Source organism: Ovis canadensis, chromosome 1 (assembly GCF_042477335.2).
Source record: "Ovis canadensis isolate MfBH-ARS-UI-01 breed Bighorn chromosome 1, ARS-UI_OviCan_v2, whole genome shotgun sequence".
Classification (NCBI taxonomy): Eukaryota; Metazoa; Chordata; class Mammalia; order Artiodactyla; family Bovidae; genus Ovis; species Ovis canadensis.
Window position 1 is genome coordinate 186,935,722 of NC_091245.1, and position 288,358 is coordinate 187,224,079.

The 288,358-nt window shown below is 40.8% G+C and overlaps 2 protein-coding genes across 7 annotated transcripts in view; one reads left to right on the forward strand and one right to left on the reverse strand.

Moving 5' to 3' along the window:
• Positions 1-81,566: 81,566 nt before the first annotated feature.
• Positions 81,567-221,236, reverse strand: IGSF11 (immunoglobulin superfamily member 11). 6 transcript variants are annotated; one of them, XM_069554259.1, is made up of 9 exons: positions 220,612-220,983; positions 117,355-117,417; positions 112,332-112,478; positions 102,228-102,391; positions 100,649-100,856; positions 97,099-97,254; positions 86,034-86,156; positions 84,850-85,000; positions 81,567-83,369 (listed from the first exon to the last, which is right to left on the reverse strand). In XM_069554259.1, exons 4-9 carry the CDS (start codon positions 102,264-102,266, stop codon positions 82,910-82,912), a joined length of 1,137 nt encoding a protein of 378 aa, XP_069410360.1. In that variant the 5' UTR covers positions 102,267-102,391; positions 112,332-112,478; positions 117,355-117,417; positions 220,612-220,983; the 3' UTR covers positions 81,567-82,909. The 6 variants fall into 6 exon arrangements, with proteins under 6 accessions (XP_069410360.1, XP_069410371.1, XP_069410383.1 ...); XM_069554270.1 differs by lacking the exon at positions 220,612-220,983 and adding an exon at positions 172,993-173,267; XM_069554282.1 differs by lacking the exon at positions 117,355-117,417 and having other exon boundaries at positions 84,850-84,916; positions 220,612-220,994.
• A 57,562-nt stretch (positions 221,237-278,798) lies between these two features.
• The window catches only part of TEX55 (testis expressed 55), an 18,940-nt gene continuing 9,380 nt past the window's right edge, over positions 278,799-288,358 (forward strand). Inside the window, exons 1-3 of the mRNA XM_069572892.1 lie at positions 278,799-279,941; positions 280,665-280,811; positions 286,816-286,878. Coding sequence (XP_069428993.1) covers positions 278,829-279,941; positions 280,665-280,811; positions 286,816-286,878 — 1,323 coding nt within the window. The 5' untranslated portion in view covers positions 278,799-278,828. The remainder of the gene's footprint in view (positions 279,942-280,664; positions 280,812-286,815; positions 286,879-288,358) is intronic.

The window sequence follows — 288,358 nt, forward strand, 5'->3', positions numbered from 1 at the left end:
GGTAAAACTGAGTAAAAGAAATGTACATACTACTGAGGGCTTACCACATGGCACAGAGGTAAAGAATCTGCCTACCAGTGCAGGAGATGTGGGTTCAATTCCTGGGTCGGGAAGATCCCCTAGAGTAGGAAATGGCAACTAACTCCAGTATTCTTGCCTGGAGAATCCCATGGACAGAGAAGCCTGGTGGGCTACAGTCCATGGGGTCGCAGAGTTCACAGAGTCGGACATGACTGAGCACACACGCACACACGTGTACCATTATTTCTGGAACTCAGCCTCACCTATGGGTCACCTAGAAATCCACAACCAAGGAAGTTGGAAATAACTGTTTTCTTAAGAAAACGAAAATTGGCAACTGGCAGAGGCAGGATATGTAAAAAGCGCAAAGTTAATTGGATGTTTTGTTTTTGTATTTTAGAAGTTCTAATCTGATACAAAGAGCCAACTCATTGGAAAATATCCTGATGCCAGGAAAGATTGAGGGCAGGAGAAGGAGGGAACAGAGGATGAGATGGTTGGGTGGCATCACCAACTCAATGGACATGAGTTTGAGCAAATTCCAGGAGATAGTGAAGGACAGGAAAGCTTGGCGTGCTGCAGTCCCTGGGGTCACAAAGAGTCAGACAAGACTTAGCAACTGAACAACAACCCAAAAAAAAGAAAAGAGATTAAATGTAAGTTACTGTTTGGGGGCCTCAGAAAACACGCAAATTGTGTTTTACCTGCAGCCAGCTCTGCTGAAGAAGATAGACTGGTTCCAGCCTAGCTTTTGCAGTGTGAAATTGGGAGACAGGTGTTAGTGGGTTCTCCACACCTCCCTCCTTCCTCTCGTTCTGCTGCTGCTGCTAAGTCACTTCAGTTGTATCCGACTCTGTGTGACCCCATAGACGGCAGCCCACCAGGCTCCCCTGTCCCTGGGATTCTCCAGGCAAGAACACTGGAGTGGGTTGCCATTTCCTTCTCCAATGCATGAAAGTGAAAAGTGAAAGGGAAGTCGCTCAGTCATGTCCAACTCTTAGCGACCCCATGAACTGCAGCCTACCAGGCTCCTCAGTCCATGGGATTTTCCAGGCAAGGGTACTGGAGTGGGGTGCCATTGCCTTCTCTGTTCCTCTCGTTCTACCCCAGCTCAAATTCAAGGCAGGGAGGTCCATGCGGAGGCCTCTGCCGGAAACCATCAACAGCAGCTTCTAATAGGAAACCTAATGACCTTTTAATGGGTCGAGGAATGCTAAGAGAGTTGTGCAGATAATATTTATAATAGAAGAAAAAGAAACTACTTATTAAGCTGAAGCAAGAGCTGGGCAGACTAGGCACTGTTCAGCCCAGTAAAGAAAAAGCTGCAGCCCTGCTAGAGAAAGGACAGTTATCACAGCTCTGCAGGTTTCCGCAACATCACAGCATCACTGTAACGGCCAAACCCTGGGAGTAATGACACGGCAGTCACAGTGCACCGTAAAGCCTCACAGGATGCCAGTGGTTCACAGCAGCAGTGGACGGACATTTTTCTTAACTTGCACTTAGGAAACAGTGTTAACCCATAGGAAATGGACTGTGGGTGGGTCTCAGAAACCTGGGCTAAATCCAACTGCAACAAAACATGCCGTCAATCAAATTCAAGCATGCCCATCACAGCAGAAAAGCATGGCTGTACAAATATTTCCCAAGCCATGTTACAGTGTTTTACTAAACTCACCCAAATTCACCTTTAGATTTTGAAGATTTCCGTCCCATCCATTCTGGTAATATTAACCCACTTGAAACTCTAGAAGGATGGTTCTCACAGTTTGTTCCCCAGACCAGTAGTATCAGTATTACTGGAGAACTGTTTTGTTAGCAATGCAAACATTCAAGCTCCACTTGACACCAAGTTACTAGGAAAATTTAGGATTAGAACTAGAATCTGTTTAACAAGCCTTCCAGGTGATTCTGATATATACTCAAGTTCGAGAACCACTGATCTTAAATTTGGCCACGCACTGAAATCTCCACCGGGGAAGCCCAGAGCTTCCTAAGAACCTTTAAAAAAGCAAAATGCTGATACCTCTTCCTCCACCTCCTCCTTGCTCCTACCTCCACTGCCGCTTTCAGTTAACTGGCATCAGGTGAAACCTAGGCATCTGGATTGTTTTAAAATTCCTCAGGTGATTCAATATACAAGAGTGATTGTAAACCTCTAGAACACATTCAGGAAACGAACATCACCAGACAACTTTTCTTACCTGAGGCAAAAAAGCATACAGGTAGTCAACAGGTATTCAGAGCTACTGATTACAAAGTGTAGTAAGTAATCTGTACTGATAGACTCAATAATGTTTTTCTTTTATCCTATTTTAACAAAAGAAAATAATGGTGAATTTTCCAACAAAAGGCTTAGGCTTGATTTATTAAAATGTATGTTTGAGATTTCCTGTTTTGTCCTTGCTGCTCAGGAGCTCAGAGACTACTTTTTGTAGTTTGGAATTTTCTGTCTCCCTTTTAAAGTACCTGACTCCTGCTCATTTATACCTATGAGAAAGTCCTTTGCCAGGCACGTGTATCACCAGGCTAGTGATTGATCTGTCAGGGTACCCAGGAAGCGAGGGATAAAGGTGACTCATGTGTCAGGAGACCCCCAGTTAATCAAAGTCAGGTCACTTAAGATATCGCAATACTAGGACTTCTCTGGTGGCTCAGAAGGTGAAGAAGCCACCTGCAATGCAGGAGACCCAGGTTCAATCCCTGAGTCAGGAAGATCCCCTGAAGGAGGGGGTGGCAACCCACTCCAGTATTCTTATCTGGAGAATCCCCTACTAGTTTATGGGGTTGCAGAGTTGGACACAACTGAGCAACAAAGCACAGCAATGTTGACAGATTACCCTCTGGTTATCTTTAAGGGCTTCCCTGGTAGCTCAGATGGTGAAGAATCTGCCTGCAATGCAGGATACCTGGGTTGCTTCCCTAGGTCGGGAAGATCCCCTGGAGGAGGGCATGGCAACCCGCTCCAGTATTGTTACTTGGAGAATCCCCTTGGACAGAGGAGCCTAGCAGGCTACAGTCCATAGGGTCACAAAGAGTCAGACGTGACTGAGTAACTTATCATGGACATCATATGCCTGATATTGACCTAGAGAGCATGCATGCTAGGACAAATATTATGAATTGGAAGGCAAAATTGGATCATTCTGGGCTCTCCCCCCATGTCTCCCAAGAACAGTGCCCAATTACTCTCCTCTGCCTTTAGGACCACTTCCAAAAAAGGCTGGAAGGCACAGACGTTGTATATACGGGCGTTATTGAAAACTGCCTGAAGTTATTTTGAAAGAAAGATATAAACAAATAAATGAAGGAACTATCCATTGAGTTCTCTTCTGTGTATTTATTCAAAACCATTATTCTATCTCTCCTCCTTCAAACACTCTTTATCCTTTGGATTCCACTGGACACTAAAGAGAAAAAATGCTTTTCCCCACTGGATATGATTGATACATGAGCTCTCATGGTGGGAGCCATGCAGAAGATCTTTGAAATGATAATAAAGCTAACCCCTTCACTTTTCTTAATGAGAAGGGAGGCTGGGACTGGCATTCCAGGTGAAGAACATCTGTCTCCAGGAAGCCTGGGACAGGAGCAAGTGAGGACTGTGTGGCAGAGAAACAAAGGAGCAGGCAGGAAGCAAAAAGGAGGTGAGTTTCCAACATTGAGATTCATGGCAGAAACTTGTAGAAACTTATAAGGCCAAAGCTTGAGAAAACAAGGTGCCCTCACCCTCTCCCGGAAGAATGAAGTGAGGAGAGGGGAGAAGGAATGACAAAAACCCAAATCAAGAATGCACCCTCCAGGAGAAACGTCAGCATTTCGTACAGAATTCCGGAGTCATATTTACACATTTATAACACCCGAAGGGCTTATTGTTCAGTCTTTTCACAGTCCTCGAGGTGAAAAATAGAACACTGCTCCTCAGAGCTTTTACCATAAAAGGGAAATAAAATTCTCCATCGAGCTGGCCCTGTCTCCCAGCCTCTCCTTCTTCTAACCAAGTTTGAGCTTGGGGAATTGGCGCTTTGGGTGTATCTCCGGTAGCTCTGGCTTCAGGCACCAGCACATGGCACCACGTTTGGGGGCTCCTCATTTCTGCTGTGCTCCATCCAGTGCAGATGGCATATTCCAGATAAACGTGGCTCCCTTTGGGTTTGTCAATATTTTAGAGAAGTAAAGTTTCTCTCTTTTTGTCAAGAAAGATTAAAATATAAATAACTAGTCTTAGTACTCAACACTCTCAGCAATAAAATAAGCATATCCCTTTCGCAGAAAGTTACAGGGGTAAGCTGCTCACTTTCCACAAAGACGGCACCTGGAGCCACAGCATTTTAGAACTCACCCACAGTCCATCCTCCGACGTAACAACGAGGGGGAGGAAAGATGGCCTCTCAGGGCCACGACCAAGGCGACCAGCGCCCCAGTCTCCCAGTGCAGCTCAATTTTCCTCCCAGTTCACCTCCCCATTCCCCTGAATGCCCCAGAGCACAGCAGGGCTGAGAACTGCTACTGTCACCAGCAAAATAATAAAGGAAACAGAATGAAATCTAGTGGGATGGGAATGAAGACTTGACACCTGATGAGGATGTACACACAGGAGGCAGCGAGCAGACTTGGAGCAGGTCTTTGACTTGTAGGGAAGCAATGGAAGTAAATAATACCACTGCCACCCATGAGGGCCGGGCAATGCAAGCAGAGAGTGCCAAAGGATACCCACAGAGCCTGGGCTAGGGCACAGACCCTCCTGTATCTCTTCTGCACTGATGCTCTGGACAGCTATAAGATATTAAGTCCGACACATGTATTCTTGCAACCAGGGAGGTACTCCAGAAAATTGATTTTAACTTCCATGTCCTCATCTGTAAAATGAGATTATCCCCACTTTAAAAAAAAAAAAGGAAGTGAGGTATGTGAACTTGTGTGTAAATTATTCAGTTCCGTTCAGTTCAGTCGCTCAGTCGTGTCCGACTCTTTGCGACCCCATGAATTGCAGCACACCAGGCCTCCCTGTCCATCACTAACTCCTGGAGTTCACTCAAACTCATGTCCATAAAGTCAGTGATGCCATCCAGCCATCTTATCCTCTGTCATCCCCTTCTCCTCCTGCCCCCAATCCCTCCCAGCATCAGGGTCTTTTTCCAATGAGTCAACTCTTCGCATGAGGTGGCCAAAGTACTGGAGTTTCAGCTTCAACATCAGTCCTTCCGATGAACACCCAGGACTGATCTCCTTTAGGATGGACTGGTTGGATCTCCTTGCAGTACAAGGGACTCTCAAGAGTCTTCTCCAACACCACAGTTCAAAAGCATCAATTCTTTGGTGCTCAGCTTTCTTCACAGTCCAACTCTCACATCCATACATGACCACTGGAAAAACCATAGCCTTGACTGGACGGACCTTAGTCGGCAAAGTAATGTCTCTGCTTTTTAATACACTATCTAGGTTGGTCATAACTTTCCTTCCAAGGAGTAAGCATCTTTTAATTTCATGGCTGCCATCACCCATCTGCAGTGATTTTGGAGTCCAAAAATAAAGTTAGCCACTGTTTCCCCATCTATTTCCCATGAAGTGTTGGGACCAGATGCCATGGTCTTATTTTTCTGAATGTTGAGCTTTAAGCCAACTTCTTCACTCTCCTCTTTCACTTTCACCAAGAGGCTTTTTAGTTCCTCTTCACTTTCTGCCATAAGGGTGGTATCATCTGCATATCTGAGGTTATTGATATTTCTCCTGGCAATCTTGATTCCAGCTTGTGCTTCTTCCAGCCTAGCGTTTCTCATGATGTACTCTGCATATAAGTTAAATAAGCAGGGTGACAATGTACAGCCTTGACATACTCCTTTTCCTATTTGGAACCAGTCTGTTGTTCCTTGTCCAGTTCTAACTGTTACTTCCTAACCTGCATATAGGTTTCTCAAGAGACAGGTCAGGTGGTCTGGTATTCCCATCTCTTTCAGAATTTTCCTTGTATGTAAATTACCTAGGGCTTCCCTGGTGTCTCAGAGAGTAAAGAATCTGCTTGCAATGTGGGAGATCAGGGTTCAATCCCTGTGTTGGGAAGATCCCCTGGAGAAGGGAATGGGAACCCACTCCAATATTCTTGCCTGGAGAATCCCAGGGACAGAAGAGCCTGGTGGGCTACAGTCCATTGGGTTGCAAAGAGTTGGACACGACTAAAGCAACTTAGCACACAACACATGTGTGAATTATTAAAGAGGGTAAGATAGCACTTTTACTTATCATCACAATCCCTACTATCTCAGGGGCAAAAATTACAAGGCCTTTAGGAATTTCTAATAGAGTCCCTAGATTTAGAGATGGAGAAAGTAAATATGTAGTGAAATGAGAACAAACTTTGGAAAACAAACAGGGCTGGGTTTACACAGCAGCTGAATTAAGCAAATTCCTTAACTTCTCCAAACTTATTTCCTAGCACATACTAGGAAATTAGTATATCATACCAGAGAAGAAGAGGAGGAGGAAGAGAAGAAGAGAAAGACAGAGAGGGAGAGATAATAATAAAAAGATGTTAATAAGCCTCTCCCTGAGGAAGAATCAATCTCAGGGCCAGCACAAAATCTTTCTTCTAAATATTCATGCAGTTACTAACTGCAAACCTAATTCCAGTTGAGCTTGTCTAGACACACCTTTGTCTGGAAAAAGTTTCCCTCTGTCCTGATAGCCCAGGGAGTTGGAAAGCCAAACGTTAGTTACGGGTGAATCTTCAACTCAGGGCTAGAAATATACCAACTAGCACAAAATAGAGGAGAAGGCAGTGGCAACCCACTCCAGTATCCTTGCCTGGAGAATCCCAGGGACAGTCTATGGGATCGCACAGAGCCAGACACAACTGACGCGACTTAGCAGCAGCAGCAGCAGCAGCAGCACAAAATAGAAAAGAAACAGAAAACATATTCTCTTTTCTCATCAGTTTTTAAATTAACTAACCAGTGCATCAAATATTCATTAAATAATTTTACAAAATTCTCAAGAAAGACTGGAAATAATTACCTATATTTGACTTTCTTATACACACAAGAAATTAGAAATCCTCCTCTAGTAAGTGAAAGAAACAAAGTCAGAAAACAGCAAAAGAGATAGTGGGTAGAAATGACAGAAACCACAGTTATCCGATCTGGATCAAAAATATTAAACAAAGAAAAAACACTCATTGTTCTGTCAGCTCCAAGACATTTTCAGCTTGCTCAAACTGGAACACGTTCCCCTGTGGTCCTGTAAAACTCACTGAATTGGAGTAAAGTGTTGTAGGCAGCAGCTTCATCTTTAAAGATGCCATGTAAAATACACATATTAACAAGCAGGGATTTCTCGTTATTCCTTCTCTCTGTTCCAAGCACCGGCCACATCTTAGGAGCATAACATTAAGAACCGTTTACATGCACTTGCACCCACCGTGGCCTTCTAACCCTGCGGCCTCAGCCCCTGCCCGGGGAGCCCTTCTGGGTTACTCCAGTAGCACCTGGACTTCTTGAGCCAGTAAAGCTGACATGAGTACTTACATCTCTCTCCTCTAAGACACTGCATGGTAAATAGCACCCAGGTTAAACTGCCTGTATTTGAAAAGGCAAATAAACCCAAAAGCCATGTTTGTGGGTGTGTGTCTCGCGCTTTGCTCTGTAAATGCCTCTTGAATAACTGATTAGACCAGGGACAAACAGAGTCTTAGACCTGAAGAAAGATGAGATATGCAAATTCAGATTTACAGTTCCAAACACATCTTCAGATCTGGGGAGATCTGATACACCTTGCCATTTCCATTTTGCAGCACACTAGTGAATTGCTGTAGATAAGATTAGGGATTCGTCTCTTCTTGACCCATTGTCATCCTTTGCAACAAACAGGTAGATAGAGCCACGGAGCAGGATGACCACGAACTAAGACACATAAAACCCTGTGATAATGCCATTGTCTTCTTCAGTTCTTTGTATCTGAGCTGCGCTTTTCCTTCCCATCTATGGTCACTGAGGCATGTCTCTCTGAAGGTACAATAGCCATCCAGGAAAGTATGACTCTGGTTTTAAAATCCTACAGAGTATAACTGAGCAACCATTTTTGGAGACTCTCCTAGAGGCCTAAAATTATGCAAAACCCTGTATCTCCAGGACCAAGCACAGGGCCTCATGCACAGCAGACACTAATTAATGTTTGTTTAATTTATTAACTAATTTGTACTTGTTCTAGATTTCAAAAAAGAAGTTGATGCTTGAATTTGTATCAACAGATTTCAAAATTTAAAGATAGATTTGGTCTTATTGCCAAAAACTAATATAGAATTCATGAGAGTAAATTACAAAAGAAAAAAAAAATTTTTAAGTCTAATGTGGCCTTCAAATCAATGCCTGATGAGAAATGAAAAGGAGACATGATGAAAGGAAGAGGAGTGGGACAACAAAGGGGTTAGAACCTGGGAAATGCACAAACCCACCAGAGTGGGACAGGAGGTCCCTCAAGCTCCTAGCATTTCACAACAGAAGTACAGACAGGTGGTTTGAGAACCATAAGTAAAAGTTTGACATGGGCCACCAGCAGGCAGACAGGGCTTAGCCCTGGGAAAGTCTAGTGGCAACTAGAGCCTGACTTGTGGAGTCTAGGGGTCACAGACAGGACTTCAGAAACTAGGTAAGTACCCTACTGTTTAGGCAGGATTAACAGAAAAACTCTTAAAGCACAGCTGCAGAAAGCAAGCCTAATGTTCCTTAAATCTCCCTTGGTCTTGGTGTTTGAGACCAGAGTGGGCATGTGCCTATAACGGTATCAACATCAAACAGCAATATGTCCACTGTACTGGGCACTATTAAACTGAGTCACTCATCTGATCTTCTTCCCAACCTTCTGAAGTAGGCAGGACTATTATCATCTCCATTTTACAAACGAGGAAAGGCCCAGAGCACTTAAATGTTTGTCTAAGGTCTTAACAGCTGATAAGTGGCACAGCAGGGATCTGAGTCCAGGCAGCCTGGCACCAGAGACCATGCTCTAAACACTAGCTGCTGCTGCTGCTAAGTCGCTTCAGTCATGTCCAACTCTGTGCGACCCCATGACGGCAGCCCACCAGACTCCCCCATCCCTGGGATTCTCCAGGCAAGAACACTGGAGTGGGTTGCCATTTCCTTCTCCAATGCATGAAAGTAAAAAGTGAAAGTGAAGTCGCTCAATCATGTCCAACTCTTAGCGATCCCATGGACTGCAGCCTATCAGACTCCTCCGTCCATGGGATTTTCCAGACAAGAGTACTGGAGTGTCTAAACACTAGACCTGCTGCTTATTAGGGCCCCTGACTGCGGGACTCCAAGGGAGATGGTCAGGGAGCTCTATGTTCTTTCTAAGCAGAACCAACAGAATCAATTACCTAAGCAGAGATCCAAACTTTGAAATGTGTAGAACTGGAAAGTGGAGCACATAACCAAAGAATTATATGCAGGATGGCACAACCCTGTAAGATTAATTCAGCAGGGCAAAAGCCCCCAAGGGCCTGAGGCTTGCTCATGCAGTGAATTAAAATTTATACACTATGACTCAGATGTGCAGAAATGGAGCTTAATTCCCCATGCACTTGAGCCCTCAAGTCCATGTGGCTGACCCTGCAAATCCTCCAGGCGACCACTGGGGCTCCAAACTGTCTCCTTGGGGTGAATGCTCAGTGCATCCAGGAGTCGCCCCTTTAAGAGAGTAGACTTACCAACTCTCTTAGCTCTGGGAAAGGGTTTCAGGATGATAGATGCTGCCCGCTTACTCCTGGGCATGGAGCTCTGTAGGATGTGGACACTTCAATTAATATTAAATAACATTAAAAGTCATTTCCCCATTCACACTGGCCATGTTTCAAGTGCTCCATGGCTACGTATGGTGAGTGGCTACCATAACTGGGTAAACACAGATAGAACACTGCCATCATCTTGGAATATTCTATTGGACAGTACTATATATACATATGTGTGTGTATTCTTGCCTATTTGTAGCTTCTGAAAGTCTGAAAGTGAAAGCTGCTCAGTTGTGTCCAACTCTTTGCAACCCCATAGACTATGCAGCCCATGGAATTCTCCCGGCCAGAATACTGGAGAGGATAGCCTTTCCCTTTTCCAGGGGATCTTCCCAACCCAGGGATCGAACCCAGATCTCCCGCATTGCAGGTGAATTCTTTACCAGCTGAGCCATGAAGGAAGCCCAACTATAGCTTACTTTCTTCTAAAAATAATACACATACAATAATATACATATGTAACAAGACATTCAAAATCTGAGTCAGAAGCTCCATGCTTTGTAGAGCACAACTCTGCCAACAGGTGCAGTGGGATAGTGAATAAATTATTTAACCTCCTGTGTGTCAGTTTTCTGGTCTTTAAGATGGATATACTAGAACCACTAGCTCTCAAGTTGTTGTAACGATCACATGAGATAAAGCACATGAAAGTACTTGCAAATTTCTAAGACAACATCCAAATTGAGTCACTGTTTTTCCTACAGAGTCAGTTCTGAGAGCATATTCATTTAGTCAAAGTTAGCCTAAGTACTTAACCAACACAATCAGTTATATAGTACTGTACTGAACTGGACATGGAACAACAGACTGGTTCCAAATCAGAAAAGGAGTACATCAAGGCCGTATGCAGAGTACATCATGAGAAATACTGGGCTGGATGAAGCACAAGCTGGAATCAAGATTGCTGGGAGAAATATCAATAACCCCAGATATGCAGATGACACCACCCTTATGGCAGAAAGTGAAGAAGAACTAAAGAGCCTCTTGACGAAAGTGAAAGTAGAGAGCGAAAAAGTTGGCTTAAAGCTCAACATTCAGAAAACTAAGACCATGGCATCTGGTCCCAACACTTCATGGGAAATAGATGGCGAAACAGTGGAAACAGTGGAAGACTTTATTTTGGGGGGCTCCAAAATCACTGCATATGGTGATTGCAGCCATGAAATTAAAAGATGCTTACTCCTTGGAAGGAAAGTTATGACTAACCTAGACAACATATTAAAAAACAGAGACATTACTTTGCCAACAAAGGTCCATCCAGTCAAGGCTATGGTTTTTCCAGTGGTCATGTATGGATGTGAGAGTTGGACTGTGAAGAAAGCTGAGCACCAAAGAATTGATGCTTTTGAACTGTGGTGTTGGAGAAGACTCTTGAGAGTCCCTTGTACTGCAAGGAGACCCAACCAGTCCATCCTAAAGATCAGTCCTGGGAGTTCATTGGAAGGACTGATGTTGAAGCTGAAACTCCAATACTTTGGTCACCTGATGTGAAGAGCTGACTCATTTGAAAAGACCCTGATGCTGGGAAAGATTGAGGGCAGGAGGAGAAGGGGATGACAGAGGATGAGAGATGGTTGGATGGCATCACCGACTCAATGGACATGAGTTTGAGTAAACTCCGGGAGTTGGTGATAGACAGGGAGGCCTGGCATGCTGCAGTTCATGGGGTTGCAAAGAGTTGGACACGACTGAGTGACTGAACTGAACTGAACTGAACTGTAATAGGTCTATAATATTTTCCACACAAATAATACATTAAAAACAAACACAAAAAACAATATTTTCAATTTTACAGCATGGTACCTTGAAAATACAGTAGTACAGTACAACAGCTGGCATACAGAGGCTGGCATCAAGTGAACAGGCAAGAAGAGTTCCTGACTGGAGTGGGAAGAGGAGGTGGGAGATGGTGGAGCTGAGGATTGTCAGCAGTAGGAGATGGAGAGCATGCTGCAACTTCACTCATGCCTGAGGATGATGGCGCAGGTTCCGGTTCCTTGCTGGATTCAATTCTATCTACCTTCTTGAAAAAACAATCCAGTGATATCTGGGTAGTAGCTCTGTTTTTCTCATCATAGATGACATGGAAGCACTGGATGGCATTCTGAACGGCTGCTGCAACCTTCATATACCTTTCTACATTCGAGTCCTGCACCTCAAAACTAACAGTGCCTTCCCAAGTAAAGAAAGTCCCCTTGCCATTTCTTGCATGGTGAATCACTTCAGTTCTTCAGTTACATCTTCCTCCTCTTATCTCTCTTCATCCTTTCTCTGAACTTCCCAATCCATCGGGTCTTCATTGGTAAGCTCTCTGTGATGCCCAGCAACAGTACTCTACAGTAAGGTACGCAAAACGTGAGCAAACGTACGTTTGCATCTTTGAAAGTTCACAACTTGAAGGTTCATGTGTAGAGGACTTACTGTACCATAAAAGAATCATGATACTGTATTTAAAATGGATAACCAACAGGGACCTACTATATAGCATAGGGAATTCTGCTCAATGTTATGGGGCAACCTGGATGGGAGGGGAGTTTAGGGGAGAATGAATACATGTATATGCATGGTTGAGTCCCTTTTCTGTCTACCTGAAAGAAACTATCACAGCACTGTTAACTGGCTAAACCCCAACACAAAATAAAAAGTTTAATTAAAAAAAGAACCATGCTACAAAATGAACACTTGTGTCACCCCAAAATTCGGATATGGCAATCCTAAACCCCTAATGTAACAGTACTAGTAGGTGGGGGATTTGGGAAGAGATTAGGTCATGAGGGTGGAGCCCTCATGAATGGGATTAGGGATCGTATACATGAGACCCCACAGAATTCCCTTGCCCCTATCACCATGTGAAGACCCATAAGAAGATTCCCATCTCTGGACCAGAAAGTAGGTTCTCACCAGACACCAAATCGGCCAGTGTCTTGAACTCGAATTCCCCAGCCTCCAGAATTGTGGGAAGTAAATTTCGGTTATTAAGCCACTCAGTCTATCATATTCTGTAATAAGAGCCCAAACTGGCAGACAGAGCACTATTTTTTAAAAGGAAAAAGAAAAAAACACATGTACCAGAATTCAGACTAATTAATCTCATGTGCTGAAGGAATTTGCACCTATATCTCAGAGTTAATCTATGTTCAGTTCAGTAGCTCAGTTGTGTCTGACTTTTTGCGACCCCATGAATCACAACACGCCAGGCCTCCCTGTCCATCACCAACTCCCGGAGTCCACCCAAACCCATGTCCATTGAGTCGGTGATGCCATCCAGCCGTCTTATCCTCTGTCATCCCCTTCTCCTCCTGCCCTCAATCTTTCCCAGCATCAGGGTCTTTTCAAATGAGTCAGCTCTTCGCATCAGGTGGCCAAAGTATAGGAGTTTTAGCTTCAACATCAGTCCTTCCAATGAACACTGAGGAATGATCTCCTTTAAGATGGACTGGTTGGATCTCCATGCAGTCCAAGGGACTCTCAAGAGTCTTGTCCAACATCACAGTTCAAAATCATCAATTCTTTGGTGCTCAGCAGTAGCAGCTTTCTTTATACTCCAACTCTCACATCCATACATGACCACTGGAAAAACCATAGCCTTCACTAGATGGACCATTGTTGGCAAAGTAATGTCTCTTTTTTAATATGCTGTCTGGGTTGGTCATAACTTTCCTTCCAAGGAGTAAGCATCTTTTAATTTCATGGCTGCAATCACCATCTGCAGTGATTTTGGAGCCCCCAAAAATAAAGTCAGCCATTGTTTCCACTGTTACCCCATCTATTTGCCATAAAGTGATGTGATCGGATGCCAGGATCTTAGTTTTCTGAATGTTGAGCTGTAAGCCAACTTTTTCACCCTCATGCTTGACTTTCATCAAGAGGCTCTTTAGTTCTTCTTCACTTTCTGCCATAAGGGTGGTATCATCTGCATATCTGAGGTTATTGATATTTCTCTTGGCAATCTTGATTCCAGTTTGTGCTCCCTCAAGCCCAGTATTTTGCATGATGTACTCTGCATATAAGTTAAATAAACAGGGTGACAATATACAGCCTTGACGTACTCCTTTCCCATTTGGAACCACTCTGTTGTTCTATGTCTAGTTAGTTCTAACTGTTGCTTCCTGACCTGCATACAGATTTCTCAAGAGGCAAGTCAGATGGTCTGGTATTGCCACCTCTTTCAGAATTTTCCACAGTTTATTGTGATCTACACAGTCACAGGGTTTGGCATAGTCAATAAAGCAGAAGTAGATGTTTTTCTGGAACTCTCTTGCTTTTTCCATGATCCCGCGGATGTTGGCAATTTGATCTCTGGTTCCTCTGCCTTTTCTAAAAGCCACTTGAACATCTGGAAGTTCACAATTCATGTATTGCTGAAGGCTGGCTTGAAGAATTTTAAGCATTACCTTGCTAGCGTGTGAGATGACTGCAATTTTGCGGTAGTTTGAGCATTCTTTGGCATTGCCTGTCTTTGGGATTGGAATGAAAACTGACCTTTTCCAGTCCTGTGGCCACTGCTGAGTTTTCCATATTTGTTGGCATATTGAGTGCAGCACTTTCACAGTGTCATCTTTCAGGATTTGAAATAGCTCAACTGGAATTCCGTCACCTCCACTAGCTTTGTTCATAGTGATGCTTCCTAAGCTCCACTTGACTTCACATTCCAGGATGTCTGGCTCTAGGTGAGTGATCACACCATCGTGATTATCTGGGTTGTGAAGATCTTTTTTGTACAGTTCTTCTGTGTATTCTTGCCACCTCTTCTTAATATCTTCTGTTTCTGTTAGGTCCATACCATTTCTGTCCTTTATTGAGCCCATCTTTGCATGAAATGTTCTCTTGGTATCTCTAATTTTCTTGAAGAGATCTCTAGTCTTTCCCATTCTGTTGTTTTCTTCTATTTCTTTGCACTGATTGCTGAGCAAGGCTTTCTTATCTCTCCTTGCTATTCTTTGGAACTCTGCATTCAAATGGGTATATCTTTCCTTTTCTCCTTTGCTTTTCACTTCTCTTCTTTTCACAGCTATTTGGAAGGCCTCCTCAGACAGCCATTTTGCTTTTTTGCATTTCGTTTCCATGGGAATGGTCTTGATCCCTGTCTCCTGTACAATGTCACAAACCTCTGTCCGTAGTTCATCAGGCACTCTGTCTAGTCCCTTAAATCTATTTCTCACTTCCACTGTATAGTCATAAGGGACTTTCTTCAATTTCAGTCTGTATTTGGCAATAAGGAGTTCATGATCTGAGCCACAGTCAGCTTCCGGTCTTGTTTTTGCTGACTGTACAGAGCTTCTCCGTTTTTGGCTGCAAAGAATATAATCAATCTGATTTCGGTGTCGACCATTTGGTGATGTCCATGTGTAGAGTCTTCTCTTGTGTTGTTGGCATGATGAAATCAAGAAGAATAAATAAGGTATCAATATTAGATGGCTGAAGACAGAATAATTCTTGAGTTTTTAAAAGCATAGGGAAAATAGTTCCTGTACCAACTATAGTCCAACACATTAGCTTGCAATTGTGAGGACATTTAGAACACACTTTAACAAGACCTTCCGAAACATTCACAACCAGACATAGTTGTTAGACTTCCTTACCAAGGAATAACTTGAGGGATGTGGCAAATACAGTAAACCTTGACTTCAGCAAAATATTTAACACTCCCCCAATATACCTCTGTGATTAGAATGGTGAAATGAAGATTAACAGGCAGTGTGATTAGGTATGATAGTGTGTGCTTGGAAAACTTCCCCCAAGTAGTGTTGATTATATGTTCAGAGTTGAGCTGGGAAGAGAGGTCTGAGAATATCATCCTTGGAGGCATTCTGTTGCACATTTTTGACAATGATGGATGCTCTCAAGGGGAGTCTTTGCATAGGGAACAACACAGAACAATTTGCCTGGGCTTCAACAGGGAAGGCTGTGAAGGGATGTTCTTTAGAAGGGTGTGGCAGGCAGGCAGCTGCAACTCGGGCAAGAACACACACACATACACAGTGAATATTTGGTGCTGCTAAATTAACTACAACCATGCAAAGATAGATACGAGTGACCCCACTGCAGAACTAAGGAAACTGAGAATCAGAGGAATTAACATAATCCCTTAGGGTCAGAAATCTGTATGCAGGTCAGGAAGCAACAGTTAGAACTGGACATGGAACAACAGACTGGTTCCAAACAGGAAAAGGAGTACTCAAGGCTGTATATTGTCACCCTGCTTATTTAAATTATATGCAGAGTACATCATGAGAAACGCTGGGCTGGAGGAAGCACAAGCTGGAATCAAGATTGCCTGGAAAATATCAATAACCTCAGATATGCAGATGAGACCACCCTTATGGCAGAAAGCGAAGAACTAAAGAGCCTCTTGATGAAAGTGAAAGAGGAGAGTGAAAAATTGGCTTAAAACTCAATTTTCAAAAAACAAAGATCATGGCATCTGGTCCCATCACTTTATGGCAAATAGATGGGGAAACAGTGGAAACAGTGGCTGACTTTTTATTTTTTATGCTCCAAAATCACTGCAGATGGTGATTGCAGCCATGAAATTAAAAGACGCTTACTTCTTGGAAGGAAAGTTATGACCAACCTAGACAGCATATTCAAAAGCAGAAACATTACTTTGCAAACAAAGGTCTGTCTAGTCAAGGCTATGGTTTTCCAGTGGTCATGTATGGATGTGAAAGTTGGACTATAATGAAAGCTGAGTGCCAAAGAATTGATGCTTTTGAACTGTGATGTTCTAGAAGACTCTTGAGAGTCCCTTGGACTGCAAGGAGATCCAACCAGTCCATCCTAAAGGAGATCAGTCCTGAGTGTTTGTTGGAAGGACTGATGTTGAAGCTGCAACTCCAATACTTTGGCCACCTGATGCGAAGAGCTGACTCATTTGAAAAGACCCTGATGCTGGGAGAAGAAGGGGATGACAGAGGATGAGATGGTTGGATGGCATCACCGACTCAATGGACACGAGTTTGGGTAAACCCCAGGAGTTGGTGATGGACGGGAAAGTCTGGTGTGCTGCAGTGCATAAGGTCACAAAGAGTCAGACATGACTGAGCAACTGAACTGAACTGAACTGCACTGAACTTAGGGTCACAGGGTCAGCCGGCAGTACCACTGGGATTCCAGCCGTGACTTTCCTAACACACGAGCTTCCAGTCCTTCCCCTTTTCCTCAACCCTACATCCGAAGTGCCCTCACTCCCAGAAATGCAGGACGCCTCTATCCTTCTGTGTCTTCCTCTCCTCTTTCTCTTTCCCACTCCCACTCCTTTTCTGTGATCCACTCTGCCTTCTTCCCTATTGATGCCGCATGCCTACTCATGTACAGGCAGCCCTTGTCCACTAGGGTTCTTAAGGAGATGCAAGGCTGATCCCTGCCCTAGAAAATAATGTTCACATTCCCCCCAAAGGCAAAATTACTAGATATCCCAAACAGAGTTGGGAGTGACCCATATTTTACTGTTTGTTCCATTTTCAACTCCAATGGGACAAATAATTGTCCTATATTTTAAACTGGAACTGGAGTGTGGGAGTGTGTACGTGTGTGTGAGAGGGGTGAGAAGAGAAAATATATAATACTCTCACTTCCTGACTTTATAATTGAAAACTGCTAGGTCAGTCACATGTTGTCCACTCAGCTTTCCAAAAGTATGACCTCTTTTAACCCCCACACACGTGCAACATCAGATACCTGATAGCCTCTGTTTGTAGCGGTGATGTCTAGAACCCCAGTATTATCATTCACATCTTACATGTTCATTTTGTCTTCACAATAATCCTGTCTAATAGGAAAAAAATGTTTACCATTCCCATTTTAAAGGATCATCAAATCAGAGAATGGCTATCATTAAATTCACAAGGAATTATACTTCCAAGCCTATAGATCTGGAGTCCCCTAGCTTCTGGTCTGCTGTCTCTAATCTCACAGGGCTCCTTGACAGCACTGCCGGAAGAAAACTAGGATTCATATCTTCTTACTTAGGTCTCTTTTACAGAAATACAAATTCATATTCCAAAGGAACTGGGGGCAGCCGGTTTAAATGGAAATAATTTATCCTCCCCTTAAGTAAAAAAGGGGTGAAAGGAATAGGAAAAGAAAAGAAAAGAGACAAAACCTCCTACCACTTCAGGCAGTTATGACCAGCTTCACGTACGGCCAGGGAAACAGTGAAGCGCAGTCACACAGAGCCAAGGAATCTAAGAGGAGGGCCCATCAGCCCGACCCCCAGCCCCTTGCACAGACTCTACGGCATCCTTGATGATCCTGACAATAATCACAAACGTTCACTGAGCACTCTGTAAGTCCCAAGCCCTGTGCTATGAGTTTCACGTGTTTTCTCTAGTTTACTTACTCTACAACCCTAAGAGATAACTATGATTATCATTTCATTTTATAGATGAGATAAAACTACATTGTAATCTATCTTTAATCTCCATAACACTCCAGAGAAATGGCTCTCACCTTTATTATCATTTTAGAGAGGATAAAATGGTCAGGTAAGGTCAGAAAGGTCAGGTAACTTGCCCACAGGTTACACAGATCCCCCAAAATGGGGTGCAAAACTCCTTCTACAGAGAGCACTATCTCAACAATACAGAAAAGGCTCTCACGTCCTCCTCCTACTGGACTACCCGTCAGAAAACACTGAAATATCACACCCTAACAGTGACACTCTGCAAATAAGCTCAAGACTGGATCTTGTAGTACCCCACTGAAGACAGGGCAGAACTAGGCCCTCTGGAAATCATGAGTCAATAATTCAAAAAGTAGACATGGATTTGTCCCAAAAGCAAACTTAACCCTCCAAAAAAAGAGTAATCATTTCATAGGAAGAGAAATTTTAAAAGAGGAACAGAGAATTGATGGCTTAGGTAAGGTAAAGTTATGGCACCGGGTTGTAAATTCTGATCATAAATTAGGGCTGAAATAGAGGATTTTTGATTCGGTGGCGGGGCAAACTGTTTTATTGGATACACGAGCACCACCTTGTGGTGGAGAAGAGGAACTTACAAGGTTCTACCTGCTCTGTATGAAATAAAACACTCCTTTGCTCCTGGGGGTAAAACGATGTTGGATATAAATAACAAGGTTCCATAATTTCATTCAATAAATGATGAAAGCTATTTTGACCAAACATCCTGCTTTGGGTAAAGCCTGTTTTGCCCCAGAGAAGGCAAAATGCAAAATGAGACTCGTTCTTGTATCTTCAGGGCATATCACGGCTTTATTGATGAATGCTGAAACGTGGAAGTAGACGATAATACCTCATATTTGCATGACACTTTCACGCACAATTTTTATTTTGATATCAAAACACAGAGCTAGGTGTACAATTCATTGGTCCCATTTTACAGTGGAGTAAATTGAGGTTCATTTGTGTTAAGTTTGGAGTCACGTGTGGAGCTTCCAGAGATGAGTCAGAGGTGAAGAAGCTTGCAGACACTGAGGGTGCTGTTAAGATGAGCAGGCTGAAAAGGCCAGAGGATGAAAAACAAGAGTCAGTTGAGTAAATGTTTCATTCACTTTGAAATGACTTCTCAAAAGCTGATTTCTCAGCAAAGATGTGCCTTTCTCAAGTTTGAAAATAAACAGAACCTAAGCAACAGATGCCCTCTGAGAGAGGCAGCCCTGTGCCATGCCCACGTGCTGCCTGTCACTGAAGTCCCCAGGACCAACATACTAACGCAGGACATTTCTGTCAACCTGGCCTCACCACACTGCTGTTGAAATGATTCAATTAAGCATCATCTTAACCAGACCACTTCACCCCATCCCCAGGTTGTCCAAAATCTGCTTGTTCTTTCTTGGCTACAGAACTTCAGAGAAATTACTTCTATCCCTCTGCTTGGACTGAGCCAAGGAACTCATTTAAAAGAGAATAGTCCTCCATGTAATCTTCCTACTATAGTCATGTTCATAGTGGGATGGCAGATGTTTGGCAATATTTTTAGATGCCAGTTTTACTGAGTCTATGTCGGGATGGGATGTTCACGTATCCCACATAGGAGTAGGACTCCCTCAATTCCAATTCTTATGTGGTGTTTTGAGACATTCATGGGTGATATGTTAGTTCACCATTCATCTTATTGATCTCAAATGTCAATTCATCAAATCTACTAATAAACATACTGTGAAAATATATATGTACATTAATCTTTGTCTGCATTTCTAATTGTTTCTAATGGGGTATTTTTTGAAGGGAGGGGTGTAGAACTTGACAAAGGTATTCTAAAACAGACAAGAATATCTGTCTGAAATACCCTAAAAGAAGAATGAGAAACTCTCCAAGATATCATTAATATATAGTCATTTTAAATAGCTTTCTTTGTTTGTTGTTTGCTTTCTAAGTTGCTGATGAGGTTATTGGACACAGATTACGCGAACTGGAGGATTCAGAAGAATTTTTGGCCAGGGTTCAGTATTATCTTCTCCCTGGTTGGTCACAAATTAATTAATCAGTTCTTTTTTAAGGCAGTGAGTGAAAGGCCAAGATAACAATCAGACACTTTTTTCAACAAAGTCCCTTTATTTTCTATTCAAGATAACATTAAGAAATCATCAGATGTCACTTCTCCTTGAACTGCTTCAAAGGCCTGAGCCAAACTAGACACACACATACACACCACAATCACTGGCTTAGATGCCACAGTCAAGTTCCCAGAACATGACCTGATTCTTCTATCTCTCCTTTCAGAAGGCACAGCCTCCTCTAGTATAATCTAAACATGACTGACAGTAACAACACCCAATCACAGCTTTTCATTTTCATTAGGGCTCCAAGAGGTGGGCATCCCATTCTCTGAAAAGATATTATAAAGTAGAAACATGAAAACATTTTGGTACATAATACAACATAAAGCTAATGAATAAAGTACTCATTCCTTTCCGTTGTTTAATTCACATATGTGTGTACATGTATGTATACATAGCCACACATACATATACATGTGAATTTAAGTGTGTACAATATAAAATCTCATGGGAACAACCTAGACCTCACTGCTCACAGATGAAAGCTGTATTTTCACTGCATAGGCTGGGATATGGCAGTAAGTTTGTCCCTATAATCCCCAAGAATGCCAAGTCAAATGACATGAAAAACATTAAGAAATGGAAGAAATCTCAAAGGACACTTTTGATAGATTTCACTATATTTTACCTATTGATAAAATTAGTAATGAAAATATTAAAGCCCTAGAAAAACAGGCAAATGATTAGACAATTCTAGGAAAAAAAATGCAAATAACTGCTGAAACCATAGAACCTATCACTGCTGCTGCTGCTGCTAAGTCGCGTAAGTCGTGTCCAACTCTGTGCGACCCCACAGACGGCAGCCCACCAGGCTCCCACATCCCTGGGATTCTCCAGGCAAGAATACTGGACTGGGTTGCCATTTCCTTCTCCAATGCCTGAAAGTGAAAAGTGAAAGTGAAGTTGCTCAGTCGTGTCTGACTCTTTGCAACCCCATGGACTGCAGCCTACCAGGCTCCTCTGTCCATGAGATTTTCCAGGCAAGAGTACTAGAGTGAGGTGCCATTTCCTTCTCCAGGAACCTATCACTAGCAACTGATTAAAATATATGTTAAATAAAAATAACAGTAAGGAAATGTAAATTACCTCAAGAACAAAATACTATTTTCTCTCTATCAAGCTGGCAATGGTTAAGAACATTGAAAAAAAAAAAAAACCTCCCTACTGTCCAGTAAGATGTATACCTTTTATATTGCTAATCTTCTTCCACTTTGAAATCACTGAGACACTATGGACCAAAAGTCTTAAAATTCTTTTAGCTTTTGACCTAGTAATTTTAATTCTAGATAACTGCCCTAAGGAAATAATCAGAAGTTCAGGCAAATTTATGTGCAAATATGTTTATTATAGCATTATTTATTATAGTAATAAATGGAATCAATAAAAATGCCCAACAAGAGAGAACTACTTAAATAAATTATAGGCCATACAAACATGCGTATTGTAGAGTGCTACACAGCCATTAAAAATTACATTTACAAGGAATGTTGAATGACATGGGGAAATGCTTATAGCACAGTCAGTGAAAGAAACAGGATATAAAGTTGGCTGTTTCCATAGCACAATATCATCCTGATTTTTTTTTAAGTGAGCTTGTTTGCAAAGATAAAGAAAAAGAAAGTACCAAAGCACAAACAACGTGTAAGATTACAAGTGATTTTTATTTTACTCTTTATAATACTTCTTTGTGTTTTCCAAATTTTCCATAATGAGCATGTGTTACTTTAACAATCAGAGAAAATATTCATTTCAAGTACATTCCATAGCATGGCATTTCAGGCCCAGGAAAGCCTCCATGCCAGCTACTCTCCCTTCTCTCAGAGACTGTCTTCTCAACACACCAGGCATTTCCACATCTTCCTGCTTCTCTTCTTAAAGTTCCTACTGTCTGGAGGTCCTTCCAAGAACTTGAAAGTCAGTTCTTCCGGGTGACAGTCTCTGAAGCCCTCAGTAAGAATTCCCTCATCTTTGTTTTAAAACAACTTGATACTTGGTTGTAGGATGCTATTCACCAAATCAATTCTAATTATTCATTTTATGTGTCTCTCTCCCCTCTTGGACTCTGAACTTTTCAAAGACCTTGGGTCTTAGAAACCTTTAAATGTCTAACATCTAGTACCATCATCCCTGGCATGCCATAAATATTAAACATATGGATGAGTGAATGATAAATGGAAGGATGGATGGATGAATGGCTAAATGAAAAACCTCTAGGTTTCCAAAGGGTGAAAGGATCTAGAAACTAAATCATCTTCAAGTCACTTCACATAGTCAGATGTGTGCACGCTGCCGACGACACACACGAGAAGCCCTGGAAGAAGCGCCACCTTGAGCACTGCTAAGACAAGTGGAGCTATAATGAGCTTATAATAGAATTGAAATTTTTCTAGTTGAAACAACAAATCTGTTATCCTGCTTTATAGCAAATGGCTTTCTACAAAGGATACCCACATGCTACTTTATTATTAAAAACCATTCCAATAAAAGATATGCTGAAAAGTTATTGCAATTTCTACTAATTAAAAACTAATTAAGTCATTTGCTGAATAATACATGTTCTCTACTTGCATTATCTACGAGCATGCTCTTCACTTACAAATATTTGTCTTCATTTCATTAAAGTAATTAAACGGCTTCAAGTACGGTTATTTTTACAAGCATTTTATAGCCAACTCTCAATTTTCCATACCAATGGAGAAGTATAATTGAAATATTTAAAACTGAATAACAGATAACACAGAACCTCCCTGCCGTTCTTCTCCTCCTCCGGTTTAACAGACAACAAAAACAAGCGACTTGAGTTTTAGCTCAGCTCCCTTTCCCACTCCCACTCTGGGAGCCAGAACAGAAAAAAATTACACATAAACAGTAGGATCTATTCATGCTCATAGCTGCCTCCTCCCCACCCCCCACCTCGCCCCTCCCCACTCTATCTCTTAATGTACAATGTACGTTAGCACAAAATGGAGAGATGAGTGAGCCTGCTTTACCATGGAAGACAGACCATCCCCAAATCAATGACAAAATTAATTGCACTCTGTCTCTCTGACCGCATCACCCAGGCTTTGTCCCAGGCAATTATGACAATTCCTTAAGTTCCTAGAGAAAAAACGCTGCACAAAGCAAAAAATTCTTTACGCTAAGAATGATAATGGAGATTCTGAGTGGAGGTGTCAGCGTGTGGATGACAGTGTGTCTGGCTGCAGCTTTGTCTGATGTTTTAAAGTAAAGGGGAATTATGTAGAAGAAACATTTTCCTTTGCGGGATGGGAGGGAGCACAATTACGAAGGGGCAGAGAGTAAATATACACTGGATGCATCTAATTACATATATGAGAAACGTGACAAGAAAGCATATATTGGAAACGAGTTGACAGTCCACTTTCCGTAACAGGCACTTTGTCAGGGATAAACAGAGCAAAGTTGTTCTGACTCCCTGGTGTCAGTTTTTGCCCTGAATAGAAGAGCTGCCTGTGGGAGGAAAGAGATGGTGCTGGGCAGGGAAAGTACCGCCCAAGGAGGTCAAGAGTCTTGTAGAGGGACAGCCGTGAGCAAGACAGTGGGCAAGACAGGGAGTCGGACGCAGGCAGTGTGCGGCCTGGGGAAAACTGGCTCCTAGAGTCCGGAAGCTGCAGTTCTGATACAAAACAGATTAGACAGATAGATGGATAGACAGGTAGGTAGGCAGATAGATAGATGACAGATAAATGTACAGGCTGCTGCTGCTGCTGCTAGGTCGCTTCAGTCATGTCTGATTCTGTGCGACCCCATAGACGGCAGCCCATCAGGCTCCCCCGTCCCTGGGATTCTCCAGGCAAGAACATGGGAGTGGGGTGCCATTTCCTTCTCCAATGCATGAAAGTGAAAAGTGAAAGTGAAGTCGCTCAGTCGTGTCCGACCCTCAGCGACCCCATGGACCGCAGCCCACCAGGCTCCTCCATCCATGGGATTTTCCAGGCAAGAGTACTGGACTGGGGTGCCATTGCCTTCTCCTAATGTGCAGGTAGACAGACACAAATAATAATGATATCTGTAGCATACAACAAGAAACTAATAAATTCCCCGACTCTGGAGGTCGTCAGACACAGTTTTTCGTTTCTCAGGTTAGACACAAAACAGGTTGTGTGGCAGGAAGCAGGAGGAGGGAGTTTTTCTATTGTCATTTTGTTTCCTTTTAAGGCCCCTGGAGGTCGGTTCCTTAAATGTGTTTGGATGCCTGAAACAGAATTTCATTCAGACCTCATGTGTTGTATGGCATCTCCTTTATTCTGGACTTTCTCTTGCTTTACATTTTATTGGATTTTAATCGGAGACCATCTGATGAAATGTTCAGCACTTAGACTGGAATGGAACATGCACTCCAGCTGAATGAGAGGGAGGACAGTGAAATCGCTTAATGGAATATAAAACAGATTTTAAAAGCAATAAAACTGCAGACAACAGAGTGGTCTCCTCAGGGGCACAGAGAAGCAGGGACATGTAGGAACACACCCTGAGGAGAAAGAGGCCCTGGGACACAGAGGGGCCCAGCCCCCAGCCACTCACCTTGGACCAGGGTATACCCAGTCCTGCCCGGGACACAGCAGAAATGAGAGGCAGATTCTGAGCTATTTGTGCAAATAACACTGAACAAAGTCATGAAACAGGAACAGCCAGAGCCCTAAAACCCGAGGCAAGCTCTTGACTTCTCCAAAGGTCATTATTAGAAACCATGGAGGTCAGTTTGGCTGCACCATCTGGAGCATGGCTTACTGACCTTGACTGTGCAACTGAACCACAGAGGTCTTATTAAAATACAGATTATGATTCACAAGGTCTGGAGGGAGACGGACTCTGCATTTCCAGCGCCTCGGAAGTGACGCTGATGCTGTGGTTCCCAGGACCGCACTGTGCAGGGCAGCATGTGAACCAGTGGTTTTTCTCCTCTACATCAGCATCGTGCAAACCAGCCACAGCTCAGATGCCTGAGTCCCACCCTGCACCCCCAGGAATGTCATCTGATAATGTGCAGGCTTATCAAGCTCCCCCATTGATGTGCCTGCCTTGTCTTCCACACACCAGACAAATCCCTGGTGATGTGTAACATGGATTTCTCTACAGAAATGATTAGGAGACAGGAAGGTGAGCAACCAGGCAACTGGTAGTATGGAGACTGACAAAAAGAGGTGGGGAGGGGCTCCCCTCGAGGATTTAGCGGTGAGTGTGCGGACAATAAGCCATGCCAGGAACCCTCTCTGGGCACCAGGTACATGCATGAGGGCAGACACTCTTACGCAATGGCTACATCTTTCTGAGCAGATTTTTAAAACACTAATCCCATCAGAGGGCCCTGTTCATTTCAGCAGCCATCTTTAACTCTGCACTCTCCCCACATCCTTCCACCCACACCCAGCTACCAAGTCCTGACGGCTCAGCCGCTAAAATCCATCCTCTCACCCATCTCCTCCTCTCCAGGTTCCCTGCTGCATCCTACTCTCAGCTACTGTCTTCTCTCCCCTGGACCACAGCAACCAATCCTGAGGCTGGTATCCCAACTACCACCCTGCTCCCTGACATTTACTCTCTACTCCACAGCTGGCCTGAAACTCCTTCAGAAGCATCCCACTGCATCCAGGATAAGATTTTCACCGAAACCTGAAATGCCCCTGATTATCCCTCCATCTCCCTTGAGCCTCACCTTTCTCTCTGTGCTCCAGCCTCACTGGCCTTCTGTGTGTTTCCTAAACACGCCAAGCTCTTTCCCACCACACAGTCTTTGGACAGGCTCATTTTTGTTGAATATTCTTTTCCCGACATAGCAAGACCCCACCCTTCCTTTAGGTCTAGGCCTGAGTATTGCCTTCTCAGAGGGAACTTCTGCCCATCTCACCTTAAGTAAGTCCCTCTCTAGACCCTGGGTGTTCCTTTATGGCAGGAGTTACAACTGGCAGTTATTTCACTTACTTACTCATGTACTTTTCTCTCCGTTTCATTACGTCATTGGTGCTCAAAGGGTGGTCCCTGGAAGAGTCACACCAGCACCACCTGGGAGACTGACGGTTGGACCCAGGCTTGGTTTAGCAAGCCCTCCTTGTGGATGGACACATGCTGACATTTGAGGACCAATGCACTGGACTGTAACCACTGCAGGGATAAACTTGTCTGTCATTATGCGCCCAGAACCAAGAACAGCGCTTATAGAAGATATTCGGAAATGTTTTTTAATGAATGGACAAATAAGTCTCACTAGGCCAATCTTCCTTCCCTGGTGGCTTATCAGTAAAGAATCTGCCTGCAATGCAGGAGACCTGGGTTCAATCCTTGGGTCGAGAAGATCCTCTGGAGAAAGAAATGGCAACCCACTCCAGTATTCTTGCCTAGAGAATTCCATAGACAGAGGAGCCTGGTGGCTATACTCCATGGGGTCACAAAGGGTCAGACATAACTATGCGACTAAATAGCAACAAAAGGCCAATTTTCACATTCCAACCACTATTCCATCCTAGAGCCATTAGCATACTTGGAAAAGGGCCACCTGAAAGAAATCTCACATAATTTTTTTTTCCAGTGAGAAAGTTTCAAGCTGGCATCACAGAGAATGGATTTTAGGGAGCAAGACATAAACTGAGACACCAGCTAGGAGCCTGGTGCAGGGCTGTAGCTCAGAGATGCTGATGGCAGGGGATGTGGACACAGGGAGGAGAACTGCATGATGGATCTTAGAGGCCCAGCCATCAGGACTTGATGACTGCTCATAGTTAGAGGGAAAGGGAAAGGTTAGTAAAGCCATGTGGTGAGGGACAGGGAAGCCTGGTGTGCTGCAGTCCATGGGGTTGCAGAGAGTCGGATAACATTGAGCAACTTAACAACAGCAAGTAAAGCCATGACGGGGTGCAGGGAGTGAAATGGGGGTTCACAACCATACTGGGTTCCAAGTAAAGGAAATAGGACAATAAAAGATAAAGAGACTGCTTTACCCAGGAATGATCACACTGGGCCCTTTCCTTGCTCCCCTTAAACTTCTTCCCCCTCTCCAGCTCCCAGAAAACATGTGAAATGCGTGCCATCCCAAGGATGGAATGGCAGATATGAAAGACATCATTAAGGGGCCCCACATCTTTATTACAAGGCTGAGAGGGCTGCAGCCCACACAGTGGAAGCGGCTTATTCAGGTCACATGGCTGCTGGTGACCAGCAGGACCAACTCCCAGGATCTACCTCCAAGTCCACTGAAATACTTGCTTCAGTGGGCATCCTGTGGGAAAAAAGAGAAAAACCCAGGGTCCAAAAGGTTTGGAAACGCTGCAAGCAACGTTCTCTGCAGGGTGTGAGTTCATACTATGTTAGGACTGTAAAAACACTTCCAGTGGAGAAACCAGTTTAGTCCAGCAAGTCTCCAGCACAGCGGACCATGGTGTCCCATCGTCCTGCGCAGCTTCATAACATCCAGGAGCACCCCAGACCATACACGCTAAGACTGAGAGATAGGAAAGAGAAATGTTAATCCCAATCTAAAGGTTACATCTGAATTTTTCATATACTCATAGAAGCCTTGGAGTCTCTGTCATGTTTATCCACACTTTGAGACCTTTAAATAGCAGCCGGCTAGGCTCACTCTGAAGGCACTAAGCTATCCCCAGGGGACGTAACATCAGACGCCCGTCTAGGCTGACCCTCGCTCTAGGTGTCCCTGTGCACTCTGGACGGGGGCTTCCCAGGCCTGACCTCTGCACCCTGAAATCCCGCATGACCCAGCTTCCCTCTCCAACTATGAGGCCACAGCATGTATGGAAGGGTACCCTCATGTTCTGGAAGGAAGAACCCTCTCATGGCCGAGAGGAGGTGGTGAACAGTGATGAACAACTGGGATGGTCAGGGCAGGGATGAGGAGGCAGGAGGAAGGGGGCCCAGTGCTCAGGGATCCCTGACCCAGAGCCTGGGTAGGCTTGAGGTTGACTCAAGAACCCGGGGAAGAAGAGCTCTCAGAAACGCGAGATTCTGAATTAGGAGGGTAAACACGGTTAATGCCCCCTCTAATGGGGATGTGCGTGGACAAGACCCTGGGAGCTTGACTGCACTAGGTCGGTCATCCCTGTGAGGTGGGGACAGCGAGGAGGAGAGCCGACACTCTGGAACTCACACAGACAAAAGTCCCAAGGGGAAAGTGTCTCAGGTTTCAGCCACGTGGCTTTGAACAAATTAGTCAATTCCCCTGAGCCTCGGTTTCTGCATATGGAAAACAGACACAGTAACTTCTGTCTTCCAGAATTACTGGGTGGTTTAAATCAGATAATGAATATGGAAATACTGACAGATAACAGAAATGCCACTAAATATAGGTGTGATTATAATAAACATTAAGGGTGTTTACTGACAATGCAGGAGCACTGGGTTAAGTTCTTCACAAACAATAAGTTGTCTGAGCCTCCGAGGAGGCCTTTGAGTCAAATAAAAATGTAGTCTCAGTTTTACAGTTGAAGAACCTGAAGCCCAGGAAAATGAATTTACTTGGCCAGAGGCACATGGAAGGCAGAGGAGTTAGCATGTGAATGCTGACAATCTGAGTACAGAAAACACTTCCAGTCTGCAAACACTGGTGTGGTAATGAGGCAGAGAGACAGACAGGTGAATTCCTAGGAGCCAGCTCAGCTCATCCGAAGGGGCTGAAAATGTGGTGACAGTCAACGGCCCCTCCCGGGGTCAGTTTAACAAGCATAATCCTTTGATATCCATGTGTACCCTCTGCCTGAGACAGAGAAAGAACTAGAAATCCTGTCAAGGGATCCATTCGGTCCTTCCTGGGGAGGGCAGGAGAGCCCAGGTGGGTGGCAGTGGCCAGGGAGGTGTGTGCCAGCACCAGGGGTGGCCGTGGTGTGCACTGCACTGATATCCGGGACACAGCCTCCCCCCTTGGCGAGCCCCATGTGCAGAGACAGAGGGTACACTGTGTGCAGAGCCAGCAGGGGAGGCCCTGGCCTCAGCCTCGTCGGGGGTGAGCAGCCTCAGGACTCTCACGGCAGCCCGCCCAGCCTGGCTGATGCAACAGCCCTTGGCCATCCAGAGGCAAAAGCTCCAAGGTGGAGATGAAATCACGGGAGAGAGATTCTCCCACTGGGAATCTGATGAACACACACAGTTACTCCTGAGAGATCTCTGAAGGAAGCCAGTGGGGGGTTTCAAGGAAGGAAAGCTTTCAAGGGACAGGGTAGAAGTGACCTTGACATCACCAGCCAGCACCTGACCAGCAGGCAGTCCTCAGAGTTTTGTTGAACAGAACTGCTCCAGTAAAGAAGGGCCTGTCCTTAATATTCCAGGATTCCCTGCCGAGGTAGAAGGAGAGGAGCCCTAGAAGGATGTCACGCGAACCCAGAAATGAATCACAGCCCTGGGCAAAGTCACAAGGGGCAGAGTGGGGGCCTTAAGTGGACTTGAGGCTGGGGTGCAGGGTGCAGGGAACACAAGGGAATATTATGCCCCCACCCCAAGTCCCATCTGGGTCATAAAATTTAGGATAGAAAAGTTTATCTCATGAGTGAAATTACACATTAGTTCAGTAACTTATGGAGCAGGTGCTTAAGCCAAGGAATGTTGACAGAGAAGGACAAAGCTCTCAGTCTTACAGCTCTTGAGTGAAGGAGGCAAGGGAGGGAGAAGGAAGAGAGGGGAGGAAAAGAAAAAAAAAAGCAGGGGAGAGAGAAGGCAGAAGACAGGAGCTCCTAAATTCAGGTCAAATGCTAGATGAAGAAATTTTATATCCAAGGCCAGCCCATTTGTGATGGGACCATTTTATCCTCAGGATTTGAATAAAATCTATTGTTTTAAAACAATACTCTCAAACTTTGGGGGAAACGGCTCTTCATACAGCTTTAACTCTTATAATAAAGGTAAAAATCGAGTTTAAAATTAAATATAAATGATAAAAACCTAAAAATTTTCAAGTCAAATTTCATTAACTGATAAAGGTCTACTCTGAGCCTCAGGCAAGGGCAGTGGAAGGGATTTGGTTAATTTGTAAGATTAAAGGCATATTGAATAATTGAGGCCACATTAGAGGGAGACTCTAGTTTGAATGACATTCCAAGGTCAGAAGACTGAAGAGCTAAGAGTCCTTATCCAAAAATTGCAAGTTAAACTTTCAGACAGGAAGAATTCAAGCCACTGTGGCCTTGAACTTCAATGACTGATAAACAAGGAGACAATATAAATTGGTAATCTACCTGTTTATACATAGATTTATCTTTCCTTTGGTTAAGGAATCTGACCAGTGGAGTCTTGAATATTTTAAGGTGTTCTGTATAAGGCAATGTGTTATCTTGACAGTTTATTAGCAACAAAGTCAAGAAGGTCAAAACTGAAGACTCCTTCTATAATTTTATTTCCGCTCTGCTTACATCTTAATAAAAGGTGTCTCTTGCAACAGTAAACAGAAACCAATCTGCATTTGCAGGTGCAGAAAAGGTGCTTTCAAATATATTACAAGCAGAAAATGACATAAGCTTATTGGCATCAGCATTACTCAACACTCTTTGGGCCTTGGCAAGATACAAAATGATCTGTTTCCTCCTTGGCAAAACAGAGAGTGAATAGCAAAGTCTATAGGATACAAACTAAGCCAATTAAGATAATAGTAGTTTTGTTACATTATTAATAATAATAATACCATATAGAGGGCTTAATAGGTATCTAATATTTTTCAGGAGTTCTCCAGTCAGAGCTGCCTTTGTTGAAGGTGTGTGTGTTGAGCACAGGTTGGGGCTGAGTGTCCTGCCTCCTCACACCCTCAGAAAGTGCTTCCTAAGGCTCTTTGGAACACAGAATTTGAATAACCACAGTCAAAGGCTGCCTGATTTTATCCTCAATGTTGTTATCATGGAAATTGTGGTTGTTGCTACCCTAACCTCCATTCCCCCCCACCCCGTCTCTTGGTAGCTGCCAAGAGGCCCATCCTAGAATTTACATCCTGCCCACTGTGGCTGCATGCGTCATGCCACGCCTGGTTCTAGACATGGAGCATGCAGGGAAAGAATTATTATCCTGACCCCAGGCTACAGTCACTGGTTCAGGCATAGGAACATGATACAATTTGGGCCAATGAGACTGCACACTAAATTTTCCAGAGATCTGTAAGGAGAGGTATCATCTCTCTTCTGAAAAACTTCCAGTTTCCTTACATCCACACTTCAAATGCGGACAAGGAAGCTCACAGCCTGGAGTAGTGACAGCAATGGGGCATATTCTCAGGAAAGGCAAAGAAGGACAGAGCTGAAATGAAACAAAATTCCTGATGACTGGTCTGCTGAATCCCACCAAACCTGAGGCCCACCTAGCCCTAGCCTTCCAATCATATACTCTAATAAAGTCTCGCTGTTACTTAAGCCAATTTAACTTAATTTTCTGTTACTTGCAGCTGACCTCACCCTAACTGATACCAGTACTATGTGATATGATGTAGTCGCATGTTCTATCTGTTTTAGAAATAAGAAGGATGAACTTTCGAGATCTCATGTGACCCTAGAGCACACCACTAGTAAGTGATGAAGCCAAGCATCGAGTCCTCTGACTCCAAAGCCAGTGCTCTTTCCATTGCCACATGTTACCTCTATGATGTGGTCCTAGAAACTCCCTTTTCAGATTTATGATTCCCACACTAAGTTTGAATTTAAATATTCTGAGATTATACAATCAAAATGAAAATGTAGAGTGTTGGTTCAAAATAGTTTTACCTTTTCAAGAGTAGCAGTGTTTGTCTGTTAATAACAAAGAGTCACCACTCTCTTATGGCAGCAAACCCATCAAACAGCTTCATTTGCATCACTACCAATAATATCAGATCTGAGGACAACCTGGCAAAAGTACGTGCAGATGACTAGTCATGCTCTTCTTATCAGACAGGCTATGCATGCACGCTCATTCGTGTCTGACTCTGCAACCCCATGGACTATAGCCCACCAGGCTCCTCTGTCCATGGGATATCACAAGCAAGAATGATGGAGCTGGCTGCCACTTCCTCCTTCAGGTGATCTTCCAGACCCAGGGATCGAACACATTTCCGGCAGCTGGTGCATTGGCAGGTGGATTCTTTACCACGGAGCCATCTGGAAAGCCCTGGACAGGCTATGAAATACTTTAAAACAAAAGCCCTGGGTCAGTTATTTAATGCAATTTAACAATGTGACAGTAATAGTAAATAGAGCTCTGCCTTTTAGGAATTTGTTGTCTAATCAGAGGGAAGACAGTGGTCCTTCCCATCTCTGCTTCTCGACTATACTTCTCTCCCACTGCCCGGATGTGATATTAACTCTCTGCACATGCAGGCTAAATAGCTATGGGAGATTCAGAAATCTTTCTATACTCAAGGGAAAGTACACAGTATAGCTTAAAGATCAATCAGTTACATGAAAGCAAGTCCAGGCTGGAGGGCCAGAAAGAACAGTTAGAAAAAACAAAAGTGATTTGTTCTCTCAAGAGCTATGTTGGGTTAACAAAGAGCAAACACAACTTGAACCAGAGGAGAAAAATTCAAACCACCTAGAGATAAAGCAGACATAAATTATGATTTTAAATTAATTTTATTTTTGTAAAACTAACTTCAGTCTGATAGAGAGGAGTAGGAACTAGGCAGGTACAGCCACAAAAGCATGATGCTCTTTCTCCCACTTGGAATACTGACTTCTCACCTATCAAAATTTCTACAGAGTGAAAAGGTAAAGAATAACACCTACAGGACTACTCTGTTGGTCCGGGGTCTAAGACTCCACAGTCCCAATGCAGGGGACTCAGGTTTGTTCCTTAGCTGAGGAACTGGATCCCACATGCCACAACTAAGAGTCTGCACACCACAACTAAAGATCCTACATGTCACAGTGAAAATGGAGGATCCCATATGCTACAACTGAGATCCAGTGCCGTCAAATAAATAAGAAAGAAAGAAATATAAAATATTTTTAAAAAAGAATTAACACTTAGGAATTCTAGGTTCAAGACAGACCTGAACCTGAAGTCCACTCCCAAACTTAATAACCACATGACTGTATGACTGAGTAAATCACTGAACCTATTTAAAGCTACTTCCATCTTTACAAAATGTGTTCTCATAAGAACTAATACACGTAATACATATAACATGTCTAAGATAAAGTGTTCCGTAAACTGAAGATATGAGTATTAGTCACATGCCAAAGAGTCTTCAAAACTTTGTCCAGATTCCTCACTGCAGATCAAGTCTCCCTTGGCTCCCCCAAATCCTGATCATGTGACCTATAGCAGCTACCAGAGCATGGTTATCGTAAGCTCTCCTACAGGCTCTGGCCACAGACTCCAGGGAGTTCTGCAACATGAACTCTACCCCTCTCAGGACCAACCCTTCTTGGCTGGCTTTGCAGACTCTCAACAGGGCTGAAGATCATGCCTCTACATAACTGCCAAGCTTCCTGGGCATCTGGGCACTCCTGTTCAGTCTTGCCAGCTCTAGAAAGATGTGACTTCTGGTTCTGGAAAGGGGTGGATCTTGACTATAGAAGCCATAATCCATGTCATCCTTTCCACACATGGCCTGGGGAACTGAAAAATGAGAATGTTCGTGCCTCTTCTGCAAAGATGATGAGTCTCAAGGGCTCCCATGGTGGCCTTGCCTAAATATCATTTCTGTGGTTCCAGGTATGAGCTCACGTGAGATCGTGTATCAATTAAGGCAGTCAGGAAAACCACAGAAGAAATGTGAATAGAGAGACTTTAGTTTAAAAAATTGTATAAAGTTACTTATCGGGCAAATGAAAGAATAAAACAACATTAGGGAAACATGGAGGCAGCAAGTACAAGAAATTGCTGCACTCCTAGGGCTGGAGGAGCAACGGAAGAGTGTGTAATTATTACAACTTAGAGAAGGCAATGGCACCCCACTCCAGTACTCTTGCCTGGAAAATCCCATGGGCAGAGGAGCCTGGTGGGCTGCAGTCCATGGGGTCACGAAGAGTCGGACACAACTGAGTGACTTCACTTTCACTTTTCACTTTTCGTGCATTGGAGAAGGAAATGGCAATCCACTCCAGTGTTCTTGCCTGGAGAATCCTAGGGACGGGGGAACCTGGTGGGCTGCCATCTATGGGGTTTCACAGAGTCAGACACGACTGAAGCGACTTAGCAGCAGCAGCAGCAGCAGCAGAGAAGGAAAACAAAACCTCCAGAGGGACAGAGTGTACTGAGGAGGGAGTACCAGCTGAGGTGGGGTCTCTGGGAGGTGCAATGAGATTGATTCTCCAGGTGCTGGAAAAAACTGCAAACCAAACTCAGCTGCTGTGACAGAAAGGAAGTTCTGCTGCCAGAGTGAAGAAGGTTTACTGGGGACACTCAAAAGTAAACAGATGACTGTGGCTTTGTAGTAGAGCCTGAAGTCAGGCAGGTTGATTCCCCATTCATCTTTCTCAAAACTGCTTTGGTTATTCGAGGTTTTTTGTATTTCCACACAAACTGTGAAATTATTTGTTCTAGCTCTGTGAAAAATACCGTTGGTAGTTTGATAGGGATTGCATTACATCTGTAGATTCCTTGGGGTAGTATACTCATTTTCACTATATTGATTCTTCTGATCCATGAACATGGTATATTTCTCCATCTATTAGTGTCCTCTTTGATTTCTTTCACCAGGGTTTTATAATTTTTTATATATAGGTCTCTAGTTTCTTTAGGTAGGTATATTCCTAAGTATTTTATTCTTTTCATTGCAATGGTGAATGGAATTATTTCCTTAATTTATCTTTCTATTTTCTCATTATTAGTGTATAGGAATGCAAGGGATTTCTGTGTGTTGATTTTATATCCTGCAATTTTACTATATTCGTTGATTAGCTTTAGTAATTTTCTGGTGGAGTCTTTAGGGTTTTCTCTGTAGAGGATCATGTCATCTGCAAACAGTGAGAGTTTTATTTCTTCTTTTCCAATCTGGATTCCTTTTATTTCTTTTTCTGCTCTGATTGCCATGGCCAAAACTTCCAAAACTTTGTTGAATAGTAGTGGTAAATGTGGGCACCCTTGTCTTATTCCTGACTTTAGGGGAAATGCTTTCAATTTTTCACCATTGAGGATAATGTTCGCTGTGGGTTTGTCATATATAGCTTTTATTATGTTGAGGTATGTTCCTTCTATTCCTGCTTTCTAGACAGTTTTTTTTTATCATAAATGGATGTTGAATTTTGTCAAAGGATTTCTCTGCATCTATTGAGATAATCATATGGCTTTTATTTTTCAATTTGTTAATGTGGTATATTACATTGACTGATTTGCGGATATTGAAGAATCCTTGCATCCCTGGGACAAAGCCCACTTGGTCATGGTGTATGATCTTTTTAATGTGCTGTTGGATTCTGATTGCTAGAATTTTGTTAAGAATTTTTGCATCTATGTTCATCAGTGGTATTGGCCTGTAGTTTTCTTTTTGTGTGGCATCTTTGTCAGGTTTTGGTATTAGGGTGATGGTGGCCTCATAGAATGAGTTTGGAAGTTTACCTTCCTCTGCAATTTTCTGGAAGAGTTTGAGTAGGGTAGGTGTTAGCTCTTCTCAAAATTTTTGGTAGAATTCAGCTGTGAAGCCGTCTGGACCTTGGCTTTTGTTTCCTGGAAGATTTCTGATTATGGTTTCAATTTCCGTGCTTGTGATGGGTCTGTTAAGATTTTCTATTTCTTCCTGGTTCACTTTTGGAAAGTTGTACTTTCCTAAGAATTTGTCCATTTCCTCCAAGTTGTCCATTTTATGGCCATATAATTGCTGATAGTAGTCTCTTATGATCCTTTGTATTTTTGTGTAGTCTGTTGTAATCTCTCCATTTTCATTTCTAATTTTATTGATTTTATTTTTCTCCCTTTGTTTCTTGATGAGTCTGGCTAATGGTTTGTCAATTTTATTTATCCTTTCAAAGAACCAGCTTTTGGCTTTGTTGATTTTTGCTATGGTCTCTTTTGTTTCTTTTGCATTTATTTCTGCCCTAATTTTTAAGATTTCTTCCCTTCTACTAACCCTGGGGTTCTTCATTTCTTCCTTTTCCAGTTGCTTTAGGTGTAAAGTTAGGTTATTTACTTGACTTTTCTTTTGTTTCTTGGGGTATGCCTGTATTGCTATGAACCTTCCCCTTAGCACTGCTTCTACAGTGTCCCACAGGTTTTGAGTTGTTGTGTTTTCATTTTCATTCATTTCTATGCATATTTTGATTTCTTTTTTGATTTCTTCTGTGATTTGTTGGTTATTCAGCAGCGTGTTGTTCAGCCTCCATATGTTGGAATTTTTAATAGTTTTTCTCCTATAATTTAGATCTAATCTTACTGCATTGTGGTCAGTAAAGATGCTTAGAATGATTCTAATTTTGTTGAATTTACCAAGGCTAGATTTATGGCCCAGGATGTGATCTATCCTGAAGAAGTTTCCGTGTGTACTTGAGAAAAAGGTGAAATTCATTGTTTTCGGGTGAAATGTCCTATAGATGTCAATTAGGTCTAACTGGTCTATTGTATCTGGAGGAATCCACCTGCCTGACTTCAGGCTCTGCTACAAAGCCACAGTCATCAAGGCAGTATGGCACTGGCACAAAGACAGAAATATAGATCAATGGAACAAACTAGAAAGCTCAGAGATAAATCTATGCACCTATGGACACCTTACCTTTGACAAAGGAGGCAAGAATATGCAATGGAGAAAAGAAAGTCTCTTTAACAAGTGGTGCTGGGAAAACTGGTCAACCACTTGTAAAAGAATGAAACTAGAACACTTTCTAACACCATACACAAAAATAAACTCAAAATGGATTAAAGATCTAAACGTAAGACCAGAAACTATAAAAACTCCTAGAGGAAAACATAGGCAAAACACTCTCCGACATAAATCACAGCAGTATCCTCTATGACCCATCTCCCAGAATATTGGAAATAAAGCAAAAATAAACAAATGGGACCTAATTAAAATTAAAAGCTTCTGCACAACAAAGGAAACTATAAGCAAGGTGAAAAGACAGCCTTCAGAATGGGAGAAAACAATAGCAAATGAAGCAATTAACAAAGAATTAATCTCAAAAATATACAAACAAACCCTGTAGCTCAGTTCCAGAAAAATAAATGACCCAATCAAAAAATGGGCCAAAGAACTAAACAGACATTTCTCCAAAGAAGACATACAGATGGCTAACAAACACATGAAAAGATGCTCAACATCACTCATTATCAGAGAAATGCAAATCAAAACCACAATGAGGTACCATTTCACGCCAGTCAGAATGGCTGCTATCCAAAAGTCTACAAACAGTAAATGCTGGAGAGGATGTGGAGAAAAGGGAACCCTCTTACACTGTTGGTGGGAATGCAAACTAGTACAGCCACTATGGAGAACAGTGTGGAGATTCCTTAAAAGCTGGAAATAGAACTGTCATATGACCCAGCAATCCCACTGCTGGGCATATACACCGAGGAAACCAGAATTGAAAGACACACATGTACCCCAATGTTCATCGCAGACATGGAAGCAACCTAGATGTCCATCAGCAGACGAATGGATAAGAAAGCTGTGGTACATATACACAATGGAGTATTACTCAGCCATTAAAAAGAATACATTTGAATCAGTTCTAATGAGGTGGATGAAACCAGAGCCTATTATACAGAGTGAAGTCAGCCAGAAAGAAAAACACCAATATAGTATACTAATGCATATATATGGAATTTAGAAAGATGGTAATGATAACCTTGTATGCAAGACAGCAAAAGAGACACAGATGTATAAAACAGTCTTTTGGACTCTGTGGGAGAGGGCGAAGGTGGGATGATTTGGAAGAATGGCATTGAAACATGTATAATATCATATATAAAATGAACTGCCAGTCCAGTTTCGATGCATGATACAGGATGCTCGGGGCTGGTGCACTGGGATGACCCAGAGGGATGGTATGGAGAGGGAGGTGGGAGGGGGGTTCAGGATGGGGAACACGTGTTGATGTATGGCAAAACCAATACAATATCGTAAAGTAATTAGCCTCCAATTAAAATAAATAAATTTATATTTTAAAAAAAGTAAACAGAAAGCAATAAACTCCATCTTCCTCCTCTAGCCTTGCAACCTCCCTTTTAGCACCCGCTCCTGGCAAATTCTAATCAGGAACCAGATAGCTAAGTATAAGTGCAGTTGACAGGTTATCACAAAGCAAAGTGAAGAAGGATGGCTTTGTAGGTGACAGACAACAGCTTAATAATTAGCACAATGCTTCTATCTGCCCCCTTGACCAGAGATGTCCCACACTGTGAAACCCACTGGAGGCTTCAGAGGCAACCAACCTGCCCTTCTCTACTTAAGAGGATCTCCCCCCTTAACTCGAGTAAACAGAGGAATATCCCTTGGGATTTCCCAAGGATATGAAAGGTTTAAAGGTCCTTTAACTGCCCACACCAGATCTAACTCGGTTCCTAGATTACAAATCATGTTTCAAAGGAGAGACTAAAAGGAATGACCAAATTCCCAATATCCACAAATACTTAAAGACTGGGACTTCTCTGACAATCCAGTGGTTAGGACTCTGTGCTTCCAATGCAGGGGGCACAGGTTTGATCCCTAGCCAGAGAACAAAAATCCCGTGTGCCACATGGCCAAAAAACCAAAACAAACAAACCAGCAAATGCTTAGAGACTGTCTATTATGGTCATTACCATTGCTCCACTGTTCACTTAACATGTTGATAATATTCAAGAATTAAAAGTACTAAACTATTTCAGCAAAATTTTTGAGGTTGGGATTGAGGAAAAAAAAGATGTCTTCCAAAAGTCTCATCTGGGTTGAGGCTGGGAGCTTATGAGATGGGGATAGTGGATGTATACAGGCTTATTTTATTGGGATAATGAAAGGGAAAATAAAGGGAAGATATAGGGTCTTCATGGGGAAAATAGGCAAGATACTTCAAAATAAATAGTAGAGAAATAAATATATGAGTTTGAATAGCAGAAAATAGAACAGGAAGAAAAGTACAGCTTCCAAATTAACAAATGAAATGAATGTCAACTTTAACAAATCAACACCAAAAAAAAAAGAAAAGATATTCACTTGGATTATTTAAATAGTTCTACTGTCCCACTGTAATCTATCTATTGGCTTTTTGGCTATATATCTTTTGCTTTGTCTTGTTTGTTGCTGGCTGGTCTGGAGATTAGAATATTAATATTTAACCATACTTTCTCAGTCTAATTGGAGCTAATTTTGTTCCACTTCATATTACAGGTAAAAGCCTTCAAACCATATAGGTCCTTCCACCAAAATTCATGTTATAATGGTCCTTCATATTGCATCTTCATATACTAAAAATCTTATAAGTTTTTGCTTTTTTCAGTCATACATACTTTAAAAACCTCAAGAGAAAAAAAAATAGTTTTTTCTATTCAGCCAGAGACTTGCCACTTCTGTTGCTTTGCCGTTAATCCTGAGGACCCTTTCAGCTGAAAAATTTCCTTGGTATTTCTTAAGAAGCAGTTCTGCTCCTGATGAATTCTCTTAGCTTTCCTTCATCTGAGAAAAAAAAAAATGTCTTTATTTTGCTTTCATTCCTGGAGGAAATTTTCACTGGACGTAGAATTTGAGGTTGACAGTTCACTTCTTAAAGTTGTTGTTTCACCCTTTCCTGCCCTCCGTGGTTTTTGATGAGAAATCCATAGTTGTTCTAACCACTGTTCCCCTCTATATAATTTCACTTTTCTCTAGCTGCCTTCAAGACTTTATTTTTATTTCATCAGATTGACTATGATGCATCTGGCTACAGCTTTTTTGACTTTGTGGTGTTCAAGTTTCACCAAGCTTCCTGAATCTGTAAACATATGGGTGTATCTTCTCCATACTTAGGAAATTTCGGCCATTATTTATTTAAATGTGCTTTCTGCCTCAGTATCTGTTTCTTCCATCCTAGGACATGTAAGTTAGACCTTTTGATATCGTTCCATGAGTCTCTGAGGTTCTGTTAACTTTTTCAATCTTTTATTCCTTTGTTTCTCAGATTACCTTCAAATTCATCGACCTGTTTCTATGTCCACTAAACTATTGAGTTCACACGGTGAGCTTTTCTATTTTATATTTTTTCACTTCTTAAATGTCCATTCGATCCTTTTTCATAGTTTTATTTCTCTGCAGAAAGCTTCTATTTTTTCCATTCATTTTCAATGTGTTTACCTTGACTTCATGGAGCATAGTTACAAAACATGATAAAAGACTTTGATTCCAACATCTGGGCCATTTCAGGGTTGGCATCTACTTATTGTCTTTTCCCTTCAATATTGGTTGCATTTCACTGGTTCTCTGTATATCAAATAACTCAACATTGAGAATATTAGGTACACTCTGGGTCCTATTATAAGCCTCTGTGTTAGTGAGGACATGAAACAATGGAACTCTCATATACTGCTGGTCAGAATGTAAAATGGTTTAACTACTTTGGAAAACTGTTTGGCAGAGTCTTATAAAGTTAAATGTGTATCTACCATATAACCCACATATTTTGCTACTACATATTTACTCGAGAGAAATGAAAGCATATGTCCGTACAAAGACTTCTACATGAATGTTCATAGCAACATTCTTCATAAAGTTCAAAAGCTGAAAACCACCCAAATATTCAGCAATAGGTCATTGGATAGGCAAATTATCATATATCCATACTATAGACTATTAAAAGCAATTGTTACACAAAGTAGGAGAATCAAAATCTTTATTTGAAAGAAGTGAGGCAAAAAAAAGTATATTCTCTATGATTTGATTCATATAAAATTCTAGAAGATTCAAACTAATTTATATTAGTAAAAAGCAGAAGTGTTTGCCTGAAACCAGAGGTGAAGAGAGGGATGGATTACAAAGAAACACAAGGAAGTTTTGCAGGTGATAGGAATGCTTGTTATCTTGATTGAAGGTATGATTTTACAAATGTATAAATATATCAAAATAACCAAATAGAACACCTAAACTATGTTCACTTATATGCTTCAATATCTCAACCAGCCATGTAAATAAAAAGAGGATGCAACTATGTAAATGAATACAAACCAAAAAAGAGAGATAGAACACCAAGCATACCAGTCCTTGTTCAGGGCATGACAGAATTCTCCCATTAAAGACAAAAGACAAAACTCAGACCTGTTTATTAAACAAAAACAAACAAACAAACAAAACCCTACGCTTACAAGAAATATTTAAAGTGATAATGAAAGGCTAAAAATAAAGCATTATACAAACAGAATCTGGGAAAATATAAATAAAAGATAAGTTGAATGAAACATTTTAAAATCAGCAAGGTTATGAAAACATCAAACACATCAAAGAGGTATTTTGCACTATTTACAAAGAAGATACCACAGTCACCAAATACACAGCAGATAAATATGTAAAGCAGAAAGTATAAGAAATGCAAACAGAACTTACTAAATAAACAACAAATATACTAGGAAGATTCAATATACTTTGAGAAAGGGGTAGACCAACTAGACCAAAAATTAGCAGAAATCTAAAGGAATGGAATCATGCATTCAATAAATTGAATAATACAAGTAATAAATGTATTAAATATATGGAGAACCACATGGCTCCAAGTAGAAAATTTTTATCTTATGGCCATACACAAAAAAAATGATCCAGTACTTAAATAAACATATATTCAAGGGAATCATTTATAGGCTATGTTTTCCAATCATAATTAGTTAGAAGATAAATTTGGTCAATGAAGTAACTGTCAGGACTTTTCCAAGACTGAAATACCATCTTAATCACATTGATCGTAAAGCAGGCTAAACTTACGGGCAGAAAATCTCTGACCAAATTCCACCTCTGGCACAGTGACACTGGGAAGTTACACAAACCCTTTGAGAATCCAACTCCATAAGATATCAGTGATCCTACCCATCTACAAATTTCATAAAAGTAGTTGCTAGTGTCAAGGCAAACTGAAATCATGAAAATTTTAAGGCAGTTTTCAAACTGTAAAGTCCTATAAAAACATAGGGTTTCTACAAGAAAATATGTCTAAGTAGTAATCAACTGGACTCACAAAAATGGGGGGAAACGGGGCTTTAGAAATATGTCCTTCTATATTTGGTCTACCTGGATGTGTATACAGAGGTATTTTAAAGAAATCGAGAAAGGTCATCAGGTTTCCCAGGTAATGCAGTGGTAAAGCATCTGCCTGCCAATGCAAGAGACACGGCTTCAGTCCCTGGGTCGGGAAGATCCCCTGGAGAGGGAAATGGCAACCCACTCCAGTATTCTTGCCTGGAGAATCCCAAGGACAGAGGAGCCTGGCAGGCTACAGACCATGGGGTCACAGAGAGTTGGACATTGGACACGACTGAGCGTGCGCACAGAGAGGCAATCACACTTGGATTAGTAACAGCTGCAGCAACTAACAATGGTAACTTGTTGCCAACTTGCGACTAATGAAGAGGAAAAGTCCCTCAGATAGGAACTACTTAAATATTTGATGACTAATAAATTAAATGTTAATTAAATACTTCAGCAATTTTCCTCCCTGACCAGCATATAATTAACATTTAATTTGTTATAAAATATTTAAAGTTATGAAATATCCTATGGCATCTAAAATGTCTCGATTGTCAGACCATCTTAGGACAATGTGTCGAGGGTACAAGAGGTGAGACTGGCATTTAAACCTCAGGAGACAGAATATAAAAAGTAACTTTTGTGCTTTTCTCACATAAGGAAATTGAGACTAAGATAAGGAGAATCTCATTTTCCAATTGAATTTAGCCAAGGAATTTATAACTAAGTGCTACCAGGGAGTAAAGGACAAACTCCAAATCTAAAACTATAATGTCATGAATGTGGCAAGCACCTCAGTAGTAACTGGAAAACACTATTACAAGTTGGTTAGCACCAAATTAGTTACGTTACAAGTTGATCAGGACTCTGAACATGAAATACATCTGTAAGAATGAGCTTAAAGAGAAGGCAGATTGGACAGAACAGCTATCCAGTAAAACAAGGATATTTGTGCCCTTCTCCTAACTTCCCCCACACGGCTGTCTGAAAGTCTCAGAAATGCATTTCCCCATTGTTTCAAATTTGACCTTGGAAAGTAGATGAGCCTGGGCTTACAGCAAGGGAAGTAGGGTCTGGAAGGGCAAAGAGGGCTGTGACAAGACATCTAGCTGATAAGGAGAGAGGGATTTGGGGAATGAACATCCACACTGTCAGGCTTTAAACTTGAACGATGCAGAATAGCCACCAGACCAAACCAAGAGAAACAATTTGCCTAACCTTAAAAATGCATTCCAATATACAATAGATGCAGACAAACACTGTTTAACTCCACTTATGAGAAGTGCCTAGAATAACCAACTTCAGAGTCGAAGAGTACACTGCTAGATGCCAGGGGCCATTAGGTAAAGGGGTGGGGGAATGGGGCATTAGTGTTTAATGGAAACAGTTTCAGTTTAGGAAGGTGAAAATTCAGGAGAGGGATGATGGTGAGAGTTGCACAGCAATGTGAATGTACTTAGTGCCCCTGGATTGTATAGTTACATATGGTTCAAATAGTATGCCTTATATTATGTGACTTTTACCACATTAAAAAAAAAAAAACATTTAAAAGAGAGAGAGAGAGAAACAACTTCTCTTGTGTATAAGCAGAGCTATGCAATGAACCAGGCTAAAGGATATCTCCTAAAAGAAGGCTCCCTGACACACGACTACAGCACCAAACAGAACAGGTCAGTTCCACTTCTAAAGACCAAGACTAGGAACACAGCCTCTCCCCTTCCATCTCTTTATTACCCTTCTTGTACGCAGGGTCTGCAAGAAGATTGAGGGCAGGAAGAGAAGGAGATGACAGAGGATAAGATGGTTGGATGGCAATACCAATTCAATGGACATGAACTTGGATAAACTCTGAGATAGTGAAGGACAGGGAAGTCTGCTGTGCCACAGTCCAGGCAGTCAAGAAGAATCAGACACGACTTGGTGACTGAACAACAAGAACTACGCAGCCATGGGAAGGAAGTAGCCATCTCATCGCCATGGGGAAGCCCATCCTGAGGGAAAGCAGCCCATGCGCACAGAGATCAGGATGGAAGAAGCCAGCCCTCTAAGTCATTAGTGAGGCTGAACTAAGCCACTCTGGGGATGCTCAACTCTGGTCTTCTCACACCTCGTTCTTTTTCTGACAGCACTTCTCCCAACATGCAGCCTTCCTCTTATCACTCTGTTCCATTTTCTCAATACCTCTGCCCTGTTTAACTCATGTTAATTATCTGCTACCCGATTCACACAGCCAGAACTTTCACTTGGACAAACTTAAGTCTGTTTACACTTTGTCCAGCTCAGTGCAGCAAACATAAAGAGTACTTATTATGTACTGGGTGCTAGGCTTTGTGCTGACAGTAAAGGTCATACGAGCTCCATATAAATGTTTCTAAAATCTAGACTGCAGTATGATTGCTGTTGTCCCTTCCAGACAGCAGTATTCCTGGGTCATCCTGTAATTCTAAATACCTGAGTGTGCAAAATTGCATGAACAACAGTGTCTACATCAGGAACTTTCTCTCTGTGGCCTTGATTCCCACTCCATCCTCCACCCAAGCAAGTTATTTCACTCATTTCCACCTGCAGAGTGAGAGGCGGCCACTCCAAGGAACAGATTCAACCTAGGCAAGAAACATCTGTCAACGTCTGGGACTGAAGATGGCATCAGTAAACAATCTGATTTTGCAGCTGTTCTCATGAATCTTAGTTTTCTGGTTTGCTTCTCTCTATCTCTTTAGCTTCTACAGAACTACAGGTCCTAACCCCTTCCCTGGAAGGTAGGCTACCTTCATGGCATTGCTTTCCAGGAAATTGTGGCTCCAGGCTCCAGCCTGTCTGCCTGTTTCCTTAGCCACCTGTTGGCCTGGTTCTCATTCCTGGCACTACCCTCCACGGCCCAGCTTAGTCAATCACCTGCCATATAAGAAGAGTCACCGTCCACACTCCAATGTGTCTATTTGGCCAGGACTCTGAGAAGTATCAGCTCCGAGGGAGGGAAATGCTTGTATATAGTATTGTAGAACACACCGCCCTGTGAATAAGCCAGGGGAAGTGACAAGTCATCTTCCACTGGGAAGGCAATGAAGCAATAAAAGAGAATTAGAAAGCAATAAGGGCATATGCATCTAAAAGGAATATGCACAGAGGTTCTTTGATAACACAAAGCTATAAAAGACTAGATTGGAGAATGGTCAACAGAACGAAAGACTGAGAACAAATGAGGTGTTTGAAAACATTATGTTGCTACTGCTGCTGCTGCTAAGTCGCTTCAGTCGTGTCCAACTCCGTGAGACCCCAGACACGGCAACCCACCAGGATCCCCTGTCCCTGGGATTCTCCAGGCAAGAACACTGGAGTGGGTTGCCATTTCCTTCTCCAATGCATGAAAGTGAAAAGTGAAAGTGAAGTCGCTCAGTCGTGTCCGACTCTTCGGGACCCCATGGACTGCAGCCTACCAGGCTCCTCCGTCCATGGGATTTTCCAGGCAAGAGTACTGGAGTGGGGTGACATTGCCTTCTCTGGAAAACATTACACAAATACACAACTTCACTGTTCATATTAACTAAGTCAGAATGGGGAGTGTCGTAGATTAGAGCTGATTTCAAAGAAGGAAGTCTTGTTTCTGTCGCATTTAACTACCTTCAGATGACTTCACAGTACACACGTATCTAGCAGTGTTCATGCTCTCATCCATCAGCAACCACCCAAACCCCACACGAAGTCAAGCAGCAGCAGCAGGTTTGGTAATGGCTGAAACTTTGCTTGCAATGTCCAAAGATGTTTCCTTGGTGGAACATCTCTCATCCAGCCCACTGAACTCTGTGATGAGCCCACCACAGTGATAACATATCCCCAGACTGGCAGGGAACATCAGCGTCACACATAATTATCATCCTCAGAGAAAAGAGTCCATTAATGACCTGGGCTGAAACCAGGTCCGAATACTAATGAAAGGGTGGACTTCGAGGACACTAATTAGGCGTGACACTTTCAGGGCAAGCTTGACTTTTCTTCCTAGGATTCCAGTGGATACCATGAGATGTGAGCAAAATGCAAATAAGAATGAGAAAGGAAAAGAAGAAACAGTGAAGACTTTTTTAAAAAGAAAAAAAGCAAGAAAAGGGACCGTGAAAAGCAAATGAGGAAGCTTTCAATCCTTGAAACCCCCAAATCCAAAAATTCTAAAAGTAATTCAGGTTCCTGTCACTCAGTTATCAGCTGCCCTCTCCTTGTCATTTGAGAGTTAACAAAACTCACCCCATCTTTATTTTTCTTGTGTTCAGTGGGCAGTCTAATACTTTCCCCTGAGATATCTGACAAGCTCGAAGGTTTATGTTCTCAAGGTTTTTCTAAGTTTAAGTCCACTTGCACTTCTTCAAAGTGTGGTTTTGAGACCAGGGGTATTGGTAACACCTGAGCTGCTGCTGCTGCTGCTGCTGCTGCTAAGTCGCTTCAGTCGTGTCCAACTCTGTGCGACCCCACAGACGGCAGCCCACCAGGCTCCCCCGTCCCTGGGATTCTCCAGGCAAGAACACTGGAGTGGGTTGCCATTTCCTTCTCCAATGCATGAAAGTGAAAAGTGAAAGTGAAGTTGCTCAGTCGTGTCCAACTCTTTGGGACCCCATGGACTGCAGCCTACCAGGCTCCTCCGTCCACGGGATTTTCCAGGCAAGAGTACTGGAGTGGGGTGCCATCACCTTCTCTGAACACCTGGACATTTGTTAGTAATTCAGAATCTTGACCAGCTGGATCACAATCTTCAAATTTAACAAGCTCCCCAGTGATCTGCATGTATATGGGTATTCAAGAAGCTCTGCTATACCCAATGCAGACACTATGGATGTAGAACTCAGTTACTCCTTGATTTTCGCAAAAAGCATAAAGAAAATAACTGACTTTATTACAGATCTGGGGCTATGCAGGGGTCAGCACAACAGACATGCCTATACCTCATACCTCAAATCTCACATCTCAGTTCCCCTCATTTTGTTATTCAGAGTAACTTGGTTCCCACTCCAATGCAGTCCTGTGCTCACATTGGCACGTGTGAAAACGTTAGTCACTCAGTCATGTCCAGCTCTTTGTGACCCCATGGACTATATTGCCCACCAGGCTCTTCTGTCCATGAGATTCTCAGGCAAGAATACTAGAGTGGGTTCTCATTCCCTTCTCCAGGGGACCTTCCTGACCCAGGGATTGAACCCAGGTCTCCTGCATTGCAGGTAGCTTCTTTACCATCTGAGCCACCAGGGAAGCCCCATGTTGGCATACGTTTAAAAAAAAAAGAAAAAACAACAACCTCCTGGATGTCCTTTGATAAAACAATGGGTTATCTCAACCTTCAGTATCCCCACCCAAAAAAAACTTGCAGCATTATGCAAATTAGCAAAAGAAAGAACAGGAAGGACTTTGAAGTTTTATGCTTTCCTCTTTCTCCGCTTCCAGCCTTTGTGACTAGAAGGAAGCCATACAGATGTATAAACAGATTTTCCTCTGATATGAAATATGTCACCCCTATCCCACTTGAAAGGCAGATACTGTTATAATCCCTTTGGATTTTGAAACACTCTTTTTTTTTCATCCTACAAAGCCCAAATCTCAATTATTCATTGTAAAGCAAGATAAGAATAGCTTAGGTCATTCAAATCCACAGTGTAAACACCATATGTGAACCACGACTTTCATATGTTTTACCAGAATCACAGGCAGAAAATGAGAATTATTCTAACTGATTTCTCTTCCTTTTATCCACCATCTCTTGTCAAGATCAGCTCTGATCTCAGACTCCAGACATGACTTTGGCCACGCCTTCCTCACCTGGGTCACTGGCTTTACTTGTGGGTTTTCTGGCCACGTTCCTCAGGGACTGTCTATAGTCTCTGATGGGTTCTTACTAAGAAATTCTTGGCTGAGGTAACTGTTGCTTCAGTTTAAAGTTCTTAATTTTGGTGATTTAGGATCAGGTAAGCAGGGACATGGGGTGTCATCAGAGTTACTGAGAATAGGGAGAGGTGAAAGGGGTTCGCCTGCTTCCATGAGGCAGAAGCAAGGCAATATTCCAGACACGGAAGACTGGAGTGGGACATGAGGAGTGGCCTGCATAATGATAATGCATTAGGTTAACCTGTTTTATTAGGTAGACCCACAGCAGCCTCTAGAAGGCACTACTAACCCAACATCAGTCAAGAGAAGCGCTGATAGCTTTGCGTTCAGTTAGCATGATCAATGTTCTGATGCAGACACCATGGATGTGGAATTCAGTTACTCTTTGATTTCCTCAAAAAGCATGAAGAAAATAACTGACTTTATTACAGATCTGGGGCTATGCAGGGGTCGGCACAACAGACATGCCTATACCTCATACCTCAAATATCACATCTCAGTTCCCCTCATTTTATTATTCAGACAACAAACATTTTTTTCAGCAGGTACTAGTACCAAGCATTGCATCAGTTCCTGGGAAAGTACAAATAATTGCAACCTCCTGCCTTCAAGGGCTATAGTCACAGGACAAATTTAACTTGAGTATTATAGTTCAGTTTAGTTCAGTTGCCCAGTCATGTCCAACTGTTTGTGACCCCATGAACTACACCATGCCAGGCCTCCCTGTCCATTACCAACAACTCCCAGAGTTTACTCAAACCTATGTCCATTGAGTCAGTGATGCCATCCAACCATCTCATTCTCTGTCATCCCCTTCTCCTCCCACCTTCAATCTTTCCCAACATCAGGATCTTTTCAAATGACTCAGTTCTTAGCATCAGGTGACCAAAGTATTGGAGTTTCAGCTGCAACATCAGTCCTACCAATGAACACTCGGGACTGATCTCCTTTTGGATGGACTGGTTGGATCTCCCTGCAGTCCAAGGGACTCTCAAGAGTCTTCTCCAACACCACAGTTCAAAAGCATCAATTCTTTGGCACTCAGTTTTCTTTATAGTGCAACTCTCACATCTGTACATGACTACTGGAAAAACCATAGCCTTGACGAGACAGACTTTGGTGGCAAAGTAATGTCTCTGCTTTTTCATATGCTGTCTAGGTTGGTCATAACGTTCAAGTATTATAGAGTAAGTCCTAAAATCAATATAAACACAGGCTATATAGAGAGTAAAAGAGTAAGCAGAGATTCCTTTGCCTGTCTTGGGCAATCAAGGAAGGCTTCAGGAGGAGGTACCATCTGAGAAGAGATGTTCCTATTCTACTGTGGTAGAGACTGTGGTCCTATTTCATCATACTTTTCACCATGAATATGCTTATGTTAGGTTTTCTAATGTAATTTTCAACATAACTCTCCTGGAAGCTTTAACAGAGTTATTAAAACAGAGGAGCCTCAATTCCAGAAAAATAAACGACCCAATCAAAAAATGGGCCAAAGAACTAAACAGACATTTCTCCAAAGAAGACATATGGATGGCTAATAAACACATTAAAAGATGCTCAACATCACTCATTATTAGAGAAATGCAAATCAAAACCACAATGAGGTACCACTTCACACCAGTCAGAATGGCTGCAATCCAAAAATCTGCAAGCAATAAATGCTGGAGAGGGTGTGGAGAAAAGGGAACCCTCTTACACTGTTGGTGGGAATGCAAACTAGTACAGCCACTATGGAGAACAGTGTGGAGATTCCTTTAAAAATTGCAAATAGAACTACCTTATGACCCAGCAATCCCACTGCTGGGCATACACACCGAAGAAACCAGAATTGAAAGAGACACATGTACCCCAATGTTCATCGCAGCACTGTTTATAATAGCCAGGACATGGAAACGACCTAGATGTCCATCAGCAGATGAGTGGATAAGAAAGCTGTGGTACATATACACAATGGAGTATTACTCAGCCGTTAAAAAGAATACATTTGAATCAGTTCTGATGAGATGGATGAAACTGGAGCCGATTATACAGAGTGAAGTAAGCCAGAAAGAAAAACACCAATACAGTATACTAAGACATATATATGGAATTTAGAAAGATGGCAATGACAACCCTGTATGCAAGACAGCAAAAAAGACACAGATGTGTATAACGGACTTTTGGACTCAGAGGGAGAGGGAGAGGGTGGGATGATCTGGGAGAATGGCATTGTAACATGTATACTATCATGTAAGAATCGAATCACCAGTCTATGTCTGACGCAGGATACAGGATGCTTGGGGCTGGTGCACGGGGATGACCCAGAGAGATGTTATGGGGAGGGAGGTGGGAGGGGGGTTCATGTTTGGGAACACATGTACACCCATGGTGGATTCATGTCAATGTATGGCAAAACCAATACAGTACTGTAAAGTAAAATAAAGTAAAAATAAAAATTTTAAAAAATAAATAAATAAAACAGAGGAGCCTATAGACACCTCCAGCCCACAAGACAGAGGTAGAGATCTATGGGAAATTGGTGTAATGGTCATATTATTATGTATTAATATGTTATGTTAATTGCTTTTATTTTCTTATTTATTTACTGTCTCTACCACCAATACATAAATTACATAAGGGCAGAAAACAAGCCTCTGTTGTTCAGCTTACTATACCCCAGGACCTAGCACCTGTCTGATACAAAATAAAAAATGAATTATATATATATATATATATGTACTGTATCATATATTTGAAAGTCACTAAAAGAGTAGATTTTAAAAGATCTCATCACAGAAAAAAAAAGTTACATGTAGTGATGTATGTTAACTGTCTTTACTGTGATCATTTCACAATACAAACATAGATCAAGTTATGTTATACATCTGAAACTAGTAATACATTACATGTCAATTATATCTCTATGAAAAATAATAATAATTTTCAGGACTATACGTTTTACCTGAGACTAACTTGGAGGAACTGATAATAGGGTTACCTTGGTGTAAGGTCACATTTCTAGTCACCTTGTATCTTAGGCTGCTATGACAAAACTACCATGGACTGGTTGATTTATAAACAACAGAAATTTATTTCTGACAGTCCAGAGTCTGGCGAGTCTAAGACTGGCATCTGGTGAAGGCCCACTTCCTGGTTCACAAACCATCTTCTCACTGTAACTTCACTGGGCAGAAGAGGCAAGGAGCTCTGTGGCATTTCTTCTTTAAAGGCCCTAATGCCATTTTTGAGGGCTCTGCCCTCATGACCCAACTGCCTCCTGAAGACCCCACCTTCAAATACCATCACCTCAGGGGGTTAGATTTCAAAATATGAATTTTATAGGAACACACACATCCAGTCTCTAATATCTGGTAAATAATAAATGCCCCAAACAACGTATCTTGCCATCACCACTGGTCTTTCTACATCACATTGAGGATGAACTGCTTGTAAAGGATTCCAATAGTGCCCAGGGAAACGCGATCAATTGTTGGCCTCGAAAACAGGCAAGTTTTTCATAGTAACAGCAGGATCACAGCTAAATGAATCATTTAAAATAGGACTGATGGGAGGAGAGGGGCCAGGAAGGCACTCCAGCCAGTTACAGGGGACAGGCCCTGGGGAAACGGACTCAGCTGCAAATGACACAGAGGTCCTGATTTCTATCATTCTCTAATCTCGGGCCATGTAAATATTCACTGATGCTGGGGAAAGAGGAAGAGGAGGAGGAACAAAGATAAAATTGGAGGCTATCTCAGTTGGCAGAGACTGAAAGAAAGGGTGAAACTTAGCAAGTTAGGGCAGGAATGCAATACCTAGATGGTCCAGAAGGTGGTAAAGCCCAGCCGCAACCTGGAGTTCATTCAGGTTCTGCCTGGAGAGACCTAACCACAAATCTAATCAGTGGTCCTCCCAATTCAAATGGTTCAGCAGGTAAAGAATCTACCTGCAAGGCAGGAGACTCAGGAGATGTGGGTTGCATTCCTGGGTTGGGAAGATCCCCTGGAGAAGGAAATGGCAACCCACTCCAGTATTCTTGCCTGGGAAATCCATCCCATGGGTAGGCTACAGTCCTTGGGGTCGCACATGACTTAGCAACTGAACACACACATACATGTATACATATATATGATCTTCTGCTAAGACAACTTAGTGTATACAATCTGTGGTCCAGAGGCACTGGAGGGATAAAATAGCATTAAATACCACGTTGATTTCATATACATTTAAAGTATATATTTATAAGAAATCCTTTCAGATAAAAGTGATAGTAGCTAACACAGAGAATAACATTTCAGTCACTGTTCGAAGGGCTTCACATTTGTCAGCTCACTGTATTTTTACAATAACCTTAAATGCTGGACACGACTATGATCGTCATTTTGCACTTGAGAACCAGGTACTGAGATCTGAGTTGTGAAGTCTTGTGAACCATTTCTGCAGTTCTGCTTCGGTAAACACAGATTTGAATAGTTCTTTAAAGGAAACACTGCCTATTTAAGAAACATATGAGGTAGAACTTGAGATTACCCTACTAGAGAGTTCAGAAAATAAAGAAAATTCCTCCAGAAATGGTGAGAATGTTAAATGTTCATTTACTGATGCTGAGCTTGGCACACTTAATTAAGACAATAATACAATGTAGTTCACCTAGAATTAATGGACGATGGAGGAGGCAAACCAGCTCCTATTTCTCCAAGAGGGATGTATCAGCTCGGTGAGGAAAGCTTCAGAGAGAACTGTCTCACGGACAACCAAGGGCAAATTCAGAGAGGGTCGCTAGGGCCTGGGACTCGAAAAAGATATCCTGCCACCCAGCAACTCAGACTGTAATTTGAGAACCTGCTTCGGAGGAATATCAGATTATTGTGAAAGCACATTCCAATAAACTAGAGCTCTTATTTGCCTCGGGATGAATGTTTTTAATTTTGAATGCTGCTCTGAATTGTTTATCATGAAAATGTTTAATAATGCAATGTGCCTGCGATATGGGAATGCACCATCGGGAGGGGCAGGGGCTGAATAATTGACCGGGAAAAGCCTCTCAGCTAAAGACCAGCAGGACCACAATGGCCAGTAAAGGAAAGACTGAAGTAGGAGAGGGGGCGGGAACGCCGGAGGAAAACCAGAAGAATCAAAGAGAGTGTCACACAGAGAAAAGGAACTGCAGCGCCTTTCTCTTTTAAGTCCCTTATAGAAGGTCATGTGAGGGATATAGTAGGCTTCTGTCTCACCAAGGATCCAAACAAGGAAAGATACACTCTCAGCAGTAGGGGTGGGGGAAAAGAGTGGGTTCAGAAGATGACGCCCCTCCCTGAGATCCAGGAAATGTGCCCTAAGACTATAGCCACACAGATGAAGGGAGGAATATCACAGTCAGCAGCACAAGATATGTTGGCTTCTATATGAAATTAATGTTTATTGCGTGTTGTTTCCAAATTAAATTTCTCACTCATTCTTTGATTTTTTTTAAAAAAAATCTCCTTAATTCATGAAGTGTTGAGAGGAAATAAAGCAACACAATCCACGGTCAATGAAATAAGCTGCCTGAGAGTATATTGGAGAAGGGCTCTGAATCAAATTATGACACATTTATGCTAAATGACATATAAGATATTCCCCAGAAAGTGTCCTAAATGGGGTCTCAATTTCCTGGCAATGGCAACCCACTCCAGTACTCTTGCTTGGAAAATCCCATGGACGGAGGCGCCTGGTGGGCAGCCGTCTATGGGGTCGCGAACAGTCGGACACAACTGAGCGACTTCACTTTCACTTTTCACTTTCATGCATTGGAAAAGGAAATGGTAACCGACTCCAGTATTCTTGCCTGGAGAACCCCAGGGACAGAGGAGCCTGTGGGCAGCCGTCTATGCGGTCGCACAGAGTCGGACACGATTGACGCAACTTAGCAGCAGCAGCAGCAGCAATTTCCTGGTACCACCACAGAAGGAGGTTTTTTCCTCTTCACAGGACTAAACAAATAGCCTATAATTGTTACTTGTTGGAAAGGTGTGGCCTTTCCGAAGAGAGATTGCATATCTGCAATGAGGGAGAGATGCATGTAACATCTGCAGATTCTTGCTAAGAGACACATCATAGAAAACCTCCCTATTCTTTCCTTTGATATATGAGTTTCTATAAATAAATGTGGAGAAGTTAAGATTCTTGTAGGCCAAAGAAGACAAAATAAAAATTGTGCCCGGATGTCATATGAGTGCAGTTGCAGCCCAGGATGAATTAATAAAGAAATCAGCATCCTTATGCCCTTTGCTAGAAGAGTTGCACGTCTTCACCAGGCTACCTGGTAGAAGGGATGAAAAGGCTGGGAGTGGGGATGCTTTGGAAAGAGCATCTCAGCATGACAGTGAGAAACCATGTTAGTTCTCTATGGGAATTAAGCAGCTGTGCTGTATGAATCGATGATTCCAGGGACATGTCAGCCTCGTTGCCATAAGGATAGAAGCTTCAGAGGCAAAATCACTACTAATCCCTATGAGGTTTGCAGCAAAGGGTGTGCTGTCAGCAACAACAAACCCCAGGAGTTCCTGGCTTGAGTTCTCAGGCCACGCTCACATGAACTGGGGTGTCTTTGTACTTACATTAGCTCTAGAGACTGGTGATGCATGCTTCTCTTATCTTATTTTATAAAGAACTGAATTCCCCCTCAGCTGAAGGGATACCCAAACACAAGGACCAGGCAAGGACACAGCTGTGGCATGAGATTTAAAGTTCCTGAGGACACAGAGGGAGTTCAGGCCAGGAAAAAGTCCCTCAAGAATTGAGGGTCAACATCCTGACAACCTCAGAGGCAAATGTGACAAACTCCAAAGAGTCAAAACTCCAAAGGCAGAAAGTGATTGCTAGATTGGTTTAGAGAGTTGCTCTAGAGATAAGGACGTATTTCTAGTCCATGGATAAAGATTTCAGGATCTGCAGGAAAATAGAAGCAGGACATTTCTTGCTTATTTAATCTACAAAGTTTCCTCCTGAACATGACATTAACAAGAACAAGGAAAAAAAGTGCAGATCATATCTCTGCTTCTGACCATGATGGAAACTGATATTAAACTAATATTCCCACAGTTATTAACCATAAAAAGGGCAGTGGAACCAGAGATCAAATTGCCAACATCCCTTATATCATTGAAAAAGCAAGAGAGTTCCAGAAAAACATATACTTCTGCTTTATTGACTAGGCCAAAGTCTTTGACTGTGTGGAACACAACAAACTGGAAAACTTTCCAACAGATGGGAGTACCAGACCACCTGACCTGCTTCTTGAGAAACCTATATGCAGGTCAGGAAGCAACAGTTAGAATTGGACATGGAAAAGCAGACTGGTTCCAAATCAGGAAAGGAGTAGATCAAGACTATATATTATCACCCTACTTATTTAACTTACATGCAGAGTACATCATGAGAAATGCTGGACTGGATGAAGCACAAGCTAGAATCAAGATTGCTGGGAGAAATATCAATAACCTCAGATATGCAGATGACACCACACTTATGGCAGAAAGTGAAGAAGAACTAAAAAGCCTCTTGATGAAAGTGAAAGAAGAGAGTGGAAAAGTTGGCTTAAACTCAACATTCAGAAAAATAAGATCATGGCATCCAGTCCCATCACTTCATGGCAAATAGATGGGGAAACAGTGGCTGACTTTATTTTTTGTTGGCTCAAAAATCACTGCAGATGGTGACTGCAGCCATGAAATTAAAAGATGCTTACTCCTTGGAAGAAAAGCTATGGCCAATCTAGACAGCATATTAAAAAGCAGAGATATTACTTTGCCAACAAAGGTCCATCTAAAGCTATGGTTTTTCCAGTAGTCATGTATGGATGCGAGAGTTCTACTATAAAGAAAGCTGAGTGCAAAAGAACTTATGCTTTTGAATTGTGGTGTTGGAGAAGACTCTTGAGAGTCCCTTGGACTGCAAGGAGATCTAACCAGTCCATTCTAAAGGAGAACAGTCCTGAATATTCATTGGAAGGACTGATGCTAAAGCTGAAACTCCAATACTTTGGTCACTTGATGTGAAGAACTGACTCATTTGAAAAAACCCTGATGCTGGGAAAGATTGAAGGCAGGAGGAGAAGGGGACAACAGAGGATGAGATGGTTGGATGGCATCACCAACTCAATAGACACGAGTTTGAGTAAATTCCAGGAGTTGGTGATGGACAGGGAGGCCTGGCATGCTACAGTCCATGGAGTCGCAGAGTTGGACCCACCTGAGCAACTGAACTGAACTGAACTGAATTATCCATAAAATTGGATGAATCTATGAAGTAAATCACTGCAGATGGTGACTGCAGCCATGAAATTAAAAGATGCTTACTCCTTGGAAGAAAAGTTATGACCAACCTAGATAGCATATTCAAAAGCAGAGACATTACTTTGCCAGTAAAGGTCCGTCTAGTCAAGGCTATGGTTTTTCCAGTGGTCATGTATGGATGTGAGAGTTGGACTGTGAAGAAAGCTGAGCGCCGAAGAATTTATGCTTTTGAACTGTGGTGTTTGAGAAGACTCCTGAGAGTCCCTCGGACTGCAAGGAGGTCCAACCAGTCTGTCCTAAAGGAGATCAGTCCTGGGTGTTCAATGGAAGGACTGATGTTAAAGCTGAAACTCCAATAATTTGGCCACCTCATGCAAAGAGCTGACTCATTGGAAAAGACCCTGATGCTGGGAGGGATTGGTGGCAGAGGAGAAGGGGATGACAGAGGATGAGATGGCTTGATGGCATCCACAGACTTGATGGACATGAGTTTGAGTAGACTCCAGGAGTTGGTGATGGACAGGGAGGCCTGGTGTGCTGCAATTCATGGGGTCGCAAAGAGTCGGACACGACTGAGTGACTGAACTGAACTGAACTGATGAAGTAGATATTTTCAGATGCTGGACCACAAGAATCATATAAAAGAATCAATGAGGTAAACTGTGTGCTCTCCTTGAATTTCTGCATGACAGCAATTTCTGGGCCATAGTTCAGGGAGGTAAGTTCATGCAGAGAAAATTGTGTTTATTACCTGGAGAAACAGAGCTTGACGATCAGGACCTCAAGGGAATGGAATTTGTGGAAGCTTGTACTAGAAAGAAAAATGCTTCACAGAGGAGAATAACAAGAACTCTGAAAACAGATCTTAGCATTTTCAGCAAAGATTATGATGCACAAGATGAGAGTAAATGAGGCGTAATAGATAACAGTTACTGGGGATGAAGCCTGGGTATTGATTGAGTGGGTGAGTAGAGGTTGCAGAGGTCACAGAAGGTACTGAGACAGGGGCATTCCAATATTCAATGCAAAGAAACCTCATCACACACTACAAAAATTCAACCAAGAGTTCAGAAAAGCCAAAAATGAATCACCTTATTCTAACCATACTGTAAAGTCTACTATAAATCTATCATAATACAGCTTACAAATATGCTCTGAAATCATCAAATGATCCTCCATTAAATTAACTGAACAGAACCCAACACTCTATAAAAGAAGACAACAAAAGTCAGGCTTTTTAAAAGGTACTTAAAATGTCTTGTACAGAATCAAAAATTACCAGACATGAAAAGTAAGAAAATGTGATTCATTAAAAAAAAAAAATAGATCCGATGCAGGATACAGGATGCTTGGGGCTGTTGCATGGGGATGACCCAGAGAGATGTTATGGGGAGGGAGGTGGGAGGGGGGTTCATGTTTGGGAATGCATGTACACCCATGGTGGATTCATGTCAGTGTATGGCAAAACCAATACAGTATTGTAAAGTAAAATAAAGTAAAAATAAAATTTTTTTTTAAATTAATAATAAAATAAAATACATTATAAAAAAATAGAAACAGATACAGAGATGACAGATATGTTACAATTAGCAAATAATTACTTTAAATAGCTAATATAAATATGTTTGGGTAAAGAATCTGCCTGCCAATGCAGGAGATGAAAGAGATAAGGGTTAGTGCCTGGGTAGAGAAGATCCCCTGGGCTAAGAAGTATCAACCTGCTCCAGTATTCTCACCTGGAAAATTCCAGGGACAGAGGAGCCCCATGGACAGGCTATATAGTCCATGGGGTTGCAAAGAGTCAGACGCAACTGAATACACACACACACACACACACATATGTTTAAGGATTTATGAGAATAGATGAGATAAGTGGACCCTACGCAAAAGAATCAAACAGAAATTACATAACTTAAAGTTGATAAACAGAAACAAAAAATGCTCTAGATGGATGTAGAAGATGGAACACTGAAGAGAAAACCGTCGGTGAATATAAAGACAGGACAATAGAAACCACCCAAACAGAAGCACAGGCATGGGGCTGGGGAGTGGGTGGGGGTGGGGTAGCAGGAAAAGGGAATGGAACCTCAGTGGCTGCTGGGTAATATCAAGGAGTCTGATGTAAATGCGACAATTCCTAGTGGGAAAGGAGAGCAATGTCATAGTAAAATAATAATGATAATAAATAAAACACAACAGCAAAAAATTTGAAGAAATAATGGTTGAAAATTTTCCAAACTTAATGAGAAATATCAACCTACAGGCTAGAGAAGTTCAATATACCACAATCCAAATAAACCAAAGAAAATGACACATAAGCTCACTATAGTCAAGTTTCTGAAAATCAATGACAAAAAGAAATGCAGTCATATAAAAAAGACTCCAAAATTCTAAGAATTCTCACTGACTTGTCATTAGAAACAGTGCAATCCAGAAACTAATGAAATGACATGTTCACAATGCTGAAAGGAAAAATATGCATGGGAAATCTAGAAATCTATATACAGTGAAAATATTCTTCACACGTGAAAGCAAAATAAAGAGTTTCAGATAAAGTCTGAGATACCTCATCACCAGCAAACCTGTTCAAGCGGTTTTTCAGGAAGTTCTCTGAACTGAAGGAATATGATAAAAATTATAAATATTCACAAAGACACTAAAGTAGATGTGAATAAATATATTTCAATAAGAAGATGCAACATCATAAAGATCTTAATTCTGAGTTAACCCACAAATGGAACTCTAGCAAAAATACGAATAGCATTGTTTCCTATAGGCAGACAAATAAATTAAAAGTTCAACTGGAAGAAGAAATAAGAATAGCCAGCCAGCAACAAGCTGATAGGAGAAAAGCCAAGGAGGAGAGGCTAGCCTATGAGATATTAGAGCATATTACGATCCTTTACAATTAAAATTGTGTAATATTGACGTACGAGTAGACAGAATAGAATGTCTAGAAACAGACGCAGGCACATATGATAATTTGATATATGAAAAAATGGCATCTCAAATCATATGAAAATGACTTTTTAATATTGAGTTAACAAGAGAGACGTTTGGAAAACAAAACTGAGTCTGCCTCACATCACCCGCCAAGATAATCTCCAAACTGACTGGAGATTTAAATGCAAACCATGAAGTCATATACGAACCAAAAGAAAAACTGGTATAAGGAAAAGCTTCCTACGTGACAAGCTTCAGAAGCAAGAAAGAGAAAGATGGGTCTATTTGACTACATAAAATATTTTTTCAAAGGAGAAAAAATGTTTACATTAAAAAAAAAAACAAGAAAAATGAAAACAACAAGTGAACACAGTGAAGGAAATGCAACTTATATTAAAAAAATAATAATAACCACCAGTCTCCATAAGTATAAAAGGGCTCTTCAAAAAAAAACTGTAGCACAAAAGATGAATAACCTAATAAAATAAAGGGCAGCAGATGGTAACAAATAAATTCACAGATAAAGAAACGTTTCATAAACATATGAAATGATCTTTACCTCACTCTTAATGGGAGAAACACAAATTAAAACAACCCCGATACACTATTTCTTACTTATTTCCCAACAAAATCCATGAGTCTAGTCATAAATCCTTTGCACGAGGCTAGAGGAGAACATTTGTTCTTATTCTTGGGTGGCAGACAGGGAAAATGGCAACCTCCAGTAAAACTATGTTTGCACTTACAGCACCCAAGTTCCCTTAACTTTATCCTGAATTCTATTTCTAGATGGAAACAGTTTGTGAAAGTGTGAAAGTTTTAGTCACTCAGTAGAGCCCAGCGTTTTGCAACCCCATGGACTGAGCCCTCCAGTCTCCTCTGTCCATGGAATTCTCCAGGCAAGAGTGCTGGAGTGGGTTGCCATCCTGACCCAGGGATCGAACCCAGATCTCCTGCATTGAAGGCAGATTCTCTACTGTCTGAGCCACCCGGAAAACACTTCAGAGACTCCTTCTTTTATCATTGGGGTACAGCTGGAGTTGGGCTTCCCAGGAGGCACAGTGGTAAAGAATCTGCCTGCCAAGCCAGAAGGCTAAAGAGGTGAGGTTCAATCCGTGGGTATGGAAGATCCTCTGGAGGAGACGGCAACACACTCCAGTATTCTAGCCTGGGAAATCCCATAGGCAGAAGGAGCCTGGTGGGCTACAGTCCATGGGGTTGCAAAAGAGCTGGACACAACTTAGTGACTAAACAACAACATTTGGAGTTGGACTGCTCCATCATCCCCGCACTTTCTAGGTGGAAGCAATAGAATCATATTGTGTGACCTGTCTATTGCTACAGGACAATAGAGGAGACACTCAGACTTCTGCTCAGTTACTCATTCCCGGATGGTTTTCAGATGCTAACTGACCAGAGGCAGATACCTGAGCTTATCAAAGGCCAAGACCCGAGAGAGAGGAGTCAAAAGAAATACCCTGGATTTTCAAGTTCCTCCCATCTTTCCTGATAACTGTGGAATATAGGTTGTTATGGTGATGGCAGGAGTTTAAGAATGGAGAGGATTATAAAGATGTTTTACATCAGGGGTCAGGGAACCATGACCTGTGGGCTAAATACAAGCAGTAGCTTGCCCCTCATTTTTGTAAAGAGAGTTTTACTGGAGCACAGCCATGCTCATTTGTTTACACTTCGTTTATGGCTGCTTTTATGGCAGAATTAAGTGGCTGTAACAGAAACCAATCCGCAAAGTCTAAGATGTTTATTACCTGGCCCTTCACAGAAAAAGTAGGCCAACCCCTCCTCTAAAGGAGGGATGTGAACTTTATGACATCCTGGAACAGTTCAGCTCTGCAAGCAGGCCCTGCTGCGCTGTTGCCTCTACTGCCATGTCAGCAAGCAGAGGTCAGGTGGGCCTGCAGGGTTTGAGAGGTCAAAGCAGAGCCACCAGCCAGCAGACTCTCGGGAGGCACCAGCCGACACTGGCTCCCGCCCTCCTAACAAGACGTGGTCCTGAGGACTGTCAACCTTGGATTCCTGAACACAGGGCCAGTTATATTACCAACCATATAACTCACTGAAATAGACCTTGCAAAGGAATATACCCTCCTCTCCAAGAGACTGGGCTTCCGAGTGTTCCCCAGAAGGAGTAAATACATCAGCAAATACACAGGACTTTGGGAATGTGAGAGCCAGGAGGCAGGTGACCCGACTCAGAAGCTTCTCCTCCGAGCTTGCTGATTGAGGCAGGAAGGTCTTATTTATTTTCCCCATGTCACACCCTGCACTCTGGCTGAACAGCTCTACACACACACACACAGAAACAAAGCCCTCTCCCGTAGACACCAGTGAGTCCCTCGACTTCCTCTCACACCCATCTCTCAACTGTTGTCTCTTCCACCTGCTGGCCAGGCTTGTCACTGGCCTTCAGTCTCCTGGACACAAAGCCCCCCAGAGGGTCTCTCCTATCTCGGTCACTGTGCTGCCACACCTGCTCTGCCTGGGTGCTAGCTCACAGATCTGCACCCAAGGGAGGCAGGAGGGAAGCCTTCAGAGCGGAGTCACTTCCCCAGGTGCTGCGCCAGGGCTCTGGGGGCTCTCGGCCCTGGGTGTGCTGCTCCCCCGGGGCTGCCCTTGGCCTCTGCTATCCTTGCCTCTGACAAGGCGGCTACCACAGCTGGCCACTGGTCTGGGGATACTGAGCTCTGCGAAACTGGCCAGGTGTGCCCCACTTTCTAACAGACTTAGGCAAGATCTTCAGGGTACCTGAACTCACATGGCACTTTCATTTCATTAGTTCCCGGCCCCTTGGGTGCCTTTTCTCCAGCAACAGCAAAAAGGCCCAGCCTTCTGAGCGTGAGCTTCCAGTCACCCCACCTTCTCCTCTTGTATGTCTTGCCTGTCCTCCCCTATCCTTGACCATCTCCTGGAGTCTGCTCAAACTCATGTTCATTGAGTCAGTGATGCCATCCAACCATCTCATCCTCTGTCGTCCCCTTCTCCTACCCTCAATCTTTCCCAGCATCCAAGTCCTTTCCAGTGAGTCAGTTCTTTGCATCAGGTGGCCAAAGTATTGGAGCTTCAGCTTCAGTCCTTCCAATGAATATTCAGGATTGATTTCGTTTAGTATTGACCGATTTGCTCTCCTTTTAGTCCAAGGGACTCTCAAGAGTCTTCTCCAACACCACAGCTCAAAAGCGTCAGTTCTTCAGAGCTCAGCCTTCTCTATTGCCCAACGCTCCCATCTGTACATGACTGCTGGTAAAACCATAGCTTTGACTACACGGACCTTGTCAGCAAAGTGAAATCTGCTTTTTGATACGCTATCTGTGGTCTTTGCAGTAAGCCAGAAGGCCGATTATAACGGCTCTCCGCTGCAGAGAGCACCTCTGGGTTCACTAGCACATGTGGAGCTCAGCAGTGTGTGGCTCAGTCTCTCTCTACTTGCCTCAGTCAACCCTCATCTGTGCATCGGCCCACACCCCTTGCTATCTCCCTTGGCACCATTACCTGTGTGTCTCCTAGCAATCACAAGACTGAGAAAGCTGCGAGCAGTTTCATATAAGGAAACCAAGCCCCTGCCAGTGGAAACATTAGAACCGAGTCCTGCTCCCTTTTCCTGACATGGTTCTTGAGTGGGTCATTACACTTGAGGGTAATTACAAGTTCACCTTCATGATCAAAGAGCAAATTCTCCTCTGGTCCTCTTGGGGCTGAAGTTACTATTTCCTTCCTGTCTCTGATACGTGGCAGGTGATGTGAGGACATGACCATCACTGACGTAGACGGCCTCATCCCCCTGGCCAAGCCTTCCGACCTCATCATCGCCACACTGCCCACCATCCCTCCACTCTGTATTACCTCCCTCGCCTCTTCCCAGGCCAACCACACTGCTGAGACGGGAGAGGACTTTCTCACTGCTGATGTTCCGACACTCTAACTTGGCCCCTCTAAAGTCCATATGTTGGAGTCCGTATTCTCAATACTTCTATATTTAAAGAAAGGACTTTCAGGAGGTGGAGGTGGTGGTGGTTTAGTTGCTAAGTCATGTCTGACTTGCAACCCCAAGGGCTGTAGCCTTCCAGGCTCTTCTGTCCATGCAATTTCCCAGGCAAGAATGCTGGAGTGGGTAGCCGTTTCCTTCTCCAGGGGAATCTTCCCAACCCAGGGATTGAACCTGGGTCTCCCGCATTGCAGATGGATTCTTTACCAACGGAGCTATCAGGGAAGGCCCATTTTAATTAAGGCTAAATGAAGTCATAGGGACAATAGAAGAGAGGTCCTAATTTGATAGGAAGAGCCAGCAGAACTCTCTCCCCCTCCCTCCACCAGGTGAGGGCACAATGAGAAGGCAGCTGCTTGCAATCCTCGAAGAAAGGTCTCACCAGAAACAGGCCCTGCTGGCACCTTGATCTTGGACTTCTAGCCTCCAGAACCATGAGAAAATTAATTTCTGTAGGTTAAGCCATCCGGGCTGTGGCATTGTGTTACGGCAGCTTGAGCTAATACAGTCCCAAACAACATGTACTTGCCTTGTCACTTGTTATGTTTGTGGCCCTCCATCCTCATTTCCCTATAGTCCTTCCTATAGGACATTTAGAGATGCCACTGGAACCAAAGCCTTTGTCTGTGCAGGTCACAATAAACTGTGGAAAATCCTGAAAGAGATGGGAATACCAGACCACCTGACCTGCTTCTTGAGAAACCTATATACAGGTCAGGAAGCAACAATTAGAACTGGACATGGAACAACAGACTGGTTCCAAATAGGAAAAGGAGTACGTCAAGGCTGTATATTGTCACCCTGCTTATTTAACTTATATGCAGAGTACATCATGAGAAATGCTGGGCTGGAAGAAGCACAAGCTGGAATCAAGATTGCTGGGAGAAATATCAATCACCTCAGATATGCAGATGACACCACCCTTATGGCAGAAAGGGAAGAGGAACTCAAAAGCCTCTTGATGAAAGTGAAAGAGGAGAGTGAAAAGTTGGCTTAAAGCTCAACATTCAGAAAACAAAGATCATGGCATCTGGTCCCATCACTTTATGGCAAATAGATGGGGAAACAGTAGAAACAGTGGCTGACTTTAATTTTGGGCTCCCAAATCACTGCAGATGGTGATTGCAGCCATGAAATTAAAAGACTCTTACTCCTTGGAAAGAAAGTTATGACCAACCTAGATAGCATATTAAAAAGCAGAGACATTACTTTGTCAACAAAGGTTCGTCTAGTCAAGGCTATGGTTTTTCCAGTAGTCATGTATGGATGTGACAGTTTGATTATAAAGAAAGCTGAGTGCATAGAATTGATGCTTTTGAACTGCGGCATTGGAGAAGACTCTTGAGAGTCCCTTGGACTGCATGGAGATCCAATCAGTCCATCCTAAAGGAGATCAGTCCTGGGTGTTCATTGGAAGGACTGATGTTGCAGCTGAAACTCCAATACTTTGGCCACCTCATGCAAAGAGCTGACTCATTTGAAAAGACCCTGATGCTGGGAAAGATTGAGGGCAGGAGGAGAAGGGGACAACAGAGGATGGCATCATCTGAGACGGTTGGATGACATCACCAACTCAATGGACATGAGTTTGGGTAAACTCCAGGAACTGGTGATGGATAGGGAGGCCTGGCGTGCTGCAGTTCATGGGGTTGCAAAGGGTCGGGCATGACTGAGTGACTGAACTGAACTGAACTGGAAGCAAAGTCGGAGGCACTAAGGGAGAAACATCAAATGTTGTATCTTTAGCTGTCCACCATACCTTACCTGCTCAGCCCTGAACAGAGTCTCACCTGGCAGCACCCTGATGCCTCTTGAAGATTTTCCTCAGAAGGCCCATTTAGTCATCATCCAGAAACGGCCCCAGTCCTTGTATGGAACTGCTAACAATCCTATGGAAGATACTATTGTACTCTAGCAAAGCCTCATTTCCACAGGGATGTCTTTTCTCATTTAAAGTTCTCTTTCCCTCTATGTCTCTGTGTTTTGCATTCTATCTTTCAGTAGAAAGATAGAATGTCTCTTTACTTTTAAAAAATATTTTCTCTATTCTCTCTCTACCTTATTCTTGAGGTCTCTTTTTCTCTTACTACTTATCATTCCCCTTTCTGCTATTTTTCTCTCTTTCATCCTTAATATTGAAGTATGCTTTTTAATTATCTTTAACTTAATGAATAAGATCTGTTCTCAAGTATTAATTTTATATGTAAATTAGTCAAATGATGTGTCTTTTCTTGAGACATATAAAAACAAGTAAATGAAAACCAAATTAACAGAACTTTTCCAATCCTTGACTATTCTTTTTCATAGGCAGCATTACTAACCAACATTTGTTGTTACCACAAGGGGGCAGTGCAATCAAGCCGATCATTTAACCCAAGCAGTTACAATGCCAAGAGTCAGAGGAGGTGACCAGGGGCTTTCTCCTAAAGAAAGGGAGGTCTAGAACGCATCAATCGCTTGCTCTCATCACTTGGGAAGAATTATGACAGGCAAAGAGCATGAAAAGATCCAACAGGCTTCCTGACTAATCAGTTTTCATATCGATGAATTGAACTATATACAGATACAAGACCTTAAAGCTCATCAGACTCAAAAGTCTGTTTTGCTGAAAATAAGAACTAGGGAATGGTGGTGCAATCAAGAATGCTTCAAGTCTTTGAACATGGTTGACCAGAAACACCTGATAATTTGGTTATAAAGATTAGAATCAATAAATGTGATATCTGCCCCATAACATGTCGGTGTTCTCTGATAAATTTTATTACAAACACATACACACACAAAAAGGGGATCTATTGGCTACTATAAGTAAAAAGTCTGCTGCTGCTAAGTCGCTTCAGTCGTGTCCGACTCTGTGCGACCCCATAGACGGCAGCCCACCAGGCTCCACTGTCCCTGGCATTCTCCAGGCAAGAACACTGGAGGGGGCTGCCATGTCCTTCTCCAATGCGTGGAAGTGAAAAGTGAAAGTGAGGTCACTCAGTCGTGTCTGACTCTTCACGACCCCATGGACTGCAGCCCACCAGGCTCCTCCGTCCATGGGAGTTTCCAGGCAAGAGGCCTGGAGTGGGGTGCCATCGTCTTCTCCGAAAAAGTCTAGAGAAGTGCTAAGCAACAGAAGTAGATTGTAAGACATACATTTTTTAAATTTTTAAAGAGACATAGTTTAAAAATTAGAAGATCCAAGTGAAATTCATTTTAATAGTATACTTTAGAATCCAATACACCTATAACTATTCTACTTTCTATGTAATCAGAAAATTAAAATTACTGAAACATTTTGTTTACTTTGTTATTACACTGAATGTTGGCTTCCTTTGTGGCCATTAACTGTCGCTCATACTTTTTTTTCACATGATGTCTTGAACATCTCCATCTTCAACATCTTGAAACATCCAGGGTGTTTAAAATTGGACTAACCATATTTCAAGTACTCACTAGCCACAGGTGCTAGAGGCTACCACGTTAGCACAGGCCTAGAGCTAGACCTTCAGGCACGGCCACACTCAGGCATTCCATAGTGTGCTCTGGGCTCTCTCTCAGTTTTGCTTTTCTCTCCATGTTGGGCTTATCCTCTCCAAAAAGAGATACCTTCCTTTGGCCGGGCAAGATGGCCCAAGAGCGTTTCAACTCTGTATGTTCGGTACTGTGTATGTAGCTCATGGCATCAGAGGAAAGGACAGTTCTGCTCTGATAGCATTGACTGGTCTTGCTGACAGCTCATAATCCGTGGACCAGTCACTGAGGCCAGCAGAACAGAACCAACTCCAACCCGCCTTCTTACTCTGCAGCTTTGGCAAACAGAGCTGCTCAAGCGTAGTCATGCACCTCTCTAGAGCTGTGCGAGGAGTGAGGGGACTGATCAGACCCACATGAACCACAGAGAATCGAGGAAGATGGGTCCCCAAACGAAGGGAGGTGGCACAAATCACATATATCCATTTAACCACCACTGTGGGCTTAAACCTTGGACCCAGTGACAAAGCAAGTGGAACCAGGGAAGTTGGTATTAATAGCTGCCTCGACTACCAGGTCCTCTCTTTCTACCTGCACCATAGTCATCGAGTCGGGAGGATAGATTCCCACTCCTGATCTGCGGGTACTTTCATGCAGCTTCTCAATACCTGCGGCTGGATCTCTCCCCTGCCGACCTGCCTGGGGTTCCTCTGAGAACCTAAACAAATGTGTTCCTCCATGCAGCTCCTGAGCCTTGGATTTAATTCTGACCGTTTGCCTGTCCTATCTCCCTGTGCACTGGTGCCCCAGTTTGGAGCTCACCTTTGCTTTGGTGCTTAGAACCAACACTTTCAGGCTCAGCTTTTTCTGGCAACTCTTGCTGCCCCTGACAGACAACCTCAGTTCTCATGGCTCTCTCCTGACACTGAGCAGTAGCAGCAGGGAAAATTATACCAAGACAGACTGTAGAGAATAGAATAAGAGCAAGGGCTCTGGAGCCAAACTGAAGCTGGGGTTCAAACCCCAGCTCTGGTGCTTAGTGAACCTATGACGTTGAGCGAGTTATGTAGCCTTTCTATGCCTCAGTTCTCTCATCTTCAAACCGTGGGTAAAATGGACCTGTTTATGGGCATGGATCTCCCCTCAGAAGGAAGCCTGGGAGAGGGTCCCAGCTGAGCTCAATTTTCCCAGGGTAACACTACCACAAAGTGTTCACTGGTGGTGTTAATCCCGCTGGTATATGCATACAATAGGTCTTTTATGTCATTACCATTTACTGCTTATATTACACTCCACTAGAGTGTAAGTCCCTAAGGAGGTCTTAGGACAACCGCATTATGCATAATTTACACAGGTTGTCACATAGGCGTTATTTAAGCCACATAACAAACCAGTTGCATAGGCAAGGGAGGTCTTATGACCCACAGAAAGGTTACTGAGCTGTAGGTCGCCTGATTCCAAGGCCAGGGCACCGCATGACGCACTACACCTTTTTCGCCACACGGTGGCAGCACAGAGCACAGTGTGGGCGCTGGACAATGTCTATTAACCCGCTTAGAATTCCGAGATGTACAACAATTAAGCAAGAATGTGGTGTGCGGCGGCACAGTGAAACTGGTTTTCATGGGAGGTTGATGGGATTCGTGTTATTACTAACCCATTACACCTCAGACCCCGCAGAAACCCAAGTGTGGAATTTTAAAGAGATGCAGTTCCTACAGTTAGCAGCAAGTGTCATCCGAGAGCTGCTGACCACCCCAGGCCACCCCTGCCTGAGACTTAAAAGTTTAAAGAGAGAGAACTGGTGTCGTGAGTGTCATTTAATACAGGACACCGGTACGTATCAACCGGACTGAGCAATACTAGAGAAGAAAGGAAAAACATTGTACCATCGCAGACGCCAGCTTTTAAGGAGGTTAGGTATAACCTATCCTATCTTAACCCCTTCCAGATTTTCAATCAGGGAGCGTCTCCCAGGTGGCGCTAGTTGTAAAGAACCTGCCTGCCAGTGCAGGTATAAGAGACACGGTTCGATCCCTGGGTCAGGAAGATCCGCTGGAGGAGGAAATGGCAACCCACTCCAGTATTCTTGCTTGGAAAATCCCATGGACAGAGTAGCCTGAGGGTTGCACAAAGTCCGACATTACTGAAGCGACTTAGCACGCATGCACATCGCTCCTCCTCGCCAACCCCAAAATCAATCAGGAAGTGTTTCTGGGACAAAGCAGTGTGCTAAGTGCTGGGGAGTGGCAGGAGTCTCTCTTAAAGCGGGATCCTCTTTTGTAACTCCGTTTTCCTGACTCTAGTTCAATTTCCCAGCATTTCTTCTCTGAATCGTTGAAATAACCCCTAACTCATTTCTAAAGCTTAGTTTCTCCACCATTTTGTCTTTCTATAATATAGGTCTTATCACTTCTTTTTCTGCTTTTGAATCTTACAGTGCTTCAATTCATAAAGAATAAAGACCCAAAACTCTGCAAGGCGTATAAACCTCTTGAACTCTGGCCCCAAGCTATCTGACCGAATTCCTGGTCTTTTTCAACCACCCATACACAGCACTACCTTCCATTTCTCAAAATTAATAAGTACTTCTAGGACCTCTGGCCCAATTCATTTGATTATTTTGCTTTTGGTGCCTGGAATATGCTTTCCTCCCTCAGTGAAGGCCAGGGATGCTCATTACTCAGGTCCCAGTCCTAAAAAGTCACTTCATTGTGCCATATATTACTGCTAATGGGGTAACTTGCTGTAAACCTTCTGGATAATAACTTGGCCAAAAAAAGAAAATCAAGAGGCTGAAAATGAATATCTTTTACCCAATTATTTGCCACATCTGTGTGTTCTGAGGGAAACAAACTCAAAAAATTATTAAGAGGGAATTATCTGGCAGTCCAGTAGTTAGGATTTCACACTCACACTGTTGAGGTTCCATGTTCGATCCCTGGTCAGGGAACTAAAATCCAATGCAGAAAGAAAAAAAAAATTATCCACAGAAAAATACATTACCATATTACTTACAACTATAAAAAATATAAGTAACCGAAATGTCCTGCTTTTGGAGAATGTTAAAGACAGTAGCTTTTAAAATTTTTTGACTATTGTATATATATTCACACACCAAACATACATTTGCATGTTTATATACAGATATATATAATCTGAAACAAAAGCTTCATGAGACAATACATGTCTTTACTACATACAATACATTCAATTTCATTTTTAAAGTATTGACTGCAACTCACCTAACCTGTTAGTGAGTTGTGAGCTACAATCTGAGAAACACTAGATTAAAAATGTGATAACACTATAATAGAATACTATTTAGCTACATAAATATTTCTTAAAAACCACTGAATAAGAATAGATTAATATAAGTGATTTAAAAACAAGTTACCAGTTATCCATACAGCCTGATTTTAATATTTTTTTAAGCATGTGTGCTTTGGGATGGTTCTCTGGGGCCATAGATAAGAGATAGAGTACTTTATTGCATCCACAACTTACCTAATATTTCTTTGCCATAGTTTCTTGCAGGAAGCAGAACAGAAGAGCCTGTGATTTACAGTCCTGGAGTCCTGTGTGGAGTCAAATTAACTGTAACTAGATTCTCTTTTTCAGTCAACATTTATTAGCCATAAACATTATGGGCTGAGTACTCAAAAGCAAAGGTGCTGCAAATCTACCATAGGGATGGCAGACGTTGGAAGAAATGAATGTGCTGGTGCTGCAGATGGACATGAGATGTACAACGGAGGTCCAAAAGAGAGGGTCCTCATTTCTGCTGAGAGGTGATTCCTGAGCTGAGGTTAAGGATGAGTTTGCCCCCACGGAGCAAGGAAGAAGAGAAGAGCATTCAAGATAGAAGAATGGAGCAGTGTGGGGCAGAACAGGGAAGGGTGACTCTGCAGGGTGAATTGTGAGGTTTGAGGCATCTTGGTATGACAGGAGCATAAGGTAAGGTAGGGGTTGCAGTGAGGAGTGAGGTTGAAGAGCTGAGCAAGGGCGAGGGCACAGAGGACCTGTGTGCCGTGCCAAGGGCCCAGACTCTCTGGGTCCCTGGATCTTAACAAGGATGCACAGTTTCATCACCTGGGTAGCTTTAAAAGCTGCAGATGTCTGACTCGTCCCCAGTAATACTGGGGTAATTCATTGGTCCTTCATGAGATCTACCATCTTCCACTTTTTGTTCAATCTCTTTCTGTAGGCAATGAGAGGCTATTTAAGGAGTGTAATAAGCAGAGGTGTTATATCACATTTCCAACCAGCAACAGTGTAGAGAGTGGATTGGAAGTGGACAGATTGAAGGCTGGAAGCCCAGCTAAAGAGAACATCATGATAGTCCAAGTGCATAAGTGGGAAAACAGAGGCTAAAGGAAAGGCAGCTGGGAGAAAGAGGAGGAGAAGGATCTTGAAATGCCAAGTTCCCAGCCTAGGCCTCTATGGAGGCCGTGGAGCTGGCAAAGGGCAGGCTGGGGCTGGGAGGAATAGCTCCCTCACAGTCTCCTGAAGCCCTCCTAAATAAACAGGTGAGTGAAACCAGGTATTTACTATGCTATCAGAATTATAGGAAAAATCTTCCACTTTCTCTTCTCCCTCTTGCCTTCTCTCCAATAGATTGCCACACCCAAGCTTCTTCCTGAAGCCACTAGTGTCTGGGGGTAGAGAAGGGAGACAGGAGGCAGAGAGAAATCAGGATGACTGTCTTTTCTAACACCTTGGGGAAAATAATACTTACCTCATGGATTCAAAGTGAGAATAAATAAGAAAATGTATGGACTGTGTCTGGCACATGGTAAACTCTTGATAAGTCATTTCCTTTTTCTGGACAGGAGTGACTAAGGCTCCAGTCCTCCTCTTGTCTGATGAAATTTCTACCTAGCTCTGTTTTCCTCTCTTAAACATATTTATAAATATTCTAGTGTAAGACTATATGACAAGTTTTCACTTTCTTTTTCAGGCAGAAACGGAGGAACTTTTTTCATCATATGGAATAATTAAAGTCAGAGCTAGGTGAATTTTTCCCCTCTTTGGGCTGTATTTCATCAACTGAGAAGAAATTCTCTTTCCTGATAATCCTCCCTGAAATGTAACATTCTTTTCACCTATATACTCAATGAAAAAAAAAAGTGCTAACAACACATCGGAAGATTCCTTGTACCCATCTAAAAGTTAATTCCTCTTCAGTGCTTTGCAAGTAACCCAACACACTGCACTTAAAAAAAAAAAAAAAGGCTGCAGAGGCCTCTATTAAAGCTGTTCTTTTTATAAAAGTGCAGTCACAAATCAATGCATTGTTAATGAAGAGTTTTCCTCCATAGGCCTCTGGAGATGTGGAGACTCAAGACTTGTTCATGACTTCTCACTGGGGCGGGGGGCGGGGGGCTGGGAGTTTACACAATGGCAGCTTTCAGTTCAACTTATTTCAGAAGAACGTAGCCCAAAATGTCAGATACCCACATCAGCCATGTCTCCTCCTTTCCAAGTGTGAAGCCCAGATTTTTTTTAAGAACTGGGGAGAGGTGTGTGCTGATCTAAATCATTCAAATTTTTCTCTTAATTTAAAAATGATCACAAAGGCACATTTCTCCTTATTCTGGAAGCATCAATATTACAAAGCACTATACATAAGAAAACCCAGCAATTAAGAGCCCAGTTGCCTACCATTTGAATCTTGGTCCCAGCGCTGCTACTAAGTACCCTGGGGCTACTTAATTCATGCAGCTACTAGAAATGGTTTGTTCTTGTGAGAGAGATCCTAAATATTGGACCACAGGCCAACTAACTCCCACAGACTTGCACAGTTAACTTGAACAAGGTTTAACTTTCTAAATACTTCACTGCCAACTTACACGGTATAGGAGATAAACAAATCAGTACTTCCTGCTTCTCCTGAAGATTCCAGAGATTTGACCACCCTGGCCCTTGGGGTCTCCTGGCAAGTCGAGGTGGGGGTTGAGTAGCTCCTAACTGTGGGCACAGAGCCAGTCTCCAGGCTGGCTGAGGTCTCCGGCCACTGTCACCCATCTGGTCCAGTTCTCTCATTGCCTTAAACTCTCTGGGCATCTGCAGTTGTCATGTCAACACTAAAGGGACTGCAGCTTGGGAAAGCACAGCCCCTACCAACATCACCGTAAAGGAACGGCTCTGTGAAGTTGGAGGGGTGGACATGGCCTCGCCACTTGATGTCTGGGAAAAGGGGAATGAAGAAGATGGAGCATGACCAGCTGGTTGTGCATGAGACTCAGATCTTCTGAAGTCTCTCCACTGGAACTTTTCTCCCCTTCTTTATAAAATTCGAATAAATGACTCACAAAGTTAAAAACACCAACAGCTCCAATTTGTTGACTACGCCATTTTACATGCATTATCTAATCAAATCCTCAAAACCATGATGATCCTCATTTTAAAGATGAATATAAGGCTAGAAAGACTAAATAATTTTACCCAAATTCAGTTAGAAAGTGATGAAACTCAAGAGTCCAGGGTAATCAATACAAAAGGTTAGCAATTTCTACCAAATTCACCCAGTGCTTTTGTTAGGTAGTTAGAATAGGGAAAAGGAGTCCATAATGCCGGTGGCTAAAGGACAAAGAAAGGAAAAAGCCCACAAAAATAGAACAAAGGAAGGTCCGAGGACCAGAGTGAGAACCTCAGGTAAAACAGCCTCCTGGCTAGCCCAGTTTACACAGGGAAGGCTCAGGGGCAGGGGAAAAACACATATAGAAAGAGGAGACAAAATTGAGCTGAGGGCTTCTCTTTTCTCCTCATCTTTTGGGTGGGCCTGCCCTCGTGCCTTGAAGATGTATTTTCCTTTGCTTGCCAAATAAAACTGAGCTGTAACACCAGTCCATCCATCACTTCGAATTTTTGCTGCAGTGAGACAGAACCAGGGAAATTACACACTCCCCCAACACCTCTAAGGACATTTTGTTCCCCCCTCAAAACTTCTCTAAGAGAATTTCCTCAAATCATCTTCCTCTCATAACAGCTCTGTGGAGAGCAAAGGTGGTGAGGGGATCAATATATGATGTAAAATGCAAGTACACTAGGAGACCAATGGAAAAAAAAAGTAAAAGGCTGTGGAACTCCCTAATGAATACGAGTTAAAAAAGAAGACTCAAAAACTTGACTCTGTAGAGAAAAATAATTTCCAGAAGGTCAGAGATGGAAATCTCCAACCATTAAAAACACTTGGACAAAGAATGATTAAAAGGAATTCAGAGTTCTGTCTATGCCATGTCAAATCTGAGGCAATGCCAAGACTTTTAACATTTATCAGCTATCTTAATGAAGGAACAGTCTATGAAACTACATGAGCAATACTGTGGGCTCTACAACTTACTGGCTTTGTGACCTTGAGCAAATTACTTAACCCAAAGCCTTGGTTTCCTCATCTGTATGATTAGAATAACAGTAAACATGTAAGTGTGTTGTGATGATTAAATAGGATGTACACAAAGTGATTAGCATGCTGCCTGACATACAGTTGGTGCTCTATAAATGCTGATGTTTCCCCACCCTCCCTTTTAATCCTTCTCAGTGATTTAAAATTGATGGTAACCAGAATATAGACCTACTATTTTCTAATAAAATGTGGGAAACTAGGAAACAAGCATTTATTTAGTCAGACTGCCGAGTCTTTTCCTTTCTCTTAAAACAAAAAGAATCTCAAAGGGCTAGTTTATATGCACCAGCACTCAAATAGCACCTCTGGCAAGAAGAGTTGGAACACTAAGTAGGCATTCCAGGTAAAAGTAGGTAAAAGACCTATCACCTGGAAACTTAAACTTCTGAACTACTACTGCTGCTGCTAAGTCACTTCAGTCGTGTCCGACTGTGTGACCCCATAGACGGCTACTACTAATAATGGCTATTATTGAGTGTTTGGGCTTCACTGGGGGCTCAAACAGTAAAGAATGTGCCTGCAATGCAGGAGACCTAAGTTTGATCCCTGGGTTGGGAAAAACGCCTGGAGAAGGGAACAGCTACCCACTCCAGTATTCCTGCCTGGAAAATCCCATGGACAGAGGAGCCTAGAGGGCTACAGTCCATGGAGTCATGAAGAATCAGACATGGCTGAAGTGATTCAGCATGCACCTTTAAGATTGTGAAGGCAGATGAAATAATGGGTGTAAAGTGAATAGCGTAGTGTCCAGCTGTAATAAATACTCAATGTGTGTGTGTGTGTTCAGTCAGCTCAGTTCAGTTCAGTCACTCAGTCGTGTCTGACTCTTTGCGACCCCATGAATTGCAGCACACCAGGCCTCCCTGTCCATCACCATCTCCCGGAGTTCACTCAGACTCACGTCCATTGAGTCAGTGATGCCATCCAGCCATCTCGTCCTCTGTCGTCCCCTTCTCCTCCTGCCCCCAATCCCTCCCAGCATCAGAGTCTTTTCCAATGAGTCAACCCTTCGCATGAGGTGGCCAAAGTACTGGAGTTTCGGCTTCAGCATCATTCCTTCCATAGAAATCCCAGGGCTGGTCTCCTTCAGAATGGACTGGTTGGATCTCCCTGCAGTCCAAGGGACTCTCAAGAGTCTTTTCCAACACCACAGTTCAAAAGCATCAATTCTTCGGCACTCAGCCTTCTTCACAGCCCAACTCTCACATCCTTACATGACCACAGGAAAAACCATAGCCTTGACTAGGCGGACCTCTGTTGGCAAAGTAATGTCTCTGCTTAGTTTGGGTTAATTAGGGATCTTCCCAACCCAAGGATAGAACCCATGTCTCTAATGTCTCCTGCATTGGCAGGTGGGTTCTTTACCACTAGCACCACCTGGAGTAGCCGCTGTTATTTCTATTTTGTAGAATAATTTGAGCCTTCAAGAATTTTTTAACTTGTCCTATTAAATGGGCAACTACAATGCATCCATGTACTTATACACAGATGTAAAATTTGTTCAAGCACAAAATATAAATCTCTAAATCTGATGAACATAGTGAGCATTGATGGATGGTATAGAAATGTAGCTTCAATGGAATTTTTTTAGTCTAAATTATCTAGTTATCCAACCTGCCAAAATTAGGTATCAACTGAACTCACAGTGTTAAATACACAGCAGGCACTCACACTTATTGCTTTAATACTTTTGTCTCTATCATTAACGTCTTTTGATTAAGTCAGAATTTTGTACCCTGCCTTTACTTAAAATAGGGATGAATACCTATTCACAAGGGAGCTGTGAAGAAAAGCTATAAATAACTATATACACATAAAATTTACAAGTCTGCATTGCATTCAGCTCTCCATATTTTACTGTAAGATTGAGTATTATTTTACTAAACATAAGTTAGATGGCTATCTGAAAGAGGGCCCCTAAAAGGCAAAACAACTAGGACCCCAGATCTCTCCTCCAGACATGGGTTCCTGACAGATTACTGATGAGTTTGGCCAAACTGCTTAACCTATCATGGCCTCAGCTTCTGGAGTTGTAAAATATAAGTGATGGTTATCTTTTACATAGGACTATGATAAGGTGAAATGAATTAATGTGTGCATGCATTTTAAAAAGTGCCAGCCATGTAGAAAACACAAAACAAGTAATAGCTATTAGTATTTTTATGTAAAGCACCTCATAGCTAATTTACGTGGGTTTCTTCCTAATCAACATATTTATTATGTTCTCTCTACAGCTTTTGCAAAGAATACTGCATCCCCAGTATAACAGCAAATACCACCAAGGAAAGTGATACAATCATTCGCCCCCTGGGGGAATGACTCTGATGCACCATTACTTAAGGAATTTACTGATACTTGACTACTACTTTTAACACCTGAGATTAAGAGACCAATCCTATATGTCTGGTTTCATCAAGTTAGCATATCCTTCAAGTACTTTCTCTGAGCAAAGCAATGTGCTAAGTGTTGTGACCACAACCAAAGTCTAGAAGAGATCCTCTTCTAGAGAAGACAGAAGAGATCCTCCTGTCTGCTTAAAATTGTGTGTGTGTGTGTGTATACACATACATATATATACTCATATAATTATGAAGCTAACTGTAACTATTTGCTTATAGGTCTGGTTCCGCCTGTAATATGAGCTCCTCAAGGACAGCTGGGGTCACTGATTTTCTCTTTTACCTCCAACACCTAGAACAGTGTTTAGTACTCAATAAGGGATCAAAACTGATTCTGGCATAACTCAAGTTGTAGTCTAGCAGAGGAGTTCAATCTTGTATGCAAATACATGAATATATGCATACAAAAACAGGAATGTAATACAGACTATGATAATTCCTTCATGGGTAATAAATGCTATGTGGACAGTGAGAAGTAGTAGTCACTTTTCACTAGACTAAAAGAGTGTTTTATGGAACGCGGAGTATTTGTACTTGTGGTTCAGGAAGATTTGGGTGGGGATAAGTGGAAGATGGGGGCTTCCCAGGTGGCACTAGTAGTAAAGAACCTGCCTGTCAATGCAGGAGACTAAGACATGGGTTCGATCCCTGGGTCAGGAAGATCCCCTGGAGGAGGGCATGGCAACCCACTCCAGTATTGTTGCCTGGAGAATCCCATGGACAGAGGAGTCTGGCAGGCAACAGTCCATGAGGTAACACAGAGTCAGACACGACTGGAGTCACAGCATGTAGGCAGGGGGATGATGTAGGAAAAAAGGGAGTAGGGAAAAAAAAAAGAGGGAAAAAAAAGAACAAGCTAATTCAAGAAAAGATAAAGAGACCTAGAGCAAAATTTGCATGTAGAAGACTAGCAGACATTGAGAGTGGAAAGATAGTGAACCACTAGCGGAATGAATGGGATGAATCACGCCAAGGAGTAAGAATTTTATTTAGTACACAATTCAGAATCCTTAAAGCTATCAAACAGTACAGTACTATAAGATGTGTTTGAAAGTGAAAGTGAAGTCGCTCAGTCATATCCGACTCTGCAATCCCGGGGACTGTAAGCCACCAGGCTCCTCCATCCATGAGATTCTCCAGGCAAGAATACTGGAGGGGGTTGGCATTTCCTTCTCCAGGGGATCTTCCTGACCCAGGGATCAAACCCAGGTCTCCCACATTGCAGGCAGACGCTTTAACCTCTGAGCCACCAGGGAAGCCCATAAGATGTGTTTAACTGCTGATTATTTTAAAAAGAAAAGTTCTAGGATTTCTGGTTCCAACCAAGATGGAGTAGCCCCATTACAAGTCCTATGGTAAGATACATTTTCCCTCTTACAATGAAAAAAGCCTGGACATACAAGCACAGCAACACTGTAAAGTGGGGAGACGACTCATAGGACCTGAGTCCGGAAGCTGAGCCTACATTCACACCTAGCACCAAGGTGAAACAAGATGATACAAAACAAGTTACTTGACACTCCAATTCCCCCTCCCTGCTCCCCTCTACCCCCTCGTTTCAGCAGGCCCAACAGGGAAGGGTAGTCTCCACCCCATCCACCATCAGTGAGCAGCAGGTCCAGCAGGGAAGGGCAGTGTCCACCCCACCCACCATCAGTGAGCAGCAGGCCCAGCAGGGCAGGGCAGTGCCCACCCCACCCACCATCAGTGAGGCAGAGTGAGGAGCACTCCTACTCCCTCCTCCACTGCTGGACACAGGGCAGAGCTGAGTTTCGTTTGCCACCCTGAGGCAACAAGTGGAGTGAGTCAGCACTCTGCCTCCTCCTTCCTGGGTGCCAGCTGGCCCAGCAGGAGCTGAGCTTACACTCCCACTTGAGGTTCGTGCCCTGCTTTCAGCAAGAGGGTGAAAGTGGGCTGAGGAGGAGCATCCTTCTACCCCACCCATCTGCAGAGAGACCCTGTCAACACTCCACTTTCACTGATGTGGGGCCCAGCAGATAACACACACACTCATCTGGCTCTGGTGCCACACCTCAACAAAGAGAACGCCTGCTAAAAAATAAAATACCAAAAAAAAGGTTCTAGAATCTCATAATATCCAGAATCGTTCAAGGAAAAAATCACACACTACCCCAAGAACCAGGAAAATCACAACTTGAATGAGAAAAGATGATCAATAAACGCCAACATCAAGATGAATCAGAGGTTGGAATTATCTGGCAAGGTTTTTTAACACATTCATAATAAAAATATTTCAATAATTCTTCAATAAGCAATTATGAAGTCTCTTGAAACTAACTAAAAAACTAGAAAATCTTGTAAAAAAAAAAGGAATGAAGTTATAATACATGCTACAATGTGGATGAACGTAAAACATATTAAGTAAATTAAGTCAGTCACATATATACACATACTGTATGATATCATTTATATGAAATCTCCAGAGTTGGCAAATCTGTTGAGACAGAAAGTAAATGAGTGGTTGCCTGGGGCTGAAGGTGGTGCAGAATAAGAAGTGACTCAGTGGCTACAGGTTCTTTTGGGAGTGATGAAAACCGTACTAAAATTAGATTTTGGTGATGTTTGTACAATTCTGCAAACATACTAAAAACTACTGAATTGTATACTTTAGATAAGTGAACTTTGTTGCATAAATTATATCTCAACATAATATAGATTGAAATTTAATAATTAAATTTTCTTTTAAAAAGGAATCAAATGTAAGTTATTAAACTAAAAAATAAAATACAGTAACTAAAACACTTGTTGGCTGGGCTCGACAGAAGTGTGGAAACAATAGAGGACAGAAATCAGTAAACCTGAAGACAGCTCAGGAGGATTTACTCTAAACAACAGAGAGAAAATAGACTGAAAAAATGAAGAGGGCCTCCGGAACCTGTGAAACGAAAGATTCATCATCAGAGTCTCAGAAAGATCTGAGAGAAACAGTGGGGCTCAAAGAGTATTTTAGGAAATAACGGCTGAATACTTTCCAGATTTTTCACAGGTAGAAAGAAAAGAACTGTCAACCATGAATTCTATACCCAATGAGGAATGAAAGGGAAATAAAGGCATTTTTTTGGAAAAAAGAAAACTAACAGAATTTGTTGCTTGCAGACCTACCCTTACAAATTGGCTGACGGGAGTTCTTTAAACAGAAAAAAGAATGATTTTTTAAAAAGGAACATTGGACCAAGAGGAAAAAAGAAAGAAAAATGAAAAAGCACATACAGGAGTATATACAATGAACTTCTCATGAGTTTTTAAAATTGTGTTTGATGACTGAAATGAAAATCATATACCATCTTATGATCAAGAAAAAGATATTTAAAAGTGGGGACAGAAAAGGGATATGTGTGGAATCAGTGTTCACACTTCACTGGAAGTGGTAAAATGCTGATATAAGTAGACTGTGATGTTATATATGCTTATTGTAATTCTTAGAATAAACACTGTAAAAATTATACAAAGTGATATACTCAAAAACACTAAAATATAGAGAAGAAATCCTAAAAATTATTCAAGTAATCCACAAGGAGTTAAGAAAAGAGAAGCAAACAATAGGAAATTGAGAAAAAAGGAGGGAAAAAATGGCAGCTTTAATCCCTAAATATATCAACAATTACCTTAAATGTAAATGGTGTAAATACCCCAATTAAAAGACAGGTATTTGCAGATACAAAAATATGATCCAACCAATGAGCTATCTGTAAGAAACTTCCTTCAAATACAATACCAGTATAAGAGTTGTTGATCAGTCACTAAGTCATGTCCGACTCTCTGTGACCCCAATGAGTGTAGCATACCAGGCTCCTCTTTCTTTCACCATCTCCCAGAGTTTTCTCAAATTCATGTCCATTAATTCAGTGTCAAACTTCTAATGATAAAGAATGGAGCTGGGCTTGCCTGGTGGCTTGGTGGTAAAGAATCTGTCTGCCAATGCAGGAGGCACGGGTTCAATCCCTGGTCCAAGAAGATCCCACATGCCCCAGAGCAACGAAGCCAGTGCATCCCAACTGTTGAGGCTGTGCTCTAGAGGCTGGGAGCCACAACTACTGAAGCCTGTGCAGCCCAGAGCCCGTGCTCTGCAACAAGAGAAGCCACAGCTACAAGAAGCCTGCACGCCCAAAACACAGAGTAGCCCCCACACTCCAAAATTAGAGGAAAGCCCATGCAGCAGCAAAGATCTAGCACAGCCGGGGTGGGGGGCAGGGGGAAGAGTGGAGCTAAGTAATTTTTAGAATACTATATGCTCATTAAAATTTAACAGAATGGAAAAATGCTTATAACATCAAGAGTACATTAAATACAAAATCATGCATCATTAGCATATAAGTAAAAACAACTTTTTTATATGAATAAACTTTTATTGAATTTTAGATAATTAGAAAGAATAAAGAAATGCAAGATAAATGCTTTTGAAACAACATCTGACAGTATCATCTTTTTTGTCATTGGTATTTTCACTTTTCTTTATAAAAAGTATAGACATTCATTTATTTAAATTTTTACAAAGTCAAGAACCATCAAATGGAAAATATAAGTAATGCTGAAGTAAATTCAGCTTTTCATCAATATTGGGATGGTTGCAGTGGCCAGGTTCAGAGCTTAGCCCTCCTGGAAAAATAATGTATGCAGCAGCTGTTGGTTTCCATTATTCAAATAAGTCTGAAAACCAGGAGGCCACTTCCTGTGACGACTGTTCTTGCAGGAGAAGAGGGCAAAAAGCATAGTGGGATGACAGAATGAAAGGCAATAACGGGGAAAGAAAAGATGGCCTGATCGGATCACAGGGTCAGAATCATAAAAAATTTAGGAAACAAATCTGGGACGAAACCATTCGTGTGTTGCTTAGAGTGTGATTAAGGCGAGACTGTCACCAACACAAGCACGGCCAGAGCTACAGAGCACGCAGAGTGTGGAGAGTCTGTGGATCACCTGGTGGGCTCCCAGGCTAGGTAACGGACCACAGAGGGTCTCTTTACAGTGGTGTAAAACGCACTAGGGCAAAACTGCAACCCTGAGCTGTGACAAGTACAGGGCAGAGCCTCCCAGGAGCATATCTGAAGACATTCCTTTTGTCTGGGTCTTTTCTCTTTTGCAAATCTAATCATTATAGAAACAAAAAGCAAACCGCCACAAAGCAACTCCTGCCTCCCTTTAACAACCTAGAAACCTCAACTTGTCAAACAAGGAAAAAGTTACCTCCCACAGTACAAAGGCCTGGGGTGCTGCCCTCATTAACAGCGGCCAGGTGTGACAGCAAGGGAGACCTGGACGGCCCTGCTCTGACAGGCTGCCAGGAATTCCTTTCCACACGCCTGCATGACCCAGGTCTTTCATGAAGGGCCTCCTGCCAGGTTCAAGCCACATAATCTCAATGAACATGGTGTTAATAGTAGTCTTTACCTTCCTAACCCAAAGCCTCTCACTTATTTTCTTTAAAAAAAAAAAAAAAAAGTTTTCTTTTTAAAAATATTTTCCCAGGAAATAAGGAACAGTAATCGTCATGGACCTACAAAAGACCCCAGAAAAACATAGACAGGCAATAATCTGTCAATATAGAAGTACTCCAAATATGAAATTCATGGTCCAGGAAGAGATAAATAAATAAATATGACAGGGCTTCTCCAAGAAGTTTCTAGTTTTCACCCATTCCTTACTGACTTTTGTTGGTGTAAAAAGTTTTGATTCTATGATACAACAGCGAGCCCTGTGAAGACCAACACTCGCCATTTATGCCATTTGGCCCCTACAGCGGGAGGGGATGGGGAGAGGCCAGACGATGTACAGGGGTGCTCAGTATGTTTTCTAAAGACACCTACCTTTTGAAATAATTTCATTATTTAAACTCCATGTGGCACTTTATTCTCTTGAAAAATTATTACGTTAGGCGCGAATTAAAAAAACAAGCCCGTCTGGACTGCAGATGGGTTTTCAGTGCTACTCTGCTTTTACCCTCCTTCCTTGGCTTGGCACATCTGTGAGATCCAGCTTTCTGAATGGAATCCTGAGACCACTCGGGTGGGGGAATATGTCTTCATGCTGGAACATTCCAGCTCGGTTTACAAATCTTAGTGGCCAGGTCACAGCACGGCCTCCTTCTCTGTGCTTTTTACTAGGATCATTGTCAGGAAATTGTCCTTCCCAGCGCTCTGCCACCCCACCCTCCCCCGGGAATGAGGGCATCCTTAGCTTCTTGTCTGCACATTCCCTCCGCCGGCGTCCTATACCAGGGACCCGGCACGACTCTGGGCTGGCACCATGACAGGGACAGCGCCGATGCGCTCCAGGGCGGCTTGGCTGACGGTGTAGGAGTGTGCGTGCAGTGACGGGACAGGCGGAGGCCGGGCCTTCCTGCCTACGGAACCGTTGCTCCTGGACGCGGCCTGCGGTGACGACCCTCTGTGGGTTGTCACTACCAGAGTCTTATGCGGGGCTGGGGCCAGATGGCTGCCGTTGGCATAGATGGCTGGCACGCTGGCATCGCCCGAGTGGAGGGAAAAGGACTGGCGCAAGTCACCGAAGTGGCCGAAAGACTCCGTGTTCCTGTGCACTTTGGGGTTGCTGCTCCAGTAGCGGCTGTTGTAGGTATTGGAAGAGGTCAGTGTGTTGTTCTCCGAGGAGGATATCTCCGTGTGAAATGCTTTGGCAGAAGAAGAACATTTGGGTGGAAGATCATCCTCTCTGAAAATGAACAAAAGCAAAGGTGTTGTCAGAATTTACCTGATGTCCACCCTACCCTTCTGCCTAGGACTCTTTCTTCTCATATTTAGGCTAACATGTCTGTGAAATTCACCCCCTCAGGACAGACCACACTGTGCTCAGGAAAGCAAGCAAGGCAAACACCAGGCCTCGGTGCTGACGTTCATTCCCTTTAAGACAATGCTTAAGAAAAATTCTCCCTCAGCGTCTCAGTCTCCAAGAGAAAACAAAGTACTATCAAATCTTCCAAAGACTATGTCTTTCAATGTAGTTGAAATATATATATATATATATATATATATATGCGTGCACATGTGTGTGTGTGTGTGTGTGTGTGTGTGTACACATAGTGCTCTAAATAGGAAAATAGTTCATGAAGAAATCCACTGAGCTAGCTGCTATAAAATAGCGAAGAAACTGTCCTATGGATGTAGCAACTTCAAAAAACTACTAGGGCTGGCTTGATGTGCATTTTGGGGTATTTGGGAAATCGCTGTGGTGTGCTGATGAGAGGTTTTTCCCATTAGTCTTACACTGGGACGAAATCTGTGCAAACCCTTAAGACTTATAAGAGCCTAAGACACGTTCTTAACTTAATCTAAGATGCTAACTAATTCACCTAACATTTCTTGAGCGCCAGGCATTTTATTAGATGTTTCATATGAAAAAAAAAAAGAGCTCTTCTACCCAAGACAAGGGCCTAAGTCAACTGTGAGAATGTGGCACCTGGATTAGTCTTGGACCTGATCGGGGAATGTATTGAAGAGATGCATGAAGAGGGACCCCAAGTATGGTCCAGGAAGAGGGACCCCAAGTATGGTCCAGGAAGAGGGTGGGAGCCAAAGGGAAAGGCTCGAGGCACGAGGGCAGACAGAACAGACTGGAGCTGTGCATGTCATTTTTAATAAGGATATTGACGTGATGCCGTCTAAGCCTGAGCCTGAACCCCCTTATTCCCACAATACACAGAGGGTCACCTTTCTCTCAATATCATTTGACATTCTTTCCTTGCGATGTTCACGTTCTCCACTCAGTTGTTTTCAACCAAGTCACATTGGTTTGGTCTATCCATACAGGTGGTATTCTTTCTTGTTTACGATCTCATCATGTATAAATGCCAATATTAAAGACATGTTCTAAAGTAATTTTTCTACTATGGCAGCCACCTAACCCCACCCACCCTGAAGCTATGGGAGGAAATGAGGAGATTCTTCACTTGTGACCTCCTCAGTGGGCACACGCCAGACTAGCCGCTGCTCCCCATCCATGATCCAGTAAATAAAGCTGAGCAGTCAATGAGAACGAGTGACGTAACTTACAAGAAACGATCATTTGGCTACTTTAAACTGTCTGGGTTAAAGTTGTAAGATTAGCAAAGAAACCTTAGTTGCCAAATAGAAATGGAATAGAAACACAGACACTGGGTATGCCAATGTCAGGATAAATTATCTGACACACAAACCTTATTTCATTAGGAATTTCTTCTTCCTCCTCCTCTTTATTTTTGCTTCTCCAGTAAAAGAATGCCCCTAAAATTAGTGCAATGCAAAAAATGATAATAACTGCACCAGTGCCAATGGCTCCAGCTATTAGTCCAATGCTCCTGGGCTGGGCTGCAAAATATATTTAAGGTATATTTAAAGAAAAAAGGAGAGAGAGAGAGAGAGAAATAGAATATGCTCATACAACTTCATAAATAGTTAAGACTACGCAAGAATCTTCTTAAAATGCACAAAACTGCCTACAGTATTGCACCCATCTAAAGTTAAATCTTGCCTAACTTTCTGTATCCCCAGTGGCTAGGACTAAAACAACAGGCTCACAAACATTTATTGAATGAATAAACAGTCAGACAACTCACAGCTGCAGGAGAGTCACCGCCACAGCAGAGTAGGAAAAAGACCGTACCTGATTGCTTCTCTGTGTGCGTGCACGCTAAGTCGCTTCAGCTGTGTCCAGCTCTCTGCAATCTATGGACTGTGGCCTGCCAGACTACTCTGTCCATGGGATTCCCCAGGCAAGAATACCGGAGTGGACTGCCATGCCCTCCTCCAGGGGATCTTGCCGACCCAAGGATTGAACCCAGGTCTCCTGCACTACAGGTGGATTCTTAAGCCACCCGGGAAGCTGACTAATTGCCTAACCTGCCCACAGTGAACCCAGCAAGCAGCAGGATAATTTATCACCTCCTCTTAGATTATTCCCTTTTGCAGCTGGAATTCAAATAACCCAGGATTCTCAACTAGAGAAAAAATGTCTGCTCTACTTAGGTATGACCTGGGCACCCAACATTTTAGCAGACATAAGGGATTAGAAGAAAATACAAAAAAGGTCTTGCAATGACCAGAAGGTCACTCCAAATTTTTATGTCTCCAGCGCTACACAATCAGAACTGATTTGATTCTAATGATCAAATCACCTACACCTGAGGAGAAGACAGTTTCATAAAGAACAAGTCTTATTGCTGAGGCTGAAAAGTACATTAATATATTTTGGTAACATTTTCAATAATGATTAAAATCAAAACAATTTCTATTTTCTCTTCAAATGACCTAAGTCCCATTGAGCGAAACTCTTCATTCCCTGGTTTAATGAAGATCTTGGCACTTCAGAACCAGAGTGGACATCAGAACTTCACATACTTACGAGAAATGACCTGGAGATCCAAAAGACAGGTGCTGGTCCCAATGGCATTAGAAGCCACACACTGGTACAAGCCTGACGACAGGGCGCTGATGTTCCGGATAGTGACTGTTCCCTGGACCTGGTCTGTCACAAAAATAAGTCAGGTGAGGATTTCAGAAAGAAAATAGGAAACCAAAAAAATCAGCAGAAGGCTATAAAAACAAATGAACAGTGAAGAACTATCAATATCATTTTTCTGGAGAGAGTTTTTGGTTTATGAATGTTAAAGACTATATCATAAAATAAAGTTAAAGACCTGCTGCTACAGAAAAAAGTGAAATTAGTTGCTCAGTCATGTCCGACTCTTGGGACTCCATGGACTGTTGCCCACCAGGCTCCTCTGTCCATGGGATTCTCCAGGCAAGAATAATGGAGTGGGCTGTCATGCCCTCCTTCAGGGGATCTTCCCAATCCAGGGATCGAGCCTAGGTCTCCCACATTGCAGGCAGATTCTTTAATAGCTGAGCCACCAGGAAGAGCTACAGAGGACTGTCCAAAATAAGGGCCGTCTCACAGCCTAATCTGCAGATTAATGTGAGGTCCTAAAGGTGAGCAGCCTTCCTTGAGGAAATGTTGGCTAATGCCTGTTTTAGAGAATCTATGATCATAAATACTGAATTTTAATTCTGAAGAAATGCTGTAATACAAAAATGAAGTTAAACCCATTATACTAATATTTGCTTCATCCTTAATGAGGAAAATATCCACTCTGTGCTCCAAGGTGTAGACTGTTACTCCCTTTCAGTAATGATTATAACCATTCCTAAGTCCAGCTCCTCCACAAAGTGGACACCAAGACAAGCAAGAGGTTTACTGGAGGCAATGGCAGTAAAGGAAGCAGAGAGGAACCTGCAGAAAGAAGGGAGATTCTGACCACCATGAAGGGGAGAGGGAAGAAAGGAGGGGGCGTCTCAGACTGCAGCACAATGCTGCTGAAGTTTCCAGCAGGCTGATGGGGAGTGCTGGAGACAAAGTCCCCTGTTTCAGGCATCTCGCTCCTTGCAGGACAGGCCTGTATTAGCAGCCCCGCTGAGAATGGTGGCTGGCTGGGAGCAGTCCAGGCAAAGCCTGCCTGGGTGGGAATTAGTGGTGGATGCCGGAGGAAGCCGCTGAGGCTGTCAGTCAGTCATGCTCCCCACAGCAGATCTGAGCCAGGCATTTTCAAGGTGATCACAATGATATTACAAAGAACTATTTCAGTGCTTCACATTCCAGTCATTTATCAACATTAGGACAATTTATTTATTCCTTATAAACAAAATGTAAATGACTTGATAAAAACCAAAGTTAATAGTTATTACTATGTGCCAAGTACTGGCCAAGCTTTTTTATACGTTATTATCCTCATTGTTACAATCACTCTTAGAGGTATTATTATTATTAATCCCATTGAACAGATAAGGAAACTGAGGCTTCAGAAGAGTAATAAGATTACACAACTGGGCACCAGGAATTACAGCTGGATGGAGGGCTGTCTTACCTCTTAGTTCAGGGCTTCACTGCCTCCCTTAGGCAGAACATAACCATCAGTCACCTCAGCTCCTCTAAACAGCAGCACATCAGGAAAGGCTCCTAACGGCTCGGTTTCTGGCGCAAAGTCCACACTCCTCGGGCAAAACCTGGGGCTCTCACTACACTGTGCTGACAACCCTGACGTGAAACTAAGACTGAATCACCTAGTTCCTGCTGGCAATCTTCACAGACCAAAGGCAGAAGCAGGGTCATTTAAGAAATAAATATTTATTGAGCACCTTTCTGTGTACCAGGTAATTTCTGAGGATGGGATACAATGATGAACCAGACAAACGCAGCCCTGTACTTTAATGAGACAAGTAGGCAAGAAATCATAATAAGTGGGGTAAGTGCCATAACCAGAGGATATAGGATGCTGGGGAGCACAGAAGAGGGACATCTGATGAGGATGAGCAAACTCTCGAAGATCCCCAGACAGCAACCGCCCTCAGGGTTATCTCGCTGCATTCTAACATAATACAGTGGGTAGTGTTAACAAGGACTCTGAATCATCAACACACTCGGAAATTAACATCAGTATACAGGCCAGGAAAAGCAGGGCTTCTTTGGTTTTGTTTCTGCTATTGCTTTTCAGTGGAAGAATGTAAATGATCCAACCCATACTATATGGATATTCTTACTAAATGGATATCTTACTTAGACATTTGAACTGTACTGTACACACCCAAGTCAATATACCTGGTAGTAATTTGGTTCACACTTACATGTTACTTCCTTTTCCTTAAGAACACACAGTTCTGATGGCTACCAATGTCTGGGCCTTTCAGTGAACTCACTCAGAGAGTTGGGCGGGTCTGGAGGGAAACTGTTTTCTCCTCCTCTGTGTTCTATTTGACTTCCCAGGCTCTCACAAATGTCTCTCCCATGTGTTCCCCAGCACCCTGTATTCTTTAGTGCTGGAACTTACCCCATTTATTATCATTTCTTACCTACTTGTCTCATTAAGATAATGGACTGGCTTTTTCTTGTTTATCACGGTATCACCATCCTCAGAAATTACCCAGCACACGGAAAGGTATGCAACAAAGAAATAAATGGGCTATCTTCGCTTGAGTGTCTACTGTGTACCACATGCACTATACTAAGAGTTTTACATGTCTCTTTAGTTTTACAAACCTTAAGTTTTATATTCTGTACTTTTCAAAGGTGACAAAGCTCAGAGAAGCTATGCAATTGGTCCAAGATCGCACAGGACACAAGTAGCAGCACACAAAATCAGGTCTGTCTGTGTCCAAAGCTCATAATCACCATACCTCCACTTGCCTTTCTAGTAAGGTACTTAATACCATAATATTCTCCGGGGTACATCTGTAGGATATTTTCTAACCTTGCAATCAATGTCCCAGTGCTGTTAGTCTTAAACTAAGCCATCTGTGTAAATCCATCTTCAATACATTAGCAAATGTCATCATTCAAGAAAACCATAATCTTTGGACCACTAACTCCCCCCCAGTTCCACACACTGTATTACTGTCTTCATAAATCCTGAAAGTCTAGAAATTTGATCAGCTCACACCAAGCCACTGATTGTGTTGACATTTCCATAGAGAGAATTAGAAAAAAATTAACAGCTGATCTAATAAGCAGCCTTCTGGCATGTGGAAAAGGTAAACTGTAAAGATTCATGCTGAAAAGTTATTTTTAAAAGGTGAAGTCACTGTTTTTCCCTTTTTCCCCTTTACCTCTAAAGACACCATAAGTGGAGTGATTTAAGACAAGTGTTTTTCCATGAGGCGGACACACCATGCTGGAGTTAACTTGGAACAGCATCAGGGGATGAGACAGATTCATCAATAAGACAGGAAGCAGAAGAGGGCTGTTTCTATGCAGTCAGGGCAACGCAGACATGGGGCACCTCTGCCACCAGCCCCAGATGCTCCACGCCACAGTGCAGGACCCTTTCTGAAATGAGGTGTCAATCCCCTAATGGGTCACTTCACTTGGCCTGCTCTGGCACAGACTAACTTGCGGAAATGAAGCTGTAGAATAAATATCCTTTTGATGTTCTTTCTTTTAAAGAACAGGGGAAGTTTAACAGGGTGGAACTACAATTTGGAAAGCAACAAACTGCATCACACTCCGCTTGGTTTTAGTTCACAGCAAGGATCCCACATGAGATGCTGACCTCCACCAGAAAGCCCTACGGAATTTAGAGAGAAATAAATACAAGCACACATTTCCACTTCCATCCTTTCTCCTTAGTTCCAGAATCACTTCTCTGCCGCCTAGTCAATGGTAAACTGGCTGAGAGTGTGTGTTCTAGACTCAGGGTGGCGCCTGTTCTGTCACTGCCTAGCTAGGTGGTCATGAATCTGCCTCCTCTTCCGTAGGCTACCGTGAGGACTAGGTGAGAAAATGCACAGCGCCTGGGAAGGCTTCTATGTAGGAATCTCCTCTTGGCATGGCCTGAGAAATTTATATCCTTTTCTGATTTATGAGGAAAATCAGCCAAGAAATTGGGAAAATGCTAAATGTCTCAAAATTCCAATAAATATTAATACTCAGGATTTGAGGTTGAGAGATCAGACTTAACAAAATCAAATTATTCAATGTTATATGATTTATGCATTTTAAAAATAATATGTGACCATAATAATTAACAGTGAGTCATTTCTTATATTAAAATTCAGAATTATTCTACATAAAAAACAATGAATACATGGTTTATTGTTATTTGAACAACATATGACATATATTATGACATACTATGTATTTTAATAATATGTAAAAAATTATTTCAATTAGATGCAAATGTTTGATAATAAAAAGTAATAAAAATAGGAATATTAACACAAAATAAAACCTATTTAAAAATTCAAAGATAATATGACAAATACTTAATATTTAAACTCTGTCATTCTAAAAGAAAATTTAAAAACATGATACAGCGTTAAGTATCCAACAGCCTTGATCTTTGTTTCATGCCAAATTTTTCAGACATAGAAAATTTTATTCCCTTTTTGTGTTGATGTTGGTTGAATTAAGATGGAGATGGAAAAGGGAAACAGAGAAAAATTACACAGTAGGGTTGTGGATCTGTCAGTTATGTCTTCTTTTTTTCAACCTATCCTGGGCCTCTGTTGTTTAAAAGTTGTTAAATTTCACTGCTTCTCTATGCTTAATATGCACTTTTGTGTTATTTTAACTGTTACTGGCTATTTAAACGGTTTCTTTGCTGTTCATCTAAAGCACCAGGCACACTCCTGCCTCAGGGACTCCATTCACCTGGCTGTTCCTTCTGCCTAGAATGCTCTCCAGCCCCCATATTCTCAGGCCCAATTCCTTTAACATCTTCCAGTCTTTGCTAGAATATCATCTTCTCTAGGAGGCTTACCCTAAGAATCTTTTTCAAATTTCAGCTCCTCATGCCTCATGGCACCCAGTCCCATCACTTCATGGCAAATAGAACGGGAAAAAGTAGAAGCAGTGATAGCTTTTATTTTCTTGGGTTCCAAAATCAGGGCGGACGGTGGCTGCAGCCCTGAAATTAGAAGACATTTGCTCCTTGGAAGGAAAGCTATGACAAACCTAGACAGTGTATTAAAAAGCAGAGATAACACTTTGCTGACAAAGGTCCATATAGTCAAACCTATGGTTTTCCCAGTAGTCATGTACAGATATGAGAGGTGGACCATAAAGAAGGCTGAGCACCAAAGAATTGATGCTTTTGAACTGTGGTGCTGGAGAAGTCTTGAGACTCCCCTGGACTGCATGGAGATTAAACCAGTCAAATCTAAAGGAAATCAACCCTGAATATTCGTTGGAAGGACTGATGCTGAAGCTCCAATACTTTGGATACCTAATGAGAAGAACCAACTCATTGGAAAAGATCCTGATGCTGGGAAAGACTGAAGGCAAAAAGAGGAAGCAGGTGGCAGAGGATGAGATGGTTGGATGGCATCACTGACTCAGTGGACATGAATATGAGCAAACTCCAAGAGGCAGTAAAGGGCAGGGAAGCCTGGTGTGCTGCAGTCCGTGAGGTGGCAAAGAATCAGACAAGACTTAGTGATTGAACAACGACAACATACAAAAGTATAAATAAAATCAAAAGCTTGGTTTAGGCAGGATTGATTAAAAACATAAAGATGAAAAGGACCAACAGAATTAGGGATGAAAGAGGGAACAGAAATGCATAGAGTTTTAAAATTCATGAGGGAATAATAATAATAATGATAATATAAATGCTAGTATTTATTAAGTGCTTATACATGCCAGATGTTGTGCTAAACATTTTACATGTGCTATCATTTAATCTTTATTTCACCCTGTGAGGCAGTTACTATCATTGTCTCCATTTTACACAGAAGAAGACCAAGGCTGTCACATAGCCAGCAGTTCCTGGAGCTGTGATTCCACACCACATTCTCTTGACTCCAAAACCTGCACTCTTACATACACACTTGGGTTTTCATGTAGAGAATACAACTTGATGCTACTATGCATAAGCATAGACAAAAGAGACATTTTCTAGAAAAATAAAGGTATAGAAAATCTTATTAAACCTACTACATTAGAGAAACAAAATCAGTAGCCAAAGAGCTATTGAAAAAAAAAAAAACCCAACAACAACAGAACAGTAAGGCAAAGCTTTGACAAGCGAATTCTACAAAATCATCAGAGAACCTATGTTTTCTTATCCATGCTGTTTCAGAGCACGGAAAAATGAGGAAGGGCCACCCAACTCAATTTATGAGGGTTTACTATACTGCAAGGAGACCCAGCCAGTCCATTCTGAAGGAGATCAGCTCTGGGAGTTCTTTGGAAGGAATGATGCTGAAGCTGAAGCTCCAGTACTGTGGCCACCTCATGCGAACAGCTGACTCATTGGAAAAGACTCTGATGCTGGGAGGGATTGGGGACAGGAGGAGAAGGGGACGACCGAGGATGAGATGGCTGGATGGCATCCCTGACTCGATGGACGTGAGTCTGAGTGAACTCCGGGAGTTGCTGATGGACAGGGAGGCCTGGTGTGCTGCGATTCATGGGGTAGCAAAGAGTCGGACACGACTGAGTGACTGAACTGAACTGAACTACACTCTGACTAAAACTCAAGCAAGGATAATAGAAGACAGAAAAATATGGGCCATTCTCACTTATGATCACAGATGATTAAGTTTTATTAAACTTGATGAGATGTTCTATTAAACAGATGAGAAAGTTCTATTAAAATATAAGCATACCAAATATTAGTAATTTATTTAAAAATAATGACAAATAGAATTTATTCCAGAAGAAGAGGATGGTTTAAAGTCTGGAAATAATGCAATTCACTCATTGACACTGCGGCTGTATAATTCTTTATTGTGGAGGCTGACCTATGCCTCACAATGCTCAGCAGCATCCCTGGCCTCTACCCACTGGCTGCTAGTAGCATCTTCCTCCCAGCTGTGACAACTCAAAGTGTCTCCAGACATCACCAAGTGAAACTGTCCCTGGATCAGAACCACTGATGCAAAGGCTGATGAACCGTCTCAATGGGACCTGGGCCAACTGTACAGGCCTAATGGAACAAGGGCCAAACTGCTGTATTTTGCTTCAATTAATATCCATCAAATATAGTTTCCACCCCTTTTAGAATTCAAAGTATTTATATGCCAAAAGTACAATACTAAATCCACTTTGTAATTCCTCTGTATGAAAACAAACTGCATCTCCAAAGGATGCTGGTTCTAAATTTCTTCAGTCTTTAGCATCCACATATAAACTATACAAAAACAACTTTTTGGTAACTTTTATTGTGACATAACTTTTAGTTTATAGAAAATTGAAAGAATACTACCAGGAATTCTTGTGTATCATATATCATCTACTCAGATTTCACAGTTATTTATATTTTGCCCTATTTGGTTATTATTTCCTCGGAATTTAACAGAAATATCCTCCTGGACCATGTAAGAGCAAGTAGACAACATTGCACCTTTTTATCACTAAGTACTTAGTATTTCCTAAGGACAAAGACATTACATAATCACAGGACAAGTATCAAAGTCAAGAAATTAAATATTGCTACAACAGTATTATTCAGTTTAAACTCAGATTTTATCCATTGCCCAGTAACGTCCTTTATAGCTATTTCTTCCCCTGTCCAGTTTGTAATCTAGGATTCTGTATTACACTTAGTTGTTTTAACTCTTTGGTCTCTCTTTATTAACTCTGTATTTTGTACTGGGGTACAGCCAATTAACAATGTTGTGATAGTTTCAGGGGAACAGCAAAGGGGCTCAGCCATACATATACATGTACCCATCCTCCCCCAAACTCCCCTCCCATCCAGGCTGCCACAGAATATTGAGCAGAGCCCCCTGTGCTATACAGTAGGTCCTTGTTGGTTACCCATTTACATACAGCGGTGTGCACCCGTCCATCCCAAACTCCCCAGCTATCCCTTCCCCCATCCCCCTCGCCCCCACCTAGCAACCATTAAGTTTGTTCTCTGACTCCTCAGTCTCTTTCAGTCTAGGACAGTTTGCCTGTGTCTTCATCCCCTGCTGGATATTTCCTCGTGATTGGACTCAGGTGATGTGTTTTGACAGAAACGCTGAAGCAATGATGCTGTGTCCTTCTCACACCATAAGACATGAGGCATACAACAGCAGTTTGCCACAACACTGGTTGTGTGGTTACAGTGGTGTCCACCAGGCCTCTCTACTATAAAGTTACTATTTACTCTTTGTAACTAGTAAGTTATTTGTGGGAAAATACTTTGGAACTAGTAAACATGTTTCTCATCAAACGGCAGCTCCTATTTCGACACTGGGGATGATTTTCCAACGGTCATTCCTTCTACCGACACTGGTAGCCGTTCTAACGTAAGAAAATGCTCTCCTCTCTCCCCCATTTATTTATGTCTATCAGCAGGGGTTGTGCGGTAGTTTGAGCATTCTTTGGCATTGCCTTTCTTTGGGATTGGAATGAAAACTGACCTTTTCCAGTCCTGTGGCCACTGCTGAGTTTTCCAGATTTGCTGGCATATTGAGTGCAGCACTTTCACAGCACCATCTTTCAGGGTTTGAAATAGCTCAACTGGAATTCCATCACCTCCACTAGCTTTGTTCGTAGTGATGCTTTCTAAGGCCCACTTGACTTCACATTCCAGGATGTCTGGCTCTAGGTGAGTGATCACACCATCGTGATTATCCGAGTCGTGAAGATCTTTTTTGTACAGTTCATCTGTGTATTCTTGCCACCTCTTCTTAATATCTTTGGCTTCTGTTAGGTCCATACCATTTCTGTCCTTTATCGAGCCCATCTTTGCATGAAATGTTCCCTTGGTATCTCTAATTTTCTTGAAGAGATCTCTAGTCTTTCCCATTCTGTTCTTTTCCTCTATTTCTTTGCATTGATCACTGAAGAAGGCTTTCTTATCCCTTCTTGCTCTTCTTTGGAACTCTGCATTCAGATGCTTGTATCTTTCCTTTTCTCCTTTGCCTTTCGCCTCTCTTCTTTTCACAGCTATCTGTAAGGCCGATTCAGGGATTCTCACTGTATTCAGTGGATTACATTATTATTTCAATGTTCACACTGTCCCAGATTTGTCCTAGAAGGATCTCCTTTAAGCAAGCCCCTATACATGGTCAGTTCTAATCCCCAAATATTATGCTCTGTCACTACTCAGACTTCTGGGGTGCCCTCTTCTGGAGTCAGTTACTCTTTTCTCAGGAATACACATTGAATTTATATTAAGCAAATGTATACACATTAGTAAAATAAATCTTCTAAAAGATTTCTAAGTTATTTTGGGATTATATGCTATTTTGTCTATTGGATTAATGCAGATATTAAGAGGTGAATTTAATTAAAAATCAGACTCATTTAATGTGTATTATTATAATACATGAAGTTATCCAAAGTTAAGTCTGATAACCAATCCAGAGTTGGAATTACAAGACACATGCTGTCATCACTGGCATTCATGTTCACTTTTACAGCTCAAGTACCAAAGAATATGCAAGTTGCAAAGAAGATATCAAAAAATTTAACTACTATCTATTTATTAAGAAACAAGTAGGTATGGAAGGCTCCTTGTATAGATACTCACAAGTTACATACAATCATTTTTAAACTTTCATTTAATTCCAAACCCAGCCCAATATTTCAAAGAAATGTTATAAATCATAGAATCTTAATGCTGATACAGAGGTGTTGGAGATGATATTGTTAAATCCCTTTATTTTACAAAAAGACAACACACACACAAAACAGATAACACAGGCCCAACGAAGTGAACTGTCATAGAAATAGTTACTGGAAAATCTAGGACTTGAATATAGTTTTCAGGATATAAAGACAAGAGCTATTCTAAACATACCACTTACAACATTAAGATTAACAGATCAGTCCACACACACACACACACCCCCACACCCACAAAGCTATTTAGCCTCACAGTATGGTTGAAACATCCAGCAATAAACAGTCAGTAGGGAACAACAGCACTGCAGTCATCATTGTTAGAATAACCCAGAAGTTGTTATGGTGAAAAACGCTTTTTAAAATAATACTGGGATAGGTTAATTAAAAAGTGATAGGAAGATCCATTAATAATTTCTGTGGGGATTCTTAAAGGAAACTGAAAAGCTCTTAAGAGGCTGGTGATCCTGGTTCTTTAATGTCCAACTTCACCACAGAACTTGGGACTTTTCTTCCCATGACAAGTATACACCATCAATACGATTCAGACTTATCAAGCATAACTAAGGTTGTTTGGGACCTCTCCATTAATTGTCAGCTTCTTAAGTTAAGATCTGTAAATCTTCCCTGAGAATGCTAGAAGAGAAATGATCTGTATTAGAGGTGATGTAACACACAAGATGGCAAAAATTTATTTCCTTGAAATAGAAATTATATGTATAATTCTAGAATTTCCCTCATTTCATAAGTTTTCCTCAGTTTTCAAGGGTGTCTCCTTTAATATCAAATCTAAGCAGCTGGATTTACATGCAGAAAGCCCTTGATGATACTCATGCCTCCTCCATCTTTACCTGTCTGCTGTGATCAACGCCTGGATCTCCCATGATCTGAGGCCTTTTGCTGCTCTCTTTCCCATCTTCCTCCTCTAATTAGACTTGAGGCTGAAAAGGATGATTAACCCTCTCATGACTATGTGGATGTTTCTCATACTAACACAGGCAATCGTTTCTTAAGTAGGAAGTAGATTCTCAGTTATAAACTTCAAGGATTGTTTTACAGTTAGCAATTCAAAGAAACTACCAATTAGCTATTTTAAATCTTCACTACAAAGAAACAATTTCCATATATAGTTACCACTGGATAAGATACATTTCATAAAGTCAGCAATGAGAAGATGAAAGAAAATATTTTTATACTCTTTAAAGCTGAAAACACAAAACAATCCTGATAAATTTTCAGCAGTTACAAATACAGTGTGCTCTTTTTCAAAATCTATTAAAGTTAATTACCTTGTGAATCACCTGCAAATTGAAATTTTCCATGATAATGAATTAAATGGACAAAGCAACACCATACATACCCTGAGTGGCTGTTGGAGGTAGTTTGAGGGTATTGTCTAACTTCTCCCAAAGGTAAGTTGGTCGAGGAATGCCTTCCTCTGAGCTACAGAGCAGGATGACATCGCTGCCGATATCCTGTGACCCTTGGATTTGGCAGTGTGGGGCAGAAGGGGGAACTGTAACAAGAAGGGTAAGTAACAGAGGATACATTTACCATGAGCCAGAGGATGACAGCAGAGACATCAACACTCAGCACACTGGAGCCTCAGATAGCACTGTTGGGGAACACATACCAGAAGACCACCTCGTGAGCAAAGCCAGTGAACAGTGTGTGCTTATTCACAGGACTTGGTCATGAGCGCAGGGCCAACAACTTCAGCTGGCAGGGAGCAAATATGTAAAAAGGGCAACACCTTCTGATTATATTTTCAAGATACCTTATAGTTTTCGTTTCACTGTTTTTTTCCTCCAAAGATGTGTTCTCAAATAATTTTTTAAATCCTTCTGTCGACGTATTGCTTTTAAAAGCATTACTGAATTCACACAAGTTCACAGCGGCATTATTCACAATAGCTAAAAAGTGGAAATAACCCAAGTGTCTATAGATGAATGGATGAACAAAATATAGTATGGACATACAATGGATAAGGAAATTCTGACACAGGCTACAACATGGATGAAGCCAGAGAATATAATGTTAAGTGAAAAATTCAGTTCTAAAAAGAAAAATAATGTATGACTCCACTTATATGCAGTCCCTAGGGTACTCAAATTCACAGAAAAAAACAGAAAAGTGATTTCCAGCAGCTGAGGGGACAGAAAAATGTCATTTAATGGGTAGAGTTTTATCTTTGCAAGTTGAAGAAAGTTCTGGAGATTAGTCCAAACACCACTGAACTGCTCTCTTAAAAACTGGCTAAGATGGTAAATTTTTGTTATATTTTAACCATAATTAAACTTTTTTAATTGATGAAAGAGCCCATTTGTAAATAAGATATTTCAAGGAACAGTACCCACTTACCCTGCCAGCTACTCTTGGCTAAAACCACCTTAACATTGATCTTAACTCTAGTTAAGAACACAGTTAACTCTACTAACAAAACCAGACACACTAACGTTATACCAACTTCTGTTCTATAGTAAGGGGAGCTAGAATGAGGTTCAAGTATATCTACTACTTGATAGTAACACATGGACATTTCATTATCATTAAGAAAGATAAGGACACAAAAGATGTGAAACACAAACTTTTCCAAGAAAGAACACTAAAGGGAGAAGGTGGTAGTTCATAGTAAAAAAGCAAGCAAATAAAAATATAACCTAAGCCCATGGCTTGGACTCTCATAATGCGTGCTGCTGCTGCTGCTAAGTCGCTTCAGTTGTGTCCGACTCTGTGCGACCCCATAGACGGCAGCCCATCAGGCTCCCCCGTCCCTGGGATTCTCCAGGCAAGAACACAGGAGTGGGTTGCCATTGCCTTCTCCAATGCATGAAAGTGAAAAGTGAAAGTGAAATCGCTCAGTCATGTCCAACTCTTAGCGACTCCATGGACTGCAGCCCACCAGGCTCCTCTGCCCATAGGATTTTCCAGGCAAGAGTACTGGACTGGGGTGCCATTGCCTTCTCCAGGGTAATGCGTGCAGTAGAGTTTAAGTGGGTGGTGCACTTGTAATGCTAGTGACTTTTCAATAAATGTGTTCAACCCTGAAAAAAATGAATGAATGAGTAGAAAATGAATGCTCTATACAGAGGAACCAGGAAAGAAAATGGGTGGGGGAGGAGAAAACACTGAAAGGGTATAGGCAGAAAGACTGAAAAATCTCAGGGGATCTTAAGTGCTGTAATGGGATAAACCAACCTCAATTTACTGACTTACCACTGCCACTGTGACACTACGAGAGGAAACCCAAAACAATTACTTGAAGGTGGCATTAACTTTACATGAATTAAGCATTTTTTTTCCTTCTTTAAAAATGAAAAATAAACAAACCTGAATCATGTGGGAAGTTCATTATCTACACTATATATGTGAATAACAAAATAATGTTAAATCCTAACAGTACTCTGTATTTAGTATACAAGAGTGTTTTAAAGTCTGTGTAAGTTTAATATATTTGAGAAAATGGTAGTTTGAGGACTGTGAGAACAAGGTACCGGAACTACAGCATTTTCTCATCTGAAGAAGGACAATGGAAAGAACCGCCAACACCGGTATCCCCGAGTGACTCAGCCGTGGAAGGGAAAGGGGGAGCCTGAGCTAGGGAATCCCGGAATCGACTCTGAGACCTGAGTAGGATGGAGGACAGTCTGGAGCATCCGCCTTCTCTAAGTACTTCTGTCTCCTCAAGTGAGCTCAATGTAGCCACTTCTACCACAAATACCCATTTATGAGGCAGCACTTTATCTCAGAGGCAGCAGAACTGAGAAATAAAACATGTTTAGGATGAACTTAATTTAGCATGAGACAGTCTACCTGCATGGTATAACGGAAAGAATACTGGTTTAAGCAAAGAGATCTACATTTTAATCCGAGCTTTATTGTCATTCATGGTCTACACAACCTTGATGTTGGTGGCTGTTGGTGGTTTAGTTAATAAGTCATGTTCAACTCTTGCAACTCCATGGACCGCCATGCTCCTCTGTTCATGGGATTTACCAAACAAGAATACTGGAGTGAGTAGCCATGTCCTTCTCCAGGGGATCTTCCCGATCCAAGGATCAAACCTGGGTCTCCTGCATTGTGGGCAGATTCCTTACTGACTGAGCCACCAGGGAAGCCCACATAACCTTGGAAAAGGCTCCAAATCTATTTGGTCTCAGTATTAAGACTGAGTTGATCATATAATTTATCATTCAAACGATTTTTTTTGAGTGAATAATAGGTTGAAAGTAACTATTTTTTTAAAGTAAAAGGAAGTATTATTAAAATTCTGCCAGAACAAAAGTTAAAGCTTAGAAGAGTCGTGGGCCTATTTAGCATCACATAACTAGGAAGCAGTGGCAAATTTATTCTCATGTGTGCGAAGCTCCCTGCTCCCTACACATTATCAAACATTCATGATTTAATTTGCATCCAACAATGTCTTATCTTATGGTAAAGAACTCGCCTGCCAATGCAGGAGATGCAAGAGACACGGGTTCAATCCCTGGGTTGGGAATAGCAAATGGAGGAGGGCATGGTAACCAACTCCAGTATTTTTGCCTGAAGAATCCCATGGGTAGAGGAGCCTAGTGCCACAGTCCACACGGTCGCAAAGAGTTGGACACGACTGAAGTGACTGGGCACACACATAAAAGCTTAGGAAAAGTGAGGGGCTACTTTTGATGGTATTTTTACTGCCTTTCTCCACCTTCAGGAAAAGTCATTTGAGAACCACCTGAAATGGAGTAATGGGTGCAGAGACTATATGAAGAGGCACAGAGAAGCAGAGTGCAGATGTGGCTACAGAGAGAGAGGACAGGAAAAAGACACAGCAGTCAAAATGTGCAGAAGAAAGGGCAGAAGCAAATGCGCCTGGGAGTAAATTTGCAAGCAAAGCCAAAGTGCCTGGAACACGTCCTATCACTCACCTAAAACTGTGAGACCAGTGACCCCAATATTCCTGCCACCTCTATCTGGAAGGTTGTTAACCAAACACTGGTAGGTGCCTGTATCTGACAGCTGAGTGTTGTTAATGAAGATGGAGACATTGGTGGCTGGCAGGGTGCCTGTAAATCCTACGCGGCCATGGAACCGGGGGGCACCGTCAAACATCTGTCCACCTTGATAGAGAATGACCTGCAAAGGAAAGCAAAAGAAATCATTTGGCCAATGCAACTTCTTTTAGACTCATAACAGTAACTATACAGTAAAAAGCAGACTATACCAAACATTGGAAAATTTTATTTCTAATCTTAGAGTTGTCATCAACTTTTTACTACAGCGCCTATCTGTAAGTATCCAGGGCTTTTAAATTCCTACATACCAAACTGGAACAACACTGTGTCCTTACCTAACTCATCAGAATATATAAAGTGTATTTTATGATACCTTACTATTGGTCCATAAATACTTTTTACCAGTTCAAAAAATTAATTGCAAAATAAAAAGTTAAACTAGCACTGACAGTCTCATGCTTACTAGGTCACCAAATGATAAGATCAAGTTATAGACTGAAGATAAATGAATGGCAAAAAAGGGAAGAAGAGTTACAATCCATGACTGCTTTTCTTATGTCAATTTATTTATTAAAGTCAACTGTTCTTGAGAGAGGACTCAGAATGCAGTTGCAAAAAGCTCTTTAGGCTGACAGTCAGGTACCTGGTTTTATCCAAGCTCTCTCTACCTGTAAATATTTGGGTGTAGTCAAGTCTTTCCTTGCCTCTATCACTGACTCCTCAAATGATGAGGATGAACAAAATGATCTCAGTCTAATTATGAAAGCCCCAGGGACTAAAGAACAAGAAGAAGTTACTGTTAAACACATCTATTTAAATTTCCTATAAGAAAACTTGGCTTATCAAATATTTTTAGGCAGTAAAAATCCTATTGAAGCAGAAAAACTTCATAACAGAAATAAGTTAACTTTGGGAAGGAAAGGTATAGTCGTGGTCACAATTCACTAATTTTCTGAGCATTATTTTCTTAGCGGTATCACATGTAATGGGGTCTTTTACCTATAACTGATATAGCCTATGAGATAGTAGCTTCTATTTGAACTTCCTGGAAGATGACTAGTGTGCCTGGCTTTATTTTAAAAATACTTCTGCCATTAACCAAATAAATCAAGTACTATTAATACTATCTAAAGTTACTTCCTTAATACTATTATCCACCTATGTCAGTGCTAGTCCCTTTCTGTCAAAATATACCTTTCTTTTACTGTCTCAATATTTCCTATCAACAATGTCTTCTGGTAAGATTTCAGATTCCTACATATTCCTCAGAAGGATCCTCTTGGCATGTGTTAATTTTTTTTAAGTCTTTCAAAAAGAGGATAGCTTCTTTTGATAGTTGGCTAATAATGTAGGAACAGGACTTAAAACAGCACAGGCATACTGAAAGTATCGCGTTATTCGAGAAATCAAATGTATATGCAAGACACTTTCCTACCCACCTCTTATAAAAAGATTAAAATTTCAGTGGCAGCACAGGACGTAACAGAAGTACCTGCTCAGGCTGGTTTGCATTGGAGAGAGGAATGACCATCCAAATGACGTTGAGGTTGATGAGGGCGGCGCTGGTGCTGAAAGTGCAGGGCAGGACTGCTGTCTGACCCCGGGCGACCTGAATACTCCCGGGGCTCTCAGAGACTTCCAGGGAAGCTGCAACACCTAAAGGAGGAGGACAGGAGGTCACGTGATAGACCAAACCCCTTCAGAGAAAGTTTGTGTTTTATATTGTCAGTAACGTAGACAGACTGCCCATTCACTAAGTCAAAGTAATAAAAACTGTTCACCCCTCTACCTCTTAGAAACTACAAATAAACAATTTTAGAGGCTACTTATTTATTTTATAAGACACTACCTTGTATTTACCAGATTCGAACACAAACTGGGAGAGATTAACCGAAAGCATTTGAGCAATGTTTTAGTGGTGATGAGGGATGGACATAGACTGAAACCATTTTAAAGCCTCATTGCACAATAGAACACTGTGAATTCAACAAAGTATGTCCAGGATCCATACCCTGAAAACTATAAAATGCAATGAAAGAAACAAGAAAAGACTAAATAAAAGGACAGATATGCAACCCTCATGAGTTGGAAGAGTCAGTATTGTTAAGACATCAATCCTACCCTAACTGGTCTACAGATAGAGAGGAAAACCAATAAAATTGAAGCAGACTTCCTGTAGATACTAATTATAAAACATATGAAAAGGCAAAGAAGTAGAACAGCCAAAAGAAAAAAAACGAATTTGGAGAAGTTACACTATCTGATTTAAAAATTTGCTATAAATTGGCCACAGCAATCAAGACAGTGCAGTACTGGCAGAAGAACAGAGCCGCAGACAAATGGCACAGGACTGACAGTTCTGAAATAAACCCTGTATTTATGATCAAACGCTTTCAACAGAGGCAGAAGACAATTAAAGGAGGGGGAAATAGTCTTTTCAACAAATCATACTGGAACAGTTCAAAATTAATATGCAAAAAGTTTAACTCAGACCTTACCTCACCACATACACAAAAATCAATTCAAAAAATATATCATAGCCTGAATGTAAGCATTAAAGCTATAAAACTTCTAGACATAAACACAGGAGAAAATTTCTGTGGCCTCGGGTTAGTCAAAGAGGTCTCAGATGTGTCACCAGGACCATAAATTGTAAAAGAAAACAATAAACTAGACTTCATTAAAATTTTTTAAAAGTTTGTACTTCAAAAGACTTAATTAAGAAGATGAAAAATCAAAGTATAGACTGGGAAAAATATCTGTAAATTACATACCTGATAAAGGATTTGTATATAGAATATATAAAGAACTATTACAACTCAATAAGAAGACAACAAATAACCTAATAGTAAAATGGGCAAAAATCTGAGTAAATATTTTAATAAAGGTAATTAGTAAGCACATGGAAAGATGCTCAGCATTATTACTCGCTAGGAAATTGCAAATCGAAACCATAATAAGGTACCATCACACAGCCACTGGAATGGCTATAACCCAGACAATATGAAGCGCTGATGAGAATACAGAGAAACTGGAAGCCTCCTCATTTACTGCAGGAGGGAATGTAAAAGGGTACAATAACTTCAGAAAATAGTTTCAGTTCCTTAAAAAAAAACTAACATAGACATGGAATAAACTTACCACACAACCCAGAAATTTCATTCCTAGGAATCTACGCAAGTAAAATGAAAATATACGTCCATGCAAAGACTACGAATGCTTATAACAGCATTATTGATCTCATACTTGTGAATGGAAAAAATATAAATATCCATTAGCTGATGAATAAACAAAATGTGGTATAGCCATACAATGAAATACTATGCATAAATAAAAAGCAACGAGCTACTGATACATGTTACAACATGGATGAGCCTCTCAAAAACATTTTGCTAAGTAAAAGGACCCCAGATTCAAAAGCCTCAGTTCAGTTCAGTTCAGTTCAGTTCAGTCGCTCAGTCATGCCCAACTCTTAATACATACTGTATTATTCCACTAATACGAAAAGTCCAGAAAAGGCAAATCTGTCGCAAGAAGAGGCAAACCCGTGGCTTAGCTGCATGGGACTAGAGAGAAAGGAAAAGAGACTGATGCAAATAGGTTCAGTGGAACTTTCCAGGGCAATGGAGAACTAAAACCGATTTATTCTGATGCCTGTGTAAAAATAACTTAATTTTATATTTAAAATGGGTGAGTTCTTTGTAGTATAAATTATACCCCAGCATCATTATTAAAATTCAAAAAAAGAAAACAATAACTTACCAGAGCTAACTCCTGGCAAGTCAAAATCAACTGTTATCTCTTCTGAAAAGAATGCCCGCCCTCTGGAACTACGGAACTGTATGGGAACTACAGGACGTTAAGTCAAAGCAATCCAACAATGAAGTTATTCTAACTATGAAAAATACATTAAGTCTATGGTAGTATCTCAAACTGTTTTATTTTGAAGTGATATTATCTCAGTTCTCCCAAAAAAGTAATAAAATAACATACTGTTACGATTACAATTAGTATAAAAAAATAAATGCTCATAGCACCTTTCTTCTATAAAACTTCCTGTTCTTCACATATAGTCTGATGAAACTCTGGGGAGTTAAATTTGCAGGATAAAATGTTTCATAAAATGAGCCATCTGTGGTAGAATATAAAGCACTTGATAATATCAGGAAAAGCCTTTAAGTTAAATAACATTAGGGAAAGTCTCTCAATTTTAAAAAGGAAAGTTGAAAGAACCTAAGAGGCAAACAGGGAAGGTTATTTGATCACAGTACAGGCAATGGCAGGAAAAAGCCACCTCCTGGGTAGAAATATGTAAAGGGAGGGTATTTGTTCCAATGATTATTATAAATGTAGTGGAGATGTTTTTAAAAGTAAATATGGGTGCTTCCCTGGCGGCTCAGTGGCTAAGAATCGGTTTGCCAATACAGAAGACACAAGTTCAGTCCCTAGTCCAGGAAGATCCCTCATGCCACAGAGCAACAAAGCTCATGCGCCATAACCGCTGAGCGTGTGCTCTAGAGCCTGAGAGCTGGGACCACTGAGCCCACACGCCTAAGCCCACACTCCACAGCAGGAGAGGCCACCGCCATGAGGAGCGCACACACCACAGCCAGAGCAGCCTCCACTCACCACAGCTGCAGGAAAGCCGTGCAGCGGTGAAGACCCGGCACAGCCAAAACTGAATACACAAATCAGATTTAAAAAGTACCTGTGGACACCAAGCTGGCACAAAACCTCCATCACTTCATTCTGGAGATGTTACTCCAAAGAAGCACAGGGGATGCGCCCCACCCCCTTTAACTGAACAGGATAATGCACACCCTCCACCCTTAAATCACTAATTTCAAGCTGAACTTACACAATCATAATTTTAAAAAGAAAAAAGGCGGGGCGGGGGGGGGGCAGTGAAAGGTAGAGGATGAAACATAGAGATGTAGGTGGGAAAACTACCAAAATATGGCAGGATTCCAGTAAAGGAAGAGGAGCTTCGCAGGACCGGGGTCAGGATGAGAAGCAGGAGCAAGTCTGCTGGCAGAGGGCAGACTCCGGGGTGGCAAAAGCTGTGCAAGACTGACTTCCATTTACCTTGTTTTTTCTAATTTTCTTTCTTTCTTTTTTTTTTTTACCGAAGTATAGGTGAATTACAATGCTGTATATTTCTCTTTTTTACATAAGATTAACTATGAAATCTCAGGCACTGAGATAACTGCAGAAGAAATATTCTAGATAAGCTGCTTTCAAAACTCGTAAAAGCATAGGTTTGAAGCTGGATAAGGCCTAGTTTGAAATCTGACTCTTTCATCTGCTTTACTGTGGGGCCTCAAATAAGTCACTTATTCTCTGCTAACACTGCTTATTTGTAAAATAAGGCTAATACTTTCATCATCAGAAGAGTGTAATGAAGGCAGTATCTGATGCTGATGTTGGATGGTAACCGCTCCCTCAGTCACTACTTTAGCTGATGACACAGAAAGCAAGTCCACATTGCTGTTATTCAGTCACTAATTTGTGTCCAACTCTTTTTGACCCCATGGACTGCAGCACGCCAAGCTTCCCTGTCCTTCACTATCTCCCAGAGTTTGTTCAAACCCATATCCATTGAATCAGTGATGTCATCCAACCATCTCATCCTCTGTCGCCCCCTTCTCCTCCTGCCCTCAATCGTTCCCAGTATCAGGGTCTTCTCTAATGAGTTAGCTCTTTGCATCAGGTGGCCAAAGTATTGGAGCTTAGGCTTCAGCATCAGTCCTTCCAATGACTATTCAATTAAGCACTAAAGTGAAGAAGAACTAAAGAGCCTCTTGATGAAAGTAAAAGGGGAGAATGAAAAAGTTGGCTTAAAGCTCAACATTCAGAAAACTAAGATCATGGCATCCGGTCCCATCACTTCATGGCAAATAGATGGGGAAACAGTGGCTGACTTTATTTGGGGGGGCTCCAAAATCACTGCAGATGGTGATTGCAGCCATGAAATTGAAAGATGCTTGCTCCTTGGAAGAAAAGTTATGACCAACCTGGATAGCATATTAAAAAGCAGAGACATTACTTTGCCAACAAAGGTCCATCTAGTCAAGGCTATGGTTTTTCCAGTGGTCATGTATGGATGGGAGAGTTGGACTATAAAGAAAGCTGAGTGCAGAAGAATTGATGCTTTCGAACTGTGGTGTTGGAGAAGACTATTGAGAGTCCCTTGGACTGCAAGGAGATCCAACCAGTCCATTCTGAAGATATACCCTGGGATTTCTTTGGAAGGATTGATGTTGAAGCTGAAACTCCAATACATTTTGGCCACCTCATGCAAAGAGCTGACTCATTTGAAAAGACCCTGATGCTGGGAAAGATTGAAGGTAGGAGAAGGGAATGACAGAGGATGAGATGGTTGGATGGCATCACCAACTCGATGGACATGGGTTTGGCTGGACTCCAGGAGTTGGTGATGGACAGGGAGGCCTGGTGTGCTGCAGTTCATGGGGTCGCAAAGAGTCGGACACGACTGAGCAACTGAACTGGAACTGGATATATAAACACATATATGTGCATACACATACAAACACTCTCTCTCTCATTTAATACTATAAAGTATTTTATGGCTTCCCAGGTAGCTCAGCTGGTAAAGAATCCTGCAATGTGGGGGACCTGGGTTCGATCCCTGGATTGGGAAGATCCCCTGGAGATCTTGTATATTTCATAGCTCATATATAAGATATTGAGGCCCAGAGAGAATAACAACCAGTTCTAGGTCACATAGAAAATGGCCAGCCTTGGATTCAAATCCAGACACTTTATCTACAGAGAATGTATACTTAACTACCACACTTGACTAATTAACCACCACATAGCACATAGAGATCAGTCCATAAATGTTTATTATTATCACTACTCTATTACAGAATCACAAAATTTTAAATTAGTATGGATTTTTGAATAAAGTCATCCAATGAAAACTCCCTCATCTGCTTCCAAACCTACAAGTCAGCTTAGACCTGCCTAGTCCTCTTTTCCCTCTCTCCTCTTAGAGAAGCTCATCTAAGGCGAACCCTGCCCCCTCATCTGAGCATAATTTATATTCCATCCTCCTGGCCCTCTTAGTAACCTTATCACAGACTGTCCCCTCTCGTGTAACCTCAACCTCCCCCCCTCCACACTTAAGACTTGCTGACAACACTTAAACATACTCAAGTATTTCCGCTTAGTACAAAATCCCTCCCTCCCTCCAGCCCATGGTTTCCTCCAGGGGCTGCCCTCTCTCTGATACCTCACCAATGATGTGTTTGAAAGAGCGGCCTACACCCACTCTCTCCAGACTCGTCTACCATTCAGTCTTAATCCACTCTGGCCAACATGACTTCTTAACAACAGTCCTCTCTAGGTTTCCCAGAGATCTCCTGATGGCTCCAAAACTCTTGAATTCATTCTTGGACTCTCAGGAGCATCTAACAGTGATGACCATTTTCCTCTCCTTGAAACACAGTTTTCCTATAGCTTTGGTGATACAATTTATTTCTGGTTTTCTTTCCATATCTGAATACGTCTCGTATCTCCAAGTAGCTATTTCAAAGGTACCTCAAGTCAACTTGTCCAAGATCAAATTCTTGATCTTCACCTCCATGCCTGCATCCCCTATATACCTATCTGGCTCCTTTCTAGAGTTCCCTGTGCTAGCAAAGGGCTCAACTAGCAATCAAATTGGAGAAGTCAGAAATTTATAAGTCTTCATTGATTCTTTCTACTCTCTTACCATCACCCAAACCCAATCCATGATCAAATCTGATCCATTTTACCAATTAAATTTCTCTTGACTTCTTCAGTCAGAGCATTTGCCCTGTCTTCTGCCTTTCCTCTGATTTGCCCTGCTCCACACCCAACGCTTTACTTAATAACCTCCTACTCATGCCAGCAAATTTGGAAAACTCAGTAGTGGCCACAGGACTGGAAAAGGTCAGTTTTCAGTCCAATCCCAAAGAAAGGAAATGCCAAGGAATGCTCAAACTACTGCACAATTGCACTCATCTAACACGCTAGTAAAGTAATGCTTAAAATTCCCCAAGCCAGCCTTCAGCAATATGTGAACGGTGAATTTCCAGATGTTCAAGCTGGTTTTAGAAAAGGCAAAGGAACCAGAGATCAAACTGCCAACACCCACTGGATTACCGAAAAAGTAAGAGAGTTTCGGAAAAACATCTATTTCTGCTTTATTGATTATGCCAAAGCCTTTGACTGTGTAGATCACAATAAACTGTGGAAAATTCTGAAAGAGATGGGAATACCAGACCACCTGACCCACCTCTTGAGAAACCTGTATGCAGGTCAGGAAGCAACAGTTAGAACTGGACACTGAACAACAGAGTGGTTCCAAATAGGGAAAGGAGTACATCGAGGCTGTATATTGTTACCCTGCTTATTTAACTTATATGCAGAGTACATCATGAGAGATGCTGGGCTGAAGGAAGCACAATCTGGAATCAAGATTGCCGGGAGAAATATCAATAACCTCAGATATGCAGATGACACCACCCTTATGGCAGAAACTGAAGAAAACTAAAGAGCCTCTTGATGAAAGTGAAAGAGGACAGTGAACAAGTTGGCTTAAAGCTCAACATTCAGAAAACTAAGATCATGGCATTTGTTCCCACCACTTCATGGGAAATAGATTGGAAAACAGTGGCAATAGTGGCTGACTTTATTTTTCTGGGCTCCAAATCACTGCAGATGGTCACTGCAGCCAGGAAATTAAAAGACACGTACTCCTTGGGAGGAAAGTTATGACCAACCTAGACAGCATATTAAAAAGCAGAGACATTACTTTGTCAACAAAGGTCTGTCTAGTCAAGGCTATGGTTTTTCCAGTAGTCTTGTATGGATGTGAGAGTTGGACTATTAAGAAAACTGAGCACCAAAGAATTGATGCTTTTGAACTGTGGTGTTGGAGAAGACTCCTGAGAGTCCCTTGGACTGCAAGGAGATCCAACCAGTCCATCCTAAAGGAGATCAGTCCTAGGTGTTCACTGGTAGGACTAATGTTGAAGCTGAAACTCCAATACTTTGGCCACCTGATGTGAAGAGCTGACTCATTTGAAAAGACCCTGATGCTGGGAAAGATTGAGGGCAGGAGGAGAAGGGGACGACAGAGGATGAGATGGTTGGATGGCATTGCCAACTCAATAGACATGAGTTTGGGTGAACTCCGGGAGTTGGTGATGGACAGGGAGGCCTGGCGTGCTGCAGTTCATGGTTTGCAGAGTCAGACACGACTGAGCAACTGAACTGAACTCATTCTTCCTATTAACTCAAGTGTTATCTTCTAACAGAAAAGCCTTTCCTAACCCCTCATGGAAAGATCAGGGTCTTATAAAGCAGTGTTCTTTCATTTTGAACATATTCAACTTGTAATCATATTTTCATCAGTGTAATTAAGACAATTTCATTAGAATACTGTGAGGTACATGAATAACTCCAATACAGTAAGCCCACAATAAAAACTCAGTAAGTCAGTTTGCACATGAAAATACTATGGTCCAAAGAGACAATCCTGCCAAAGGTCTTAAAACTAGGACCTATTTCTTCTGACTTTTGATGGAGTATATTTTCTACCATTTCAAACTCTTTCCCAGAGCATATCTCCAAAAGCCAAATGATATTATTACTTGTAGTATGATTAAGGTGATGGGGCACTTCTTTACCAAGAAGACCAAAACTGAGCAATTAAAACCTCAGTTTATTTGTAAACATTAACGTACCTGCTCTACTGTCAGTCTGACATACACAGAACGTAACATAAATAGTCTGTTATGTTCTTGAGCTATTAGAATTCTCTATGAACAGAATTTGGCAAGTCATCCAACACCTTAAATGTCAGATATAAGATACAAGACATCAAAACAAATTTTAAGACTGACTATACTGAAGGATTTGCACAAAGATGGCTGAAAACTGGCAATGTAACTTTTAGGACTACATAGGGAATAAATTGCTCTGGTGTGAATGTCAGTAAAGAAACTTTGTGGAGAGCTATGGTGTGCAGTCAGTCCCATTCCACTCCCACCCAGCAAAAGGGCCTACCCCACCTGAATCTGTCACGGCAAAGCACATCTGAGTGGATGAGAAGTGAACGCACGTAAAAGCTGGTGCAGGGTTGCCTTAGATTCTGTCTGAAAGGGCTGTCTAATGAGACTTCCGGCAGAAGGAAGCTGGAGGCTGACCTCTGAACTACTGGGTGGATCACAAGCATACTGAGAACTACACATATATATTTGCATATAAATTGAGATTTTCTTGCTTTATTTTTAAACTCAGAGTGATCAGAAAAAAATGTGTAACCTACTTAAATTTTCATCTAAAAAAAAGTGGATCTTGAATAAATTTAAACAGACTCTTGGAAAACAAAAAGTTGCTTTGTGATTGTGTCTCAAGATTCCTATTTAACATACTGAATAAAAATGAAAATTTCTTCAAAAGTGTAAAGAAGGAAGGAAATGAATGTGTTTCAAAATTTAAATAATTAAGTTTTCTATTTTATTATTTTTTTAATGAAATACTTTCTTTAGAGTGTATTTCCATGTTTGAAACTCTAGGCAAGAATTTAAACTTTAATGCTAAATAACTGAATTAAAAATTCATTTAAAATATCTTACAATTTGCAATGTTTACATGTAAAATGCATAATTTAAGAGTTGAATTGGCAGCATTTTGCAGACTTGAATCTTTTCTTAGTACTTTCGCCCAAGAAAAATTAAGTCAACTCATGAATTCTGAATGACTCTTAGCAATTAAACAAGAAAGACATAAAGCACATGGCCCTATTTCCTCCCAAGAGTTGAAACCATAAATAACAGTTGTCTATACTCTTTCTTTAGAGCTCTATTTCCCAAGATTTAAAGCAGAAAGATTCACATTTTCTCAGACCAAGAGGCACATGTTAGAGGGAAAAAAAGCTGGCAGCAAAGAATCCTTAGAAATCTGAAGAAGGATCATCCACACGACACAGCCAAGAGAACAAAGGAATTTGACAGTGATGGGCTGGACTCAAAGGACACAAGGCCTCCCCTACAGCTCCATGAGAGCCAGAGCACCCGAAGTTCAGAAGCAGCATTGGCACAAGCATTCCAACTGAGATGTTGAAATAGTGTTTGCCGATGTCTATGGAGCATGTTTTCATGTTTCAGGATCAGCCTAACTCCCAGAACACTGCTCTGGGAATACGGTTAGCAAAGCATCAAAGGATTTTATGGTACCTGGGGAGACCTATGCTGTCCTTTCACACAAAATGTCAGTATCAGCAGTCACATAAAGTGTATTGGCGTATATGATTCCCACATGATTTCTTAAGTGTTATTTCATGGATACAAAAGTTATAAAATCCTCTTAGTCTGTTCAAATTCAGGTTTTTAGTTCCATCAAACTGAAATAAATTTCAAAAAAATTTTATGCTATACTCATTTCCTAGAAGAAATTATGGAATAACACAAGTCTCTAACATCACAGCAATTTTTAAAGAAATCATTTTCTCTTCATATTTCAAGCAATTTTTAATCAGATGAAATAATGTATCTTTACAACTGTTATTATTATATAATGTTAAAGTGAAAGTCGTACTCACTCAGTCATGTCCAATTCTCTGCAATCCCATAGACTGTAGTCTACCAGGTTCCTCTGTCCACAGAATTCTCCAGGCAAGAATACTGGAGTGGGTTGCCATTTCCTACTCCAGAGGATCTTCCTGACCCAAGGCTTGAACCCAGGTCTCCTGCATTGTAAGCAGATTCTTTACTTTCTGAGCCACCAGATGTTCATTATATAATATTAACTGCAATCTTAGCTAGAAAACAATATGTTAACTGACATTAAATTAGGTGTTGGCCATCAACACAGCACTAAACTAAATGAACAGTAAATATTTGGTTAATCTGATCAATGTAGATGGCTCTATTATGCACAGGTCATCTACATTCATCAATTTACAGGATCACTGCCAAGCCTCTACTTCATTTTATGCCATATTAAACAATATGCATACTTTATTGTTGGTATACAAAGGCAGGCTACCATAAAATTACACATCTTCATCTTCTGACTGTACACATGTCCCATAGTATTACAGTGTTATAATTCCATGGTATTATGGTGTCTCTTTAAAGGTCACAGCAGTGCCTTCTCACTGCCTCCTCCTTTATAACAACAAGCATTCCTCAAGAAACATGCCAAGGGCAAACAGCATGCCAGGGGCCCCCAAAAATGAAACTATTTCCTTAGAGCAGGCCCAGAGGTGAGACAGAGGTCCAGAGGGAGGCCAAGGCCTTATACTGAATCAGTGCTCACACTCTACATTAATTAGCATGCCCCTCTCTGACTCTGCAAGCAATCAAAAGTATATACACATGCCTATTTGGCCCCTTCATGACATGGCCTATCTATTACACGGGTGACTTCTACTCAGCAATAACTCCTAGAACGTGATGTGACCTTATCAGAATCTTCTACAGCAAGTCTCCCACAATCACTCTCTTCTGATTTTACACCTGGCTCAAGGCACAGATGTTCGACTCCATTTAGGAATTCCCTTACAGGACTGACTACAGACTAGCAAAGTTACAGATGATTTACACAGATATTCTGTTCGGCTTATATTCTATGACCCATTCAGCATTTTTAAGTACTTTCAATTACAACTAAATAATATAAAACTCTAGATTACCAACTTATCCTTAAAAACTCTAGGTGTTAGGAATATTGGGTTTCTATTTCTCACGGCAGTTGATTAGTACTGCCTCTTCAGACAAATTATGAGCTCTCCCCATTGCCACAGTCCCCACCACTCCCTACTGTTTACAATATGGTCCACTTTACTCAGTCAGGATACCCACCTGTCTCTTATGAACATCTGGGTTTGCAAATCCTTTTGTAAAATTGAGTAATGTGATTAAAATTATATGTATAAAGAAGCAAGCCACAAAGATAGACCAGGTTTTGCAATGTCACGATGAACGTGATAATATGATTGCTACTACAATCAAAACCGCCTTCAGAGAAGGCAGAATGAAGCAATTCCTTAAACACAGATCACCATGGTTTGTAACACAGGATCTCATTCATATTCTGGATACAAGTGATTGTGCCAGGAATCAGCACCTACAGACCAGACAGCTGTTTATGAGGTAACTGTCATAAGATCCTTGTCAAAAGATGTACCAAATACAACAGTGCCTGGAAAATCCAATAGGACCTTTCTCCTGTTGGACAGATTGAGAAAGCAGCAGCATGTGAAGAGAAGAGAACTAGATCACCAAAAGAGGGACAAAGAGGTACATTAAATAATAAGTGGGTCAAAGTCACTAAGAACATAATAGTCTTGTGTATGTACCTAACAACAGAGCTTCAGAGTTCATGAAGCAAAAACCGATAGATCCAAATCATAGAGATTAGAACACTCTTCTGTCATTAACAATTACATAAAATAAACATACAAAAAATCAATTTAAAAAGTAACAAACCAGTAAAAATACAGAACACCTAAACAACCTGCCTCCTGAGAAATCTGTATGAAGGTCAAGAAGCAACAGTTAGAACTGGACATGGAAAAATAGACTGGTTCCAAACTGGAAAAGGAGTACATCAAGGCAGTATACTGTCACCCTGCTTATTTAACTTAGAAGCAAAACACATCATGTGAAATGCCTGGCTGGGTAAAGTACAAGCTGGAATCAAGATTGCTGGGAGAAATATCAATAACCTCAGAAATGCAGCTGACACCACACTTATGGCAGAAAGCAAACAAGAACTAAAGAGCCGCTTGATGAAAGTGAAAGGAGAGAGTTAAAAAGTTGGCTTAAAGCTTAACATTCAGAAAACTAAGATCATGGCATCCGGTCCCATCACTTCATGGCAAATACATGGAGAAACAATGGAAACAGTGACAGACTTTATTTTGGGACCTCCAAAACCACTGCAGATGGTGACTGCAGCCATGAAATTAAAAGATGCTTGCTCCTTGGAAGAAAAGTTATGACCAACCTAGATAGCATATTTAAAAGCAGAGACATTACTTTGCCAACAAAGGTCCGTCTAGTCAAGGCTATGGTTTTTCCAGTGGTCATGTATGGATGTGAGAGTTGGACTGTGAAGAAAGCTGAGCACTGAAGAATTTATGCTTTTGAACTGTGGTGTTGGAGAAGACTCTTGAGAGCCCCTTGGACTGCAAGGAGATCCAACCAGTCCATCCTAAAGGGAATTAGTTCTAAATATTCATTGGAAGGACTGATGCTAAAGCTGAAATTCCAGTATTTTGGCCACCTGATGCGAAGAACTGACTCCTTGGAAAAGACCCTGATGCTGGAAAAGACTGAAGGCAGGAAGAGAAGGTGACAACAGAGGATGAGAAGGTGGATGGCATCACCAACTCGATGGATATGAATTTGAGTAGGCTCTCAGAGCTGGCGATGGACAGGAAGGCCTGGTGTGCTGCAGTCCATGGGGTCACAAAGAGTTGGACACAACTGAGCAACTGAACTGACTAAGCACTACCAATGAACTTAACATAACTGAGATTTTTTTTAAGACACACTACCCAACATCATGAAATACACAGTATTTTCAAGTGCACATGTAACATTCACCAAGACAGGTCATATTCTGAGCTATAAAACTTTAACAAATGTAAAATAATTAAAAATCACACCAAGAATATGAATTAAATTGGAACACAATAACAGAAAGAAATCCAGAAAATCATCAAATGTTTATAAAAATCCACTTCTAAATAATTCATGGGTCAAAGGTCAAATTTCAAGGAAAATCAGAAAATTTTTTGAATTGCATAAAAATTAAAACATAAAATATAAAATTTTATGGGAGGCAATGAAGCACTATTTTGAGGAAAGTTAATAGCATCTGAATGCTCACAGTATAAAAGGAGAAAGGTTTATAATCAACAACCTTAGCACCTACCTTGAGAAACTAAGAAAAGTCAGAAGCAAGTCAAAAGAAGGAAAGTATTAAAATAATATAGAATTCAGAGCTTCCCTGGTGGCTCAGTGGTTAAGAATGCATCCGCCAATACAGGAGACATAGGTTTGATCCCTGGTCCAGGAAGACCTCACATGGCCTGGAGCAACTAAGCTTGTGCACCAAGGCTACTGAACCTGTGCTCTAGAGCCCGGGACCTGCGATCCCTGGTCCAGGAAGACCCCACATGGCCTGGAGCAACTAAGCTTGTGCAGCACAGCTGCTGATCCTGTGCTCTAGAGCCCGGGAACTGCAACTATGGAGCCCATGTGCTGTGACTGCTGAGGCCCAGCCACCCTAGAGCCCATGCTTTGCAGTTCCAGAAGCCACCACAATGAGAAGCCATGTACTGCAACAAAGAGCAGCCCCCACTCTCTGCAGCTACAGAAAAGCCCGTGCACCACGACCAAGAACCAGCACAGCCAAAATAAATAATTAATAGAACTGCTTTCTTAAAAGATACTATGAAATTTAAAAAATGAAGACAAGAAAACTATTAACGAAGTAAATCACTAAAATCACAAGCTGGTTCTCTGAGAAGTCAATAATTGATAAATCTTCAGCCAGACTGATTAAGACTAGAAAAGAGAAGATATATATTACCATTATGAAAGAAGGGATATAACTACAGATCCTAGAGACATTGAGAGAATAACAAAGGGATATTATAAATAACTTTATGCTAATAAACATTTGGAAATACAGATGAACAAATCCCTTGAAAGACAGAAACTACCAAAGCTCTCTATAAAACATATGACCTGACTACCCCTCAGTTCAGTTCAGTTCAGTCGCTCAGTCATGTCCAACTCTTTGTGACCCCATGAATCGCAGCACACCAGGCCTCCCTGTCCATCACCAATTCCCTGTCCATCACCAACTCCCGGAGTTCACTCAGACGCACGTCCATTGAGTCAGTGATGCCATCCAGCCATCTCATCCTCTGTCGTCCCCTTCTCCTCCTGTCCCCAATCCCTCCCAGCATCAGAGTCTTCTCCAATGAGTCAACTCTTCACATGAGGTGGCCCAAGTACTGGAGCTTCAGCTTTAGCATCATTCCTTCCAAAGAAATCCCAGAGCTGATCTCCTTCAGAATGGACTGGTTGGATCTCCTTGCAGTCCAAGGGACTCTCAAGAGTCTTCTCCAACACCACAGTTCATTTAAAACAATGAGTTAATTTTTCATTTAAGAATCCACTGACCAAGATAATACCAGGTCCAAATGGCTTCAAGTGTGAACTCTGCTAAATGAAAAAATAATGCTAATTCTATATATAAATTCTTCCAGGAAAAAAAAGGGAACACTCCCCAACTCATTTATGAGGCTGAAACTGCCCTGATACTAAAATACAACAAAGACAACATATGCTAAGAAAATTACACACTAACATCCCTTCTAAATATAGGCATAAAACCTTTAACAAATTATTAGCAAATTGAATCCAGCAATATATAGAAAAATAATTAATCATGACAAGTGATATTTACCCCTTTAAATGCAAGATTCATTCAGTGTTTGAAATCAACATAATTTATCAAGCCAATATACTAAAAAATATAAATATGTGTATGTGTGCGTGTAGTCTTTTCAATGAGTACAGAAAAATGACAAAAATATTTACCTATTATAAAAACTCTCTTCAAACAAGGAAGAGTATAAACTTCCATAAATTGGTAACAAACATCTATAAAAAAAAAAGAGAGAGAACATTATATTTAATGACAAAAGACTACTTTCACTTAATGGCTAAACTTGCTTTCCTCCTATGATCAGAAACAAGGCAAGGATATCTGCTCTCACCATATCTTTTTGACACAGAGGTCCTAGCCTTTGCAATAAGGCAAGGATAAGAAACAAAAGGCATATGGATTGGAAAGGAAAAGAAAAATTATACCAATTATTTGTAGATAACTCAATCATCTTCATTAAAAATTCTAATGAACCTGCTAAAAGGTAACAAATTCTAACTAATAAATTAGTTAACCAAGGCTGCAGAAGTCAAAGTCAGTATTCAAATACCAACTGTATTTCTATGTGATAACAGTGAATATTTGGAATTAAAATTTAAAATAATATCACTTTTACAATAGCACCAAAAAGATGAAACACTTGGGAATAACTTTAACAAACTATCTATATGACCTATACAATGAAAATTATCAAACATTCCTGAGAAAAATTTAAGGACCCTGAATAAAAAGACTAGCCATGGCCATTAATTTTAATAATGTTAAGATGTCAGGTCTCTCTAAATGCATTTATTGATTTAATACAATCCTAGTCAAAATTCCAGTGAACTGCTTTGTAGAAACAAACTGCTCCTAAAATGTATATGTAAAAGTGAAGATTAAAACAGCCAAATTCTGAAAAAGAAAGAAGTCCGAGAACTTGCAGTATGTGATTTTTTAAATATACTATAAGCTACAGCATTTAAGAATAGGACCAGCTGAGCTAGTTCAAATACTAATGATGATGCTGTTAAAGTGCTGCACTCAATATGTCAGCAAATTTGGAAAACTCAGCAGCGGCCATAGGACTGGAAAAGGTCAGTTTTCATTCCAATCCCAAAGAAGGGCAATGCCAAAGAATGAAACTACTGTACCGTTTGCACTCATTTCACATGCCAATAAGGTTATGCTCAAAATTCTTCAAGCAAGGCTTCAGTAGTACATAAACTGAGAACTTCCAGATGTACAAACTCAGTTTAGAAAAGACAAAGGAACCAGAAATCAAATTGCCAATATTTGTTGGATCATGGAGAAAGTAAGGGAGTTCCAGAAAAACATTTACTTCTGTTTCATTGACTATGCTAAAGCTTGTGACTGAGTGGATCACAAAAAACTGTGGAAAATCCTTAGAGATGGAAGGATTAGACCACCTCACCTGTCTCCTGAGAAACCTGTATGCGGGTCAAGAAGCAACAGTTAGAACCTTACAAGGAACAACTGACTCATTCAAACCTTGGAAGGGAGTATGACAAGGCTGTATATTGTCACCTTGCTTATTTAACTTTATGCAGAGTACCTCATGTGAAATGCCAGGCTGGATAAATCATAAGCAGGAATCAAGACTGTTGGGAGAAGTATCAACAACCTCAGGTATGCAGATACCACTCTAATGGCAGAATGTGAAGAGGAATTAAAGAGCTCTTGATGAGGGTGAAAGAGAAGAGTGAAAAAGCTGGCTTAAAACTCAACATTCAAAATACTAAGATCATGACATCCAGTCTTACTACTTCACGGCAAATAGAAGGGGTAAAAGGGGAAGCAATGACAGATTTTATTTTCTTGGGCTCCAAAATCACTGCAGATGGTGACTGCAGCCACGAAATTAAAAGACACTTGCTCCTTGGAAGGAAAATTATGACAAACCTAGACGGTGTATGGGAGAAGGCAATGGCACCCCACTCCAGTACTCTTGCCTGGAAAATCCCATGGACAGAGGAGCCTAGTAGGCTGCAGTCCATGGGGTCTCGAAGAGTCGGACATGACTGAGCGACTTCACTTTCACATTTTACTTTCATGCATTGGAGAAGGAAATGGCAACCCACTCCAGTGTTCTTGCCTGGAGAATCCCAGGGGTCGGGGAGCCTGGTAGGCTGCCATCTATGGGGTCGCACAGAGTCAGACACGACTGAAGCGACTTAGCAGCAGCAGCAGACAGTGTATTAAAAAGCAGAGACATGAGTTTGCCAACAAAGATCCATTTGGTCAAAGCTATGGTTTTTCCAGTAGTCATGTAAGGATGTGAGAGCTGGACCATAAAGAAGGCTGACTACTGAAGAACTGATGCTTTTGAATTGCAGTGCTGGAGAAGACTCCTGAGAGTCCCTTGGACAGCAAAGAGATCCAACCAGTCAATCCTAAAAGAAATCAACCCTGAATATTCATTGGAAGGACTGATACTGAAGCTACAATACTTTGGCCACCTGATGTGAAGAGCTGATTCACTGGAAAAGACTCTGATGCTGGGAAAGACTGAAGGCAAAGGGGGAAGGAGGCAAAAGAGGTATAATAAGGTTAGACAGTATCACTAACTCAATGGACACGAATTTCAGCAAACTCCAGGGGATGGTGGAGGACAGAGGAGCCTGGCATACTACAGTTAGTATTTAACCATAGTACCCCAAAATTCTAATCCTAGGTATTTCCCCAAGAGATGTAAAAACATACATCCACACAAAAAAATCTTGTATACAAATGTTCATAACATTTTTACTCACAGTAGCCAAGAAAAATTGGGAAAAACTCAAATGCACAGCAACTCGAGAATGAAAAAAATAATTGTGGCATAGACATACATTGGAAAATAGCTCATTAACAGAAAGGAACCAACTTCTGACACATACAACACGGATAAATATCAAAGGCATTAAGCTAAGCAAAAGAACACAGAAACAAAAACTATACACAGTATGCAGTCACATTTTTTTTAAATTTGTGATTGTGGTAAAAGGAAAGCCATGGGGGCAGAAAATGGGCTTGAGCTTGGGCAGAGAGGAAAGGGCATTCAGAAGACTACATGGGGGCCTACCTTCTTTGGGTGTTCAGTTCAGTCACTCAGTCATGTCCAACTCTTTGCAACCCCATGGACTGCAGCACACCAGGCCTCCCTGTCCATCACCAACTCCTGGAGCTTACTCAAACTATGTCCATTGAGTCAATGATGCCATCCAACCATCTCATCCTCTGTCATCCCCTTCTCCTCCCGCCTTCAATCATTTCCCAGTATCAGGATCTTTTCCAAGGAGTCAGTTCTTCACATTAGGTGGCCAAAGTGTTGGACTTTCAGCTTCAGCATCAGTCCTTCCAATGAATATTCAGGACTGATTTCCTTTAGGATTGACTGATTGGATCTCCTTGCAGTGAAGAGATTCAAGATTAATCTGATTTTCAGTTCACACAATCATTGAGACATCCAGAAAAATAAGCTCAGGGCTAAATTTCTTGGAAAACACCCAAAACTGTGTTCTAAAGCTGGCTTGATAAGAAAACTGCTGTATCTGTCCCTGTCACCAAACCCCAAATGTCAGAACCCTACTGCAACTAATCCTAATGCCAGGTCTCCAGCAGGCACTCAACGCTACGCCACCACCTGCCCCAGAGCCACACTCTCTGCTGCAGCCACGCTCAGCACAGGGCCCGTTTCACACACGGCTCTCTTCCAACTCACAGCTTCACCTCAGTGCCTCCAACTGCAGAATGGCCTCTAAGCAGCGGAAGAGGCTACAAATCTGAGTTCTATTTCTGACCCAGGGAAGATGGAGCCATAATGTGGACATTTCTCCAAATGCAGAAATGATGCTCAGTATACAAAGACCAGACATGAATAGGACATATGTTGATAACAACAGGCTTTAAATGGAAACAGTGAAAGTTCTCTTTATTCTCCCCTACTTCTTCTAAGCCTTTCTTTGTTAATTAAGCTCTCTGTATTTCCTCACCTGAGAAGCTTTTGCAAGCTGGAAAGCTGGAACTAGCAAAGACAAATAGACTTCTTATCTCTAGGGAAAGCCTGTGTTCACTGAGGAAACTGTCCTGAGGAAGAGGAGGCAGGAAGGGCTCTCTCTGAGCTCAGAGAGGAGAAATGGGGCTAGCAGGAAGGGCATGGATGCCGGCCAACTTCCCAGAGAAGAGGGCTTCCAAGCTCTGTTACCTCAGAGGCCAAGGGAAACCACAGTGCCTCAAAAAAGACGGCTGCCCCCAGACACTGGGCCTCTGGCACCACAAGATGCCCTGTGTTCTACACAGCACAGAGATGCAGAGCAATACTTTAGCCAACCCTGCAGCTCAAACATGGGGAATGTTAGTAGTTACGCCACAGGGGACCAGAGGGGTCCCTCTGCCAGTGTTTTTGCTCTATACAAGCCCTTGCAGTGTGGAGGAGGGAGCCCCAATAATAATTGATATTAAACTTACTGCCAGATTGATAAGAAGAGAGCTTCAAATTTAAATTTAACTTAAATAGATGAATAGCATTTCTTACACACCTCTACAGGTCCTAGGAGTAAGTATGATTTAAAAGTAAATCTGAATGCCCCAAGGATTATATGATAGGCTTTTTTTTTTTAATCTCCATGCTTTCAAATTTCAGAAATCACTATTTACAAAGAGGGCAGGGCATAGGGAGAGAAAACTGACAGTCTATGAGCTATTTTTTTCAGTGTTTCAGGATTACCTTTTACTAATAGGGGCAACCTTTTGCCAAATCTGAACATGTAAGTCACTGGCCTTTTCCAGGCAGTGGAAAGTAAAAATGTTTTTACCATTTAGCTTTCTAAAGAACTTGTAAAACGTAGGCTTTTAACCCAGACAATGACTAGGGTGGGAAGAATGTACTTTTCTTTTCTGGTGTAGTTTTGTTGTGTTCTCTAAAGAAATTACAGAGCTCTTTAGTTTATATTTTTACAGGCCTTTCTGACATTGTGATACTGTAGCTAAACACCAGTATCAATCTGGTTAGCAGATTGAAGATTTATATTGGGAATACTAACTAGAGTTTCCAGATGGCAAAAGGCCAAATAAATGGCCTTTACTGTTAAATACAACCACGTCCTCTCAGCTTTACCATGTGGTTGAACATGGTCCCACTTGGCTATAAAGAGCAAACTCCATTTGTTTAATGAAGCATTCATATGATAAAAGAGGCTAAATCAAAAGTCAAATTATTTATGAACAAATAAAGCCATCTGAAGCCATCAGGAAGGGTGTTATATTCTGAAACCAATTAAATTCTTTTTTAAAAAACGACTCAACTGAAATTTTATTCTTGTTCACCAATAACACTGCCTCTTTCCAAACTAAACACTACTTTTTAAAAAATTTTCTTTATGTCTGAGAGTGTTTTGCCTATGTTCTCCTCTAGGAGTTTTATAGTTTCTGATCTTACATTTAGATCTTTAATCCATTTTGAGTTTATTTTTGTGTGCGGTGTTAGAAAGTGATCTAGTTTCATTCTTTTACAAGTGGTTGACCAGTTTTCCCAGCACCACTTGTTAAAGAGATTGTCTTTACTCCATTGTATATTCTTGCCTCCTTTGTCAAAGATAAGGTGTCCATATGTGTGTGGATTTATCTCTGGGCTTTCTATTTTGTTCCATTGATCTTTATGTCTGTCTTTGTGCCAGTACCATACTGTCTTGATGACTGTGGCTTTGTAGTAGAGCCTGAAGTCAGGCAAGTTGATTCCTCCAGTTCCATTCTTCTTTCTCAAGATTGCTTTGGCTATTCGAGGTTTTTTGTATTTCCATACAAAGCTTGAAATTATTTGTTCTAGTTCTGTGAAAAATGTGGCTGGTAGCTTGATAGGGATTGCATTGAATTTGTAAATTGCTTTGGGTAGTATACTCATTTTCACTATATTGATTCTTCCAATCCATGAACATGGTATATTTCTCCATCTATTAGTGTCCTCTTTGATTTCTTTCATCAGTGTTTTATAGTTTTCTATATATAGGTCTTTAGTTTCTTTAGGTAGATATATTCCTAAGTATTTTATTCTTTTCGTTGCAATGGTGAATGGAATTGTTTCCTTAATTTCTTTTTCTACTTTCTCATTATTCGTGTATAGGAATGCAAGGGATTTCTGTGTGTTGATTTTATATCCTGCAACTTTACTATATTCATTGATGAGCTCTAGTAATTTTCTGGTGGAGACTTTAGGGTTTTCCATGTAGAGGATCATGTCATCTGCAAACAGTGAGAGTTTTACTTCTTCTTTTCCAATTTGGATTCCTTTTATTTCTTTTTCTGCTCTGATTGCTGTGGCCAAAACTTCCAGAACTATGTTGAATAGTAGCGGTGAAAGTGGACACCCTTGTCTTGTTCCTGACTTTAGGGGAAATGCTTTCAATTTTTCACCATTGAGGATAATGTTTGCTGTGGGTTTGTCATAAATAGCTTTTATTATGTTGAGATATGTTCCTTCTATTCCTGATCCACCTCCCAGAATGCTGGAAATAAAAGCAAAAATAAACAAATGGGATCTAATTAAAATTAAAAGCTTCTGCACAACAAAGGAAAATATAAGCAAGGTGAAAAGACAGCCATCTGAATGGGAGAAAATAATAGCAAATGAAGCAACTGACAAACAACTAATCTCAAAAATATACAAGCAACTTATGCAGCTCAACTCCAGAAAAATAAACGACCCAATCAAAAAATGGGCCAAAGAACTAAATAGACATTTCTCCAAAGAAGACATACGGATGGCTAACAAACACATGAAAAGATGCTCAACATCACTCATTATTAGAGAAATGCAAATCAAAACCACAATGAGGTACCACTTCACACCAGTCAGAATGGCTGCGATCCAAAAATCTGCAAGCAATAAATGCTGGAGAGGGTGTGGAGAAAAGGGAACCCTCCTACACTGTTGGTGGGAATGCAAACTAGTACAGCCACTATGGAGAACAGTGTGGAGATTCCTTAAAAAATTGCAAATAGAACTACCTTATGACCCAGCAATCCCACTTCTGGGCATACACACCGAGGAAACCAGAATTGAAAGAGACACATGTACCCCAATGTTCATTGCAGCACTGTTTATAATAGCCAGGACATGGAAACAACCTAGATGTCCATCAGCAGATGAATGGATAAGAAAGCTGTGGTACATATACACAATGGAGTATTACTCAGCCGTTAAAAAGAATTCATTTGAATCAGTTCTGATGAGATGGATGAAACTGGAGCCGATTATACAGAGTGAAGTAAGCCAGAAAGAAAAACACCAATACAGTATACTAACACATATATATGGAATTTAGGAAGATGGCAATGACGACCCTGTATGCAAGACAGGGAAAGAGACACAGATGTGTATAACGGACTTTTGGACTCAGAGGGAGAGGGAGAGGGTGGGATGATTTGGGAGAATGACATTCTAACATGTATACTATCATGTGAATTGAATCACCAGTCTATGTCTGACGCAGGATGCAGCATGCTTGGGGCTGGTGCATGGGGATGACCCAGAAAGATGTTCTGGGGAGGGAGGTGGGAGGGGGGTTCATGTTTGGGAATGCATGTAAGAATTAAAGATTTTAAAATTTAAAAAATAAAAAACTAAAAATTAAAAAAAAAAAAATTTTCTTGATTTGCAGAATATGTTTGCGTCAGTGACACCTTATCTAACTAGTTTAAAGCATTCTTTAGTGTGTACAACATGAAAAGATAAGAAATTTAAAATGTGGAAGAAGTAAGATCAGCAAAACAAACAGGCAACCTACGGAATGGAAAAAATATTTACAAATCATATATCTGATAAGGGGTTAACATCCAAAATATTAAAAGAACTCATGTAATTCAACACCAAAAAGTAAATAAACAGTCCAACTGAAAAGGGGGCAGAGGACCTTTCCAAAAATGATATACAGATGGCCAACAGGTATATGAAAAACCTCACCTTTCATCCATCACCAGGGAAATGCAAATCAAAACCACAATGAGATATCACCTCACACCTGTAAGAATGGCTATGTGAAAATGTCTAGAAATAAAAATTGTTGGCAAGGATGTGGAGACAAGCGAATCCATGTCTGTACTGTTTGTGAGGATAGGTTGATAAACTGGTACAGTCACTATGAAAAACAATACAGAGCCTCCTCAAAAAATTGAAAAATAGAACTACCATATGATCCAACAATAATGTTTCTCAGTATTCACCTGAAGAAGATAAAAACACTAATTTTAAAAGATTTCTGTACCCCCATGCTCGTTTCAGCATTACTTACAATAGCTAAGTCATGGAAACAACCAAAGGCCAACAGATGGATGAACAGATAATGAAAATGTGATATACATGTACAAAGGAATATTACTCAGCCACAGAGAGTGAAATCTTGCCACTTGCAATAACATGAATGGACCATGGAAACATTATGCTAAGTAGAATCAGACAGAAAATGATCAATATTATATTATCTTACCTATATGTGGAATAGGAAAAAAAAAAAACAGAAACACCAAGGTCAAGAATATAGAGAACAGATTATTAACTGTCTAAGGCAGGAGGGTGGTCCAAATAAGGGGTCTAAAGGTACAAATTTCTACTTCTAAAGTCATGAGGATGCAATGCACAGCATGATGACTAGAGTTAATAAACTTTACTGCATATTTCAAATTTCAAATAAATTAGCTAGGAGAACAAATCTTAAAAGCTGTGACCATAAGAAGAACAGCTTTATGTCTGGTGACAGATGTTAACTGGACATACTGCGGCGATCACTTTGCAGTGTGCTCTTGTGTGCGCTCAGCCACTCAGTTATGCCCAGCTCTCTGTGCCCCTATGGACGGTGTAGCCCACCAGGCTCCTCTCTGTCCATGGGATTTTCCAGGCAAGAATGTTGGAATGGGCTGCCATTTCCTTCTCCAGGGGATGTTCCCATCCCAGGGGTCAAACATAGGTCTCTTGCATTGGCAGGCAGATTCTTTAGCACTGAGCCACTTGGGAAGCCCCTTCATTCTGCAGTATACAAATATCAAACCACTATGTTGTACACTTTAATACAATGTTTATATCGATTGTACTGCAACTAAAAAAATGTGAAAATAGGGAATTTTGTTATCTATCCTAATAGAAACAGAAATCTAAGAATGCAGACAGAGGCAATATGACATCAGAATTACATCCTGCACAATGTGTCTAAGCACTCTCCATGACCTTCAGACCCTGCTGAATATGGCCTTTGCCTGTTTTTCTAACCAGTCTCACAGCCCTTTCTCCCTCATGGACTTTTCTCAGGTACAGGAATACAGCGCCTTACCTGGATTTATATGTTCTCTTCCCATAGCTTGAAATACTCACACGCACACCCCATAATGATCCTTCTAATTTCTAGCTATCATTCAGATTTCAAATTGTCCCTGGCCTCTAGAACTGTTATATTTCCCTTGAAATGACTTCACAGCACTCTGCTGCTGCGCTGTTGCTGAGTCGCTTCAGTCGTATCCGACACTGTGCGACCCCACAGATGGCAGCCTATACTTCCTGAAAACTGTCAGAAGACTTCCTCAACAGATTCTGAGTAGAAACTATATGCCCAGGTCCAGTATGTTCAATAAAACAGCAAATGTTCAATGTGTGTTTGATAATATTCGTCAAGAATTTATATGCCAAATACTCTAAGTACTTTTATAAGCCTAGCAACAAACAAGACTGGGAAGTGACAGGATTAGTAATTATATTTTAAACATAAGATGCCAAGGTCCAAAGATGCTAAAAAATACTAAAAAAAATTCCCAGACAGAACTGGGATCCAAATCAGTGTCTAGTCTGACTCCAGGGCCTTTCCTAACCACTACTTCATACAGCCTCCTAGTAACAATGGAAAGGGCACAGGACTTAGAATTCAGGGACAGCTACTTACTAGCTGTGTAACTTTGGACATGTTAAACCCTTTGAGTCTTATGTTTTCTTGCATTTTTAAGAAAAGGGACAAAAATATCAGCCTCACAAGGTCACTTGGATGAAGTGTACCTTAAGGACCTGGCTTAACGGAATCCCTTAATGCACAATAATTGAATCTGATCTCAGGAAGATAACCAAAAGTAGTATTAAGTAATAAAAAAAGAAGAAAGTATATATTCACCTAGAATCACAATTGTCCGAATGGCATGAAACTTCCCAAGAAAATAAACAGTGGAAACAATGTCAGACTTTATTTTGGGGGGCTCTAAAATCACTGCAGATGGTAACTGCAGCCATGAAATTAAAAGACGCTTACTCCTTGGAAGAAAAGTTATGACCAACCTAGATAGCATATTGAAAAGCAGAGACATTACTTTGCCAACAAAGGTCCATCTAGTCAAGGCTATGGTTTTTCCAGTGGTCATGTATGGATGTGAGAGTTGGACTGTGAAGAAAGCTGAATGCCGAAGAACTGTGGTGTTGGAGAAGACCCTTGAGAGTCCCTTGGACTGCAAGGAGATCCAACTAGTCCATTCTGAAGGAGATCAGCCCTGGGATTTCTTTGGAACGAATGATGCTAAAGCTGAAACTCCAATACTTTGGCTACCTCATGAGAAGAGCTGACTCATTGGAAAAGACTCTGATGCTGGGAGGGATTGGGGACAGGAGGAGAAGGGGATGACAGAGGATGAGATGGCTGGATGGCATCACTGACTCGATGGATGCGAGTCTGAGTGAACTCTGGGAGTTGGTGATGGACAAGGAAGCCTGGCATGCTGCAATTCATGGGGTCGCAAAGAGTCGGACACCACTGAGCGACTGAACTGAACTGAACTGATTTTTGACATATACCTACAGCTCTGACATTTTAATTATTAAGAGCTATACAAAGTTAGGCTAGATGTGATGATCTTAGTTTTTTTTATATACAAAGTTATGCTTAAGCATATAGTTAAGAGAAAAATGCTTTTGGTAAATGGATTACTACATAGTCATATCCTCCACGACCCAAGTTAAAAGGTAAAAGACTGAATACATTCACATGACAAAGCAGGAGTGAAGCTCAAAAATTTAAATATGAAGTAAAAATATCAAAGAAACAGTAGAAAACAACCCAGTAGAATTAAAAAGGCAAATCTAAATAAAACCAAAGACTGCACAGGGAGGACAAGCAAGAAGAGAACGGGGGAAGGTAATGGGGCTAGAAGGCCCTGTATTGTTGACAGTATCTGAGCCACTGATTAATGTTATTTCTAAGCAGATTAACCAAATCCCAACTGTTCTACATCAGGTCCTTTCTCTAAGCCTGTCCTCCCTCTGACCAGCAAATAAAGAATAAATTAAAATTTTAAACACACAAATAGAAGAAAAAAGCCCACCCACACAAAACAGAAATGTACCAAGGGACAATTCACCCTAATTTCCTATTCTTTCCTTTCATTCTGTGCCTTTACTAAAATGATAACACGACAAAGCTGACAAGTAAAAGAAGAGGAGAATTAGCTCTTCCGTGTAATTTTTAAACTGCGGCATGAAGCCATCCACTGTCAGCAATAGGTGGTGCAGTACTGGAGATCATCACAGGAGTGGGAGGGCGTAAAGAGATGGTGCAGGGGGGTGGTTATTTCTGTCCCAGAGGCAGGAAGAACTTTTAACCTTCTGATGCTTTTCCTTATCATAACCTTCTCCATAGCAACCACAGAACTGCAGTGGCAAAAAACAGATGAGAAGATAGAAAATACACATATTATGTTATACATGCGTGTGCACACACACACACACACACACACACATACACACTCTTACATATAAATCCTGCAAAACTGCAAAATTCAGTAATGGTTTTTTAAAATATTACACAGTCCTTTATAATCTCATATTTCTGTGGAAGATTAACCACTAAAAAATAGAACTAAGCAAGCATGGTATGCTTGTTTTTCTTTGGCACTTATATTTGGCAACATATTTATAGCACTTCACAACAGATTTAATCTCTAAAATGAGCCTATTTAACTAAAAAAAAAATCTTTTTGAGGCTTAACAGATGTCCCAATGTTTGGTCCAGAAGAACAAGCGTTTACCTCACCTACTATTCCTAAATAAGAGTGTTATGACAGTAGTGAAAGATTGTGACTTTGTGTCCATTGCACATTATACCAGAGTGAAAAGTTTAAAACTAGAAAAACCGGAAAATGAGAAAAGCTTACTCCACTGACAAGAGCTCTTATGCCAGGTAAAAGTAAGTGCCTGTTAAAACCTACACTAGAATCCAGCAGGTCTCCCATGAGGAATTTTGGGATGTTTTCTCACCAGTAGGTTCTCTTGACTAAACGGTGAAGTCCTATTACTGGCTCAGATCAGGTATTTACATTCAGTAATTTGCATGTCACAGGAAGATAAATTTTTATGGACCCCCTTATTAAAATACGTGTTTGTCCAGTGGCTAAGACAGTAAAGCGTCTGTCTACAATGCGGGAGACCCGGGTTCGATCCCTTGGTTGGGAAGATCCCCTGGAGAAGGAAATGACAATCTACTCCAGGACTATTGCCTGGAAAATCCCATGGACAGAGGAGCCTGGTAGGCTACGTCCATGGGGTCGCAAAGAGTTGGACACGACTGAGCGACTTCACTTATTAAAATACAGGGAAAGGAAAGCCAATAAAGGATTTGGACAATACAGGTTAAATGGATGAGGAATAGGGAGAAAATAGGTTAATGGCAGGTATATTATTATTTAACAGGAAAGAGTATCGCTAATTCTTTCTAGGCACGAGAAGGGAACTAAGCCAGAGTACTGGTGTGTGCGGTGGGCAGAAGACAGGGGAGGAGGGGGAGAGGAGGAGGAGGCACTGGCTGGGGCCCAGGGTCTGGGGAGCATGGGAGAACCACTCCTCATGCTTCCACTCGGCCCCGAGGCTCGCAGGAGCCCTGGCTGACCACATTTTACACGTTAATTCAGGCAGCCAACCAAATGCCAGGCACCAGGACGAGTGGCAAACGTGAGACACAGCTGCTACCCTCACGGAATCTACAATCTAGCAGAAATACAGCTGTTAATCAACCAAACACAACAGTGATAAATGGTATACAGAAGACATGCACTTTTGATTCTCTCAGCCTCTGTACAGAAATACCACGGAAGCAGCGCTGACTCGTGGTGTGCAACTGCCTCACAAGAGCCCAGACGGGAAACCGGAGGGCACAGCTCTTCCCTGGAGTCCTAGGACCACGTGCCCAGCACAGAGGGTGTGTGGGCGCCCACTCTGGTTATCCAGCCCTTCCAGAGCTGCCTCAGGTTCAGAGCCGATTTCAGTTGGATTTTGATCGAATGATCTTCAGAGGAAGCCCAGACAGGGTGGTCGAGGGGGTGTTTTCTTTGGCATGAGAAAAAATGACGGTGAACTGGAGACTCTGAGCAGGAGAGATAAAATTTTCTGCACAGCTGCCACTTCTCTGCAAAAAAGCGGCTCCCTGAGAATAATGGCTTTAGAGTGAAAATTCTCCAGCCCCACTGTAGCCATAATGAGACATAGCTGCATACAAGAACGTATGTGCTTTCACCGACTTCTGAGGCAAAGGGCTCTGAAAATTATAAAGCACGCTCAGATATAAGGTAACACAACTCCTTTTACAACATGAATAATAGGTTCCGACCATGTGATTCTTAAATTTCTTCGCTCCTTTTCTCCCTTCCGCAAATAGCTTCCGGTTGGAGACCAGAAGCAGCAGCAGTTCCAGGCCCTAACAACTTACCCTTGTATACTGCATACCATCTTAAGGCCCGAACCCAAGAAGGCCACTCCCCCAATGCTCTATGAGCTGGGCAAAGAGTCTCACATCATTCCAATGTAATCCTTCAGACAATTCCATGGCTATTCAAATTTGTCTGTGATTTTCAGATTCAGTCACACAAAAGGAGACTACTAGGAGCAAAATGGCTTTTGACTGAAAAATTAAAAACCATAGAAGCACCAGTGTACATGTGTGTCTATACACACATACACACACACAAACATATACATATACACACATAAACAATCTGAAAATTTGGAGATAAAAATCAGTTACTTGGGTTGGATACCCCCTAAAAAAGAAAAAGGAACAGTATTAATAAAACTGCATGAATAAAGTTGCTGCTAAGCTGAAGATTAGGAGAAAAATAAGACTGCCACATTACCTACAATTTTCAAATGATTAATTTTTTTTCCATGGCACACAAAAAAAGGAGAAATTGGAGGCCATTCTCAACCTAGTTTCCTACTGAAAATAATCCTCAAAGGAAACATCTTTATCTCATTTCTCTCCTTGAAGCCAGACTCCAGTAGGGACCACCACCTCATCAGAGAAGTGATCAATAAAGGGGTAAGTAACTCGGAGGCCAGAGGTCCAACAATCCCCAATCTGAGTAATCCACTCCTCAATTACAAGGTTATGACCAGTCTCAACATTACATCTCAAGTTACGTATGTCTGTATAAAACACTAACAACAGACAAAAATGCCTGAAGAATGAAGGCTGAATCAGATAAGCAGCTCAACTTAAAGTCCATCAGCTGTTCTACTTAAGACAATCATTTCCTTGCTTTTTAAACTTTTTATTTAACACTGGAGTATAGCCAATGAACAATGTCATGACAGTTTCAGGTAGACAGCATAATAGGGACTCAGTCATACATATATATCTATCCATTCTTCCCCGAACTCCTCTCCCACCAGGCTGCCACATAACATTGAGCAGAGGTCCCTGTGCTATACAGTAGGACCTTGTTGGTTATCCATTTTATAGAGAGTAGGGTGTACATGTCAATTCCAAACTCCCATCTCTCCCACCCCGATTCTTTCACCCAAGGCAACCATAAATTCTCTAAGTCTGTGAGTCTGTCCTTGTTTTGTAAATAAGTTCATTTGTATCATTTTAGACTCAGCATAGAAGAGAGATGTTATATGATATTTCTTTCTCTGTCTGACCTCACTCCAGCATGACAATACCTAGGTCCATCCCATGTTGCTGCAAATGGCATTCTTTCTTTCTTTTTTAAATGGCTGAGTAATAGTCCATTATATATACATATGTACACCATCTTCTTTATCCACTCCTCTGTTGATGCACATTGAGACTGCTTCCATGTCTTGGCTATAGTAAACAGTGCTGAAATGAACATTGGGGTGCATGTATTCTTTCAGATTATGTTTTCTCTGGGTATATGCCCAGAAGTGGGGTTGCAGGGTCATATGGTAGCTCTATGTTTGGTTTTTTTTTAAGGAACTTCTATACTGTTCTCCATACTGGCTGTGCCAATTTACATTTCCACCAACAGTGTAGGAGAGTATTTCCTATTTCTTAATTAGGAGCGGATAGGAATAGCCTTCTCCAGATGCCCATATACCAATATTTAGTGGCAAATGTTCTTAGACAAAACTGTAACTGTGCCAACTGAGATGGGAACATGGTCTGGAAGAAAAAACAATCAATTCAGGCAATATCTTTGAGGTTTGACAAAAACGACATTCTCCCGCCAATCTAGTGGTGGGGTGGTACTCAGTTGGCTTTAAATCAAAGAGTGGTCTACAAATAGTTTCTCAATTTCATAAACTGAAGCTTAAAGAAAAAAAGCGTTTAAGCTATACAGACTGCTTCAATCTTACCTTGTTTACTAGCTTTCATTTCCCAGTTGTATTAAGCTTAGGGAACTCTGAGATTGCTATTCCTGCCTACAGTGAATTTTCTATTCCTGAAAGTATCAGTCACCCAAACTGTATTCGGAAACCAAATCAGTGACCAGATGGCATGTGCCATCGTTGCTCTTCTGTCTTCTTTCATTAGGAGTCTCTTTGAAGGTATTTATTTTGGATGGCTTTGTGTGCCACCCTTTATGTGCCATTCCCTACAGAGTTCACAGATTCTTTACCTTTTCATGCAAAAGCGAAGGTAAATCCCAGATCATAGTGGCATTTTAATGTTCCATTTTTCATTTGAAGTTTTTCAGAATTTAAGAGTAGAAAGTGACCTTAAATGTCATCTAATCCAATCCACTTATTTCATAAATGAAAAACTTCCCCCACAACAGAGAAATCACAGGTCTGAAATCACCATTAATACTAGACCTCAGGGCCCAGTTCAGTGTCTTTTCCACTGTATCAGATTTATCACACAAAAGACAGAAAAGCAAATATCCAGGAATAAATCTCAAATATTTATAAATAGGAAGTCTGAAATTTATGTTTATCTTTTACACTATTATTTATTCTACTATTCATTTGGACATCTACCAAATGATGCACGATAGAGAAAAATAAAATGACTGTGAAATCAGCCCATTCTAATAATTTCTAGGAAACTTAGTTATTTTAAAGCTTTAGGATGAAAAGTGATTAAAATTATAGAGGCGACATTAAAATTGGTAGTTTAAATAATTTCAATTATCTATGTTTCATGTCTCCCCACCTTCTAACATATCAGGTCAGAATCCTCATGAAAACATTATTAAATATTCTCTAAATTAGAAAATAAAACATTAGTATTAATGTTTCTGCATGAATTCAAACTAAACAGATATTTGAAAACTTACTCTTATCGTAGGGAAAATACAAAAGCTTTTTGGCTATAATTAATACCAGAATATTCTATTTATGATAATCCCATTACACGGTATAAAAGTTCAAATATATTTTTAAAAGTTCTATAACTATTTTGAGAGTTGAATTCAGTAAAAAGTATAAAGCATAAAATATATAAACCATGTACCATAGTTTTATGCAGCTGAATCTGGTCATATTACTGTACAGATAAGTTCTGTTAAAAACCTACAAGTAACTCAACAGCTATTTAAGAAATAAAAGTATGATTATACTATCTAGATTAACATCTGGTCTAGATTCTGTAAATGAAGCTTAGTATACTGTACAATTAAAATATAGCATACTATTGGATAAAGCCAATGATACTACTTGAAATGGTTAGGATAAAGCTGTTACCAACTATTAGTTAAAAAAAATAGTATATATATATATAACTTCTACTACCAGCCATAAAAGACTAAACAGTATCATACTCTTCCTCTCATTGCGCACAAATAGCTATAAAACAGAGCAAAATACAGGAAGCAGTTGTTTTCAGAACTTGGAAATAGGGCATCAGAACTGTAGCAAGGTGAGTCCCATGATGATCTCAGTCTCCTTCCTGGAGGCTCATCCTAGACTTAGTGAAAACAAGTTGAGTTCAAGCAGAGCACAGCACACTCCTTAAGCTAAGAAGGCAGACACTCAAATTTGGGGCTGCTGAGGTGGGTGGAATTTGTGGAATAAGTCTTCAAAAGCTGTAAAAAGAGAGTAAAGCTGTAAAAATACTGAGTTCCAGATTCTACACAGGGTTCCCCTCAAGTCTGGCTGAAGACAAGCTATGCATACAAAAGGCGTGTTTCAGTGCAGCTCCAGAGAGAAGAGCTTCTGGGGAGACAAAAAGAGATACTGCAGGCTGAGACAGTCCAGAAGGTTACGGCTCAGGCCTAGATGAGCCTGTTTCCAGATCTCAGAATCTAAGGGCAAACAACGTAAAGCCCAGGAGGCCAGCTGATAGAATCAAAAGTCAGTGGACAATCGTGGGCAGTGTGGGTGGTCCAGAGATTCTAGGAGGCATGAGAGGAGGTTGCTAAAGCCTCTGCAATTAAGAAGTCTTGGGGTGGGAGGAGAGGCACCAATGGGAGTGCCACTGTGTTGCCATCTGGACAGATTTCACAGCCTTTTATTGTACAGAGTCCCATTTCAGATGGGCTGGTTTGCAAGTAACAGCATATATTCACTTAAGTAAAATTCTTTAATGAAAAATATCTTGTCTCCAAAGCCCAGAAAGATGTTTAGCCTATTTGAACATTTGTGGGTTCTGAAAGAGCCATGAGCTGCTTCTTGATAGTGTCAGAGACAGAGTGGCTCTCAGCTTATCAAAACAATTTTCAGGATTGTTAACCAAGGTTGCAGGGCCCTGCAGTATGTGTGTGGCAGTGGCCCATGTCCTTTGTATTAGAATGTCCTGAATAAGTGCGTGAAGTGGATCTCCCTGGAGGAGAATGTCACCAAGGCAATGTCATACTTGTGCTTTTGTAGAAAGCTGGATGTGGTTACGATCTTGCCCGCAAAGTCTGTGTGCAATAATAGGACTCATGATGGACCCCGAGGAGAGCTGGCCAGAGGTGTACTACCTCCCTTCAAAGACAGAGGCAGACTCACTGCAGAGGCTGTTGAAACAGACTCTGAACAACACATATTAGCCAAATCTCCGACTGTAAGCTGTTGATTAGATGGAGTCAGTAATCTCCATAATATTAGGAAGGGAGGCCTTTAATAGGTAGGATCATGGTTCAAAGGTTATGGCAATCCATTGCAAGGCACCATTCATTCTATCTGAGTTTAAAAACAGGTCTGATTGCACTGTTAAAATGTGTTAACAAAAAAGGTACAAATCATCACCCTTTCTCTTAAAAGATCTTATATATGGGTTTTAGTTCTTGAGGGCTTTATTCTCATTTACATTGGGCAATATTAGCTATTTTAATCAAGGAGTGGGGAGAAATTCAAGGAAATCCTATGTTTCCAAGCGAACTGTAAATGCCAAAGATGTAATTCAATGTATCATTCATTGGGTCAGAGCATTCATGCTAACCTCAGGGTATTTGGGGGCAATAAATGCTATGACCATGGGGAATTTAGGCAAGACATTAATTCCAATGGGTACAGTAAGACATACCTTTTCTTTCTCTATTATATATCTGGTAATTTCTCTAAGAGTATAGGGGGTACCTTATTAAAATTTAATAGGATTCCCATGTTCAGGGTTACCTTGTTTAAATTTATTAGGAACCTCAGGAATAACCATAATTTGAGCCCCAGCATCGATTAAGACATGAAGTGAAGGTGCCTTTCAGCAGATATTAAAGTTAATTCAGAACTTATGTTGTAGAGGTGCAAAAGTCTGTCAGCCTTTTTATCTTTTCATTAAATCTTTCAGCAAACTTTGGATTTCCAATTGGGCCAAACTGAGGATCTCTGATTCAGTTTTCTATTTCTTTCCATGTATCCAGGTATCTGCTTAATGACTTTCTTCAGTGATTCCTAACATACTTCAGGGAAATTCTCTCCACCCTGCTCGAAGTTTCCTCCCCCAGAGTGCCTTAAAAAAAGTATAATCAAGGTGAGGGGTCTTCCCCATGGCAATGATGGGTCAGATTTGAATTAACCCCTTGGCTTTGCCATGGAATGCCATAGGTGTTTTTCTCTATAATCCTGACATATTCGGAACTAGTGCTTACAGAAAAATATATAGCTCTGAATGCTTTTGTGATATCAGCAAATAACAAAATAGAGCAAATGAAATTTATAATCAGTTCAGTTCAGTTCAGTCACTCAGTCATGTCCAACTCTGCAACCCCATGGACTGCAGCACACAAGACCTCCCTGTCCATCACCAACTCCTGGAGTTTACTCAAACTCATGTCCATTGTGTCAGTGATGCCATCCAATCATCTCCTCCTCTGTAATAGTTACGTTTATAATCCGGAACAAAATTAAAGAACAATAAATGTCTTTAAATTGACAGATTAGCAAGAAAAATTATTTAGCAAAAATAAATAAATCCAACACTTAACAAATAAAATTAGCTATACTTCATATTTTAATGTAAAACTTTTGAAACATAAATATACAGAAAAATGCACATATCTCAAATATATGCCTCTGCATACTTCACCTCTTAGAGAAGGGATATAGTCACCTAATGTGAGTGTAATATATGAAGTTGGGGCTTCCCTGGTGGCTCAGCTGGCAAAGAATCCGCCTGCAAAGCAGGAGACCTGGGTTCAGAAGATCCCCTGAAAGGGAACAGCCACCCACTCCAGTATTCTGGCCTGGAGAATTCCATGGACTGTATAGTCCATGGGGTTGCAAAGAGTCAGACATGACTTAGAGACTTTCACTTTCACTATCTGAAATTAATTCACCAATAAAAATCAGTGGTGTGGTACATGTGGTACAGTCCTCAAACCCACGGTTCAAAATAACTTAATTAGGTTGGAAGATGAGGGGACAGTTGCCAATGAAAAAGCTTAATAAAGAGTCAGAAAACAAAGAATTCCGTTTAGTCAGTTAAGTTGCTCAGTCGTGTCTGACTCTTTGCGACCCCATGGACTGCACCACGCCAGGCCTCCCTGTCCATCACCAACTCTGGGAGCTTGCTCAGACTCCTCTCCATCGAGTTGATGATGCCATCCAACCATCTCATCCTCTGGCGTCACAGAGGATGACGTCATAGAGGATTCTCCTATGTTCAATCTTTCCCAGCATCAGGGTCTCTTCCAATGAGTAAGTTCTTCACATCAGATGGCCAAAGCATTGGAGTTTCAGCTTCAACATCAGTCCTTCCAAAGAACATTCAGGACTGATTCCCTTTAGAATGGACTGGTTGGATCTCCTTGCAGTCCAAGGGACTCTCAAGAGTCTTCTCCAGCACCACAGTTCAAAAGCATCCGTTCTTTGGTGTTCAGCTTTCTTTATAGTCTAACTTTCACATGCATACATGACTACTAGAAAAACCATAACTTTGACTAGATGGACCTTTGTTGGCAAAGTAATGTCTCTGCTTTTTAATATGCTGTCTAGGTTGGCCATACCTTTTCCTCCAAGGAGCAAACGTCTTTTAATTTCATGGCTGCAGTCACCATCTGCAATTATTTTGCAGTGAAAAAAAAAAAACCAGTCTCTCACTGTTCCATTGTTTCCCCATCTATTTGCCATGAACTGATGGGACCAGATGTCATGATCTTACCTTTCTGAATGTTGAGTTTTAAGCCAAATTTTTCACTCCTCTCTTTCACTTTCATCAAGAGGCTCTTTAGTTCTTCTTCACTTTCTCCCATAAGGGTGGTGTCATCTGTGTATCTGAGGTTATTGATATTTCTCCTGGCAATCTTGATTCCAGCTTGTGATTCATACAGCCTGGCATTTCTCATGATGTACTCTGCATGTAAGATAAATAAGCAGGGTGACAATATACAGCCTTGACGTACTCCTTTTCCTATTTGGAACCACTCTGTTGTTCCATATCCAGTTCTAACTGTTGCTTCCTGACCTGCATACAGGTTTCTCAAGAGGCAGGTCAGGTGGTCTGGTATTCCCATCTCTTTCAGAATTTTCCACAGTTTACTGTGATCCACACAGGCAAAGGCTTGGCATAGTCAATAAAGCAGAAATAGTCGTTTTACTGGAACTCTCTTGCTTTTTCAATGATCCATTGGATGGTGGCAATTTGATCTCTGGGTCCTCTGCCTTTTTTAAAACCAGCTTGAACATCATGGAGTTCACAGTTCACGTGTTGCTGAAGCCTGGCTTGGAGAATTTTGAGCATTACTTTACTAGCGTGTGAGATGAGTGCAACTGTGCAGTAGTTTGAGCATTCTTTGGCATTGCCTTTCTTTGGGGTTGGAATGAAAACTGACCTTTTCCAGTCCTGTGGCCACTGCTGAGTTTTCCAAATTTGCTGGCATATTGAATGGTGGCTCAGAGGTTAAAGCGTCTGCCTGGAATGCAGGAGACCTGGGTTCGATCCCTGGGTTGGGAAGATCCCCTGGAGAAGGAAATGGCAACCCACTCCAGTACTCTTGCCTGGAGAATCCCATGGATGGAGGAGCCTGGTAGACTACAGTCCACAGGGTCACAAAGAGTTGGACATGACTGAGCAACTTTACTTTACTTTTACTTTACTTATTGAGTGCAGTACTTTCACAGCATCATCTTTTACGATTTGAAAGAGCTCAACTAGAATTCCATCATCTCCACTAGCTTTGTTTGTAGTGATGCTTTTTCTAAGGCCCACTTGAATTCACATTCCAGGATGTCTGGCTCTAGACAAGTGATCACACTATCGTGATTATCTGGGTCGTGAAGATCTTTTTTGTACAGTTCATCTGTGTATTCTTGCCACCTCTTCTTAATATCTTCTGCTTCTGTTAGGTCCATACCATTTCTGTCCTTTATCGAGCCCATCTTTGCATGAAATGTTCCCTTGGTATCTCTAATTTTCTTGAAGAGATCTCTAGTCTTTCCCATTCTGTTCTTTTCCTCTATTTCTTTGCACTGATCGCTGAAGAAGGCTTTCTTATCTCTTCTTACTACTCTTTGGAACTCTGCATTCAGATGCTTATATCTTTCCTTTTCTCCTTTGTTTTTCGCCTCTCTTCTTTTCACAGCTATTTGTAAGGCCTCCCCAGACAGCCATTTTGCTTTTTTGCATTTTTTTCCCATGGGGATGGTCTTGATCCCTGTCTCCTGTACAATGTCACAAACCTCAGTCCATAGTTTATCAGGCACTCTATCTATCAGATCTAGTCCCTTAAATCTATTTCTCACTTCCACTGTATAATCATAAGGGATATGATTTAGGTCATACCTGAATGGTCTAGAGGTTTTCCCTACTTTCTTCAATTTACGTCTGAATTTGGCAATAAGGAGTTCATGATCCGAGCCACAGTCAGCTCCTGGTCTTGTTTTTGTTGACTGTATAGAGCTTCTCCATCTTTGGCTGCAAAGAATATAATCAATCTGATTTTGGTGTTGACCATCTGGTGATGTCCATGTGTAGAGTCTTCTCTTGTGTTGTTCGAAGAGGGCAGGTCATGGTGGCGAGGTCTGACAGAATGTGGTCCACTGGAGAAGGGAATGGCAAACCACTTCAGTATTCTTGCCTTGAGAACCCCATGAACAGTAGGAAAAGGCAAAATGATAGGATACTGAAAGAGGAACTCCCCAGGTCAGTAGGTCCCCAATATGCTACTGGAGATCAGTGGAGAAATAACTCCAGAAAGAATGAAGGGATGGAGCCAAAGTAAAAACAATACCCAGCTGTGGATGGGACTGGTGATAGAAGCAAGGTCCAATGCTGTAAAGAGCAATATTGCATAGGAACCTGAAATGTCAGGTCCATGAACCAAGGCAAATTGGAAGTGGTCAAACAGGAGATGGCAAGAGTGAACGTTGACATTCTAGGAATCAGCAAACTAAAATGAACTGGAATGGGTGAATTTAACTCAGATGACAGTTATATCTACTACTCTGGACAGGAATCCCTTAGAAGAAATGGAGTAGCCATCATGGTCAACAAGAGTCTGAAATCCAGTACTTGGATGCAATCTCAAAAACGACAGAATGATCTCTGTTCGTTTCCAAGGCAAACCATTCAATATCACAGTAATCCAAGTCTATGCCCCAACCAGTAACACTGAAGAAGCTAAAGTTGAATGGTTCTACGAAGACCTACAAGACCTTTTAGAACTAACACCCAAAAAAGATGTCCTTTTCATTGTAGGGGACAGGAATGCAAAAGTAGGAAGTCAAGAAACACATGGAGTAACAGGCAAATTTGGCCTTGGAATGCGGAATGAAGCAGGGCAAAGACTAACAGAGTTTTGTCAAGAAAATGCACTGGTCATAGCAAACACCTCTTCCAACAACAAACACATATATACCCCAACTCAATTTTGCCATTCATCCCTGGAAAGACACTGGTAATATATTCTTCAAAGTCCAGTGGGGAAAAACCACCCTTTCCATTCCCCTAACCCTACAGAATTTTCTCCTCAAACAAGATTCACTAATGTCCAAAGCCAACAATTACCAAAAAGCTTTCTTAAAAATACTTCAAAAACAAACATAGACTTCTGCTAAGGAGTGGATTAGTAGCTATAATGTAAAAATCAACCAGAAAACAAATCTTTCCAGTTCCATACTACTGTAAACTACTGGTCCACTGCCTTTGGCCTGACCATTTCTCATGAAGGTACATGTGAATTGGTGAAAAGTAATGTGTGAATATTTTTATAAACTATTAGATCATTCTACACAACAGAACTTTCTATAATGATAAAACTCTTCTATATATGCATTATCCAATATATTACTAGAGACATGTCACTACTGAACACTTGAACTGTAGCTAGTGAGACTGAGGAACTGAATTTTTCTAACTAATTTAATGTCCATGCATGGCCAATGGGTAGCACAGTGTTAGGCTCTTATGTCTTTTTGTAAAGCTAAACTATTCATCATGCACATTTCCTCCATACCAGAGATTGCAAACAAGTGAGCCATGGACCAGACTTGGCTGAAAATGGGTTTGGTTTGGTGATCACAGTATTTTATGCTCTTAATCTAAATTAAACACTTTCAGAGAGGGTACTTTACAGTTGGCCATTATAGCTAACATTTCTTGATTTCCCTAGACACATACACACAAGCATTAGACTTTGCTACTTATACAAAATGGAGTGGTATTATTTTTCTGATTTCTTTTCACAAAGCAGTACACATTTATGTATTAAAAAGCAAGTGATGTTTCTGTTTAAAATAATGATATTTTTAATATCATCTAGCCCTTTAATGAACACTTACAATGTATTAAGAACCATCCTAAGTTCACATGTAATAGATCAATCTTTACAGCCTTTAAATAAGTATTGTTACTATTAATATACAGATAAGAAAAGTGCGACAAAGAGGGCTTGCTGCTGCTCCTAAATCGCTTCAGTTGTGTCCGACTCTGTGCAACCCCATAGACAGCAGCCCACCAGGCTCCCTCGTCTCTGGGATTCTCCAGGCAAGAACACTGGAGTGGGTTGCCATTTCCTTCTCCAATGCATGAAAGTGAAAAGTGAAAGTGAAGTCGCTCAGTCATGTCAGACTCCTAGGGACCCCATGGACTGCAACCCACCAGGCCCCTCTGTCCATGGGATTTTCCAGGCAAGAGTACTGGAGTGGGTTGCCATTGCGAATTTGCAATTTACTGCAAATAAATGACAGAGCCAAATTCTGAACATAAGAAGTCTGCCTCCAGAATCTAAGCATGCTCTTAACCACCATGCTCTTCATGCCTTACAGATGAGTTTATTTCCTCCAATCATCACTTATTTTACAAGCAACATATTTCAAATGAAGTTTTCAATGCAGTTACTAGTCACCTCTGTTTTACAGAGTAAAAGTAATTTCTGCTTTGAAATAGCAACCAACTGCCAGGAGAGGTTTCAGAGGAAAGTGCCTTCCCTACCAGAGTAAAGGAACAGGTGGTTTTGTCACCAACCAGAACAGGACTCAAGAAACCATTATTCCCTTTTTTAGCTCCAAGAAAGGACATCACCTCCCAAATTTCCTTACCTTCCTACTTTGTCTGGGCTCCTGAGGCTGTTACATATTTCTGGTTTGATTAGGAGACATTAGCAAAATGAGTGATGTTGATAGTAGCTGTACCCCTCTTTCCTAAAGTCAAAGGTACTGAAATCCAAAACCGGAAATTCAAAACAAAATGGAAAGCAAAACTTAACATTACTTATTTTACAATCACTTGCAAGTCACTTGTTTCCTCAGAATCCCAAATATTTCTGCAAACTCCTCTATAATATTTCACAAGATATGGAACTTTTTAAAAATTCAAAGTTGCATAAAAGGGGGTAAAATTCACAACTAACCTTGCCACTGATGAAGGTCATTGCTGTTCTTTAATGAAGAAGAGAGAAAAGTTGATAAATGTGCAGTGGACCAGAATCCAGAAGCCATCATAATTACCATCACTGTGATCACTACTCATACTTTTAAGAGGGAAAAACAAGAGGGGATGTAGGTATATTTTGTGATTAAACTTCGTAATTTAATTTTTCCCTTTCCTTACTTTATCACAATGTATGCATAGATGTCTTATATGAGAGCCTAGGGATCTTGCAGTAAGCAGTACATTAATCTCCAACATTCCAAATCAGTGAAAACAACAAAACTGGTGTTAAAAGTGGAATCACCTCACACCAGTCAGAAAGGTCATCATTAAAAAGATCTGCAAGCGATAAATGCTGGAGAGGAGGTGGATAAGAGGGAACCCTCTGCACTGTTGGTGGGAATGTAAACTGATACAGCCCCTATGGAGAACAGTATGGAGATTCCTTAAAAAACTAGAAATAAACTACCATATGACCCAGCAATCTCACTATTGGGCACATACCTTGAGAAAACATAAATGAAAAAGACACATGTACTCCAATGTTCATAGCAGCACAGTAGCTAGGACATGGAAGTAAGCTAGATGTCCATCAGTAGGTGAATGGGTAAAGAAATTGTGGTTCATATATACAATGGAATATTACTCAGCCATACAAATGAACAAATTTGAGTCAGTTCCAGCGAGGTGGATGAACCTAGAGCTTGTTATACAAAGTAAGTCAGAAACAGAAAAGCACATACTGCATGTTAATGCATATATATGGGATCTAGAAAACCGGTACTGGTAAACCTACTTGCAGGGAAGAACGAGACTCAGGTATGGGAGAAAGGACTTGTGGACACAGTGGGGGAAGGAGAGAGTGGGATGAATGGAAGAAGGTAGCATCGACATAAATACACTACCATGTGTGAAATAAAGAGCTGGTGAGAAGCTGCTGTATGACACAGGGGGCCCAGCCTGGATTCTATGACGACCTAGAGAGGTGAGGTTGGGGGAGAAGGGAGGGAGGCTCAAGAGGGAGGTGATATATGTACAATCATGGCTGATTTGCATTGTTGTATGGCAGAAACCAGCACAACATTATAAAGCAATTTTCCTCCAATTAAAAATTAATCTTAAAAAAATGGCAAAAAAGGAGCAAAGTAAAGAACATTATTACAAAGGGATATGTGCGTATTCACAACAGTAACCTCAAGAAATGAAAACATTTGATAGCCACGATTGCTTCCATCACTGGAATGATTCAGAAACAAAGAACACTCGATTTAAGTGCAGTGAGTAAAAAGCTGAGTTAACGACAAGATCAGATGGTGACCTGAAGGATTAATAAGCATACTTTAAAACAAATATTCTTCAACACTTCACTATTACAAAAGACATTATTATAACAGTAAAATGAAGGACAGATGAACAGAGAACAGATATTTATCACGGGTAAATTTTGTCCTTAGTGCTGAGTTAAACATGGTGAGGAACACAAAAGCAGCAAATAAGGACCCCCTACATAAACAGAAGTCAACAACTCATTTCATATGTTCCAAGTGCTAATTCCCCTCTTTCCTCCCAGCAGTAATTTTACTTCTGCTGAACGCTATGGACTGCAGAGACACCTGCAAAATGTGTGCTGACAGAGAGAGAACTCCACTTTACTAAAAAGCAAAGTTGGATATACCCGATTTCACTGGATGTTAAAGACAGCACTTTGGAGGCGATGTCTGGATTAGGTAAGAAATGAAAACAGGCTATCTGCCCTCCGATATGTATGAAGATTTTTCTTTAAACAAGGAGTCAATTTTGATTCTATCTGGTTATCTATTGTGAACTGTAGGCCATAGGGCTCTGCTTAGAGAAGCTCCAAGCCACTAGGTTAAGATGTCTGACTCAGATTATATACGCTGCCAGATGTCAGAAAAGGAGAAAACGGAAAGCACTTAAAAAATGCAGGGAGAAGAACAATTCAACAGCAAAGAGGTAGGACCATACTCCAGGCAAGGGAAACAGCAATAAATTCCTCAAAGAAATATGTCGAGAGCTATTCTTCATGAGTAATAGGTGAGGAACAATATTCCAAGATATGTGACTCTGCCCAAGAAGTGACTACCGAAGCTATTAGCGCCATCTGAATTCACAGAGGAAAGGAATTAATATCAGAAGTGAGAGGTCCCTCAGAGAGAAAAGACAGACAGTAGGTGTCCTCAATTTTTAGGAGAGGGTGGACTGGAAAACCTTGATTAGATGGAACAGTTGTGTGTGTGTGTGATGTGACGTGTGTATGCACACACATACATGCGTGCACATAGGTTGGTATTTTAATTGTTGCTGTCATTTTTTTTATGTGTGGAATGAAAAGGCTATATTCAGGTAATGTAGCCCAGCCCTTAGTCAAGGCTTAGGCAGATAGGTTTAATCGCTTAGTCGCGTCCGACTCTTGTAGACCATGGACTGTAGCCCACCAGGCTCCTCTGTCCATGGGATTTCCCAGGCAAGAATACTGGAGGGAAATGCAGGGGTTGCCATTTCCTTCTCCAGGAGATCTTCCCAGACCAGGGATCAAACCCAGGTCTCCTGCATTGCAGGCAGACTACCTACTGAGCCACCAGCTTAAAGAATCACTAAAATTAATTATCTGCTACCTAGTATTTTGAAACTGTTTCTATTTCCTGGCCTCGTAATACCAGTTCAAGGAATCTATCTCAAGGAAACAATCAAAGATGCAAAGATTTACAAAGAATTGTATCACAGGATTATTTAAAATGGTGAAAATTTTAAAACAACCTCAATGTTCAGCAATAGTCCAAAGAAATACTGCCTCAACAAACTATTACACAACTTTTTAAAAAATGCTTCTGAAGAACATTTAGGGAAAAGGGGAAATGATCATGTTCTAATATTAGGTGATAAAAAACAGAATATGTAATCCTATAAAAAGCAGTGTGTTACATTTGTATGTATGAAGTGTATACCATAAGGCTGTGTAATAATGCATATACATCCACATCCAATAAAGAAATTATTAGTTCTGAAGACTGATTTATTATTTTTAATAGCATTTGTTTCTCCTAGCAATTCAGATGATAAAAGAGGAAAAAAGGAAATACCATATACAGGGGCTCACAAGATCTTTCCAGCGACAGGGAGAAGAGGGCCTTGATCTGTGTATTGAAGTATTGGTGGCCCTCTTCCTTTGACTGGTTCTTGCTGAGATGCAGCTGGTCCTGGGCTAGTCTGGAAAGAGCTGCTGACACTTACTATGGGGCCTGTGGTCCGAACAGCTGGCTATGGTAATGAAGCCCTGCAGAGAGACCTCAAGACTCCAGCACTAGGTGTCCACAGGCCCACAGCCTCTCTCACACTCATACACCATATGCATTTCTCAAAACTCACAGCACCGTACATTAGAAAAAGGGTTAATTTTACTGTATGTAAGTCACTGCTCAGAAAAAAAAAAAAAGCTATTTTATTAACTGGTAAAGGGAAATTTGCCAAAAATGTTCATATTAGGAAAAAGAAAATCTCAATTAATGAATTAACCATATAATGGAAAAGTTTAAAAAAGAATAACAAAATAAACTCCAAGAAAAAAACAAACAGAAGGAATTTCTGAATGTGATTCTAAGGCTTCTGGCTTGAGGTGAACATGTGAAGGCAGGATCAGTGGAATAGTAAAGACATAGAAATGAGCTGGGGGCTTCCCTGGCAGCTCAGCTGGTAAAGAATCTGCCTCTGATACACACTTATTTTAAAGAACTGGAGCTCTCTTCAAGTGCAGTTCCTGTCTCCAACCCATGAATGTTTCCAACTACATGGTTCTGTGTTTGAAGAGTAGAATCCTAATAAGCATCAATTAGCACAGTGATTTTAAGGGAAGAAATACGACTTGAATTATTTCACTTTTGTGCTCCTACCTGCAAATCACTCTCTGAAACTTGTGAATTTCACTTTTTCGGAAGCCTTTTTTCACATACGTTCCCTCTTTTTTCAATTATTATATCAATATAATCTTATTACTGTGATTCAGAAGTTTTCATTTTGTATTGTAGTATTTACTTTGTTATTGGCATGACTATATTTAATACAAATTTCAATGACAAAAATTTATTTCCTAGCCATTATAATGTTTCATTTCATGATTATTACTGAAAATAATTTTATATAAAAAAGGAAAGGTGTCAAAAAATTATCTACTCTGGTTATCAAGTACTTTGGGTAGGCCACTGGTGGGATCATTTACTAAAACGTGAAAGATAGGTAGAAGAAGGGTTTGCGGGAAAAGGATTTGGGGTTGTTTTAGACACTGAGTTTGAACATTCTACGGGACAAGCAAATGAAAATGCTCAGGAGGTAGCTGGGAAATACAGGTCACGGGCAAGATTTAAGAGTCACAGACCAAAAAAAGGGCCCATGAGGCCATAACAATAAACAAAAGGTCATTCAAGAAAAGACAAAAATAAGAGCCAGAACTTCATAGCACACCATGTTTCAGGGGCAGGCAGAGAAAGGGGAACTGGAGAAAGAGAGTAAGGATGAATGAAGAAGGGTAAGGCAACTCCCAGGAGAAGGTAAAAATAAGGGGGCAGGGGAATCACGGGGAGAGTAACACAGGCAGGCACACACACACACACACACACACACACACACACACAAATCCATTTGTACTTTAAAGTCAATATATTATGAAACCTGCAAGTCAGCCACACTGGATTTGGCAACCAGGTCTTTGGTGGTCTTTACAAAAGCAGCCCACAAAGGTAGCAGATCTGGTCACTTTGCTAAATCATAAAACTGCAGAATGAGAAGCCCATATTCGTAACCTAGGTGAGCTAGAGAGGGACTCACTGGGCTCCAGTGACCTACAGAGACAAGGTCCCTGAGCCACACGCAGCAGGATTATCTGAGACACATGCTGGCTCAAGGATTGAACTTCAGAATCAGAACCTGAGGTGGTAAAAACTCAAACCTCGGTATCTCTAATAAGCTTCCCAGGGAATCCATGCATGCTAAAACTTGAAGATCGCCAGACTATATGCTTGTCACGGCCCATTCTACCACTGACATTCTGTAGTTCGGTGGTTTGTCTCTCTGAGAATAGGATGCTACAACAATGATCACTGGCATTCACCCAGAAGTCAAAAACTACATAATAAACATACAATAATCAAAGTACTTGGGACAGAAATAACACTCTTCCTCTTCATTTACATCAGCTGTTTTGATTATGTGGCACCATCATTCGAAAGAGGGTTGAGGAAGCACACTAGCCGTGGGGGAGAATTATGTTCCTGAGTAGACAGGGGACCATGCAGATGGGCGATGAGGGCCAGATGAACTATGTGAAACAAGAATGAAAGACAAAGCTCTGGTTGATGGTGCTGAGGTGCTATAAAGAAGTCATGCAGCCTAAAAGTACGAGATTACTATTATTAGATACATTAAAGATATTCAGTGTTATTTCTTTTGGTTTGGGGAAAAAAACTATATGTCTATTTATTTATATATAGAAAGAGAGTCAATGTTTTTATCTATATATAGAAACAAAGAATCAATGTCTTTTTCCTTAGGGAGGGAGTAATTTTAATTAATACTCCCTAATTGGCATTGATTTGAATCGAATAATGACAGTCTTATGATGGGCATCACTGCCAGGCTTCCTGGGTCAGGAGCACAGTGAGCTCCACTATGCACAGAAGCCTTTTGTTTTCAGTGGTCCCTGGCTAGGCAACATTTTTTAGGTCTCAGAATATTAGAGCCAGAAAGATCCTTGGGAGGCTCTCTAGTTCAGACTTCACAGTATTCTAAAATCACTCCAACACTCCACCAGCTCCCCCACCCCTAGCCCTGCCAAAGCCTAAAGGATGCACTCACTTCTCTTCAGTTCTTCCAGTCACTCCCTCTTGACTCTCCTGTGCCATTCTATATATTGGGGGACCTTGGGAAAGATGGTCTTGGATATCCTTACATTCTGGGTTTGCATACTTTCTTTGCAGATTTGTAAGTAAAATAGCAAATAAATGGGAAAAATTTCAGAAAGTTGAATAAGCTATATCTATGATGGTATATTAACTACAGCATTTCATAAAGTGTCAACATAACACAGCATTTCATAAACAGTTAACATACACATGGATGATGAGGGTGGGTTAAAGAATGGGAAGCACTAAAGAGGAAGGGAAGGGGGTCAGGGTTGTGGACTTCCTCCCAGTATGTCACAGGCTGAGAAAAGAATTTGAAAACACTAACTTAAGGTAAGTGTGCATATAACAGCAAATACACAAGTTACTTGCAGAAAGAAAAGAAAAACAAGAGAGAAGGTGCAAACCAAAAGAAGGAAAGACATTTTACACTTTTAAGCTATTAGATTTTCTTTTTTAAGACTCTGAGCATGTGGCTCTTTCACAGGTAATCCAATCTCACTTCAAATAAGATCACTTCTAAACCACCCCACAGAAATAAAAATTTGTCTTATTTTTATGAGGGCTTATAGAAGATTACACAAACTCATTCTTGTAGGCAACTTCTACTTCCTTATCACAAATCTCCAATTATATACAAAAGGACCTCCAGATTTAGGTCAGTACAAAGGTAGCACTGAGACAGTACATCAAAAGACTATGAAAAAGTGAAAGTGTTAGTCACTCAGTCATGTCCAACTCTTTGAGACCAGGCTCTTCTGTCCATGAAATTCTCCAGATAAGAATACTGGAGTGGGCTGCCATTTCCTTCTCCAGGGGAATCTTCCCAACTCAGGGATCGAACCTAGGTCTCTTGCACTGCAGGCGGATTCTTTACCATCTAAGCCACCAGGGAAGCTCAATATCAAAAGAGTATATATTTACCCAAATAAAAAGCAGTTGGATTATACTGCTGCTAAGTCGCTTCACTCATGTCCGACTCTGTGCGACCCCATAGACAGCAGCCCACCAGGATCCCCCGTCCCTGGGATTCTCCAGGCAAGAACATTGGAGTGGGTTGCCATTGCCTTCTCCAATGCTTGAAAGTGAAAAGTGAAAGTGAAGTCACCCAGTCCTGTCCGACTCTTAGCGACCCCATGGACTGCAGCCCACCAGGCTTCTCTGTCCATGGGATTTTCCAGGCAAGTAAGGGCCAAATATAGATTTAAATTTAAGACAGCCAAGTGAAAAAATATTTGCTGCTTCTTAATCTCTATATCCAGTTTACTCTTTCATAAAGTGAACACCCGCATCTTAACTCGCCTGCCCAGAGCGCCTTCCTCTCCTTTCATCTCACTTCCATGCCTAGGATACCTCTGGAATGTGGGGGGCTCTGTCTGCACAGGAGTTGGTAACACAGCACCACGGCTGGAAGAGACACCTGCTCCCGTTGCCTTCTGTAATTCTACCTTACAGATAAGCTGGGGAAGGGAAAGGAGAGAGGGGGAAGAAAAGACACACATTCTAAAGTTAACTGAGTACTGAAAGAAGGGTTCTAACACAAACATATTGTTATATTCTCAGTGAAGTAACCCAAGTTCTAAAGGTTACAAACATATGGGGAAGCCAAGAAAACTGAGTTTCAAGAATTAATGCCAGATATATACATATCGATAGATAGATAGAGACAGATACATAGTGACTGCAGCCATGAAATTAAAAGACATCTGCTCCTTGGAAGGAAAGCTATGACAAACCTAGACAGCGTATTACAAAGCGGAGAGATTACTTTGCCGACAAATGTCTGTACAGTCAAAATCTATGGTTTCTCCAGTAGTCATGTATGGATGTGAGAGCTGGACCATAAAGAAGGCTGAGCACTGAAGAACTGATGCTTTCAAATCATGGTGCCAGGGAAGACTTGAGAGTCCCTTTGACTGCAAGGAGATCAAAACAGTCAAACTTAAATCAACCCTAAGTTTTCATTGGAAGGACTGATACTGAAGCTGAAGCTCCAATACTCTGGCCACCTGACACAAAAAGCCGACTCCCTGGAAAAGACCCTGATTCTGGGAAAGACTGAAGGCAAAAGGAAAAGGGAGCAACAGAGGATAAGATGGTTAGACAGCATCCCCAACTCAAAGGACATGAGTTTGAACAAACTCTGGGAGACAATGAAGGATGGGGAGCCTGACGTGCCACAGTCCATGGAGTTGCAAAGAGTTGGACACAATTCAGCAATAGAACAACAACATATACATATATATCAAGTAAATGTCTCGGTATTCCACTCATTAAAGTAAAAGGTTTATAAACGCTACTGATCTCAGTATGACCTGTGTTAAATTTCTCCTCTAAGCTTGCTTTACATTCTCTATTAAGAGTCAGACATGACTGTATAAGAATCTACTGTTTTGGCAGACTATTTGTCAATCCTGAACCTAAGAATCATCCTTTAAAAGTTAAACATAAGCATTTCTAAATGAAGCTGCATTCCAGCACCTGCCACTCAGCCCCTCAGTCGCCTTGTCAAATGTCCAGCCCTCAGAGGGTCCTCCAACAAACACAGCCATTTCCAACCTTAAAGGCAACAACCCCTTCTTCCACCCTTTACTCTGATTCCTATTAGCTTTTCAAGTGTCAACTGAGACATCATTTCCTTAAAGAGCCCTTCTCAGAAAGGCCCTCTTTCCTGTACATTCTTTCTCATAGTATCAAGTGTTTTCCTTAACACCATCTATTGAAACATGTTAAATAAGTGCATAAGCAAGCAAGTGAATAAATGCAGTTGTACTCCTTTTCTTGGTAGAGGATTTTCTATTTATTTTATTTAGTTCTTTTTTAACTAGTCACTGGCAAGCAGTTATCATTGAAAGGGGAAGGATTCTTCCCAAAGTTAATGCATCTTCTTCCTTACTCTCACAATCAGGGACAATTTCTCATAACCCTACTGTGACAGGCCATTACCAATGTCATTACTGGGCAGGAAAGTGTGTATATGTGCGTGTATGTGTGTACACATGCACGCACATATATGTTTGTGCACACACACACACACCCCACATCATTTTTTTGTTTGCTGCCCAGTTGCTAAGTCATGTCCAACTCTTTTGCAACCCCACGGACTATAATACCCAGACTACTCTGTCCTTCACTGTCTCCTGCAGTTTGATCAAATTCATATTCATTGATTTGGTGATACTATCATTTTTTTAAAGCTGCCTAATTAAAAAAACTCAGATAAGACTCCACTAAAAGCAGAGTGTTACAAAACTCAAATAGTAAGCGGTCATTTGAAATTTTAAAAAATATTAGATGTACTACCTATTGTTACATGTGAAAAAGCATACATGTTTTATAGGTCCTCCCTATTTGCACTCATCTCACACGCTAGTAAAGTAATGCTCAAAATTCTCCAAGCCAGGCTTCAGCAACACGTGAACCATGGACTTCCATATGTTCAAGCTGGTTTTAGAAAAGGCAGAGGAACCAGAGATCAAATTGCCAACATCCAATGGATCATTGAAAAAGCAAGAGAGTTCCAGGAAAACGACTATTTCTGCTTTATTGACTATGCCAAGCCTTTGACTGTGTGGATCACAATAAACTGTGGAAAATTCTGAAAGAGATGGGAATACCAGACCACCTGACCTGCCTCTTGAGAAACCTGTATGCAGGTCAGGAAGCAACAGTTAGAACTGGACATGGAACAAGAGACTGGTTCCAAATAGGAAAAGGAGTACATCGAGGCTGTATATTGTTACCCTGCTTATTTAACTTAAATGCGGAATACATCATGAGAAATGCTGGGCTGGAAGAAGCACAAGCTGGAATCAAGATTGCCGGAAGAAATATCAATAACCTCAGCTATGCAGATGACACCATCCTTATGGCAGAAAGTGAAGAAGAACTAAAGAGCCTCTTGATGAAAGTGAAAGAGGAGAGTGAAAAAGTTGGCTTAAAGCTCAACATTCAGAAAACGAAGATCATGGCACCCAGTCCCATCACTTCATGTGAAATAGATGGGGAAACAGTGGAAACAGAGGCTGACTTTATTTTTCTGGGCTCCAAAATCACTGCAGATGGTGACTGCAGCCATGAAATTAAAAGATGCTTACTCCTTGGAAGGAAAAGTTATGACCAACCTAGACAGCATATTAAAAAGCAGAAACATTACTTTGTCAACAAAGGTCCATCTAGTCAAAGCTATGGTTTTTCCAGCGGTCATGTATGGATGTGAGAGTTGGACTATAAAGAAAGATGAGCACAGACGAGTTGATGCTTTTGACCTGTGGTGTTGGAGAAGACTCTTGAGAGTCCCTTGGACTGCAAGGAGATCCAACCAGTCTATCCTAAAGGAAATTAGTCCTGGGTGTTCATTGGAAGGACTGATGTTGAGGCTGAAACTCCAATATTTTGGCCACCTGATGTGAAGAGTTGACTCATTGGAAAAGACCCTGATGCTGGGAAAGATTGAAGGCAGGAAGAGAAGGGGACGACAGAGGATGAGATGGTTGGATGGCATCACCGACTCGATGCACATGAGTTTGGGTGAACTCCAAGAGTTGATGATGGACAGGGATGCCTGGCGTGCTTTAGTTCATGGGGTCACAAAGAGTCAGGCATGACTGAGCGACTGAACTGAACTGAAAGAGGGACAGCTGACCAACTTCTGCAAAATGGGTTTTGTATTTTCCTGTGGACCTGGGGAAAACAGATGAACAGCCAGTGAGGGTGAGTGGGGGAATGGGATCTTGTCCCTGCATGCCTGACACCTCTCAGCTTTCAGTTCCTTCCTTCCTTTCCCAGGTCTTGCCTGCCCTGGGCCTCCAGGGAATTATCACAGCCAGAGAGGTAATATGGGAAAGGAAGAACCAACCTCTCCAACACCTAATGGAAGATGATCCTCCAACAAAGAGGCTCTAAACATTGAATTAAAAAGGAATACAGAACAGGGCAGGAAAGCAGCGGAGCTTCTTTCAAACAAATAAAATACAGAACTGAAATCCATGATAAAATTATTCTTTTGAGGTTGTATCTACAAGGGATGCTAATTAATGCCAGGTAATTTTTCACAGTGCTAAGTCGCTTCAGTCATGTCCGACTCTTTGCGACTCCTTGGACTGCAGCCCGCCAGGCTCCTCTGTCCATGGGATTCTCCAGGCAAGAATACTGGAGTGGTTGCCATTTCCTTCTCCAGGGGATCTTCCCAACCCAGGGATTAAATCCGTGTCTCTTTTGTCTCCTGCATTAGCAGGTGGGTTCTTTACCACTAACGCCACCTGGGAAGCCCTAATTTTCCATAATTAAAAAAAGTTAAACAAGACACTTCAGTAACTCTGAGCAAGTAATAACTAAAGAGGTTAAACCTATAGGTGCCCATAGTCCAAAAGTCTTTGTACCAAAGTATACCACTGCATTAAAACACTCAGAGTACTTATTCAGCTACCTATTTTTAGGTGACACTTCAAAAAAGAACACCATCAAGCTTTCTAAAAATACAGTAAATCAGTTTTGTCTTACTTGTCAGAGACATGCACAGTGCATCCGCCCACTGTTGCTTCTTTAATTTAACTGCGAGAGTGGTAGAGATGTTGAAATACACAGAGTAGAACAGATAAAATTCGTCTCACATACACAGTGTGTATGATGCAGAAGCAATGGCTTCTACCCTGCTAATTAATGAGTGATTTTCCATCAACTACTCTATGCCCATCATGTGCACAGAATATTATATTCAAGAGAATGCAAGAAAAATATGGGGGCATGCAACCCATATTCCCAAGAAGCATATCTTCTAGTTGGATAAATAAAAACTAGAGACTGCAAAACAAAAATCAAGATACAAGTAGCAGTATGTAACTAAGTGCTAGGTGGTACTGTAATTTTTTTAAAACTGTTGTGACTTTGAAATTTAAAAAAAAAAAAAAACCTTTTAAAAAAGTAGTGCAATCTGGGCTGAACCTTGAAAATGGATAGGATTTAGACTGGCGTAAGAGAGGAGAGGCAAATATAAGCAAATACAGAGCAGCCGGGTGGGAAGCTAAGAAGTTCTCTGGCAGATATGAGACTAATGAAGAGACAGGCCTGGAGTGGTTCAATTTGGAAAATTAGAGGTTCAATTTGGAGAACAGTGGGAAATGATAGGGTGGAAACGGACTATGAAGAACCTGGAAATCCACGCTGCATATTGCAATCATCCAGGTAGACTCCTCTGTGGAAAGAGCAAGATTAGGAAGGTGGCGCTGGAAAAGAGCTGAAGTAACAGGTACACATACTGCCAAGCAGCACTTCAAGCATGCAAGACATTGGAGTCTGTTTCTGTACAACTGAATTGAATGTCTGTCTAGGGGCCACCATTCCACTGAATGGTCAAACTAAACTTCAGTTAATTCAGGGTAATTGCAATTGATTTCTGGTTTCTTCTTTCTCAGAGGCTGCATCTAAATTCTGAAAGTATTACACAGCACTAGATCTGGGGGATCTGGAGACAGGCTGGGTGAAGAGCATCACTTGCCTTGATCCCTGAAAACACCTGAGGCTCTCCCACCAACAGGTCTGCCCAGATCATGCCCTCATCGTCCTCACCCCTCCCACAAGCCTGGCTCTCTTCTGCAAGTCTGGCTCTCTGCTGGCCACATTCACACCCCTCCCTGCACACAGGCGTCTCCCTGTTGCCTCCTAAGTTATCCCAGCCATGGACACTAGCAGAACTGTCTCAGGTCCACCTCCCAGTCTGGGCACAGGGGAGCTCTGCGCCACCACGCCAAGCTCTACTTTTCTGAGGACTGGAAGAGCAGATCTGGCATCTTCCTCACCAGTTCCCTTTATGCCTCAAGCTTAACTTCTAAAACTGAAAAGTTAAGAACTTGACTCTTTTATTGTATGGACTATGTTTAACCTTTTCATTAAAAACAATAAAACAGATCACCAAATGAAAAGAGGGCAAGCATAAGAGAAACAGTAGGGAGGAGGCGGGCACTGGCCGATATTGCAAACATCATCACGTCAAACCAAGTGGGAGGGAAAGAGGACCTATACCAGGGGATCTCTGGAAATGTAGAGTACATAAGTAAGGCGAGAGACATCAAAAGGAAAAACTGATGGGAATGTTTGACAGAAACAGAGGATACTGAGTAAGAAAGAAAATAAAATCAACCCATGGCTTTTCTAGCCTTTGAATAAAATCAACCCATGGTTTTTCTAGCCTTTGAGATTAGGAAAATAATGGCATTATCAAAACAGATGCCAGTTTAGAGTGAAAGGGTTCTGTCGCTGGTTCTGAATCACATTCACATAGGTTTTTCTGGTTCAAGGTGACAATTTAAATGCCAGCAGAAAGTGATTTGAGACTTAAAATCTAGTACTAGAATACTATATTATCAGTAATATTAGTACCATTAAGTTGTTTCTCAGTACATTCATTACTACGGTTTTCAACTACTATCAGATCTCAAATAGATACACAAGTTTTATGAAAGAGCACAACTGATCTTTTAAAAAAGTTTTTAAAATCTTTAAACCCTAAAATCTGCCTCTCCATCTCTATTAAACAGTCTCTTCTTTTGCAGGTATAGGTACTTTTTATTTGGGGTTGGGGGGGGGGGGGATGTACCTGAAAAAGAAACCAAGAATAATGCTGTGCTGTCTCCACACACAGGCACACTCACGCAGCTGGGCAGCTGAAGAGAGAACAGGCTGACACAAAAGAGCCTAGCCCAGCTCTGCACACCCCACCAAAGCCTGGAGGCACATCTTGGCGAGCCTTGGCACTGAAAGATGTACTGACTGCTACCTCTCTAAATAAACCTCTGCCCAGAGGACAACCTGAAGAAACAGAAGCAGAGTCAACTACAGTGTTAGAGAGCAAGAAGCACTGAATAACTGAAGTCCACAACAGGCACACTTGGCATGGATACAGACGGGGTTGAGAGCAGAGGGCGACTTGCACGTTGTGAATTACTAGGTCAGCTCTAGTCAGATTAGCGAACTCTGGGGAGTGAAAATCCGGTAACAGAAAATAAATACCTAAGGGAAAAGGTTTGATGTGTGCATATGACAAACGGCACATCAAAAATTGAGGATTATGCCAGGCCATGTGGTTTGATCTTGACTCTGGAATACAGTTCCTCATTTTAGTAACACTGAATATCCTGAAGAGAAGTGACAGGAAGAAAAGGGGAGAATAGGAAATTGAAAGTAGAGTCAGTTGATAAAGGAAACACATGCTTTCCCCACTCACCATTTAAGCCCTTCTTTGCACCTGAATATTTCAGCATGCAAATAAAGAATGAAGAACGGTATTTTCAGGAAGACATATTCCCAAACTCATATTTAAATCTATTCAATAAAAAAGCATTTAATAAAAAATACCTAAAACTCAAATTATTATTGCTGTACACTGAAGACAAGTATTAGAACAAGAAGAATTTCTACCTTTAAGGAGCAAGTCCATGAGAACAAAAAGGGAGAATTCAGTGTTTTCTCTGCTTTGGAGCCTCTTCTCACTAAATTTTGATCCACAGACTTGAGTTGGGAGGGGTGGTGGTTATTCCTGTCCTTTCCAGTCCCAAATGGACAGGACTAAACAACCAATTATTCCTGTAGGGTCCAAAAACCAGGATCTGAATGCGCAACTCCTCCTAGTCCTAAAAATCCATGAAAAGGCACAATCTCTTCAAATTATATAATTTGAATTATATATAAATGTAAGGTTTAAATGTATTCAAATAGAAAATATTAATCTATATTCAGGCTCATTGCTTCCTTGCCATTCTCTCCTTTCTCTGTTCCTCAGTGCACATATCACCTCCTAACATAGCATATCCTTAATTTTTTTTTTTACTGTTTATTATCTGTCTCTCTTTGCCAAAATGGAGGTTCTGTGAGGAGAAGGATCTTCACATTTTTCATATCAGAGAATACTTGCTTAATAAACAGCTGCTGAATGGATGTATTTGCACAGATGTGCAATTCCTACGGCATGCTAAATAACTTCAATTGAGTCCAACTCTTTGTGATCATATGGACTATAACCCGCCAGGCTGTGTCCATGGAATTCTCCAAGCAAGAACATTAGAGTGGGTTGCCATGTCCTCCTCCAAGGGATCTTCCTGACCCAAGGATCAAACCCATGTCGCTTACGTCTCCTGCACTGGCAGGGGGGTTCTTTACCACTATTACTCTTAATTTGCCATTTTGAAGCAATAAAATCTATGTGCTGGAAACATAAAGTATGGTTATAGCACTGAATAGCTGTATCCTGGTCACTCTGGGCAGATGCCATGACTGTAAAAGCTATAGCTTAGTGCTTTGGAGGTATAATTCAAGGATAAATGAAACAGTTTCAGAAATGCAGATCAGGGTCTCACTGGCATAACTAAAATACAGAGTTCAGTAACTCTGGAGAACTAAAATATGGACACCTTTATTACAGAGTTAACGTCTTTTTAAAGTAGAGTTCGGATAAGGCATGGATTACACTGTAAGTGAAGAAAAGGTTGGAATCAGTTACCTCCAGGTGATACTAGGATCCAAATAAAGATGCAAGATACTGAGAAAGACAACCCTGCTCTCCCTGGCTGCTTCAACTTGGAAAGTGGTGCCAATCCCCTCTGTTTTTTTTGTGTGTGTGGTTTTTTTTTTTAATGCCTCCTTTTCTTTCTGCTCCTACTGCTCACTCCCAGTGTTTTGCCCCTTTGCTGCTCTCTCACCCCAGCATATGCCCCACCCAGCAGGAGCAGAGCTTGTCATATGTGCAGAGCCAGCAGGCCTCCCCTGCCCACCAGCATGTGCCAAGCTCAGCAGTGGCTGGCACTCATAAATAAGCTCTGATCTGAATAGAGCAGAGCACGGACAGCCCCTAGAATTAACTGTTCCATGCATGCAGCCCCGGGCACCCACCCAGAAGCTAAACACACTCAGTGCATCCAGGATAAGTCCCCTTAAAACTAGAGAAAATGGTCGTCTCTGTCAACTGCCTGAGCACAGTGGAATTCAGTGCCACCAGGGCTCTGTCAGAAGGTTAAACGAATAAACGAAATAAAGACCCAATTCATTTCTTTCAGCTGACTCGTCTGTCTGAGTCCCAGAGACCTGGTGCCACAACCACTTGAAATTCCGAACAAGGGCCATCTCGATCTCTAAAGTTCTTCCACTTCCTTTAAAGGTGCATGGTTCAATCTCCACCAACTTTTCAGCCCCCATTACATTATGAGCAAGTATTCTGAGCACTGTGCAGACTATTAAATAAAAACCTAAAAGACAACAGTGGTAGAAAATATTGAGGATATTTAAGTACTGAGGCGGACCATGGATTAGGACTTGGAGAAACGAGGGGTTCAGAAAAGAAAAGCAGCTCGCATGGAGAATCAGCAGCAGACATGAACATGAAGCATTCTTAAGACAAGGAAGACACGAAACTGGCTTCAGGTAGTAGGGTTCACGCAGAAGGGCTGTGGATGATAACGTGGGCCAGCCTCCTCTCAGGAGACATGAACGCTAGGATCCATGTGCCTTGAACGACAGGATAAGAAGTGGGGCATGCTGGACAATGCAGAAAGCATGTGAATAAAAACAGAGACGGAAATGATGTTTCATAAACATGTATCTGGTGGCCACAGGTGGACTGAGCGGTAGGAGATAATGGTTTAACAAAGATCAGTTGGAAAATAACACAGCAGTTCAGTTGTTGGTAATGAGAATCACCACTAATGTATCAGTAACTGCAGTGAAGACGAAGAGCCAGGAGGGAAACAGCAGCAAGGAAGAACTCTCAGTCCCTCCCAGGTCATGGAAAAGCACGCTAATTCTACCTGCGTATGTTGAGGGGCATGCAGTCTTATTCGAGGGGTCCCACAATTCTTTAGCACATCCTTGTTACAGCACCTAATCCGAGTGCTCTTATTCAGCACGCAAACCACATTCATGTGACTGGTCCCCCCAAGGAGACTTCAGCACATCTCTAATCAACGTCTCTCCTTTCAATTCTCCTCCTGTTCTCCATTCCTTTCTTCAAACAAGCAGTTCAGTGTCAAATTTGGGGGGGGGGGGGGGGAGGCTTCTACCACAATCAGCACTCCACAGAGCTCATCTCCTCTCTGCTCTTCTACAGTCTTTCTTCTCTCTTATCTTCGGAGTTAATCTCATTAAAAACCATATTTACCAAGATACCTCATCACCATAGTGATAAGAAAGCAACATTGCAAAGAAGAGAAAAAAATTGCCCTTCTCTGAGTAAACATTTCTCAGTTTCATCAGTTTACAAAAAAGATTAGGCCATTAATCTCCAGTCTCTCAAAATAAGCCTGCAAATAGATCAACTCTCCTTCCAAGACCAATATATAGTACAAGCCTCATCCTAATTGCTCTAATTACAGAACATAATGAGATACAGCAGCAGATGGCTTCAGATTAAATCTGACAGAGAAGAAAGTCTCCTCTCTTATCTTTTTATTGAAGAAACTTTGCCATGAAAAAGAAAAATTATTTTGTTCACAAAGCCAGATATATATTTTTAAAGTGCCATTCTACTTTTCTATTTCCATCAGTAGTACCTTTCCTTAAAAAAAACTTTTTACTCATTTCATGTAGCTTTCATTATTATATTTAGCAGATAAATTTGAACCTCTTACTGAACAAAAGATGTGCTCATAGAAAGTTTGTCCAAAGTTTATATAATAAATCATATATTTCCACAAACTTGTTCTAAAATTTCTAAGATATGTTCTATCAAATATAAAATCAGGGACTGGGGTTATTTGAGAGCAGCAACAAGAAGTCTTCATCTAAAGCACTCTTAGCCCAGCTTTCAAAGAGAAGTGGAATGTCATATTTCCAACTACCATGTTAATACCCTTCAAACTCAGTGTCCAACAGTGAAGTCACTATCTTCTCCTTATAAATAAGTTTATTTTCCCAACGTTTTTCTTTGGCTAATGGTAACAACAAACTCTAACTTGGGCGCTATCTTCTCAAACTCCTCTCATGCTGATGTCAGTACTATCAAATGGTATCTGATAATGTACTTAAGTCGCTCAGTCATGTCTGACTCTTTGCACCCCCATAGACTGCAGCCATGCACGCTCCTCTGTCCATAGGGATTCTCCAAGCAAGAATACTGGAGTGGGTTGCCATGTACTCCACCAGAGATCTTCCCGATCCAGGGATCGAATCCAGGCCCCCCACATTGCAGGTGGATTCTTTACCATCCTAGCCACCAGGGAAGCCCATGATTACTGGAGTGGGTAGACTATCCCTTCTCCAGGGGGTCTTCCCAGCCCAGGAATTGAACAGGGTCTCCTGCATTGCAGGCAGATTCTTTACGAGCTGAGCTAACTCACTGACTAATAAAATTATCAATTACCATTCCAAAACACTAAGATCATGGCATACGGTCCCATCACTTCATGGCAAATAGATGGGGAAACAGTGGAAACAGTGGCTGACTTTACTTTTCTGGGCTCCAAAATCACTGCAGATGGTGACTGCAACCAGGAAATTAAAAGACGTTTACTCCTTGGAAGGAAAGTTATGACCAATCTAGACAGCATATTAAAAACCAGAGACATTACTTTGCCAACAAAGGCCCGTCTAGGCAAGGCTATGGTTTTTCCAGTGGTCATATGGATATGAGAGTTGGACTGTGAAGAAAGCTGAGCACTGAAGAATCGATGCTTTTGAACTGTGGTGTTAGAGAAGACTCTTGAGAGTCCCTTGAACTGCAAAGAGATCCAACCAGTCTATCCTAAAGGAGATCAGTCCTGGGTGTTCATTGTAAGGAGTGATGTTGAAGCTGAAACTCCAATACTTTGGCCACCTGATGCGAAGAGCTGACTCATTGGAAAAGACCCTGATGCTGGGAAAGATTGAGGGCAGGAGGAGAAGGGGATGACAGAGGATGAGATGGTTGGATGGCATCACCGACTTAGTGGACATGGGTTTGGGTGGACTCCGGGAGTTGATGATGGACAGGGAGGTCTGGTGTGCTGCGGTTCATGGGGTCACAGAGTCGGACATGACTGAGTGACTGAACTGAACTGATTCCAAAACACAACAGTTTGAAGTTTAACAAGATACAAGAACCTTTAAAAAAAAGTAAATTTCTATTACAGGATATGGGGCAAGAAGAAGAAGGCCAAAGAATTTCATCACCTAAGACATAAACTTTCATGTAACCTCTTTGAAACAGAAAAATTAATGTCCCTCTCTCAGCCCTGTTTCCTTAGTAAATTCCCCTCCTCCCTCCTTAATGCCTTCAATGAAAAGGTCTCTTGACAGTTTCTTTCATTTAATATTCAACTAGTCAATAATCATAATAGCCATAATATATTAATCTTCATAGACTACATCATGCCCTATGGTTAGGCAAATTAACCCTGAATTCTCAGCAGCTTTAAACAAAGTTTACTTCTTGCTCACACAATATTCTCTGTAGATCCAAAAATCCGCTACTAAATGGCGACTCAGGCACCCAGTCTAGTATCACCTTGTGATATCATCAACTCAACACGTCTGCATCTCTGCAATCCATATGGCCAAGTGCTTTGGCTCATAAATGACACCTATCACCTCCACTTATAATCTACTATTTAGAATAAATAAGCGGCCCCAACCTAACTGCCAGGAAGGCAAGAAAAAGCAGCCTTGACCTGGCTCTAAAGAGGAAAATAAAACAGGACTAGGTAACCATGTACCGCTGTCTCTGTCACCAAGAGGCACTTATTCTATGCCTAATTAACCACCATGCACCTGGAAGTCTTCATATGCATTAACATCTTTAATATCCACGACCACTTCTAGGTAGGTATTATTGTCATTATGCCATTTTACAAACAAGGAAATTGAGGGCCAAAGAAGTTAGGTAGCTTACCAAAGCTTGTAAGAGGCCTAGCTGGGATTCACATCCAGGCAGTGGACTCCAGAATGCACTACGTCACACTGCTTCTCAAATACGCAAAACAGTGTGAGCCACTGTCAAGGATACTCGTCTTCAAGTATACGTAAGCCCGTAAGATGAAAGAAGTACTTAGATGTGTTCTATTAAGTCTTGAGAGGACAAAATAAGAGGCAATACTGAGAGGAAAAAATTAAATGAAAAGAATAGTTTTGAGTGCCTATTACTAAACCAGACATCACTCTAGAGACTGTATGTATCTTTCATCTAAGCATCAAAACACTCCCACGAGGTGGGTATTTTTATTCCAGTTACACGAATGAAAAAAACAGACTCAGAGAGATTAAGTAACTTGACTAGGATATTACATGATTTAAACCCAAATTAAACTGGTTTCTAAGCCTGTGCATCTCACTGTTATTCAAAATAGAGATAATACATACAAATCTCAGTCTACATATCAGAAATGTGCAAGAAATGCGATAGCTTCATTCTCTACATTTTTTTTCCGTAACTAAACTTAACTTTGATCATAAGCCCCCATCTTGCCGAGGGTCAGAAACGTAATCTTTGCGGTTCTGCTGTGAAGTCTTAAAGAGAAGTCCATCTTCCTCTAGATTTCATCAACCCTTTCCAGAGGTCCTCTCAAGCACAAGGCCAGTATCTGGGCTCTCTCAACTCCTGTGAGCTTAGCTGCTCAGTCATGTCTGACTGTTTGCGACCCCATGGACTGTAGCCCTCCAGGCTTCTCTGTCCACGGGGATCCTCCAAGCTAGAATACTGGAGTGGGTTGCCATACCCTCCTCCAGGAGGCTCTTTCTCAACTTGTCTACAAAAATCTTTTCTCCTGACTTTTCCAAATTTAGTTTTACAGCCAGACCCAGACATTGTAAATTTCTGAAATTCAACAACCAGTCACTTGCCTCTTCTCTGCATCCTGCTGATGTATCTCTTCCCTCCACTGCTAATTAGAGAAAGCAAAACTGTCAGAGGGCAGCAGGGAATACCAGGGAGAGAAAGTACACTGGTTACTATATCACAATATCACAGGTTATATAAAGAAAGCGTTTTGACAACTGAAGCTGCTGAAGATGAAATGAGCCATATGAGACAGTGAGCGCCCTAGTATAAGAGGTATTTTAGGAAGTGTGGTTGGTCGTGGAGGTCGAGCAACGCAGTACAGAGCCTTAAGAGGTGTATCTGGAAGGTGGGGGCAGGGGAAGCAGCAGTGATTGAACCTAGAGTACTTGCCATCTTAATGGGCAGCCGGAGAGAGGGAAAGAAAAATTTAAAACAGGTAAAGCTATAATTTTGAGGAAACCAGAGCAGCATGGCTGATTTTCTATGCATATTCAAATGGAAGAGGATAGTATAGGGACAGGTTACCATCAATCTCAACACCGACAAGAAGAAAACTAAGGAAAATATGTATAGACCACAAACGAATAGAATGAAAACATCCAAGAATAAGATTTCCTAAGTGTTGGAGAAGACTCTTGAGAGTCCCTTGGACTGCAAGGAGATCCCACCAGTCCATTCTGAAGGAGATCAGCCCTGGGATTTCTTTGGAAGGAATGATGCTAAAGCTGAAACTCCAGTACTCTGGCCACCTCATGCGAAGAGTTGACTCATTGGAAAAGACTCTGATGCTGGGAGGGATTGGGGGCAGGAGGAGAAGGGGACGACCGAGGATGAGAAGGCTGGATGGCATCACTGACTCGATGGACCTGAGTCTGAGTGAACTCCGGGAGTTGGTGATGGACAGGGAGGCCTGGCGTGCTGGGATTCATGGGGTCGCAAAGAGTCGGACACGACTGAGCGCCTGAACTGAACTGAAGTTTACTGAAGCAGGATGAAGAAAAAAGAGGGAATGGCAGGAAGAAAGGTGAGGATACGGAAGATTCTCCAAACACGTATGAGCTGCGAGCACTTTGTCAGTGAGCGCTGCCACTCAGTGATGCTTTGCTTCTGACCTAAAACTGCAGAGCCCCCAGGAGACGGAAGGCAGGGCATGCCAAGGGAGAGGACAAGAGGCCATGGCAGCGCAGACGTTGCACTTACCCCTTCTTTAGACTAGAGGATACATCCTGATTGTCCTAATAATTTTCTCTCAACGTTTTTTCTGAGAGCTAATGATAATAATAATAATAAATTGCTGATAAGGACTCCCAGAGGTACCAGAAGTTATGCAAAGCCACATTAAAATGCAGCTTGGAGTTATGCAAAGTATCATATTAAAATTTAAGACTATTCAAAGTTCAATCTTATTTAATTTCGAAGCAGTATTTCAAACGAAAAGGCACTATGGGGATTGAGAGAAAAAAGGGAGATAACAGGATCCTATCTCTATGACCGAGAGAACTGAGGTAGGAGGGGAGGGCTATCTACCAGACATTTTTAATGACAGCTTCATTTGTGATATATTCAATATTACAAATGCCTGTCCCTCTGTCACAGTACCTGAACAAAGGAACCATTTCAATTGCTTGCTACATCATCATTATTGATCAAGATGAAAAGCTACATCTCTGGCTCTGACCTTCTTAAGCCCTAGACCCACATACTGAACTGTTTCCTAATTCTCCCTTCCCTTGGATCACATTTTACAAGCAGCACCAATTCAATCTGTCCAGAACTGAACTTATCATCTTTTTCCAAAATCTGACCTTTCTCCTTTATTCTCCATTCTTATGCACCTAAAACAAGAACCTAAAAAGAATCCCCTAGGTTCTTTCTCATCCTTTCAGAAGAAGGAATCACAGATCTCACCTCCTCTGTTACTCTCAGCTGGTATCCTCCTTTTCATCCCTCCCGCCACGCCCTCTCTAAGTTCAGACTCTCATCGTCTCTCCTCTGAACTCCTGCACCAACCTCTTAGCATCTACACCCCCCGCTTCTCCACATTGTATCTCTCACCAGTAGATTCTATGCTCTTGAACTGAAGTGATACTTCTAACACGCAAATGTGAAACCATAATGGAAAAAATATAAAAAAGAATGTCTATGTGTGCATAACTCAGACACTTTGTTATACAGCAGAGATTGGCACAACATTGCAAATTAACTATACTTCAAGTACAAAAAACCAAAATGCAAATTTGAGCATGCCACACCCCAGAATAGGGCCTTTATTAAGAGCCCTTTCTCCATAAGACACAAATCAAGCTTCACAAGCATGACAGAAAGGCCTTCTGTGGGCTTGCCATCAACAGCTTCCCCTCCCAGCACTGGCCACATCATTACAATGAAGCAAGCCTGAATGACTTGCTACACTCTCCGTGCTACTTTGCACATTTTTTGTCTTTCTGGTACACTCCCCATGTAGTCCCCTCTGCCTGGAACCTCCTTCCCCTTCTCAACAAGCCACACTTCAAATACTTTTATTTATTTTATTTTTTTGGCCACGCTGCAAGGCACATGGAACTTCCCCAACCAGGGATCAAACCGATGTCCAAGAAGGCAGTCTTAACCACCGGACCACGGAGGAAGTCTGGGACTGACATAAACATACTACTCTCTATAAAAGACAACTAATAAGAACCTGCTGTATACAGAGGACTCTACTCAATATTCTGCAATGGCCTATACGGGAAAAGAATGTTTTTGAAGAGCGGCTAAATGTGTAACTGATTCGCTTTGCTGTGCACCTGAAGCTGACACGACCCTGTAAATCAACTAGATTCCAGGAAACACCTTTAAAAGCGCATTCCTTCGGGAACCCGGCCTGACCTTTTGCCACCGCTTCTGAGCCGCAGGAACGAGTGCCCTCCCTCCACACCCCCCGCAGCACACCCTCTGCAAACGCCTGCCTGTTTCTCTGTATTACCGTTAAGACTGCGAGCAGCTCCAGGAAGCCGTCTTCTCCTCCACTCACAGTGCCTGGTGCCTAAGAAATACTACACTTTTTTCATTAAGTGCCTCAATTTCTACTTGATGCTGTTTGTAACATCATCTCCTAGTTTTCAGCACAAATATACGTGAGGGAGTTATATATTCAATTTCACAGGAAAATGACAAGGAACTTTTATTAGATTTCCACAGGTCAGCCGGACACCACACCAAGTACACACCTTCACATGATGCTTAATGTTTAATATTGCCACATAAGTTGAGTAGTGACAGTATCTTGTTTTTACAAAGAAGGAAACTGCAGCTCAGATAATAAATTCTCCCAAGGCAACACAGAAATTAATTGGCAAGAAAAGGCCATATAAGGATGAAAAAAGGGAAATTTTCGAAGTTCTCCTCCAGACTCACAATTGTCTCTTTTCTCCATGTTTCTCAGCAGAATAGGTGACTCAGGGCAATGGGGTTCTTCTAAGACCACAGCTATTACTTAGAGCACTGTGTTAAGGAAACTTAAGGCTAGTGGCTCTACAAACTTGAGCTTAATTAGTGTTGTCATTCCACCAGATTCCATCTATTAAATTTCTAACCTTGTGAACCATTTTGCAAACACGTGGATCAGGAAAATGTGTGTAGAGGCTCAGTTTTAATCTATCACCACCACTGCAATATAACTCAAAGTACAAACCTTCCTCATGGCACCTGAACACTTTGGTGTATGAGAGATCTTCCAGAGAGGCACAGGGTTTGGTTCTGCATACAGGACACGCAATGAATACCTACCTAGAGGAGCTAATGAGCACGAGGGTTCGTCCTTGAGCTCACCAAACAGGACGAGAGGTTCTCTCCTCCAGGATAGGGGTAAGGACAGGCTGCTGCACATGCCACACTGGCACACTCTGTGGGCTCGGGACATTCTGCAGAATGCCGTGGGGACTGAGGACCACGGGCTCAGTGTTCAGGTCATGGCTGCAAATCCTGCCAGGTAATGTGGTGGCAGAGACACATGCTTAGCCTACTCAGTGGAGGTAATCCAGCCCCAGTAAAGACTGCATCAGCTGCTCAACAATGTTTGGAGTTCACCACCCAGAGAACTGAAAGAGCTACAATTCAGGGACACCAGGCAGAGAGCCCAACAACAGCAGCCTTGAAAAAGAGGAGCAAGGAAAAATGTAGCAGCCACTCTCTGGGCATGTGACTTGAGATTCTTGGCAGGCTGTCCCACAGGGCTGGGCAGGCTGTGGGCAGAGAACTCACATCTTTCTCTCAGCTTCCAGAGGCCAAGACACACCAGACAGAGGACTACCAACTCAAAACCCTTCATCAAGCTAATAATCACCGAAACCCTCCAGAGGAGAACAGTCAAAAAATAACCACAGCTCTCACCTGCTGTACACAGTCATGTGACTGATGAGCATCGCTCCAGCTGCGTTTCATGACGTCCACAACCTGCAATATATTAACTGGATATCAAATTGCAACCAACGCAAGGTTCCTTCCCTGGTAGGCATAGTGCTAAACAAAGCTCTGTAGCAAAAACAAAGGACAGAGTGCAGCTTAACTAGTCAACCAACATTAATGGGCATGAACTGAGACACTGTAGAATAGGTAACACAAATATGAATAAGATGTCTTTGAGGAAACTACAGTGCGCCAGGGGAGGGGAAAAAGCAAAGAGAATGCCAACATAATATGGCAAATGCTGCCACAGTACATGTATGACAGTATATAACGGCCACCATCCAGAGCTAAAGGACAAAAATCGAAGTAGGCAAACATCAATTCCCACAGGGACCAAAGGGAAGCATTAAAGGGCAAACCCTACAAACAGTCTGGATTTTCAAACGGGGACACAAGTTATAAAGGGAGTATGACTTGCCCAGAGTCATACAATCCACTAGAAGTGAGGCCTGGGCTGGAACTCAGGTTTCCAGGGCTTTCCACCACAGTAGAACCCTGTTTTGAAATCACAGATAGGCAGCAAGCTCTCAGCTCCTGAAGCCAGGTAACTACAACTTTCAAAATAAGGCAGGTCCTGAAGACAAACGGGCTAATGAACTGTGAACCAGGTGTGGGGGCTGGAGGTCCCCAGGGATCATCCAGCAGACTTGGCATGCGCACGTGATATGTCAGCACAACCAGAGAAATCAGAAGCATTCCACTTGTAGCTGGCAGCAAACATTCTCCTCAAAGCAACTATTTGCTAAAAGCTTGCTTCAGTGGTGTTACTAGTCTCTGCTACTGCTGCTAAGTCGCTTCAGTCATGTCCGACTCTGTGTGACCCCACAGACAGCAGCCCACCAGGCTCCCCCGTCCCTGGGATTCTCCAGGCAAGAACACTGGAGTGGGTTGCCATGTCCTTCTCCAATGCATGAAAGTGAAAAGTGAAAGTGAAGTTGCTCAGTCGTGTCTGACTCTTCGTGACCCCATGGACTGTGGCCCACCAGGCTCCTCCGTCCATGGGATTTTCCAGAGTGCTGGAGTGGGGTGCCATCACCTTTTCTACTCCTCCTCTATAGCAGAGAGCTATTTTATCACTTGTGCTAAGAATGTGGAGATGTCCTGTGTGCACGCAGAGACAACTGAAATTAGGCAGGGTTCAACATGACTGCAGGTACTGGGCCACCAGCCCTCTCCCCAGCAGAGCTTCACTACGGCATCACCAGGTTCCAGGTACTACCTGTATGGACGAACACAAAGCTCTGTCCACGTAACTCTGCAGACTGAAGTGCAAGCCAGTTGCAATCGAAAGGTAATGAAACAACTACTACACTCAATTCACTTAACATTCACTGATTAATTGTGTCATGTACTATTTTAAGACCTAGTTTGGGGTTGGCGGGAGGTTGGGGCGGTGGGGGGCAAGGACTAGGGGACAAAGGAGGAAAACCCGAAAAAGCAAAACACAAGGTAAACAAGATGCAGCCCCAGGCTAGTCAGAAAGCAAATGCACACGCATTTGAAAACGGATAAAAGTTATAATACAGTGCTACTCAAAATGCAACTTAGTTAAGTTCAAAATTGAGCACAAACATTTAGAAACTGAGTAATTTTAGGTCTGTTGAATCTAATAATTCTGAAATGAGGTTTTCTAGTCTCAGTCTTCTTTATACCTCACTTTTCTATTTCATTTTTATTGCAGTTTACAGAAGTATTGGTACACAGAGCAATACAGTGATATATCAGAAGTGCTATATACAATACGACACTGTGTGAGCACAGAGGAAGACAAATAGCCTCTTCAGAGAGGCTCCAGAGAGGAGATAACATTTGACTACAAAGGATACGCCAGACACAGTGGGACATGAAAGGAATCGGGGGGTCATAAAAGTAGGCAGTATGTTTAGCACACAGACTCTGAGAGAAAGCAGTAAACAGGAAAAGTGCGGAAAGTTAAGCCACGAAGATTCAAAGAATGACTTTACAGTTTGGACTTTACCCAAAACACATGGGAACCACTGGCCATTTTTTTAACCAGGAGAAGGATGTGCTTGCATTTTCATTAAAGTCATTCTTTCAGAAGTGAACTAGGTAGATTTGAAGGGAGAGAGAACAGGGAGGGATAGAGACCAGTTACGAAAATACTGGAAAATAATTTACGTGGGAAGTGAAGAGAACCTGCATCACATCAAGGAAAACTGACAAAAGAGAATGACTTAGAGAAACATTTAGTTTTTTTTATTTTTTTAAGTAGCAAACAATAAGTCATTTTTATTCAGCAGAATACACCTAGAATGTGCTGACCTGTTGGATCAGAACTATTTTCAAGGAAAAAAAAATCACTTGTCATATCACAGGTCATACTCAAATAAGTAAATAATTATCAACTATTACACATAAATTTAGATTAGAATTAAAGCAGGGAAGTCAAGGAATTTAGAGCCACATCCCATTTCTTGGTGGGAAGAGTTGTTTTTAATGTATAAGGGTATAGAGTGTGTGTGTGTGTGTGTCTGTCTGTCTGTCTGTCTGTCTGTCTGTCTGCGGTGGTAGGTGGGGAGGAATCAGTAGAAATGTAATATCGTGTGTGTCTGTGTAAAATGACACTGGATCTAAGATAAACGTTTAAGTATACAAGAAGAAAACATAAAACTACCTCTCAGAGCATTAATTGTCATTTTGTTATTAGAAAAAGAACAGATTCTCAATCAGTGTCTATCATCTCCGCGACACTATTGGGAATCAATGGAAAACAAAGAGGTCTACAAAAATTATCTACAAGGTCTGGAAAAGATCGAGAATGGAACTGCTTAATACCAACAGTGCATGGAGGTAAGCAGAGGGGCAGCTCTGCCAAGCCTTCATCTGTCTGTGGGCTACCTAGAGAGATAACACAGACAATCCAAACCTTATGAAGATAAGCGTTTCCTGAAACATGCCTGGGGCAAGACTGAGTCCCTCAAATGAAAACTGTCGAACCAGCCAGCTCCTCTGGAAGCACCCAGTCTTCAGGGCAAGAGCAGCCCTCCCAAATCCACTGTAAACGCCACAGAGATCCACAGCTGGGCTTCCTCTTAGAATAGAGGTCACAGGCTTATTCGGTGAGTCCCTGAAACTCAGTGACTGCTGAGAGAAAGCAACAGGAGTGGAGAATGCAGAGCAAGGATATACCAAGACAACCCATAAAATGGGAGAAAATATTAGCAAGTGATACAACTGACAAGGGATTAGTCTTCAAATTTTACAAGCAGCTCATGCAGCTCTACATATATTTAAAAAAAATCAAAAAAGGGACAGATATCTAAAAATAAATACTTCTCCAAAGAAGACATACAGATGTCCAACAGGCACATGAAAAATGGTCAACACTGCTAATTATTAGAGAAATGCAAATCAAAACTACAATGAGATACCACTTCACAACAGTCAAAATGGCCATCATCAAAAAGTCTACAAACAATGCTGGAGCGGGTATGGAGAAAAGGGAACCCTCCTACACTGTTGGTAAGAATGTAAACTAGTACAGTCACTATGGAGTAGCATATGGGGGTTTCTTAAAAAACTAAACACAGAGCTACCATACGATCCAGCAATCCCACTCTTGGGCATGGATCCAGAGACAAACATGGTTCCAAAGGATACAGGCACCCCCGATGTTTACTGGAGTGCCATTCAGAACAGCCAAGACAGGGAAGCAACCTAAATGTCCACAGATAGATGAATGGATAAAGGAGATGTGCTAGATATATACAATGGAATATTACTCGGCCATTAAAAAGAATGAAGTAATACTATTTGCAGCAACAAGGATAGACCTGGAGATTATCATACCAAGTGAATCAGTCAGACAGATATCATTTAATATCACTTTAAAAATGACACAAACGAACTTATTTACAAAACAGAAACATACAGACTTAGAGAATGAATTTGTGATTACTAGAGGGAAAGGTATAGATTGGGCATTTGGGGTTGACACGTACAGACAGGATCTACTGTACAGCACAGGGAATTCTGCACAACATTCTGTAATAATCTAAATGGGAAAAGAATTCAAAATATATGTGTATGTATAACCGAATCACTTTGCTGTGATACAGTATATATAACATTGCTAATCAACTATGCTCCAAAATAAAATAAAAATTTTCAAATATATATTTTGAAAGAAATAAGCCTGTTTAAGATGTAGTCAAAAACAATTCAATATTATTCTATCACAGATATTCTATCGTGGCTATGTACACCCCCATTTGGTCATAACTAACACACACAGGGAACAGAACTTATCCTAACACTACTGTGAAACAGTCCCAGTATCCATGATATGGTGATCTGACTGTGCTCTATCAGGCCCTCATAAAAAGTGCCTGCTATGTTTCAGGGCACACTATTTTTCCAAAGTATATAATAGGCTTAGTTTTATAACAACTTCAACTACCTTCTAGTCATGGGCTAGAACAAAAAAAAAACTCCTTTTCTATCTGAACATCTCTATTTACACGAGAAATTCCACAATTAATCCACAAATTTAATCTAATTACTCAACAAGTACACAATTAAATATTAAAAAGTTTAGTTTACCTAGAGAGTAATAACCTTTGAATCTAAGATCATCAACAGCCATTTCATTTTATTTTACAGAAATATAATATTGTCCATGTCTGTGTAAAATGACACTGAGTCTAAGACAAATATCCAAGTATACAAAAAGAGAACATAAAACTACCTCTCAGAGCATTAATTGTCATTTTGTTATTAGGAAAAGAACAGATTCTCAATCAGTGCCTATCATCTCCATGACACTATTGGGAATCAATGGAAAACAAAAAGACCTAATTATCCACAAGGTCTGGAAAAGATCGAGAACAGAACTGCCTAATACCAACAGTGCATGGAGGTAAGCAGAGGAGAAGCTCTCCATTCAAAGTCCCCAGGATCCTCGGCAAGGTCCGTACAATGCACCAGCACGGAAAGTGATGAATAAGCTTCATTGAGAACAGTGGCCACGTCATGGCTGGCTGAACACTCAGTCCACAAACAGAAGGCTTCTTGTATTTGCTCGAATCAACCATAGGAAAGTTTTAGCAAAAAAGACTGTTATATTCAAATGGAAATCAGTACTTTCCAGCAAGAACGGACAATTAGCAATTCCTTAAACTGGCACTAAAAGGAAGAACAGGGAATTGCACCAGAATCATCACAAACATACTCCAAAATGTGAAATAAATAATAAAGACTATGAGGGTTACTCACATTTTGAATAATTTCACATAGCAGACATGAATCTGATGTCATAGGCCTTCCAGTTGTTAACTTACACTGGTAGACTTCACCCAAATACTCCCCTTTTGTAAATATCTTACTACATACATATAAGTGTAAACCACAGTCCAAGATTCCAGCACACAGTTAATTTAGATAGTATTCCTTAAACATTTAGTGAAAGATTGCAAAGCCTGTTTATACAACATCTGGATCTCCATTTTAAAAGCTTTTATTCACCAGATTAAAAGATTCTAGCAAATACCTCTTCCAGACAGCAAGACAAATAGTTACCATCCTCACCCCTACCTCCAAGCACTTATGCAATTTTGGTCTACCTGATTTATGGACCCAGCATTGTGAAACTGGGGCTATAAAAAGTCACAGGCTGTCAGATAAATTACAAGGATTCCATAGCCACTTTGGAAGTGAAGAAAAAAGTTCAATGGAAAAAGAGAAGTTTAAGAAATTGCACCAGAGTTAAGCAATGATTTCTTAGATATGTACCAAAAACACAGGCAAAAAAGGGAAGAACTGATAAATTAAACTCGATCAAAATTTAAAATGCTTGTGCTTCACACCACCAATAAAGTGAAAAGGCAATCAACAGAGTGAGAAAAGATATTTATAAATTACACATCTGATAAGGAACTTGCATCCAACATCTATGAAGAAATCTTAAAATTTAATAATAAAAAGACAAAAAATAATTAAAAGAACTGACAAAGGGTTTAAATAAAACATTTCTTTAAAGAAAGCATACAAATGGCCAATGAGCACATGAAAATATGTGTAGTGTATTTAGGAAAATGCAAAACCACAATAAGATACCACTTCAAACCTACCAGAATAGCTACAATACAGGGAGCTCAGCTCAGTGCCCTGTGACAATCCAAGAGGGCTGGGATGGTGGGGTGGGAGGGAGGCTCAAGAGGGAGAGGATATATGTATACTTTGGGCTGATTTACGTTGCGGTATGGCAGAAACCAACACAACACTGCAAAACAATTATTCTCTAATTTTAAAAAATGTCATGTTCCTGGGGAAAAAAAGATAGTAACAAGTATTGGTGAAGAGGTGGAGAACTGACACACTGCTGGGGAGAATGTGAAATGGTGCAACCACTTTGGAACAGCCACTCTGGAAAATAGTTCGGCAGTTAAACAGAGGGTTGCCTCAAGATCCAGACATTTTACTGGATATATATCCAAGAAAAATGAAAACATATGTCTACATAAAACCTGTACGTCAACCTTCATAGCAGTATTTATAAAAGCCAAAAAGTGGAAACAATCCAAATGTCCACCAACTGATGAGTGGATACACAGAAGTTAGTATAGCCACACATGTAATATTGTTCAGCACTAAACAAATGGAATGAAGTACCGATAAATGCTAAAACATGAACAAACCTCAAAAACACTATGCTAAGTGAAAGAAGGTGTAAAAAGACCACATATTGTAGGATTCTACTGATATGAAATGTCCAGACAGGTAACTCTATGGAGACGGAAAATAGGCTAGAGGCTGCCCAGTACTAGGAAGGGGTGGGAGAGGGTGGAGAGTGACTGCTAATGGGCGTAACTTTTCTTTCTGGTAGGCTGAAAACATTCTAAGATTACACTATGGTGATGGATGCACAAATCTGTATACTGAAAAGCACTGTCTAAATGGGTAGATGTTATGGTATGTAAACTATATTGCAATGAAGCTTTTTTTAATGTGCCAAACTGAAAATCTTTATGCACTCCTAAAAGCCACCCCACAAGCTACTTGAAATCAGGTGGGGCCTGGCACAATCGAAGTAGAACAATTATCACACCAACCAACATGTGCTCACATCCCAAGTATTTGTCTAGAATAGGGCTGGCTCTGGGGGCAACAAAGGACCCAATATTTAGATTCCAAACACCTTGAATCTCTAAGAATTAACAAAACCTAGCAGCTCTTGCTGCCAATTTTGGCTGCAGTTACATCAACAAACATTGATGGAAGTCCACCACAGGCCAAGGACTGTGTTTATAATACACAGACAAAAGATACTGTGGCCCAATGCCCAAGGGGTTTATAGCCTGTTAGTCTAAGACAGTCATGTATGCACATGTTCAGGTCCAATGCCCAGGGTGCAAACTAGTATAAGTATGGGGGCAGAGAAATGGTACAGAGAAGAGAGGAGTTAATTATGTCCAGAGATGACCCATAACTGTTTCATAGGAATGACAACATCTGAGAAGGGCTTCAAAGGACTGGTCAAGGCAGTGGTGTGGGAAAGGGGGTGGAAGAAGGGAAGCAAACCAGAACCAAGCCAAAGAGGCTCAGGGGACTGAAAGAAACTGGGAACAGAACCAGTGAGAATGCTCGAAGATGAACCACAAAAGGTCTTACAGATATGCTATAAATTTTAAACCTTACCCTACAGGTTGTCAGGCATTGAAAGGTTTTCAGCAGTGAATGAGATGATCAGATTCATTTTAGAAATATCATTCAAGTAACTGTCTGTAGGATGAAAAGTCAATAGGCAAAGAGGTTTCCCAGTTTTGATTGACCTATGTTATTAATTTAAATGTACTGTCAAATGAAATTTTACACAGAAACCCGAGATGTTAAAAAAGCAAAGCTCTTCTGGTTCAAAGAGTGGTAGAAGGGCCAAGACACTGCCCCTCAATCCCCACCCACCCCTCGGCCCCCAGCACAGAAGAATCCTTTGTGACCTGGCAGAAGAAGGTATGGAAAACTCTGGACTGAAGAGAGGATCACAGGAAACTGGAGATTATTAGGAAGCTAGTGCAACAGTCCAGGGGAAAATGAGCAACGCTTAAAATAAGCACTAGTAATGGCGAAAGGGGAGAAGAGAGTCCAGAAAGCTCTCAAGAGGTACAGAATTGACAAGACTTCTACTGGATGTAGAGAGTAAAGAAAATGAAAGAATTATGGATAACTTCTGGACTTCGCCTGCATGAAGAGGATTAATGTCATTGATAAGAGGAGATGTACAAGAGACAGTTGACTTTCCTAGAGATATCTCAAGTCTAATAATTCTCAAAATTGAACTCTTTCCCCCACCTAACCTGTTCTCCAGTGTGGGGTTTCCTATCTCAGCATATGGCACCAGGCTGATGCTAGTGCTTGAGTCAGAAACCTGAGAATCACCTTTGATTGGATCACCATAGCACCCCTCCCCCCACAATTCCCCCATTCAGTTCATCACCAAGTGCCACTGATTCTAATTTCAAAATTTGTTTCATTTATCCACCATTTCTACCACCACTGTTGCCACTCTGGTTCATGCCACCATCATCTCACTCCTTGATTTCTCCAATCATAGCCTGCTCACCACTATCCTTGACTCACTGTGATCCAGTCTACACACAAGGATAATCTTTTTGAAGTGTAAAGCCTTCCATAAATCTCCCCTTGCACTCAATGTCCAAGACAGAGAATGTGTCTTTATTCACCTTAGGGTACTCAGTGCCCACTAAACTGAAAGAATGAGAGAAAGACTATCAGGTCCGGGGCAAGATGATGAGTTACACACCGGCTGGGTTTGAGGTGCCTATGGGACATCTAAGCAGAGTTCCCCTCCTGGGCCTGGATCCCAGTGACATTTGGCTTCACTATTTCAGAACTAACAGAAGTAGAGTTATCTATGGTAAACAGGACTAAGACTATTTTAGATAATCATGAACTAAGTTAATAAAGCTTGAAGCAAGCTCAGCTTCTTAGAAAAGATTAAAGTGTCTCTCTAATCTGAAATTCTGCAGCTCCAGGTCAGGTCTAGGTTAGCATTTCAAGGACAAGAGAAACCACTGAGAGAGCACTGGGGTTGTGGTGGGATCTTTACAAGGAGTGATTTGGTGGCAAAGCCTATGATTTAGGCACTTCCTTCAAACTGTTTTTGCAATAACTCTGCTATCCCATGTCCTCACCAATTTCCAAATGCCTTTTTAATGAGTTAATCATAAATCATTCCTGGCTTTCAGGCAGTACATCTGAGGCAGTGCCTGGAAGTTCATATTATGACAACTACTCCAGGCAATTTCTCAGTCTGAGGCTGTGACTAAGTTAACAGTTTAGGGAACAAATACAAGAGCTACCTCCCTTCCTCTCCCCTACTAACCCTAGAGAGCTGACTCAAAATGTAGCTGCTACGAGGATTTAGACAATAATAATTGAATTATGACTTACATGGGCTTCATGGTACTGTGCAAAGCATTTAATATTAGGTATTCTACATGACAAATAAACATGAAAAGCTTCCAGAGAGTTTAAGTAACAATTACTGTTCCAAATGCAGGTGAGGAGACACTGATCACAACTTCCAAATCCTTTTTCTTCTTTAACTTTTCCCAATTTCAGTGTTTCTTAACTACTGTATACAAACCCTTCAAGTTCAACGAGACAGTATTCAGTTTTAAGTCAATAATAAAATAGGTATCCGAATATCTAAACTTTTAAAACAGAACTTCTGAGACCCTCTTTCTACATATTCAGGGGGCACAGATGGCTATAACATAAGAGGGGTTCAGCTTATGACCTACTGCTCAGTTGGCTGTCTGTTCAGGGGACCACAGACTGGTGACTTAGGCTTTAAACTGATTTATGTTTAATTATATATCGTTTATTGATATCTATTAAGAACCACTGGTTAACTACAAAAAAACATAAGAATTATTGAAACATGTCAATAAAAACACAAACATTAAATCCTGCAACTTCAACTCAAGATAATTTTTACCAGCTCTTTATATTGCATTATTTGGTCAAGTTTCTTAGACCTTGCAAAATGTCTCCAATACTTCAAAATCCACTGGGGAAAAAAAGGGAAGATACAGAAAATACAACATCAAAAGTGACTCTCCATCAACGGAGAGTAAAGACAGCCCCCACAATGTGTTATCTGCCTAAAAAGTACTTACAAATAGCTTGAAATATTTGTAAGCTTGAAATATTTAGTATCTATTACTGTATTCAAAAATGAAAGCCTCAAAATAATTTTTCAAAAATAAGACAAAATACTAGATGGGGTGACAAAGTAAGATTTTTATTTATTTTTGATGCCTAAGTACAACCCTGTATTTCAATCTGCACTTTCTGTTCATGTCCCAAAGCATGTAATCTTAAAATTTGACAAATGGTGCTTTATTTAATGTGATTAATTTAATTCAGCAACCTTGTTACACATGGAAAATTATGTATGTGGGTATGTGTATATATATATATTTATTCATCTTAGCATTTTTTTATAATAGTGAAAGATTAGAAACCACCTAAGTATTTATCAACAGGGAAGACAAGTTATGGTACACTAACACAATGAAACATCATGCAGACTAAAAAAAATGAGAAAACATACAGGTAATGTGCCACTACTTATGCAGGAAAAAAAGGAGGGGGGCTGTACGTGTATTTGTATATGCTTTGCTGCTGCTGCTGCTGCTGCTGCTAAGTCGCTTCAGTCGTGTCCAACTCTGTGCGACCCCACAGACGGCAGTCCACTAGGCTCCCCCGTCCCTGGGATTCTCCAGGCAAGAACACTGGAGTGGGTTGCCATTTCCTTCTCCAGTGCATGAAAGTGAAAAGTGAAAGTGAAGTCGCCCAGTCGTGTCCCACTCTTAGCGACTCCATGGACTGCAGCCCACCAGGCTCCTCCATCCATGGGATTTTCCAGGCAAGCGTACTGGAGTGGGTTGCCATTGCCTTCTCCGGTATATGCTTTAAGTAACTCTAAAAAAAAAAAAACAGCTAACAATACACAGGTTGCCCTGTGAAGAAGACACACTGGAGGAGCAGAGTCAAGGAAAACTTTTCAGTGAAGTACTCATTTATTTTTACTCTTTTATTTTATTTATTTAGGGCTTCCCTCATAGTTCAGTCAGTAAAGAATCTGCCTGCAATGCAGGAGACCCGGGTTCGATTCCTGGATCTGGAAGATCCCATGGAGAAGGAAATGGCAACCCACTCCAGTATTCCTGCCTGGAGAATCCCATGGACAGAGTCTGGTAAGCTACTGTCCTTGAGGTCGCAAGAGTCAGACATGACAGCGACCAATCCACCACCATTATTTTATTTATTCATTTTTTTTGAAATTTGAGCTATGTGAACGCATAGCCTTATTCCAATAAAGAAATGTTTAGTAACATTTTTTAAAAAGTAAGCCATTTCTAAAATTATTTTAAAAGAAATAAGCACTTTCAAAAATGTGGTACTCGATAATCACAGTGATAAAACCATTTTGTAAAGGAACTATCACAATCATATCTGTAATCTTACAACTGCTCAATGCATGCCTGTTTGAATCACATGGACTACAGCAATCTTAAAGAATTAATTTTGTCTCAGATCCTTTCTACGTCCCACCAATGGCTGAAACAGCAGCGACAATGAGTTCCTTCATTTCATTACAATGGGTTTCCTTCAGGGCTACAAGGAAAAGGCAGTAGAAACATGAGCTCTTGAAAAATTCTCATTCGAAATGATTAAGCAAAATGTTATGAAAATATTTAATTTCTCTAATCATACTGCATATCACTTAAGTAAAAAAGTCAAAATGTCTCTTCATTTATAATGCTAAACCAAAACATAAACTTTACAACAATACTACTTAATAATACAGAATGTTCATTTAAGATCACTTTTATTTTAACCATATTAGCTTGTACTGGCCCAAAATTACTGAATGCTTTGTAAAAATTAATTCATAAGGAGGTTCTTAAGAAGCAGGGTCTCGGGTTTAAAAAAAAAAAAAAAAAAGGTGAGAAACACAGCAAGGTGCATACACTACCAGTGACCAACTGACACCCAGAGTTGTTGGGGAACGAAAATCACAAATCTAAAAATATAAGACAAAACAAACAAAAAAGTTTGTTTCAAAGGTTGCTTTTTGATTCACTATGCAACTTCAGATGGATATTTCCATTATTCATCTCTCACTGAGTTTATAGCAGACAGTCTTTAACAGCTCTTCCAAAGATTCATCTTTCTTAATTCCTTTCTCGTCCTACTCTTCCAACTCCTGGCAAACACTTCACTTTTCACCTTTTCTAGAAAAAAAACTCTAGACAAATTCAATTCTCTCTACCACACTGTGGTGTCCATCTTTCCAGCTTTTGCCCTTCTCTCCTATCCCACAGGAGGTAGGGTAACTCCTTCCTTGACTTAGAGCATGTCTCAACCTCCACCAAGATCTTGTTTGTTTCATCAGCCATCCACTTCACGTTTCAGGTGCGCCCTTTTTTAGGCTCTCTCCTTCACGGCTTCAAAAAAGCAAAAATCGTTGTTTTGTTGAAAAGTATCTTTTGACCCTGCTGACTCTTCTAACTACTGTCATATTTCTTTCCTTTTTTCGGTCAAGCTGCCCAAATATGTCATATTTCTTTCCTTTTTTCGGTCAAGCTGCCCAAATATGTCATATTTCTTTCCTTTTTTCGGTCAAGCTGCCCAAATATGTAATTCACATCCATTACCTCCTCCTTTTTCTTCCAGGATGCTTCAGTTTCAAACCCTCTACTAAAACAGCCTTATCAGTTCTCCACTGTGCTGTGCTAAGTCACTTCAGTCCTGTCTGACCCTTTGCGACCCTATGGACTGTAGCCTGCCAGGCTACTCTGTCCATGGGATTCTGCAGGCAAGAATACTGGAGCGGGTTGCCATGCCCTCCTCAAAGTTCCCTAATGTCCTCCTAATCATTGAGTCAAAACTGACAGAGACTTTCAAGCTTATCTTCTCCATTTAGCTCATTTTATGGATAAGGAAGCTGACACTCATGAGCAATTAATTTGACCGATGTCATACAATGAATCACTGTGGGCTGGAATCTTGACAGTCTTCCATCCAGAAGAACACACATTTCTTGGTTTTAAAAAAATAACTAAAGCAAGATGACCCCTACTCAAGATTACTTATTTCATATATCTCCAAGAAAAAAGAAAAAAGAGCAACATTTATAATCTGCAATGAAGGCCAAAACAAATACAGAAACAGATAGTTCAAAGTTTGTTACAGTTAGCTTTGGAATGTGGCCTTGAACTCAATCAATTCCTAAACATCTAAACCAAAAAATAAAGTTTCACTGTGAAATCTTTTCAGGAAAGTCAACCTTTCTCCTACTTTTCTCTATTCCCCTCTCTGCCACGCATTTGTCTGCAATTCACAGTCTAAATCTGAGTGCTGAAAGATCCTGCATAGAAACTGAAATCAGAGTAGAAGAAAGAGAAAGAGAAGAAAAAAAGCAAAGAGTTTCCAGGAGGAGGAAGCTGTGCTGAATGTTAATTGTGCACATCGTCCCCTAACAGACCTCTTTCAGATATTGTTGGTCATTCTAACTAAGTCTCTGAAGTTCTCTTGAATTAGGGCTTAGCCTTCTTTACAAATAAACACACCCATGAGCCTGAAGTGGAGAAGGCAATGGCACCCCACTCCAGTACTCTTGCCTGGAGGGTCCCGTGGACGGAGGAGCCTGGAGGGCTGCAGTCCATGGGGTCGCAACTGAGCGATTTCACTTTAACTTTTCACTTTCATGCATTGGAGAAGGAAGTGGCAACCCACTCCAGTGTTCTTGCCTGGAGAATCCCAGGGACGGCGGAGCCTGGTGTGCTGCCGTCTATGGGGTCGCACAGAGTCGGACACAACTGAAGCAACTTGGCAGCAGCAGCATGAGCCTGAAGAGTATACATTCCTTAATCTGCTTGCAATCTACCTGTGCTCAGTCTCGCAGGCTGTAAATTCTGCAGGCCAACCAGCAGTGTTAGAGTAAGCTATCTGAAATTCTTCTACCAAAGCTTTCTCCCCATCTAGCACCTTCTTCCATAACACACCCTTTGAAACATCCACACCACCACCAAAATAAAAGCTAACATTAATAATAATTTAGGAGTTTGAACAGAGAATCGATAGGAATTAACAGATAAAAAGATTACTTTCTTTACACTCAGCCTTTCCAGGTTAATTTCATTCCCACAGAATTGGGAGTTCATGGACTTTCTTGCTCTACTTCCTACTGTTTTGTCACACTATTTTCAGCTAATCTACAAAGTGAGGAAGGCTAGGTTCTATAAAAGACCTAACATCTACCTTAAAATATATAATACCTAGATTTCAAATGAAAAAGACAATTTAAAAGATAACTCAAATGAAAAAGACAATTTAAAAAGATGATGTTTTACTGGCTAGGAAACATAAGATACTATTTTGATATGATTTTTAATATTAATCTAATAAAATTAATCAGAAGAATGAGGAGAGAAGAATGAGCAAACAAGGGGAAAGAAAAGATGGAGGCATGAGGGATAAAGGGAAAGCAGAGGAAATTAGGAAGGGAAGAGTCATCCCAGAGGCTGCCCTCAGGGGCTCTGCATGTCGTCAGCCAGTCTCCCTTCCTCAGACTCCGATTTCAGAGCCAACTGGACTTAGAGCCAGGGGACATCCACGCCCAGAGTGGGCTTCCTCTGGCAAAGTGGTATGCATGAGGTCACGGAGATTCTCCCGGGATTCCCAGCAGCCCTGATCAAAAGGAATAAAGATGATGAACACAGCAAGAAAGGGATAGGCAAGCAAGATGGGAGCAAACACCAAGATGCTTCTCTTAATACCTCAATACTCAAGAACGGTAGCCAAGAACAGGCCATCTGGTCACCTTAAGAAAACATAATTTTGAACTCAAGGAATGATACTAGCTAAAAATGAACTAAGAAGTGATTCAACCCAACCTTCCTACTTAAGAGGTTATTGAGATAAAGGTACTTGGGGAAAAGAAGCATCATTGTGAAGCCTATTTCCAGTTTGGAAGAGTAACCTCTATAAATTAATCCTCCCACAAATAGCAACCAAAAGTCTGGACAACATATGAGAAAACAACTACCTGAGGGCTTTGGCAAGTGAACAAAAGAAAACGTGTCTGGAAGGGAAGTCTAACCTTGGAAGAAGCGATGGTGTGATGTGAGTTTCAAGTCTGCAACTTTGCCCTGAAAACAGCCACAGTGGTGGTGGTGGAGCCGAACCACTGAACTCTCACTTTAAGAAACCCATCCCTCTTACAGAACCAGGGAAAGAAGTTCAGGGAAACCAGAGCGATCAGACAGTGAGGGGAAACCCTGATAAGGAGAGAGCCAGACAAGCAGAATTTGAAACTCTTAACAAAAACTGCCCTAGTCTCTGACAGACTGCTGAAGCATATCTGTGTGGGACCCAACCAACATTAGCCTAAGCTATGAAATGAGCCGCCACTCATCATGGCCACAACAGGCGGAGGTTAAAAATCCCACTGAAAAATTCACCATCTTTCTGGCAGAAGAAATCACAGCCCAAAGCAACAAAGGAAATCAGAGAGTGAGGGAGAAACCCTGCAGAGGATAGAGGAAGACCATCCAAAGTTTTGTACAGGTTCTGTACAAGTCTGTGGCTGACACCCAAACCACATATGTACAAGGCAAAGCTAAGAGAGCCTAAAATGAGACCAGTGCCATTGTCATCACCACAGGGACGGCAGAGCTTGCAATCTGAGTCTAACCAACTTAAATATCTGCTTACAATAGAAAAAAAATCAATAAACTTCAGAGCAGGATAAGAGAAAAAGTCTCCACAATGTACCATTCACAATGTCAAAAATATACTCTAAAATCACCCACATATAAAAAGAAAATTTTATACATTCTCAAAAAAATAACTGACAGACACTAATCTCAAAATGAAGCAAACAAGGATTTTAAATTAGCTTTAATAAGAATGTTCAACAAAAACAATGAATGTATACTTGTAATGAATGAAAATAAAGGATATCTTGGCAAATAAACATTTTAAGAACAAAATGAAAATTTTAGAACTTGGAAAAAATCTGAAATTTAAAAACTCAAGAGAAGGAAGAAATGAAGAACCCCAGGGTTAATCAAAGGAAAGAAATCTTTAAAATTAGGGCAGAAATAAATGCAAAAGAAACAAAAGAGCCCATAGCAAAAATCAACAAAACCAAAAGCTGGTTCTTTGCGAAGATAACTAAAATTGACAAACTGTTAGCCAGACTCATCAAGAAACAAAGGGAGAAGAATCAAATCAACAAAATTAGAAATGAAGATGGAGAAATCACAGACAACACAGAAATGCAAAGGATCATGAGAGACTACTATCAGCAACTATACGCCAATAAAATGGACAATGTGGAAGAAATGGACAAATTCTTAGAAAAGTATAACTTTCCAAAATTGAACCAGGAAGAAATAGAAAATCTTAACAGACCCATCACAAGCACAGAAATCGAAACTGTAATCAGAAATCTTCCAGCAAACAAAAGCCCCGGACCAGATGGCTTCACAGCTGAATTCTACAAAAAATTTAGAGAAGAGCTAACACCTATCCTACTCAAACTCTTCCAGAAAATTGCAGAGGAAGGTAAACTTCGAAACTCATTCTATGAGGCTGCTGCTGCTGCTGCTGCTGCTGCTGCTAAGTCGCTTCAGTCGTGTCCGACTCTGTGCCACCCCAGAGATGGAAGCCCACCAGGCTCCCCGGACCCTGGGATTCTCCAGGCAAGAACACTGGAGTGGGTTGCCATTTCCTCCTCCAACATGAAAGTGAAAAGTGAAAGTGAAGGCGCTCAGTCGTGTCCGACTCTTAGCGACCCCATGGACTGTAGCCCACCAGGCTCCTCCATCCATGGGATTTGCCAGGCAAGAGTTCTGTGAGGCTACCATCACCCTAATACCAAATCCAGACAAAGATGCCACCAGAAAAGAAAACTACAGGCCAATATCACTGATGAACATAGATGCAAAAATCCTTAACAAAATTCTAGCAATCAGAAACCAACAACACATTAAAAAGATCATACATCATGACCAAGTGGGCTTTATCCCAGGAATGCAAGGATTCTTTAATATCTGCAAATCAATCAATACAATATACCACATTAACAAGTTGAAAGATAAAAACCATATGATTATCTCAATAGATGCAGAAAAAGCCTTTGACAAAATTCAACATCCATTTATGATAAAAATTCTCAAGAAATCAGGAATAGAAGGAACATACCTCAACATAATAAAAGCTATCTATGACAAACCCACAGCAAACATTATCCTCAATGGTGAAAAATTGAAAGCATTTCCCCTAAAGTCAGGAACAAGGCAAGGGTGCCCTCTCTCACCACTACTATTCAACATAGTTTTGGAAGTTTTGGCCACACCAATCAGAGCAGAAAAAGAAATAAAAGGAATCCAGATTGGAAAAGAAGAAGTAAAACTCTGACTGTTTGCAGATGACATGATCCTCTATGTAGAAAATCCTAAAGATTCTACCAGAAAATTACTAGAGCTATTACCAGAGCTATATCAATGAATATAGTAAAGTTGCAAGATATAAAATCAACACACAGAAATCCCTTGCATTCCTATACACCAACAATGAGAAAACAGAAAGAGAAATTAAGGAAACAATTCCATTCACCATTGCAACGAAAAGAATAAAATACTTAGGAATATATCTACCTAAAAGAAACAAAAGACCTATATATGAAAGTGAAGTGAAAGTGAAGTCACTCAGTCGTGTCCAACTCTTTGCGACCCATAGATTGCAGCCCACCAAGCTCCTCCATCCATGGGATTCCCCAGGCAAGAATATTGGAGTGGGTTGCCATTTCCTTCTCCAGGGGATCGAACCCAGGTCTCGCACATTGCAGGCAGACGCTTTAACCTCTGCACCACCAGGGAAACAAAAGACTTGTATATAGAAAACTATAAAACACTGATGAAAGAAATCAAAGAGGACACAAATAGATGGAGAAATATACCAAGTTCATGGATTGGAAGAATCAATATAGTGAAAATGAGTATACTATCCAAAGCAATCTATAGATTCAATGCAATTCCTATCAAGCTACCAATGGTATTTTTCAAAGAACTAGAACAAATAATTTCACAATTTGTATGGAAATACAAAATACCTCGAATAGCCAAAGCAATCTTGAGAAAGAAGAATGGAACTGGAGGAATCAACCTGCCAGACTTCAGGCTCTACTACAAAGCCACAGTCATCAAGACAGTATGGTACTGGCACAAAGACAGAAATATAGATCAATGGAACAAAATAGAAAGCCCAGAAATAAATCCACGCACCTATGGACACCTTATCTTCGACAAAGGAGGCAAGAATATACAATGGAGAAAAGACAAACTCTTTAACAAGTGGTGCTGGGAAAAGTGGGCAACCACTTGTAAAAGAATGAAACTAGAACACTTTCTAACACCATACACAAAAATAAACTCAAAATGGATTAAAGATCTAAATGTAAGACCAGAAACTATAAAACTCCTAGAGGAAAACATAGGCAAAACACTCTCTGACATAAATCACAGCAGGATCCTCTATGACCCACCTCCCAGAATATTGGAAATAAAAGCAAAAATAAACAAATGGGACCTAATTAAACTTAAAAGCTTCTGCACAACAAAGGAAACTCTAAGTAAGGTGAAAAGACAGCCTTCAGAATGGGAGAAAATAATAGCAAATGAAGCAATTGACAAAGAATTAATCTCGAAAATATACAAGCAGCTTCTGCAGCTCAATTCCAAAAAAAAAAAAACGACCCAATCTAAAAAAGGGCCAAAGACCTAAACAAACATTTCTCCAAAGAAGACATACAGATGGCTAACAAACAGATAAAAAGATGCTCAACATCACTCATTATCAGAGAAATGCAAATCAAAACCACAATGAGGTACCATCTCATGCCAGTTATAATGGCTGCTATCCAAAAGTCTACAAGGAATAAATGCTGGAGAGGGTTTGGAGAAAAGGGAACTCTCTTACACTGTTGGTGGGAATGCAAACTAGTACAGCCACTATGGAGAACAATGTGGAAAATCCTTAAAAAAATGGAAATAGAACTGCCATATGACCCAGCAATCCCACTGCTGGGCATACACACCAAGGAAACCAGAACTGAAAGAGACACATGTACCCCAATGTTCATCACAGCACTGTTTATAACAGCCAGGACATGGAAGCAACCTAGATGTCATTCAACAGATGAATGGATAAGAAAGCTGTGGTACATATACACAATGGAATATTACTCAGCCATTAAAAAGAATGCATTTGAATTAGTTCTAATGAGGTGGACAAAACTGGAGCCTATTATACAGAGTGAAGTAAGCCAGAAAGGAAAACACCAATACAGCATACTAACACATATATATGTAATTTAGAAAGATGGTGATGTTAACCCTGTATGCGAGACACCAAAAGAGACACAGATGTATAGAACAGTCTTTTGGACTCTGTGGAGAAGGCGAGGGTGGGATGATCTGAGAGAATAGCATTGAAACATGTATATTATCATATGTGAAACAGATCGCCAGTCCAGGTTCGATGCATGAGACAGGTGCTTAGGGCTGGTGCACTGGGATGACCCAGAGGGATGGGATGGGGAGGGAGGTGGGAAAGGGGTTCAGGATGAGGAACACATGTAAACCCATGGCTGATTCATATCAAAGTATGCCCAAAACCTCTGCAATATTGTAAAGTAATTAGCCTCCAACTAAAATAAATTTTTAAAAATAAATAAATAAATAAAAACTCACTGTGTAAGCTTAAAAGCAGAATAGGAAATAAAAGAAGGAAAAAAATGAACTTGAGAACAGAGTAATAGAAACCATCCACACTCAAGAAGAAAGAAAAGATTTTAAAAACAGGAACATAATCTAAGAAATAGGTAATGTGTACCAATTTCAGAATGCTGGCTTACAGTAACTGTATTTCAAGAAAGAGAGAACAAATGGGGCAGAGAAAAATATATAAAGAAGCAATGACCACAAACTCCCCAAATGCAGTAAATGGCATAAACTTACAGATTCGAGAAGTTCGGTGAAACCCAAACAGGATAAATTCAAAGAAAACTACACCTAAGAAGTCCCAATCAAAATGCTTGGGGGAAAAAAAAAAACCTAAGTGAAAAATTTCTAAGTCAGTCAGAGAAAAGGAAACATTTAGATACAGAGAAGAAATGATCTCAGTGACTACAGATTTCTTATCCAAAATCTCAGAAGGCAGAAGACAACTGAACAATATTCTTTGCAAAAGAGAAAAAGAAATTCTAAAAACTGCCGACCTATGGTATTTCCCTGGTGGCCCAGTGGCTAGGATTTGGTGCTTACAGTACAGAGGGTCCTGCTTTGATTCCTGGTCAGGGAACCAGATTCCTCATGCCACAACTAAGACCCCACAGCGCAGCCAAAGAAACAGATAATTTTTTAAATTGCCAACCTAGAAACAGGTTGGCAATGCTATTCAGCAAAAACACCCTTGAAGAATGAAAGAGCGACAAAGACGTTTTCCGACAAAGGAACCGAAGAAAATTTGTCGTGAGCAGCCTTGCACATTAAGAAACGCTAAAGGAAGTTCTTCAGGCTGAAGGGAAATTGAGACAGAGGAAAGCCTGAATCTTCATGAATGAATGAAAAGTTATCAGAAATGTCTATTATCTAAGTACAGATAAAACAAGATTTTTCTCTCAATTTCTTTAAAATAAGTATGACCATTTGACACAAAAATTGCCTTCTAGGTTTATAACACATGTTGATGCAAGACATATGTCAATAATATATAAAGGGCTGTGAGAATTATAGTAAACGGATTTTTATGTTTGTAAGGATTTTATATTTTAGGTCAAATGGTACAATATTAAATTTAAATGTACCACAACAAGTTGAGGATGTATATTATAATCTCTAGAGCAATCACCAAAAAAAGGATAATGTAAAGAAGAATAGCTCACAAGTGGGATTCCCAGATGGCTCAGTGGTAAAGAATTAGCCTGCTAATGCAGGAGATGCCTGAGACACGGGTTCAATCCCTGGCTTGGGAAGATCCCTTGGAGGAGGAAATAGCAATACACTCCAGTATTCTTGCCTAGAAAGTCCCATGGACAGAGGAGCCTGGTGGGTACACTCTGTGTGGTTGCAGAGAGTAAGACACAATTGAGCAACTTAGCATGAATGCACAACAGATAATCATCAAAATACACTGAAAGCAAGACACACCTACATGCTACCTCCAAGAGATACGTGTTAAATATGAAGACACAGATAGACTGTAAATAAATCAATGGGGAAAACACACCATATAAATAAATAGCAAGCATAAGAAGTCTCAAGGAGATACAGTAATACTACATGGATAGACTTAAGGACAAAGCATATAACCAAAGATAGAGAGGGATGATGCATAATAATAATAAAAGAGCTAACTCATCAGGAGGACATCACAATCTAAGTGTGTAAGAGCCTCATAACAGACACTAAAAGCACATGAGCAAAAACAGACAGAACTAAAGTCAAACAAATAATTCCACAACAATAGAAGATTTTAACAGCCATCTTTCAGCAATTGAAAGAGATAACAAAATACTAATAATGAAAAAAAAGAGGATGGGAACAATAATTTCAAAATATACATTATTTTCAAGTGCACATTGTACATTTGTCAAAAGCTAGCATGTGTTTCCCCACAAAACAAGTTATAATCAGTTTAAAAGGAATGGCTTCCCTGATAATTCAAAGGTAAAGAATCTGTCTGCCAATGCAGGAGACAAAGGTTCGACCCCTGGTCCAAGAAGATCACACATGGTGTGAAGCAACTAAGCCTCTAAGCCACAACTATTAAGCCTGGGAGTTGCGGCTACTGAGCCCACATGCCACAACTACTCAAGTCCATGCGCCCCTGCTCTGCAACAAGAGATGCTACCGCAATAAGAAGCCCCAGCAGTTTAGAGAAGCAGTTTAGAAGCCAGAGAGTTTAGCCTAGTTAAATTACTCCTTTAACTAGGAAGTAGTTAAAGCTATACCTGCCTATGTTGGAGAGGAGAAAAGGTCTAAAATAGTAACTTAAGGTTCCACTGAAAGAAGCTAGAAAAAGAAGAGCAAAGACTAATTAAACAGAGTGAAAGAAATAATAAGGATATCAGATAATTCAACGGAGGAAAAGAACATCATTTAAACAAAAAGTATTGAGAACAACTGAATATTTGCATTTTTTTAAATGAATATCTACCCTTAACTCACCTTGAATTACAAAAATCAATTCCAAGTATAACATAGACATTTATGCAAAAGCTAAAACTATAAATCTCATGGATGGAAACATAGGAGAAAATACCTGCAGCTTTTGGTAAACATTTCTTAGATAGGATACAAAACACAAAAACTATAAAAGAAAAAAATTATATAGGACTCTTCAAAATTAAAACGTTCTGCTCTTCAAAAGACACCACTAATAAAGTAAAAAAGCAATCCACAAAAAGGCAAAAAATATTCACAATACTTATATTTGACCAAAAAAAAAAAAATATGGTATCCAGAGTATACAAATAACTCTTAAAACTCAATAAGACGACAAACAAACCCTTTTTTTAAAATTGGCAGTAGAATTTGAACAAACATTTCCTTAAAGAAATAATACAAATCGGTTTGATCCCTGGGTTGGGAAGATCCCCTGGAGAAGGGAAAGGCTACCCACTTCAGTATTCTGGCCTGGAGAATTCCATGGACTGTATAGTCCTTGGGGTTGCAAAGAGCCAGGCACAACTGAGCAACTTTCGCTTTCACTTCCCTAAAGAAGTGACACAAATGACTATTAAACAAATGAAGAGATGCTCAACATCACTAGTCATCGTGGAAATACAAACTAAAACCATGAGAACACACTACACATCCAATAGAATGGCTAAAATTTTAAAACACTGACCACAAGTCTTGGCAATAATAGAAAACATCTAAAATTCTCACACACTAGTAGTTGGAGTTAAAAAAAAAAAGACTCAACTGCTTTAGAAAACAGTTTGGCAGACTTCCCTGGTGGCTCAGACAGTAAAGCATCTGCCTAGAATGCAGGAGACCTGGGTTCAATCCCTGGGTCGGGAAGATCTCCTGGAGAAGGAAATGGCAACCCACTCCAGTAGTCTTGCTTGGAAAATCCCACGGATGGAGGAGCCTGGTGGTCCAAGGGGTCAAAGAGTCGGACATGACTGAGCGACTTCACTTTTCACTTTCACTTGAGAAAGTTAAACATCAACCGTTCGACTAAAAATTATTTACCCCAAAGGAGTGTGTTCACACAAAGATTCATACAAGGATAGCCCCCAAACTGGAAAATAGCTCAAATGTTCCTCCATAGGATAGTGGAAAAGCAAGTTGTAGTATATACCTGCAAAAGGATTTTACTCAGCAATAAAAAGCAACAAATCGATGCATGCAACCACATGGCAAAATTGCCACGCTGAGTGAAAGAATTTAGGCACAAAGGAGTACATACTGCTTAATCCCATTTACAAGATTCCAGGAAATGCACACCTATACACAGTGGCAGCAAGCAGATCAGTGGTTTCCTGAGGCAAGAGACAAAGGGAGTGAGGGAGGGATGCAAAATGAGACAGAGAATCTACAGGGGCAGTAGAAATGTTCCATATCTTGACTTCAGTGGCAGGTCCAGAGGTATATACAACTGTCATCAAACTGTATACTTTAAAATGCATGAAGGTTTTTGTACTCAAAACCTGCATGCATACTTTGATCCCATATCAAAGTGGATTTTTTTTTTAAATCAATGTCCACTCATCTTCTACAATAAGTGAGTGACCTAGTCACAGGCAACTCACCATCTTACCACCTTCCACAAAACCATGGTTCAGTAAAGGCTGTAATTACCTCAACCAAACTAAAGAAACAAATCATGTTCCATTTCCATAACAAAAATACCCTAAGTAAATTTTTAAAAACCATTTCACTGTGGTGTGTGGGAGGGAAGCTAGAGTTAATAAGGCTACCTTAGTTTAATATACTACTACTGGGGAGTCGAAGGTAAAAGGAAAGAGGAAACACTGCTCCCTCCTCCCCAGACCATGGGAGAGGACCCATTCCATGAAGTGCAAGACACAACTTAATCAGAATCTCTGAAAAGAGCCTTGAGGCCCACAGACTGTCAGAGATTTGGAGAACCTGGCAAACCATCAGTGATTAATCTCTCAAGGCAAATTCAAGAAAAGAAAAACCACAAAGACCTGCCATTTCTCAGGATTATTCACTATGACATTTCCCAAACTTTACAGAATTCCCAAATAAGGGCTACACTATGGCTCTACGTGCTTTATTCAATGTACTCACAATCGTGTGCGTGCATGCTAAGTTGCTTCAGTCGTGTCAGATTCTTTTGTAACCCCATGGCCTGTAGCCTGCAAGGCTCCTCTGTCCATGGGATTCTCCAGGCAAGAACACTGAAGTGGGTTGCCATGCCCTCCTTCAGGGAATCTGCTTGACTCAAAGATCAAACCCATGTCTCTTGCGTTGGCAGGCAGGTTCTTTACAACTAGTGCCACTTGGGAAGCCCTCATAATTGTGTACCTCCCCACTAAAAGGGAAATCACATTTTATGCAAGTCAACGGTGTCAATGGAACCTCCTTTATTCCAGAGTTACAGGCGGGAAAGCAGAAAATTATCTGTAAGTCCATCACCAAGGGAGCTGAATGATCCTTTGCAAGGTGAGATCACTGATTTGGTTTAGTTTATGCTCAGATGAATGCTGTTTTAACTGAAACTGAATTTTCTTTGTCTACCATGCTATCTAGATTTCTAAGGTCTGGTCTGGGCACCCACTACAGAACTAGAACATAGTCGCAAATGGCTAGATTTCAGGCTCCATACTTCAATTACTCACATTTATCTATATATTAATGAAACTCTCACAAACTTAACACTTTTTTCCTTCTTACATTTTCATCATTCTGAGTAGAAAAATATTCTCTTTATAAATCTTCACTTCGGGGGAAGGACAGCTTGAAACAGCAATCAATGTCGACTTTAACTGTTAAAGACTCACTGAGAGCGTGCCTCTCTTCTTGGACATCATCTATCAGCATCCATGAGGAACCTCGCGTGATCCTGAGTTACCACGACAACCTGTTAGCTGACCTCACCATCTCTCTTCAGGTCCACTTCCAATCCATCCTCCGCCCTGCTGCTAAAGTCAAACTGTCACAAGAACAAAGCTGAACAAGTTATTCCTCCTAAAGAACCTGGGACGGCTTCCCACTGCTCACCGGGTAGCCCAGATCCCTATGCTGGCCTATCCTTTGGGCCCACCTCTGGCCCCTGCTCCCGTGGAATCCTACTCCCCGGGCACGCAGAACTGCTGGTGGCTCAGGCTGCTTTATGCCTCTGTAACTCTGCTCAGCCTCTCTCTCTGACAAAGTGCTGGCTCTTTTGTGCCCTTCCCTTCAACATTACCCCCTACTTCTTGAACTCCTACACACCCCCTAATGTGAAGCTTTTGGGTCGTTTCTGATCTCACCTTGCCAAAGATCATTCACCTCCCTTGGTGACGGACTTAGAGATCATCTTCTGCTTTCCCTCCTGTAACTTTGGAATAAAGGAGATTCCATCGACATGTTAACTTGCGTAAAATATGATTCCCCATTCAACTCACATTCCAATGGAGGTTATGTGTATATCCAAACCTCCTCACTCATTTGGATATTGCTTTTTACTTCCCTGGATGACTGCTGATCTCCTCAACTATAAGACACAGGAAGAGAAATATATATACTTATTCTAATAGGGACAGGGTGGCTATAAAACACTTAGCTCTGAAATAATTTGCCCAATGAATTTTGTAAATTGAAAATGTAAGACTGTATTGATTCTTTTGATAATGTTTATTAAATACCTACTATCTGCCAGGCACTGAGCTAGATTTTTCAACCACAACACTGCACAAAATAATTTAGATGCAGATAATTTTCAGAAACAAAGAACATTATAACTGAAAGGTATGTTAAGAGACCACTGAGGCCAGTTCACCCATTTGATGGCAGAGTATCTTGTCCAAATTCACCTGGCTTATTAGCTGCAAAGTTAAGATACAAGAGACTGCTCATCTAACATCTCTTTCCTATCCTTTCCCACTAGTTAGAAAGAATTTTGAGTAATAAGACAGATTAAACACCGTTTTGGTTTAAGACACTGTATAAATTTCAACCATTTTAAAATAATATTCAGTATGGCAAAACCAATACAGTATTGTAAATTAAAATAAAGTAAAAATAAAAATAAAAAAATAAAATAAAATAATATTCACCTATATGTGAAAAGAGGCTTGACACTACACTTTCAGAAAGGGAAGCAGTGACATAAAACAAATCCAAAGGGAATGAAATAACAGAGACCCAGAAGTGGAGATGAGATTCATCTAAGTCAGCAGATGACATCTATTTGCACTCGTTAGCACTGCCTGGCATGTGCTACACCACCCCCTCGGGTAATTTACATTTTTTTAAAGCATGTATTTCTAAATTTAGGAAGTTAGGATAATCAGGGTGGAAAAGCCCATCTGTCTGACGTTCACTCCAGCTGCTACAGATTCTGAAATGAAATTTGCGTATTTTCTTGTCTGCTTCCTCTTACCCAGTCCAGAATAAGAAGACATGATAGAAGCATAATACTAGCTAAGGGCAGGGAATCTAATATATATGTATACAATAAATATATATATAGACACATATATACATATGTTTTATATAGCGTACACAACACCTCCACTGAGTTTAAATGACCCTACCACAATCACACAACACATGTGCTATTTATTCATACCTGTCTACACTCATGGTATATGTACAATTTTCTCGTGTAATATTTTGTTGAGGTGATGGTGTGATAGAGACAGACACTAGGAAGAGATGATGTTTGACCTTACAGCAGCTAAAATTTGTGTGAACAAGACAGAGAAAGTAACTGAAACATTGCTTGGCCTTTATTGGAAAGAGCATTAACCTAGATTCTGGTCTCAACTCTGCCACTTACATTTTATTGTTCCTTACTATACAACCTGAATAGTGCCAGAATAGAGGCAGGAGGGGAAGGAAGAAAGTGGTGAGCAAAGAAAATAAACCAGGGACTGATGATGGTTTCTGGATCTGCCACTCTGGGACTGTATGACAGCTGCGGAAATGTTCTCAAAAAGCCCCTGCAAGCATAAGAAGTTTGTCCTTCTAGTATGAAACGTTCAACAGTAAACCCAAAAGCAGATCAATCAATATTTATTTATATGCTTTTTTATTACAATTAAAGTATATGTCACAATGTCGGAAGGTAAATATTCAGCAAATACTAAAACAAAAGTATTTTTAAAATAAACACAATTGAAACAGAATGATTTTATATTTCTAAAGTACAAAAAATATAGGTAAAAGGACAAGAGAAACAAGCATTATCCAGGATGCTGTTTACAACTGGTGATAAACATCGGCTATAACTGTTGATAAAGCCCCCTAAGCTTATTTCTCAGAGAAATAACCATTTTCTGGGTCCATAAACCTTTCTTGAAATCTTCCCAGCATAAGCTACTGTGGTATAAGTAATAATATGGCAATGACAGTCTCAGACTAAACTGTTAACATTTTTATTACTGCTCTTAGCGACAGGGAGTCACTTAATTAGAGATAAAAACCATACAACTAACAGGAGTCAGCTTCAAATTCTTATGTTAAGATCCAGCTTATCTAACACAACTCCAAGTGTTTCAGAGACAGAGACCCAGCACAGACCTTAACCACCACCACTGTGTAACTTCACTAAGGAAACTGATCTGTTGGGAGGATGCAAACACCAATCACAAGGTTATAAAAGCTTTAAAAGCAGGTTTACTGTGACTTAAGGAGACAGGAGACTGAAGTTCTTAAGACAATTTCTTTCTCTGTCAGCTATCAATACATTATTCCTAGCCTACCAATGCATTATAAGTGAACAGGCATTTTAAGATGACACGGGGACTCAGTTACAGACTCTTTCTATGCACCATGTGCATTAGGGCCACCTCTTCATCTAAGTCAGCCACTCAATGGTGGAATTGTTTTGTGCCTCACATTCCAATGAAGAAAAAGATTTGAAGGCTAAACAAACTTGACCTAAGAAGAGAAGGAGACAGGGAACCCGCTGACCATCTAGTCTACCCACAAGAGCTGGGCTGCAGGTACAAAAGTCCTGCAGGCAGAACATTAAAAGACAAGTTGTCTGAGACCAGGAGAAAGGCTGAGCTGGGAAGGCTAGCAACAGAATGAACAGCACACGGGAAGAGGACAAGTAAACACACACATACACACACGCGCACATGCGCACACACACACGCGTGGTGTCACCAGCTGGACCAAAGCTAGGCAGGAGGCACAAAGGGTGTCCCGCTGGACTGCTGGAGCCCGCAAGAGAGGGTGGGAGGTGACTCCCAGGGGTGAGGGTATAGGGGCCCTAAGAACCAGGGAAATCAGGGAAACCAGGGTGGTGTGTGCCATGCGTTCAAAGCTCCTCAAAGTAAAGACGGCCTAGAAATATGTCAGCAGGAGCAGATGATGGCATGAACGTTAGTGACAAAGATGATGGTCATTTATGGTAATTTATTAGTCAGGCTGCCATTCCTAATTCTTTTTTAAATCATCTTTAGAAATCTAAAGGGAAAAGCCAATTTTCACCAGAAGGAAGAGAACGCTGCAAATATAGAACTATTGACTATGCAGGAAAATGTTTAGAATGCTGAAGCAAATAGTTCAATGGGCACAGATTACAGGCATAATAGAGTTTCAAATGAGTTGCCATAGCTACAAAAAGATAATTAATTTTGAGGAAACAAAAGAAAAGAGATATCATTAGGGGCAGTTTTCAAAGAGCTGAAATAATAAATGTGGCATCCAAATTTAACTCACGTTGCTTCCTGACAGGAGCCAGCAATGCTCCTCTACATGGGACCACTTCCAAGGCTGTCCCCCCCTCCCACTCCCACCCTCCCCAATCCGCTGGGCCCCGCCTCCCCTGGGCTCAGCTAAATCCTTCGCAGATGCTGAGAGAGACTGCTAGTTCCCAGTTGCTCCATAATGTCTCTCGGAAGTTCAGTTGTCTGTATAGCTTGAACTGTACCATCATCACTTAGTTTTTATAAAGCAAATATCTATTAAGCACTGGCTGTGTGCCAGGCGCAGTGCCTAAAGGTAAGGAAGGAAGAGGATAAAACAAAGAAGCAAGTGTGCAGATTACAGAGACCAGGATAACAGGATGGGCTGAAGTCTGAACGGCACGCTATGGATTTAGGGAGGGAAAAAGCCAACTCTAGGAGACCACATGGGAGGTGACATCCAACCTGGGTCCGGAAACGCAAGCCTTATTCTCCAGGCCCAGAAGGAAGAGAAGAAAAGGCGATTTCAAGCTGAAATTACTGTGTTTTCTTGCTCTCCTTTTCCTGAACTGAGAAGAGGGTAGGTTTTGGATACCAAGGACATAAGAGCTGTGGCCTTATTTAACCTTTCCTTGTTTATAAAATGGAAATATTCAAGGGTGTGGTAAAGATTAATTATATCACATATATTTGAAGGGCGAGTATCTAGTAAGCATTCAAAAAACCGTTTCCTCCCTCCCCTCCTTGGAAACTGTCAACTCAATACAGGCAGGAGTGGGGCTGTGTACTTCTACCAGCTGCCGTGTCTAACCCACAGGCCACGCACAGTTTCTTCTTGGAATAATAATTTTTCAATCATTCCCCTTTGAATGTGAGAACTTACAAATCTTCCATCATGCCAACTTATGTGAAATACATAAAAACAAAGTTCTAAACTCTCTCACGGCTCACGCTGTACTATTTACCAGGCACACCAAGCAAATACATAAGGCATCAGCAAGGTAGAAGGGGAGAGAGACAGGGGGAAGGAGGCAGAAAAGGGGTTTTTAAGGTTCGTATCTGATACACGAGGGCAAAGTTTAAAGCAGTCCTCTTGAAGGGAAAAACACAGCTGTGTTGGACTTGCTCACTCCTGCTTCACAGTTTAGGTTTCATTTTGACTTTCACAGGCTGGAGCGCCATAATCTCCGTATGCTTAGATTCTAAAGGTGATTTAAGTCCTGCTCAAACAGCTCAAATAGATGTTCCCCGAATTCTTGTCCAGTGAGGTGGCAGAATGGGGATAAAATCACCACAAAGTTAGTTTAAAAGAGAAAATGTAATCCAGTCACTGTCTGAGCCTGACACAGCACTTTAGATATTATCTTCTAGGCACTTACTCTTCTAGGTACTGAAATTCATTCTCTCTCCAACCACACAATCAACTTTCTTGCTTGGAAACAGGGTTAATATTCATCTATTTCACAGGCTTGTCTTAAGGATCACCGAGTAAACATACCTAAAGTGCCTGGGCACTGGCGCGTGGCATAGGGTCCCCAATCATGGCAGCTACGACCTTCATGGAAACTTGACATCTAGACTGGAAACTTGGATGCTAAAAGCAGGAGAAACGTGCTGACTCAGAGAGGCATCCAGAAGTGGTGGAGCAGCAGAGCTGAGGCCTGGCAGGGCTGGCTCTGGAGACAGGACGGCTTGGCTTGCTACCCCTTGGCACATGTGCCCAGAGCCTATTCAGCTCCAACGTTCCAAGCTGTTTAACCACATTCAGTTCACTGTGGGCACCTCAGTATCCAAAAAGCCTGCCAAATCCAAGTATTTTTAAAAAGCACTCCAAGTGATCAAGCAAATAAAGAGGCTTTTCTTCAAAGAAAAGATCACTTATTGAGATTCAATAAACCACTGTAGTATGGTTCCTGCAATTGCTTACACATTTGCTACCATGTTGGTACATCAGCTTAAGTTAAAAACTAGGACAAAGCTCAATACCAGCGCATCTGGCCAGAGGAGGCCATTAGATTCTGTGGGATTGGCCACGCATCTAAACCTAATGTTATCAAGAGGAGAGCAATAAGTAAATTTGTATTTCTTTGTTAATAAACAAGCATATACTAAAAAAAAAAGTCTATTTTCTCTCAAACTGATATGACCTTCTTACCACTTCTCACCTCCCAACAACTCACCCCAAAACAGGATGGATAGTGGGCATGAAGGGAATAACCAAATTCAGCCCAATCTACTCCTCTAAGGCTGATCCAATAATCTGAACAACTTCTTTAAGTAATCTTACAGATGTCTCTTTTAGACGGCTCACATAAACGCTCAGTCTTTTAGATTTCCTTCCCCTCATCCTGCTTTTCTTCAAGATGCTATCTGACTGCATGAAGGAGAGAGTTCTCAAACTACCCCATGGCAGAGAAGAGAGCTGACCCTCATAGCCACACAAAGTTCTCTGGGTCTTTACTGGCCGCTCTCCCATAAAGTATGTTAACTCACCGCTTATTAGTCTAGGAGTAGCACGTTAAGACTGGTGCTCTGTGGGGTGTTCCTTCCAGTGGTCATGCTGAATGGGGAACAGTGTTGGGTATGTGCTGGTTCCCATCCTTACAGGGGTGCTGGCCACTTGTCTCTGATGCTGAAATTCCTGCACATGCGGATCTCTTCATCCTAACTGAGGACCTCTGTGGTCCCCTCGCCAGGATGCACAAGCACTACCAGGTCTCTCTCACATTTCATGCAGGCCCCTGGGGACCAGGAGCACCGCCTCAGAGGCCACCTGTCTTCTGCCAACGCCTCCAAGCCATCACTCCAGTGCATGCGGAAAGTGGCTGGCTGCAGAGCTGGCAGACCCCAAGAACCACACCACCTAGGAAAATGACTTGGTTTGTCAAAACGACGAGGACTGAGAAGAAGACAAGACTGCATTCATATCATTAATGTAACAAATTCAATAATAATGAGCTCAATCATGTTGTCTTTTAGACTAAACTCACGGAGTCCTAAAGACTAGACTGTAAACTTTTTAATCTTTCTATCCTCAGATGCCTGAACCATAATAAGCCTGTTTTTTGCTTTGTTTTTCTCTTTAAAAACTGCTGAGTACAGAAAAAACAAAGGTGTTCTGCCTCATCAACTGGGATGAAGACCAGATGGGCAGTGCACACGGCCTCTATCTTCTTCCACTTGACACTTTACTACACATCTGCACTTCAGTTCCTCACCTGATTCTGACGTGTTCCACAATTATTCCTTTTCTGATTCACATAAATCTCCAAGTTGTAATTGTGCTTACAATTCTAACCATAGCTACCAGTCCATCATAAAGGAAATCAGTCCTAAATATTCACTGGAAGGACTGATGTTGAAGCTGACACTCCAATACTTTGGTCACCTGATGTGAGGAGCTGATTCATTTGAAAAGACCCTAATGCTGGGAAAGATTGAAGACGGGAGGAGAAGGGGATGACAGAGGATTAGACGGTTGGATGGCATCACCAACTCAATAGACGTGAGTTTGAGTAAACTCCGGGAGTTGGTGATAGACAGGGAGGCCTGGTGTGCTGCGGTTCATGGGGTCACAAAGAGTCCGACACAACTGAGCGACTGAAATGAACTGAACACGTGTGTTAAGTTCTTTGAGACCGGGTACCATATCAAATACTCTGTATGACCCACAATGCCAAAGTACAGTGGTGTATATAGCACGGGCTTATGAACAGTTTATTGGAAAATTAAAGAATAAACTTTTAAAGGCTGAGATATTCTCACTGAGAATACCAAACACAACACAAAAATTTCTGTGACATCTCTGAAAATGATTTTTGGACCATGGATTAAAATTCCTGGGACAAAAAAAATGGAAGGTGATGTTGTTATGATGCAAGGTACTCAACAATATAAAATACTATTATAAAACTAAAATTAATACCTTAAAAGGAGAGTACTACATAATGGGGAAATTAAGATTGCGAGATTTAGAACTCAACTTCAGTTCCAGATGTTGAGGATGGTATTAATGAAGGAGAAGGATGACGACGGCAAAGATGGCAGTGGCAACAGAGGAGGAAAAGGCAGATAGGTCTCCAAAAAACAGTGAGAAGAAATTAATGCTATAAAGAGGAAATTAATATATGAATGCTATTTAAGAAGTGGGCTTCCTTGGTGGCTCGGTGGCAAAGAGCCTGCCTGTCTGCAGGAGATGTGGGTTCGATCCTTGGGTCAGGAAGATCCCCTGAAGAGGGAAATGGCAACCCACTCCAGGATTCTTGCCTCGGAAATCCCACAACAGCGGAACTGGACAGGCTATAGTCCATGGAATCACAAAAGAGTCAGACATGATTTAGCAACTAAACAATAACAATTTAAGAAGAAAGCTACATTTCACACTGTTCTGTATGGGTCCCTATGTGTCTTTTGGGAAATAAGCCTTTACAACCTGACCATTATTAATAAGCATTTACTTATGTCTTACCAGGTGCAAGGTAATATGCTAGCTCCTGAAGATAAAATGAAATATAAGACCAACTCAAAGCACTTATTTAACCCAGAAGACTAAACATAAATGTAAAAAAGTAAACTACCACAAAAAGTAAGCTTTAGTCCTTGACTCCCAATTTTCATCACACACATAAAAAACCAATTTCAGGGGGACTACAGGTCAAAATATAAAAGATAAGCAATACAGCTTTTAAAAGATCACAGGAAAAGATATCTTAGCCAAGACACAAAAAGTGCTAGTCAAAAAGAAAAAAGTGTCAAAACCAAATAAATTACTATTAAGAACTGTTCTTTAAAAAACACTAAAGTATGAAGGTGAAAAGGCAAGTCACAGGTAAAAGATTTTGTGACCCATATAACCAATAAAGTGCCTGTATTTCAGCAAAAATATTTTTAAAACCTATACAAATCAAGGGGAAAAAAAGACACACAGATTTTCAAAGTTTAAAAACTGGCAAAAACCCAAGGGTTTGTCAAAAGGTAAATAAACAAAAGTAGCATATATATAACAATGAAATATTACTCAGGCCTTAAAAGGAATGAAGTTCTGATACCTGCTGCAACATGAATGAACACTGAAATCATGCTAAGTGAAGAAAGTCAGTCACAAAAGGCCAAATACTGTATGACTCCACCTATATTCGGAGAAGGCAATGGCACCCTACTCCAGTACTCTTGCCTGGAAAATCCCAAGGTCGGAGGAGCCTGGTAGGCTGTAGTCCATGGGGTCGTGAAGAGTCAGGCATGACTGAGCGACTTTGCTTTTCACTTTCATGCACTGGAGAAGGAAATGGCAACCTACTTCAGGGTTCTTGCCTAGAAAATCCCAGGGACGGCGGAGCCTGATGGGCTGCTGTCTATAGGGTCACACAGAGTTGGACACGACTGAAGTGACTTAGCAGCAGCAGCAGCAGCCACCTATATGAGATACCTAGAATAGGCAAATCAAAAGATATCTAAATAGATCAGATGTTACCAGGGCGTGGGGAAAGCAGGAACAGGCAGCTATTATTTAATATTTATTGAATTTCTGTTTGGGATGATAAAAATGTTTTAGAAATAGACAGTGATGATGGTTGTACAACACTGTGAAAGTGCTAATGCCACCGAACTGCACACTGACTAGCAAGATGGTTCAGTCACTTAGTCGTGTCCTATTCTTTGCAACCCCATAGACTGCAGCATGCCAGGCTTCCCTGTCCTTCACTATCTCCCAGAATTTGCTCAAACTCATGTTCATTGAGTCGGTGATGTCATCCAACCATCTCAGCCTCTGTAGTCCCCTTCTCCTTCTGTCCTCAATCTTTCCCAGCATCAGGGTCTTTTCCAATGAGTTAGCATCATGTGGCTAAGTATCAGAGCTTCAGCATCAGTCCTTCCAATGAATATTCAGGGTTGATTTCCTTTAGGACTGACTGGTTTGATCTCCTTGCTGTCCAAGGGACTCTCAAGAGTCTTCTCCAGCACCAATTCTGAAGAAGAATTTGAAAACATCAATTCTTCAGTGCTCAGACTTCTTTGTGGTCCAACTCTCACATCCAGACATGATTACTGGAAAAACCATAGCTTTGACTCTATGGACCTTTGCTGGCAAAGTGATGTCTCTGCTTTTTCATATGCTGTCTAGGTTTGTCATAGCTTTTCTTCCAAGGAGCAAGTGTCTTTTAATTTCATGCTGCAGTCACCATACACAGCAATTTTAGAGTCCAAGAAAATAAAGTCTGTCACTGTTTCCTCATCTATTTGCCATGAAGTGATGGGACCAGATGCCACGATCTTCACTTTCTGAATGTTGAAAAAGAATGCCAGCCTTTTCACTCTCCTCTTTCACTTTAATCAAGATGCCCTTTAATTCCTCTTCGCTTTTTTTTTTTCACTTTTTCCATGTGAGTGGTATCATCTGCATATCTGAGGTTGTTGATATTTCTCCCAGCAGTCTTGACTCCAGTTTGTGTTTCATCCAGTCCAGCATTTTGCATGATGCACTCTGCATATAAGTTAAATAAGCAGGGTGACAATACACAGCCTTAACGTACTCCTTTCCCAATTTGGAACCAGTTCTAACTGTTGCTTCTTGGCCTGCATACAGGTTTCTCAGGATACAGTAAGGTGGTCGGATATTCCCATCTCTTTAAGAATTTTCCACAGTTTGTTGTGATCCAGAGTCAAATGCTTTAGCATAGTCAATGAAGCAGAAGTTTTTCTGGAATTCCCTTGCTTTTTCTATGATCCAACAGATGTTGGCAACTTAAAATGGCTAATTTTATGTAACATTTTACCACAATTCCTAAAAATTACCAATGTAATACACCAAAAATCACTGTATACTTTAAACAAGTGAAAAATATGGTATGCTAATTATATCTCAATAAAACTGCTTTTTTAAAACTGGCAAAAGACTTGAACGGACAGTTCACAAAAGAAGATACCTAAATGGCCAGTAAGAAGGAGAAAAGGTGAGCAACCTCATTAGTAATCAGCCAAGTACAAAATACCTGCAAACTAGGAACACACAAAGTGTGATACCGTTATCTGCCCATCAGAATGACTAAAGTAAAACAAGTTGACAATACTTGATATTCACCAGGATGTAGAGAAAATGGATAAACTGCAAGGCAGGTATAAAGATCAGCACAGTTACTTTGGGAGAATGGCAGTACCTACTAAGGCTGAATACGTGCAATTTGTTTCTTAGGTGTATTCCTAACTCTGATTATGTGTCCAAAGACACACACAAGAATGTTCACAGCAGTGTTGTTCATTGTCAAAACTAGAAGCCACCCAAACGTCTATGAGCAGCAGGATGGATAAATCCATATAGTGGTTTATTCATGCACTGAAGTGCTATTCTGTAACAGAGGTGAAGAAATTACAGCTACATGTAGCAGTGTGGATAAATCACATAATCAGTGGTGAATTTTCAAAGGCAGACACAAAGGAATACATACTGAATAAGAATTAGTCTACTTACATAAATTTTAAAAACAGACTAATTTCTGGTATTAGAGGTGAAAAAGTGGTTACCTTTGTCGTCTCCAAAAGTAACAGAAATAAAAGCAAAAATAAACAAATGGGACCTAATCAAATTTATAAGCTTCTGTACAACAAAGGAAACCACTAACAACAACAACAACAACAACAAGACAACCTACAGACTGGGAGAAAACACCCGCAAATGATGGGACCAACAAGGGCTTCATTTCCAAAATATACAAACAGCCTATACAAACTGATAACAAAAAACCAAACAACTCAAAAAACGGGCAGAAGACCTCAACAGACATTTTTCCAAAGAAACTATACTGATGGCCAATAGACACATGAAAAGATGCTCATCATTGCTAATTATTAGAGAAATGCAAGTCAATAATACAATGAGGTATCACCTCATGCCAATCAGAACGACCATCATTATGAAGTCTACAAATAGTAAATGCTGGAGAAGGTATGGAAAAAAGGAAACCTTCCTACACTGTTGGTGGGAATGGAAACTGGTGCAACCACTATGGAAGACGGTGTGAAGGTACTTCAAAAAACTAAAAATGGATCTGCCCTATGACCTAGCAATCCCACGCCTGAACACATTCCCAGACAAAATTATAATTTGGAAAGATACATGCAACCCTATGTTCAAAGCAGCACTATTCACAATAGCCAAGACATGAAAAAACCTAAATGCTCATCAAGAGATAAACAGGTAAAGAAGATGATGTATATACAATGGAGTATTAGCCATGGAAAAGAATGAAATCGTGCCATTTGTAGCAACATGGATGGATCCAGAGATTATCATACTAAGCAAAGTCAGAAAGAGAAAGACAAATACCATATGACATTGCTTAAATGTAAAATCTCAAATATGACACAAATGAACATATCTATGAAAAAGAAACAGACTCACAGACATAAAGAATGGATTTGCAGTTACCGAGAGGGAGGACAGATGGAGATGGAAGGATCAAGAGTTAGGAATTCACAGACACAAACTATCCAATACAGGATGGATAAACAACAAGGTCCTACTGTATTGCACAGGGAGGTACAGTCAATATCTTGTGATAAACCTCAACAGAAAAGAATATACATGCATAACTCAATCACGTTGCTGTAGGGAGAAATTAACGCAACATTGTAAACCAGTTATAGTTTCAATACATTTTTTAAAAAGTGGTTACCTTGGGGGAGCAGGGAATGGCAGGATCATTGAGAGGGTCTCTGGGGGCTACTGGATGTGGGCAGTGCACTGCCCTTGGATCTAGATGATGGTTACCTAAGTATGATATGACTTATGATAATTCACTAAGTACTACTCAATATTACTACACTATTTTGTGTATCAGTTCAGTTCAGTTCAGTCGCTCAGTCGTGTCCGACTCTTTGAGACCCCATGAATCGCAGCCTGCCAGGCCTCCCTGCCCATCACCAACTCCCAGAGTTCACTCAGACTCACGTCCATGGAGTCAGTGATGCCATCCAGCTATCTCATCCTCGGTCGTCCCCTTCTCCTCCTGCCCCCAATCCCTCCCAGCATCAGAGTCTTTTCCAACGAGTCAACTCTTCGCATGAGGTGGCCAAAGTATTTCGTGTATATTATGGTCTAAAAAATTTTAGTCCTGGTCACTACTCTCTTTTCGCAACTTTGAAATATAACCCCCAAAATAAGTATGTATGTCATCATTCCTCAGTGGACTGAACAAAATACGAATTTTAGAAAGGCAGCAGGAACATGTTAGAAGAAAGTGGGAAGCTACTGTAAACTTAGCTCACATAAAGGAAAAGGCTGAGTGACTGTATCAGAGGTTTTCAGATTATGCAGTTGTTATTGCTATTGAAGGAAGGGAGGGATATAATGAAAACAGTGTTTCACAGGAAAGCAACCTGGCACAGAATAAAGGATGGATCAAAGAGAAGAAAGGCAAAATAAAGACCCACTAGAAAAGTGTCAGAATAATGTACACTTAAGGATATAAATTAATGAAGGTAATGAGGAAAGAAAGGAGAGCAAGAAATTAAGAACACTAAGAAGAAATGGTTTAGATTTGGCAGTTCTCAGATGTGAAAAAAATTATTATTATTATTTTTGCCTAGGCACAGGCCATGGGATTATACACTTGCCCAGCGTGATGGTGCCACAGTGTCCAAAGTCCAGATAATATCAGAAGCTTGGGCCACATATAAAATCAGTTTGCCTGAGATTTAAACATCAATGTGTGTGTGTGCATGCAAACTGCAACATGTAAAAATAGACAACTGTGTGTATGTTTCTATACAGCAAGCATATATAAAGTAGCAGGGCAAGTACAGGTTTTGTGAAGTTTAACCTGGATGTGGAGAAGCTGAAGGAGAAATGTACTCACTGTCCCTGAGTAACTGCACCCCAGGGAGTGGGGGGGCAGCTCCATTACACTCTGACTCAAGTCAAAGAGAAAGCTGACAGGCCAACTTCCACTGTGTCAAGAGAATCCTGGATGAGAATTCAAGAGGAAGTGCTCAAGACTGCAAATTATTTTCGTGCTCGTGGTCAACATCCTCAGTTTATAGAAAACTCGTTAGACATTGACGGAGTAAGCAGATTTGATTTATTTCAATGCAGGCAGATGGCTTGGTTGTGGAAATTGTGAAGAGATTTGCTGAGCGGCTTCGTCAGATCAAGGACATTATGGAATTAAAGGGCTCTACGAGACCTCAGTGGTCCAGCTCCCCATGGCTCACGACATTACACTTTCTTATTAATGAGAAAGACAACTCAACCACGTGAATCCAAAGTAGCTAGGAAGGGAGGAGGGAAGAGCACAATTTATTTGTCCAAAGAAGTACAAATGTTAACATGGAAACTGGAGACATCAAAGGGCAACTGAAACATGCTTTGCTCTGAGGACAATGAAATCACAAATTAGCAAGAATTCAAAGTCACATTTTCAGCAAGTATTTTTATGACAATGAATCGTGTTTAAGTTTCTATAACTATTTTGGAGGATAAACCTTAAGAATCTTCTCTACTAGCATGTTTTAGTTTCAGAAAAAATTTAATCTGAAAACAAATCATACCAAGGAAACAGTGGGCAGTGAGTTTACAAAATCTTAGAATTATTTGGAAGTTCTGCCAATGTGACTAACTGTCCATTTGGGAGACCACCTGGTTTTGCATAAAAACATCCTCTTTCATGAAAATGCACAAAGAACAGCTGGGAAACACTATCAATGACATAAGTCAGAGTTAAGACATGTCCAACCACACCCCTCCAAAGCTTTCATCACTGCCTCCTTGACTAAAACCCAATGTTTTTTAAAAGCTCACAAGCTTTTCACTTTTAATCAACAGCAGCACTACAAAAATGTCTATATACATCATGTAACCCAGTCCAGATACATTTTAGACACTGGTGGCTCGGTGATAAAGAATTCACATGACAACACAAGAGATGTGGGTTCGATCCCTGAGGCAGCAAGACCCCTGGAGAAAGAAATGACAAACCACTCCCGTATTCTTGCCTGGGGAATCCCATGGACAGCGGAGCCTGGTGGGCCACCGTTCATGGGGTCACAAAGAATTGGACACGACTCGGCGACTAAATAACAACAAACGCCTGGCTTAGACCAAGAGCAGTCATTACGTGATAAAAGCAGAGAAATGTCCTAAAAATCAAGTTAAAGGACCAGAATACAGTGATTGTGGTAAAATGCTTTTTCATAAGTCTGTTCACAACTGACCCTCTCCTGGCACATACAATAGGATTTAGGAAAATAAAGATGTATGTACATAGCCTGAGCTAAAGTGAACAGAAATTAATTTTAAAACATAGTTCTTTATATTTGAAACCACTTTTTATAATCTTTCTATAACAGATGAAGATGGTTTTAATTCCTAGAATAGGTATCACCAAAAAGTCTTATTAAACTGATAGGGGGAGAGGGTGAGGTAAGTCAAATAACTGTTTTAGGAAAAGCTTTATAACTATGTTAACATCAGCCATATGCCTTCTCCAGCTTATTTTATTGCCGATCCTCTCAATACTTGGGAGCCAAGTTAAAGAACCATGAGGACACAGAGCTGGAAAAGAAGAGATCACCTAACCACCTAATTCCTCATTTTGCAAAAGCAAGCAGGCCCCGAGAGCTAGCAGCTTGATGGGTCCCAGGTCACACCTCCACTGACAACCCTGGTTAGGGCTCTAGCTTCCTGACTCGAACTGGGGTTTAGCAATCCTTATGACTAAGTGCCACTAACCAAGCATCTTCATTTTCTCCTTGCCAGGCACTAAGCTACACAGTTTAGAGACGTGTCATTTCATTTAATTTAGTGCTTCTCAACACACTGAGAAGGTTATTTCCACTTTACAAGATAATCAAGCCCAAGCTCAGGACATCAATATCATTTCCAAAGTCACAGAACAAATAAATGACAAGTCAAGAATTCAAATCTGAGCTGTCTCTCTTTACAGACCCATAAACTTTCACGTGATGCTAAACATGTACAACCAAAAAATTTCACTTTGGGCAACCTACACTATAAAAATTTCTACACAGATTTATAGGTTATATGTCCAAAGATGTCTGCTACATAGTTAATATAAAAAAATAAGAAACAACATTAATATCCAATAATGGAGAAACAGCTAAATAAATTATACATGCTGTGAAATACCAAATGATCACTAAGGATAATGTAATAGATGTGGTAAGATACCACATAATAGATGTTGTAAGATACCCATATTAAATTGTTATGTTTTAAAAATAAGTTACAGAAGAGTACTTATGGCATTATTTTTTTTTAAATACATATGCATGCAAGCTTTGTTTGTGGTTCAAGAAAGGCCTGGAACAATGCACAGTAAAAGCAGAGAATTCAGTGGGTGGAGGTGGGTTTGAGTCAATTCTAAAACATTTCTGCACTGTCTGAATTTTTACAGCTAAGATATGCTACTTTTATAATTTAAAAAATTGTTAAAAAATAAAGAATTTTAGAGTATAGTATTTATTTTTTTAAATGCATACATACTCCATTTAATGCCGTCCCCCATAATATAGAATAATTGTGCAGCTATTTGTGTCTAAAACTTTTTTCAAAAAAAAAAAAATACTAACATCTCATTACACTATACCAGCATTTCAAGACTAGTCCATAGAACCATGGGGGTCTCCAAGATCCTGTCAGAAAGTCCAAGAGGTAAAAGCTTTTTTCTTAACACTGGTAAAGTATTATCCGCCTTTTTGCCTGAGTTGACATTTGTACTTATGGTGCAGAAGCAGTGGTGGGTGAAACTGTTGGTGCCTTGGCATAAGTCAAGGCGCTGTCATGAAACCGTGGGAGAAGGCTGCAGTGATCACCATCACACACGGTTAAAAAAGGAAATCCAGTTTTTTTAAAATGTCTTTGTGAAGCAACAACAGCAGTTTCATTGCATCCTGACCTAGTGTTCTGTGTGACCAAACGGGCAGCATGAAACAGGAACCCCATATGTGGCTACAGAGTCAAGTGGGGTCCTAAGGAAAAGTGCTGGGCCAGCAGTTAGAGCTCAAGGCTAACTCAACCATTCGCTTCTCCCTGGATTAGCCCTTGTACTTGAAAGAACAACTCACAGACTAATCAGTCAGACTTAGGAATCTGGATGACATTTTCTCAAAACCGAACAAAGCAAGGCTCTCATTTTGAGGGAAGTAACCAACAACTATCTGTTGCCAGTGATAAAATTGGAATAAATATTAAAATTCTGGAAAGCTTGTATCTGCCATTGTGAACTTTAACAGTTTCCCAACACTAAAAGGCTGTGCTGGTGAGGTCAATAGTGGTATTAAATGTGATTATCTTTTTACATTTTATAAAATGCAATACATGTCAACATCTGTAAGATCGGCATCAGTGAACCAATATTTTTTCAAACAATCAATGAATAATGTCACACAAAAAAAAAAACACACACATGAGTATAAGATCCATTTAAAGTGCAATGTCTAAAATCTATTAAGGTGGACTTTAATATAAAGGAGTAAGAAATGTTTACTGACATGGTTTCAGAATCTTCACTGCAACCAGTCTTTAAGATGTATGTGTGCTCAGTTGCTAAGTCGTGTCTGACTCTTTGAGACCCCATGGACTGTAGCCCATCAGGCTTCCCTGTCCATGGAATTTTCCAGGCAAGAATACTGGAGTGGGTTGCCATTTCCTCCTCCAGGAGATCTTCTCGACTCAGGGATCAAACCCTGTCTCTTGTGTCTCCTGCATTGGCACGTGGGTTCTTTATCAGTGAGCCACCTGGGAAGCCCAATCTTTTAGATACTACAACTTAAAGTGTTTTGGTGGAATATCAAAGAATAAACAAAATGATCTGAAAATGCTATCAACATACTCCTTCCTTTTCCAAATACATAGTTGTAAGAGGCCAGATATTCTTCATGTAGTTCAACCAAACCAATACATCATAATAAATTGAATACAAAAGCAGATAGGAGAATCTAGCTGTCTTCCAGGGAGCCTGACATTTCTAAAAATGTAAAACAATGCCACTCTTCTTGCTAATATTTTTTGGCTTGAAAAAACCTATATATGCACAGAAATGTATTATATCAACATATAATGAATATATTAGTTATTTTTAAACTGATTAGTACATATTTTTTTATTTTCTCACTTTTGGCTTCCAATATGGTAAATCTGTGGGCTTCCCGGGTGGTGCTAGTGGTAAAAAAGCCTGCCAGTGCAGGAGACACAAGAGATGTGGGTTCAATCCTTGGGTTGGGAAGATCCCCTGAGTAGGAAATGGCAACCCACTAAAGCATTCTTGCCTGGAAAACCATGGACAGAGGAGCCTGGCGGGCTATAGTCCACAGGGGTCACAAAGAGACAGACACCACTGAGCAACTAAGCACAGCACGTGGTAAATACTGACCGATATAACCCACATAAACAAAAGCACTTCTGGCCCTCGATAATCTTTAAGGTCCCAATAATCTTTAACACCAAAAAGTCTGAGCATCTTTGCAGTGTACTGTTAACACATTTTTCACGTGTTCTTCATACTGTCTTAAGTCTTGGCCAACAAGTACAAGTACAGCAATCTGTATTTACACACAGACAATACACATAAGTTAACTGTACTATAAACTTTCTTAACCAATGAAAACATCAAATGCTAGCTAGCCTGATTTGAATATGTTCTGCAACAAGTGATGTTCACTACACTTCAGCCTTTTCATTTGCCACGAATGTTGTGTTCTGGCAAATGATCTTGACCAATGAGGGCTGACAGAAGTTGTATAGCTGACAGTGATGTGCCTGGTCCAAAGAAAGAAAGATCAGTATAATGATACTTAAAACTGATGATACTTAAAGGATGATAACATCAAGGCATTTGCAAGCACATTGCTGAGGATGCAGTTATGATTAGAAAACAACTTTGGACATTTTGAGAGATAGAAACATCACTCCAGACTGACAGGATGGTACCTAAAGGAATGAATCACAGCAGGAAGAAACTGTGGCCTGAAGTACACAGGCTTCAGGGGAAGGGAAGGGAATGAGAGGGGAGGACAACTGGCAAGCTCCACCAGGAGGGGTTATAATGCCTCCCACGTGAGGCTAGCTGAGTGAATGCTCCTGGTTCCTAAAAAGCTTCTGCAGTGCTGTATGCACGTGACAGGGGGAAGGGGAGAGAGGGCTTAAACCATGCACATGCATGCTCAGGCGCTCAGTCATGTCCAACTCCTTGAGGTCCCATGGACTGTAGCCCACCATGCTCCCCTGTCCATAGGATTTTCCAGGCAAAAGTACTTAAGGTGGTTGCCATTTCCTCCTCCAGGGAATCCTCCCTGCTGTGGGATCCAACACACCTCTCCCAAGTTGGCAGCCAGATTATTTTCCACTGCGCCACCTGGGAAGCTTAGACCATATGAGATGTTAATTAATTATCTCCATTCTTGGGAGACTAGGTCCAACATACAGGCCTTCAGGACTAAGAACACCAGCGATATAAATGGGAAACTTCAAGGTTCTAAATGGATTCCCAAAAGTCCAACATCACTCTTCAGTGTATGGAACAAAATCTTTAGAAATTCCTCAGGTGCAGGGGGAGTCTTGAGATGGACAACTTCAAAGTTTTAGGATTAAAGAGAAGCTAAGTAGCAATTTTAAAAGGTCTACAAATACAGCATTTTTACATAAACTTCTAAAGTCACAGAATTTGAAAAGACTGTGAAAATAGAACTCTTTCACCTCTATTTCACAAAACATTCAGCAAGGTTTAAAGATCAGCTGAAGCTGACAATCCAACCAAATCCCTGAGGAAAATTTTAAAGAAACCATTTTTTTAAACAGAAAAAAAGCATGCTTTTCAGGCACCCCAAGCACAAGGGAGTACCACCTGCTTTAGTAACCACTCATTCATTCGGTCACAGTTATTTACTGAGCACTTAGTCTATGCCAGGCATGGTACTGTCTTTTAGGGAAAATGTATATACACACAGATACACACACACAATTATATGATAAAGTGTTCCCTCATGGAACAAGGGGAAACTGGAGAACCAGGTCCACAACTCTCATACAAGCCCACCAATTCTAGCTTCTAAGGTGACTTCTGGGTCTGCCTGGTTGGCTACAGGGGTTTTATTTGTTGATATCAATCCTGGAATAGGTAAAACAAAATAACTTGAAGTAAGTACAATATCCAGTAGCTAGATTTATTTACTGAAGAAGAACCTGACGCTACTAACAGAACATAACATTCTTCAAAACAGAAGAAGATGGGAAGGAAAGAGAGAAAAAACACAACATTAATGAGGAAACAAATGTAAACATTGCTTAAGCTTCCACTGATGCGATCTTCAACAGACTTTGGTGGAATTTTAAATTTCTTTTCATTTAAAAAATTTTGGATTAATGAGTCTTCTAATAAATCACAGCAAGATCCTCTACGATCCACTTCCTAGAGTAATGGAAATAAAAACAAAAAATAAACAAATGAGACTTACTTAAAAGCTTTTGCGTAATGAAGGAAACTATAAAGTGAAGTCACTCAGTTGTGTCCGACTCTTTGTGACCCCATGAACTGTAGCCTATCAGGCTCCTCTGTCCATGGGATTTTCCAGGCAAGAGTGCTGGAGTGGGGTGCCATTGCCTTCTCCAGGGCAGATGCTTTACCGTGGGAACCATCAGGGAAGCCCGAAGGAAACTATAGGCAAGGTGAAGGACAACCCTCAGAAAGGAAGAAGATAATAGCAAATAAAAGAACTGTCAAAACTAATCTACAAAATATACAAGCAGCTCTTGAAGCTCAATACCAGAAAAACAAACGACCCAATCAAAAAGTGGGCAAAAGACCTAAACAGACATTTCTCCAAAAGAGACCTACAGATGGTTAATAAGCACATGAAAATATGCTCAACATTGTTCATTATTAGAGAAATGCAAATCAAAACAACAATGAGGTATCATCTCACACCAGTCAGAATGGCCATCATCAAAAAGTCTACAAACAATAAATGTTGGAGAGGGTGTGGAAAAAAGGGAACCCTCTTATACTATTGGTAGGAATGCAAACTGCTACAACCACTATGGAGAACAGTAGGGAGATTCCTTTAAAAATTAGGAATAAAACTACCATACAGCCCAACAACCCCATACTGGGCATATACCCTGAGGAAACCATAATTGAAAAAGACACATGCACCCCAATGTTCACTGCAGCACTGTTTATAATAGCTAGGACATGGAAGCAACTTAGATGTCCAATAGCAGATGAATGGATAAGAAAGCTGTGGTACATATACACAACAGAATATTACCTATAAAAAGGAAAGCATTTGAGTCAGTTCTAATGAGGTGGATGAATCTAGACCCTCTTATACAGAGTGAAGTAAGTCAGAAAGAGAAAGACAACTATCGTATAATAACGCATATATATGGAATCGAGAAAGATAATACCAACGATCCTCTATGAAGGGCAGCAAAGGAGACAGACACAGAGAACAGACTTTCTTTATGTCTTTCAGTGGGAGGAGGAGAGGGTGGGATGACTTGAGAGGAGAGCACTGCAACATACGCATTACCATACGTGAAACAGACAGCCACTGCGAGTCTGATGTGTGACACCGGGAACCAAAGCAGGCGCTCTGTAACAGCCTGGAAGGATGGGGTGGGGAGGCAGGGGGAGGGGGATTCAGCAGAGAGGGGACACGTACACCTGTGGCCGCTTCATGCTGATGTACGGCAGAAGCCATCACAATACTGTAAAGTAATTGCCCTCTAATTAAAATAGAAAACTAAATTTAAAAAAAAGAAAGAAAGAACGGCCCAGAAGTGGCACTATTAGAGTTATATTCACAATGTCAGACTGCATTATTATTACATAGTTGTGATCCTCCATGAAAAAATTTTGAATTTCCCACAAACCTACTATACTTTAACCATCATCCCAACCCTAAACCTTGACCCACTATCTTTTTAAGCCACTAATGTTAACCAAGTGAAGGACAGGGAAGCCTGGCGTGCTGCAGTCCATGGGGTCCCAAAGAGTCAGACATGACTTAGCTACTGAAAAACAACAGCAATGCTAACCTAATTCTCTGAAGAGTCTCCCAAAGAGTTTCCTGAACTCAGCACTTCTGAGACCTCAACTTCTTCACAGGCAATGCTCTTCTAAATAAGTGTGCATCTCATCTGTCAGTTTGTTACCTCTCTCAAGATGAAAATGCTACGTCAAGAGAAACCAGTAAGCAGACTACTTCTAAGACTGTTTTATTGAATAGACTTCTTGTTCACACCGGTAAATTGCTACAAAAACAAAAAATTAATGATATTTATGAAAACGTGATCTTCCTATAACACATTAGTGAGGCAGAACCACATCATATAGCATTCTGCTGCTGCTGCTAAGTCGCTTCAGTCGTGTCCGAGTCTGTGCGACCCCACAGAGGGCAGCCCGCCAGGCTCCCCCGTCCCTGGGATTCTCCAGGCGAGAACACTGGAGTGGGTTGCCATGTCCTTCTCCAATGCATGAAAGTGAAAAGTGAAAGGGAAGTCGCTCAGTTGTGTCTGACTCTTCACGACCCCATGGACTGCAGCCCACCAGGCTCCTCCGTCCATGGGATTTTCCAGGCAAGAGTACTGGAGTGGGGTGCCATCGCCTTCTCCAATATAGCATTCTTCATAGGACCTAATAATGAAAACAATGAACCGATAATCAGACCAATGACTGAGTCTATGATTTATGAAATTAGATTTTTCTTTCTTTGACTTTACATTTCTGCAATTTTAAAACCATCACAGATGCAAACTACTACTACAGTCCTTGTTACATGGTAGGAAACCAGGCACAGAGGAAATCAATTACCCAAACTGGAATGGGAAGAAATCCTTCCAGTTCAGTAAGATCAGCTTAACTAATAAGTAAACTAATTAACTTTCCACTTTTAAGACCAAAATCAGCTCAAATCGGACGGCATGTTGAATACCACCCAAGAACTGACAACCTCTCTTAAACTAGCTTCTCTCCAAGTACAATCAAGGGAGGATTTCAGAGCCTCCAGCTGTTCTGAAGCTGCTCTCAAAACACAGGGTTAGATGCATAAGTAAGTGCCAGGGAGTCCTCATCGAACAAGGGAGGAGGAAATTGAGGGGCCCATGTTCACCTGAGGTCATCAGACTACCAGAAAAGTCAGTAATCCTTCCTCAAACTGCCCAAAATATAAACTGATGTCACAGGTGTAGATCACAGACTCAGAGTCCCTCTTCTAAATAAACCGGTTACAGATGAGAATTTTAGGGGAGTGCCACCATTTCCCCAACTCTCACTCCCAGAATGGTGTTCTGCATAACTCAGACCAAGTAAAGAATCTTGCACACCAGCACACTGCCTTGTTTGACACTAAATCACATGGCTTAAGTATGAAGATTCAAATGAGACTTTTCATTATAAATGCTTCCACTGTCAAAGTGTGAAAACACATTTGAAAATGTGCCACATACTGTTGCTGGGGGGAAAAAGTCTTTACCCATTGCATCATTCTCTTAGACAACAGTTCTAAGCATAACATTTTTGAAGCGCTTGCTGATTTAATATGTAAACTGCTTCCTGAGTAGTCTGTGTTGAATATTGAACTTAATTTCTCTAAAATTTTCACCCAGTGGCTGTCACCTTTTATGTAGGTCAAACTACAAATTTTTACTAAAAAGTGAATCCTTCCAAAAAGTTCCATAATTAAAGTTAAAGCTAGGCAGTGGAAGTTCACAGTAAATGTTTCATAATGCTAACACTCAGGCTCATAATTCTTCTCATTTTCATTTCATATTGTCTTTCACGTATTTTCTCCAGATTCTGGAAAGTTACCTGCTGTTTTAAGGAACCACAAGTAATACAAGAAACACTTTAGATATACCTAACCCACTGGTACTCCTTTCCTAATTTGCAACCAGTCTGTTGTTCCATGTCCAGTTCTAACTGTTGCTACTTGACCTGCATACAGATTTCTCAGGAGGCAGGTCAAGTGGTCTGGTTCCAAATCGGGAAAGGAGTACATCAAGGCTGTATATTGTCACCTTGCTTATTTAACTTATATGCAGAGTACCTCATGCGAATTGCTGGACTGGATGAAGCACAAGCTGGAATCCAGACTGCCGGAAGAAGTATCAATAACCTCATATATGCAGATGACACCACACTTACAGCAGAAAGCGAAGAACTAAAAAGCCTCTTGATGAAAGTGAAAGAGGAGAGTGAAAAAGTTGGCTTAAAACTCAACATTCAGAAAACTAAGATCATGGCATCCGGCCCCATCAGTTCAGTTCAGTTGCTCAGTCATGTCCGACTCTTTGCAACCCCGTGGACCGCAGCACTCCAAGCCTCCCTGTCCATCACCAATTCCCAGAGTTTACCCAAACTCATGTCCATTGAGTTGGTGATGCCATCCAACCATCTCATCCTCTGTCATCCCCTTCTCCTCCTGCCCTCAGTCTTTCCCAGCATCAGGGTCTTTTCAAATGAGTCAGCTCTTCACATCAGGTGGCCAAAGTATTGGAGTTTCAGCTTCAACATCAGTCCCTCCAGTGAACACCCAGGACTAATCTGCTTTAGGATGGACTGGTTGGATCTCCTTGCAGTCCAAGGGATTCTCAAGAGTCTTCTCCAACATCACAGTTCAAAAGCATCAATTCTTTGGTGCTCAGCTTTCTTTACAGTCCAACTCTCACATCCACACATGACTACTGGAAAAACCATAGCCTTGCTGGTCCCATCACTTCACGGCAAATAGATGGGGAAATAGTGGAAACAGTGACTGACTTTATCTGGGGGGGGGGGGGGGGGCTCCTAAATCACTGCAGATGGTGACTGCAGCCAGGAAATTAAAATACACTTGCTCCTTGGAAGAAAAGTTATGACCAACCTAGACAGCATATTAAAAAGCAGAGACTTTGCCAACAAAGGTCCATATAGTCAAAGCTATGGTTTTTCCAGTAGTCATGTATGGATGTGAGAGTTGGACTATAAAGAAAGCTGAGTCCAGAAGAATTGATGCTTTTGAACTGTGGTGTTGGAGAAGACTCTTGAGAGTCCCTTGGACTGCAAGGAGATCCAACCAGACCATCCTAAAGGAGATCAGTCCTAAATATTCATTTGAAGGACTGATGCTGAAGCTGAAACTCCAATACTTTGGCCACCTGATGCGAAGAGCTGACTCATTTGAAAAGACCCTGATGCTGGGAAAGATTGAAGGCAGGAGGAGAAGGGGACGACAGAGGATGAGATGGTTGGAGGGCATCTGGGAGTTGGTGATGGACAGGGAGGCCTGGCATGCTGCAGCCCATGGGGTCGCAAAGAGTAAGATACAACTGAGCGACTGAACTGAACTGAACCCACTGGTAGAACATAACAGAAGTCAACTTTTCAATTAAAATTGCCTTTGAAGTTACTCCACAGAGAATGAAATAAAAATAAAAACAAATTTCTTGACAATCATTTTCTTTCAAAAATGTAAAAGACCATTTCTACCTTTGGTGCATTCTCCCACTGTAGTGGCCACTGCCATCATGGTTATTTATCTGGCATCCATTTCCCTTTTGCCCCCTCTGTGATGGGACCAACTTTGTTGCACCTGAAATCCACCTTTCCCCCTCCTTCCACAATGTAAATTCTAGGAATGGGCCCTAGTCCATCCATGCCAACACTGCCATTGTCTGGTTCAAGAATTTAATATGCAGTCAGGACATGGTACTCTCCTGGAGACTGTTATGCTGGGCACTCAACAGCTATTCATCCTCATCCCCTCCTCTTCTTAAGCAAACAGTATCAGTGGCTTGTCCATCGCCCACTGAATAAACCTAAACACAATATTCAACATTCTCTATCATCCTTTTATTACCTTTTTAGCCCTTCCTGCTTTGCATACATATCTCCTGCTCCAGCAGCTATAAGCCTGGCCTTTCCAGAATACGCCCCTGCATTTTCCACTTCGTATCCTACAGCCAGGCTGTTCCTTTGGCTTAGAAAACCAAACACTCCCATCTCAGCCAATTCAAACTCTACTCAAAGTCCAGATCAAAGACTTTTCCATGAAGTCTCCCTTGATATCACCAACAACAACAACAAATGGCACTCATATATATATATATATATATATATATATATATATATATTCCTTGTTTCATAACTCACTTGTGCATGCTTGCAGCTTGTCTGAAAACTGCAAACTCCTTAAAGGAGGTGGACAACGTATTTTTTACAGAAGGTGGACAAACTCGTGCATCTTTGTCTCCCACCACCATCCTGCCCCACCCAAGTGCCCAGAGTGGAGGCTCAGGAAACACCCGTTGAACAAATGAACACAGTTTTTTGAGGGTGACAAGTGCCTCTACAAAACAGATTATCACAAAGGCTGAAATGTCCTTGTAAGCCTATAAAAACATCCCAGTATGTTTAGGAATAGTTCTGCTAAAGGAAAAGAAACACATCAGATGACCTTGTAAGGCTGATTCTGCAAATTTCACCAACTCTTTTAAAAAGTACTGCCTAATAATTCAAAACCCAACCATACACAAACACTATTTGCAAGAAGAGGGTGGCATTTATTGTAACAGATGAAGGCTAACAACCTATTTTTTACCAAAAAAGTCAGCTGTTCTTACAGTAATATTTAAAACAGTTTCAGTTGTGTTCGAGGGATTATTTAAAAGTTCACTTACTCTATCTTATTTCACGCTTAAAGAAAGTAGGACAGAGAAAAATACTGGCCCTCTCAAAATAGTGACCAAAGTTAATTGGGAAGCACATGTTTATATAAAGCACATACAAATGTCACTTTGTACATCATCACCAAATATATACCTATTGAAGTCCTGAAAAGTTATCTGTAATTTTGAACATTTCCTTCTCTCGCTCTGATGGAAAAGATATGCAAGTTTTGTATTTCTTCCTTCCCTTAAAGTGAATCTGTACAAATTTAAGTCGGCTAAAATTAAGTTACTTCAAGATCTATGGGTACATTAACAGTTCAAATAAGGTTATAAAATTATGGGAAACATACCAGTATCCTCAAAAAGAAACAGTATTAACCACAGAACTCCATAAACCAGTTATCCTGCTTTTTAAATAAAAGCCTTCAGAATAAATCTCAGTAAATCTCAACAATGTATTAAATGGAACAGAAAACTTGATTCCACAGGACAGGAAACACACACACACACACCAAGTCACTTGTATAAAATGAAAACAGGGTCTCAACACGACAGCTAGTCATAGAACGTAAAATTTAAGAAGATTAAGTAGAAATCAAAATTTAAATGGATATTTTTAGAAAACAGTTAACAAGAAAATTTAACACGTTTATTTCTTTTGTTCTAATATGGCTAAGTCCTACGTATTTTTGTAAGTCGACTTAAATTCCTTGGGGAAGAAGCTCGACCATTAAAAAATAAATTGTTTTCAAATCTAGTGTACCTACTGCAGAGGTTTTTTTTCATGTGTTTTTTAATAAAGATCACATTTTCAGTCATAACCTGCACATGCTCTTTAAAGATTTGGTGAAAACTGCATCTTAAAGTGTTCCAAATTATTTTAAAAACATTTCCAGCGTTCTGCAGCCGCCTGGTAACGGAAACGATTCTAAACCCGGTTTCTCCCTGGACCCAGAAAGTAAGGGAGTTCGTTATCTACAGGGGGCAAAGAGCGCGGTCACGGTCGGAGTCCAGTTCAGGACCAGCGGTAAGCGGGCGGGGGGCGCAGTCACCTCTCGGATCGTAACACCTGAGCCGGAGCCCTGCGGGGAGCTGGCAGAGGGTTCCGCGTGGGAGCACGAGCCTCGCCGACAGTCACGAATATGGCCCCCGAGAAAGTTGGGTTCCCAGGACCAGCCCCGGCAAAACAGCCTTCCCCGGCCCGCCGGCCCCGCCTGGCGCCCCCGGGAGGAGAGAGGATGGGAGGGCCACTCACCGTGCAGAGAAAAGAGCAGCAAAGGCGCCAGAGGGGAGCCCCGACAAGTCATCCCGGGGCCGCGGGGAGCGCGCCCGCCGCCCGCCTGGCTCCTCGTCGCAGCAGCCGAGGCGCGGGCCGGGCTCTCGGCGCTCCTGGGGCAGCCGGAACCTCCCAGACTATCCTCCTGGCCGCAGTCCGCCCGGCGGGGCTGGGACGATGGGACCTGCAGACGAAGCAAGCGCGACTCCCGCGCCGCCCGGCTCCGCAGAGGCTGAGTTGCGCGCAGGTGCGTCCCGGGCTCGCCGGCCTCGCCCCGCGGCGCCACGGCCACCTCGCACTGCCCCAGGACCCGCCGGCCCCTCGCGCCGCCTGGGGACAGCCACTCCCCCCAACTCTCGCCCGGCTACTCGGGCGGCAGCCCGGCTGCGGCTCGGCTCAGCGCCGCCCACTCGCCCCTCTCGGTCTCCCGGGCAACCGCGGCTCCGGCGCGACGCCTGGCGGCCCACCCGCGGAGCGGGCGCGGCGCGCAGCTGGCGCGGCTCTGGCCACCTGTGAGCTGAAACGCCCGCTCCCCGCACGCCTCCGCGAGCGCCGGGGACCGAAGGCGGGCGTCCTCCTCGCAGGCAGCCAGGGCCCCTCTCCTGCCCGGATCCACCCCCCGGACCCGTGGTGAAAGTCCTGAACCCCAGAGAGCTCCACGAGGCACTTCACCACAGCCTGCGTCCCAACCTCCAAGATTCTTTTCAGATTTCTGTTTCGCCCTTTCACTTTCTCCCAGTCCTTTCTTTTGTAGCCTAAATAGTCAAAACAAACAAACAAAAAAAACAACCCTGACCCTGGCAAAGTTAAGAGTCGAAGTTTGTCCTATATCTTTCATTTTTCTAACTACCCCTTTCTTCCTTCAAAGGAGCGTAAGGGCTGTACCACGGAAGACTTAGGTCAACTTAACAGTATTTAAAATTTTTGTTTTAAACCTTTTTGCTTTCTTAAACTAATTTCAAGTATTTGTTGAGTAGTAAAACTAGAAAATTTTATTTTCATGTTAACTAGAGATGTTTTTATTGTGATAGTTGATTACTTTGGTTGGGTTTCTAATTTTTTGTTTCTTGTTGTTTTGGTTGGTTGGAAGAGAGACCTTCATGGCATCTGAAATTATTTTACTTAAATATCTACCTGCATCTTTCCTTAAAAAACCTTATCTTCATTTCTCTAACAATGAGGCTGCTGCTCTCTTTCTTAAAGCCCATAGTCCCATTCTACTTCAGTCTCTCACCCAAGCCTAGATTTGAGGACATACATATTGCCCTCAGTAATGTCAGACTGTCTTTGTTAATTTCTACAGCAGCATATATTAGAATTCTTGGAGCCATTCAGAAATTCTGAGCCCCCATTTGGCAGATGCAATCCTCCCAGGACAACTCAGAAACGAAAATAGTATGCACAGAAGAAAGACAAAAAGAAAAAAAAAGTGCCTATACATGTGGACAAAGATGGGGAGACATACATAAAAATTAAAATAGTATCAAGATGGTGGAATTAGGGATGCATTTTTTCTTTTCTGAAAATGTTGCTATTACAATTTCAAGTTTAAAAAAGAACCACATTAAGAAATGCCAATCACTTTTAACAAGAATACCTGAGAAGATACAGTTTGTTTGTTAATTTTAAATGCCTCCACTTTGCTATTTCCAGTTTGCTAGAATCCCTGACTAGATCTCTAATGGCAAGAAATGAATGATATGACAGTGTAGAATTTTTTATATTAACATAAATCTAATATTTTAAATATTTTATCACTTGGTTCATTCTTTTAAACTCGAGTAAGGACTAGGTTTCTTTTTAATCTGTCTAGTTCAGTTCTTGACTTTGTCTTATACATATTCCTACCTTCTAACCCAGCCCCAAGTAGGGTAAGAGTCAGTAATATAAAGAGAAGAGCAAGGTGTTACTTGGGGCAGAACTTTGCTTCACTATAATCCTACATTTAAATACAGAGATAGAATATTTATTTTATAATTAAATAAGCTAGTAATTGAGGCTAAAAAGCCTTGAAAAAGCAAGTTACCTTTTTTAGCAATTCAGTTCAGTAAATATTTACTGAGTACACTGTGTAAAGCACTGGGTTGAAGGCTGAACACAAAATATATGACCCAATACCCTTACAAGGCTTCCAGTTGCACTTGGGATACATCTACAGTGTCATGAATCAGCACAGAAAGAGAGCTCTCCTGCCTCTTTGTCACCATAGTGTACTTCTGCCTTCCCAAACAGGAGCTAGTGTGTTACTGAGAGGATAGAGAGCTCACAGTTCAGTGAAACAGTCCTTCTAACTGAAAAAGAAGCGTGGCTTCTGAAGTGAGACTGGGACTGATCAGATTTCAGGAGGCAATCTGGCTGCCCAGAAGCATGGGGGCAGATGGTAGATGGTAGACTCAAAGGAAGCAGATCGGAGTACTGGAAACTCCAAGTGCTGCACAGAGGCGTTCAAAAGGACACTCTCACAGGAAACAAAGAAAAAAAATGTGCTATTTAATTCACAGAGCTTATACTCCTGGCATGTGCTCGGAGTAAAATTTTTGTTAGTAATGAGTTTTACCAACTCTTTTATCCTAGTCTTCCTTATAACCACAGTAGGATTTCTTTAAATCTCTTAATTATTCTGAGTGCTAAAGCAACAGACAGCATCTTTCATTTGTATAATACTTTATAAATTTCAAAGGGCTTACACATATATTGTCTGATTTGATCTTCACGGCAACCCCAGGGAGTATGTAAGGCAAGTGGTATTACCCCTTCTTCACTCAACTAAGACACTAAGTCTCCAAAAGATCAATGGACACCAATGCACAGAGCCAGAACCAACCCAAAAGTTTTCAACCACACCACAGAGTCTTTCTTTTATCTCTTTATACACCAACATCTAAAGAAATTTATATCCACCATAATGTCTTAAAGCTATTTGTGGGGAACGCTGCTGTTGCCTCCCCAACATTCCTCCCTCTACCACCACCACCCACCAGCACAGGAATAGCTGTAAAATTTGAATAAAACAAGACCACCCTCACCTCTGGAGGGTCTAGGGTTGTTCTATCTGACCAAGGAAGAAATGCAGAGAGAAACAACTGAGGCAAGGGACTCTGTTATAGTGAATATTAATCTTGGATCAAAACCACTGATGACCTAGTCTTCCCTGATGGTCTTCTTATAGTGGTTGGGACTTTGCCTTCAAATGCAGGGAGTGTAGGTTCAATCCCTGGTTGGGGAGCTAAGATGTCATGTGCCTCATGACCAAAAGACCAAAACATAAAACAACAGAGCAATGTTGTAACAAATTCAATAAAGACCTTAAAAATGGTCCACATTAAAAAAAAAAAAAAATCTTAAAAAAAAACACTGATGACCTTCAAATACAGTCAATGTGTCAATATTTAAATAGTAGTTATCCAAATTCAAATTTTAGTCCTACACCAGTTTTTCTCCACCCATCAAAATGCAAGACCGTCTGTTTCCACAGTCAGTTACTCTGCATTCAAGAAGAGAAAATTAAATTTATGATTAGTTTAGGAGAAACATAATTAGGAAAGAAAAACTATGGAGGGAATTATAAAGCTTCACAAAGCTAAATATAAATTATTTTAATTAGCTATTTTAAATTATTAATACCACCTATCCCTCTCCATTCATGTATGTAATTAAAGATTAATTTATGTTTTGAGAATGTCTATGGAATATTTATAAGAATATCATTCATAAAGTTAGAAAATTTCTTTTTGATCCTTGTTTGAGCCAGTAACTTATTCTGTAACTATTTTAACCTCACTGCTTATAACCATATAGTCTAGAGCAGAGCCTGGTCCTTTTTTTTTTCCAATTTGTATTAGAGTATAGTTTATTTACAATGTTGTATTAGTTTCTGCTGTACCGCAAAATGAATCAGTTGACATATATATATATGTGTATATATGTATCTCCACTCTTTTTTAGATTCATTTCCCATATAGGCCATTACAGAGTATTGAGTAGAGTTCCCTGTGCTATGTGGTAGGTCCTTATTTGTTACCTATTTTAAATACAGCAGTGTGTATATGTCATTCCCAATCTCCAGTTTATCCCCCCCCTACTTTCCCCCTGGCAACCATAAGTTTGTTTCTACGTCTATGACTCTATTTCTATTTTGTAAATAAGTTCATTTGTACATTTTTTTTAGATTCCACATATAAGTGAAGCACTTCTCTGGTAGCTCAGCTGGTAACAGTCTGCCTGCAATTCAGGAGACCCTGGTTTGATTCCTGGGTTGGGAAGATCCCTTAGAGAAGGGATACACCACCCACTCCAGTATCCTGGCCAGGAGAATTGCATGGACAGAGGAGCCTGGCAGGCTACAGTCCAGGGGGTTGAAGAAAGTTGGATACAGCTGAGCAACTTTGACTTTCCCTGTAAGTAATATCATGTGATATTTGTCTTTCTCTGATTTCCTTCCCTCAGTAGACAATCTCTAGATCCATACATGTTGCTACAAATGGCACTGTTTAGTTCTTTTCTTATGAGCCTGATCCTTTTAAAAGTAAAGTTTGAGAGGAATCCTTCCCAATTCTCCTTTGGGAAGAGGGAGTAAAGTCTCTGAAATAATAATAAAGGAGTAGAGAAGATAATAGTGGAATCATTAGAGTAAAGCAACAAGCAAACCAGCAAGTGTCTATTGTATGTTAAGACATAAATCGATCATTTATTATTTTAAAACATCCTCCTCAAATTCTGGATCAATTTATAACCTAGATAGACAGGTTAGTCTTTCTTATATCTGTTTTTGCCTACACCTCTGTCAATGCTTGCTAGACAAGACGTCAGTTCAGTTCAGTCACTCAGTCTTGTCCAACTCCTTGCAACCCCATGAACCGCAGCACGCCAGGCCTCCCTGTCCATCACCAACTCCCAGAGTTCACTCAAACTCATGTCCATAGAGTCGGTGATGCCATCCAGCCATCTCATCCATCTCATCCTCTGTAGTCCCCTTTTCCTCCTGCCCCCAATCCCTCCTAGCATCAGAGTCTTTTCCAGTGAGGCAACTCTTCGCATGAGGTGGCCAAAGTATTGGAGTTTCAGCTTTAGCATCAGTCCCTCCGAAGAACACCCAGGGCTGATCTCCTTTAGAATGGACTGGTTGGATCTCCTTGCAGTCCAAGGGACTCTCAAGAGTCTTCTCCAACACCACAGTTCAAAAGCATCAATTCTTTGGCACTCAGCTTTCTTCACAGTCCAACTCTCACATCCATATATGACCACTGGAAAAACCATAGCCTTGACTAGATGGACCTTTGTTGGCAAAGTAATGTCTCTGCTTTTGAATATGCTATCTAGGTTGGTCATGACTTTCCTTCCAAGGAGTACGTGTCTTTTAATTTCATAGCTGCAATCACCATCTGCAGTGATTTTGGAGCCCCCCAAAATAAGTCTGACACTATTTCCACTGTTTCCCCATCTATTTCCCATATTTGATGGGACCAAATGCCATGATCTTCGTTTTCTGAATATTGAGCTTTAAGCCAACTTTTTCGCTCTCCACTTTCACTTTCATCAAGAGGCTTTTTAGTTCCTCTTCACTTTCTGCCATAAGGGTGGTGTCATCTGCATATCTGAGGTTATTGATATTTCTCCTGGCAATCTTGATTCCAGCTTGTGCTTCTTCCAGCCCAGCGTTTTTCATGATGTACTCTGCATAGAAGTTAAATAAGCAGGGTGAATATACAGCCTTGACATACTCCTTTTCCTATTTGAAACCAGTCTGTTGTTCCATGCCCAGTTCTAACTGTTGCTTCAGGAGGGCAAACAGCATCTCCGCCCCCAGTGCCCTCACTGTAGCCAATACCTATCACTATGGTGAGTATTGCCAAAGTGAAGTTCCACCTCTTCATTCATCTTGGGAAAAGTTAGCTCTTTCCCCTGAAACTATTTTAGTATGAACACATTTGTTTTTAGACAAAGTCATTCTCTGAGCAGGGTTCAGTTTAACAGTACTATTTAATTCATTGTAATGGCAAATTTTAAATAGAACCACTCCAGTGTTCTTGCCTGGAGAATCCCAGGGACGGGGCAGCCTTGTGGGCTGCCATCTATGGGGTTGCACAGAGTCGGACACGACTGAAGTGACTTAGCAACAGCAGCAGCAGGATTTTTAGGACTTGAAAAGGGCAATAGCACAAGAAACATTTTACGACACCTGAAAATTTTTTGTATTCTCTTTCTTATAAGGAAAGTAATTTTGAAGTATTCTTCAAATTCTCTTTACCAGTTTTCATGAATCTAAAATAATCTGTTTCAACCTGTCACTTGATTCTATATATTGGGGTATTAGCAACCAATAATATTATGTTTTTCAAACTCATTGAGTTTTTCATAGAAGTTTAAAGTATAGATCAGACTTTAATTGCTGACAACAAAATAGATGAGAGACCTTGACTTACAAAAAATGTGAAATTATTTTTTTAATCTTACATGAATTGATGAGCTGTCCATAAAATATAGAAAAGTCAAGCTAAAATCTAGAAGAAAGAAGGAATTCTCTATTAATAGTATGTGCTATTCTCAACAGAGCATCCCGAGTGACCCTATTAGGTCAGGTCAAGTCACTCCTCGACCCAAGTCCTGCCAATGGCTTCCCGTCTCACTGAGAGTGAAAGTACAAGTCCTTGCTGTAAACAAAAGTGCTTGTGTTAGATTCCTATTGCTGCTGTAACAAATCAACGTAAATGTAATGGCATGAAATCACACAAATTATTATCTGATAGTTCTGAGGTCAAAAGTCCAAAGTCTCATATGGTAGCTTTCTCATCTACAGAGGGCAGCAGAGCTGTGTTCCTTTCTAGAGAATCCATTCCCTTACCTCTTCAGCTTCTAGAGTCTACCTGTTTTCCATGGCTCATGGCCCCCTTCCTGCATCTTCAGAGCTGTCAACATAGACCTTCTCTCACCTTCTCTCACTGCCATCCCTCTGACTCTCTCTCCTGCTTCCCTCCACACTTAAGTACTCTTGTGATTCAAGTGGGCCCACTTGCATAATCTCCTCATCTCCAGTTCAGTTGAAGAAATATCTTATCTCCATCTGCAACCATAGTCCCCTTTGCCATGTAAAGCAACATATCCATGGGCTCCAGGAGTTAGGAAGTAAGAGGGACGTTATTCTATTTACCACAAGGCCTTGTGCGATGTAGTCCCCTACTATCTCTCTAATCTCTTCTTCTGTTTTCCCCTAGCTCATTCAGCTCTCACTACAGTGATCTCCCCAGTGTTTCTTGAATATGCAGGAACATGTTTACCTCTTGCTCAGTCATGTCCAACTCTTGGTGACCCCATGGACTGCAGCATGCCAGGCTTCTATGTCCATCACCAACTCCCAGAGCTTACTCAAACTCATATCCTTCGAGTCAGTGATGCCATCCAACCATCTCATCCTCTGTCGTCCCCTTCTCCTCCTGCCTTCAATCTTTCCCAGCAGCAGAGTCTTTTCCAAGGAGTCAGTTCTTCACATCAGGTGACAAAATTATTGGAGCTTCAGCTTCCCCAGCAGTCCTTCCAGTGAATATTCAGGACTGATCTACTTTAGGATTGACTCGTTCAGTCTCCTTGCAGTCCAAGGAACTCTCAAGAGTTTTTGCCAACGCCACAGTTCAAAAGCATCAATTCTTTGGCGCTCAGCTTTCTTTATAGTCCAACTCTCACATCCATACATGACTACCGGAAAACCCATAGCTTTGACTAGATGGACCTTTGTCAGGAAATGTTTACCTCCGGGCCACTGAAATTGTTCTTTCACTAGATTTTTGCGTATCGCTCCTTTCACTTCCTTTAAGTCCTACACGTCACCTGAAGTGAGGCCTTAGCTGACCCTTCTATGTAAAATAAAATTTTAAAGACATTTTAAAATACCTTTCCCTATTGTATTTTTTTTAGCACTCCATCACTAATGCACTACAGTTTACTTAATAATCATGTTTGTTTATTGTCTGTGTCACTCAATAGAACCAATGAGGACTGGGACTTTGATCCGTCTCATTTATGGCTGAAATATTGGTACCTTAACTGTGCTTCTTACATACTTGTTTTGCTTAATCACTAAGAAATGTATGCTAAGTTGTGTACGACTCTTTTGCGACCCCATGAACTGTAGTCCACCAGGTTTCTCTGTCCATTGGTATTTCCCAGGCAAGAATACTGGAGTGAGTTGCCATTTCCTTCTCCAGGGGATCATCCCGCCCCAGGGATCAAACCTGCATCTCCTGCACTGGCAGGCAAATTCTTTAACATGGAGCCACCTGATACTGAATAACCATTCTAATAGATAGATCAGTGACTGAAGCAAAATTTCACAGGATTGAAACTAATCAGAATGCATTCTCTGGCCACAATTATATTAAGCTGTATATCAATAACAGGATGAATACACACACATACACATGCACATTTGGATGCTAATAAAGCCACCTCTAAATAATTCAAAACCTAAAATTAAATCATAAAGGAAGCTAAAGTATTTAGAAGAAAACAATAATAAAGATATCAAAGCCTGTCCAACACAGCTAGAATATATATATGGAGGGAAACTTAGAGCCTTAAATGTTTACATGAAAAAAGATGAAAGCCTAAAAACATTCTCTGACATAAATTGTAGCAATATTTTCTTAGAGCTGCCTCCCGAGGCAAAAGACATAAAAGCGAAAATAAGCAAATGGGACCTAATCAAAGTTAAAGGCTTTTGCATAGCAAAAGAGACCATAAATAAAATGAAAAAAAAAAAAACCCTACAAATTGGGAGAAAAGAGTTGCAAATGATGCACCCAATATGAGGTTAATTTCCAAAATATAGAAATACCTCATACACCTCAACATCAAAAACAAAACAAAAGCATAACCCAATCAAAAAATGGGCAGATCTAAGTAGACATTTCTCCAAAGAAAATATACAGTTGACAAACATGCACATGAAAAGATGCTCAATGTCACTAATTATTAGAGAAATGCAAATCAAAACTATAATGCACCACACTCACATCTGAATGGCTATCATCAAAAAGTGTATAAGTAATAAATGCTGGGGAGGGTGTAGAGAAAAGAGAATCCTCCTACACTGTTGGTGGGAATGTAAATTAGTACAACCCCTGAGGAGAACAGTATGGAGGTTTCTTCAATTAAAAATAGAGCTACCATATTATCTAGTAGTCTACTCCTGGGCATATATTCAGAAAAGACAAAAATTCTAAAGCAAAAAGATACAGGCACCCCAATGATTATGGCAGCACTCTTTACAATAGCCAAGACATGGGAGCAACTTAAATGTCCATCAACAGATGAATGGATAAAGAAGTACTATAAAGACATGATGAACTATTAGTCATAAAAAAAGAATGAAATAATGCCATTTGCAGCAACATGGAAGAACTTAGAGCTTATAATACTAAGTAAAATTCAGACAGAGAAAGACAAATATTATAGATATCACCTATACATGGAATCTAAAAATAATACAAATGAATCTATTTACAAAACAGAAGCAAACTCACAGTCATAGAAAACAAACTTATGGTTGCCAAAAAGGAAAGAGAAGGAGGGGGATAATTTGGGAAGATGGGATTAACAGATACACAATACCATATATAAAATAAATAAGCAACAAGGTATTACATAGGAAAATGGGCTTCCCTGGTGGCTCAGCCAGTAAATAATCCACCTGCAATGCAGGAGAGCTGGGTTTGATCTCTGGGTTGGGAATATCCCCTGGAGAAGGGAAAGGCCCCCCCTACTCCAGTATTCTGGCCTGGAGAATTCCATGGACTATAAAGTCCATGGGGTCGCAAAGAGTTGGACACAACTGAAAGACTTTCAAAAATAAATAAATAAAACAGGAAACAATATTCAATATTTTATAATAACCTATAATGAAACGTAATCTGAAAAATATAGTATATGTAACTGAATCATTTTGTTATACACCTGAAACTATATAGTATTGTAAATCAACTATACTTTGATTTTTTAAAAAAAGGATGAAAGCCTAAACACTAATGAATTAAGATACAGCTTAAGAAGTTTGACAAGGAAAATAAAATATATCCAAAGAAATTAGAAGGAATAAGATAATAGAAGAGAAAAATTAATAAAATATTAAACAAACATATAGAGAAGATAAACTCAGTCAAAAGTTAGTACCTTGAGAAGTTTCATTAAATTAACTAGACTGAGACTAATCAAAAATTAAAATGAGAGGAGAGCTCTCAAGTAATATCAGAATAAAAAAGGAGACATCACTATAGATGCTGCAGACATTTAAAAATAAGAAGAATAATGAATAATTTTATACCATTAAATGTGAAAACTTGGAAGAAATGAACAAATTCCTAGAAAATATATAACTTATCAACTCTTGCTCAAAAATAAAGAGAAAAATTAAATAATCTCATATGAATAAGATAAAGTAATACTTTAAAATCTTCCTATGAATAAATCTTCAGATCCAGACAATTTTAACAGTACTTTTTATCACATATTCAGGAAATTAAAAACTCCAATCTTTTGCAAACTATGAGAATACAAGAAACACTCCTCAACTTATTTTATGATGCTAGTATTATACTGAATATCAAATACTGGCAAATATAATGAGAGAAAGGAAAATGGTCCAACTTTCATCATCTCAAGAGATGCAAATCCATATTACCAATCAAGTCCAGTGAAATATGAAAAGGATAGTACGTCACACCAATTGGATTTATTTCAGGAATATAAGATTGGGTTATCTGAAAAATAGTGCTATTTACTACATTAAGAAATGAAAGAAGAAAAAAATTAATTATACAACCATTTCATTAAATTCCTATGAAAGCAAGACTTTGAGAAAGCTGGTTCCCACTCTTGGAGAACTCAGCATGAAGAACTATAGGGTAGGACTACTTTTAATGGCACTAGACTGCTTAAGGTAAGAAAATAACACTCTTAAATTCCTAAATTCTGGTCTCAAGGCATGAAACTCAGATGCTTTCTAAGAGTGTGCTAAAATAACCTCTAAGATTTAGGGTTGAAAAAGATTCATTTCAGAAATAAGGTCTATAACCTCAATAATCTCATTTCTTCCTGTGTCATTTATATAGTTACGATTTTAACTAGCTTTCTATTTCTTTCCTTTTCCTTTACTATTTTATTTAGACATGATGGTGGCAGGTAACTTTACAGTCAGTCCACAGACTGAATAATATCAGGACAAAAGAACAACCCACTGAACTTAAATCTGGAAAACGTAACTAATATTAGACTTTGGGTTGTCTTCTAAAATGGAAGAGAAGAACTGGGTTATTTTGCGAATGTAAGGAAGATACGCGCATTATGTATTTTTTAAGTATTGTTTTATCCGTCACTAAGTAATGTCCGACTCTTTGAGACCTCATGGACTGCAGCCCACCAGGACTCCCTGTCTCTCACTATCTCCTGGTGTTTGCCCAAGTTATGTCCACTGAACGGGTCAACGGGATGACACCCGGATGAGTCTGAGCAAGCTCAGGGAAATGGTGAGGAACAGGGGAACCTGGAGTGTTGCGGTCCATGGGGTCCCAAAGAGCCAGACACGACTGAGCAAATGAACAAGTGTCCATTGAGTCCGAGATGATACCCAACCATCTCATCCTCTGCTGCCCTCTTCTCCTTCTGGATTAATAGCTGGCCAGGAATTCCAGGGGTCCTGTTGCTAGATCCTTATCTATTCCTGAACTGGCTGTGGCTTACTGCCACCTGGTAGTACTCCAATTAAAGTTCAGCTATTGGGAATGGTTTTAAATATGTGCTGTGCTATGCTTAGTCACTCCGTCATGTCTGACTCTGAGATGCCATGAACTGTAGCATGTGAGGCTCCTCTGTCCATGGGGATTCTAGTTTTTAAGTATATGCTGTACTGTGCTTAGTCGCTTAGTCGTGTCTGACTCTGCGACGCCATGGACTGTAGCCCGCCAAGGTCCTCTGTCCGTGGGGATTCTCCAGGCAAGAATACTGGAGTGGCTTGCCATGTCTTCCCCCAGGGGATCTTCCCAACCCAGAGATCGAACACAGGTCTTCTGCATTGTGTGCGTATTCTTTGCCATCTGAGCCACCAGGGAAGCGCAAGAATACTGGAGTGGGTAGCCTATCTCTTCTCCAGGGGAACTTCCCCACCCAGGAATTGAACCAATGTCTCCTAAATTGCAGGCGGATTCTTTACCAACTGAGCTACCAGGAAAGCCCATTTTTAAGTGTAAACATAAAGAAAAATATGTGGGCAGATGTTGGATATCAGAAGGGAGAGACTCAAATGTTTTGATTGTTAACATTTTTTGACTGTTAAGCATCCAGACCCTCTTCCAGTGTTCATAGAATTCCCCAAAGTTTGATTCTCAATGGGAAGCAGAGCACACTCTCCACTGCAGAAGCCAGTAGTGCTTCCCCGCCTCCTAGCAACCAGCATGTAGTCAGGGCAGCCAGGTATGGCTTCCAGTACATGGTGCCTGCAGTAGTGGTGCCAGGAGCTGTCCAGTGAGTCCTCACTGGATTGTTCCTGCAGTGTCATTTTGGCTATCTAGCTTCCATGGGTTGTGGCTTCTTTTCTGATCCTCTAGACTTCCCATCTTTTCCACGAGTTACCCAACATCCTAGACTTTCTCTGCTCTAATTAATCGCCATCCATTTCTGTTGCTTGCCACAAAGAACACTGTCTTTAGGATTAAAGTGTTCTGAGGTTTTATCCTTTCTAGAAGGGTGTTAGAGATACTGCTGCTGCTACTGCTAAGTCACTTCAGTCGTGTCCGACTCTGTGTGACCCCGTAGACAGCAGCCCACCAGGCTCCCCCCGTCCCTGGGATTCTCCAGGCAAGAACACTGGAGTGGGTTGCCATGTCCTTCTCCAGTGCATGAAAGTGAAAAGTGAAAGGGAAGTCGCTCAGTCATGTCCGACTCTTAGCAACCCCATGGACTGCAGCCTACCAGGCTCCTCTGTCCATGGGATTTTCCAGGCAAGAGTACTGGAGTGGGGTGCCATCGCCTTCTCCAGTTAGAGATACTAACATACTTCAAATGGGGAAGGTCGTACCTGATGACAGCCATCAGAGATCTTTCTAGGCCAGCACTCAAAAGATGAAGAAACAAGCCATGACAAGAACCAGATATTTCAAAAAGATGGCCTCTGGTCTCATAACATACGTATGTGGATCGGTATACTCAGTTGGGTATACATTTCAGATTTAATTTCGTCTGTATTTATGGCATACTTACTGTATGCTAGGCACCATGTTACGTATTTCAGTGTATGTAGTCTCATATAAATCCGCACAAAAAAACCTATGGTTTCACTCATGTTTTCAACTGAAGAAAACTGAGATTCAGAGATGCTTTGAACTGCTTTGTCAAGATCACTCAACTCTTCAAGTAGTAAAAACCACATAGTGAAACCCAACCTTTCGGACTCAAAGGCCACTGTTCTTTCCACTAGACCTTGATATTTCTATTTGAATTAGCAACCTGATTAACTATCGGAACTGATAATACTTCTGCTACTTTTTAATATTAAAAAATTGTTGATTTAGATGTTATCCTGTCTTCTGAATCTGTTCATGAATATTCTCCCTTAAAAGATATAGACTTACATAATTAAATGGATATATCCCGCTTAAAAATTAATCTAAACTTTTACAATTAATGAACTTGAAGGAATCAATAATATCTGGATTTTGTGCACCATTAATAATAAAATCAGAAGTAACCCATAAAAATAGAATTCAAATTAAAAAACAGTGAGTTCCTATACACTAATAATGAGAAAGTAGAAAGAGAAATTAAGGAAACAATTCCATTCACCATTGCAACGAAAAGAATAAAATACTTAGGAATATATCTACCTAAAGAAACTAAAGACCTATACATAGAAAACTATAAAACACTGGTGAAAGAAATCAAAGAGGACAGTAATAGATGGAGAAATATACCATGTTCATGGATTGGAAGAATCAATATAGTGAAAATGAGTATACTATCCAAAGCAATTTACAAATTCAACGCAATCCCTATTAAGCTACCAGCCATATTTTTCACAGAACTAGAACAAATAATTTCAAGATTTGTATGGAAATACAGAAAACCTCGAATAGCCAAAGCAGTCTTGAGAAAGAAGAATGGAACTGGAGGAATCAACTTGCCTGACTTCAGGCTCTACTACAAAGCCACAGTCATCAAGACAGTATGGTACTGGCACAAAGACAGAAATATAGATCAATGGAACAAAATAGAAAGCCCAGAGATAAATCCACACACATATGGACAGCTTATCTTTGACAAAGGAGGCAAGAATATACAATGGAGTAAAGACAGTCTCTTTAACAAGTGGTGCTGGAAAAACTGGTCAACCACTTCTAAAAGAATAAAACTAGATCACTTTCTAACACCATACACAAAAATCAACTCAAAATGGATTAAAGATCTAAATGTAAGACCAGAAACTATAAAACTCCTAGAGGAGAATATAGGCAAAACACTCTCCGACATAAATCACAGCAGGATCCTCTATGATCCACCTCCCAGAATACTGGAAATAAAAGCAAAAATAAACAAATGGGATCTAATTAAAATTAAAAGCTTCTGCACAACAAAGGAAAATATAAGCAAAGTGAAAAGACAGCCTTCTGAATGGGAGAAAATAATAGCAAATGAAGCAACTGACAAACAACTAATCTCAAAAATATACAAGCGACTTATGCAGCTCAATTCCAGAAAAATAAATGACCCAATCAAAAAATGGGCCAAAGAACTAAATAGACATTTCTCCAAAGAAGACATACGGATGGCTAACAAACACATGAAAAGATGCTCAACATCACTCATTATTAGAGAAATGCAAATCAAAACCACAATGAGGTACCACTTCACACCAGTCAGAGTGTCTGCGATCCAAAAATCTGCAAGCAATAAATGCTGCAGAGGGTGTGAAGAAAAGGGAACCCTCTTACACTGTTGGTGGGAATGCAAACTAGTACAGCCACTTTGGAGAACAGTGTGGAGATTCCTTAAAAAATTGCAAATAGAACTACCTAATGACCCAGCAATCCCACTGCTGGGCATACACACCAAGGAAACCAGAATTGAAAGAGACACATGTACCCCAATGTTCATTGCAGCACTGTTTATAATAGCCAGGACATGGAAACAACCTAGATGTCCATCAGCAGATGAATGGATAAGGAGGCTGTTGTACATATACACAATGGAGTATGACTCAGCTGTTAAAAAGAATACATTTGAATCAGTTCTGATGAGATGGATGAAACTGGAGCCGATTATACAGAGTGAAGTAAGCCAGAAAGAAAAACACCAATACAGTATACTAACACATATATATGGAATTTAGAAAGATGGCAATGACGACCCTGTATGCAAGACAGCAAAAAAGACACAGATGTGTATAACGGACTTTTGGACTCAGAGGGAGAGGGAGAGGGTGGGATGATTTGGGAGAATGGCATTCTAACATGTATACTATCATGTAAGAATTGAATCACCAGTCTATGTCTGACGCAGGATACAGCATGCTTGGGGCTGGTGCACGGTGATGACCCAGAGAGACGTTATGGGGAGGGAGGTGGGTGGAGGGTTCATGTTTGGGAACGCATGTACACCCGTGGTGGATTCATGTCAATGTATGGCAAAACCAATACAGTATTGTAAATTAAAATAAAGGAAAAAAAAAAAAACAGTGAGGCACACTGATGTTTATAGTAACACAATAAGGAAAAAGTTAGATGGCCTAAAAAATATTTTAATTCTAATAAATCGGTTCATAGCTTTAATACCGTTTTAGAAAAATTAGCATGTATTTACTCATTATTACCAAAACCCACATGTGAATACTCTATAATTCTAAAGGAAAGGTCCCCCAGTATTAGAGACCTTTCTTGTGCACTATTTCAGATCTTCTCAGCCCTGCCTCTCATTCCAGCCTTTGCTGAAGACTAAGCTCAGCTTCTCACTGAATAACCTGACAGTGACTTGCTTCAGAGTGGTCTATGGCAAGTACCCCTCCCTGCTCCGGAGCTTCTCCCACACTGTTGCCTGGGAAACCGGCAGGAATCTGGTAGCACAGGGATGTCTGCACTTACACGGACACTTCTTGACCAACGTGGGATGGAGCCAATGGATAATCCTTCTCCCTTGCATACAAGCTACAGCTCTCAGTTCGAAAGGTCCTCAGAAGGTGCTGGCATGATCAATAGTAACCAGCTGACAATGAACACAACCTAACTGGCTTTTCCTCCCTCCCTTTTCACTCTCTCATCAATTAACCCTCTCTTCTGAAATTACTTTTTAAATAAACCAACTCTAAATACGTCTTCAACTCAAAACAAATATTCATGGGAACCCAGGCTAAGAGACCTACTCTTAAGTAAATTTTATATATCTGTAATATAGCTCTTACTAAGATTCTACTGTAGCTTTTTAAATAGCCAGATATTTTTACATTATACATCAAATTTCTGGAAATAGTGCACTTCTTCTTGTCTTATGGGTCTTGGCAGGTTTCTATCATGTGCCTTTTTGATATCTAGAATCAAATATGGCAAATGCAAATGTAGAGTTTGCATTTGAACTTCTAAATGACAAAAGGTTTGCTCAGTTTCAACTCTGCTTTATTTTTTAGTAATTTTTAGAAAGTCACTTAGTTCATGGGGTCGCAAAGAGTCGGACACAACTGAGCGACTGAACTGAAGTGAACTAACCTCTCTGTGCCTCAACTATATCCTTTATAAAAATGATTTTATTTCCTACTTCATGCTTATCATAGGGATTCAATGAGGTAACATATGAAAATGCCTATTATAGGGACTTCCCTGGTGGTCAGATGATAAAGAATCTGCCAGCAAAGCAAGAGACACAAGTTTGATCCCTGGGTCGGGAAGATCCTCTGGAGAAGGGAATGGCAACCCACTCCAGTATTCTTACCTGGAGAATCCATGGACAGAGGAACTTGGAAGGCTACATACAGTCCATGAGGTCACAAAGAGTCGGACACGACTGAGTGACTAACACTACTACTACTAGGGACTGGCAGATAATTGGCCTGGCAAGTGATGTTATCTGCTGTTCTTGTTATCATTAGTGTAGATCACTGACTCTATTTGAAAGTCTGCCATCATGAGGATAAAATATCCATTTTGTGGAGTTCGTATTTTTACCAAAAACTTTTTCAGCCATAAGCAAATATTTGAATTCATTTAGTGTTTGGAATCAAGATATATCCATCGCACAAACTGAGAAAACTTGTGTATGGATCTTTGAAATGAGAGACTTCGAGGCTTATTTGCTTTAACAAATACTTTTGTCTCACAACCAACCCTACCCTGTCCTTCCCCCACTACTGAAAATACAGAACTTCCATGCAGTCCCTCACCAATTTAACAGGCATGGGAAAATCCAGGCATAATTGTTGAGTGTAAAATAAACAATTATAGCATGTAAAATGCATAGCAACAGTAGTATGAGGCTAAAAAAATAGCTGGGTTAGTACATTGGCTAACTGGCCAGGAATTCCAGAGGCCTGTTGCTAGAGCCATATCTCTTCCGGTCCTAGCTGTGGTTTAGTGCCACTTGGTGGTACCTCAAGCTAAAGCTCAGCTATTGGAAATGTTTCTTGGGTCCTGTATTGATTGGTACTTCTAGGACAGCCTTGGTGATTCCAGGAACAATGAACTGGCACTTGTTTTATCAGTTTGATGCAAGAATGCTGGGCCATAACATACAGAGACACACTCTCTGCTTTCTAAGACAGAACTACTTGCCATCTAACCTTCTTTGTGAAATAACTTCTTTACTGATCTCTGAACCTTGACCTTGGTCACAGATTTCTACCAAACTGCTTTTAAGGAATTAGGTTTTCAGTGCAATCTTTTAAAGTATGTTTTATGTGGAATATATTATTTTAAAATAGCATTATACTATGTAATGTAATAAAAGGACAACAGTCTATCTTAGAGAAGAGATTCTAATTGTAAATAAAGCATATAAAGATATATTTTATTAGTGACAACAGTCTATCAACATATCTGTATCATTGGTAAGAGAGAAAAGAGGCTTAGGTTTTAGTAGATTGGGTTGCTAATTTAAGCCATAACAACTGTGAGGGAGTGAAATATACTACTACAGAAATTAACTGAGTCAACTTTAGGTATGTCAAATCAAAGAGGAGAAAAATTCCTCTTAGAAATAATCCTATTTGGAAGGTGAAAGAAAGACTAGACAACTATCTTAACTTTTAAAGATTGTAAAGTATAATTTAAATACATCTGAAAATGCAGATACTGACTTTGCAAAGGTCTAAATTTCAGATAATTAAAAAAAAAAAACCCAGGTACATTCTACAGTATTCCGCAGTCAACAATTAAAAGGTAGGTGATAATAATGTATTAGATATCACTGCTAACATTTACCCAATCAAAAAATCAGTCTCCATCCTTTCCTTTTGATCCTTTCACAGTAAACAGCTAGGATTAGTGACACTAGTTAAAGTGAAGAGGGAAAGAGGAGGAAAGAAATCACATACTTGCTACCGATTTAAAAGGTGCTATTTGTTAACAGTTGCTCACTGCTTTGGGAGGAAATCTTTCGCATCTCTGATTCTGTTGTCATGGCAATGACAATGGAGATCTCTATCTTCCCAGCACTGCAATTCCATATAGCAATGGTTCTCTAAAGTAGGAGACAACTCAGGGAGAAAAAGCGCTGGGTAGAAGGAGTGACCATTGCTGAGCCTCTGCTGGGTGCAGGGCAATTTGTATTGTCTCATTTAACCCTAACAGCAATACTACTGGGAAGTATCTTCCATTTACAAAGGCAGAAACTGAGGTCCCTAAAGCACCTTAACCAAGACTACGTAAGCTGTGAAGTTGGAATTCAGATGTTCTGACCTTAGAGCACTCGCTATATTGCAGTTCTTCTAGACCAAAAAGTAAATAGTCTAACTTTTAACCCTAGGTCCTCAGCAAGAGGATGTGCAGCATGGTTCTACATACACAATTTACTCCTCACCACAACTCAGGAAGAAGAATTATGTTCATCACTAAAAGGTGAAGTGACATATACAGGGAATGTGATTCCTGTTTGTAGAAATAATGGGGAATTGACACATCTGTCTGACTATAAATTCCAACTTCTATCCACTCTCCCACTCTGCCTATTATAACACGAAGTGGTGACAACATGTAGTGTGAAACCAGCCTATTAAAAATAAACCATGTATAAAACAGATGCAGAAGTACCAGCAGTACTGCCCTATATTTATCTACAGCATAAGTGTTTAATATCATCTGGATCCTGGCTCTCAAACTGCTAAGCAATTTTGTATATTCTGAGACTATACAGCATTCAGAGATACTTCTGGCTATGTCAAAGTAACCAGTGCCAACGCATTCTGCTCTCCATCACCAATGGAGCCAAGCAAAATTGTGTAACTATAAAAAGATCTGATTTACTTGAATCTAATTTATGCAATCTCGGGATATAAAGAAACTGATACCAAAATAAATGTTCATACTTCTGAGAAAGGCTTAGTTTGCATAATCAGAAGTCCCCCAGGTGACCATGCAGGAGTTGCTATCTGTTGATGTCTGCTCTCTCAGAGGAAACATACAAAAAAACATGAATAAAAACACTGATGGTTATTCATGGCCATTACAATACCACAGTCGAATGAGAGATCTGATTAAGACTGAGGCCACAAACTAACCCTTATCTGAAAAATCACACTCATATAGCAAAAGTTTTATTAGAAATCCAGAGTATCAAATTTAACTACATGAACTCAATAGTTTACACCCTACCAAAAGTTCAAAATTAAGAATACCAAATTTAAAACCCATTTGCCATGTCAGACTGTAAAGAGCCTGCCTGCAATGTGGGAGGCCTGAGTTCAATCCCTGGGTCCAAAAGATCCCCTGGAGACAGAAATGGCAAGCCACTCCAGTATTCTTGCCTGGAAAATCCCACGGACTGAGGAGCTTGGCGGCTACATACAGTCCAACAAAGAGTTGGACACAACTGAGCGACTACACTTTCACTTTCACCTTGTCACTTTCATAGATTCAGCTTGCCTCATCTTCCTAGGTAACTGTGCCACAAAGAATTGTAATATATCTAACCATGGTTGTTTCAGTCTTTCAAGAAGTGAAAGGTAAATCAGTTAGGTAAAGGAGAGCCTAATTAGGCACTTTTCATGGTGTTTCTTATATCCCATTGAACTCTCCCAATATTGAGATATACGGAGTATTTTTGCATTAAAAAATAACCATCAGTTACTCTCAAATTACATTTTTGAGAAGCTGTGGCCCAGTTTGGGAGTCTTCAGTTCAGTTCAGTTGCTCAGTCATGTCTGACTCTTTGCCACCCCATGGACTGCAGCAATCGAGCCTTCCCTGTCCATCGCCAACTCCTGGAGCTTTCTCAAACTCATGTCCATCGAGTCAGTGTTGCCATCCAACCATCTCATCCTTTGTCATCCCCTTCTCCTCCTGCCTTTAATCTTTCCCAGCATCAGCATCTTTTCCAAGGAGTCAGTTCTTCACATCAGGTGACAAAAGTATTGGAGCTTCAGCTTCAGCATCAGTCCTTCCAGTGAATATTCAGGACTGATTTCCTTTAGGATGGACTGGTTGGATCTCCCTGCAGTCCAAGGGACTCTCAAGAGTCTTATCCAACACCACAGTTCAAAAGCCTCAATTCTTTGGGACTCAGCATTCTTTATAGTCCAGTTTGCACATCCACATATGACTATTGGAAAAACCATAGCTTTGACTAGATGGACCTTTGTCAACAAAGTTATATCTCTACTTATTAAAATGCTGTCTAGGTTGGTCACAGCTTTTCTTCCAAGAAGCAAGCATCTTTTTATTTCATGGCTGCAGTCACCATCTACAGTGATTTTGCAGCCCAAGAAAATAAAGTCTGTCACCATTTCCATTGTTTCCCCATCTATTTGCCATGAAGTGATGGGACCAGATGCCATGATCCGGTCATGGAAGACTTCAGTTCAGTTCAGTCGCTCAGTTGTGTCCAACTCTTTGTGACCCCATGGACTGCAGCACGCCAGGCTTCCCTGTCCATCACCAACTCCTGGAGCTTTCTCAAACTCATGCTCATTGAATCAGTGATGCCATCCAACTATCTTATCCTCTGTTGTCCCCTTCTCCTCCCGCCTTCAATCATTCCTAGCATCAAGGTCTTTTCAAATGAGTCAGTTCTTCGCATCAGGTGGCCAAAGTATTGGTCAGCATCAGCCCTTCCAATGAATATTCAGGACTGATTTCCTTTAGGATGGACTGGTTGGATCTCCTTTCTGTCCAAGGGACTCTCAAGAGTCTTCTCCAAAACCACAGTTCCAAAGCATCAGTTCTTTGGTGCTCAGCTTTCTTTACAGTCCAACTTTCGTATCCATACATGACTATTGGAAAGACCATAGCTTTGACTAGATGGACCTTTTTTGGCAAAGTAGTGTCTCTGTTTTTTAATATGCTGTCTAGCTTGGTCATAGCTTTTCTTCCAAGGAGTAAGCACCTTTTAATTTCATGGCTGCAGTCGCCATCTGCAATGATTTTGGAGCCCCCCAAAATAAAGTCTGCCACTGTTTCCATTGTTTTCCCATCTATTTGCCATGAAGTGATGGGACTGGATGCCGTGATCTTAGTTTTTTGAATGTTGAATTTTAAGCCAACTTTTTCACTCTCCCCTTTCACTTTCATCAAGAGGCTCTTTAGTTCACTTTCTGCCATAAGTGTGGTGTCATCTGCATATCTGAGGTTATTGATATTTCTCCCAGCAATCTTGATTCCAGCTTGTGCTTCTTCCAGCCCAGTGTTTCTCATGATGTACTCTGCATATAGGTTAAATAATATATTTATTATTAATAATATATTATTGCAGGATGACAATATACATACTCCATACAATTGGCATACTCTTTTCCCAATTTGGAACCAGTCTGTTGTTCCATGTCCAGTTCTAACTGTTGCTTCCTGACCTGCATACAGATTTCTGAGGAGGCAGGTCAGGTGGTCTGGCATTCCCATCTCTTTCAGAATTTTCCACACTTTGTTGTGATCCACACAGTCAAAGGCTTTGGCAGGGTCAACAAAGCAGAAGTAGATGTTTTTCTGGACCTCTCTCACTTTTTTGATGATCCAATGGATGTTGGCAATTTGCTCTCTGGTTCCTCTGCCTTTTCTAAATCCAGCTTGAGCATCTGGAAGATCACAGTTCACGTACTGCTGAAGCCTGGCTTGGGAGCCTTAGATGTCACATTAAATCCTTCCCCCATGGCTCCCAGTAAGCAAGCTAGAGTCACCACGGGTCATAAAATATGATTTTTAAGAAAAAAAGCCTTATTGAGACTTAGTTCATCTATCACATTATTCACCAATTTAAGGTGTGCAACTCAATGATATTTAGTTTAGTCACAAAGTTGTACAACCATTACCACTGTAAATTTTAGAACATTTTCATCACCCCAAAGACACTCCACATTTATCTGCAGTCACTCTCCAATTCCAATGCCTAGGTAACCACTAATATACTTTCTGTCTCTATCCATTTTTCTACTCTGGACATTTCATAGACACAGAATCATACAGTCTGTGGTTTTCTATGGCAGTTTTCTTTAACTTAATAGTTTATTTCAAGGCTCATCCATGTTCTAATATGTATCAGAACTTTATTCCTCTTGTGAAATCATTGTATGGATATACAATATTTTGTTTATCCGTTCTTCAGTTGGTAGATATGTGAACTGTTTCCATGTTAGGCTATTACTAATAATGCTTCCATGACCACTCATGTACAAGTTATTGTGTTTTGGTAGTAGAATTGCTGGGTCATATAGCAAACTCTGTGTTCAACATTTTGAGGAACTTCCAGACTGTTTCTAAAGTAGCTATACCATTTTACACTTTCTCTAACAGTGTTTAAAGTTTCCAGTTTCCTTACATATTAACCAACATTTACTATCATCTCATTGATTATTATTACCTCTTTGATTATAGTTCCTAGTAGGTGTGAAGTGGTATTTCCTTGTGGTTTTGACATGTGTTTTCCTGATTCTTAATTGTACTGAGCATCTTAATGTATTTATTGGCTAACTGTGTTCCTTCTTCAGAGAAATGTTTATTCAGGTCCTTAGCCTATTTTTAAATTGTGTTACATTTCATTTTGAGGCTTTTTCTCTTGCTGAGCTGCAGGAGTCCTTTATATATCCTGAACACTAGACCCTTACCAGATAAATTATTTGCAAGCACATCCTCCCATTCTATGGATTGTCTTTTCAGTCTTTTGATAGTGTCCTTTGATATACAGATGTTTTTGTTTTGATGTGATCCAGTTTACCTGCTTTTGCTTTTGCTGCCTGCGCTTCTGGTGTCGTATTTGAGAAACCATTCCCTAATCCAAGGTCATAATGATACAGACTAATTTTCTTTCTGAGAGTTTTACACTTTCAACTTTCTGTCTTTGATACATTTTCAGTTAATTTTTCCATGTGCTACAGGTAAAGGTCCAGCTTCATTCTTTGGTGTATGAATACCCAGTTGCTTCAGTGACCCCTATTTGAGACTATTCTTTACCATTGAATATTCTGGCATCTTTGTCAAAAATAAACTGACTGTAAGTGTACAGATCTATTTGGGGACTCTCAATTATATTCCACTGGATAGGTCTATTTTCTCACCATAACCACACTGCCTTGATTCCTATAGCTTTGTATTTAGTTTTGAAATCAGGAAGTATGAGTCTTCCAACTTTGTTTTCAAGATCATTCTAGTTCTCCTGGGATTTCTATGTGAATTATAGAGTCAGCTTGACAATGTATACAAGAAAAAAAAAAAGAGCTGGAATTTTGGTAGGGACTATATGACTCTCCAGGTCAATTTATGGAGTATGGTTCTCGCAACAATATTAAGTTTTTGGATCCACAAACACAAGATGTACCTCCATTTATCTAGATCCTTTTTAATTCAGGAAATACAAATCTTAAGACAGGAATCATAAATAAGAGAATCTAAGAGAATATCCAGAGAAAAAGAAAAGCTGTCTGTAAACTTTCCAGTTCTATAAGGCTGGGCTCTATTTAGTGTATGTGTGTTCCATGGGATTCCTTTGTTTCCTTATAGTAAATCTGCTATGCTTAATTGGACTTGAATGGATTTCTGCTCCTTGTGGTCAAATAAATGCTTCTGGGCCAAGGCATTACCAATAAGACTTTGAAACGTTCAGTAAGTGTCTGAAATCAGACCACTCGTAAATGGCCAAGTTCAGATTTGAACTCAGGTCCAGCTGACTCCAAAGTCCACGTTCTTCCCATTACCATCCTTTATGAGTCCTTGGAATTAACCATTTGCCAATGTACCTTTAAGAGTTAGACCAAACTGTAGACCTACTAAGTAACTACATATCAAATCACCCATTTTCCCTTCTTGAGAAATTTTTCTTAAGTGGTATTTCTAATTTTACATTTGGCTGTCTAACTGTACTTATTCTTGTCCTTCAAATGTAACCCTTAGAAGTTTCCCTTTTTAAGATTTTTCTATATGCTTAGTGGTTGAAGCTTTTGATTCTTCACACTCAGAGAATTACAGGAGAAACTGCTGCTTTATTCTTGAATTATTATGCTTCTATTAATATATCCCAACATCATGTTGTCTTTTAATAATAGCATGATTCCACAGTACCTCTTATCTTGCTCCAAAAAAATTATGGACATTTACAACCACAGCTTTATTCCAATCAATATGACAGTGTGGGGAAAAAAAAGTAAACACTAGCCACACAATTTCAGCAGACAGATTTTCTTCTCTTCTTTCTTCATAACAGTGGGAAGTCTTCTCCAGTAACAAATAATGCTAAAGAGACAAAGCCCAGAGAGGAGGGGCAGAGACTGGAGATGGTGTATTTTTAGTCATTTTGATTAAATTATGGAGATGTGAAGTTGATAATTTATTGAAGGGGAGCAGGGAAGTCTATGTAAATGTTTGCAGATGAATAATTAATGTGACTTTCCGACATCACTAGGCCTTTAATTAAAGCCACTGTGAAATAAAGCAAGAACCAAAGAGCACATTATTATAGCAGATAATTGTAACTTTCTTATCCGAAGTAACATTTGAGAGTCCTTGCCTAATTTGCATCTTTAAAGGAAGATAGACCCTACCTAGGGTGACAGTTGTTTTTAATAGCCCAGTGTAACTACTTCCCTGTAGACCAAAAATCTATTAATATATTAATGAAGTTCCTCCTTCTAAAATTTTATCCAGAAAGTTTGGGGTTTTATTTATTGGTTTACTTTTTTAACTGCTGGATTGATTTCATTTTAGGGCAACATATTGGTGCCTCTCCACAACGTAGAAAGTACGATAAATATCCAATTTCTTTTAGCATTAAGCATTAAATGTGCTGTTCCATCTGCTTTTTACAACATCTGGTTGAACATCTGACTGCCTACGGGGGGCATTCCTCATCCCTTTCATTTATTAGTCTTCACTGCGTCTTTCTTACTCACTTTTCATTCTCATAGTCCCACTTTCTGGTATGTTTTTATTTTGCTCCCTTTTATTCTCCTTCTTTTGTCTCTTTCACTACTGCTTTTGTCTCTGTCCTTCCCATTTGCCTTTACTTCTTTTCCGTCTGTGGTTTATTGCTTCTTGTTCTCACATAATCATGTTCCCAGTCCGCCTCTTCCCGCTCTATTGGATTTCCATCCTCATTGTCATGACCGTCATACCTAGATGAATACTGACCCCGTAAGAGCTAGGTGGTTTCCCACCAGCTCCAGAGGCAACACTCCTTCCGTAGAGAATGTTACCAATGTAGATTCTTTACTGACTGAGCTACAAGGGGAGCCCCAGTATATACTAAATATATAAAACGAACTATACCGTGCCATACAGTTCTTTTAAAAATCTATTTTCTGATACACTTTGGGTTTTGAGTCAAGACTTCCAGTCCTGATTTTTAACATTTATAAACTTTATACCTTTGGGCCAATTGCTTTACCTCAAGGAGCCTTAATTTCCTCATTTATAAAAAGAAAATTGTTTGGGCTCTCTAAAGTTCTGTTAGTTTTATAAAGCTGTACTTATTCACAGGCATTTTCTGGCTGTCCAAATAAACCTATGTCTGGTAGAATTTTAGGCAACAAGGAAGATATTTGAGGGCAAGAAGGCTCCATTGATAACGTTTCTTGGATCTGTACTGTAAGGCAAGCACTGAACACAGAGACCAGGGAAGAAAAAGGAAAAGTTTGAAGTCATAGTCTTCAGAACATCCAAGATGTGCGATGCTCCAATGAGAGAAATTATTAAGCCTGACTTCCTGTTTCCTTCTACTTTATGGGTTCTTCATATACAGTTTAGAGAAATTTCCTGCTTCCTCATATTCAGTACCGACACAGCACAACTGAGCTTGACTATGTAAATACTTACCACTTATAATTATTTATGTGAGCTGCTCACTTTGTTTATTTGAATCTCTTAATTAAAATTTAGAGGCTCATCAAAGAATTAAAACAATATCTCACATGCTAGTAAAGTAATGCTCAAAATTCTCCAAGCCAGGCTTCAACAGTACATGAACCATGAACTTCCAGATGTTCAAGCTGGATTTAGAAAAGACAGAGGAACCAGAGATCAAATTGCCAACATCCATTGGATCACTGAAAAAGCAAGAGAGTTCCAGAGAAACATCTACTTCTGCTTTGTTGACCATGTCAAAGCCTTTGACTGTGTGGACCACAACAAACTATGGAAAATTCTTCAAGAGATGGGAATACCAGACCACCTGACTTGCCTTCCTGAGAAATCTGTATGCAGGTCAGGAAGCAACAGTTAGAACTGGACATGGAACAACAGACTGGTTCCAAATCAGGAAAGGAGTATGTCAAAGCTATCTATTGTCACCCTGCTTATTTAACTTGTATGCAGAGTACATCATGAGAAACGCTGGGCTGGAAGAAGCACAAGCTGGAATCAAGATTGCTGGGAGAAATATTAATAACCTCAGATATGCAGATGACACCACCCTTATGGCAGAAAGTGAAGAAGAACTAAAGAGCCTCTTGATGAAAGTGAAAGGGGAGAGTGAAAAAGTTGGATTAAAGCTCAACATTCAGAAAACTAAGATCATGGCATTTGGTCCCATCACTTCATGGCAAACAGAAGGGAAGACAATGGAAACAGTGTCAGACTTTATTTGGGGGGGCTCCAAAATCACTGCAGATGGTGACTGCAGCCATGAAATTAAAAGACACTTACTCCTAGGAAGAAAAGCTATGACCAACCTAGACAGCATATTAAAAAGCAGAGACATTACTTTGCCAACAAAGGTCCATCTAGTCAAAGCTATGGTCTTTCCAGTAGTCATGTATGGATGTGAGCTGAACTGTAAAGAAAGCTGAGTGCCGAAGAATTGATGCTTTTGAACTGTGGTATTGGAGAAGATTCTTGAGAGTCCCTTGGACTGCAAGGGTATTGAACCAGTCCATCCTAAAGGAAATGAGTCCTGAATATTCATTGGAAGGACTGATGCTGAAGCTGAAACTCCAATACTTTAGCCACCTGATGTGAAGAACTGACTCATTTGAAAAGATCCTGATGCTGGGAAAGATTGAAGGCGGGAGGAGAAGAGGACAACAGAGGATGAGATGGTTGGATGGCATCACCGTCTTAATGGACATGAGTTTGAGTAAACTCCGGAAGTTGGCGATAGACTGGGAGGCCTGGCAGGGTGCAATCCATGGGTTTGCAAAGAATCGGACACGACTGAGTGACTGAACTGAACTGACTGAATATGTTATAATAAAAACTAATGGAAATAAATAATGGCAGGGTGAAAGTAAGATGAGGTGTCAAACTAGGACAGATAATATATGCCAGAAGAGCCCTCAGACTTACTATGGGTCAGCCACAGATTTGACTCTGAGCTTCCTGACAGGTAATATAAAGAGAAACATGATCAGTTAGAAGGTCCAGGGTTCTTACAAGGTAAACAAAACAGTGGTTTAGAAGCAGCATAACTATTCCAGGTACCAAAAACAAAGAAAAATTTCTTCTAGGAGTACTAATACAGAAAATAGTGTATAATGTATTAAAGCTCATAATCTCAACATCATCCTTACAGTTAACACAATAATGTTTTATGGATTATGTCTACACTATTCTTCAACAGATAATACTTCAATGCCAAATTTCACTGCTTATCATATGTCCTTAAATTTCATGAAGCACAATAATACTCATGCTCATTATTTAACATTTCAGTTTAATTGATATCATTTTAAGTTTTATTGTTGAGAACATAAAATTCTGTTCATCTATGTTTAGTCTTCAGAGTTTGTATGTTCAAATATTTATAACCATAGAAAACTAAATTTTACTGAAATCCTAAGAGAAGGATCTGGAAGACACGATAAACTTTCACTGAAAATGTCAACTTAGCATGCCTCTGTGACCCAGACTTCAAAAACAAGCAGGGTTCTCAAAGGTAAACAAACAAAACTATCCTGCCTCAAGGGGGTATAAAAAGAAGAGTACCTGGTAACGATAACACAGCTTCAAAATAAATTGTTAGTATTGTGTTTTAAGATAAAACTATAATCACAAAGTCTCAGTTGACTTTTAAACACAAATGTAGCACTGTAAATTGTGGATAATTTTTCTAATTCCTTGAGTTAACTTCATGGACTATCTCTCTATTGTTTATTCCCAGTTCCCTTCCTAGTCTTCCTGGGAATAAGTGATCTAACTAATCTATAGGATAAGCACTCTTATCACAAAAATTTTACATATATGTATATATAGTCCTTTGCTTGGGAGGCTATAATGAAACACCATACACAGACACAGAGGACAAATGTATGGACACCATGGAGGGGGAAGGGTGTGGGATGGATTGGGAGACTGGGATTGACATATATATGCTATTATGTAAAAAACAGATAACCAATGAGAACCTACTGTATCGCACAGGGAGCTCTACTCAGTGCTCTTTGGTGACCTAAATGTGAAGTAAATCCAAAAAAGAGGGGATACATGTAAATACATTAGCTGATTCAAGTCTGGTATATAGCAGAAACTAATACAACATTGTAAAGCAACTATACTCCAATAAAATTTTTTTAAAACATTGATTAGGTGGTTTATAAACAACAGAAATTTATTTCTTGCAGGCTTGGAGGTTGGGAAGTCAGAGATCAAGGTGTCAGCAGATTCAGTGTCTGGTGAGACCCCCTTCCTTGTAGACTGTCATCTCTCACTATGTGTCCTCATGTGGTGGATGAGGCAAGAGATCTCTTCTGGGGCCTCTCTTATAAGAGCACTAATCCCATTCACGTGGGCTTCACCTTCACAACCTGATTATTTCCCAAAGATCCCATCTCCTCATACCATCACCTTGGGAATTAAGGTTTTAACCTATGCATTTTGGAGGAACATAAACATTCAATCCACTGCATATACACTCATGTATATGTGTGTGTGTGTATGTGTATTTTTTGTTTAATCACTAAGTCCTGTCTGACTCTTGTGACCCCATGGACTGTAGCCCACTAGGCTCCTCTATCCATGGGATTTCCCAAGAAGGAATATTGGAGTGGGTTGTCATTTCCTTCTCCAGGTGTATGTGTTTATAATATATTTTGAGATTATTAACAACCACCAGGAATTTTTAATATCAGTGCTCAGAGTCTTGTCCTCCACAATAACTTGAGGTTCAGTAACAGCTTCTATTTCCTTTCGCCTCCCAGAAATTTTACTAGTTATCATAGAATGTCCAAATTTCTTCTCCACATCAGAGGTTGCTTTTAGGGGTCTGACATCATCTGAGGTGAGCACGTATCCCTAACACCAGCAAATGAATGTGCCCGTGAGCTGATTTCAGTGCAGGGTCTATGGCTTATTCAACTCTGTGTCTCTGATGCCTAGCTAACAGTGCCTGGCACAAATAATGGGACCAAAATAAGGGTTAATCTGAACTGAATATGTAAATAATATATCATGATAAGTAGAACTACCAAGGGTATTTATTCATGTCAGCTAATCAACAAGATTGCTTCCAAGAGAGAAATCAAATTAAGATCAGAAGATATACTAGATACAATAGGGAAAATGCTCTGAAGACATTTTCAAGGATAGCTTCATAAAGCTGAAGTGTTCTTGTAAAATGCCTAAGGTAGATGCATCAGGGACAGCATTTGGCATGATTACAGTGGCCCAGCTAATGCTATGAATAGTTATACTTGATAAGAATTTTAATGTGGATCCTAAGAAGAAGGGGCAGAGGTAACATAATTTTTTCATTTTTTCAAATCTTCACATGAAAACTGGAAGGGCAACTAGATAGCAAAGTCAAAAACCCAAGAACAACATTTATTTGAAAGTTGAATGACAAGATGCTGCTTACAAACCACAAAACACAAATGGGTGTGTAGGTGACCCATTAATAGCCGCAAAACTTGTATGGTACCTGCGTCTGTTTTATGGGGGAAACAAAGGCATCTTCTGATGGATTTGACAACAAAACCCCTATATCAGTCAGATCCTTCAGGAAGGAAAAGTTGTTACAGAGTCAGGAGTGCAAGGAAAAGGCAGAACAATGAGGAGAAATAGATGGGAGTGCAATCAAGATCGAGCCGAATATGAGAAAAGGAGTAAGAATTTCTGGACAAAAGTAGTATAGGTAAACAAAGCGAGAAAACCCTGGAATGCAAGCCACCGTATTTTTAACACCACACAAAAGGCAAAGTTCTGTGAAATTAAACAAACAAACAAAAACTCTTCCCCCAAATCCTCTTCATTCTAAAGGTTCAGGAAATTTTCACATTCAAGTGAGCTAAGGAAAAGTATCAAAGTCAAAACAGAATTATTTGAAAAAGCAAGGATCTGAATCAATCTCTCTCACACACACACGTACACATACACACTTCAGATTGTGGCTCATGCCTAGATCAGAGCTACCCTCTCCCTTACACTAGGAACCATGAACGATTACAGATCTACTGCAAGGAGAATATGCACATCATTTTTCCAAGAACAGAAGCAATGAACCAAGTAGAACTATGCGGCTCAGAATTAAAGAGAGCGAAAGCCATCATAGGGCAGCCCTGCCTGAGTCAGCATTATCCAAGCAGTACATGTGACCTTCTTGTCAACCTAGACAGTGCGAATTCATTCTTCAAGTCTCAGGTTACTTCCCCAAGGCAGTAAGAAATGGTGAAGTGTCTACATACAAGCTGACAAGCTAGCTTATTACTATTTCATGGTGCTGGCAGAAGACGTGAGATGTCTAGACCAAAGACAGAGGACTTCGTGGTGACAGGTGCGGTAGCCAAAGCTTCCTGTGTGCCGGGCCCTCTGGTCCTCCAAGGCTCTCGGGGATGGCACAGGGCACTCTGGAGAGTCGTCCACACGTGCAGTGGGCTGCATCACAGGGGAGGAGCACTGCACTCGGAGGCTCGCCACGTGTACAGTGAGCAGGCAGCAAGCCTATTTTTTGTCTTGGAAGACATTCCCTTACGCTCAAGATTGCCTGCTGCAAACCCAACCCTGAGGAAAGGTTCAGGAAAAGGGAGCTCAGAGCCTTGTATTCGTGGCATATCCAGCAAGAGCACACAGCGATGCTCTGGGGCCATTGAAGATTCCTTCATAAACATCTTTATTTCTTACTTATATCATACTGTGTTCTAGCTATCCATGTACATGTCTTTTTTCCAAGTATACTTTGAGCTTATTAAGGACAGGAACTATGTGTTTACATATTTTATCTCTAGCAACTACCTAAGTGCAATGTTTAGTACTTAAAAAGGAGTCACCAAAGGAGCAATGGATGTATTAAATTAAATCTACCGTGGTTAAACAGACATATCTCTCAAGCACTCATCTTGGTGAGAAAGCACCTCTTGGTGGGCATGCTTGTCCCCAAGGCTTTCTTAGCTGGCCTGCTCCTCATGGCCCAAGCTCTTGGGCATATGTGTGCCACTAGGACAAATGAACATATAGATGGCTTTCACTTCATAAAAGGAAACACAACTTTTATTGATGATAATAAAGTTCAGAAACTCCAAGGATTTCTCCGAATGGAGAAAGGGACTAGATCGATCAGGTTTCCTGACGCTGTATGAAATTCTTTCTTCCCTTTGGGTCTCCTTGTAGATGAGTAATGCCCTAGTCACATTTGCCTCTAGGTTGTAAAGTTGTGCTACTTTATATTCCCAAGCCGCACAATGTGTCTTTTCTTTATGTCCAGGAGCATAGCTGGGAAAGACTGGACATTCAGGCCTTTATTAAATGCCAGGGCATATAAAAGGGAAACAGAGAAAGTGGCATCGACCTTGATGGACTATAAATTTGTGTCACACAGGCCCCATTTCATCTCCTGGGGCCTTAGGTAAGGCAGACAGCTGTGGAATTCCTGCTTTTAATTCTCTGAGCTTCACTCCTTCTGATTCACACCATACCCTCCTCTGGATCAGGAGTCCCACTTGCATCAAGCACTGTTTTGTCAAAAAGTCTGGTTTTCCACAATTTAGAGGCCTGTACTTTGTCACATTGCCATCTGTGTGATGCTTCCCATTTACAGATGACTGTACCCATTTTGTCTTAGCTTGAGCTGCGGTGACAAAGTGCCACAGAGACTTCCCTGGCAGTCCATGGACAGGACCCCATGCTTCTACTTCAGGGAGCATGGGTTCGGTTCCTGGTTGAGGAATTAAGTTCTCAAAAGCTGAGCAGTGCAGCCAAATATGTGCACTATGTGACTCAAAAAAAAAAAAGACATTTGTTTTCTCACAGCTCTGGAGGCTGGAAGCCTAAAATCAGGTGCCAGTGCAGCTGAGCTCCTGTGAGAGCTCTCTTCCTGGCCTGCAGACAGCTGCCTTCTTGTTTTATGCTCACAGGGCCTTTCTTCCATGGGTGCTCATAGAGAGATACTCCTCTTCTTCCAAGGGCATTAATCCCATCATGAGGGCTTCACTTTCATGGCCTAATTCAAAACCAATTACCACCTAAAGGCCCCTTCAAATACCATCACATTAGTGGTTAAGGCTGCAACACAGGAATTGTGGAGGAACACACTCAGTCCGTACCACACCTGGAATAAACCAGGATACCCTCCCATTTTAAGTCAGCAGATTAGCAAACTTAATTCCATCTGCATCATAATTCCTCCTTTTAAACATATTTATTTACTGATTGTTGGCTGCACGGGGTCTTCGTTGCTGTGCGACTCTTTCTCTAGTTGCAACAAATGTGGGCTCCTCTCTAGGTGCAGCGCACTGGCTGCTCGCTGCCATGGCAGCTTGTTGCCGAGCACAGGCTCTAGCGTGCGGGCTTCAGCAGTGGCAGCTGCAGGCTCACGGCACCGGCGCGATAGTGGTGGCACCCGGGCTTAGTTGCTCCACAGCATGCGGGATCTTCCTGGACCGGGGATTTAACCCATGTGTCTTGCAGCGGCAGGCAGATTCTTTACCACTGGGCCACATGTAACCTAACATTCCCAGGCATGGGGATTGGGATGTATACATATTTGTGGGAAACCCAATGGTTTTCTCAAAAAAAAGAAACTAGTAAGTAGCTGACAGGAGCTAGAAAATATTAGAGGTATGCATTGCCACTACTTCTGGTATTTACTTCCCAGAAAAAAATTCACTTACAGTAATTACTGGTGTCTCTCTGCTCCAAAGTGATGGAGTGATTTATCTGGTAGGTAATTTGGGGAGAATAAATTAGGCATGTTTGACCTGGAGTCTGCCTTCTTTTGTGGGGTATGAGGTATCTATAGGAAAAACTCTTATCATTGCTCCTTTAGGGACTCTGTTCTGCTGAGAGCAAGCACTGACTGGAAGGCTGCAGGTGAGGCTTACTAAGCCTGGGTTCCCTTTCATAGAGGGTGAAGGGGAAACTGCCATTCCTGAGCTCAGCATCAGCAGGCCCACCTGGCAAAGAGACCTAAAGCCAAATCCTGCAATTTGGCTTCTATCGGCGATAACAGTGATATTTTGTCCCCATCTTTTGTCTTATTTGGCTCCTCCTGTCGTCTTATTCATTAAACTTCAGAATCCAGGTGAGAAAGACAAGTACATTTATTGACACTCTATCAGAGACCTCAAGAGGAAGCACTTAATTCATAAGACGCTATTTATTTCCCCAGGATGTCTCATTTCTCCATAAGTGATTATTTTCTGAGACTAGACCTTATTGCGGGAAATACTTTAGTACCACAATGATGAAGAGGCCAGGTGTCATATTACCTAAATTCAAACACTGGCCCCACCATTTAAATGTTGTGTGATACTCAGCAAGGTACTTAACCTCTTTGAGCCTCCATTTACACCTGTAAACAGGAATACTAATACCTAATACTTCTCAGAGTTGTTGTGAGTAGTAAGTCAGACAATAGACGTAAAACACATAGAACAGTGCCTCATTCACTGTACGCATTCAATGCATTATGTCGTCTACATATTTGTATCTCAAAACTTTTTTTAATGAAACGGGGTTTTCTGAAGCTAGGATATATCTTATTTGACTTTATATCCCCAGGAAAAGCACAGAGCCTACCACAGAGCAGAACTTAACACATGAATATGAGAAATAAAATTGAAAACTAAGGTGAGAGAAATATTCTAACATATAGCACAATTTGTCTACTAAGCTTAACAGCTAATGCTAGAGATTAATTTCCACTTAGCCAGAAAGTCAACAAAATATATGGTTTTTAAATTAATTGCAAATGCATCTTGTCCAGTTTTGCATTGGAAACTGTCTTTCAAGAATAATCCCAAAGCATTTTACTATTGCCTGGTGCAATCAATTTCAGCTGAAGCTGAAACTCCAGTACTTTGGCCACCTGATGAGAAGAACTGCTGCTGCTGTAAGTCACTTCAGTCGTGTCCGACTCTCTGCGACCCCATAGACGGCAGCCCACCAGGCTCACCCGTCCCTGGGATTCTCCAGGCAAGAACAGTGGAGTGGGTTGCTAAGAGTCAGACACGACTGAGAGAACTGACTCATTGGAAAAGACCCTGATGCTGGGAAAGATTGAAGGCAGGAGGAGAAGGGGACAACAGAGGATGCGATGGTTGGATGGCATCACCGGCTCGATGGACATGAGTTTGAGTAAGCTCCGCGAGTTGGTGATGGACAGGGAAGCTTGGCGTGCTGCAGTCCATGGGGTCGCCAAGAGTCGGACAGGACTGTGACTGAACGAAACGGAACTGGGGCAATCATGAGTCACTCCTGCCCTCTAGTGGAAAAAGTAATGTAATGCACATGAAGGCCATATTCTTATCAGCTAAATGACTCATCCTCTTAAAAAATAAAACAATTTTTTATTCAATATTTTTCTAAATACCCAGCATTTTATTTCAAAATTTGTATTACTATCTATAGTAGAAAACTTATTTGCATTTGTAATTTAGTCCATCTGGGAAGTCAGTCATATTAAGTATGTTTCACTTCTTAAAAATTTGCACCAAGTATAATAAATACATTTCAAAATAAATAGACGTGAAAATTGCAACAAAAACCGCAAGTGAAGAATGCCATTTAGAAGTATAACAAGTCGCTCAAGAGTACTTCTAGTCTGTTATTACTTAAATACTCATGACTAATCCCTCCAGTTTCTAAACTCAGTTTTCAAACCAGTTCCAGATCACTGAAGCTCTGCAGACACACAAGTAGCCTCAAATTTAATCCAAAATTTTTTTCTGGGTGTCTAGAATGTGCAAAAGTTGGGAAAGAGAAAAAGTTGGTGGAGTATACCAAAATGAAAAAGATATAGTCTCTACATGTAAAGAGAGAAGTACATACACACGTATATCACTAAACTGGAAAGAAATCTGTTGGAATACTATTCTGTTGGTGGTACAAACTCAAAGACATGAAAGTAAGGGAAAACTTTGCCTTGAAATCTTCCTAAAGTAAGTAGTAAATGAATAAGCTCTTGAAAAACAGATAAATCTTCAATAAAAATAAACAGAGGAAAAGTTACCTCAGATAGAAGGAAAAAATGAACTAATAAACATTAATGGAAACGCACAGATTGAATTTTGGAAAAGATGACTAGTCAGGCATGGATGCAATGGCAGATATATTCAGAAATGAAATCAGAAACATGAGCTAGTTACAAATCATGCAAGCTGTGAATGTCCTCCAAGAAATTTGTACTTTTCATCTATGTCCAAGAACAGTTAGTGAAGAAATTAAGAGGTCACAATAAGACTCACATTTTTAGAAATAAACATTTTACTCTAATTCAGAAGATAGAAAAGAGAAAGTCTAAAGCTAAGGAGATCAGTTTTAAGGCCACCGCTAGAGTCCAGGCCTAAGAATCCGGACTCCAGCTGGCATAACGGCAATAGAGAAAGAGACGCTGACGCAAGATGCTTCAGGAAAAGAGCCATCAAGACGGCAGAGCAAGAGGACGCGGAGGTCCCCCCCACAAAGAACACGTCGAAACTGCATCTGCAGGTGGAACAGTTCCAGCTGCAAACTGGCAGAAGGACTCCTATATAGCCAAGTCTGTAAGAAAGATACACGTGTGATCGGGTAGGACAGAAGAGATGAGTCAGGACCTGTGCCCCCAGGAGGGGTCTCAGAGGAAAAGGGAGATCGGATGGGCAGAGACCCACCCCAGGGAGTGAGTGGGTTGAGCCACAGACTGGGCATCCCAGTCCTGGGGTCCTGTGTGAAGGAGGCAAGCCCCCTTGGCTGGCCAGAGAACTGTTGGGACAGAGAGAGAGGCTGCAGAAGCCTAGGCTCTACCTGTGAAGAGTGTGCACAGGATGACTTGGCATGAGAGGTGTGCTCCAGAGGTGACGGGCTTCCCACCTCCACCTCCAGCCCCAGCCTGAACTGACCGAACGCTCCTGCCCTGCTCACTTCACGTCACAGCGCAGCACTGGACCTGAGGCAGCCAGAACTGGGGAGAAAAACTCAACCCTGGGACTCAGAGGAGGCGACGTAGTCCCATGGTGGAGCCTAGGTGGGGCAGCCGTGGCCACTGTTGGTGCTTCTTCAAGCAGCACCCTAGAGGCAGTCCAGCTTTCTGGGAGCAGCCACTTTGTCACAGCTCACTCCCTAATACAGAGAAACCACACAGACCTCACCTCCCGTGCAGATCAGGTTCAAGACAATCAGCAACAGCAGAGGCTGGGAACATGGATCAGCTCGGAGACACAAAGGGGTCTTGTCCCCAAGGCAGGGCAGACAGACATCTGTCCTGCAGCTGCTGAATTTCCTGCCCCAGCCCAGTGAACACTCCAGCACTGAGGCACTGGATCTGGGGCAGCTAGGACTGGGGGAAAGACTCCAAGGTAAGCTGTGTCTAGGTAGAACCACAGTCACCCACACAGGCAGCGCAGACGTCCTCTGTATGCCCAGCAGCCCCATTTGCTTCAGCACTGCCCTCCTCTAAGGAAAGGGCCAAGGGCAGGGAGAGGGGAAAGGGCACGCTCGATAACCAGCAAGGACCTACTATACAATACAGGGAACTCTGTTCACTGTCATGTGGCAGCGTGGATGGGAGGGAAGTTCAGGGGGAAGTGGGCACACGTGCATGTATGGCTGAGTCTGCTGGCGACGGAACGAAACACCAACACTGCAGAGTGGTTTAAATCTTTATATATTTTAACACTTGCTTCTTACAGCTGCTTTATTTTATATCCCTTGCACAACAACCTACAGGGCAAGCTGCCAAGCACTACGATTCAGAGACTATACAGTGCGCAGGCGCAGGGCGAGATAACCTTTACCTTGACGTATTTACTGCAGCTAAGACTTTGTTTTGGGGAACTTTCTTATCAACTTAGAATCCGTTTTGTCCCAGGGTCTGTTCCTATTGAGGAATCAGAGAAACATCCTTGTGTGCAAGAAATGTTCTTTTCCCACGGGAACAAACAGGATTCTTAGCTGAACATCTCGTTTGCAAGAATGTTCAGCTCAGGTTGAGAGTCTCGTTTGCAAGCACTTCTCAACCTTCCTTAAACCTAGTTCCCTGCACTGAGCAGAACATCTCGTTTGCAAGAATGTTCAGCCCTGGTTGAGAGTCTCGTTTGCAAGTACTTCTCAACCTTCTTTATACCTTGTTCCCTACAGAGTCCCTTTGCCATTCATCTGAAACCATCACGATACTGTTAATCAGCTATAGTCTAATACAAAATAAAAGGTTTTTTTAAAAATTGTAAGAAAGTGTAAGAAAAAGTTGAGCAAAAAAGATAAATAAAATGACTACCATGAAAAAGGACTTCCATGGTGGCTCAGATGGTAAAGAGTTTGCCTGCAATGCAGGAGACCGGGGTTCAATCCCTGGGTTGGGAAGATCTCCTAGAAGAGGACATGGCTACCCACACTCCAGTATTCCTGCCCAGAGAATCCCCATGGACAGAGGAGCCTGCTGGGTTACAGTCTATGGGGTCGCTAAGAGTGGGACACAACTGAGTGACCAACACCTTCAATCCAGGTAATGTAGGATTTATAAAACATATAAAAATTGTTCGCAAAGAGGTGCAAACTGAAGTGGTGGGAGGTAGAAAGGCATGACATAACCAAACTCTACAGATAGATGAAGGATGAAGCCTGTGGACAGATCATTAGGGAATCTGAGTGTCTCATCTTGTGGAATGGCACACCTATCCAGTTACCAAGCTAGCAGAAACTCAGGTGCCATCTTTGACCTCTCTTCGTCACCACCCACCATGCCAGCTGATAATACTGCCACTCCATCTACTTCTCTTCATCCTCACTGCCACTTTGCCAGCTCAGGCCACCATCTTCTCTTACACACATGACTTAAATGCTCTCTCTCTTTTATTTTTAATATGTAGAGAAAAGACATACAGATACAAGAGGGAGATGATATGAGAGCTTGAAACTGGCATATATACACTACAGTGTGTAAAATAGATAGCTAGGGAGGACCTGTTACAAAACACAGGAAGCTCAGCTTGGTGCTTTGTGATGACCTGGAGAGGTGGGATGGGAGTCGAGTGGGAGGGAGCGGATTTACGTATACAGGTGTCTGATTCACTTCATTGTGCAGCAGAAACTAATACAACACTGTAAAACAACCATATTCCAGTAAAAAAAAAAATACGTATTAAATATTTCTTTTTAAGAAAAGTTATTTTTTGCAAGTAATGTTAAAAAATTCCAAACTTTCCCAAAGGTATACAATAAACATTTCTCTCCCATCCCAGGCCCCCAGTGACACAATTCCCTCAAAAAGAGGAGACCCAGCTAACCAAAGTTGTATAAGTCCTTTCAGAGACATTTTATCCCCACACAAGCATATATGTATTTATGCTGGTTTTCTTTCCCCTCTGTTCACTCTGTTCAGGACCTTGTTTTGCCCCTTAATAATACAAACTTTCTTTTTCACATTTGCAAGTATATCTGTGGAATAACTATAAACTTATAATGTATTTACTCATCTATTTTATTGGACAGTATCTATTACTCCATAATATCAGCAACTATTAAATTTATATATTTCTATTTCTTTTTCATGCTCCTCTTTACTCTTCACCCCAGTAACAGCACATTCCCATTACTTAAACTACAGAAATGTTGGGGGCTTTTTCCCCTTAGGGTACAGTGTCTTTTCTGGAAATTTTTTCTCTGTCATTTTTGTCTGAAATATGTAGCTGCAGCAATTTTCTATATCTATGCATTGGAGAAGGAAATGGCAACCCACTCCAGTGTTCTTGCCTGGAGAATCCCAGGGATGGGGGAGCCTAGTGGGCTGCCATCTATGGGGTCTCACAGAGTCGGACACGACTGAAGTGACTTAGCAGCAGCATTCATATTCTTACTTGACCACAGTTGTTCTCAGTAGCTTTTCCTCATATATTATGGTTCAGGGCTAGAGATTTCATCTAATTTTTTTTCAAAGATTTAATTTGCATTTCTGTGTTTTGTTCTTATCTTCCATTAGTTTCTGACAGAAGAGTTAAGTGCCATCTTTACTTGGCCATTGAAAAAACAGAAACCTCTATAATAAAGTTTTATTTGTCTCCCTACCTCTTATCTTATCCTTAAACCCATTTTTTCAATTATAACAAGAATGACCTAAAATTCAGATCAGATCCTATCAGTGTCCTGTAAGAAACCCTTTCATGACTCTGTATACTCTTGAGATAAAGGCCAAACATCTCTATGATCAGGCCTCTGTCCACGTCTCCTACCTTGTCTGTTGCTCTCCAATCCCTCATACCTAGTATTCCAGCATAATGAGTTTCTTCTAGTTACTCAGACTCTCCATGATCTGTTCTGCCTCCAGCCAAGCACTGTGCTCTTCTCTGTGCCTGGAATATTCTTCTCCTGACCTTGATCACTCAGTTACTTCTTAACCCTTGATAACCCTTCATGGGGTTGGTTCAGTCTCTCCGTTGTGTCCAACTCTTGTGACCCCATGGACTGTAGCCCACCAGGCTCCCCTGTCCATGGGATTTCCCAGGCAAGAATACTGAAGTGGGTTGCCATTTCCTTCTCTAGGGGATCGTCCTAACCCAGGGATCAAATCCACATCTCCTGTACTGCAGGTGGATTCTTTACCACTTGCATCACCAGGGAAGCCTGATAACCCTTCAGCTCTCAAAATAATAATGACCATTTTTTATTGTTTACTGAGGTACTGTGCTAAGCAATTTATATGTACTGACATTTATTTTCACAGAAAACCAATAAGATGAGTACTATTATTTTCCCCATTTCAAATATGGGAAAACTGGAGGTGGTAAATATCAAGAAATGTGTCCAAGGTGACAAGCTGGTAGATGTTGGAGCTGCAGCAGGACTGTGGCTCTGCAGAAGTCCTACAACAAACTGGCCAGACTTTATGTCACCCTTACGTCACTGCTCCTCACCCCTCAGCTGAGAGTTAAGTGCCTCACCTACATGCACCAACAGCTGCTTGTACTTCTCCCTTCATAGTTCTTTTTTTTGGCTGCAACTGGTTAAGTGCAGCACACAGGGTCTTCAGTTGCAACATGCGAAGTCTTAGTTGCAGCATGCAGGATCTAGTTCCCTGACCAGGAATTGAACCCAGGCCCCTGCATTGGGAGCACGGAGTCTTAACCCCTGGACCACCAGTGAAGTCTCTCCCTTTATAGCTCTTAACACAGAATTATAATTTCTTGCTTCCGTACCAAAGACTCTTTCTAGAACATGAGGTTCTTGAGGTTAAAAACTATCTATCTTGTTTTCTACTGTATCCACCTTACCTGACACACAAGAGTATACGATAAACATTTTTTGAAATGAACGTTTTTTCCCAGGATTGTAAAATGGGAGACTTTCTTTTAATAAGAGAACGTGACAAAGGCTTCCCTGATGGCTCAATGGTAAAGAATTCACCTGCCAATGTAGAAGACGCGAGTTTGATCCCTGGGCCAGGGTTATCCCACATGCTGCAGAGCAACTAAGCCCATGAGCCACAACTATTGTGCCTGTGCTCTAGAGCCCAGGAGCCGCAACTACTGAGCCTGTGTGTCACAACTACTGAAGACCATATGCTCCACAACAAAGGAAGCCACAGACAGCAATGAGAAGCCCAGGCTCCACGTCTAGAGAGTAGCCCCCAGTCACTGCAACTAGAGAAAAGCCTGCACAGCAACAAAGACCTAGCACAGCCATAAATAAGCAATAAATAAAATTACTTTTTAAAAAGAGAATGTGACAAGAGGTCAGAATCATAAAAGCCCTTCCCTCTGCTAAGGTCATCAGAAATCATAACTGCTAATACTGCTAAAATTTTATTAATGCCAAGTCACTCACCAGTACTAGAAAAGCAGTCCCATAAGAGCAAAAGTCCCACCAGAGACATCTCTTCTTTCTACCTGGGAGGGGTGAGGGAAAGGAGAAATGGAGGTTCTATGTTGTAATATAATGTAATAACATTATAAAAAATGGATTTCACATTTTAAAATTTTTAAATAGTTACTTTTAGAAAGACCTCTTTGGATACATGGGACCTACTCTATTAGACCACTGAATCCCACACAAACCGAATGGATTACTTGAAGCTAACTGAATTCAGATCTGTATGGCATCATTGACAGTTGTCCCAACATAAAGCAGGGCAGCAGGATGAATGCTGCTTCTCTGTCGCAGCTGCCACCATCCAGGGGCTCTGACCTCCCTCCTCTCCTCTAGTACTCCTTGGAGTAAGTCATCTACATGAATTTCAACAAGTTATCAGAACAGTAACACACTCATCCAATCTTCCTTAGTAAACTATAGTTCCTCTGCGTAATCGGTAAGGAGTTAAATATCCAAGCTCTTTGCAGATTGGGAACCCAGAAATACATTGAGTCTTTTCACTTCAACAGGTCTAAATCTTTGTGATCTAGGATTGGACAGTGCTTTCTTAAATGTGACACCAAAATCATAGGCCACTAAAGAAAAGAAAATTAATTGGACTTCATTAAAATTTAAAACTTTTGGTCATCCAGCAATACCACTTCTGGGCATATAGCTGCAGAAAGCCATGTTTGAAAGGATACCTGCATACCAATGTTCTTTGCAGCACTGCTGACAATAGCTAGGACTTGGGAAGCAACCTAAATGTCCCTCAACAGAGGAATGGATAAAGATGTGGTACATACAGACACTGGACTACTACTCAGCCCTAAAAAGGAATGGAATAGTGCCATTGGCAAAGACGTGGGAGACTTAGAGACCGTCATACAGAGAGAAGTTAGAGAAAGACATATCATATGCTATTGCTCATATGTGGAATCTTAAACAAGCCAACAAATGAACTCATGTATAAAACAGAAATACAGTTACAGATGAGAAAACAAACTTACAGTTACAGAGGGTAAGAGGTTGCAAACTCTGGGAGATTAGTATTGACATATACACGCTACTATATATAAAACTTATAACTAAAATAAGGGCCTACTGTATAGCACAGGGAACTCTACTCAATACTCTGTAATAGCCTATGCGGGAAAAGAATATTAAAAGAAGAGTGTATATATGTATATATCTGATTTACTTTGCTGTATACCTAAAACTAACACAACATTGTAAATCAACTCTACTCCAATAAAAATTTTAAAAACACTTTTGTATTTCAAATGATACCATCAAGAAAGTGAAAAGACAACACACAGCATGGGGTAAAATATTTGCAAATCATACATTTTATATAGGATTTATGTTTAGAACATATAAATAATTCTTACAATGCAATAGTGAATACAAGTGATTTTAATTATTTATTAAATTTAAAATGGGCAAAGACTCTGATTAGACATTTCTCCAAAAAAGACATACAGATGACCAATAAGCACATAAAAAGATGCTCAACATCATCAGCCATCAGAGAGATGAAAATCAACACCACAAAGATATACCACCTCACAGTTACTAATATGGCTAAAATAATACACATAATAGCAAGTGCTGAAAAGGATGTGGATAACTCACATACAATTTTATTGGAAAAGAGAATTCTATGATCCAGCAATTACACTCCTAGGTATAAACCAAAGAGAAATTAAAATATATATCCACACAAATACTCATATACAAATGTTCATAACAGCATTATTCATATAGCCAAATGGTCTTTTGCATTGGAAAAGACCCTGACACTGGGAAAGATGGAGGGCAAGAGGAGAAGGGGGCAACAGAGGATGAGATGGTTGGATGGCATCACCAACTCAATGGACAGAATTTTGAGCAAACTCCAGGAGATAGTGAAAGACAGGGAAGCCTAGTGTGCTGCAGTCCCATGGGTTCACAAAGAATCTGACGCGACTTAGTGACAGAACAATAACAACCAAAAAGAACAAAACAAGGCAAAACAAGAGAAAACTGTCTTCCCTAGTCCAAACCACAGATTCCTAATTGCGTTTAGAGACAGGCAAGAATGACAGCTTGAACTCAGTCCAGAGTTGCTTTCACTTTAGCTTTCTCACAAAGTAATAGATAAACAGGATAGAGAGTATAAATGAGAAAGAATGCAAGAGGGTCGGTTTGGCTTCCTATCAACCCTTTGTATGTCCTGGGTGCACACCCAAAATTTAGTGGTCTTGACAGTCCACGTGGGTTAGATATTGCAGGTCAGAGGAATACGAAACTGTAAACTTGCTGTTTATTTTGTTATAACCCATCAGGGTCGTTTCCAATGAGTCAGTTCTTCGCATCAGGTGGCCAAAACATTGGAGTTTCAGCTTCAGCATCAGTCTTTCCAGTGAATTTTCAGGACTGATTTCCTTTAGGATGGACTGGTTTGATCTCCTTGCAGTCCAAGGAACTCTCAAAAGTCTTTTCCAACACCACAGTTCAAAAGCATTAATTCTTTGGCACTCAGCTTTCTTTATAGTCCAACTCTCACATCCATACATGACTACTGGAAAAACCATAACTTTGACTAGATGGAATTTTGTCAGCAAAGTAATATCTCTGCGTTTTAATATGCTGTCTAGGTTGGTCATAGCTTTTCTTCCAAGCAGCAAGTGTCTTTTAATTTCATGGCTGCAGTCACCATCTGCAGTGATTTTGGAACTGAAGAAAATAAAGTCTGTCACCGTTTCCATTGTTTCCCCATCTATTTGCCATGAAGTGATTACAACATGTTAGAAATGTAAAAAACCAGTCTCAGGTTGCAGGCCATAGAAAAGACAGACCATGCCATCATTTACTGACACAATACTAGGCATGGGAGAGGGAGATTAGGTAGGTGGTGACCCTGTAACATAGGAGGAAAAGCCATTTTAAGAAAAAATTTTGAATTAAATTTTGGGCATGTTGAGTTTAAGAGATCTTTGGATCAGCAAAGTGAAATTGTCTAGTAAGTGCTTGGAGATATGTGTGAGGATTTTTGACAGTTAGAGACATACAGTTTGAAATTTTCAGCATCAAGATAACAAATGAAAGAGGTTATGAAAAGCATGTAGAGTAAGAAGAGAATCAATAACTCCAACATGAGATGGATAGGAAGAGAAGCATAAGAGAAAGTTCTGTATTCCTCTTTCCAACTCAGGCAAGGGAAACAAGGAGAGTTGAGGACACTATAAAATGTAACGAAAAGGAGGAGATTTTTGAGGTATGAGAAAAAAATCCAATGAATAAAAATAAAACAAAAATTTTTAATTAAAATAAATCTATAAGCTAAATTACATGAAAAGAGGTAATTGCTTTGAGTGAAAATGCTCAAGAAAAGTGATTAAAATGAGAAGCAGGTCTAAAGAGAATCCTGTGGTGAATGTCAGTGTTCAATGTCAGGGATGAGAAGAGGAGCCAATCAGGATGTTTATTTGCTTAAATAAAAACTATTCTTGTTAATTTATACAAACAAAATAAATTGGCTGTTGGGCAAATCAGGGAAGGGATTTATTGTGTGTATCTCACAAAACCAAAAAGAAACTGTTTGAGAAATCAGTTGAGTCAGAGAAGGAAAGGAACTGGGCAATTACAGGAACCTCAGCTAAAAAAATTTATGTACTTTCTCTTGGGAGGCTAAACATAATGGGATTGGATTACTACCAGTGATTCCTTGTTCCTGTCTTCATTCCAGATTTCATAATTTATTTTGTATGCATCTGATGATTCAGCTTGGGTCAGATTTCTAACCCTGAATCAATTAGTTATGACCAGGAAAGCTGGTCATAGAAACTCACCACTGTTGTATATCTAATACCATATATGAGATAAAGAAAGAAATGTGAGCTGACCAGCTACCCAAAGTGGGGACTCCTACCAGAAGCCTCTGAATAAATGGTATAAGAGACTAGAAGGGAACTAGGAAGGTATAATACCTAGGAAAATTGACAAGAGAGAAGACAACGTGAAGAAAGAATAGCTATCAGTACCAAATAGTGCAGAGACTAAGATAGGAACTGAAAAATATTTTCTCAATTTCAGTATAAGGACAGAGGCAGAAACCAGATTGCTCTGAGTTGAGAAGTGAGGGATGAAAACATAAGATTAAGAAATACGGGCTGCTATGTTGAGATGCTGGGCTATAACGGAAGGGGATCCTAAAGAGGGTTTTGTTGGTTTGAAACTTGAACGTGTTTAAAGTCAGCTGAAAGGTGTATTGATGATGGTAGGGGTAGTTGATGGTAATTGATGTGCAAAGCCCTGAAAAGTCATAAAAGGATATTTTAAAGGATGGATTTATTAATCAGATTGATTTAATTAATTATATTTCCAAAATTTAGGAGAGCAGTGTCATATTAATTCAACTAGATAATCAATAATATTAACAGTTTAGGAGAAATTCTTCAACTTTTAATTTCTTTAGATGCATCCATTTCAATACAAAATGCATGCAAAGTTCAAAACATTCTTGCCTAATTATCAAAAGAAAGTTTCTTAAAAATATAATTGACATTTCTTAAACTGTTTATTATCCCCATTCACCACCTAACACATCTGCTTTTTAAAAGGTGCTCCAATAACTTAAACTTTCTAATGCAGATGTATTGAAACATAAAAAACATATGATCATCTCAATAGATGCAGAGAAAGCCTTTGACAAAATTCAACATCCATTTATGATAAAAAAAAAAAAACCCTCCAGAAAGCAGGCATAGAAGGAACATACCTCAACATAATAAAAGCTATCTATGACAAACCCCAGGCAAACATTATCCTAAATGGTGAAAAATTGAAAGCATTTCCCCTAAAGTAGGAACAAGACAAGGGTGCCCACTCTCACCACTACTATTCAACATAGTTTTGGAAGTTTTGGCCACACCAATCAGAGCAGAAAAAGAAATAAAAGGAATCCAGATTGGAAAAGAAGAAATAAAACTCTCACTGTTTGCAGATGCCATGATGCTCTACATAGAAAACCCTAAAGACTCCACCAGAAAATTACTAGAGCTAATCAATGAATATAGCAAAGTTGCAGGATGTAAAATCAACATTCAGAAATCCCTCGCATTCCTATACACTAACAATGAGAAAACAGAAAGAGAAATTAAGGAAACAATTCCATTCACCATTGCAACATAAAGAATAACATACTTAGGAATATATCTACCTAAAGAAACAAAAGACCTATATATAGAAAACTATAAAACACTGATGAAAGAAATCAAAGATGACACAAATAGATGGAGAAATATACTATGTTCTTAGATTGGAAGAATCAATATAGTGAAAATGAGTATACTACCCAAAGCAATCTATAGATTCAATGCAATCCCTATCAGGCTACCTACAGTATTTTTACAGAACTATAACAGATAATTTCACAATTTGTATGGAAATACAAAAAAACCTCGAATAGCCAAAACAATCTTGAGAAAGAAGAATGGAACTAGAGGAATCAACCTGCCTGACTTCAGGCTCTGCTACAAAGCTACAGTCATCAAGACTGTATGGTACTGGCACAAAGACAGAAATATAGATCAATGGAACAAAATAGAAAGCCCAGAGATAAATCCAAGTACCTATGAACACCTTATCTTTGACAAAGGAGGCAAGAATATACAATGGAGAAAACACAATCTCTTCAACAAGCGTTGCTGGGAAAACTGGTCAACCACTCGTAAAAGAGTGAAACTTTCTAAAACTATACACAAAAATAAACTCAAAATGGTTTAAAGATCTAAATGTAAGACCAGAAACTATAAAACTCCTAGAGGAAAACATAGGCAAAACACTCTCCAACATAAATCACAGCAGGATCCTCTATGACTCACGTCCCAGAGTAATGGAAATAAAAGCAAAAATAAACAAATGGGACCTAATTAAACTTAAAAGCTTTTGAACAACCAAAGAAACTATAAGCAAGGTGAAAAGACAGCCTTCAGAATGGGAGAAAATAATAACAAACAAAGCAACTGACAAAGAAATAATCTAAAAAATATACAAGCAACTCCTGCAGTTCAGTTCCAGAAAAATAAAAGACCCAATCAAAAAATGGGCCAAAGATCTAAACAGACATTTCTCCAAAGAAGAAATACAGATGGCTAATAAACACATGAAAGGATGTTCAACATCACTCATTATCAGAGAAATGCAAATCAAAACCACAATGAGGTACTATTTCATGACAGTCAGAATGGCTGCTATCCAAAAGTCTAGAAACAGTAAATGCTGGAGAGAGTGTGGAGAAAAGGGAACCCTCTTACACTGTTGGTGGGAATGCAAACTAGTACTGCCACTATGGAGAATAGTGTGGAGATTCCTTAAAAACCTGGAAATAGAACTGCCATATGACCCAGCAATCCCACTGCTGGGCATACACACCAAGGAAACCAGAACTGAAAGGGACACATGTACCCCAATGTTCATCACAGCGCTGTTTATAATAGCCAGGACATGGAAGCAACCTGATGTCCATCAGCAGACGAATGGATAAGAAAGTCGTGGTACATATACACAATGGAGTATTACTCAGCCATTAAAAAGAATTCATTTGAATCAGCTCTGATGAGATGGATGAAACTGGAACCGATTATACAGAGTGAAGTAAGCCAGAAAGAAAAACACCAATACAGTATACTAACACATATATATGGAATTTAGGAAGATGGCAATGATGACCCTGTATGCAAGACAGGAAAAAAGACACAGCTGTGTATAATGGACTTTTGGACTCAGAGGGAGAGGGAGAGGGTGGGATGATGTGGGAGAATGGCATTCTAACATGTATACTATCATGTAAGAATTGAAGCGCCAGTCTATGTCTGATGCAGGATACAGCATGCTTGGGGCTGGTGCATGGGGATGACCCAGAGAGATGTTATGGGGAGGGAGGTGGGAGGGGGGATCATGTTTGGGAACGCATGTAAGAATTAAAGATTTTAAAATTTAAAAAATAAAAAACTAAATAAATAAATAAATAAAGAACTGCCATATGACCCAGCAATCCCACTGCTGGGCATACACACCGAGGAAACCAGAACTGAAAGAGACACGTGTACCCCAATGTTCATCACAGTGCTGTTTATAATAGCCAGGACATGGAAGCAACCTAGATGTCCATCAGCAGACGAATGGATAAGAAAGCTGTGGTACATATACACAATGAAATATTACTCAGCTATTAAAAAGAATACATTTGAATCAGTTCTAATGAGGTGGATGAAACTGGAGCCTATTATACAGAGTGAAGTAAGCCAGAAAGGAAAACACCAATACAGTATACTAACGCATATATATGGAATTTAGAAAGATGGTAATGATAACCCAATATACGAGACAGCAAAAGAGACACAGATGTATAGAACAGTCTTTTGGACTCTGTGGGAGAGGGCGAGGGTGGGATGATTTGGGAGAAGGGCATTGAAACATGTATATTATCATATGTAAAACGGATCACCAGTCCAATCGATGCATGAGACAGGGTGTTCAGTGCTGGTGCACTGGGATGACCCAGAGGGATGGGATGGAGAGGGAGGTGGGAGGGGGGTTCAGTATGGGGAACACATGTACACCCGTGGTGGATTCATGTCAATGTATGGCAAAACACTACAATATTGTGAAGTAAGTAGCCTCCAATTAAAATAAATAAATTGATTTTTTCTTAAAGAATTTAAAGCTAAAAAAATTAAAAATAAATAAAAAATGCTCCAATAACTTAGACTTTCTAATGCAGATGTACTGTTTTTCCCAAATTACTAAGGTTTTACTGTACTTGAAAATTCATAAGTTAATCATAGCCTTATGATTTGCAACATAATTTAGTTCTAATCTCAAAATTTATAATAATTTTATGGCTTTTAAGTCATCTGAAATATGAATTCCAAGCTATTAAAAAATGCTTAAATTAAACTCATTTTCAATTATCTTGGTTTCACTGTTGTATTAAAGCAAGAGATGCTAGGATTGCATATTGAAGATTAAAAAGTATTTAAGTGAAAATAGTTTCTGGAAAGAGGTGCACTGAAAAATAAAGCAATGTCACTTTGGTGAGTAAAGCATATGACAATTAATTCTGTTTGTTTGTCAAGTTACAACAGTATTCTGACTGATCCTGTCAATTTCTACTTCATATATCAGTTCAGTTCAGTTCAGGAACTCAGTCGTGTCTGACTCTTTGTGATCCCATGAACCGCAGCACACCAGGCCTCCCTGTCCATCACCAACTACCAGATCTACCCAAACCCATGTCCATCGAGTCGGTGATGCCATCCAACCATCTCATCCTCTGTTGTCCCCTTCTCCTCCTCTCCTCCATCTTTCCCAGCATCAAGGTCTTTTCAATGAGTCAACTCTTCGCATCAGATGACCAAATAATTGGAGTTTCAGCTTCAACATCAGTCCTTCCAATGAACACCCAGGACTGATCTCCTTTAGGATGGACTGGTTAGATCTCCTTGAAGTACAAGAGACTCTCAAGAGTCTTCTCCAAAACCACAGTTCAAAAGCATCAATTCTTCTGCACTCAGCTTGCTCTATAGACCCAACTCTCACATTCATATGACTACTGGAAAAACCTTAGCCTTGACTAGACTGACCTTTGTTGGGAAAGTAATGTCTATGCTTTTTAATATGCTGTCTAGGTTGGTCATAGTTTTCCTTCCAAGGAGTAAGCATCTTTTAATTTCTGGCTTCAATCACCATCTGCAGTGACTTTGGAGCCCAAAAAAGTAAAGTCAGCACTGTTTCCACTGTTTCCCCATCTATTTCCCATGAAGTGATGGGACCGGATGCCATGATCTTAGTTTTCTGAATGTTGAATTTTAAGCCAATTTTTTCACTCTCTTCTTTCACTTTCATCAAGAGACGCTTTAGTTCTTCTTCACTTTCTGCCATAAGGGTGGTGTCATCTGCATATCTGAGGTTATTGATATTTCTTCCGGCAATCTGATTACAGCTTGTGCTCCCTCCAGCCCAGCGTTTCTCATGATATACTCTGCATATAAGTTAAATAAGCAGGATGACAATATACAGCCTTGATGTATTCCTTTTCCTATTTGGAACCAGTCTGTTGTTCCATGTTGAGTTCTAACTGTTGCTTCCTGACCTGCATTCAGATTTCTGAAGAGGTAGGTCAGGTGGTCTGGTATTCCCATCTCCTTCAGAATTTTCCACAGTTTATTGTGATCCACACAGTCAAAGGCTTTGGAATAGTCAATAAAGCAGAAATAGATGTTTTTCTGGAATTCTCTTGCTTTTTTGATGACCCAGTGGGTGTTGGCAATTTGATCTCTGGTTCCTCTGCCTTTCCTAAAACCAGCTTGAACATCTGGAATTTCACGGTTCACGTATTGCTGAAGCCTGGCTTGGAGAATTTTGAGCATTACTTTACTAGCCTGTGAGATGTGTGCAATTGTGTGGTAGTTTGAGCATTCTTTAGCATTGCCTTTCTTTGGGATTGGAATGAAAACTGACCTTTTCCAGTCCTGTGGCCACTGGTAAATTTTCCAAATTTGCTGGCATATTGAATGCAGCACTTTCACAGCATCATCCTTTAGGATTTGAAAGAGCTCAACTGGAATTCCATTGCCTCCATTAGCTTTGTTCATGGTGATGCTTTCTAAGGCCGACTTGACTTCACATTCCAGGATGTCTGGCTCTAGGTAAGTGTGAGTGATCACACCATCATGATTATCTGGGTCGTGAAGATCTTTTTTGTACAGTTCTTCTCTGTATTCTTGCTACCTCTTCTTAATATCTTCGGCTTCTGTTAGGTCCATACCATTTCTGTCCTTTATTGAGCCCATTGTTGCATGAAATGTTCCCTTGGTATCTCTAATTTTCTTGAAGAGATCTCTAGTCTTTCCCATTCTGTTGTTTTCCTCTGTTTCTTTGCATTGATCACTGAGGAAGGCTTTCTTATCTCTCCTTGCTATTCTTTGGAACTCTGCATTCAAATGGGTATATCTTTCCTTTTCTCCTTTGCTTTTTGATTCTCTTCTTTTCACAGCTATTTGTAAGGTCTCCTCAGACAGCCATTTTGCTTTTTTGCATTTCTTTTTCTTGGGGATGGTCTTTATCCCTGTCTCCTGTACAATGTCACAAACCTCCATCCATAGTTCATCAGGCACTCTGTCTATCAGATCTAGTCCCTTAAATCTATTCCTCACTTCTTCAGTACAGCCATAAGGACTGATTTAAGTCACACCTGAATGGTCTAGTGGTTTTCCCCACTTTCTTCAATTTAAGTGAGTTTGGCAGTAAGGAGTTTATGATCTGAGCCACAGTCAGCTCCCAGACTTGTTTTTGCTGACTGTATAGAGCTTCTCCATCTTTGGCTGCAAAGAATATAATCAATCTGATTTCAATGTTAACCATCTGGTGATGTCCATGTGTAGAGTCTTCTCTTGTGATGTTGGAAGAGGGTGTTTGCTATGACCAATGCGTTCTCTTGGCAAAACTCTATTAGCCTTTGCCCTGCTTCATTCCATACTCCAAGGCCAAATTTGCCTGTTACTCCAGGTGTTCCTTGACTTCCTCTTTTTGCATTCCAGTCCCCTGTAATGAAAAGGACATCTTTTTTGGGTGTTAGTTCTAGAAGGTCTTGCAGGTCTTCATAAAACCATTCAACTTTAGCTTCTTCAGTGTTACTGGTCAGGGCATAAACTTGGATTACCATGATATTGAATGGTTTGCCTTGGAAACAAACAGAAATCATTCTGTCATTTTTGAGATTGCATCCAAGTACTGTGTTTCAGACTCTTTTGTTGACTATGATGGCTACTCCATTTCTTCTGAGGGATTCCTGCCCACAGTAGTAGATATAATGATCATCTGAGTTAAATTCACCCACTCCCGTCCATCTTAGTTCCCTGATTCCTAGAATGTCAATGTTCAATCTTGCCATATTGTTTGACCACTTCCAATTTGCCTTGATTCATGGACCTGACATTCCAGGTTCCTATGCAATATTGCTTTTTACAGCATCAGACCTTGCTTCTATCACCAGTCCCATCCACAACTGGGTGTTGCTTTTGCTTTAACTCCATCCCTTCATTCTTTCTGGAGTTATTTCTCCACTGATTTCCAGTAGCATATTGGGCACCTACCGACCTGGAGAGTTCATCTTTCACTGTCCTATCTTTCTGCCTTTTCCTACTGTTCATGGGGTTCTCAAGGCAAGAATACTGAAGTGGTTTGCCATTCCCTTCTCCAGTGGACCACATTCTGTCAGACCTCTCCACCATGACTCCACCGTCTTGGGTGGCCCACATGGCATGGCTTAGTTTCATTGAGTTAAACAAGGCTGTGGTCCGTGTGATCAGATTGGCTAGTTGTCTGTGATTGTGATTTCGTCTGTCAGCCCTCTGATGCCCTCTCTCAGTGCCTACCATCTTACTTGGGTTTCTCTTACCTTGGACGTGGGGTATCTCTTCATGGCTTCTCCAGCAAAGCAGTATATATATATATATATATGTATATATATATATATATATATATATATATATACTTCATATATACACATACATACATTACTTACAATGAAGTATTTTATATATTTTATGAAAGGGGATTTTAATAGCTACAGTATGTTAATATGAGTACTTACTGGATGTATATCAATATTCTAGCTCATATAATTATGATAATCAGAACTTCCACAATAATTGGTAGAAAGCAATTATAGCCTTAACACCCCCCAAAACTTTGGCCACCTGATGCAAAGAGCAGACTCATTCAAAAAGACCCTGATGCTGGGAAAAACTGAAGGCAGGAGGAGAAGGGGATGACAGAAGATGAGATGGTTTGATGGCATCACTGACTCATTGGACATGAGTTCAAGCAAGCTCTGGGAGCTAGTAAAGGACAGGAAAGCCTGGCCTGTTGCAGTCCATGGAGTCACCAAGAGTCAGACACAACTGAGCAACTGAACAACAATATCCCAAAACAACTTACAATAGAATAAACAAAAAAGTTACTTATTTTAAAAGACTGTTCAAAGAAACATTGAAAAAAAGTATTAAAGTATGACTCAGTAACCAAGAAAAAAAGAGGACACAATATTGGAAATTAAAAAGGAAAAATAAGCATATGTAGAGAAGATTGAAATAATATTATAAGAAAATACTTTATGCTCAAGAAACTTTAAATTTGAGCAGAAATAATTTCCTAGTTAAGTTGAATTATCAAAACTTTTTTCAAGTAGAAGGAGAAAATCTAAGTAGACCAATACCATAGAATAAATTGGAAGATTCTACGAAAGATCTGTACACACCACAACCATAACCCCTGCCCCCTCCAAGGACCAGACCATGAGGTTTTATAAGTGAGTTTTAACAAATCCTTAAAGGACAGATAGATCATATACAAACTATTACAGGGTATAGAAAAATAAAGTTTTTAAAAGTATTTTGTAAAGCTAACATAATCCTGACACCAAAAATTAATAAGTATAAAACAGGAAAAGATAACAACAGAGCAATCTTACTGATTAATAAAGTACAAACACCCTAAATAAAATATGAGGAACTTGTTCCAGAACTTCATTAAAAGGAAAAAATAGGATGACCAACTAAGATTTATTCCAGGAATGGATAACTGATTTAACATTTAAAAATCTCTTGATATAATCACATGAATAAATTAATGAGGAAAATATGATTATTTCAATAGAAGCTACAAATTATTTTATAAAATTCAAAGCCAAATAAAATCTCTCATAAAACAGAACTAGAATAGCAGATAAATATTCTTTTTCAAGGAACATTCTCCAAGACAGAACTTATGTTAGCCACAAAACAAGTCAATGAATTTGAAAGACTGAAATCCTAAAAAGTATCTTCTCTGATATATACCATAGAATGACACAGAAATCAGTAACAGAATGAAAACTGGAAATTTCACAAATATTTTTAAATTAAAGCATACAGTTTAAAATAACCAATGGATGGAAAAAATATTACAAGGCAAATATATATCTTGGGATGGATGAGAATACCATGTGATGGATGGAAATAAAAATACAACATACCAAAACTTATGGGATACAGGAAACACTAAAGTCCAGAGGAAATTTAGAGCTGAAAATGACTACATTAAAAAAGAAGAAATCTCAGTTGATAACTTTACATCTTAAAGAACTATAAGGAGAAGAGCAAACTAAACACAAACTAGAAGATGGAAGGAAATTCTATTCTAAAGAATTGAGCAGAGATAAATGAAATAATGTATAGAAAAAGAGAACCAACAAAATGAAAATTCGATTCCTTGAAAAGATCAACAAAACTGACAAACCTTGAGCTAGACTGACCAAAAAATGTAGTAGTAGCAAATAACTTAAGTCAGAATTCAAAGTGGGGACATTACTACCAACCTTATGGAAGTAAAAAGGATTATAAGAGAATACTATGAACAACTGCATAGCAAAAAAAAAAAAAAAAGAGAGAGAGAGAGACATAACCTGGATGAAATGGACACACTGTTAGAAACACATATTGTCAAAACTGACTCAAAAATAATAGAAAATTTCAACAGATCTATAACACATAAAAAGACTGAGCCAACAACAGCAAAAACAATATAATCAAAAAATATAAAACTACATGGCAAACAAGCCAGAAAACTTTATTTGCAATTTATATAGTGAAGAATTAAAAGTTTTAATACATAAAAAGCTCTCACAAATCAAAAAGAATAAGGATAAGACTAGAATATTTACTCCTAAAATCCAAGGTTATTAAACATGTAAAAAAGAATATAAATTAAAACAAAATACTATGTTTCACTTATCAGATAGGCAAAAATTAAAAAATATATACAGAACTGGACTCTATAGCATTCTCATAAATTACTGGTGCAGCTAGAGACTGGTCCAACTTTTCTGGAAGACATTTTTAAATATAGTACCTTCAAAGAACCAGAAAGAGCACATTTCCTTACCCAGGCAAATTTATCTCAAGGGAAAAATATAAGAAGCTTGTGAAATGTTTGTACAATCACAGTCAATGCAGCACTGTTAAAAGCAAAAAATGCATAAAATAAATTACATATATATTTAAAAATAGCTACTTTTTATGAAGCTTATATGAACTATATATATATATATCTCATTTTTTTCACAAGAATTCTGAGAAGTATTATATTATTTCCATTTTTATCCACAGATTAGAAAATTGAAGTTCAGAAAATAAAGAGATTTGCTCAAACTCAACAATCTGTTCAGTAAAAGATACAGAGTTGGAACAAACTTGGTCTAATGCCAAAAGCCAATGTCCTTTGGATTACGTTTCTTTACATAGAAGAACATTTAAACCATAGTTTTAAATCACAATGTAGTTTATAGAACAATTACATGGTTTGATTCCATTTTGTAAAATACATACCTATAGATATGGTGGCTCAGACAGTAAAGCATCTGCCCACAATGTGGAAGACTAGGGTTTGATACCTGGGTCAGGAAGATCCCCTGGAGAAGGAAACGGCAACCCACTCCAGTACTCTTGCCTAGAAAATCCCATGGATGGAGGAGCCTGGTGGGCTACAGTCCATGGGTCGCAAAGAGTCAGACATGACTGAGTGACTTCACTTACTTACTTACTTATAGATATTAAACATATAGATTTGCATGGGAAAAATTCTCGAAGGATATACATCAAAATGTTAATAAAGGTTATCCCTGAGTGTTTGGGGAGCTTTTTTAATTTATGCTTGTTTTACTTACTTTTCTACAATAATTATATTTAATTTATAAATGGAAAAACAAACCTACAAAACCAATATCCCTGTAAAGTTGCAAGCCATCACCCATCAAGGCACATCTTTAATATATTTATGTTCAACAAATACATCTTAAGCACCTACTTTGTGTTAGGTGTGTGTGTGGGTGTTAGTTACTCAGTCATGCCCAATTCTTTGTGACCCTATAGACTGTGGCCCACCAGGCTTCTCTGTCCATGAGATTCTCCAGGCAAAAATACTGGAGTGGGTTGCCATTTCCTTCTCCAGGGGATCTTCCCGACCCAGGGATCTAACCCATGTCTCTTATATCTCCTGCATTGGCAGGTGGGTTCTTTACCGCTAGCACCACCTGGGAAGCCCATGTGCTAGGTACTGTTAGGTAAATGATTTTATTTCAGTGTGTCTAAATTCTCCTGCTCATAGGTATGGCACCAAAGGTGCCCACTCTCCCTCTCACTCCTTAATTACTACTATTTGCGTTTGGATTTTAAGTTTTATCTCTAATTACTGAATGCAATTAAACCCATATTAAAAGAATATCTGGCATTATATTACCAATCCTCGGCCTGCCTCAGTGATTTAGGCTCTGGAAAGCCAAACTCTCAAGTCACCACCTCTGTACTGATCAGCCCCTGAGAATAGAGAGCAAGCTGGCCTGAAGTGGATTCTTAAGGTCTATTTCAAAAAGGGAGGGCAACTGTCAAAATGTGGACTCCACTGGCCACCATCAAGTGCAAATTCCCTACCTGTTAAATATTCCTTCTCCTATCTCTCCCTAGCCTTTCTTACTCCTTTTCTTTCTGGAACTCTGGCTCCTAACCCTAACACTCCTTTCTGCTGTAAGACCATTGGATGGTGTGATTTTAGAACCCATTCTCTTCCTGGTACCACCGAAAACAGTACTGTTTGTAAAGGCAGTGTTTTTTAAGATTTTTTTTTTTAAGAAAAAAAAAAAAACTGAGTTTGGTTTTCAATTAGAGTTTATAAAGAAAAATAACATTTAGCAGGACCATTTACAATGACAGTACCCAGCAGTAATATCATACTCTGCACTACAACTGTGGTTATATAAGTAGCCAATGAATCATGGTTCTGTTTGATGGCAGCAGTAACTTCTGTTCAGGTATGCCGCCCTCGTGTGGTTGGACGCGTGTTCTGTTGATTCCAGAGATACCTGTAGGATCCTATTTCACACACAACACTCTGGGCCTCTGCAAGAAAAAAACAAGGAGGGGAGCGCTCTAAGGCACCATTTCACAGAGCCTTGAGGCCTGCTCACTGGGAGGTTGGCGACACCAGCCTGTAGTCATCCCCTCTTCTTGGGAGAAGGTGAGCTGAGCTCGCATCTTGAGCTGGCATCCACGCTGAGCGCCCAGAGGCAGCTGGTCCCCAGGCAGCCGCAGGAAGTCCCGCTCACTGCCCGACACTCACTAGCATTCGCCAGCATGCCTGGAAGAACCAGCGCGGAGGCCCGGAATAAAGCCCATGGGCATTGTTATCACTCGCCAACGCTCTGATGGTTGCCTAGACGACCCAGGTCCGGCCCCACCCACAGAGTCTGGCAATCTAGACCAGTCGGGTACCAGGCAGAAAATGGAAGAGCCTCCAGAAGAGGCTCCCACCGAATCCTCGGAAATCCAGAGACCAGCCAAGCCCCCAGATGACAGCCAGACAGATGGCCAGGAAGACAGTGGGCAGAACCAGTATGAAGTGGAGGCAGATGACCCGACTGACGACAGAGCAGCTGACCAGACTGCCCAAATGGTGTCTGGCCTGGCTGAACCCAACATAGTTAATCGAGCTGACCACAAAGTAGATGAACACATGGGAGAAAGAACATCTGATCAGGCTGACCTCAGAGCATCTGACCATGCTAATTTTGCCAGTGGTAGAACATCCGGTCAGGCTAATCAGAGGATGTCAGAAGAGATGGACAGCAAGGCATCTAGCCAAGCTGATGGTGTCAGGTCTGAACAGACTGACAACCAGATGTCTGCTCTGCCTGAACAAGGTCCTTATGAGCACACTGAACGGAGAACGTCCAGCCTAGCTGAGAGAATAGCTTCTGAACAGTTTGACCAAAAGCCATCTGTGACATCTTTACAAAGAGCCCATGGGCAGAGTGATCACAGAATGCCCCGACCAGCCGACCAAAGAACTGCTCAACAGATCGAAAGTAGATTGTCCGGCCTGATTGAGAAAAAAACTTATGAACGAATTGATCAGAGACCTTCTGACCAAGCGGACCACAGAAGAGCTGCAAAGGTTCACCTCAAAGTGCATGACCAGGCTACTAAGCCAGCTGAACACCCTGAGACTGATGCTGACAAGGCTGGTGGCAAATCTGACCAGACTGATGGCTTACTGGACGAAGAGGATGATTACACAGAAGACAACCTCTTTGACTACAGAGAACAGTCTAATGACGAATTATTCAGACAGCTTGGCTATAGCAAGGAGGAAGAAGAGGATGACTTCAAAGTGCAACCCTGCAAATTTGAGCCTAGCCAGACAGATGCCAGCGTATCTAAGACTTCCATTGAAAGTGACACTGAAAGTGAAGCTGACCTGCGAGTCTTCATGCCATTTGATAACAGTACTTTCCAAACAAAAGAACAGGCCTACTCTGAAAAGTTTCCCTCCATTTCATCTAAACTGGACTATATCATCAGTCGAGAAAAACCTCAGCCCATGGAAGTCGAGCCTGTAGGTTAAAAGGATATTTGATACCCACCTGGGAGGCTGGGCTTCCCTGGCGGCTCAGAGGTTAAAGCGTCTGCCTGCAATGCAGGAGATGTGGGTTCAATTCCTGGGTCGGGAAGATCCCCTGGAGAAGGAAATGGCAACCCACTCCAGTATTCTTGCCTGGAGAACCCCATGGATGGAGGAGCCTGGTGGGCTACAGTCCATGGGGTCGCCAAGAGTAGGACACGACTGAGCGACTTCACTTTCACTTTCACTTTGGGAGGTTGGAGATCAAGCCAGGGTTCTGGGAGAGGATTCAGGAAGGCAGTAGTAGGGTGGGAGATAACGAGATGGGTTGCCTTCTCAGCTACCCTAAGTAGACCATTCAGGCAGGATCAATGAACCAGGATGCAGGAATCCTGGGTTTCAAGTCCTGGTTCTGCTGCTAACCCTGGGAAACTAACTCATTTCCCTCTCTGAGCTTCTGCCAAAGGAAAGGAATTTGGAGTCCGTTGGGTGTCTCTGTGAAGGGAAAAGTAGACTGGCAATGTCTAAGGCCTCTCTCAAGACCTGAGGTACATTACATTGCCGGGAGGATCAGCCAGGTCTCTCATAAGGTCTTTAGTTTCTAGAGTTCAGATCCCGTCAATACCGAATTCCACTGATAACATCAACAGTAGCAACAAAACTTCCAGGGAATTTTCTATTCATTAAAGACTTTCTTCGGGGATATTTCCATTTTAGGACGATTTTTCATCATACCAGGAAAGAAGGGTTTCTGACGCATACAGTCAACCTTTTAAGAGGCGATTCCCTCCTATAGTATATGAAGATCCTTATCAAGTTTCACTTCGATACATGGAGAAACACCACATTCTGCAAATATTCCAGGTAAACCTCTCAATCTCTTTTTAAAAATGTGAGTTTTAAAGTAATTATAATATAAAAGACAAACACTGACCTGGCTCTTAAAAGGTACAAGAAAAGGTGTTTGCTATAAAAAGGATATAATCTTAGTGTCAGTCAGTAAATGCATTAAGAGTATTAATCTAAGATAGTAAATGATAAACACCAAATGAATGATTCTTACCATAATATGAAGCCCTTTAGAGGAATTAGAGATTTGATAGGTTTGTTGCTAGGGGAATAAAATTGGTCAAGGGTTAAAGTTTGAGCTGGACTGAGGAAGGAGGGACAAAATATTGGCAATTAAAAAGGCGAGAAAAAGAGTTCCCAGGCAGGAATAGAATACTTTCAAAAGATGACCAACTTGTGGCCATCTAAGAAACCACATATTTTTTTTAATGTGGAGCATTTTTAAATTCTTTATTGAATTTGTTACAATATTACTTCTTATTATTTATTTTTTGGTTTTTTTGGCCACAAGGCATGTGGGATCTTAGCTCCCTCACCAGGGATCCAACCCATACCCCTCTGCATTGGAAGGCGAAGTCTTAACCACTGGACCACCAGGAAAGTCTCAAGAAACCACATAAAAATGAAGTAATTAGAAGTTGCTTCTACAACTGACCAAGAAATAATCTCAAAAATATACAAGCTGCTCATGCAGCTCAATACCAGAAAAATAAATGACCCAATAAAAAAATGGGCCAAAGAACTAAACAGACATTTCTCCAAAGAAGACATACAGATGGCTAACAAACACATGAAAAGATGCTCAACATCACTCATTATCAGAGAAATACAAATCAAAACCACAATGAGGTACCATCTCACGCCAGTCAGAATGGCTGCTGTCAAAAAGTCTACAAAAAATAAATGCTGGAGAGGGTGTGGAGAAAAGGGAACTCTCTTACACTTTTGGTGGGAATGCAAACTAATACAGCCACTATGGAGAACAGTGTGGAAATTCCTTAAAAAACTGGAAATAGAACTGCCATATGACCCAGAAATCCCACTGCTGGGCATACACACTGAGGAAACCAGAATTGAAAGACATACATGTACCCCAATGTTCATCGCAGCACTGTTTACAATAGCTGCTGCTGCTGCTAAGTCGCTTCAGTCATGTCCAACTCTGCGTGACCCCATAGACAGCAACCCACCAGGCTCCCCTGTCCCTGGGATTCTCCAGGCAAAAACACTGAAGTGGGTTGCCATTTCCATCTCCAGTGCATGAAAGTGAAAAGTGAAAGTGAAGTCGCTCCATCGTGTCCAACTCTTAGCGACCCCACGGACTGCAGCCCACCAGACTCCTCCATCCATGGGATTTTCCAGGCAAGAGTACTGGAGTGGGGTGCCATTGCCTTCTCCTTTACAACAGCTAGGACATGGAAACAACCTAGATGTCCATTGGCAGACGAATGGATAAGAAAGCTATGGTACATATACACAATGGAATATTACTCAGCCATTAAAAAGAATGCATTTGAATCAGTTCTAATGAGGTGGATCAAACTGGAGCCTATTATACAGAGTGAAGTAAATCAGAAAGAAAAACACCAATATAGTATATTAACACGTATATATGGAATTTAGAAAGATGGTAACAACGACACTATATACAAGACAGCAAAAGAGACACAGATATAAAGAACAGACTTTTGGACTCTGGGAGAAGGTGAGGGTGGGATGATTTGAGAGAATAGCATTGAAACATGTATATCACCATATGTGAAATAGATGACCAAGTTCCTGTATTTGAACTGTTTCATCTGTATGAAACAGGGCACTCAAAAGCCAGTGCACTGGGACAACCCAGAGGGATGGGATGGGGAGGGAGGTGGGAGGGGGGTTCAGGTCCGGGGGACACATGTACACCCGTGGCTGATTCATGTCAATGTATGGCAGAAACCACCACACTACTGTAAAGTAATTAGCCTCCAATTAAAATAAATTAATTAATTTTTAAAAATTAAATGAAGCTATAGTTCTCCTTTTACCTATCTGTTGATGCCTAATGACAACTATCTGAATGAAGATCTAGAATTACTTAGAGTCAATAAATAATCCACTGATACACTATTATGATTAAAATTATATCAACTGTCAGAAAAATCACTTTTAATTCTTGAAATTACAAATCTTACTGACCTCAGGATATGGAGCTGGAACCTTCCTTAAAGTATGACATTCCTTGACCAATATAGAATTATATATTATCACATTTAAAAGTTTTGTTGTTTTGTGGATTGCTTTTGTTTCTGTTTTCCTTGCATGTGTATTTTAATGTTAATATTATTACCCAGCAAGGCATATACACATATATAATAACATACATACGTGAAGTAACTTTTCATCGTATGATTACAAAGTTGTAAGAATGCATGCTTAGTCGTTCAGTCATGTCCGATTCTTTGCGACCCCATTGACTGTAGCCTACCAGGCTGCTCTGTCTGTGGGATTCTCCAAGCAAGAATACTGGAGTGAGTTGCCATGCCCTCCTCCAGGGGATCTTCCCAACCCAGGAATTGAACCCAGGTCTCTCACACTGCAAGTGGATTCTTTACCATTTGAGCCACCAGGGAAGCCCAGGTTAGAATGGCCCACCTCAAATGAAAACATTTAAGCTGGAAGAATTTAAGTTTAAAGAAGTAGGATGTAGAGGAAAGTGCACAAATTGTATAATCTATTAGCCTGAGTCTCCAAGCTAAATTTGCTCCTTCTCATCTTTGTAATTTGGAGGAGATTACCTAATTTCTGTGAATCTCAGTGTCCTCATATAACAAGGATAAGTGATATTTCCTTTATTAACATTGTTCTATGCCCCATCTTTCTTTAAAATGTCCTTTTGTGGGAGAATGCTAACTTCTGGGCTTTCTGGCTTTAACAAAGAACTACTAATTGTTAAACCGAAGGACAGAAGCCCTAGAAAGTAGAATTTTAATCATTCTGAAAGCAATTTTCTTCATCTGTCAAGAAAAAAACAGTGCTTATGCATTGAACACTGTTATAAAAAAACTAGTTAGAAATGTGTTCAGTAGAAATATATGTGAAATGATTAATGAGTATGCATGCATTAAACAGATCAGAATACTTTATACTAGAAATCTGCCCTATTGTTATTCCCTGCAAATGAGAATTCTGTTTACTTTATTAATAATTTTTGTTATTTAACAGCAACAAAACGTATGAAAGTGAGTCTCTGAAATCTTTGATATGCTTTCTCATTTATTATTACAAACACAGAACATCATTTTAACCTTTTAGAATCAAATGCCTTAGGAAGTTTCTATGTAAAAATCATAGTGTTTTAAAATTTTTACTTGAAAAAGTTTCACTGTTCTTTGAAGTAAATTATTTATTGATTCCTCAGTCTAGCAAAATCACAATTCTCAAAATAAAAACTTCCTCCAAACCTTCTCACTACCTCTTTGATCTTAGAAACTAGAAAAATACCCACTGCTATTTATTACTAAATCTTTATTCATCCACAATTTACCTTAATTTACCTAAACTTATCAGTAGTAAGGAAGTATAATCTGACCACATAGTTCAGTTCAGTTCAGTCACTCAGTCGTGTTCAACTCTTTGCGACCCCATGAATCGCAGCACGCCAGGCCTCCCTGTCCATCACCAACTCCCGGAGTTCACTCAGACTCACGTCCATCGAGTCAGTGATGCCATCCAGCCATCTCATCCTCTGTCGTCCCCTACTCTTCCTACCCCCAATCCCTCCCAGCATCAGAGTCTTTTCCAATGAGTCAACTCTTCGCATGAGGTGTCCCAAGTACTGGAGCTTCAGCTTTAACATCATTCCTTCCAAAGAAATCCCAGGGTTGATCTCCTTCAGAATGGACTGGTTGGATCTCCTTGCAGTCCAAGGGACTCTCAAGAGTCTTCTCCAACACCACAGTTCAAACGCATCAATTCTTTGGCATTCAGCCTTCTTCACAGTCCAACTCTCACATCTATACATTACCACTGGAAAAACCATAGCCTTGACTAGATGGACCTTAGTCGGCAAAGTAACGGCTCTGCTTTTGAATATGCTATCTAGGTTGGTCATAACTTTTCTTCCAAGGACTAAGCGTCTTTTAATTTCATGGCTGCAGTCACCATCTGCAGTGATTTTGGAGCCCCCCAAAATAAAGTCTGACATTGTTTCCACTGTTTCCCCATCTATTTCCCATGAAGTGATGGGACCAGATGCCATGATCTTCGTTTTCTGAATGTTGAGCTTTAAGCCAACTTTTTCACTCTCCTCTTTCACTTTCATCAAGAGGCTTTTTAGCTCCTCTTCACTTTCTGCCATAAGGCTGGTGTCATCTGCATATCTGAGGATATTGATATTTCTCCCCATGAACAGTATGAAAAGGCAAAATGATAGGATACCAAAAGAGGAACTCCCCAGGTCATTAGGTGCCCAATATGCTACTGGAGATCAGTGGAGAAATAACTCCAGAAAGAAACAATACCCAGTTGTGGATATGACTGGTGATAGAAGCAAGATCCGGGGCTGTAAAGAGCAATATTGCATAGGAACCTGGAATGTCAGGTCCATAACTCAAGGCAAATTGGAAGTGGTCAAACGAGATGGCAAGGGTGAACATCGACATTCTAGGAATCAGCGAACTAAAATGGACTGGAATGAGTGAATTTAACTCAGATGACCGTTACATCTACTACTGTGGGCAGGAATCCCTCAGAAGAAATGGAGTAGCCATCATGATCAGCAAAAGAGTCTGAAATGCAGTACTTGGATGCAATCTCAAAAATGACAGAATGATCTCTGTTCGTCTCCAAGGCAAACCATTCAATATTACAATTATCCAAGTCTATGCCCCAACCAGTAATGCTGAAGAAACTGAAGTTGAACAGTTTTATGAAGACCTACAAGATCTTTTAGAACTAACACCCAAAAAAGATGTCTTTTTCATTATAGGAGACTGGAATGCAAAAGTAGGAAGTCAAGAAATACCTGGAGTAACAGGCAAATTTGGCCTTGGAATGCGGAATGAAGCAGGGCAAAGACTAATGGAGTTTTGTCAAGAAAATGCACTGGTCATAGCAAACACCCTCTTCCAACATCATAAGAGAAGACTCTACACATGGACATCACCAGATGGTCAACACCAAAATCAGACTGATTATATTCTTTGCAGCCAAAGATGGAGAAGCTCTATACAGTCAACAAAAACAAGACCAGGAGCTGACTGTGGCTTGGATCATGAACTCCTTATTACCAAATTCAGACTTAATTGAAGAAAGTAGGGAAAACCGCTAGGCCATTCAGGTATGACTTAAATCAAATCCCTTATGATTATACAGTGGAAGTGAGGAATAGATTTCAGGGTCTAGATCTGATAGATAGAGTGCCTGATGAACTATGGAATGAGGTTCGTGACATTGTACAGGAGACAGGGATCAAGACCATCCCCATGGAAAAGAAATGCAAAAAAGCAAAATGGCTGTCTGGGGAGGCCTTACAAATAGCTGTGAAAAGAAGAGAGGCGAAAAGCAAAGGAGAAAAGGAAAGATATAAGCATCTGAATGCAGAGTTCCAAAGAATAGCAAGAAGAGATAAGAAAGCCTTCTTCAGCTATCAATGCAAAGAAATAGAGGAAAACAATAGAATGGGAAAGACTAGAGATCTCTTCAAGAAAATTAGAGATACCAAGGGAACATTTCATGCAAAGATGGGCTCAATAAAGGACAGAAATGGTATGGACCTAACAGAAGCAGAAGATATTAAGAAGAGGTGGCAAGAATACATGGAAGAACTGTACAAAAAAGATCTTCACGACCCAGATAATCATGATGATGTGATCACTAATCTAGAGCCAGACATCTTGGAATGTGAAGTCAAGTGGGCCTTAGAAAGCATCACTATGAACAAAGCTAGTGGAGGTGATGGAATTCCAGTTGAGCTGTTTCAAATCTGACCACATAAGTTTAGTTCAAAATCATAATGTAATATCTTTCTCTCTCTCAGCAGATCACTGAAAACTTAGTCTATGAAAAGCCAGAGGATCCCCTGAATTTTATGCTGTGCCAGGTATGGAATGGGAGAAAAAAACAACCTTGTTATTCTTTTTGTTATAAAATATAGCACACAAACAAGCGTACAAGACATGTGCAACTCAGTCAATGATCATGAAGTAAGCATATCTGTAATCACCATTCAGGTTTGAAAAAAAAGACAAAAAACTAAACATTGTCAGCATCTGAGAAATCCCCTTCGGTTTCCTCAAGGTTATCACTTCCTACAAAGGGACTATTATTCTGACGTTTATGGTAATGACATTCTCACTTTTCTTTTTAATTTTGCCATGAAACATGAATCATAAAACACTTTTGTTTAGACTTGTCAGATTTTTGAATTTTTTATTTTATTTTATTTAGTGGTTAAGAACATGACTTCTAAAACCAAACTGCTTTATTTTTTAGACTTAAAAATATTTTTAGTTTTAAATTTTTATGCAATTTTTAAAGCTTACTTTCCATTTACAGTTACTACAAAATATTGTCTATATTCCCCATGTTGTACAATACATGCTTGAGCCTGTCTTACACCCAGTCATTTGCCCCCTGCCCCTACATTGGTAACCACTAGTTTGTTCCTTGTATCTGTGTAGACTTGTCAACCTTTTAAACTTTTATAAAGGGAACCATGTAGTAGAGATTCATTTGTTCATTCTTTTACTCAAAACTATGTCTGTGAAATTAATCCATGCTATTGTGTGTGGCTGTAGTTCATTTATTTTCATTGCTATATAGCACTCATCACTTGAAATGCCACAAGTTATTCATTCTGTGATAGATATGGACCTTCAGGATAACCTATTACAAAACTTTTTCCTAGGAACTTTCATGCGCATGTCTCTTGGTACACATAAATACACATTTCCCTTGGATACATACCCACAAGAGAGAATGCTGGATTCTAAAGTATATGTAGCTCAGCTCTAGTAGATTACATCAAATGATCTTCCAAGGAAATTTCACCAATTTACACTCCCACTAGCAGTGTGTATTAGAGTTTTATTTGTCTTACATCCTTACCACTTACACCCAACAACATTACCAATCTTTTCAGCATTAGCCTTTTTAATGGATGAACAGTAGCAAATCATTTCAGGTTCAACTTATTTCTCCTGAGTACTAAAGCAGTTGCAGTCTTTTTCATTTGTTTATTGGACATTTGGAAATATTTCTTTTCTATTGTCTTTTTAAATCATTTGTAACAGTTTTCTATATATTCTGGTTATGAACTCTTTGTTGATGTGTTTGTTACATGTATCTTCTTCGACTCTTTGCCTTTGTATTTTATCTCTTAAAGATATCTTTTGATGAACAGGAATTTTTAATTTTTATATATTCAAATTTATCTTATTACTTCTGGTGTCTTATATTAAAAGTGTCTCCTTAACCCAAGCTCCTTACCTTAGTCCCTGTATTATCTTGTAGAAGATAATACAAACCTATCCTTTTTATAGGTTTTGTTTTGTTTTGCTTTTTACATTTATATCGAATCG

Coding starts and splice junctions, on each gene's coding strand:
- IGSF11 (XM_069554232.1), bottom strand. CDS start 220,663: ATGACTTGTCGGGGCTCCCCTCTGGCGCCTTTGCTGCTCTTTTCTCTG. Junction 102,392..220,611: donor GCTGCTCTTTTCTCTGCACG/GTGAGTGGCCCT, acceptor CTCCTCCTTTAG/GTGTTGCAGCTTCCCTGGAA. Junction 86,157..97,098: donor ACCTCCAACAGCCACTCAGG/GTATGTATGGTG, acceptor TTTTTGTGACAG/ACCAGGTCCAGGGAACAGTC.